Source organism: Nipponia nippon, unplaced genomic scaffold, assembly GCF_047370975.1.
Source record: "Nipponia nippon isolate SJK-2023a ecotype South Korea unplaced genomic scaffold, ASM4737097v1 scaffold_10, whole genome shotgun sequence".
Taxonomy (NCBI): domain Eukaryota; kingdom Metazoa; phylum Chordata; class Aves; order Pelecaniformes; family Threskiornithidae; genus Nipponia; species Nipponia nippon.
Genome location: NW_028262291.1, coordinates 1,914,306 through 2,163,330, shown reverse-complemented (window position 1 = coordinate 2,163,330; position 249,025 = coordinate 1,914,306). Strand labels below are relative to the sequence as shown.

Genomic DNA, 249,025 nt, shown 5'->3' with positions numbered 1-249,025 from the left:
GCATAGAGACACGGGGACACCCGTGGCAGGGGGACACGGGGACACGGGGGACACCGGGTACCCGCATCCCGGTCCTCGGGACACGGGGACAGCCTGGGGACACAGGAGCAGGGCGGGGGGGGCAGCCCAGGAGGTCAGCAGAGGGGGTCCCCAGGGCTGGGGTGTGATGGGGCATGGGGACACGGGGGGACACGGGGGGGACGCGGTGCCTGGCGGGGACCAGAGGCCCCGGTGTGTTCCCGCACCGCAGCGTGTGCCAGCTCGGGGACCCGTGGGGCCGCCGTCGCCAGCAGCACCGGGTGGTTGCTGGGAGGCTGTTGCCACCCCGGTGTCCCCGGTGTCCCCTTGGGCACGGCTCCGGGGGGCCTCTGGGCCCACGGCGGGGACCGAGTGCCGTTTGCCGTGCTGTGCCACACTTCACGTGCCGCGCCGCGCTGTGCCACACCGGGCATGCCGCACCGTGCTGTGCCACGCCATGCTGCATGTGCCACGCGTGCCATGTGCTGTGCCGAGCCACGCCATGCTCCGCCATGCCATTCCCTGTGTGCCGCGCCGTGCCGTGCCATTCCTTGTGTGCTCCGCCATGCCATTCCCTGTGTGCCGTGCTGTGCCGTGCCATTCCTTGTGTGCTGTGCCATGCCGTTCCCTGTGTGCCATGCCGTGCCATGCCATTCCCCGTGTGCAGTGCCATGCCATGCCATGCCATTCCTTGTGTGCTGTGCCATGCCGTGCCACGCCATTCCCCACGTGCCATGCCAAGCCATGCCATGCTGTGCCGTGCCATTCCCTGCGTGCTGTGCTATGCCATGCCATGCCATGCCATTCCCTGTGTGCCATGCTGTGCCGTGCCATACCGTGCGGTGCCATTCCCCATGTGCCGTGCCATGCCATGCCATGCTGTGCCATTCCTCGCATGCTGTGCCATGACATTTCATGCCATTCCCCGTGTGCCATGCTGTGCCATGCCATTCCCCACGTGCCGTGCCGTGCCGTGCCATTCCCCACATGCTATGCCATGCCATGCCATGCCATTCCATTCCCCACGTGCCATGCCGTGCCATGCCATGCTATGCCATGCCGTGCCATGCCATGCCGTGCCGTGTGGTGCCATTCCCCACATGCCGTGCCGTGCCGTGCCGTGCAGTCGGGAATAGCACCGGGGGGGGTGGCAGCCGCCTGGCCCCAGCCCTGACATTTCTGCTCCGCGGTGTCAGTTTTACAGCCGGCCCCGGGTGACCCCGCCGGGCTGTCCCTGTCCCCCCTCCCTGTCCCCCCTCCCTGTCCCCCCTCCCTGTCCCCTGTCCCCTGTCCCTGTCCCTCTGCCCTGTCCCCCCTCCCTGTCCCCGTCCCCTGTCCCTGTCCCCTGTCCCTGTCCCCCCTCCCTGTCCCCTCTCCCTGTCCCCCCTCCCTGTCCCCTATCCCCTCTCCCTGTCCCCCCTTCCTGTCCCCTGTCCCTCTCCCCGTCCCCTCTCCCCGTCCCCTCTCCCCGTCCCCCCTCCCTGTCCCCGTCCCCTGTCCCTGTCCCCTGTCCCTGTCCCCCCTCCCTGTCCCCCCTTCCTGTCCCCTGTCCCCTCTCCCTGTCCCCCCTTCCTGTCCCCTGTCCCTGTCCCCTCTCCCCGTCCCCTCTCCCCGTCCCCCCTCCCTGTCCTCCCTCCCTGTCCCCATCCCCTGTCCCCTGTCCCCGCGGTGGCACCCCGGCCCCGCCGCCCTGTCCCCGCTCCCCCCCCCGGGGGCTCCGCACCCTTCGCACCCCGGGGCCCCCCCGGGCCCCCCCGGCCCCGCCCCGCCGCTCCCCGGGGCCGCCCCGCCCGGGCAGGAGGCGCCGCCGGGACCGGAGCGGGCACAGCGCAGCGCGGGGCGCGACAGCACCGGACGGACCGACGGACACCGCCACCGCCACCGCCACCGCCACCGCCGGTGGGTGCTGGCGCGGGAGGGAGCGTGGGGCCCGGGGGTGCGTGGGTGTGGGTGCCTTTTTTTTTGGGGGGGGGTGCGGGTGCAGGCAGCGGGGGGTGCGGGTGCTGGGGGGGTGCGGGATTTGGGTCGGGGGGGGGTGTGCACGCGTGGGGGCGTGCAGCGTGCGTGCATGCACGCGTGTGTGCGCGTTTGTGTCTGTGCATGTGTGCAGGGCTGTGTGTGTGTGCATGCCTGTGTGTGCGCGTTTGTGTCTGTGTGCATGTGTGCGTGCATGTTTGCGTGTGCATATGCGTGTCTGCATGTCTGCATGCGTACATGCACGTCTGCATGTCTGTGTGTGCGCACGTGTGCACGTTTGTGTCTGTGTGCATGCGTGCATGCACGTGTGGGCATGTGCACATCTGCATGTGTACATGCATGTCTGTGTGCATGCATGTTTGTGTCTGTGCATGTGTGCGTGCATGTGTGTGTGCATGTTTGTGTGAGCATGTGCATGTCTGCCTGTGTGCATGCATGTGTGCATGCCTGCGTGCATGCATGTTGGTGTCTGTGTGCATGCACGCACGTGTGTACGTGTGCACGGAGCAGAGCGGGTGCGCAGGGCTGGGGACACCCCGGGCTCGTGGGGCGGTTGTGGCCGTGGGGTGGCTGTGGGTGGCAGGGTGTGCGCAGGGCTCTGCGGCGTGGTGGCCCCGTGCTGGTGGCTCTGTGCCTGCCGGTGACGGTGACAGTGACGCCGCGGGCAGCTGGAGCTAAGCCGGGGGACGTGCGGCCTGGCAGCTCCACCATGCTGGGGGGACGGGGGGCCGTCCCCAGCCCAGCCAGCTCGGGGACAGGGACAAGGGGACGGGGACACCCCGGCACACCGAGCCACCGCCCCAGGTCCCGCTGCGGCAGCGTGTCCCCATGGCCTCCCTCGCCATCTCTGGGGACGAGGCCAAGGACAGGGGCGCAAGCCCAGCTCAGGGCGAGGGTGCCAGCGCCTGGCACGAGGTGCCCGTGCCCCCCCGGCCGCGGAGGGGACAATGGGGCTCTGTGCCGCCCGCCGTGCCCGCCGCCTAATCCGGGCCACGGGGCCGGGGGGCCGGGCACCCCGGGGTGGCGCAGGGGGGGTTTAAAGGCCAGAGACGACTGCTGTCCCCTGTGCCAGGCGTCCCCGAGCCCGCGTTCCCTGCGTGCTCTCAGGCCGCAGCTCCCACCCCAAGGTACCTGGGGCAGGCGGTGGGACACAGCTGTCCCAGCTTGGGGACTGCAGGGCCATCTCCCAGCTGGGGACGGAGGGGGCACAGGATGGTCCCCAGGCTGGGTGGGGGGCACAGACCTGCAGGGACCCCTGCAGCTGCCCCATATCTGGGTTTTGGGGGGGTCCTCGTGCTGGTGGGCACTCACCGGTGGGCAGGGGACTGAGCTGTGTGTCCCCTAACCCTGTCACTGGGTCCTGGCCACCCCATGGGGACACCCTCCCCATAGCCCCTGGGCTCCCGGACCCCCACGGGGCTGTAGGAGCTGGGCTGGGGGAGCCGGGGTGGGTGGCTGCAAGCAGGCACAGCTCAGCTCCGTGCCTCAGTTTCCCTCTGTGCCCAGGTCTGCCAGGCGCCCTGCGGGGAGCTGGGGCACCCCAGTGGGGTGGACGGGGAGACCCTGGGTGCCCGGGTCCGTGCCTCCGGGCCACCTTGGCACCCCGGGGCAGGGGTTACCCCCGGTTTTGCTGAGCTGGCGTGGGATTATGCTAATCCCTGCTCGGGCTCAGCTGGAGCTGCCGGGGTCACCGGGGCTGGCACCGAGGGGACAACCTGGGGTCACCGGAGCTGGCACCGAGGGTGCCCCAGGAAGGGTACCTGGCTCTGGTGGGTGCTGCAGAAGGGGTGCCCTGGGCACTGCAGGGCTGGGGAGGGGGCTCACCGGCGCTGGGTGGGGATGGCCGGGGGGTGGCAGGTCCCCGAGGAGCCCCGCTGACTCTGCCCGTCCCTCTCTTGCAGCCCCTCAGTCACCAGGATGGTGAGTGGCCCCTGGGTGGGGGGGTCTGGGTGGATGTGGGTGCCCCATCCCAGCGGGGCATGGCCCCGGTGAGCCCCGGTGGTGCCGGGCACTGCCACGGGGAAGCGGGCGGCGTGGCGCGCTGTGCCCACCCGCCGCGTGACCCCGTGGGGACAAGGGGACGCTTTGTCCGGGAGCTGGCGGCCCTGGCAGCTGGCACTGCCCCGCTGGCCCCGAGGCGGTGGCTCTGTGCCCGGCACCCGCAGTCCCCCAGCACCCTGACACCCCCACCCACGCGTGGGCAGCAGCACCCTGTGCCCCTCTGCTCCGTGCCACCCCTTACCCCCGTGTCTGCCCCATGTCCCCCATGCCAGCACCCTACACCCATGCCAGCCCCGTGCCAGCCCCTTAGCCCCACACCAACCCATTAGCCCGATGCCAGCCCCATGCCAGCCCCATGCCAGCTCCTTAGCCCCATGCCAGCCCCGTGCCAGCCCCATGCCAACCCATTAGCCCGATGCCAGCCCCATGCCAGCCCCATGCCAGCTCCTTAGCCCCATGCCAGCCCCGTGCCAGCCCCATGCCAACCCATTAGCCCCATGCCAGCCCCATGCCAGCCCTTTAGCCTCCTACCAGCCCTGTGCCAGCCCCATGCCATCTCATAACCCCTATGCCAAACCATTAGCCCTATGCCAGTCCCATGCCAACCCCATGCCAGCCCCGTGCCAGCCCCTTAGCCCCACGCCAGCCCCGTGCCAGCCCCGTAGCCCTATGCCAGCCCTATCTCTGCCACCCGCAGCTCTCGGTGGACCAGATGAGCATGGAGCAGGCATCGAGCCCGAAGGAGCAGGAGTGGGCAGGGCCGGAGGCGCTGTGCCCGGGCTGGCTGGAGGACGAGGTCCCTGATGGCGAGGTGCCCGAGGACAGCGGGGACCCCGGCTGTGCCACCCACGCCTACGAGCTGCTCCAGAGTGCCCTGCGCCAGGAGGGGCTGCCCCACACGCTGGATCGCTCCGCAGAGCCCCGCATGGGTGGGGGGCATGGGGGGCACGGGGGACATGGGGTGGGGGGCACAGTGCCAGGCTGGGGACACGGGGGTGGCAGGGACTGGGATGGCGATGGGGGCACGGTGCCAGGCTGGGGACACGGGGGTGGCAGGGACTGGGATGGCGATGGGGGCACGGTGCCAGGCTGGGGACACGGGGGTGGCAGGGACTGGGATGGCGATGGGGACACGGTGGCAGGCTGGGGACATGGGGGTGGCAGGGACAAGGGTGGTGCTGGGGGCACAGTGCCAGGCTGGGGACATGGGGGTGGCAGGGACTGGGATGGCGATGGGGACACGGTGCCAGGCTGGGGACACGGGGGTGGCAGGGGGCTCGCAGCCGGGCTGGGGTGCCAGGGACAGGGTGACAAAGGGGTCCCCAGCCTGGGGCTGTTAACCCTTGCCTTGCTGGCAGGATTTGGCCCACTGGACATGACCGTCTGCATCCTGGGCTCCCCCACCACCTTCCTGCCTGTCCTGCTGGAGGGTGGCACCCGCTGCCCAGGTGGGTATGGCCGCCTCATCCCCATTAACCCCAGTACACACCAGTGCCAGCAGCAAATGCCACCTCAGGGTGCTGGGGCAGCCGCAGCATCACTCCCCCAGTGCTCCCACCCTGGGTGGGTGCCCCCTTTGCCCCCCTGGGGGGTCTTGGGGCAGGGGGCTGGGGACAGCCGCTGCCCATGCCCCTGCCCACCCACAGGTGCCATGGTGCTATGCCTGTCGCCCACCTGGGCCAGCCGGGTGCCCTCAGAGACGTCCCCGGGTGCCTGGTCACTGCTGCTGTCCCGGGGAGTCTCCTTTGAGGCGGGGGGCCGCAGCGCCCTGGAGACCTTCGTGCCCCCCCGCCGGGCCAACTACGTGATGGGCACCTTCGCAACAGGGGACCCTGAGGGCGGCTGGGTGGGCGAGCTGGCCCGTGACCTCGACTGCCCCACAGGGGGCTCGGTCCTGCTCGCCCGCCGGCTCGAGGACCCGCTGGTCACCCGTTGGGTGCTGGCGGCCCGCGCCGGCCTGCCTGTGCCCCCCACCCTGGCCTTCATCCTGGGGCCGAGGGGGGACTTGCCCGCAGACCCGGTGGCCCCTGGGGTGAGGCTGGTGCGGCTGGAGGACCCCCAGGGCCAGGAGAGCCTGGTGCAGGAGGAGGTGGGTGCCTTCCTGGAGGGCACCGCCATGGAGCCCTACAGCCAGGTGGGCACGGTGGGTCACGGGGGCCACCCATGGGGCAGGGACATAGGGGGCACAGCTGGGGTGTAGGGGTCGGGGGCACCCATGGGGCATGGCGGGCTGGGCAGGGGCACCCATGGGGCACGGTGGGGGCACAAGGGTGGGGGGCACCCATGGGGCATGGTGGGGCATTCAGCGGCACCTATGGGTCACAGGCAAGTGACACGGGGTGATAACTGTACCCAGGCGGTGGGGTGGCTGTTGGGGTGGTGGTGGCACGGGGTGGCACAGGGTGGCACGGTGGTGCATGCAGGTGGTGGGGTGGCACGGGGTGGCACAGGGTGGCACGTGGTGGTGGCAGCCATGGTGTGGGGTGACACGAGGGTGTACACAGGTGGTGGTGCGGCCGGCGGGGTGGCGGTGGCGCGGGACGGGCGCCCGCAGCACCCATGGGAAGGCAGAGGGGGCGGCGGTGGCGCAGGCGGTGGGTGCCCGGCTCCACGGGCTGCGGGAGGAGGAGAGCGTCCTGCTGGAGGCCCTGGTGCCCACCGCCCGCCTGCCCGTGCCCCCCCCACGTAAGACCCCCGCCCTCGGGTGCCCACCCCCCTGGGATGGGAGGGAAAGGCCCCCCGGGCTCCCTTGGGTCCCTGTGGCTGTGCCAGCCACATGGTGGGTGGCCATTGGGGCACCCAAACGCCTGGGCTCCTGGGGCAGGGCATGAAGGTGGCCATCTGGGACCCTCACAGTCCCCTTGGGTGGGGGAGAAGGTGGCCACCCTGGACCCCCACAGTCCCTTGGGTGGGGAAGAAGGTCACCCTGCACCCCTGTGGTCCCCTGGGGTGTGTGGGAGGGGAAGGTGGCCATCCTGGACCCCCATGGTCCTCTGGGATGGGGGTGATGGTGGCCACCCTGGACCCCCGTGGTCCCCTGGGGTGTGTCAGGGAGGAAGGTGGCCACCCTGGACCCCCATGGTCCCCTGGGGCAGGGCAGGGTGGTGGGGGTGACCACCTTTGACTCCCTACAGTCCCATGGGGCTGGGGGTGACAGTGGCCACTGCAGTGCCACACGGGGTCCCAGAAGCCCACGGGGGGGGGGGTCGGCAGGGACCCCTGTCCCCGGGCGGCGGCCGTGCCTGCCCTGTCCCTCGCCCCCCAGGCAGCCCAGCCCCGCGGCTGCCCATGGCCCTGCGCATCTGCACCCTCGTCTGCAGGTCCTGGGGGGACCGGCCCCAGCTCTGCCAGGTACGGCCCCGCCTCGGGTGGGTGGGGTGGGGTGGGCGTGGCCGTGGCCGTGGGCATCCCCACCCGTGGGTGGGGTGCGGCCATGGGCATCCCACCAGACTATGGGGTGGTGGCACATGTCCCCAGGCCCTGGTGGCCATCCATGTCCCCAAGCTGTGGTGGCCCTACATGTCCCCAGGCTATGGTGGTAGCCCATGCCCCCATGCCCTGGTGGCCATCCATATCCTCATGCCCTGATGGCCCTATGTGTCCCCAGGCTATGGTGGCCATCTATGTCCCTGTGCCCTGGTGGCCCTTTGTGTCCCCAGGCCCTGGTGGCCATCCATATCCTCATGCCCTGATGGCCCTACGTGTCCCCAGACTATGGTGGCCATCCATGTCCCCACGCCCTGGTGGCAGCCACTGTCTCCAGGCCAGGGGGTGGCAGCCGGTGTCCCCATGCCCTGAGTCACTGTGTCCCCAGTCTACAGGGTGGCAGCCCATGCCCCCAGGCTATGGTGGCCATCCATGTCCCCATGCCCTGGTGGCAGCCGGTGTCCCCATGCCTGTGTTGGCGTGTCCTTGCAGGTGGCGTGCAGCGTGGGGCGCGCGGAGGCGCCGCTGCGGCACGGGGCGGCGCTGCCCCAGGGCCTGGACTCCAGCCTGCAGCAGTGGGGGGTGGTGGCCCCGGGCCAGCGGCAGGCCCTGGCCACGCGGCTGCGGGGGGCCGCCGAGACCGCCATGGCCGCCCTCCTGGCCGCCGAGGCCGAGCTGAGCCCCCAGCAGCGCGGCGGTGCCCGCACCCACACTGACCTCCTGGGTGAGCATGCTGGGGGCCAGCACCAGTCCCCGGGGGCCACCCCATGGTGGTGGCACTGTCCCCACGGTGCTGAGCGCGGTGTCCCCGTCCCCAGGCGTGGACTTCTTGCTGGCGTGCGTGGATGACGCCCTGGAGCTGATGGCCCTGTCCACCAACAGCCAGCGGTGCCTGGAGACCTGCCTGCTGGCCGAGGCCATGGGGCACGCCGTGGGGGAGCCCCCCGGTGACCTGCCCCGGCTGCTGGCCGAGGCCCTGCTGCACCGGGCGCAGTGTCACCTGGTCGAGGGCAAGGACATCCTGCTCATCGGGGCCGGTGGCATCAGCAAGAGCTTCGTCTGGGAGGCAGCCCGCGACTACGGCCTGAGGGTGAGGAGGCTGGTGGGCACCGCCATCAGTAGGTTTCAGAGTAAACAGTGGGTGCCACCAGTCTGCAGGGGCCCCCACCTCTGTCAACCGTGGTGACACTTCTTTGGGGACACAGATTCACCTGGTGGAGTCAGACCCGGAGCACTTTGCGGCGGGGCTGGTGCAGACCTTCCTGCCCTACGACAGCCGGGAGCACCGGCGGGACGAGGAGCACGCAGAGCGGGTGACGGAGCTGGTACGTGCCCGGGGACTGCGACCCCACGCCTGCCTCTCCTACTGGGACGACTGCGTGGTACTGGCGGCACTGGTGTGCCAGCACCTGGGGCTACGCGGTTGCCCGCCCGCCGCCATCCGCGTGGCCAAGCAGAAGAGCCGGACCCACCAGCACCTGCAGCGGTGCCGCCAGGGCCGCCCGCCGCCCGCTGCCTTCGCCGTGCCCTGCCACCGGCTGCAGAGCCACGGGGACGTGGACCGGGCGGCCGGCGCCGTGCCCTTCCCCGCCGTCGCCAAACTGGAGTTTGGAGCGGGCAGCGTGGGCGTGAGGTTGGTGGAAAACGCCGGGCAGTGCCACGCTCATGCCGCCCGGCTCTGGCGTGACCTGCGGGATGACGCCGATCACCCGGGCATCGGGCTGGGCTGGGGCAACGCCATGCTGCTGATGGAATACGTGCCGGGTACCGAGCACGACGTCGATTTGGTGATCTTCGAGGGGCGGTTGTTGGGCGCTTGGGTGTCCGACAACGGCCCCACGCGTCTGCCCGCTTTCCTGGAGACGGCTGCCTGCCTGCCCTCCTGCCTGCCCGCCGACCGGCAGGCGCAGCTGGTGCGGGCAGCCCTGCAGTGCTGCCTGGCCTGCGGGCTGCGGGACGGCGTCTTCAACGTGGAGCTGAAACTGGGACCGGGTGGGCCCAGGTTACTGGAAATCAACCCCCGCATGGGGGGCTTCTACCTGCGGGACTGGATCCGGGAGGTCTACGGCCCTGACCTGCTGCTGGCGGCCGTGCTGGTGGCACTGGGGCTGCCGCCGGTGCTGCCCGCTCGCCCCGTGCCCCGCACCCACTTGGCCGGGGTTATGTGCCTGAGCTCGGAGCACGGGCCAGTCCTGGGGAGCAGCGGCGGCGGTGGAGGGCTGGCGGCTCTGCGGGCACTCCAGAATCGTGGCCTCATCCGCCTCAACCGTCTCTTCGAGGAGACGGCGGGGGCCGGCGAGTACGAGGAGCCCTGCCTGAGCGTGGCCTGCGGCGGGGCGACGCGGGCAGAAGCCTGCCTGCGCCTGCTGGGGCTCTGCCAGGCGCTGGGCATCGACTCGCCCCGCTACCCCGTCGAGCATTTTCTATCCCATTTTAAATAGCCCCGGGCAGGCAGCGGGGCCGGCGGGGGCGCAGGGGGCACGGGCACTGACCCGCTGACCCGGCACCCCCTCCTGCGGTCCCGCCGCCCTGGCATCCCCCTGGCACCCTGTCCCCTGTCCCACAGCTCTGCCATCTCCTCCCCTGGCATCCCCTGCCCCGGCACCCCAACCCCAGCATCCCCCCCATCACCCTGGCACCCCATCCCCTGGCATCCCCCTCATCCTGGCACCCCCCATCACCCTGGCACCCCATCCCCAGCACCACCCCCATCCTGGCACCCCCCCATCACCCTGACACCCCATCCCCTGGCACCCTCCCATTACCCTGGCACCCCATCCCCTGGCATCCCCCCCATCCTGACATCCCATCCCCTGGCACCCCATCCCCTGGCACCCCATCCTCTGGCATCCCCCCATCACCCTGGCACCCAATCCCCAGCATCCCCCCATCACCCTGGCACCCCCCCATCACCCTGACACCCCATCCCCTGGCATCTCCCCATCACCCTGACACCCCATACCTTGGCATTCCCCCCATTCTCCTGACACCCCATCCCCTGGCTCCCCCCGTCACCGTGGCACCCCATTCCCTGGCTCTCCCCATCACCCTGGCACCCCATCCCCTGGCTCCCCCCCATCCTGACATCCCATCCCCTGGCACCCCATCCCCTGGCACCCCATTCCCTGGCACCTCCCATCACCCTGGCACCCCATCCCCTGGCTCCCCCCCATCCTGACATCCCATCCCCTGGCACCCCAACCCCTGGCACCCCATCCCCTGGCTCCCCCCCATCCTGACATCCCATCCCCTGGCACCCCATCCCCTGGCATCCCCCCCATCACCCTGGCACCCAATCCCCAGCATCCCCCCCATCCTGGCACCCCCCCCCATTCCCCTGACACCCCATCCCCTGGCTCCCCCCATCACCCCCTCACCCCATCCCCTGGCTCCCCCCAGCCCTGCCCCAGCACCCCCAAGCCTTGTCCCCGGCGTCCCCTGTCCCCACAGCCAGCAGTGGGGCCCAGTGTCCCTGCTGTGCCAGGGGACACGCAGGGGGATGCCATGCCATCCCCGCGGCGGAGAGGTTCCCCCGTTAACGAACTTTTGCTAATGGGGGGTGAGCGCAGCCCCCCAGAGGCACCCAGGGCACCCCAGCAGAGCAGCGGGTGCAGCCTGGGGTGTGCTGGCACCCGCCGGCATGGGGAGACCCTACAATAACAGACCTGTGTGGGGAGACCCTACAATAACAAACCAGCATGGGGAGACCCTGCAAGAACCGTCCCGTAGCAGGGAGACCCTACAATAACAAACCAGCATAGGGAGACCCTACAATAACAAACCAGCGTAGGGAGACCCTGCAAGAACCGACCTGTGGCAGGGAGACCCTACAATAACAAACCAGTGTGGGGAGACCCTACAATAACAAACGAGCATGGGGAGACCCTACAATAACAAACGAGCGTGGGGAGACCCTGCAAGAACCGACCCGTGGCAGGGAGACCCTATAATAACAAACAAGTGTGAGGGAGACCCCACAGTAACACACTTAGGTGGGGAGGCCCTGCAATAACACACCTTGAAAGGGAGACCCTACAATAACAAACCAGCGTGGAGAGACGCTCTGCTAACAGACCTGTGCGGGAAAACCCTACAGGAACACATCAGCACAGGGAGACCCTACAATAACAAAGGAACACCTGGGGATTCCCAGTGGCAGCAGAGCAGCTGGGAAGACCCTCCGGGGAGAGACCTGTATGGGGAGACCCTACAATAACAAACCAGCCCCAGGGACCCTAAATAACACCTGGGACTTGGTCTAACCGGGCACGCAGTGCCGCCCCAGAGCAGGGTGGCCGGGTGTCCCACGGCAGTGCGGGGACACCCCCGGGTCAGCACCCTGCCCCTGCCACCCTGGGGACCCCCTGTGGCACCCAACCTCTGTGTCCCCGAGAGCGGAGGGTGGTGCTGCCACCCCAAATGTCCCGAGTCCGGGACAACACCCACCCTGTAGTGAGAGGCAGCCCTATAGTGCCTGAGACCCTACAATAACACACAGCCCCTATAGTGCCCGAGACCCTACAATAACACACAGCCCCTATAGTGCCCCAGGCCCTACAATAACACACAGCCCCTATAGTGCCCCAGGCCCTACAATAACACCAGTGACCCTACAATAACACACAGCCCCTATAGTGCCCCAGGCTCTACAATAACACACAGCCCCTATAGCGCCTGAGACCCTACAGCAACACACAGCCCCTACAGTGCCCACGACCCTACAATAACACACAGCCCCTATAGTGCCCCAGGCCCTACAATAACACTAGTGACCCTACAATAACACACAGCCCCTATAGTGCCCCAGGCCCTACAATAACACCAGTGACCCTACAATAACACACAGCCCCTATAGTGCCCCAGGCCCTACAATAACACACAGCCCCTATAGTGCCCCAGGCCCTACAATAACACCAGTGACCCTACAATAACACACAGCCCCTATAGCGCCCCAGGCCCTACAATAACACACAGCCCCTATAGCGCCTGAGACCCTACAGCAACACACAGCCCCTACAGTGCCCACGACCCTACAATAACACCACCGACCCTACAACAACACACAGCCCCTGTAGTCCCCGCGACCCTACAATAACACCAGCGCCCCACAGCCCCACGCACCACCGCTGCCCTATGAACCCGCGTGGACCCCGAGCGGGGCGGGCGGGGGCGCCGCTCCTCCCCCCTCCGCTGTCGTCACGGCGGCGCCGATGAGGTCACAGCGACGCAGAGGGGGTGAGGCAGCCCCGCAGCGGGGGGGGATCCCCAGTAAAGGCTGTGAGCGGCCGGGCTGGCTCTGTCCTTGTCCCTGCGCCGCCTCCCCGGGCCCCGCCATGTTCCCCCGGGACTACAACTCCCGGCGTGCCCCGCGGCGGGGATGCCGGGGGTCCCCGCGGTGACGCGCGGGAGGGGCGTGGCCAAAGAGGGCGTGGCTACCGGGGAGGGGGCGGGGCCATCGGGGCGGGTCCCGTCCGGGGTCCCGGTGCGACGCCGTCATGGCGGGGGTGTTCGACATCGACCTGGAGACCGAGGAGGGCAGCGACGGGGACGAGCCCGAGCTGGGCGCCGTGAGCCGCCACCGGGGCGGGGCGGGGCGGGGGACCGGCACCGGCACCGGCTCGGGGAGGGGATCGGGGACCGGCTGGGGACGGGGGGCAGCGGGACCGGCGGAGCACGGAGCGGGGATGGGGACGGAGCGACCGGGATATAGGGACGGGGACACCGGGACCGGCTGGGGACGGGGAGGCGGATGGAGGCGCGGGGCGGGGGGGGAGCGGCACCGGGAGCCGGTGGGGACGGGGGGGACCGGGGACAGCGCGGGGATGCAGCGGGGCCCGCTCGGTGCTGGGGACAGGCGGGAGGGCGGGCAGCGGAGGGACGGGGGACGGGGACGGGGACAGGGACAGGGACAGGGACAGGGACAGGCAGCCGGGGTCCTGCCGGTGGCGGGGTCGGGGCGGCCGTGGGGACCGGGCACGGGGGGCAGGCAGGGGTCCCGGCCCCGCCGCCCCGGCCCGGCCGGGCAGAGGGAGGCTCCCGCTGGGCCGGGCCCTGCCTCAGCCCAAAAACATCCGGCAGGGCCGGCGCAGGGCACCTCGCCCCGCGTTGCCTGCACCCTGCCTGCACCCTGCCTGCCTGCCTGCTGGGGGCCCCTGCCTGTCATCCTGCTGCCTGCACCCTGCCTGCCCTGGGGCCCCTGCCTGCCCTGGGGCCCCTGCCTGCGGTGGGCACCCTGCCTGCTGCCAGCACCCTGCCCACCACTGACCGTGGGGTTCCCTCCCGCAGGAGATGGAGCTGGAGCCCCGGGGAAACGGCCTGGAGTAAGTGGGGGGCAGGCAGGGAGGGGCAGGCAGGGAGCAGGCAGGGGACGGGCAGGGGGTCCGTCCCCGCTCACCCCTTCTCCCGCCAGGCCGGTGGGGCACTACGAGGAGATCGAGATCTCGGAGAGCAGCGTCAACAACGGCCCCGAGCACATCGGTCCCCACTGCTTCGAGCTGCTCCGCGTCCTGGGCAAGGGCGGCTACGGCAAGGTGGGGGGCACGGCACGCCGGGAGGGGCCTTTGGGGGTGCCGGGGGTAGGGGGGTGTCTGGCCATCCCCCAGCTGTTCCCCCCCGCCCCCAAATCCATCCAGGTGTTCCAAGTCCGTAAAGTGCAGGGCACCAACATGGGGAAGATCTTCGCCATGAAGGTTCTGAAGAAGGTAACGACGTCCCGGCCCCCCTGGGGGCACCCCCCTGGGGACCCCCCCACCCCGCTCACCACCTTCCCCCCCCCCCCAACGAAGGCCAAGATCGCCTGCAACGCCAAGGACACGGCTCACACCCGGGCCGAGAGGAACATCTTGGAGGCCGTCAAGCATCCCTTCATCGTCGACCTCATCTACGCCTTCCAGACGGGCGGCAAGCTCTACCTCATCCTGGAGTGCCTCAGCGGTAGGGGTGGGGGGCCGGGGGGGTCCCTGGGGGGGCTGGGGATGGCTGAGGGGGTCCCCCTTGGGTTGGTTTTTGGTTTTTTTTTTTTTTTTTTTTTTTTACAGGTGGAGAGCTCTTCATGCAGCTGGAGCGGGAGGGCATCTTCCTGGAGGATACCGCCTGGTAGGGATGGGGGGGTGGGATTTGGGGGGACGGACGGACGGATGGACCCCAGCGCCGCTTACAGCCCCCCCCCCCCCCCCCCCGCCATTCCGCAGTTTCTACCTGAGCGAGATCACGCTGGCCCTGGGCCACCTGCACTCCCACGGCATCATCTACCGCGACCTCAAGCCGGAGAACATCATGCTCAACAGCCAAGGTAGGCTGGGAGGGGGGGGGGATTTGGGGGGCGCAGGGGAGTCCCCAGGAATGGCGTTGACACCCCCCCTCCACCGCCATCTCCCGCAGGTCACATCAAGCTGACGGATTTCGGGCTGTGCAAGGAGTCGATCCACGATGGGGCCGTCACCCACACCTTCTGCGGCACCATTGAGTACATGTGAGCTGGGTGCAGCATTGGGGGGGGATATGGGGACCCCCACCCCACCCCAAACTCAGGGCACCCCGCACCCCCCCTCCCCAGGGCCCCCGAGATCCTGGTGCGCAGCGGGCACAACCGGGCGGTGGACTGGTGGAGCCTGGGCGCCCTGATGTACGACATGCTCACAGGATCGGCAAGTCCCACTCCTGCTCTTTCCTCCTCGGGGCGGGGGGAGAAACCTGGGGGGGGGGGAGGTCCCAGGGGTGGGGGGGTCCCCGGTGGGGTGGTGCCGAACCTTCCTTGCCCGCCTGGCTCTTCCTCGCCACCCGGTGCCTCTCGCAGCCCCCCTTCACCGCCGAGAACCGCAAGAAGACCATCGACAAGATCCTCAAGGGCAAGCTGGTTCTGCCGCCGTACCTGACGCCCGACGCGCGGGACCTGCTCAAGAAGGTACCCCCCCCCCGGCTTGTTTATGTAGGTCCTACCAAAACACCCCCCCCCATACCCCTCTCCATCCCTTTTTCTCTTCCAGTTCCTCAAGAGAAACCCCAACCAGCGAGTTGGGGGGGGCCCAGGCGATGCAGCCGATGTGCAGGTACAGGCAGAAGCGGGCAGCGGGGTGGGTGCCAGGCAGAACCCCCCTCCCCGCCTGACGCCCCCCCCTCCCGCCCCAAATCCCACCGCTGCCCGCAGAAGCAGCCTTTTTTCCGCCACATCAACTGGGAGGACCTGCTGGCCCGCAGGCTGGACCCCCCCTTCAAACCCTGCCTGGTAGGACTGGGGTGGGCAGGGTGGGCACTGGGGGGCACCCACGGGAGCACCCACCGCCTGTCCCCCCCGCCCCCCCCCCCGCAGCAGTCGGAGGAGGACGTCAGCCAGTTCGACACCCGTTTCACCCGCCAGACGCCCGTCGACAGCCCCGATGACGCTGCCATCAGCGAAAGTGCCAACCAGGCCTTCCTGGTATGGAGGGGGGGGGGGGGGGGGGGCGGGGCCCCCCCCCCCCGGCCGGGTACCCAGCACCCCCTGACACCCCCCCTGCCCGCAGGGCTTCACCTACGTGGCCCCCTCGGTGCTGGAGAGCATCAAGGAGGGGTTCTCCTTCCAACCCAAGGTGCGCTCCCCCCGCCGCCTCAACAGCAGCCCCCGTACCCCCGTCAGGTACCCGTCCCACCCCGGGGGGCACGGGGGGAAATTTGGGGGGGTGGGGGCTGCGGGGTGGGGGCTGCGGGGCACAGCAGCGGGAGGCGAGGGGGTGCTTTGGGATGGGGGCATCAGGGTGGGGGGGACAGGGGGCATTAGGGTGGGCACTGTGGGGTGGGGGGGACAGTTCTGGGGGGGAGCAGGGAGGACGGGGGGGCTTGGTGTCCCTAACCCCCCCCCCCCTGTGGGTGTGTGTCCCCCCAGCCCCGTGAAGTTCTCCCCCTTCGAGGCGTTCAAGCCGGGGGCGGCGGGGGAGCCGATGGAGCTGGGGGCCAACCCGCCCCCCCCGCCTGAGGGCACGGCCCCGCTGCCCATCAAGACCTCCGTGGGTGCCAAGAAGCAGAAGGGGGGCCGGGGGCGGGTGCCCAGGTAGGGGTGGGGGGCGGTGGGTGGGTGAGGGGGGGGCGCAACCCGGGGGGAGGACCCCGGTGGCAGATGGGGGCGGTGGGGGGCCTGGTGCCCCCCCATGGGGTGGGGGGGGGGTGCCCGGCGATGCTGCTTGTGCTCCGGGACGGCCCCCTGCCCGCCCGCGCTGCCGCCAGGCAGGGCTGGGTTTGGGGGAGCGAGGGTACCCTCCCAAGGGTGTGGCTCCCCCAAGGGTGTGGCCTCCTGGGGTGTGGCCCCCCCCCAAGGGGGTATGTGCCCCCCCCGGGGGTTGGCGTGGGGCCCGGCTGCTGGATGTGTGCCAATTAAAGGACTTGATGAGGCCGCAGTGGTCCTGTGCTGGGTGGTCCGGGGGGGCACTGGGGGGGGGGGAACGGTTGCCCCACAAGGGTGGGATTCAGGCCCCGCCCCTTTCCTCGGCCCCGCCCCTTTCCTCGGCCCCACCCCTTTCCCAGGCTCCACCTTTTCCATCAGGACCTTTGCCTTCCCCCTGCCACACCCTTTCCCTTGGCCACGCCCATTTTCCCCAAGCCACGCCCCCCTCCACCCCACCCCCCCCTAAAAACTGGCAGCCATGGACAGGCAGAGCTGCTTTTTTATTGGCCGGTGCCGAGGCCGGGGGCGGGCAGCGCCTGCAGGCAGGGCAGCAGGCAGGAGGGCAGCGCGGGCAGCGTGGGGGTCCCCGCCGCGGGCAGGGCGGGGGCGTCACAGGGCGGTGACGTGGGGTCGCGCGTCCCCCCAGGCCGCCGTCCCCGAAAAGGCGTGGAGGTCGCTGAGCAGGGCCTCGGCGCTGCCCCCCGCCGCCGGCCCCCCGCCCGGGGGGCTCCCCCCGGCTGCTTCGGCCTCCTCATCCTCCCCGTCTTCCTCCTGCTCATCCTCCTTCTGCTTCTCCTCTTCCTCCTCCTCCTCCTCTTCCTCCCGCTGCTCCTGGCTCTGTGGCATCAGCTCTTCCTCCTCATCCCGGGGGGCCGCCGCCACCGCCACCTCCCCGTCCCCGCGGCAGGGTTGAGCCACGGGGCCACCGAGTCCCCGCAGCCGGTGCCAGCGTCCCCGCAGCAGCGCCAGGGCCCGGCGGCCCATGGGCCGGGGATGGTAGCGACCGGCTGAGAGCCGGCAGAGGTGGTGCCAGGCTAATGCCAACCCCACCACCAGGCAGAGCAGGAGCCCCAGCAAGGCACCCACCGCCCGGTCGTTGCGGCTTCCCACCGGCTCCCCCGCTGCCACCAGCCCGGCCAACGCCAGCAGCACCGGTGCCGGCGGGAGCCACCGCGCTCCAGCCTGCGGGCGAGGGCAGCGGGGTCACCGCCATGTGCTTGGCACCCAGCCCAGCCCCTCCCAGACCTGGGGTGGCCGCCCCGTCCCGGAAAATGGGGTAGGGCCGGGGCGAAGGGCAACGGGCACTGGGGACAGGGGCTGTATGCCCCACTGGCGGTGGGTGCCGGGCAGGTGGCCCAGCCGGCGCAGAAGCCGGCCCCATGACGGGAAGCCGCGGTTGGCGGGTGCCGCAGCACCTGCAGGTGCTGGGCGAGAGGAGCCGGGTCCTGCCGCCCCCGCGCTGTGCTGCTACGGGGCCAGGCCGCCCTACACGGCTGCACAGCCCCACAGCAGCCCCACGGCACCCCTCACCCCTTCCCGCACCGCTGCGGCCCCACAGCACCCACCCCGTGGCTCCGTGCCCCCCCCCCCCCAGCCCTGCACCCCCAGCCTCCGCCCTGGGTCCCAAGGCCCCAACCCGCCCCCCCAGCCCCACTGTGCTGCCCTCACCCCCCAAAACCTAACCCCCCGGCCTCACCGTGCCGCCCTCACCCCCCAAAACCTGACCCCCCCACCCCCCCCATGTTGCCCTCACCCCCAAACCTGGCCCCCCGGCCTCACCATGCCGCCCTCGCCCCCCAAAACCTGCTCCCCTGCCCGCCAGCTCCAGCTGCCCCCCCCCCCCCCAGCCCTGCTGTGGGAGGGGGATCTGCCCCAGGGACCCCCCACTGCTGCCCCCCCCCCAGCCCCTGGTCGGGGGGGAGCCGAATTTGAATGAAGCACAGCCCCCCCCCCCCCGTTTAGCAAAGGAAACTGAGGCTGGAGAAGGGCCTGTCCCGTTCCCCCCCCAGCTCCCATTCTGGGGGTTGCCCCCCACCCATTCCCCCCATTCCCAGACACCCCATCTCCCCTCCTGCCCGGTTTTGGGGTGCTCACCATCAGCGGGGTGCTGCCGGAGCGGGTTCTGGCGCTGCGGGTGCAAGCCGTGCTTGGGGGGGGCCCCCCCGGCGCTTCCTGCCCCCACGTAACGGATGTATTGGTGCGGGGGGAGGCGAGGTGCTGCCTGCCCCCCCCCCGCCTACCCGAAATGCACCCAGGGCCCTGGAAACCCGGGGTGGCTGCCAGCCCTGGGGACCCCCCACCCGCTGTCCCCCACTCCCCGCCATGGCCCTGGGGTCACCGGTGCCCCCCCGCCCCCCCGTCCTGGGACCACTGATCCCCCCCCAGTGCTGTGCCTGGCTCTCTGGGGGCACTGAGGGGACCCCCCCGTGTACAGGGGTCCCCTGCCCCATGGCTGCTTTTGGCGGGGCGGGGGGGCAACATCTGCGCCCGCCACGTCCCCCCTTTTCCTGCTGAAGGCGGGCAAGCTCGTACCCGTGACCGCTGCGCCTTCCTGTGTCCCCCCCCCCCGTCCCCTCCAGCCTTCAGCGCTCCCTGGCCCCACAACGGGCCCCCCCATAGCCCCCCAGCCAACACACACCCCCCCCAGGGCACCTCTCCCCCAGCCCCCCAGCCTCACCCACCATTTTTCTTATAAAGTCCTTTATTTGGAGTGAAAATATAGATTTTGACCCTGCACTGTAGGGGGGGGGACGACAAGGAGAGGAGGGGGAAGAAGCCCCCAAAATATAGGGGGGACAATATTCCACAGCTGGGGGGGGTGTAGATCATGCCCTGCCCCACAGGAAGGGGGGGAAGACCCCACCCCACCCGGGGACAGGGGGTGCAGGGGGTAGTGTTTGATCCCAGGGGCAGCCCCCCAGCCCGAGGACATGGGGGGGGGCGTGGGAATGATCCATGATTTAGGGGGGCAGCACCCAGTAAGGCAATGGGGGTGAGGGGGGGGGCTGCCAGAGGGGCGGCCAGCCCTCCGATGGGAGAAGGACCCGGCAGCGGGTCGGGGGGGACCCCAGGGGGGTGGGAGGGCTTGGGGGACCCTGGGGTGCAGGCATGGTCCCTGGCAGGCGGAGGGGGGACACGGGTGTCCCCCGGCCGTGGTCCGCGGGGGCGGTGGTCCCTGAGGGGGTGGCGGCGGGTCGCTAGACGTGACCGTTCTCGAGGCGGCTGAGCTGCTCCTCCAGGCGGGCGATGCGCTGGCCCTGCTCCGCCACCAGCGCCCGCAGCGCCGCCACCTCCTGCAGCACCTCCTCCAGCCGCCCGCCCCCCTGGGCGCCCCCCCGTCAGCCACGCCCACCACGGCCACACCCTGACCACACCCATCCCCACAGCCCCCCCACCCCCCCACTCCCCACCCAGCTCATCGCCCCAGCCCCACCTATGCAGACAACCCTGCCCACTGCCCTGGCCCCGCCCACCCTGACCACACCCTGACCACACCCCACCCACCATCCCAGCCTGGCCCTGCCCACATCACAGACCCTGCCCCACCGCCCCACCCACAGAGATCCCACCCACCCAACCCTGGCCACACCCACTTCCACATGCCCCACCCACTTCCCCACCCTGGCCACACCCACTCCCCAGCCCCACCCACTCCCAGGAGCTCACCCATTGGCCTAGCCTGCTCCCACCCTCCAGACCCCGCCCTCCAGACCCCACCCACAGAGGCCCCGCCCCACACATACCGTGGGTGCAGAGGGGACAGTGCCCAGGGCCGGGGGTGCGCTGAGGCGGGCGGGGGCGGGCGCGGCGGGGGCCGTGGGGGGCGGCGTGGTGGGGCCGGCAGCGGTGGCGCCGGCGGCGGCAGGGGGGCAGCTCTCGTGGAGGAGGGTGCGGCGGCTCACCTTGAGGTCCCGCTGCTTGCTGGGGACGTAGGCCTGGCGCAGGGACACCAGCACCGGCCCCGCCGTCTGCCCCGCCACCCACTCCTCCGCCTCCATGGCCGCCTCGGGGCCCGCCGTGTCGGGGTACAGGTCGTCCTGGAACAGGTCCGACTGCGCCCCCCCCCCCCCAGTGTCAGAGGGGCTGATGGGACCCTCCCGGGGACCCACACACAGCTCCCGCGAGGACCCCCCACCCAGGCACCACGTCCTGCCCAGAGACCCCACACAGACCCCACAGGGACCCCCACCCAGCCTGACTGGGGACCCCCCACCCAGGCACCATGTCCTGCCCAGGGACCCCTATCAATGCACTTGGGGACCCCCCACCCAGGCACCATGTCCTGCCTAGGGACCCCACGCAGCCCCCACAGGGACCCCCACCCAGCCCCCCCAACCTGCCCCAGGCACCCTGCACCATCTGGATGGGACCCTCCCACCCCCAGCCAGCACGTCCTGCCCCAGGCACCCCACGCAGCCCCCACGGGGACCCCCACCCAGCCACCTCCCCCTGCCCAGGGACCCTCACCCTGCTTCCGTGCCCCGCGGTCCCCACTGACCTTCCTGGGCACCGTCATGATGATGGGCTCACACTTGCGCTCGTGCAGCTTGTAGAACCTGCCGGGGGACAGAGGGGGCCATGGCGGAGGGGGGGCGAAGGAAATGGGGGTCACCCTCCTTGTCCCCGCCGTGTCCCCGTGCCCACCTGGCGATCTCGCACTTGCTGACGTCCAGCCCGCGCTTGGGCATCCAGCCCATGCCCCGCTGGGGCTCCTTGCTGGTGAAAGTGTTGAGAAAATGGATGTAGGGCGGCTCTTCCGTGATCTCAAAGTACCGGATGCTCGAGTCACCCTGGGGACATGGCGTTAGCAGGGTCCACGGGCGGGGAGGGGACACCGCAGGCGAGACGGGGGGACACCGCGGGGCCATACCTTGCCGCAGACGTAGACCACGTTGGTGTCGGGGTCGTAGAAAGGCAGCAGAGCCCCGTTGCTGGAGTCCAGCTCCTGGAGCCCCATGGGTTCCTCCAGGTTCTCCTGTGGGGCAGGGTGTCAGCCCCGTGGGGACACCCCGACGCGGTCCCGTGGGACCCCCGGGGTGCTCCTCACCAGGTCCCACAGGGCCAGCTGCCGCTCGCTCATGCGACTGAAGCCAGTGGTGAAAATCTTGCCGTCGGCCAAGAAAATGGCCCGCATGGGCCGAGCCCCTTCGTGCGCCCGCTCCTTCTCCTGGGGAGGGGACGAGGGGGGGTCAGCAGCACCGTCCCAGCACCCAAGGGAGCAGGGGACAGGGACACCCGAGGGACAAGGGAGAGCGGGGAGCACCAGGGGACAAGGGCAGGGCTTGGGGGGGGTCTCCCCACCGAGGACCAGGGCAGGACGGCTCCCTGGGGACACGGGCAGGGTGACAGGTCCCCCGGGGACTCACGGCCACCACGGTGCTGCGGCGGGGGTCGATGACGCGGACGCTCTTGTCCTTGCAGGCGGTGCAGAAGCGGGCGCCGTCCCGGCTCCAGCTGACGCTGTAGATGAGGTCGGGGTGCAGCCCCTCCAGGCGGTACAGCTCCTCCGCCGTGCCCACGTTCCAGATCAGCACCACGTTGTCACAGCCTGGGCAAGAGCGCGGCGGGGGGGTTGTCACCTCGGCCACGCGTCCCCCTGCCACCGAACGCGTCCCTCGTGACGCCCCCCGGACCCCGTACCTGCGCTGAGCAGGACGTTGCGGGCGGTGGGGTGCCAGGTGACGATGCCCACGCGTTTCGAGTGCCCCTCCAGCACCACCACCGGCTCCGTCAGCGGCTGGCTCAGCCCGTTCTCGGGGATCTGCCAGACCTGCAGGGACAAGAGGGGACAGTGAGCAAAGCCGGGAGGGGGGGGGATCACCCCTCACCGCGCCCCCCCGCCCTCCGCCACCCCCTCACCATGACGGTGCAGTCCTCCGAGCCGCTGGCGATGACGTAGTCGTTGTGGGGACACCAGTCGATGTCAAGGACGGGACCCGTGTGCCCGCATACCGTGGGGTACGACTTATCGATGCGGCCGGTCTGGGGACAAACGGACACGGGGAGGGGGTCACCCACCAGCGCGGACCCCCCCCCCCGCCTCCATTCCCCGCGTTGGCCGCCCCGGTATCACCGTCGGCACCTTGTGTAGGGGTAGGACAAGGAAGGCGCCGCCGCCGCTGGCCTCCACGATGATGGCGACGAAGGAGGGGTTGACGGCGCAGAAGGTGCTGTCCCAAGTGACGCGGGAGACGCGGATGTCATCGTAGCACTGCTCCGTCTTCACCGGTTGCCCGAAAACGTGTCGGAACTTGCTTTGCCGCACCACCTTCCGAAACGACATGGCTGGGGCGTACCCCGTGCCGGGGTCAGCGTCGGGGGGGGACCCCAAAATGTGGGGCAGAGCCAAGGGCTCAGCCAGGGGACAAGGGAGGTGGCACAGGGCACCCAGGGATGTCGGGGGGGGGGGACACACTTGTCCCCGTCCCCCGCCCCGGGTAAAGGGCGGCTCGGCTCCTCCCGGGAGCGGGAAGCCGGGGCTGTCCTGTGCCCGCCGGGCAAACAAACCCCTCCCTGCCCTGCCCTGCCCTGCGCGGGGGGCTCGCAGGGGGACAGGGAGCGTCCCTCCCGGAGTGGGGACAGCGGCGGCCCCCCACAGAGCTGGGGATGGGGACAAGGGTGTCTGGCCCCCTGGGCAGAGGGATGGGGACAGAAAGGAGGGCAGGGATGGTGCTGGTGGGTCAGGGGATGAGGACAGGGATGGGGACAGGGATGGGGACAGGGATGGCCCCACTGGGTAAGGGGACAGGGATGGGGACAGGGATGGCCCTGATGGGTGAGGGAACAAGGATGGAGACAGGGATGGGGACAAGGATGGAGACAGGGGTGCCCCCACTGGGTAAGGGGACAGGGATGACGCTTCTGAGTGAGGGAACAAGGATGGGGACAGGGATGGGGACAGGGATGGGGATGACCTTATTGGGTAAGGGGACAGGGATGGGGACAAGGATGGGGACAGGGGTGCCCCCACTGGGTAAGGGGACAGGGATGATGCTGCTGAGTGAGGGAACAAGGATGGGGACAGGGATGGGGACAGGGATGGGGATGACCTTATTGGGTAAGGGGACAGGGATGGGGACAAGGATGGCCCCACTGGGTAAAGGGGACAGGGATGAGGACAGGGGTGGCCCCACTGGATAAGGGGACAGGGATTGCCCTGCTGGGTGAGGGAACAAGGATGGGGACAGGGATGGGGACAGGGACGGGGACAGGGACAGGGGTGACTCCCGGGAAGGAGGACGGGGGGACCTCGGGGGACGGGGACGGTCGCTCTGGGTGCGGGTGCGGGTCCCCGTCGGCCCCCCCCAGGCCGGGCCCCGGGGCTGCCCCATCCCCGCGTCCCCGGGAGCCGGGCCGGGGCCTGTCCCCGCACTCACCGGCGGGCCGGGGCCGGGGCCGGGGCCGGGGCCGGTGGGAGCGGGCGGCGGCGGCGCGCGGGGCCGGTGGCGGAGGCGGGAGGGGGCGGGGGCAGGAAGTGACCGGGGCGGCCCCGCTCCGCCCCGCGCATGCGCCCCGCGCCGGGGGGGGCGGTACCGGGGGGGCGGGGCCGGTACCGGGTCGGGGGACCGGTACCGGCGGGGGGACCGGTACCGGCGGGGGGGTGTCCGGTACCGGGGGGCACCGGGAGCCGCGGGGGCACGGAGGGCACCGCGCGGGGCAGGGTCCCCGTGGGACACGGTCACCCCGTCGGACACGGTCTCCGTGGGCAGGGACCCCGTGGGAAACGGTCACACCGCGGGGCATGGTCCCTGTGGGCACGGTCCCCCCGTGGGCATGGTCCCCCCGTGGGGCAGGACCATCACCCACGTGGTGGCCGGGCACGGGTCCCCCGTGGGCACCCACGGAGCCCGGCCAGCGCCACGCTGTGTCCCACGTCCCCACGGGTGGCCGTGCCCCACCGAGCCCCCATCTTCGCGGGTGGGCACAGGGCTCAGCCCGCGCGTGGGGCCCGAGGGGACGTGGTGGGGATCTCCCCATCCCGGGGCTCAGCGGGGACACGGGGGACACCCGGCCCCGTGCCACCCCACAGCCGGGCCGGACGGGGACGGGGGAGGCAGCTCACGGAGCTGCTGATGGGCACCCCACGGGTGCCTCGGCTGGTGGGTGGGTGACAGCGGTGGGTGGCACAGGGGTGACGGTGGCCGATGGCGTAGGGGTGACCGTGGCCGGTGGCACAGGGGTGATGGTGGCCAGTGGCACAGAGGTGACAGCAGTGGGTGGCACAGGGGTGATGGTGGCCGGTGGCACAGAGGTGACAGCAGTGGGTGGCACAGGAGTAATGGCAGTGGGTGGCACAGGGGTGATGGTGGCCAGTGGCACAGAGGTGACAGCAGTGGGTGGCACAGGGGTGACGGTGGCCAGTGGCACAGAGGTGACAGCAGTGGGTGGCACAGAGGTGACGGTGGCCGGTGGCACAGAGGTGACAGCAGTGGGTGGCACAGGGGTGACTGTGGCCGGTGGCACAGGAGTGACAGCAGTGGGTGGCACAGGAGTAATGGCAGTGGGTGGCACAGGGGTGATGGTGGCCAGTGGCACAGAGGTGATGGCAGTGGGTGGCACAGGGGGGACTGTGGCAGATGGCACAGAGATGACGGTGGCCGGTGGCGCAGAGGTGATGGCAGCCGGTGGCAGGGGGCTGAGGGCAGTGGGTGGCACGGGGGTGACGGCGGTGGGTGGCACAGGGCTGAGGGCAGCGGGTGACAGGCGGGCGAGGGCGGCCCGCGGCAGGCGGGCGAGGTGGTGGCAGGCGCGGGAGCCCAGCAGCAGGTACAGGCAGGGGTTCAGGCAGCTGCTGACGTTGAAGGCCAGCCCCAGCAGGTAGAGGAGGTGGCCCGGTGGCCTGGGGGCCACCAGCTGCAGCAGCTGGGTGACCTGGAAGGGCAGATGCAGCAGCACGTAGGCGCTCAGCGTGGCCACCACGATGTGCTGGAAACGGGCGGGCGGGCGGCCGCCTTGGCCACGCTGGCACCAAGCCAGCACCAGAGCGGTCCCGTGGCAAACCACAACCACGCTGAAGGGCAGCAGCCCCTCCACCACCACCTCCAGCCACCGCATCGGCACCTCCCAGCTCCCCCTCTCGCTACGGCACACCACCAAAGCGGGCAACAGCTCGGCTGTCGTCGACAGCACCGTGTCCGGCACGCTGCAACCGGTCGCTGTCAACCAGGCGCCCGTGCACAACGCCGCCGGTAAATGGGCTGGTTGCCGGCACCGGTACCAGACCGGGGCAGCCACCAGCAGGCAGCGGTCCAGGCTGATGGCCGCCAGCAAGAAAAGCCCGCTGTAGTAGCCCAAGGCATAGAGAAACTGGTGGAGGCGGCACAGGTGGGTGCCCAGCACCCACTGGTGACCGTGGGCCAGCGACCAGATCTGTAGGAGCGAGTTGGCGAGGAAGAGGAAGTCGGAGGTGGCCAGGCTGAGGATGAAGGTGGCCAGTCCCCGGCACCGCAGTCGCCAGCCCGTCAGCCAGAGGGTGAAGGCGTTGGCGGGCAGCCCCAGCACGGCACAGGCCACCAGCAGCCGCCCGTCCCACTGCAGGGTGCCGGGGGGCGGCAGGGACAGGGTGGGGGCCAGCGTGGCGTTCGACGGCTCCATCGCCTCCGGGGGTTCCCACCCTGCGGGCAGCGTGGGCAGCTCAGGGCTGCGGGAAGGGCTGTCACCCCCTCCGGTGCCACCCCACTCCCATGTCACCCCCTCCCATGTCACCCCATCCCGCGGCACTATGCCGGTGCTCACCCAGGGCCCCCCCAGAGCCCCTGGCACACCGCAACCAGGCTTTCTCCTGCTCTGCCCTCATTTCGGGGTACCCCCCCCGTCCCCCAGCGTCCCTGTCCCCCACCGCCTGTGCCGCCCTGTGCCCACCCAGCCCATCGCTCCCCAGCCAAGCCCAGGGGCACCCCACCACCCCCTGCCCCGGGGGTCCAGGGCAGTAAATAGTGTAGGACCTACCTTAATGCTGGGGAGAGCTTAGCTGGAGGCGGCGGGTGAGGGGTGTGGGGTGCCCTATATGTTGGAGCAGGTGGGAGGGGCTTCAGTTTTGAAGTTCCGCCCACTATCCCCCCGCCCCCCAGCAGTGAGCCCCTCCAAATCTCTCCCCCCAACCCAGCACTGCCCCTGTGCCTGTGGGGAGCTCTGGGAGGGGCCCTGGGGGATGACCCCAACCCTGCCTCAGTTTCCCCACCCGGCGGGGGGACCCGCTGCCTGCTGCCCACCATCAGGCAGGGCAGCTGCTGCAGGCAGGGCAGAAGCGGCCCCGCTGTCACCGCTTGGGGAAGGTGGCGTGGGGCAGGGGGGCAGCCATAGGGCAGGAACCCCCTCTCACCCACCCGGTGCTGGCACCCACGGGGCATCGGGTCGGTGGTCCCAGGGCAGTGGGGAGCCCCCCCCGGGTGGGGGCATGGGGGCACGTGCGCTGTGGCCGTGCCGGTGCGGTAGCGGTGGCCCCCGTGATGGCATCTCCCCATCATGCGCTGGCTTCCTGCTGCCGCCCGCCCTGCGGCTGTTGAGCTGGGCCGATGGTATCGCGGGGGCACGGGGGGGCCGGGGACCTGCGCCCGCCACGGTAGCGACGGTTGTCATGTCTCTGCTGGGGGGATGGGTCCCCAGCTGGGGACACAGGTGGCAGCCATGGGGTGTCACTACTGGGGACATGGGTTGGTGCTGGGGACACTGGTGGTGGCCATGGGGTGTCACCACTGGGGATGTGGGTTGGTGCTGGGGACACTGGTGGTGGCCATGGGGTGTCACCACTGGGGACGCGGGTTGGTGCTGGGGACACTGGTGGTAGCCATGGGTTGACAGCGTTGGGGACATGGGTTGGTGCTGGAGACACTGGTGGTGGCCATGGGGTGCCACCACTGGGGACATGGGTTGGTGCTGGGGACACTGGTGGTGGTCGTGGGGTGTCAGTTTTGGGGACATGGGTTGGTGCTGGGGACACAGATGGTGGCCGTGGGGTGTCAGTTTTGGGGACATGGGTTGTGCTGGGGACACAGATGGTGGCCACGGGGTACCAGTGTTGGGGACGTGGGTCGGTGCCAGTGCGGGGACCAGGAGAGTGGCCTCGGGACGTGCCCCGGGGACCCGGCTGGTGGCCGGGGGTGCCGTGGCCGCGTGGCTCTGCCCCGGCGCGAGGCCATGGAGGGTGGCGGTGGCCGGTGGCCGTTTCCTGCCGCTAATCACGGCTAATTGGCTTTGCCCTGCCCTGGGCCAGGGAGCCCACGGAGGCGGGGAGGCGCGGGGGCCACGTCGGGGCGTAAGAGGATTTCCCTGCCTCCTTCTTAAGGCTTGGCCGCCCTGGGGTCCCGCTCGCTGCCCGCCTGCCCGCCTGCCTGCCCACCCGGCCCCGGCCCCATGCCACGCACCCGGGGGGACAAGGGGGCCCCCAAGGACACGGAGACCCCGGGCAAGGGGAAAGGGGGGGAGGTGGGCGAGAAAACCCCCAAAGCCCCCGAGGAGGGTGGCTCTCCGGTCACCAAGAGCCCTGGCTCCGAGTCCCGGCACAGTGGCCACGGGCAGAAGAACAGCAAGAAGGTCACCGGGGACCCCCACGCCACGGCCACCAAGACCTACTACCCCTTCCTCAACACCGTCTTTGGCAAGGTGGGGGTAGCCAGGCAGGGGACGGTGGCACTGGGAATGGAGGGGACATGGGGACGAGGTTGAGGATGCTCTGGGACCCTGGGGATGGAGGGGACATGGAGCATTGGGGATGGGGACAGGGACAATCCAGGACTTTGGGGATGGAGGGGACATGGGGACAGTGAAGATGGGGTTGGGGATGCTCTGGGACCCTGGGGATGGAGGGGACATGGGGCATCGGGGACGGGGTCAGGGACACTCTAAGACTATGGAGATGGAGGGGACATGGGGGCAGTGGGGATGGCGCTGGGGACATTCTGGGATGCTGGGGATGGAGGGGACACTCTGGGCCCCTGGGAATGGAGGGGACACCCATGGGGCCAGCCTGGGAAGGGGGAGCCGAGCCGGCAGTCCTCCACGGGGGGACACGTCCTGCTCCCCCACCTCCAGGACTACAGATCACCCTTGGCAGCACCCATGGGTGCTGGGCAAATCCCATTCGGAGCCTGGGGGTCCCGGGCTGGGGCAGCCCAGGGTGGGTGGTGGGAGAGGGGACCTGGGGGCCAGGGCAGGGCAGGGCTTTGCCTCCAATCCCTCTAATCCCTCCCGTCGGAGTTAATTTTGGCCCACGCTTAACGAAGGTGACACCGTGGTTTGCTGGGGGCGGGGGGGAGTTGGGGCTGAGCCGGGTCTGATTCTGTCCCCACCCTGCGTGCGCCCGGCCCAGGAGCGGGAGCTGTCACCAGAGGAGCTGGACGGTGAGCGGGGGGGACCCAGGGGGCTGGGGTGGGCTGTGGGGACGGGGGACGTGTGCCATGGAGGGCTCTGCCGTGGGGCGCGGTGCCACAGGGACCTGTGCCATGGAGGGCTCTGCCGTGGGGCGCGGTGCTGTGGGGACCCGTGCCATGGAGGGCTCTGCCGTGGGGTGCAGTGCCATGGGGACCCATGCCATGGAGGGCTCTGCTGTGGGACACGGTGCTGTGGGGACGTGTGCCATGAAGGGCTCTGCCGTGGGACACGGTGCCACGGGACCACATGCCACGGCGCCGCATCCAGGGAGGGAGCTGCCCCGGGCTGGCACGGTGCCTGGGAGCCCCCCACGCCTGACGGGGTCCACGTGCCCGCGCGTGCCCGCGTGTGTGGGCAGAGCTGCTGGACGCCTTCAAGGAATTCGACACGGACCAGGACGGGTACATCAGCTACAAGGACCTGGGCGCCTGCATGCGCACGCTGGGGTACATGCCCACCGAGATGGAGCTCATCGAGATCTCCCAGCACATCAAGATGAGGAGTGAGCGTGGGACCGGCCACCGTGGGGCTGGGGTGGGGGCCTGGGGCGTGGGGGGCTGAGGTTGTCCCCTTCCCGCATGCAGTGGGCGGCCGCGTGGACTTCGAGGACTTTGTGCAGATGATGGGGCCGAAGCTGCGGGAGGAGACGGCCCACATGGTGGGCGTGAGGGAGCTCAAGATCGCCTTCCGTGAGGTATGGCCACCGCCACGGGGGGGGACCGCAGCGATGGGGGTGACCACAGGCATGGAGGGGACGGCGACCACGGGAGGACCACGGTGGGCACAATGACCACAAGGGTGATGACAGGCATGGAGGGGACAGCAATGATGGGAGAACCATGGGGAGACCATGACCACAGGGGAGCAATGACCATGGGGGTGACCACAGGCATGGAGGGGACGGCGACCATGGGAAGACCAGGGGGTGACCATGACCATGGGGGGATGGTGACCATGGGGGTGACCACAGGGGTGGCCACAAGCATGGAGGGGACAGTGACCATGGGAAGACCATGGGGTGACCATGACCACGACCACGGGGAAATGGTGACCATGGGGGTAACCACAGCCACAGAGGGGATGGTGACCACGGGAAGACCATGACCATGGGGTGACAGTGGCCATGGGGGTGACCACAGGCATGGAGGGAACAGTGACCATGGGAAGACCATGGGGGGATGGTGACCATGGGGGTGACCACAGGCAGGGAGGGGATGGTGACCACGGGAAGACCAAGAGGTGACCATGGCCCCCGGCGGCGGGGCCGGAGGGGAGGGTGACCCCCAACCTGTGGGCGCCGCAGTTCGACGTGAACGGGGACGGGGAGATCAGCAGCGCGGAGATGCGGGAGGCCATCGCGGCGCTGCTGGGGGAGCAGCTGAAGGCGCAGGAGGTGGACGAGATCCTGCAGGACGTCGACCTCAACGGCGACGGGCGCGTGGACTTCGACGGTGAGGGGGTACCCCCTTCCCCGCGGCCGCCCCACGGCACGCGGCCGAGGGCTGCGAAGGGTGGCTCGGCCCCGGGTCCCCTGACGCCCTCCTCCCTCGCCCTGCAGAGTTCGTTATGATGCTGTCATCCCGGTAATGAAGCCTGGGGTGGGGCAGGAGGGGCCGCCCCAACCCGATCCTTGCCCAGCCCCACCTCTCTGCCAGCATTAGGCTTCAGAGTGAACAGCTGGAGCTCAGCCCGCATCTGGGAAGGGGGCGGACACAAGACTGCCCCCCCCCGACCCCAACAGCCCCCGGGGGGGGGCCGGCGGGGCCGGGGGGGGGGGGACTGGGGCACCCAATAAACCCCCGTGCTCGGAGCTGGAGGCGTCTGGTGGTCGTTGGGGTGGGGGGACACGGGGTGGGACCGGCCCCTGCCCCCCCCCGAGCCCCCCCCGGGGCGGGGGCAGCCGTGGGGAGCGCGTGGGGTCGAGGGTGCAGGCAGGGCGCGGGCAGGGTGGGGCAGGGTGCAGGCAGGGTGCAGGCAGGGTGCCTGCTCTGCGCTCCTGCAGGCACAAAGCACGTGGGGAGCGCGCTGGGGACAGGCAGGGCCCGGGGGGGGCAGGCAGGGTTCAAAGGGAACAGGCAGGGCCCGGGGGTGGAGGCAGGACCCGGGGGGGCAGGCAGGGCTCAGGAGGGACAGGCAGGGTTCAAGGGGGACAGGCAGGGTTCAAGGGGGGACAGGCAGGGTTTAAGGGGGACAGGCAGAGGTTCGAGGCGTACAGGCAGGGTTCGGGGGTACAGGCAGGGTTCAGGGGGTACAGGCAGGGTTCAAGGGGGACAGGCAGAGGTTCAAGGGGGACAGGCAGGGCTCGGGGGGACAGGCAGGGTTCAGGGGACACAGGCAGGGCTCAGGAGTACAGGCAGGGTTCAGAGGGTACAGGCAGAGGTTTGAGGGGGACAGGCAGAGGTTCAGAGGGTACAGGCAGGGCTCAGGGGTACAGGCAGAGGTTCAGGGGATACAGGCAGGGCTCAGGGGGACAGGCAGGGCTCAGGGGGTACAGGCAGAGGTTCAGGGGATACAGGCAGGGCCCGGGGGTACAGGCAGGGCTCAGGGGTACAGGCAGAGGTTTGAGGGGGACAGGCAGAGGTTCAGGGGATACAGGCAGGGCTCGGGGGGACAGGCAGGGCTCAGGGGTACAGGCAGAGGTTCAGGGGGTACAGGCAGGGCTCAGGGGTACAGGCAGAGGTTCAGGGGATACAGGCAGGGCCTGGGGATACAGGCAGAGGTTTGAGGGGGACAGGCAGAGGTTCAGGGGGTACAGGCAGGGCCTGGGGATACAGGCAGGGCCCGGGGGTACAGGCAGAGGTTTGAGGGGGACAGGCAGAGGTTCAGGGGGTACAGGCAGGGCTCAGGGGTACAGGCAGAGGTTCAGGGGATACAGGCAGGGCCTGGGGATACAGGCAGGGCCCGGGGGTACAGGCAGAGGTTTGAGGGGGACAGGCAGAGGTTCAGGGGGTACAGGCAGGGCTCAGGGGTACAGGCAGAGGTTCAGGGGATACAGGCAGGGCCTGGGGATACAGGCAGGGCCCGGGGGTACAGGCAGAGGTTTGAGGGGGACAGGCAGAGGTTCAGGGGGTACAGGCAGGGTTCAAGGGGTACAGGCAGGGCTGAGGGGCAGCGGGTGCCAACCCGCTCTCTGCCATTGGCTGGATGACCCGACTCGCTGCAGCCAGCCGGCCAATCAGCCTCCCCAAAGCGGCTGGCCAATCAGCACGCACCAATTAACGGCGGGGGGGAGGGGGAATAGCAACCTTCCGCGGTGTTTGCCCAAACCAACTGGCCAATCAGCGCGAGGGAGGCCACGGGCTCAACCAATCCCGAGCGAGCACCCTGCTGGCCAATAAGCACAGTCCCTCAGTGCCAGCTGGCCAATCAGCACACGGGGGGGTGTCCACGTGCCGTGGGGGCAGGCAGGGGGCGATGGAGGGGGCACGGCCACAGCCCTGCCTGCTCCCCCCCACCCGTGTCACCCCCGCCGGACCCCCCGCCCCTGGGTGTGCCCCCAGGGTGTCCCCCCGGCTGGTGCCACCCCCTGGCAAAAGGGGAGGGGGGGGGGGGTCCGTGGGAAGAGGCCGGGGTCCCCCCAAAAAGCCGCGTGGGGTGGCTCCACTGGGGCTCGAACCCAGGACCTTCTGCGTGTAAAGCAGACGTGATCACCCCTACACCATGGAGCCGGCGGGGGGCGCCCCCCCGACCAGCAGCAGACCCTGGGGGGGGCTCTGTAGCGCAAGGGAGAGGGCGTCAGGCTTCGAACAGCGGCGGCCGCGCCAAGGTCGAGGGTTCGAGGCCCACCGCAGCCGCTCCTGTTGCTGGGGGGGAATACAGGACACATGGGGATCCCCCCCCCCAGGACAGAGCCCGGGGGTGGCAGGGCTGTGGGCCAGCACGGGTGGGTTGGGGGCAAGGAGACAGGGAGGGGGATAAGCCCCAAAACATGTGGGGGCACCCCGTGGATGCGTGGGTTTAACCCCCGCTTCTGCCTCCCCTTTCTTGCTGGGGAGACGCACACACAAGCCGCCCAGGGACGCCCGGGTGGCCCCAGCGACACTTCGGGGGGTCACGGGAGGTGTCTGGGGACACACTGAGGATCCCTGCAGCAGGACCCAGGTGAGGGGGGGACAAGGAGCCACGTCCCGCAGGCAGAGGGGTGTCAGGGTGGCACCTGGGGACCCCCAGAGACAAGGGGTGCCCACAGGGATCTTGGGGAACACGTACTGGGGACCCTGCAGTGCTGGCACATCCAGGAGGAGGAGAAGGAGGAGGAAGGCTGTGTGCCCCCCAAGTGTCCCCCCCCACACACCCCAGGAGCTGCCCAAGTAGCTCAGCCGGCAGGGCATCAGACTTTTAATCTGAGGGTCCAGGGTTCAAGTCCCTGTTTGGGTGCTACTGTCCCCTTTTTTTTTGGGGGTGCAGGGACCCGCGTGGGGATCGGGTGGTCCCTCAGCTCCCCAGGGTGGCCCAGCAGCAAAGGGGGCCCCAGGATGAGCACCCACACCCTCCTCAGAGAGCAGGCACGCCTGGGCTGGGCAATTCACAGATTTTAATTTAGTTGTCTTCCTGGAGGGGGGAGGAGAAAAAAAAAAAAAAAAAAAAAAAAAAAAGGCATCATACACCCCCCACTGTTCAGTTTTGGGGGTGCAGAGACCCCCCCCAGCCTCCCCCCCCAGCATTATCTCCCGCCCCCTGTAGTGTTTGGGGGTGCAGGGGCCCGCTGCTCCCCAGAGATGGATGGGAGAGCCCCCCCCCGAAAGCCAGGACCTCCCCCTGCCCTAAACCTACAGGGAAGGCACCTGGAGGGGGAACCCCGTGGGCGGGGGGATCCCCCGGGGAGGCTGGGGAGGGTCCTCTCTACATATATATAATATACAGCTATAGAACAGGCTGTGGGGCAGAGTCTGGCCCCCCCCCCCCTGCACCCCGAGAGCACCCTGGGGAGGGCGAAGGGGAAACGGAAAAAAGGGGAAGGGTGGGGGAGAGACCAAGGCCAGCCTCGGGCTCGCCCCGCTGCGCCCACCGCCCGGGGCAGAGCCGGCCCCCTGCCCTCCCCAGGGGACCCCCGCTGAGCCCCTGGCCCCGGGGGGCGCTGCCCAGGGCGCCGGGGAGGAGGCGGGGAACAAGTGCTCGTGTATGGGATGAAGGGGGAACCCCCCACTTTGCGAGCGGGTTTTGGAAGTGTGTGTGTGGGGCGGAAACCCGTGCCGGCTCCCGCTCCCCACCCCGGCATCAAGGTCAGTTTGGATCGGCTAAGGCAACCCCGGCGACGCGTGGGGACAGACGGGCGGTTAAGACAGACGGACAGACAGATGGAAGGGGGGGGGGACTGTGGCAAGCGCCAGGCGGTGCCGGCTGGCCTTCATCCCCCTCCCCGCTGCTCCTCCCCGCCGTCTCAGAAAATGTCCGGGCACAAGGTCCAGTCCTGCTTCTCTTTGCTCTCCCAGTAACCGCCCTTGTAGACGTGCGCCAGCTCCTGGGTGACGGGGTCCTTCTTGCGTTCGAACCACAGCGGCTTGTAGGGGTCATAGGGGGTCCCTGGGGGGGGGGGCACAGGGAGGCGTGAGGGCCGTGGGGACCCGTCAGGGAGCGGGGTGGTGGCCACTTGTTCCCTTTCTTACCGTCCTCGGTGGCCCTGGCGGCTTCGGCCTCGCGTCTCTTGCGGGAGATGCGTTGCTTCTCCTCCAGCCGCTGTTTCTCGGCGTTGGCTTCGTCCCAGCGGCCGTTCTCCATCAGGCGCTGGTCGGGGCGCCGGCGGCTGTCCGTGGGCGCCGTGCCGCTCTCTGGGGCATTGAGCGTCAACGCCAGCTCCGAAAAGTAGTACATGTTCTCTGCGTATTTCCTACGGCGGGGAAGGGAATGGATCTCAGCCCCTCCGCCGGCGGGCTTCACACCCGGCCCCGCTCCCCTGCCCTTTGCCGGGGGCCCGGAGCTGTCCCCCAGCTCTTGGGACACCCTGTCCCACGTCCCCTACTCACGGGAGCGGGTTCCTCTTCCACAGCAGCACCCGGCTGTCCTCGGCCTCGTGGGGTCTCTGCCGTCCCTCTGCTCCGTTGTCCCCAGCGCCCAGCGTCACCTTGTAGCAGTCCATCTTCTCATCCCAGGTGCCCAACAGGACATAATGCACCTTCCCCGCGGGGTCTGTCACCTCCCCGGTGACCTGGCGGGACAGGGGACAGCCTGAATTAGGACACCCAGGAGCCACAAGCTGCCCAGCGCATCCCACGCTGCCCGCCCAGCCTCCCCGTCATCCCTACCTTCCTCGCCACGTCCCGTGAGAAGTAGCTGTAAGGAACGAACTTGAGGTTGCACTTGTCACCCGTCTTGTGATTGACGATCTCGATCTCACCCGACTGCGGAGGGGAGGAGGAGGAGGAGACGGTCAGATCCAGCCCACGGCCCTTTCCCCGGCGGCAGAGGAAACTGAGGCCAGGGGGATCCACGTCTCTGTACAGGGGTCCTGGGATTTCATCCCACCTGGTCTATCCAGAGCTTGCCCACAATGATGTTGTGCACGGTGGTGGTGACCTTTTTCCACGTGTAGTGGTTGCCGGAAGAGTGGAAGACGCAGTGGATGGTACCTGAGGAGGGAAGGTTGTGCTGGGAATGGTCCCCGGGAGCCTGCCTGGCCCACGGAGACTCGGCTGGTCCCCAAACCTGCCCCGCTCCCATAGAATCACAGAATCATTTAGGTTGGAAAAGACCTTTAAGATGATCGAGTCCAACCGCTAACCCAGCTTTGCCAAGGCCACCACTAACCCATGGCCCTAAGCACCACATCTACCTGGCTTTTAAATCCCTCCAGGGATGGGGATTCCACCCCTGCCCTGGGCAGCCTGGGCCAGGGCCTGACAGCCCTTGCAGTGAAGGAATTTTTCCTAATATCCAACCCAAACCTGCCCTGGCGCAGCTTGAGGCCGTTCCCTCTCATCCCATCGCTTGTTCCTGGGGAGAAGAGACCGACCCCCCCGGCTCCAGCCTCCTTTCAGGCAGTTGCAGAGAGCGATGAGGGCTCCCCTCAGCCTCCTCTTCTCCAGGCTGAGCCCCCCCAGCTCCCCCAGCCGCTCCTCCCCAGCCTTGGGCTCCAGCCCCTGCCCCAGCCTCGCTGCCCTGCTCTGGCCACGCTCCAGCCCCTCCATGGCCTTCTCACAGCGAGGGGCCCAAAACGGAACACGGGATTCGAGGTGCGGCCTCCCCAGTCCCACGCGCAGCACAGACATCCGACCTCCCCAAGCGTCTCCCCCCGTGACGCGCGTGCCCGCGGAGCTCACCCAGAGGCATGATGGAGAGGTATTTGCCCCGAAATTTGCTGGTGATTTTGATTTCCTGGCGAAGCGTCCAACCGTGCTTGGAGTCAGCGTGGTGGGCAGCGGCCGGCGGGTGGTGGCTCACCTGGCCGGGAGAGGGGACAGGTCAGCGCCAGCCACCCTGAGCGGGCTGGTGGCCTGAAGGAGCGGGGCTAGCGGTACCTGCTCGCAGAGGGAGCGGTAGCCGTTCTCCTCCAGGCGATCCAGCTCAAAGGTCTCCCCTAGGAGGGGATTGAAGGGCTTGCTGGTGCGGAAGACGGTGGTGGAGTAGGACGAGACGGTGAAGGCGGCCACATAGCACAGCTGCTCCAGCGAGCTCTCACACTTGGCCGCCCGGTCGAGCAGCTCGTGGTACTCCAGGTCCTCCGTCAGGCGCTGCAGCATGGACAGGGGCTCGTTGAAGTTCACCTGGAGGGGAGCGAGAGGTAAGAGGGGGGTCCTGGGGTGCCCCGTGCCCACCCAGCAGCCCTGCCGGCTGCATCCCCGGCTCACCGGCATGGGGATCTTGGACAACTCCTTCCCGATGCAGTTTTTCATGATGCTCCAGAGGTTGAGGCTGTAGTTGGGTTTGTAGGGGATGCGGGTTCTCTTCTCCTTCTTGGTGTCCTCAACCTGGTGCTTGTACTGGGGGCGAGACGAGGGTTGCTGCAACGCTGCTGTGACCCCCCCCACCCCTCCCCGGGAACCGGGGCACCCCCAGCCCGGCCTCGCAGCCAGCCCCCCTGCCAGCCCTACTCCTCCAAGAGCCGGCTCAGCACAGGACGCCGGCAGAAAGCCCCCATCCTACCTGCTCATCCAGGCTGATGTCGCTGCTGGTGCCGCTGATGTTGCTGCCGGTGCGCCTGGAGGGGACGAGGAGAGGGGCAGAGTCAGGCTCGAGCGGGGTTTGGGGGGCGGGAGGGCAGCCCCGTGCCCCAGCACTCACTTGTGGCCCATGCTCTCCGGCATGGTGATGATCTCCGGGGCGTCGAAGAACTCGTTGTCATCGTCCTCGTCGCTCAGGTCTCCTTTTGCAGGGCAGCAGGGATCTGGGCGGGGTGCAGGAGAGGACACTTGAGGCAGCGAGTTCAAGGTTTCTCCCCATTTCCCCCAGCGGGTACTGGAGGGTCCCTTGTCACCACCAGCCAGGTGAGGGGCCATGACACGCCACCCCTGCGGCAGACAAGGCTTAGGAGGAGCAGGGGCAGAGCGAGGAGGGGCAGCAAGCTGCCTGCTGTGGGGGCCGCAGCCGCTCGGCTGCGCAGGAGAGACCGAAAAACCCATCCCTCGGGGTCAGCAACGCAAAGGAAGCTGAGCCCGGCTCAGGAAAAGGACTGGAAGCAACTGGGGGTTACCCCAGGCACAGAGCTGGTGGCTTCCCCTATCCCTGTCCTGCACCATCAGCTCCGTCTGCCCCAATCCGTCCCCCAGCATGCAGTGCAGGGGCTCCGGTCGAACCGGCGGTACCTTTGGCGGAGCCGCCGGTGCCGGACGCGCTGGCAGGCAGGACGGTGGCACCGCGGAAGGCCCTTTCCAGGTGGTTGTGCTGCTTGGCCAGTTGCTCCAGCGTCTCCTCCAGCCGAATGCGCTGGTCCCGCTCATGTTGCAAGGATTTTTGCCACTTCTTGCTGTGGGTCTGGGCCAGCATCAGAAAATCCCGGCAAGCCTGCAGGGAGAGGGTGTCCCATCAGCGAACGGTCGGCGTGCGGGGGTCAAATCCCTCCTGCGGGACCCCCCTGCCCTGCCCCACGGGGTGGGGTGCGGACTCACGTTGATCATGGCGTTGGAAGTGATGCGGAAGAGGGTGGCTCGCTCGTTCACCTGCTTGATCTTCTCGGTGCTCTCGACCGGCAGCCGGAGAGTCTCCAGCTCGCTGAGGGAACGCTGCAGGGCCGTGCCGTGCTTGGCAATCAGGTCGTTGCAGGTGCTCAGATCCTCCACCTTGCTGGAGAGGGTGCGCAGCGTGCTCTGCAGCTCTGTTTTGTCCGTTTGCGACACCGACTCGTCGCCGGAGTCATCTGCCAGCGGGAACAGACGTTAGCGTGGCCCCGCGGGACCTCTCTCCTCCCAGGAGATGGGGAAGAAGGTGAAGCTGCGCGCTGGGAGTAGCGGGAGCGCCTGCCCTCTGAGCCACACCAGGCTCTGACCGCGGGGCTGCCAGGGCGGGCACAGCAAGAAGCCCCCTCTCGCTCCCCAAGGGATGGGAGCCGCACACAGGGCGCTCCCGGCCACGGCATCCCGGATGGCGATGGCGCGGCAGGGAGCGGCAGCTCGGAGCAGATGGCCGATCTCCCAGCATACGAGCAGTCACGCTAGCGAGGAAGCGCGTGCCAGGCTGCTGGCGGCGCCTCAAGCCGAAGCCGGGCAGCGGCACTGTGCCGCCGAGCTCACACGTGGATGGACACGGCCGCCCCTTCCAAACCCTGCTCGGGGAGCAGCTGCCAGCAGCCGGGGCCCCGTGCTGCGACGCCGTCCCTGGGCAGCACCCCAGCCGGGCACGGGAGATGGCTGGGGAAAAGCAGGTTGCGTTTCTGGCCCAGCAATGAGCAAAGAAGCCTTGGGAACAGGGAGGGGATGAGGAATCGTGTTCTGCAGAGCTGCAAAACAGCCCCTGGGCCCAAGGAGCGGGACCCACACGGGTGTAGCAGGGGGCTGACGCGTGCTGCGTGGCTCCGCAGGGCTGGGGACACACACGCCGGCTCACGCGAGGGCTGTGAAGGCACCCTGGTGCGCGAGGGCCGTACCTGATTCCTCCAGCATTTTGACAGCTTTGGCCTTGGCCAGCTCCAGGGCAGTGACCCAGCGTTGCCGTTCCACCTCCGAGCTGGCCTTCAGGTGGTAAGTCTGGGCCCCGCCGTTGGAGATGATAAAATTGCAGGAATCCTCCACGGTGATGTTGGCCGTGGCCAGGTTGATGGTGCCGCGGCAAGTGTGCCGCATCTCCGCCTTGGACCTGCGTGGGGGAAGCAGGACGGGGGCACAGTGAGGGGGCTGGAGGAAGGAGGTGACTAGTAGCCCAGCCCGGCCGGGAGCCGAGCCCTTGGGGGCCATGGAGGGGGCCTGGCATTCCCCACCCCACAGGCAGGACTATTAATAGGGCACCGGCTCCAGCCCCCGGCGGTTTTGCCAAGCCGGCTGGGCAGGCACGCAGCCGGCGTGAGGTTTCACCGCCAGCGCCGGAACAGGGCCAAGGGCTGGCAACGCCGCTTCGGGGGAAGAGTGCGGGGAGGGGTCGGCGGCCCCCGGCACAAAGGCGGGGCTCAGCAGCCCCCGGGACCACCGCGCTCCCCCCCGGTGCCTCCCGCATCCCGGCACGGCTCGGGATAGAGGATGAAGTCCCCGGCGCGGTGCGAGGCCGTGCCAGCCCGGCACACCCCTTCCACGTCACCGGGCCCGGGCCTGCCGGCCGGGGGAAGGAGGGAGGGAGGGAGGGAGCCAGCCTGGGACTCCCCCAGCCCGGCCCGGCTGTAACTCGAGCTGGCAGCTGCCCGCAGGCTCCGGTTCCCCCATGAATAATGGAGGGCCCAAGAGGGACAGGGCCCCCGGGGCCGGGCTCAGGTGTCCCCTTGGGGACCAAGCGGTGGCACAGCGGGGAAGGGGGGGCTGTCACCCCCCTACCGAGCCGCCAGGCCGGCTCCCACCCGGTACAGCCCTCGGTGCTCCCGGGGAAGGGCTGCTCGGGGGGGACGGCCGGGGAGGCAGGCAGGCAGGCGGGATCCCCGGCAAACAGACCCGGGGGACCGCGGGGCGACACCGAGGCCTCACCGGCTTGGGGCGGGGGGACACGAACGCAGCGGGCACCGCGGCGGGGCCGGGCCCAAGGTCACGGGGGAGGGGGCGAGCGGCGGGGTCGGTCCCCGGTAACGCACCGGTAGTAGCTGAGGAGGCCGTTGCTGAGGACAAACCAGCGGCGCTGGTAGCCCTTGATGTAGTTGGTCCACTTGAAGAGCCAGCCTTCCCGCGCCGAACCGGACCCGGCGCCGCCCGCCCCGGAACCGCCACCCCCCGCCGCCGCCGCCGCCGCTGCCGCGCCCGCCCCCGGGCCTGGGCCCGCCCCGCCGCCCGCCGCCGGTGAGGGCAGGGCGGGGGCAGCACCGGGCGCCGCGGGCAGCGCCATGGGGCCGGGCAGCGCCGCCGCCGCCGTCGGGCCGGGGCCCGCGGGCGCTGCGCGCAGCTCCGCCATCGCCGCCGCCGCCACCGCCCCGCCGCGCTGCCGTCACCCGCCCCGCCCCCGGCCGCGCCCCATTGGCGGCGGCGGCCCCCGCGCGCAACGCCCCGACGGACTGATTGGTGCCACCGTCCGGAGGGGGCGGTGCCTGAGCGCTCATTGGCTGTTGGCGCGCTTACGCCACAGGCCGCCAGGCCGCGCGCTCCCCCCCGCCTTCTCACTGGTCCTCTCGCCTGTCTCTCCCCGCGGCGCGCCAATGAGAGGGGAGCCGCGCGTCACCGACGTCAGGACGCGCTCGGGTGGGCGGGGCATCGCAGCGGAGCGGTGACTCATCTCGCCGCCCATTGGCCGTGGGGGCGGGCCTTCCCCCTACTCGCGCCGCCATTGGCTGAACCATGACCCTGCGGCCGGGGCGCGCGGCCCGTCCTCCACCCGCCTCAGAGAAGGAGAGGCCACGCTCCCGGCAGTATACAATTCATCTTTATTTACAATACCCTATAAAAATGTAAATTTAGAAACTTTATTCTCATTAACCAGAACCAAAAACTGAGGGAGGGGAGGAGGGGAGAAAAAAAAAAAAGCACAAAGGAAAAAAAAAAAAAAAAAAAAAAAGAACTTTCCACTTGATCGGTGGGAGGAAAGTGAGGGGGGCGGGGGCGCAGCCGAAGGGAGCTGGTTAATGCCGGGGAGGAGTTACTGGTTGTAAAATACCTACATGTGCAAATCTCTTTTGTTTTCTTTTTTTGTTTTTTTTTTTTTTTTTTAAAAGCAAAAAGAGTAAAATTAAACACCACCACCCCCCCTCCACCCCTCCGCCACATTTCCCCGAGGGGCAGAACGGCAGAATCCCCCCGAATCGGGAGGAGAAGGGAGGCCGGGGCATGGCCGAGCCCCCTCCGGCCCCCACAGCTGCTGGGCCTGACCCTGGGGCGAGCGGAGGGCGAGGGAAGGAGGCGACTTTTTTTGGGAAGACGAAGGCAAGTGTGCAAAAAAAGGTGTGCGTACGCGCGCCGACACGTACGGGGACGGGCAGGGAGCAGACCTCAGTGCTCGAGGGGGGCTGGGGAAGGAGCGGGGAGGGAGGCAGAAGGAGCTGGGGGGCTTCTCCCAGCCTTACAGCCCCCCTTCCCAGGAGCGGCGGGGCGCTCGCCTTCCTCAGTAGTGTGCGTGTGTGTGTGTGTGTGTGTGTGTGTGTGTGTGTGTGTGGGGAGAAGCAGCAGCCGGTGTGGGGGGAGCAGAAGGGGCTCGGGAGACGCAGCGCTTTTGGGGGGGGAGGACGGGGAGCAGCCAAACCCCCTTCCCCAGCCAGGGTGACGGGCGGGGGCCGCGCCTCCTGCACTGATGATGCCAGGCCGGGTGTCGGGGGAACAGCCTGCCCTCCGTCCGTCCTCTGGAACACTCTGGTGCCAACAAGGAGCCGCGGACATCTCCTACCGGATCCCGTGCACTAAGCTGGTACCGGGGGGAACAATGGCAGAGGGGTCAGAGGAGCCACGGGCCACACCAGTCCCGACCACAGCTTCCCCAGCCTCCGGTTTCGCCCTTTTCCCCCACTGCAAGGGGACTGGAAAAGGGCCGACACTTACTGCAATTTCGTCTCCAGCAGGTTCAGCTTCTGCTGATCGACGTAGCGAGAGAAGAGGGAGATCAGGTTCGAGGGGATGGACACCGGCTTGGCCAAGGCCGCCTGAGGGATCCGCAGGAGCTCCCGGGTTGCCATGAGCATCAGCTCCGTCCTGCCGGAGAGGGGGCACAGCAGGAGGGAGGAGTGAGAACCGATGGCTGCTCGGGGAGCCGGGCGCTCTCCAGCTCCCTTCAGGAGAGCTACGTACGCCTTGAGGCGTTTTGGCACTGCAACCACGCAGGAGGCGGCGCTGCACCGCAGCCTCGCGCACCGGCCTCCCCGCAGGGCAGGGTCCTGCCTGCGCTCAACACCCTTGCTGCGTCCCCTGCACCGAGACGCCCTGGCTGCTCTGCGGGGCCTGGCCTTCTCCCCCACCGGCGACTCGTAACGCGGCGCCGTGCCGCGCAGGAGCTCGCGGGGACGCTCGAGACACGGGGGAAGAGCGGTAACGCCGCATTGCGCACCTCGTGCGAGACTCGGCAATTGCACGAGAGCTTCCCCGCACCCGAGGGACGGGTCTCGGCATGTCCCAAGCTCTATCTACCGCGTTCTCCCTCTGCCTCGGGTCTGCCTTTCTCCCTTTCCTTCAGCACCGCGGCTGTTTCCAGCACCGCTACCGAGAGACCGCAATTAAACCTCCTCCTTCATCAATTCTGCCTCCCGAATTCTTCAAACCCTGCGCGGCGCAGCGTCCGACCCCGACGGCGTCGCCGCCAGCCCGAGGCGCAGCCGAGGACGGGCGCTCACCACTGGTTGTCCTGCATTAGCTCCGTGTTGGCGTCCGAGCTCTGCAGTTCCTCCCCGCGGCTCAAGACCAAGTACAGCAGGGACAGGCCGAACTGCGGGGAAGAGAGGGAAGGCGTCAGGGAAGGCGCTGGGAGCCTGCAGCCCAGCGGGACAGGGAAAGGAGCCGGCTGTCAGCGTGCAGCAGACTCCCGGGCCAGCTGAGACGGCTAATTAATCTGCCAGACACCAGTTAATCAGCAAAACAAGGGGAGAGCGCCAGGGGCTGGCTCCCGTGCCGTTCCTGCAACCACGGCTGCATCCAGCTCTGCCATCCAGAGCCGGGAAGCTGCTGGGAAACTCAATTTCCCGACTACGGGGAGACATCGGGACCTGGCGGGGAGCGGAGGGAGGGAGAGGGACCGCACCTTGTTTTGGAGCACAGCAGTGAGGTGCAGGTTGGTGGGCGCTGGCGCGGTGGCGCTCTGAGGTAGGTTCGTTAGCTGCTGCACAAGGCTGGTGACCGTCCCCAAGGGAAGGTGGTAGAGAACGTGGGAGAAGGGCCTCAACAGGCAGGGCAGCACCTGCGAAGAGAGGAGCGGAGGGGTCGGGAGCCGCGAGACGGGCTTCCTCGGAGCCGGCTGGCCGCCCCAGGGCCTCGTGGACCCCGACAAGACGCTGCCTCGCTGCTACGCCCACATCAGCAGCACCTCCTCCCCCATCCCCACAACGGCACTGGCCCGCTTTAAGTCTTTTTCCTTCTTAAATCATCCCCTTTCTCAAAACAAGCTGGGCTTTATTTCGCAGACGCCTCTATTTTTGTTCCCTGTCTAAGAAAAGATTGCAAAGGACAGCGAGAGCACGTCCCTCGGAAGATGCTGGCTTCTGCTCTCTGTCTCTGGAAGATGGAGTCTCCTGTTGTCACCCGATGAGTCAGAGACGCGGCCCTTTAGACGAGCGCTCAGCCAAGAGCTGGGCTCGTTAAACAAAGGCGTCGTTTATCAGAAACCCTTCCCGGTGAAGCCGTGCTGTGCCGTGCCGTGCCGGCAGGCACGGGAGACGGGCCCTGCCAGGAGCTCGGGGCTCTGGCAGCCTCCCAGGAGAGGCAGAAACGATCGTCCTTAAGCCACACGATGCCGTTTGCCGTCTCCTTCCCCGCGGAGGAGAGGAGATCCCACGCCGATCCCTACCTCACAGCGAGCCAGGGGAACGCTCCCAGCCCCTGGAATCTCACCTCGTCCTGAGCATCCTTCTTGATGAGGAAGGGCAGGTTCCTGGCCGTCGCCATGAGTACGTCAGCCGCTTGCTCGGGTGATAAGAACGGGAGGATCCGGGCCACGAGGCGCTTCCCTTTCCGAATGCACATGATCTGCATGAAGTGGTCGTCGCTTGGCCTGCCGAGGAGAGGAGCAAGGTGTCAATCCTCAGCTGGGAGCGTCCCGGGGCGGCAGAGAAGGAGCCACCGCGACCCCGTGTCCTTCCTTGCCCATCCGTGCTGCTGAGGCTACAGCTCAGGCGAGAGGTGACGGACTTTAGGCACCCAGAGATGGGCCGTGGCGCGGAGCTTGGGGCGGACAGACACCCAGCGAGCGCGCAGACGGGCGCTATTCACAGCACCCCAGCGGCAGGGATGGAAGTTATAGGATCGTAACCACGGCAAACAAGTGCACGGAGAAAACGGCGTTATTTCAGCCCCCAGTTCCCAACGCACCCCTGGAAGAATCGGCCTCATTCTTTTTTGGGAAACAGGCCGCTGGAAAGCCAGTTTTAGCAGCTGCGAGCATCCACGGACTCTCCGAGCTCCAGACACCACCCCTGCTCACCTCTCCTGCCCGGGCGCCTTCCCCCGCAGATTGTCATACATATCGCAGATCTTCTGCTTCCTCTCGCCCATCAGGGCCGGCCGCTCGCCTTCCAGGCTCAGGAGGTAGCGTCTCTCGTAGTCCTCCACATCCAGGAGGAGGCTGTACGTCTGCAAGGAGAGACGGAAATCACACAGGGATCTGCGATGGGATCTGCTAGTCCGGAGATCCATGGAGATCCAGGACGCGCCCGGGGCCCTCCTGTCTCCTTTGCTGCTACGGGAACCACGTATCCTGGCCCAGACCATGTCGAAGCCTCGCGACCCAGCGCGAGAGCAGACCGATTCTGCGATCCGCAAGCGTCCGTCCTCTCGCGCGGTGGCTGCGGAGGACCAAGGCGTTGCTGCCTTGCGGCTGTGAGTCAATAACGGACCCTGCAAAGCCCCTCCGGGCTGTTCTGGGGCAGGGTGAAGGCACGGCTGGTACCTGGCTCCAGCCTTTCTGCTCCAGGGTCCCCCCGTCTCCTTCAAGCAGGAGCTCAGCCACTGTCGAGCGCTGGCTTGTCCCCAGCTGGACACCCAGAGGGGTCCATCGGTGCTGCACCGTGGTCTCCCTGGCCCTTCCTTCGCCCCAGCCCACCTTGTGCCCCACCGCGGATCTCCGAGGGTCGCGACAGTCCCCCTTGAACTCACCTTCTCTATCGTGACAAGGGTCTGGCGCCTCTTGTCTCGAACCTGCTTCTCCTTCGTCTCCTGCCCAGGGAGGGACAGCGAGTCAGGGCCGCGGGGCGGCTCCCGCGCTGGCCCGAGCGCCAGCCGCAGAGCTGCGTCGCAGGGGAGGCAGGGCCAGAACTCACGTCATCCTCGCTGCGGGAGGTCACCACCGCATCGATCATCTTCCGGGGGTTGTTCACGCTGGAAACCGTGAGCTTCCCGAGCGAGCCCTCAAACTGCACTGCAGGAAGGGGGGAGAAGGGAAGCAAACGGAGTGAGTCCGGGCCTGACCCCACCTCATCCCGCTTTATCTCTGGCCCGGCTCCGGGCTGCGTGGAGAAAGAAGCGCTTACCTGGCTTGTAGGTGTGCTCCAGCTTAGCCACCTGAGGTGTGATGAGTTTAGTACGTTCCTTTTTGGGACCATCACCGTGGACTTCCTCCGCTGCCGACAACTTCTCCAGCTTCTGGAAGTAATTCTGAGGCAGGGAGAGGAGAAGTTGAGACCCCCCGAAAAACAGTTGGCAAGGACCGACGCAAGATATCGCTCTTCCCAGCCTGCGCGCCATCGCTCGCCCATCGCTTACTGGTCTTCCCAACGTCAGCAGCAGCGTTTTAAACCACCATTCTTGCCCCAGCACAGGAGGGGACGATTGCATCCTCCTCTTTATCAGCCCTCGAGATTACAGAGGTCGAGGTTCCTCCTCAGCCCTCTCTTCCTCAATACAAACAATGACGAATCCGCTTCTTCCTGTGAGGTCCCCGGCTCCCAGTCCTTCCCAGCACGTTCCAGTTAGCCTGCCTTGCTCTGTTCGCACCGTGCCCAGCCTGGGCAGCGCGTGGCTGGGGCCTCCCACACCGGCACTCACGCGCTTTTCCCATCCACCCCGGGCCAACGTTCGCCTCTTTCGCAACGGCACAGCTTTGTTGACACACATCCCGGCTGCGGCCGCACCAGTTCCCCTCCTCTACTGGGGATCAGCTCACCCACAGCTCCTGGAAAACCTCTGTCAGCGCGATGCCTTCCGTCCACCCTGGAGCAGACGGACCCGCCGTCCGTAGTTTTCCTGCCAGCTCCCACCGGAGCCCAGATAATCCGCAACGAGCGCTCATCCCCGCTCCCACTGGGCCCCTGGCCGACCGCGGAGGGGACCGGACTGCTCCGACCCGTTTCACCGCGCTGGTGACCGCCCTCCCTCCTCTTCCCCGCGCTCACGGCCGCACCGGGACCTTTCTGGGTGCGCGGCTGGCTCCTCTACACCCCCTTCAAGAAGACAGGGGCCAAGCTTCCCGCACAGCTGACGACCGCCCCAGATACACTCCCCGCAAGCCCCGTTCAATCTCCCGAGCCAGGCGTCCATCCTACGCGGCTCGAAGCCCTCCGCACGTTTCCCTCGCGTGAAGTTGCCCTGTGTCCCCCTCAAACCCGGCCGAGCTTTGAGCATCTACCACCGGCAGCAAGAGGCCGGCCGTCACCTTGCTCCGTCTGCTCCCAATCTGGCTCCTCCGAGCCCTGTCTGGCGCTCCCTAATCTTGAACTGGAAAAGAGCAGGAGCGGTCTCTCCCCATCCACCTTCTCCGCCTCGCTCTGTGGACCCCATCGCCTCCACCACCCCCCCCTCTCAGACTCGAGTCCTCCTTACGCAGCCATTCCCTGCCCGGGGCGCTCTCTCCGGCATTTTCCATTTCGCAGCTTCCCCGTTCCCATTCCGGGTGTTTTATTCTACCGCTCTCACATGCAGCTTCCATGAATCCATGCTGCCAGCGTCCCCCAACCTCTCCTCATCCCTGGAGCTCTCGCCCAAGAAGGGGAAGGCGGTTCTCCCCTTGCCGGGGACGCTCGCCCCGCTCCGTCCCTCCGCCTTCCTCCTCCTGGATCTAAAAACTCTTCCTCTGCCGTATCGCTCTCGGCACTGGCATCCCCTTCCCACCCGGAGGCTGCGCCGGGAAGACACCGGTCCCGTTGGAGCATTAAGGCGCTGCCCAGCCGGCAACCACGGACACAGGACGCGCCGCGGGAGCGGGCTGGATGCTTCCCCTTCCCCAGTACCTGGTAGTAATAGTCATCCAGGTAGGGATCAGTGCTCTGCAGCTGCATCATCTGGATCTTGGACACCCAGTCCTTTTCCCGCTGCAGCATGAGGTTGGCGTAGGGATCTTTGCGCATTTGCTCCTGGTGGCTGCTCCGGTGGCCCCCTCGGTCCCCCACCGAGCCGTTGAGGCTCCGGTGCTGGCTGGCAGGAGGCAAGAAGGGCACCCGTGAGCACACAGGAGCTACAGGAAGGGACAGAGAGCGGTGCACAGGCTAGCCCCAGCAGCACAAACCCCCCGCGGCGGAGGGGCGATGCAATCCCGCCCCGCCACAGCGCCAGGCAGCCCCTCTCCCGGCTCCGGCGCGGGGCCGGCACTCACTTTCGGTTCTGCTGCTGCCGCTGGTGCAGGAGCCGGCGGTGCTGGGGGTGTAGGTGAGTCGTGTCCGGCCGGAACATCTGGGGCTGCGGCCTGGGGGAGAGCGGGAAGTCTTAGAAGCGGCTACAGAAAGCGGGTCGGCGGCCGGGAAAAGGATGGCACCTACCTCAGGCTCTGCAGGTGGGATCCGGGGCCCGGCGGGTGCTGCGGCTGCGAGGGAGGTGGAGCAGGGGGAGCCCCGAAGAAGGCACGAAACCCGCTGGCCGGAGACATCATCTGCCCGACTCTGCCCTGGAGCAGCTTGGGATTGACGGAGGGGAGGGGGCTTCCAACCAGGCCAGAGACCCGGGCAAACTGGCTGGGGGACATTCGGCCGGCCTGGAAGAACGGAGAGGGTGCCCGGAATCAGCCGGGGGGGAGATTTGGGGGCAAAGGGAAAGGCGCAGCCAGGGCAGCGGCGCCCGGGACGGCCAGAAGGAGCCGCGTGGAGCCAGCTCCCGCGGCGGCGTGAAGAGAAACGCGGGACCCTGCCGGCGGCGAGGCCGGGGAAGGGCAGGAAGGGAGCGCAGGGGGCTTTACCTGGGCTCCTCCCAGCAGCTGCGCTCTCTGCAGGTGGGTGAGGACGGGAGAGACGCTGTGGGGGAACGGGTGGCCCAGGAGGGAGGAATTCTAGGGAAAGAGAAGGGAAGAAAGAGCCCGGTCACAACCCTGGCGCAGCCGATGGCGGGCAGACGGGGAGCGGGCGATGGCGCAGGATGAAACCCCGGGAGCCGGGCCGGGCTGCAGGGAGCGGAGCCGACCCGGCGGGACGAGGCAAACGGGCCGAGCTACGGAAGCAGAGACGAGCAGCCGGCTGGCTGCGCGTGACAGTGACGGGTCCAGCGCCATCAGGGCCTGGAGTCGCAGGCGGGAAGAAGGGAACGGGGCGTTCTGGGGGGCAGCGCCAACAAAAGAGGGGTGCGGAGGGGGAGCTGGGTACCGGTACGTTGCAGAGCTGGTTGGGGGACATCCTCTCGCCGTAAGGAGCGGGGTAACGCTGCTGCATGGTAGCTCGGATGTGGACAGGCTTCGGGCACAGGATCTAGGAGGAGGGAAGCAGCACGTTTCCCCTTTCCGTCAGCTCGCCGGGGACCAGCCCGCGGCCTCGGTGCCACCGGCGGGGCCGAGGGGAGGTACCTGCTGGTTGAAGTTGGGCACTGCAGCCTGTTTGGGAGGGGTCCCGATGGGGACAGCCCGGACAGGGGGGCTCCCGATGACAGGGGACGACGAACGGCGGGGCAGTACCCGCTCGGAGGGATCCCGCTCTTCCTCTCGAGTTTGCGGGGGTCTCTGAGGCAGAGCGTAGTCCAGCACGGACACCGACGGCATCTCCTGCAAGCGCAAGGGGAGAGAAAGCTCCCCCCAGGACAGCAATCACTGACCGGGACGGGGAAAACTGGCACCGCGTGTCCCAGGGACGTTCCCGGGAATTGACGGCCGCGTCCTTCCTCCTACCGGGGCTCCTCCGCATCCCGCCGCGCTTCCTCGGCAGCCCCTGAGGCGCTGGCGGGGGCTTCCTGGGGACCCCCAGAACCCACGGCGCTGCCAAAACGCCCGTTTGTGGCGACGCCGCTGCCCGAGCGCGGGGTGGGAACTCTGTGGTGCCGCCGCCCGGGCTGCACGCAGGCGCTGGGTCCCCAGCCCTGCGGGGCCGGGAGAGGGCTGGCCGCGCAGCACGCTGCGCTCACACTTAAAAGCTTAACTCTTAATTAAAACCGCAACCGAAAAAAAAAATAAAAATCCTCTGCCTTGAGGCGTCGACATTCCCAAACCCTGACGGGAGCGCTGCCGTCTCTCAGACATCCCCAGGATCAGCGATAAACCCCCGGCCTCTGAGGCGGGGCAAGGGGTGATGTCTATAAACGAGCCAAGCAGTGGCCACCCGGACCTGGCCGGTGGCAAGCGGAACACCCCGCCATCCCGGGCTGATCCGAGGAGCCCGCGGCGGTACAGGGCGTCTCGCGTTAGGGAAGCCACGCCGCCTCCCGCCCGCGCCCCGGCACCCTACCTGAGTGAGAAGCGGCCCCCGGATGCGCCGCAGGACGGCTGAGCTGTCCCAAATGCTGGAATTCAACCCTCCGGGCTGCTGGAAAACAGACAGGGAGTCAAACCACGGCGCTGCCGGCTCCATCCCCGATCCTTCCCCGGCCCCGATCCCACCTGCGCGGGGATCCGGGTCTGCACGGCCTGCATGATGGCGGGATCCTCCAGCTCGCTGTCGATAACCAGCCTGGTTAACCGCTCCGCCAGCGTATCCTCGGGGTCGCCCAGCAGATCCGGCTCCTCGCCGCCCGTCCCGTCCTCCTGCTCCCTGCTCGTCACCGGTTTGTCCTCCAGCTCCGCCAGCCGCTCGTGGGCCTCCTGCCAGTCGTCGTCTGGGGAGGAAGGGAGGTGAGGGGATCGGGGAAGGGATCGGGGAGGGATCGGGGAGGGAGAGGGGAAGGAATCAGAGAGGGAATTGGGGAGGGATTGGGGAAGGGATTGGGGAGGGATTGGGGAGGGAGAGGGGAAGGGAGAGGGGAAGGAATCAGAGAGGGAATTGGGGAGGGGATCGGGGAAGGGATCGGGGAGGGAGAGGGGAAGGAATCAGAGAGGGAATTGGGGAAGGGATCGGGGAGGGGATCAGAGAAGGAATCGGGGAGGGAGAGGAGAGGGGATCGGGAGGGGATCGGGGAGGGGATCGGGAGGGGATCGGGGAGGGCGAGGGGGCTGCGGGGGTAGGCGAGTTCTCACCGACAGCCCCGGCTCCGAAGGTGTCGTCGTTGAACTGGTCGATATCTTCATCTTCCTCCCCCAGGGCTTGGAAAGCGTCCTCATCCTCATCCAGCGGGCAGTCCTCCAGGGACTGGGGAGGAAGAGGAGGAGGATGGGGAGGGGCAGCACCGGTCCCCCCCCCCGCCCCCCCCCCCCCCCGCTGACTCCCTTTTCCCTCTCACCGAACCGCAGCGGCCTACCGGTACCGGGGGTTTCCCCCAAACCTCCCCGCCCGGGGGGACGCGGTTCCCGGCCCGGCGCGCCTCCCCCCCGCCGCCCCGGCCCGCGGTCTCTGCCCTCCCCGCTCACCTGGTACCGGAACATGGCGGCGGCGGCGGCGCCCACCGCCCGCAGGCTCCGCGAGGCCCCGCTCCGGTCCCGGGCCTCCGCCGCGCAGGCGCGGGGCGCAGGCGCATGACGTCACCCCCCGCCGGCGGCAGAGGGGGCGTGGTCCGACGTAGCCACGCCTCCTTATGGTACTTAACGGCGCCGCACCGCCCCCGGGCTGCTCTTAAAGGGGCAGCGGCCTCCTTTTTCTCCCCGCGGGTGCAATCGCTGACGGACGCTGTTGCACACACACCGGTTCACGCCTCCATGTCCCCTGCACGCAGCTGTGTCCCCTTCCCAGCGGTGTCCCCTATCCATAACCGTGTCCCCAAAGTGTCACCCCATCCCCAGCCGTGACCCCCAGCTGTCACCCCATCCATAGCCATATCCCCCCAGCTGTGTCCCCCCCACCCATGTCCCCTGTCCATAGCCACGTCCGCCCAGCTGTGACCCCTGTCCCCAGCCATGCCCCCAGCTGTGACCCATCGCCGTGTCCCCCCAGCCGTGTCCCCTACACCCAGCTGTGTCCCCTGTCCCCAGCCATGTCCCCCAGCCGTGTCCCCTATCCATAGCCATGTCCTCCAGCTGTGTCCTCTATCCCCACCCGTGTCCCTGCAGCCGTGTCCCCTATCCCCAGCCGCGTCCCCTATCCCCAGCCATGCCTCCCAATTGTGTCCCCTATCCATAGCCATGTCCCTTATCCCCATTGTGTCCCCTATCCCCAGCTGTGTCCCCCAGCCGTGTCCCCCAGCCATGTCCCCTGTCCCCAGCTGTCCCCCAGCTGTGTCCCCTATCCATAGCCATGTCCCTTATCCCCACTGTGTCCCCTATCCCTAGCCATGTCCCCCAGCCGTGTCCCCTGTCCCCAGCTGTGTCCCCCAGCCGTGTCCCCTGTCCCCAGCTGTCCCCCAGCTGTGACCCCTATCCATAGCCATGTCCCTTGTCCCCATTGTGTCCCCTATCCCCAGCCAGGTCCCCCAGCCATGTCTCAGCCATGTCCCTCATCCCCAGCTGTGTCCCCCCAGCTGTGACCCCTATGCATAGCCATGTCCCCAGCCATGTCCCCTACACCCAGCCATGTCCCTTATCCCCAGCTGTGTCCCCTATCACCGGCCACATCCCCCAGCTGTGTCCCCTCTCCCCAGCCGTTCCCCCACTGCAGCCACCCGTGGCCCAGGAGGACACGTCGGCGGCGCGTGACCCCCCCGTGGGGACCAGCTTCCTCATCGCCTCCGAGCCGTGGCCACCCCACATCCGTCCCCGCCTCGCCACCCCCTCCCGGGGTGGCCGAGGGCACCCACAACCGTCGCCTTTAACGGAGCCGGTGTCCCCGGGTGTCCCAGGTGAAGGGTGGCTCCACCTCGTCCCTCCCCTCGGCGCCTTCCTTCCTTGTGCCTGTCACTGGGGATTAGCGAAGGGACAGCCCGGGGCTTGGGGACAGGGACGGGGGACAGGGCCAACCGTCACCTCGTCTGGATGTAGGAGGCCCAGCCGGCCGGGGAGGACCGAGGGCGGCATCCCCCATCCCTGCGGTGGGCGAGGACGGGGACCCTCCCCGCGCCCCGCCAGCCCTCGGGGGCACCATGAAGGATCGGCTGGAGCAGCTCAAGGCGGTGAGAGACCCCCGGGGTGGAGAGGGGATGGGGGACACCTCGCGGGGTGGGGGTCCCAGCTGGGGGTGTCACGGGGATGGGGGTCCCTGAGCCCCCACCCCATGGTGCATGGGGGCATCATGGGGACGGGGGACCCCAAAACCCAGGTCTGTGGTGGATAGGGACATGATGGGGACGGATGTCACCGAGACCTGTGCATGGGGCTGTCAGGGGGACGGGGGGGGGGGGGCCCTGAGACCCCACCCCACGGTGGATGGGGACACCACGGAGATGGGGGGCCCTGAGAGCCAGCCCCACGGCAATGGGGGTGTCAGGCAGAGGGGACCAGGGGGGTCAGCCCTCTGTGTTGTTTTGGGGTGGGGAGGGTATTTTGGGGGGAGATCACCCCCCAGGCGAGGGCTGTACCCCCCAAGCTGTGGGGTGCAATGGGGAGACACCCTGCATGGGGTGTCCGTCCTTTGGGGGGCTGGGAGCGGATGTGGGGTGCCCGCTGTGGCCAGCACCCCATCCTGCACCCCATGCCTCGCCGCGCTCCCCGCCACCGTCGTTGCTTCCTCCTCCCGCGCCCGCCCTGCCGTGGGGCCCCGCTGTCCCCCCACTCCCTGGGGACCTCCCTGCCCCGGTGTCAGCTCCCCCCGGGGCAGTGGGGGTCCCAGCAGCCCCCCACCCTGCACCCCGGGCCCCAGCGTGGGGTGGGCAGCCGTGGCAGGGAGGCTCGGCGGGGATTTAGCGGGGATTACGAAGCCATCAGATAAAACCCTTGGGAGGGAGAGAAGGGATTAATTTTATTTTTACTCTGGTGGAAGGAGGCAGGGGGGGCAGGGGTCCCCAACTGGGGCCTGTCCCCCTCTCTGGGGACACCACAGCCGGGCACCAGGCACCCCTGGGGTCTGAGGGGTCGAGGGGAGGCGGAGGGGCCGGGGCTGCCATCCCGGGAAGGGACGGAGCTGGGAGTCTGTGGATTGGGGGCCAGGCGTGACGCCAGGGTGATGGGCAACAGCCACCTTTGGGCCCCCTGCTGAGCCCCGAGATGCTCAGACCTGCCGCAGGACGAAGGCTGGGGCCATAAAACCCTGTCCCGTCCCTGTCAGCTCCCCGTCCCCTCCCTCCAGCCAAGCCCAGCAATCCCTTAATTCCCCGGCCGTGCGCGGCCAGATGTGAGACGAGCTCGGTGTCCCCCCCCCGCTGGGCCACCGCGTCCCCATACCTGCTCCCGCCATGTCCCCCTCTGATGCTGCCGAGCTGGGCTGGCTGGTGGCCACCGTGGCCCTGCGGGGTGGCTGTCACCCGGGGGGTGTCCCCAGGGTCCCTGGGTGTGGGCAGGGGGATGCCCCCCCTGAGCCGCTGCCCACTTTACCCCACAGAAGCAGGACACGGACGATGACACCGAGGAGCTGGAGATCGCCGTGGACAACACGGCGTTCATGGACGAGTTCTTCTCAGAGGTGAGGGAGGGCGGGCGTGGGGCCGGGGGGCGCGGGGCTGCCACTGAACCCCCCCCCCCCATCATCCCCGGCTTGTCTAGATCGAGGAGACCCGGCAAAACATCGACAAGATCTCGGAGAACGTGGAGGAGGCCAAGAAGATCTACAGCATCATCCTCTCGGCCCCCATCCCTGAGCAGAGTGAGTGCGGCGGCCACGTGTCCCCCTCCCCAGGTCACGGGTCCCCTTCCCGGGGACATTCCCACGGTGGCTTTCCCATCTCATGTGCCGTGACCCCACAGAGACCAAAGACGAGCTGGAGCAGCTGACGGCGGAGATCAAGAAAATGGCCAACAGCGTCCGCAACAAGCTAAAGAGTAAGTGGCCGCGTCCCCGCCGCCGTGACACCCAGCCCCGCGGGTCCCCCTGTCCCCATGGGAAGGGCAGGGTGTGCTGGGGACACTGGGGCGGGTGGGGAAGGTCCCTGACAGGCTGGGATCCGGCTCCCGCCAGGCATGGAGAGGAACATCGAGCAGGACGAGGCACGATCCTCCGCTGACCTCCGGATACGCAAGTCCCAGGTGAGCTCCGGTCCCCGGCACCCGCTGCCGGGGCTGTCCCCACGCAGCACCCCCAGGTCCTGAGCACCCCGTCCCACCCTGTCCCCCACGGGCTGGAGATGTGGCATGTCCCAGGTGTCCCCAGGTCTCCCATCTCTGTCCCCAGCACCCCGTCCCAGGCTTTGTGTCCCTCTGTCCTGTCCCCAACACACTGTCCCCCATGGGCTGGGACATGCCGTATCCTGGGTCCCTTGGGTCTCATGGCCCTGTCCCCTTGTCCTGTCCTATCTCCTGGGGCTGGGGACACGCCATGCCCGGAGTGTCACTGCTCTGACTCCCCATCCCCATCTTTTCCCCTGGGCTGGGGCCGTGCCATGCCGGGGGTGGCCCCAGCGTCACACCCCTGTCCTTGCTCCTGTCCCCCGGGTCTGGCACGTGTCTTGCCTGGGGTGTCCCTGTCCCCCGGGGCTGGGACATGCCATGCCCAGGGTGTCCCCAGCCTCAAGCCCCTGTCCTTGGTCCTGTCGCCTGGGAAAATGGCCCATGGGGACACGTCATGCCCAGGGTGTCCCACGTCCCCATCCCTGTCCACAGCAATGGGTCCTGTCCCCCGGGGTTGGACATGCCATGCCCAGGGTGTCCCCTGTCCCTGTCCCTGTTCCCAGCACTCGGTCCTGTCCCCTGGGGCTGGGACATGCCATGCCTGGGGTGTCCCGTGTCCCCATCCCTGTCCCCAGCAGTGGGTCCTCTCCCCTGGGGTTGGGACATGCCATGCCCAGGGTGTCCCATGTCCTTGTCCCTGTCCCCAGCAGTTGGTCCTGTCCCCCGGGGTCCCGTGAGGTGCCATGCCCGGGGTGTCCCCAGCCCCATGTCCTTGTCCCTGTCCCCAACGCTGGGTCCTCTCCCCTGGGGTTGGGACATGCCATGCCTGGGGTGTCCCTGTCCCCATCCCTGTCCCCAGCACTGGGTCCTGTCCCCTGGGGGCTGGGGAGGTGCCATGCCCAGGGTGTCCCCAGCCCCATGTCCCTGTCCCTGTCCCCAGCACTCGGTCCTGTCCCGCAAGTTCGTTGACGTCATGACCAAGTACAACGAGGCGCAGGTCGACTTCCGGGAGCGCAGCAAGGGCCGGATCCAGCGCCAGCTCGAGATCAGTGCGTGCCCCCGCCCCCTCAGGCCCCGCCCCTCGGGCGAAATGGGCGGGGTCTTCCCACTTGACCACACCCGTTTGGTGAAACGGGTGGTGCCAGACCCCAAAGACCCCGCCCGCTTTGGCAAAGTGGGTGGAGCCCTCCCCTACAGACCCCGCCCCTTTGGTGAAATGGGCGGGACCAGGCACTGCAGACCCCGCCCCTTTTGATTGAGTGGGCGGGGCCTGTGCCCACCGCTCACCCCCCTCCCCGTTCCCGCAGCCGGCAAGAACACGACGGACGAGGAGCTGGAGGAGATGCTGGAGAGCGGGAACCCCTCCATCTTCACCTCGGGGGTGAGCGCCCGCCACGCCGGGGGGCCGGGGGGGACACCGGGGACCAGGACACCCCTGCTGACGGCCACCGTCCCCTTCCCTGTCCTGTCCCGTTGCAGATCATGGACTCGCAGATCTCGAAGCAGGCGCTGAGTGAGATTGAGGGGCGGCACAAGGACATTGTGCGGCTGGAGAGCAGCATCAAGGAGCTCCACGACATGTTCGTCGACATCGCCATGCTGGTGGAGAACCAGGTACGGGCTGCACGGGGACGGACAGGGACCCACACATCAGGCTGCATGGGGACGAGCAGGGACCTGTGCGTGGGGACGAGCAGAGACCTGTGCATGGGCTGCATGGGGATGAGCAGCGACCTGTGCATGGGGACGAGCAGGGACCTGTCTGTAGGCTGCATGCGGACGGGCAGGGACCTGTGCATGGGGACGAACAGGGACCCACACATCAGGCTGCATGAGGACAAGCAGGGACCTGTGCGTGGGCTGCACAGGGACGAGAGGGACCTGCGCATGGGGACAAGCAGGGACCTGCGCATGGGCTGCACAGGGACAAGCAAGGACCTGTGCATGGGGACAAGCAGGGACCTGTGCGTGGGCCGCATGGGGACAAGCAGGGACCTGCGCATGGGCTGCGCAGGGACGAGCAGGGACCTGCGCATGGGGACGGGCAGGGACCTGTGCGTGGGCCGCATGGGGACAAGCAGGGACCTGTGCATGGGCTGCATGGGGACGAGCAGGGACCTGTGCATGGGGACAAGCAGGGACCTGTGCGTGGGGACAAGCAGGGACCTGTGCGTGGGCTGCATGGGGATGAGCAGGGACCTGCACATGAGGATGAGGAGGGACCTGTGCATGAAGCCGCCCAGGGAGTGGCACGCAAGGCTGCACGGGGCTCCACGGGGACACAGGGTGGCACGGAGCCACGTGGGCACCTGCATGGGGCCACACAGGGCAGCACAGGGACCCATGCAGTGGGACCCAGGCACGGGGCCATGCGGGGTCTACAGGTCCCCGTGGGGCCACCCAGCACCCGAGCCTGTGGGGACCTGGCGGGGGAGGCAGGGGTGCGCCCCACAGCGCGGTGGTCCCGGCCCCTCTCTCAGCCCCTCTCTGTCCCCCCCATGCAATGCGAGGAGCCACTGCGTGCACCGGGGAAGGGTGAGTACCTGCGCCGTGGGACTGTGCCACATGCCGTGGGGCCGCGTCATGGGGTCCCTGCTGAGCGCGTCCCCTCTCCTGTCCCCGCAGGGTGGGCTGCTGGATAACGTGGAGCAGTACGTGATGCACACGGCCGAGCACGTGGAGCAGGCGAACCAGCAGACGAAGAAGGCGCTCCAGTACCAGGGCCAGGCGCGCAAGGTGGGTGGGTGCCAGCACCCCTGGGTGCTCTCAGCGTGTCCCCCCTCTCTTTCTGTCTCTCTCTGCCTCCGCCCCGCCGCCCCCCGCGCCCCGTAGGGAGCCATGATCGACCGCATAGAGAACAACATGGACCAGTCCGTTGGCTTCGTGGAGCGGGCCGTGGCCGACACCAAAAAGGCCGTGAAGTACCAAAGTGAGGCCAGGAGGGTGAGACGGACCGACGGCCCCAGTGTTCCCCAGTGTCCCCTCCATAGCCCCCAGCATCCCAAAGGCACCCCCAGTGTCCCCCTCTGTCCCTCAGCATGCCTTCACATCTCCCAGTGCCCCCAGTATCTTCCAGTGGCCCTGAGACCCCCTTGTGAACCTAGCTGCCTCTTGTGTCCCCCAGCCACCCCTTCTGTCCCCTAGCCACCTCCCGGGTCCCCAGCTACCCCCAGCAGTCTCCCAGATGACCCCAGTGACTCCCACCTTCCCCCAGTGACCCCCAGCCACCCCAACTGGTCCCTGCTCCTCCCTTGTAACCTCCATGGGGGCTGGCAGCTTTGTCCCTCTCTGTCCCCCCCCTCCCCCCCCAGCCCTGAGCCCCCTCCTACCCCCAGGTGTGATGAGCTGGTGAGGGCTCAGCCCCTCCTGCCGTGTCCCCGGGTCTGCAGCATCTCTGGCTTTTCTGGGCTCCTCCGTGCCCACCTCCGCTCTCCGTTCCTCCCCGCACGGGGCAGGCGTAACCGTCTCCCATCTCCCCTTTTGCCCCCTCCAGAAGATGCTGATTTTGGCGGTGGTAGTGGTGCTCTTGCTGGGGATAGTTGCCCTCATCATCGGACTTTCCGTGGGGCTAAACAAGAAATAGATCCCAAGGCGGGGGCTGTGGTCTGTAAGTGTTGGGGGACAGGGGAGCCCCACCGCGGGGCCACAGGACCCTGGAGGGCTCGGGGACAGCGGGCAGGCACGGCCAGGCTGGCCCTGCCATCATGCCCTGCCCGGGCTGCTCTGCCCGCCCATGGGGCTCTGCGTCCCCGTGCCAGGGTCGGGCTCTCCGCTGCTTCAGTTTCTGCTGCTGCCTTTGGGGCTGGGGGTGCTGAGCTCTGCGTGCTGGGTGCTCACCGGCCGGCGGCCTCGGGTCTGCGGTGTACAGGGCTCCACGGTGCTTGGGGCTCTGTGGTGCTCCGGGGTCTGGATTTCGGCTCGGCGCCTGGCTGCGCGTTCCCCACCTCGGTCTCTGCTGTACCCGCTCCCTCCGGACCCGCAGGGCCCTGCTGCAGCCCCTGTCCCCTTCCCCGCCGGCCGCTCCGGCTGGGGGCTAACGTCTCCCCCTTTCCCTCCTCCAGACGCTTCCGACCGTCCCAGCAGTGACATCTCCCTGCGGGACCCTCCCCGGCACCGCAGCCTGGCCCCCTCCTCTCCCCACTTCTCCCGGACCTGCTGCCCTCAGCCCCCGTGTACCGGCTCCTGCCCGGGCCCCGGCTCGCCTTTCCTCCACGGAGGGCTCCCATCACCGGAGCGCTTTCCCCCACTGGATCGTCCCCTGCAGCACCCGCTGTCCTGCTGGTCCCCGGGGTCTGCCCCTCTTGTCCTCGCGTCCCCCGTGGGAAGGGGACAGGACTCAACTATTTATTTTCCCTTTGCTGATAAATCAACTTCTCTGGGTCCCCCATCTCTTGCCGGGGGGAGCGAGGGGACCGGGGGCCATGGCGACACCGTGACACCGCGGGGACGTGGCAGCCGGTGCCACGGCCCCGGCAAGAGGAGACGAGGTGCCTTGCTCAGGGCAGGCAAGGGCCAGACCCGCGCGGACGTCCCGGGAGGACGAGGGACAGGGATACGGTCAGGACAGGGGCTTTGGTGGCACCAGCAGCTGCCGGCAGGTCTGGCCGAGCTTCGCTGTCCCCTGTGCCGAGGCAGACGGAGCTGCCGGGGACCCCGTCCCCTCTTGGCCTTGATGCCTGCGGCTGGCACGTCCCCCGACCGCGGCGGTCGCAGTTATTTAATTCCCGTGACAATAAAGATCCCTGCTGACGCCCTCCCTGCGCCTCTCCTCTCCGCGCACAACGCAACGCCGGGGTGCTGCGGGGACAAGCGGGGTGTTGGCGTCCCAGACACCCAAAGCAAGGCCGAGGGGGGCAACCGTGGCATCGTGGCCGGGCCGGTGGCTTTGGCTGAGAACCCAGGGTCTGGGACCGGCCCCCATTTTCGGGTGCCGTAGTGAAGGAGCCCCTCGGGGTGGAGATGTGACGGGTTGGGGACACCCCCAAGCCCCACGGGCTCTGCCGGGCCGGGCCAGACTGTCTTCCCACACAGTTTTGGGTGAATCACGGCGATAGGGACGCATCCCCGCCGGTCTCAAGGTGACACCGGCGCAGCCACATCCCGGTGCTCTGCAGAACCAGCTCACACCTGCCCCGCCGCCCCCCCCAGCCCCTGTCCCTTGTCCCCCCCTCCCCAGCTCCGCGGCTCCGCCTCACGGCCCCTCTCTCCCCGCGCAGAAGAAGATCATGATCATGATATGCTGCATCATCCTCGCCGTCATCTTGGCTGCCAGCATTGGGAGCATCTTCGCCTGAGACCCCTCCGCCCGCTGCCCTCCAGGTGAGGGGGCGCACGGCGGGAGGGTGGCAGTCGGGGTCCCCAGTACCCCTCCGATGTCCAGAGAGGGGGTTCAGGCCTCGGTGGGGTTGAGCCGGGTGGGATTCACCCCGCTTTGACTCGTCAGTGCGTCCGTAAGGCGCCGGCAGAGACTGGGCGTCCCCAGGTAGCCGCATCGGGGAGGGACGGGGCCGGCCGCAGCAGTGGGAGCCACATCCCCTTCCTCAGCGACGCCTCATCTTCCTCCCCGCTGCAGGTGGCCTTTCCCCACTCCTGCCCCGCCGCCCGGATGATCCCGTCCGCATCCGCCTGCGGCTCCAGCCATCGGTGAAATCCCAACCACCGGCCCCGGGACCCGCCTGCCAAGCCCTCGTCCCCGGAGCCCCGAGGCCATCCCCCCGCCGCAGCCTGCGCGTCCCCGGAGGAACGGAGACCACCCGCCCTGCTCCCCCCTTCCCTCCCACTGCCAGGCGAACGCCCCAAGGTCCCCCCTCGCTCCCCATCCTCCATTTGGCCGCCGGTCAGTGGCCCCTGAGAAAAGCAGCCCCCTCCTCCGTGGCACAGAGCGGCCGGAGGAGCCGCGTTCCTCCCCGGGACAGCGTGCAGGCGATGTAGGGGGCTCTGCCTTGCTCGGGGTGGAAGGAGGAGCCTCTCCCCTGGCTCGGAGCTCGTTTACGGTGACTCCTCTGTCTCGCCGGTTCTTCGGATGTGCAGCCGCCTGCGCCGGAGCCCTCCTCCTGAATAAAAAGATCACCCACGCTCCGCTCCGGGGCGCTGCGTTGCTGCGAGGCGGGGGTCTCAGCAGCGGGAGACAAGCCCCGATGCATTCATCACCTCCGGGCTGCTCCCGTCCCCCGTGTTTGCGCCTCCAAAAACCACAGCAGATTCTCGTGGGAAGGTTTAATTAAGGCATCCCCCTCCCCAGCTGCTCGTTACACCCTGTGTTTCAGGAAGAATTTGCCCCAGTAGCGTCCCTTCAGCCGCAGGTCGTAGGGGCTGAGGTACTTGCGCATCCCCAGCATGTTGGCGGTGACGACGCGTTCGAAGGTCCAGGGGTTTTGGTTGTTGAGTTTCTTCTCCTCTTCCTCCTGCCGCATCTGCTGGAGGCTGTCGCGGCTGACGGCGACGGCGGGGAAGGGCAGTTTCCTGGCCACCTGCGTCAGGAAGGGTTCCACCTCCCCAAACTCGCAGCGCCCGCCTACCTCCACCACCAAACGCCCGCTCTTCACCGCCGTCACGTAGTGATCGATGGGGCCCTTGCCGCCCCCCATGCGGTGTCCCAAGCTCTTCCGCGTCACCGGTTTGGAGGGAGCCGGCACGCGCCAGATGGCGAACATGCTCTTGGGGTCCATGCCGCGGCCGATGGTCAGGCGGATCATCTCGAAGTGGCCCCAGTGGAGGTACCCGCCCCCCAAGGCCTGCGGGGGAAGCACGGGGCAGCTCAGGGACGCAGCGCCGGCGGGGCGAGGGGGACAGAGGTTCCCCTGCGCCGCCCTGCGCTCGCAGCCGGCCGCCCCCCACGCTTTCGGGGGGGGGGGGGGGGGGGGCAGCGTCACCCGGGACGTCTCAAAGCTGCCCTTTCAATTTAAGCTCGGTATTATCTTATCCCCTCGCTGGGGAAACTGAGGCGCTTCCTGACGGAGGCGGCTCACTCAATCCAGCTTTTCCGAGCCAGTTTGGGAGCGGTTCCCTCCTGTTGCTGGTTTGGTTGGAGTTTTTACCACCCACAGGAGGGCTCAGCACCAAACGGGGGGCTCCAGCTCCTGCCCCCTCCCCGGCTCCTGCCCAAACGCAGCCCCCGGCCCCTTCCCCCTCGCCACCCCGCCGCCTCCGGCCGGCCCCGTCCCGCTCACCATGATCCCGTACTGCCCCTGGGTGAAGTCGGTGGCCTCCCGGGACGGGCCGCGGATGTCACGCAGCCGCCGGGGCTCCCTCCTGACCTTGGGCACCGCCGGCACTTTATCCATGAACTTCAGCTTCGTTTTCTCCGGGAAGGTGATACCTGGCCGGGGGAGAGGCGTGTGAGGGTCACCGGCCCCGGGACGCCCCGGTGGGGGCGGCAGCAGATCGGGGGGAGCCCCCGCATCCCCGGGGGGGGCTCTCCCCTCGCGTGTTCCCCTTACCGCTGTAGTCCGGGGGCAGCACGAACTTCTTGAGGCCCGCCCGGGGGACGGTGAGGCCGCCGGGACCTGGGGGACAAAGCGGGGGGGGTCAGAGCGGGGCCCGATGCAGCGGGAGGGGGGCCCGGGGGCGGCCCCGCTTCCCGGGAGCGGCTCCGGCAGCGTCGGGCGGGACGCAACCCACCCCCTCCGGATCCCAACATCCCCCCACAGCCACCACAGCCGCCCCGGGACTCCCGGACCCCAGTGCCTCCCGATTCATCCGGGAGAGGGCCCGGGCGTCCGGATGTCAGAGCCCCCCCCCCCCCGTCTCCGGCTCGTCCTCTCGTCCTCCGCCGGGACCCGGGCACCCGGACACGCTTCCCCCCGGCCGCCCGGTGGCCCCGCGGAGCCCTGCCCAGGCTCCCCGACCTCCTCCAGCCGGGAGCGACCGCGGGAGCCGCCATCGCCACATCCCCGAGCCGCGCCACCGCACAGCCGGAAGTGCCTGTAGGGCGCCGCCATGGGGTCCTCCCACCGGAGCCGCCCGGCGGGGGACACTTCCGGTAAAACGGTCCGTCCCTCCGGCGCACCCAGGAAACGCGGGGGGGAACGTTAGTTCCGGGCGGAATCCCACCCCACCGTCTCCCTCCACTGCGTCGCCCCCGGACCCCCACCCCGGGCCGGCCATGGGTCCCCGCCGGGCAGGACCCCTCCGCTCCGCCTCGGTGTCCCGTCGAGGCCCCCGTGTCCCTCCCAGGGGCTGCCGCAACCCTCTCCCGGAGGCCTCGGGTGGTCCCCACGGAGGGTCCGGGTCCGGGCCCTGCGTCCCCCCCCTCAGACACACACAGACGGGGCTGCGCTGCAAATGGCTCTTTATTGCCTTCAGGGTGAGGCCGGCGGGCTTCAGTAGGTGCTGAAGACGGCCTGGATGTGCTCCCCGTCCCGCGGTTTGTAGCTACCGACCCCTGCGGCGAAGGGACAGAGGTGAGGCCGGGGCAGCGAGACCCCCGGCGCGGCCCCCCCAGCCTGGGCCGCCCACCTTCCGAGAGGGGGTCCCCGGCGCTGAGGAACTGCCAGTAGGTTCTGTCCTCCGAGTCGGCTGCCAGCCCGTGGATGGAGACCACCATGGGCCCCCAGGACGTCTGCTCTGTCTGGAAGCTGCCGGAGAAACGGGCGGGCTCGGGGCTTGGTGCGAGGCGGGGGGATGCCATGTTCCCCCCGCCCTGGCCCCTCTGGCTCTCACCTAAAGGTCTGGGGGTTTTCCTTCGCTGCCTCCTGCAGCACCGTGAGCAGCGTGGAGCCGCCCGGGACCTGCACGGTGGTGGTGTAGCTGAAGGGCGTTCCCTGCAGCTTGTTGATGATGGAGTAGTGCACTGTGATGGGGGCTGCGGGGAGGGGAGAAGGGCAAGGTGGGTGCCCGCCATAGGGCAGGGGGGGGTCCAGCAGTGTTGTCCCTGGGGGGTCTGGGGATGCTCCAGCCGTACCTCTAAGAACCTCTGTTGTACCCAACTCTGGGGACAGGGACAACAGGGGGTGCAGGGTTGTGCTGGCACAGTCCAGGTCAGCCGCTTCCATGTAGGATCTGCCCACGAGGGCAGGCAGGACCTGGGCGATGGCCATGGGCTGGCGATAGTCATGGCCGTACACCACGGAGAAGGCCTGGGCGCAGTTCCACTTCCGCGGGGCGTAAAACTTAACCGTGGCCTCCAGCGCCTGAGGAGGAGGAGGAGGAGGGAGGCGGCGTGAGCAGCCCCGGGAGCGGCACCGGGCCACCGCAGCGCCGCAGCCCCACCCTGTACCTGCAGGGCCAGCCCCATGCTGTAGATGTTCCCAATCATGCCATGCTGCTTCTCCTGCTCGTTGAGGAAGCCGTTGGTCACCGTCGACAGTGCCTTCTGGAGCAGGTCCCGCATGTCGTGGAGGTTTACGTGGTCGTACGTGCACGCCAGCGCCAGCGCCGCCACGGCACGGGTGTCTGCCAGATCCTGGCGTCACTACGACTCGCTTTGCGAGGGGAGGGGACACGATGGGGCCGGAGGGGACCCTTACCCACGGAGAGGTGGCTGTCAGGGCTCAGCACCTCCTTGGCCAGGGCCACGGATGGTGTTTCATAGCCGCTTGCCCCCGAGAGGCACAGGCCCAGGGCGTCCAGGCTCATGCTGTACAGGGTGGTCTTGGGATGCCCGGTCATCTCTGCAAAGCAAAGCGCGGCGAGCTGAGGGGGAGCCGGGGCGCGGGGAGGGAGATGCCTCCCCCAGCACCCTGGGTCCTCCCTCCCACCCCGGCGTACCCAGGGTGGCCATCTCCTCGTCCGTTTTCTGCTGCAGGATGCGGAGCAGGTCGACGGTTTGCCCCAGGGCGTGGACATGCTGGGGGTCCTGGCAGGAGGAGAGGAGGGCGAGCACGTACAGAGCCACCTCTCCCGAGGTCATGTCTGCGGGGACAAGAGAGCAGCCAGGGCATGAAAGGGGACAGGACCTGGCACCCTGGTCCTCGGCCGGGGTGGAGAGAGCCGGTGGTGCCAAACCTGCGGTACCGTGTCCGCCGGGACTGGGTGCCGCGGCAGGGGTGCACCCCCCGCCCCTCCCTACCTTTGTGAGCTCTTTTCACGGCCTCCTCCTGTATCGCATGGAGCAGCCACTTGTGGGTGTTGCTGCCCCTGGCCCCGGCCAGGTTCATGGCCAGCAGGACGCTGGGGTTTGGCGGCTCGTCCTTCTTGACGGACTTCTCCAGCCTGTGCAGCAGCTTGGAGACCAGGTGTTGCGGGGCAACTGGAAGGAGAGGGGCCGGGAACCCCGCTGGCACTCACGGCGGGAGGTCACTGGGGACCCCATGTCCCCTCCATGCACCCCCTGGCAGGGCCACCGGTCCCGCTCCGCTGCCTCTGCGGGAGGGCTGACACTCACCGCAGCCCTGCGTGGCTGTGCCGCCCACCAGGGCCAGCAGGACCCCGATGCCGAAAGCCACACGCAGCATCCTCTCCTCCTCGGGGCAAGCAGATCCACTCAGGCCGGCGCAGTCCCTTCGGCGCTTGTCTCTCCGGGCGTCCTCTCCGTTTTTATCTGCTCTGATCCGGTCACCTGCCCTTCCACAGCCCTCCTGGCACTGCCAAGCACCACCTGCTTATCTGTGTGCCCAAGGGTGTCAAACAGAGTTGGAGGGTCACCGCTGCAGGGGCAGGGATTTTCCATTTGAGGTCACTGAAATCGCAAGGGACCAGTTGGACCAGTTGAACGTCCTCTGTGGGACTGGCTGAGATTCATCCGGGGGCTGGTGGGTGTCACAGCAGGAACCCCCCCTCCCCAACCCCAATCTCCCCAAGGTCCTGGGCGCTTGGGGAGGTCCCTGCTGGCTGGAAGCTCGCCAGCTGTTTCCCAGTTTACAAAGAGGGCTTGTACCTTCCAGGGAACGACAGCCTTGTTAGTCTAACCTCAGTACCCGGAAAAATGATGGGGGAAGTTACCCTGGTTGCTATTTGCGGTATTGAAAAGTATTTAAAGGACAGTGCCATCAAAAGGGTGTAGGGAACGGGGCTGCAGCTGGCTGGAGGCCAGTCGCTGCAGTTGAACACACCCTTAGCAAATTTGCTGCCAGTAACAAACTGGGAGGTACTGGTGACTGCCTCGAGGGACAGATACCCTGCAGAGGGTTGGGAGCTTCGGGCAATCATCAATGGCAGGGAATTTAACAGGAAAAATGCCGGGTTCTGCACCTGGAACGGAGCGCACCGGCGGAGACTTTCCTTACCGGTGTGGGTGACCGCGTAGCGGCCGTGGTTACGCAGCAGCTCTGCCGCCAGCACCGTGGGCGAGCAGGACGCGGGGGCTCGGGGGCAGCTCTGGGTCCACCAGCCGGGTCGTTTTCTACCCCAGGCTGCTCCCCACGGAGCGCTGGGGGCTGCCCACCCCTGCCTGCTGCCCCATGCCAGAGGCCGGAGGCAGCCGGGATGGGGAGGGCAGGCTGGGGGTGCCTGGGTGAGCCGGGTGCCCCCCTTGTCCCAGCACAGCTCGAGGGACCCCTCTCAGCACCCTTCGCGTGCCTCAGTTTCCCCAGAGGCTCTGCAGTGGGAGGGTGCCCCAAGGACACGCTCGTCACCCTGCGTGCGAGGGCCAGCCTGCTTTTGGGGCGAGGAGGGCAGCACACGGCCAGAGATTGACCCCCACCCTCTCCATCGTCCCCCAGGCAGGGGCAGGGACCAGGACCGGGGCAGGGACCAGGACCAGGGGAAGGAGCAGGGCTGGGGCAAGGACAGGGCCAGGGACCGGGGCCCTTGGTTTGCCCTCCGGGAGGAGGAAAGCTCTGCGGAGACGGGCCCCAGCTGGGTGCGAGGGGCTGGGCGTGGGGCTGCAGGGCCCACCCGGCCTCCCATTGGGAGAGCTGCGGCCATCGACCTTGGCCCAGGGGTAAAAACCCATCAGTGGAGGCTGCCCCTCCTCTTCCTCCTCCATCACGATGAAGGCTCTCAGGAGAAGGTGGTTTGTGCTCTTTCTTGCGACCGCAGCCTGGGCGCAGGATGCCCTGGGTAAGGGGCTGTTTTGGGGGGAGCCCTGCTGGGTCTCCTGCCCTCCCTGGGGAGGGGGAGCGGGCAGTGCCCCCCCAGGCTGGGCTGCTGGGTGCCTCTGCCCTGGCCACGGCTGTTTGCTGTGGGGTGTTGGGCATGGGAGACGCCTGGCTGCCAGCAGAGGAAGACTACAGTCTCTTCTCCACCCCAGGCAGGGCAGGTCTGTAGGTCAGGCTGCCTCAAGCACCAGGTTTGGGGCATCTGGAATGAGGGAAGCCCTGGGGGGGGGGGGTCCTGCATCCCCATCTCCCCATGGGGACCCATCTGGAGCATCCTGGCCACATCGGTGCCCTAGGGTGACAGCACAAAGCAGCTCAGCCCCTGGGGCCACCTCCTTCCCTGTCCTCCCCAAGGCTGTCAGTGATAAAATGGGGGAACTCGAGGGGACATCGGTACTGGGGGCTTGCTGACTTGCTGCCCTGGGAGCAGGCAGCCTGGGGGTCCCCGGCGAGCTGGCTCAGCCCTTCCTCTCCTCTCCTCTCCTCTCCTCTCCTCTCCTCTCCTCTCCTCTCCTCTCCTCTCCTCTCCTCTCCATAGTCTCTGTTACGTGTGGCCGCGCGTGGCTCTCTGTGGCGGTGCCGGCTGGCCTCCTGGGGAGCCGTGTGGCCGGTGGGGAGCTGACCCTGGGAGCCGGCTGCGGGGTGACCGCCACTGACAGGGACAGGTACCGGCTGGAGCACCCGCTTGTGGGCTGCGGGACCACCCTGGAGGTGAGGAGCCAGGGGTGGCTACGTGTCCCTGTCGGAGGGGCTGCGGCAGCGTGGCCCTCCTTGAGGCGGCTGTAGGATGGAGGGGGGGGACACCACGTCCCAGAGGGGAGGGACAGTGTCAGGGCATCCTTGGCTGTGCCTGCCGAAGCCCCCGTGGCTGGGAAGGAAGCCACGTGGGACAGGCGTGGTGGGTCCTCCACAACCACCCCTCTCCCCAGGGTGCCTGTGCCGTCATTGTCACCGCACCCACGTGTTGGGTGAGCTCCAGGGCCAGACCCCTGGGTCCTGCCGTCCCCCTGGCACAGTCCCCGGCAGCAGCCACGGGCACAACCACCCTTTGTGCGAGGCTGGGAGCGCCGGTTCATGTGAGCGAGACCGTTACCGATGACCTGGAACCCGGCTCTCACCGTGTGCCGAGCAGCTTTCTGGCTCCCGGGCTGGCAGCACTCCTCCCGCGGTGCTGGGGACGGGGAGGGGACACCCGTTCTGAGGCTGGTGACACCTCCAGCCCCACGTCTGCTCATTCCCCCAGCTCCTCCCAGGCAGCATCCGCTACAGCAACGTCCTCCGTTACCGTCCCGCGGCCGGGGGGCCCGTGGCTCGCGCCAGACCCTTCTCCCTCCCCGTGGAGTGTTACTACCCCAGGTAAACGGGGAGCCCCACGGAGCCGGGCTCCGGCTGAGCCCCGTGTGCCCACCCTCCCTGGGTGTGATCCACGACGGGATCCCTCGGTGCCTCGGCCACCAGCCCGTTCTGGGCAGGGAGGGGGCGGTGGGGTGCCTGGGGTGCCCTGCCTGCCCCCGGGTGCCTGTCACCCCGCTCAAGGACGCTTTGTGGCGCAGGACGGGCAGTGTTTCGTCCGGGGCTGTCCAGCCCACCTGGGTCCCCTTCGGCTCCACCGTCGCTCACCAGAGACGCTTGCGCTTCGCCCTGGATGTGTATGACAGTGAGTGGGGGAGCCCCAGACCCCCTCATTCCCCTGGGTGGGGGGGACCCCCCTGCCTGGCCAGGGCCCCGGGGCGATGCTCGGGGCGGCCGCAGCCGTGTGCCTTCCAGGTACCTGGTCCTCCCGCCTGCGCCAGCCCACCTATTCCCTGGGGGAGCTGATCAACATCGAGGCGTCGGTGAGCACCGACCCCCGTCTGCCCCTGAGGGTCTTCGTGGACGAGTGCGTGGCCAGCCCGAGCGCGGCGGCGCGGCTGAAATACGAGGTCATCGCTGACAATGGGTGAGCACCAGGGCTGGGCATGGGGTGGTGGCTGCTGCCCCAAATTGCCGCTCTTCCTCCTCGCCGGGACCCTGCAGGCAATGGCAGAGCCTGGGCGGGGTGGCAGCACCCATCTCACCCCGTCTCCCATCCCGGCAGGTGCCTGCTGGATGGGCAGCTTGGTCGCTCCCGCTTCCTACCCCAGCGTGGAGACGGCTTCCTCCGCTTCCAGCTGGATACCTTCCTCTTCCCAAACGCCTCCGGCAGGCAGGTCTGTGGCAGCAGGGTCTGGGGGTGCGGGGTGACACCCACCCACCAGCGCGGGGAAGGGGTGGCCGGGGCTGATCGGTGGAGAACCGCTCGGGTGGTGCGGCAGGAGGATGCTTGTCCCTGCAGATCTACCTCCGCTGTCACCTGAAGGCTGTGACAGAGGGGGCTGGCAGCACCTCCGGCAAAGCCTGTTCCTACGACCGTGTGGCAGCCGCCTGGCGCTCCCCAGATGGGGCCGACTGCTCGTGCTGTGGGTCCCCGGCCGGCTGCGGGGGCCGGCGGCAGCGCCGGCTGGCTGGCAGCGGAGGTAAGAGGACCCCCTCGGTGGGATCCATGAGCCCTACAGGGGATGCCTGTGCCCAGCGGTGCCTGATGGACTTCTCCTTGCAGGGCTCCTGGGAGAAGCCAGCGTCCGCCTCGGTCCCCTGGGGCTGCTCTCGGCTCTGCCCAGCTCGTCCCCGGCCCCCACGGGGCTCCCCACGGCACCGGAGCCCGGCACGGCACCGCCTCACCACCCCTCTGTCCCCGTGGTGCGGGGGGAGAAGAGGGACTCGGGTGAGTGTGAGCTGCCCCACGGTGCTGGGGGGTGGCTGGGGTGACCCTGCCATCCCCCTCACCCCACTGCCTTTCCCTGCAGGGTCGGCTCTCCCCGTCCCCGCCACCATGCTGGCCATGGTGGCCATGTGCTCCATCCTCACCGCCGTGGGCATGGCCGGCTGCTACTGCTCGGTGCGGCGCTACCGGAGTGGGCAGCGGGTGGGGGGTCCCGAGGCAGCCCCAGGGGAGCCCTGTGCCGTGGCCATGGCCCCCACCGCAGCCGGCAGTGCCTGGGCCACCCCCAGGAACCCCCCTGCTCCTGCGAACCCTGCCATCGTGTGAGCCTCCTTGTTTTAGAAATAAACCTGCGGCAGAAAAGCTGTGCCAGATTGGTGCGGGAGGGGGCTGCGGAGACCGCTGGGTGCTCAGGGTGAGTGGGTGGGGGGGATGTGACATGTCCCCGGTGCCTCTGTGTACCCCAAAGGGTCCCACTGGCCTCTCTGGGGGGCTGCCGGCCAGCCCACGCCGCCCACCATGGCGTGGGAAGGAGGGCCGGGTCCCAGGCAAGCACGGCTCCTGTGCCGTGGTCACCGCTGAGCCGTGCGGACCCTCGCCTTATCGGCCGCTCACCGCGTGGGCAGTGCCAGGCACAGGATTGTGGTGCGTATGGCGGTATTGCACGGCTTTAATTATTTCCTGACTCTTGTTTTTTCTCCCTTACCTGGAATTCTTGGCTTCTGCTCTTGGCTGGACACCCTGAAACTGTGGGCCAGCACCCTGGGTGTGAAGCCATGGCGGTGAAGAGTAGCTGGCTGCGGTGGGGCCACGACGATGCCAGGATCTGCTTGCCATCCCCTCTACCAGGGAGCAGGGACCTTCCCGGGGCAGAGCCAGGCTGGAGAAGGGGTGCCGAGGAGGTCTGGTCCCCACAACCCCGGGGCAGTGCCCAGCCCCACACCCCGTGCGGGGCAGGGGCCAGCCCATCACCGCAGCTGCAGGGAGGAGGCTTTTCGTGCCTAATGGCCTCTGATGGATCTTTCTTCCAGGAACTCAGCTGCAGAGAGCTTTTTTTTTTTTTTTTTTTTTTCCTTGCTTCTTTCTGAGCTCCTGTAAACATGGCCTTGGGCTGGGGCGTGGGGGCTGCAAGCGGGGCTGGGCGCAGCTCTCGGCAGGGTTTGGGGGGGACAGACATATTTGGGGGGGCTTTTGGGGCAGTTTTCCTCCCCGGCACCCTGCTTTCCTCATCTGTAGCCCCGGGCGTGCTGTGGGTTGGGGTCTGAGCATCTCTTCCCCATAGGGCCACGGTGTCCTGGACCCCTTCCCCGCACTGAGCAGCTCCCCCCTGCCCCACGCAGCTGGGGTAACCCCACTTTCCCCTCCCCACGGGGGCTGCACCCACGGGTGGGGTGGTTTTGGGGGGGCTGCCTCTTCCTCCCCCCCCCCCCCGTCCCCCGTCCCTATTTCCCATCTGCTCCGTGTCCCTCGCCCACCAGCCATCCTGCGGCGGGGTTCCCCCCCCCCCGGGGGTCGTGGGACCCACGCGTGGGTTTTGGGCGGTGGCCCGGGGATGCTGCAGCTTCTGACATCATCCCGCGATGAACCAATGGGAACCCGCCGGGGCGGGGCGGGGTGGGGCGGGGGCGGCCCCGGGAGGGACCGGGCTGCTCCGGGGACCGGACGGGGCGGCCGGGCCGGGGGGGGGGGGGGGTCCCCGCTGTCCCCCCCCGCTGCCTCCATGCAGGGGATGGGGAGCCTGAGGCTGGGCAGCCGCACGGTGATGTACACGGCCGAGACCCTGCCCAAGGGCAAGAACCGAGTCATGGGGGTGAGTCTGGGGGGGCGGGTGGCTTGGGGGGGGGGGTGGCACCCCTAGAAAATCCCCCTGCCCCATCCCTGGGGGCTTCTGCCCCTCCTGGTGAGCCCCCGGGGGATGCCACGGGTCGGGGACCAGGACACCCCCATCCCCAGGGGGGTGCTGGTGGTGAGTTGGTCCCAGTCTCACCCTGCTTCATCCCACAGACCATCCAGATCATGACCGGTTTCATGCACATCGGTTTCGGGATCGTCCTGACGACGCTCACCAACGTTTACACCTCCGTCTTCGTCATCGGCGAGATCCCTTTCCTGGGCGGCGTGTCTGTGCGTAGCGTGGGGCCGGGGAAGAGGGATGCCCACCGGGGAAGAGGGATGCCCACCGGGGAGGGATGCCCACGGCGGTCCCGGAGCTCCCAGAGACCGGGGACAGGGGCTTCTGCTACAGCAGCTGTAAAACTCAAGGACCAACAACACGCAAGGGGGGGGGGGGTGTCACCGTACCCCTGAGAGCCGTGGGGCCGTGCCCGTGGGCAGCTTGTTAATGCTGGGTGGGTGTTTCACCCCCTGTGGGTTCGGGGGGCTGAGGGTGACCGCGGCGGCAGCTGACTGTCCCCCTCTCTCCTGGCACAGTTTATCATCTCAGGCTGCCTCTCCATCGGGGCGGAGAAGAGCCCCACAGAGTGCGCGGTGAGTGTCCCCGGGGATCCCCCTTTGCTGGAGGAGGGGGACGGGCGGGCGGGAGCAGCTCGACCCCCGGGGTGAAACCCATCGGGGCGAAGCCACGTTTGAAGCTTGCGCCAGGGTTATTTCTGGAAACGAGCAGTGGGAAAGAGGGAAGGAAAACAAACCCCAAAGGCAACCCGAGCTGTTACCCGCGGCCGGTCCCCGGGGGCTCGGCCGGGCAGTGCCGCAGAGCCGGGGCGGCGGGTGTCCCCATGGGCTTTGGGGTTTGATGCCTACCCCAAAGCCTCCCCGTGCCCGCAGGTGAAGGGCAGCCAGACCATGAATGTCATCAGTGCCATCTTTGCTCTGCTGGGTATTGTCGCCTTCATCGTAGACCTCAACCTGAACGGCCTCTACCGCTCCAGCTTTGACTACTACAGCTATCTCGTCTTGGTAAGCAGGGGTACAGCCGGGCCCCCCCCAGCCTCCGCTTTCGGAGCAGCGGTGCCCAGGGCTGGCTGAGCCTGCCCAGACAGGGCTAAGCCTTTTGGAAACCTCCCTTGTCCCCTTTTCCATCCCTCCCGGGGGCTTTTGTGCCTCCCTGGATGCTGCCTGAGCCCTTCCTTGGGGGGAGAGCTTTGCTAGGCTCCTCCGTGGGGCTCAGCCCCATCACTGCTGGGGAGCAGGGAGCCCACAGCCGGCAGCACCCCGACTGCAGGGCCGTCTGCCGGCGCGGTGCCGTGCGCCTGACCTATTTTAGGCCGATACCTCGGGAGATGACTCACGCCCTGGAAGTGCCCGTTTCTCTCCACAAGCCATAAAGGCGGTGAGGCGGAGGGCTCCGAGCGAGACCTTGGCACCTGCGGAGCCGGGGCTGCAGTGCTTAGGATCGGTGGGGGACAGAGGAGGGGAAGCCCCAAGATCCTCGCCCCAAAACGTGGGGTGGGGCCCATCCTGTGGGGCCGAGCCCGGGTTTCCTCCTCCTGGGCACTGCTGATGGGGCTTTCCCCGTCCTGGAGCTCGCAGGGAATGGGATTTCCATCGTCCTGCTCATCTTCACTATCCTGGAGTTCTGCATCGCCGTGGCCACCGCCAATTTTTGGTGCCGGGCCACCCGCCTCAGCTCCAACGAGGTAGGGCAGGGGGGCGAAGGGCGGCCGGGCGAAGGGCAGCCGGCCGGACCCCCAGCACCATCCCCCCCTGCTCTCCCCCAGGCCATGCTGATCGTGCCCAGCGCCACACGGGTGGACCTGGCCGTGCCGCTGGCTGACCTGCCCCAGCCACCCAGCTACGCCGAGGTGATCTACGACCCCAAAGAACAGCCCAGCTAGAAGCAGAGCCGGGGCCAGGCTGGCTCCCAGGACCAACGTCTGACCCCTGCCTGCATGACAGACCTCCTCCCGCCGCCGCCGGTGTCCCCCATCCCGGAAAGCATGCCACCCCCATCCCCGGGGAGCACCTCCACCTCGCTGCACCGGGCGCTGCTCCAGGCGTGGGTGGGCGCGAGGGGCGGTGGAGAGGCCGAAGGCCCCACAGACCCCGCGGGGCGGTGGGTGCCGGTGGGGGCACTCTAAGCCCTGTCCCCTTCCCAGAAGCAGCAACTCTTGGGTTTCTTTGCAGCTGGCCACCCCTGAAGTCTAGCGAGGCGCTGGCCCCAAGGACATCGGTGCGGGGTCCTGCCTCCACGCTCCTGAAATCGTCCCCAGCCGGCTCCCCGCGTCCAGGGCTACGGCATCCTCCTCCTGCTGCGCTGCAGGCTGGGACACGCTCGTACCCCCCTCCTGAAAGCCAGCAAGCACCCCAAATTTGTCCCTGCCCCTGTGCGAGGTCTCAAAGAAGGGCTCTTTGCCTGCTGGCTGTTTTGGAGAAGGGGCTTCTCGGGGGGGGGGGGGGGGGGCATCTTGGGGCTTCCCGGGGTGTTTCTGCCCATAAATACCCAGTTGGCTGCTGGGGTTCACTCACATCGGGGTTCAGGACCTCCCTGAGGTCTGGTGGCCATGTAGCAGGTAGCTTATAGCGACCCCGACGTATGCCAGGAGCCACGCGGGTAGCTGGACCATCTACCTCGGCTTGTACCCCGTTGGCTTTATTTTATCTTTGACATAAACGCTCCAGCCGGGCCTGTGTCTCCTTGTTTTGGGGATTTCTCAGCGCGGGAGCTGCAAATCTGATGTCTGTCAGGCAAGGGGCTCATTCTGCCTGGTTCGGGGCTCTCCTGTGCCCGTCACCCTCATCTGGTCCCGCTGGAGCTGGCGAGATGCAACGGTCACCCTGGTACCTGCTCCCCCACTAAGGAAATCTGCCACCCTAAATCCCCTCCACCCAAATAGCTTGCTATGTTTAGCGCTGCCGGAGCAGCTGGTGGCGATGACGGTGACGGCAGCGGCTCCGGGTTCTTCCACCAGCAGCGGAGCCCCCCATGGGCTGGGGCCGCTCCTCGGGGTGACGCGGGGACACCGGTGGCACGTGCTCCCTGTTTCCATGAGGCTGCGAACGTGCCTGGGCGATCCCGTGTGGTGGGAACGGAGTCGAGGGACCTGATGAGCGCTCCCAAACCTCACCCGTGCTCATTTTGGGGGCAGAAACTGAGATCAAAGGACTTCTTGGCCCATTTTTAACCAGCAGAGAGGTTTGTCGGCTCCTGTCGAGCTCGTTACTGACGTCCATCCTTAAGCGCCCTGCAGTGGTGGGGATGTTGAGAGCCTAATGAGGAGCCAGGGCAGTGATAAGCATCTGGCGCAGCACGCCGGCGGAGACAGGTTATTTAAGGAGCAGCCTGAGCTCACGGAGAGTTTGGGATGAAGGTGAGGAAGGAGACCCCCGCGCTGATTTTTCAGAGGGGTGGGAGCACCCTGGTGAGTTGTCAGTCCCCTGTTGGGGGACAACGTCTGCCCCCAGCCCCAGCGCAGGGTCAGGGAGTGCCTGTTTGAACCAACTCTTTAGTTTTGGGTTGAATTAAATATTTTCTTTCTTGTTTCGACGGCCCCCGCCCTGCCCTGGCAATGCTCACGCTGCTCAGCCAAAGCCTCATGGATTATTCACTCGCTGTCAGTTATTTCTGTTCCTAGCTCTGAAAAAATAATGAGCTGGTTCAGTAGGAAAAGCCCCAGAGACTGAGGGAGCGGGATGAACAGGCTGTCTCTGCTCACCCCTGCGTTCATGGCCCATTACGGCTCCGGCTCCTCACCTGTGGCTCCGGAGCCTCCCGTACCTCCTCTCCCATGGCAGCCCGGGAGGCTCTCCAGCTCTGGGGGGTCACCACCAAGCTCTGTCACCCCCCCAAGCAGGCTGGCAGGTCCCTCTGTCTTTTCCCAGCATGGTGGTCTTCTCTTTGCTCATCCTCCACCAGCATCGGGCTCTTTTCCTGCTCCCCGGAGCATCCCACTCCTCTTGCTGCCACGGCCAACTGCAAAAATGCCCCTTCCCGTGAAATCAGGCATTAGCACGGTGATAACCCAGAGCCCCCCAGTCTCTAAACCTTGATTATCTTTCCATGAACTCTCAAGGTTTTCTGCTGCTTCGCTGCGTTTAGGTGCAGCTTTCTCTAGAAATGCAGGAATAGGGGTTTTAAGGCTCTCTGGAAATGTGATTCTTTTCTATATGTGTAATTCTATGCATTTGCAGCCCTGAAAGCTCCCGGGGAGGAGTGGGTACCTCTCAGGGCTGGGAACAGTGGGTGGCAGGGACCAGAGAGGGTCTGGGGACCCAGCAGGGTCCCAGGGAGGGACCCGCTTGGGGACACACGGTGCTGGCGAGCCAGGAAGGTGGCGGTGACCTAAAGGGCCATAAAAAGGGTGGGAACACAGGCAGGAGAAACGCCGGGGCGAAGGCTGGCAGCCACCGTGCCAGTGAGGATGGGGTACCCCAAGGGACGGCACGGTGAGTGCCCCACGGCTGGGGGGAGACACCGTGTGCCCCGGTGCTGCTTCTCCGCCGTGATGGGGAGGGTTGGGGGGCTCGAAGGGTCCGGCAGCGCCTCTGGGCTGGGAGAGGCGGAGGGAGCCCCTGGCTCATGCTGGGCTCGGCATCACTGAGCAGCTCTTGTTTATGGCGTCTGCCGCAGCCACAACCGACCCCGAGGCAGAGGTGGGGAGTACGGGATGAGCACCTCTTACCCGGCGTCACCGGCACTGCTTGGAAAGCTCTGGTTCCCTTCAGCTGCATTTGGGAGCCGTGAATGTTCCCCGGGGAGACCCCCACGCCGGATCGCCCCACCGGGCACAGGGCCGACCTCCCGTGCGTACCTGCTCCCTGCCCCGTGGCGCCGGGTGATGCTCCCCTGCCTGCTCCTCGGGGTGGGCATGGGTCGAAGGACCGCAGGGCTTCTCTCCGCAGCCCCCCTTGGAGAGAAAGGGCCCCTGGGGAGATGCAGGGGACAAGGCGTGGGGTGGCAGAGGAAAGGGCATCTCCGTGTTGGGCAGCGATCTTGGGGGTCTGTGAAATGCCCGTGATTTGGGGGAGAGGAGCTGCTGGTGGAGCGGGGCTGCTTTACATCCCTGGGTAAAGCCGGGGAGTGCCCGCATCCCAAACACCAGGTCTGAGTCCCGCATCTCGGAAGGATGCTGGAGCCCCGGAGTGGGGCTGGGAAAGGGCGAGGAGGATGCCCGGGGCGCTGAGCGGGCCAGGGGTCTTCAGGATGGAGAGGGGGGCTGGGAGAGCGTGCGGTGGTTGTCGGTCTTCATGCGAGGTGTAGCATCAAGCTGGCGGTGGGCTGAGCCGGGCTGCAGGAGGGGTCTCTGCACCCCACCCCACCCCCCCCCCCCCGGCAAGGGAAATGGGGAGACGTGGAGCTGAAAAAGGGGGGACGCAATCTGCTGAGGGGCACCGATGCAGCGCCCCGGTGCTGCGCATGGGGAACGGTGCAGCTGGGCCAGCCATGTGTGCTCTCCCTTGCAGTGCCTGCGTCGGAGATAGGCGAGAAATAAGGCAAAGGACGTTAAGGCAGGTGTTAATCAACCTCTGTAAACAGTTAACGAGACCTGGCCTGAGAGAAGGAACAGGAGGACACCATAAAACAGTCAAGCAAGGAAATACCGAGATAAGCATGAGAATACAAGGCCTCTGATTACGTCGAAGTGAGAATCACTTGGACCATGAGTGAGCGATCCGAATTAATATAGTGACACCCACACCTCCAGCAATGAAGCCCCTGGCCCAAGCACAGACCCAAGCACTGAGCGTGTGCTGGAAATTTAAAACACGCTGTATCTTTAAGTGGAGACGAGGCTCGCGAGAAAAAATAGAAGCAAGGATGAATAAGCGGAATGGTAAAAACACTAATAACAGCTATTCAGAACGTATAAAATGTCGCTGTGTGTTAAGCAAGGGGTGCGAGATTTGTGGAACTGCCACCTAGCACCCATCTTTGCACAAATAAAGGGAATAAAATACCTCGGCTCTGTGCGTTAATTGGCGTCTGCACACCGGGCTAACGACCCCGCTGTTGGGACAACAGCTTTTGGTGGCCCAGGCAGGATGGCGCTGACAGCCTTGCCCGGGTCGGCTTGCCGTAGCCGACGGGGAGAAGGGAACCGAGTGTATTCCAGCGCGCACCGACCTGTTGATCGGGGACTCCATCACCTCCTCTCCTGCAGTCGGGCGGTAAGTGACGCCACGGTGCAACGCTATTGAAAAGAGATATTTTCTAATATTGCGAAAAGGGGGGACAGGTGAAATCTCTCGGGAAGCAGTAAGCCACTGGTAAGCCCTACGCAGCAGAGGTGTAACCGTTTCGTTTCTACACACTGTTCTGTTGGCGAAGGGAGACGTCATCCCTCATTCTGTTGGCAAACGGAGACGTCGTCCCTCTTTCTGTTCTGTTCTGTTGGCGAAGGGAGACGTGGTCCCTCGTTCTGTTGGTGAAGGGAGACGTCGTCCCTCGTTCTGTTCTGTTCTGTTGGTGAAGGGAGACGTGGTCCCTCGTTCTGTTGGCGAAGGGAGACGTCGTCCCTCGTTCTGTTCTGTTCTGTTGGCGAAGGGAGACGTGGTCCCTCGTTCTGTTGGCGAAGGGAGATGTCTCTCATTCTGTTGATGAAGAGAGATGTCCCTCATTCTGTTAGCGAAGGGAGATGTCGTCCCTCATTCTATTAAATTGTGTAGGAAACGCTGGGCTAGAAAATTCTTTTCGGTACCAAAATGGGCTCTGCTGCTTCTCAGGAGGCACCCCGTGGTCCTCCGCTAGGATGCACCCTAAAACATTGAAATAATTTTGGTGGGGACCCCGTAACAAAAGATAAATTGAAAAGATGTTGTAATCAATGGTGGCCACAATATCGGCCACTTTTCATGAAGGAACGTGTGAAGTAGCTTGAAAATGGGTACAAATTTGGATCCGGACGACGCTAGTAATACGAAAGAATTTCATACGTTGTTTATTGGCCAATTGGCGTCGGACATTAGGAAGAAATTGCAAAAAGCGGATGGTGCAGATGGAATGACAATTTCACCATTGATGTCAATTGCATATAAAGTTTATTATAATCATGATGTAGCAAAAAAACCCCCCAAAACCCAAAAAAGACAAAGCTACAGGCTTCCTTGTTAGCCGCTTTGGCAGAAGGACATGGGAGAGGTGAAGGAAGAGGCAGAGGAAATTCCCCGAGTGGATTTAAGGGCTGAGGAGGAGGCTGTGGAAATTTGAGGGGGAATGGGTGCGATACTCCTTTAGGATCTCATCAATGTACTTATTGTAAGCATCGGTCTTCAGAAAAACAATTGTCCGCATCGGTCGAAGTCAGGAAAAAGGGACGGAGACAGCCGCTGAGGGACGGGCAGAAATAGGATCAGATTGAAGGGGACCGGAGGAATCTATCAAAGTTTCCCCAGCCGATCCCCCCGTTCCAGTGAAGCCGGGGAATGAAATAATAGATTATTTTTAATAGGTAGTGGGGCAACACGTTCCGTACTTACAGACTGTAAGGGACCATTCAGTAAAATCAAAACTAGCGTAATTGGTGCCACCGGGAAAAGGACTCCAAAATCATTTTTGCAACCAATGGAGTGCACGATTGGAAATACTACGGTAACTCATTCCTTTCTCTATACGCCGGAGGGGGAGATTGATTGTGTAAATTGAATGCGCAAATAACTTCAAAAATTCTGTAGAATTACATATTCCCCCAGAAAATACTTGGAAGGCACAGATATGTTTGCTGACTCAGCCCGAGAACGATGAAGATGCAAATATTCCTGAAGGAATATTTTATGCAGTAATCCCGTTGGTACGGGCATCAGGAAAACCAGGACGAGCAAGGAATAAAACTCCAGTTAGAACTGAATTGAAACCTGGAGCACAACCGGTAAGAAAAAACAATATCCTATAAAATTGGAAGCGAGGCGGAAACTGGAACCGCTTATCAACTCCTTCTTCGAATATGGACTGTGAGGAAAACGCCAGTCGGAATTTAATACCCCCGTCTTACCGGTAAGAAAACCTAATTCTCAAGAATTTAGACAAGTGCAAGACTTGCGATAAATTAACGTTCGGACAGTCGATGTCCACCCTATGGTACCAAACCCTTATACACTACTCGCTTCTATTCCTGAAAATAACATGTATTTTACAGTTCGGGATTGGAAAGATGCTTTTTTTTGCATCCCGGTGGATGAAAAGAGTCAACTCATTTCTGCTTTCGAATGGGAAAACCCGACCACCGGACAGAAAACCCAGTTATGTTGGACCGAACTGCCCCAAGGATTCAAGAACAGCCCCAGGTTATCTGGTAACGTATCGGCAAAAGAATTGGAAGAATGCCGAGGTGATAACGAACACAGAACTTTGTTATAGCGTGTTGATGATTTATTGATTGGTTCAGACCATTACAGCGAGCGCCTTGAAGCCTCAATCAGTTTATTGAATTTCTTAGGACTTGCAGGATGCCGCGTCTCCAAGAAAAAGGCACAAACCGTAAAAGACGGAGTTTGATATTTGGGATTTGACGTCATGCAGGGACAGAGGGGGTTCAGTGCGGAACGAAAAGAAGCAATTTGCAGAATTGCGGTACCCACCTCAACGAAACAATTCAGAGGATTCTTGGCTATGGCTGGGTGGTGTCGGCCGTGGATCCCTAATTTTGGACTGATTGCTAAACCATTCTTCGCTGGTATTAAAGGGCCCAAAGGGCTGTCGGAGCGGCCGGCTGAATGCTGAGAAGGGTTTGATGAAATCAGGAAAAGACTAACGGAGGCTCCTGCATTGGGGCTTCCAACTTTGGAGAAGCCCTTTCAGCTATATGGACACGAGAGGCAGCAAGTAGCCCTAGGAGCCCCAACCCAAATGTTGGGAAGCTGGAAGAGACCCGTGGGGTATTTTTCAAAGCAGCTGGATGAGGTGAGTAAAGGATGGCCTGCTTGCCGGAGAGCTGTTGCTGCAGCAGTGATTTTGCTTGAAGAGGCCAGAAAACTGAATTTTGGATAACGTATAACTGTATTTGTACCCCATGCTGTTGTCTCTCTCCGAGGAAATAAAGGACGCCCTTGGGTTTCTCCTAGCAGGTTGGGTGAATCACCGGGCTGTCTGGCTGGAGCGGGACGATGTCACCCTTTCAGCATCTACTACCTTAAATCCTGCGACTTTACTGCCAATGTCGGAACAAAATTAATTACAGCATGATTGCTTGACAGCAATGGAACAAGTTTATCCTAGCAGACCAGGTTTGCAAGATGCTCCTCTTTTGGATTGTGATTTAGAGTTATATATGGATGGGAGTAGTTTTATGTCGGAAGGAAAGCGACGTGCTGGGTATGCAATAGTGACTAAAGACCGTATTCTGCAAGCTGAGTCTTTATCTTATAATACTTTGGTTTTGCGGGATTTGCTGGTGCCAGGTGAGACCCCGGGGAGCCCCGGTTTGGGCAAAGCCCTGGGACAGCTGGCAGGAGGTGGCCCGAGGGCTCACACGTGGCTACTGGGTGGTGTTAATCAGCCTCGGACGTTAAAGGGAAGGGCTGGAGGACACCGTAGCTGATGCCCACCGCGAGCAGAGGCGGCGATGGTCCCCGTTTCCATCCAGCTCAGCTGCTACGTGAGGCTCAGGTGGGAACGGAGCTCCCCTGCCCACGACATCGCTCCTGGGTCTCCTCTGTGCGTTCGTCCCACCGGGACAGGGCAAGAACCTTCTCAGGACAGAGCTTCCTCGCCCTGCCGAAACCCCGCGGTGCGGCAGTGAAGCCTTGGAGACGTGCTGGAGCTTTTCTGCAGCATCAGGAGTTTTACTGGGAGCGAACCCATCAAAGGCTGGAACGTAGCGGGAAGGGGACGACGGACGCATCTGGGATGGGCTTTAGGAGTGATGCCACTGCGCCCCAAATGACGGCGCAAGCCCCAAAAGCCTTTAGGGTGCTTCGGTGGGGGTTTCAGAGAGCTGGCACGGATGCTGGCTCTGCCTGCGCCACGTGTGGCAGCCCCTCATTCGAGGGGTTTTCCATGGCGTGCTCCCTGCTCCGAAAGATCGGCTCGGTTGTGGTTTGAGCTCCCTTCTGGCGATGCATTTCCCTCCCTGTTGCGTTTCGTTGGGGCAGGTGAATTCCCTAAGGTGCCAGAGAGCAGAAATGTCCCACCACGGCTATTCCCACCAGCGCTGGAGCAGCCTGGCACCACAAAAAGGGTAAGGACCACCCCAGCAGGCAGCGATGCTCCCCCAGCCTCCCTCCCTGCCGCCGGCTCCAGATTTCCTAAGCCGGGACGGACACCTCGGTGTTTAACGCCCTCGGAGAAGGTTCCCTCCATGGGTTTTTGGGACACAGAGCGGGGACAACACAGACCACAGTCCTGGGATTACAGACCAGGGTGTTTGTCTGCAGTGAAAATAGAAGGGTTGGCATCATCGCCGCCCAGGGACTGCGATGCCTCCCGGGGAACACGGCACAGATAAAAGCCAACTGCTTTTTTTAAAAAAAAAAAAAAACAACCTGAAACCTGTCCCAGAAAATGTGGCTTTCTCATTCTGGAACCAGTATCATAACAGCCCTGTGAGAACCAGAAACATTTGGAGGCAAAGCCAAATGTTGACTTTTGGTATTTTTATGGGGATATAAAGTTTTTCACAGGAAGCAGCAACTTTCTGTGAAAAGCATTTCTCCATCGCGATCTATTTTCTTTGGAAAAAAGCAGGGTTTTTTGGGTTGGAAAAAGACTTTCAGTTCCACCAGGCTCGTAAACTTGTCCCGCGCTGGTGGGAGGGGATGCTGGGGGGGGTTTTGCTGACCCCCCCCGCCCCCCCGAATCTGAGCGCCCAGACAGGCTTCCCCCATCCGTCCCGTGACATCCTAAGGGACACCGGACCGTGGTACCGAAGCCATCGACGTGGGAGTCCCCAGCCACCAGACCAGGTGCGTTTGCGCTCCTCCAGCCGTGCCGAAAGCCACGCTCGTGGGGCAGACGTCTCGCCCAGCCCGTGCGTGAGCGGCTCCTGGAGATTTAAAAGGAAGAATAAGCAGCGAAGAAAAGATTTCCAGCTGTCGGGAGAGCAAAACTCGGCCTAAAAAAAAAAAATAAAAATCCAAGGAACGTGTTGTATATATCAGCAAAGCCAGAAATTCCTGCAAATAAAGGGCTGGAAGGCTCCACCGGCCAGGCTTGCCACTTCCCCGCATCTGCTCAGCCAGACGCTTAAAAGCTTCACCTCCTCTGGCATCTGTTTCCAAAATAAATCGTAACATCCTACCTTGGGCTCCTGCCATCCCCAGCTGGACCTGGCTTTATTTAGAAAGGGAAGATCGCTTTCTCCACGGATACCTCCCTCGGAAAGGGGTTTTGCTCAGCCGCGTCAAGCCCGGCTGCTGGGCCGAGGACAGTCACGGCTGTTTCTGGCTGAAAAGCTGAAACTTCAGGAATGCTTTAGGAATCTGAAAAGGCGGATTTGGGAGGAAATCCACCGTAGCAGGCGGTTTCGGCTGGGAACACAAGCCATCGCTTATGCTGGAGGACACCCTGCCTGTATAAAGGCTAAAGAGGGGATCCCAGCATTTCCATGGGTGCTAAAGTGTTCCTTATCCCTCGGGTGCTGCCGAGGCTGGAATGAGATCCCAGCCAGCACGGGACTCGTTAGCATCGGGGTGTCGAGAGGAGATCTGCCTCCGGAGAGACACGCTGACGAGTCACCAGCAGAAATTAAAGACTAAGAGGCATCGGGAGTGCGATGAACAGGCGCGGTTGAATCTCATCCATCTCCGTGTTTTTCCTGGAAAGCCGTGCCGCCAGTTGCAGCCTTTTACAAGGCCAAGTGCTCGCTCCCCCGTCGGGGCTGCGGGATGGAGGAACGCCATCGGCACCTCCTCCCGAGCAGGCAGGGGCTGCGGGTACCCGGCACTGGCAGCTTTTCTCCGCCTGATGTTTTCCACCGTGGAATGGGGGATGTGGGTGGGCTGCGGTGCCCAGCGAGCCCCCCGCGGCTACGGGCAAATCCTCTGGGGCCGGTGCTCAGCCGTGCTCTGGGTTTACCAGCTAAACAACTCCTGCTGCTGTGCTGAAAATCCTGCCGTTTCCCGGTGCGGGCGAGCATGGGGAGGGCAGAAACCGACTGTGCTCCCTCTCATTAGCCAACGGACAAGGAGCTTGGGAAATGGGCTGTAAGGACCCGAAACGGGACAGGGGAGGGCTGAGACCCCGCAGCCCCAGCTCAGGGTGCTGAGGCTTGCCCGGCGTTCTGCTCCCTCCTCTGCGGCACCGTCCTGCTCCCAGGCCTGTGGCCATCGCCCCAGTCAGCCGCTGGTCGGTCCCCTGGCTTCCAGCCCACGCAGCAGGGATGCAGAGAAAGCCTTTGGAAAAGTCCCCGGAGAAACATAGGGTCTGCTTCACTCCAGTGTCTCTGCAAACTCGAGAGCCAAGGACATGGCCGTGGCTGCTGGTCCCTTTGCTCTCCCGGGAGACACCGAGACGTGGCCACTGCTCAGGTTTGGTACCCTGGATCCCCTGGTTTCCCCTGCTCACCCCTTACTGGGAATCACGCCCCACTGCTGGCCCCAGCCCTGGAAACCTCTGCCGAGCTCTGGAAGCTGTGTGCCTCCAAACCAGGCATCTCAGCTCCCTCTAGGGCCAAAGGAAAGGAAAAGACACTTCCAAAAGTTGTTCCACCTGCTCCTAAAATCCTCAGCTGGAAGCGGGCTGTGGAGGGTCCTGGCCCTCCCCGGGTCTGTGGTGAGAGACAGGGGCGGCGGGGCCCCTACCGCTGGCGATGCCGGTGGCTGCCAACACGGTGCGAAGCCGTGGCCAAGCTCAGAGATGCCAGAACCCTGTACCTAAATATTCCTGTTCCACCAAGAAACAGCTCGGGTAAAGCCTTGGGCAGTGGTCAGACATCCACAGCCTTCAAGGGAGGAAAAAGCCCAAGCCGGATCCCAGAGCCATGTCCCCCAGTCCCGCACCCTCCCGCGCCCTCCCGGAACGAGCCCAGACCGTGTCCGGTCTCACGGGTGGCGGTTGAGTCAAACCACGTCCTGTTTGTCCCTTGTCCCCTTCTCCCGCAGCGTAGCCCCCCGGGAATGAGGGGCTTTGCTCCCTCGTGTGCTCCCCGAGCTCTCTGCAGCGCCCAGTGCTGGGGACTTCACTGAGCACAGGGGAGGATGAGGGTGAGAGGGGCCGGGACCAGCACCCACCATCCCACCCCACAGCATCCCATCGGATGGCCAGGAAGCCTGGGGGGTCCTCGCAGGCCGGCGTGGAGGACCCCAGCCCTCCTGGCGAGCAGATGGGGATGGTGGCCACGAAGGAAATAGCTGTTTTCTGGCAGACCTGGAGACCGGTGGCCGGTGGAGGGAGGAAGGGGCCTCCGAGGTTGCCCCTTGGGAGCTCCTCGCCATGTGCGGTGGCTCCGTTCCCAGGCTGAGCTCTCATTTCCTATCGGAAACAACCGCATCTCCTTTCCCTTCGGCTCCCGCCGGGCCCGTGCCGGAGCCGTCCGGCACCGCACGCCGTGCTGCCGCCCACCCTGGCTCGCTCCTGCGGGTGGGCTGTCCTCACCGGGGACAGACCCACAGGGTCAAGGTGCTCGTGAAGGAAGGAGAACCCCAAAGAAAATAAAAACCGCAATAAAGGAGCTTCCTTGGGACCTTTATAGACTAACGGGGTTTATGTTTGTGCAGTGTCTTGTTTCACTCATTTTTTTTTCCCCCCCTGTAAGGGAAATTGCCAGGGCTGGCTGTCTCACAGTGGCCCTAACGAGGGCAGCCAAATGAGCACCTCGTTAGGACCCTGCCAGAGCTGGCACATTGCTAATTGCAGAGACGATGCCCGGGCAAAGCGTCCGCAACTGGGGATGGAGAAGACTCGGCCGGGACCGGGCAGCAGGGGGTCTCCTCCTCGAAGCAACCCAAAGGACAAGCGTCCAACCCTTTCCGCAGGCTGCAGCGAAGCCCTCGGAGCAGGTGCCCGCCTCGGGCTTGCAAAGCCCCTCTCCCTGCCTCCCTCTCCCTCCACTTCGTGCGTGCAAGCAGGTGCGTGCGGGGTTTTTTTTGCTCTCTCCCCTCCGTTGGCAAAGCCACCTCGTTGAGCAAGAGGGGCCTGACGGGATTTCCATGAACAAACTTCCTGCAGGGAGCAAAGGGCAGCGGGACCGCGTCTCTGCCCGACCACCAGCTCCTGGGGAGGTTCGGCCAGCGAAGGGACCGCTAACGGCAGCCGTGAGGAGAAGGGGGAGGGCAAGCCCAGGCTGAAGGAGGTACCGGGGTGGGGGGCGAGGTGTGGGGTGCAGGATGGGGTGTGGGACATCCTTGTAAGAGGATGGCAGCGCTTCTTGTGTCACCGCTCACATGGACGCGTCCCATGTGCTGGTCCCTGGGCAGGGTGGGAGCTGGCCTGGTCCTTCGGCTTCGCCGGCTCCCCAGCCCCGTTCTGCCCACAGGCGATGGCAGCCACCACGGTGACCGATTCCAGCGGCGTCAGGATCATCACGGAGGTTATCCCAGCCACAGATCCCCGAGCGGCCCAGCTGGTCTCCGGCTCCAAGCCGTCCGCGCCCGCTGTGTCATTTCAAGTCAGAGGCTTCAGAAAGGCTCAGCCCAAGGCGCTGGGGGTGAGACCGCGGCGTCCCGGGGGGGACAGGGCACCTTGGGGACAAAGCAGGGACTGAGTATCCCCTGCTTGACGTTCTTCTTGGCTGGGGCAGAGGAGACGTTCGGGACCAGCTCCCTTTGCTGGCTCGCGCCGCTGCGCCAAGTGCCAGCACGGCCAGCTGTGCCGAGTCCCTTCTCGGCACTGCGGGGTGCAGCCGGGACGCGGTGTGACAGTGGGATCAGGGTGGGACGCGGCTAACGGCAACGGTGACATCCATCCTTTGCCGGTGCTGGTGGACAGGCAGCGCTTTGGGCTAAGAGTGACCAGGGGGATTCCTCTCCTCCGTCCTTTCCCAGACCATCCACATCTTCACCGGGATCATCCACATTTGCTTTGGGATCATCCTGACGGTGTCAGAGTACGAGACCCCTTCCCTCCCTGTGGCCAGCGGGGTCCTCTTCTGGCTCGGGCTCCTGGTAAGCAGGGGCATGCAGGGCCTTCGCCTCTTCGCCGTCCGATGAGGACAGGGGGATCTCAGTGGATCCAGGGCCAGATCCCCTCGTCACCAGAGCTGCCTCTTACACCCAGATCTTCTGGCTGTCCCCTCTGGGGATGGAGGGTGTGTGCGTGCAGCCCTGAACACCGATTTGCAGCCAGAGGGGTGCCGGGATGGGTGACAGGGAAGGGTGCCTTGCTGCTGACACCCTCCTTCTTCTGTTTTCTGAGCAGCTCCTGGTCTCAGGCTCTCTGCTGGTAGAAAGTGAAAAAAGAGATAACATCTTGCTGGTAAGGGGGTCCCCTGCAGCCAGGCTGGGAGGGACAAAGCAACTCCCCGTTACTTCTGCGACTTCTGCCCCTCTCAGCGGCTGGCAGGACCCCTCTGCAGCCTGGATTCACCCCGCGGGGTCTAGAGAGAGGCACCTAAGGCCTGTCTCGCCCTTGGGAGGTGTCCAGCTCTCTCCCCATCGACCAGAGGGTGGGCGATCCTTCACGCTTCAGGGCCTCCACAAGATGCTTGGGGCCTGGTGGAACAAGTCTTGGATGACGGGGAGAAAACGTGTCACGGAGGGTGGCTTCCCTGGGTGGCTTTTCTAGGAGTTTATTTGACCTGAGTTGAACAATCCAGCTTGGAGGTGCCCCTGGTCAGGCAGCTCAAACAGAAAGCCCCAGGCAGCCGCTCCCTCGGCTCTGTGGCACCTCGCCGGGGTCTCTGGCCGGGTGGGCTGTCACCTGCACAGCTCCTGGCAGGAGCAGAAGGGACAAAGCTGCTGCTGGTTGACGTGAGGTGACCCACACAGGTGAAGACCTGCTGCATCGTCAACATGGGGGTCATCCTGGGCACGCTGGTGGCCACTCTCATCCACACCACGGCCATCACTCGCGACATCCCCAGCTGCGAGACCAGCATGCCGTACCAGCTGAAAGGCGAGTGGTGCTTCAGAGCTGAGAACAAGGTAGAGCCTCAGGCGGTGGAGCTGAGGACAACCAAACAGGGCGGCTGCCAGGCAGGGGAGGGGGACGAGGGGCGATGCCAGCGAGCAGGACCCTGCAGGACCCTTCCGCTCTCCTCCTCGCAGATGCTGAGCAACGGGCTGGATTCCATAGTCGTCATCTTCTGCTTCCTGGAGTTCTGCGTGGCGGTGGCGGCCCTGGCCTTCGGCTACAACGCCATCAAGCAGCACAACTACAGTCCCATGGTGAGGGAAGACTTGGGGCCAGCTCCCACATTTCGGCAGGAGCGGGGCGGCATCGCCCAGCCCCTTCTTTCCCCTGAGGGGCCTCCCCGGCCCGGTGGCCCATGGTGGGGTCTCTCTGAATAACCCCAAAAGTGGGATTTCCCCCCTTTTTTCCTCTTCCAGGTGCTGTAGCCGTGGCCAAGCCCACCGCCAGCCCCTGTTAAGAACCACTGCACGCCCCAGCCCCGCTGCAGCCGAGGTTTTGGAGCCACGGGGGGTCTCCCTGGTCCCTGACGGTGGAGCTGGCCGGAGCCCGAGACCCCTCTGCGCCCCAGCCCTGGGCCTGGCCCCGGTGGGGAGGCCGCTCCCCTCCATGGGTTCGGCCCCCAATAAAGGCCTCTCCCCCCTCCCGCCCAGGCCACGCGTGTCTCCGGGGCTCGCTCAGGGGTCAGGGAGGGCCTCCCCGGTCCCTCGCACCGGGTGGGAGCGAGGGGATGGAGAGCCGCCGCGACGACGGGATGATGGGCACCGGTACTCGTCTGCCCGGCACAAACATGGCGGCCTCCGCCGGGCGCCGTTGGGGAGGCGGGAAGCGCTGCCCGACACTAAAATGGCGTCCGAGGGATCGGCGTCGCCTCGCTTCCTCTCTGAGCGTGCGCGCGGTGGTGGCGCGGCGCCTCTCTGACGTCATCTCACGGCGACATCGGCGAAGGGGACGCGTGGAGAATGGAGGGGGAGAGCGGGGCGGGCCCGGGCCCCGAGGAGCCCAGCGGGGCGGCTCCGACCCCGGCCCCGGCTCCGGCCCCGGCCCGGCGGCGTCGGAAAGCCGCCAAGAAGCGAAAGGAGGCGGCGGCGGCGGCGGCCATCCCGCGGGGCAGGCCCAAGTCGGGGCGGGTGTGGAAGGACCCCGGCAAGAAGCGGTGGGCCCGGGGTGAGGGGGGGGGTTAGGCCTCGGCGGGGGTGGTGTCTCCAGGGGGGATCTGTGGTGGAGGCGGGGCGGTGTGGGGATTTTGGGGCTGGGGAGAGGCTTTGGGGGGAGGCTCTGGGGGGGACGGGGCTGGGTTGAGCCGGGAGGGACGCGGGGCGGGCAGGGATGCTTTGATGGGGCCATGGGGGTGGTTTGTAGGGGGATTCCGGAGCTACCCATAGAGTTGAGGGAGGACAAAGCTGTTTTGGGGGAGCCCGGAGCTGGGAGGAAGGTTTGGAGGGGATGTCCAGGGGCTGAGGCTGCTGCGGGAGGCTCTGAGCTGGGGGACTGTCACAGAGTTCTGGCCTGAGGAGTTTCTGGAGAGGGCCCAGCTCTGGGGGGTTTCTGTGAGCCCTGGGGAGCTCGGCTCTGTCTCCTCTGGCTGCTGACCCGGCCCGTCTGCCTGCTCAGGTTCTCACACATGATCCAGGACAAGGCCCTTCGCACCTCCTGGGCACGGAAGATGAAGGAACGGCAGGAGAGGAAGCTCGTCCGGGACCTGGCGCGGCAGCTACAGGAGGGGAAGCAGAGAGAGCGAGAGGTACCGGGGCTCGGGAGCTGGGCCTGGGGCTCAGGACCCTGCAGGCAGCATCGCCCAGCCCCTCCGTGCCTGCTGTCCCCGTGGGGCAGCGACCGTGCTTGTGACACCGGCACCGCGTGGGGCAGGTTTGCCGGGCAGCCCGGGGCTCTGCCCACTCCCTTTGCTGGGGCGAGCGTTGCAGAGTCAGGCTGTGATCAGCAGTTTTCCGCCTCTCTCCACACACAACCCCGCGTCTCTGCCCATATCCCGGGCTTCGGGACCGTGGCGTTACTGTGGCAGAGCCCTGCAGGGTGCCTGCTTCACCCTTCTCACGGGCAGCCGGGACAGTGAATTCCCTGTCGTCCTGCCAAATCCAGGCTGCGACGGTCACATGCTGCAAGTCACTGACTCAGAATAAACTCGCTCGTTCAGTTCAAGCCTCGTGCTGGGGGGAAAAAGCGCTGCTGGCTTGGCTTTGTGCAGCGGATTTCATGCTTGGGCAGGTGTCGCTTGTAGCCGTGCAGCTCCCTGAGCGGTGTCTGCGTCAGCCGCGGGTCGATGCTGGTTTGGGTTTGAGCCCGGAGGGAGGGAGGGACCTGCAAGGAACGTTTTGGTGCTGCTCCCGCAGGAGAAGAAGCGGCGGCGGGAGGAGAACCTGAAGCGGCGCCTGGAGAACGAGCGGAAAGCGGAGATCGTCCAAGTGGTGAGTGGCAGCCCCGCTCCTGGCTGGGGGCACCGCGGTGGCCTGGCAGACTCGGTGGCCTCCAGACCCCGGGCACTGGGCTCCAGTTTGCTCCAGTTCTTCTCCCTGGCTCCTTTGAAGGATTCTGTGGGCAGCACTGGGAAGATTGGGGAAATCCAGCCAAACCCAGCTGTACCAGGAGGGTGTCTCCTCTGCCGAGCAGGCAGCCGGTGTCCTGCAGGGTGGGGTGGGGGCACAGCTTCTCTTTCAAGCTTGAGAAAACCAGGGAGGGGGTCACCCTGGGGATCCCTGGCACACGGGGTGATAGAGCAAGGGAAACTCGGCATTGACGGGGATCCAAGCACACTGGGCTTTGTGGTGGGGAAGTCAGGGCTTTTCTGTCTGGAAGAGACCCCGGAACTCGGGGTGGGAGTGGTGAAGACCTCATGGTGATGGTGAGGATGGAGTTATTGCCTGTCCCCTCCGACACAGGAGCTGGGGCAACTTGGAGATGGTCCCAGGGAGGAGTTTTAGGGTAAATCTGATCAGGAGCCGGACGGCTTCCTGTACAGACTTTGATCATTGCTACGTCTGCTGCTTTGGCAGCGAGAGGAAGAAGATCCCATCCCGCAGCTCCCTGTGGAGGGGGCCTGGCTCCAGCTGGGGCTGTGCCCACCGTGCCGCAGGAGGCTGGGAGCCCTGCTGTGCCCGTCCCTCCCAGCTCCCCCCGGCGCTATCTCTGTGCCTGAAAGCCCCCTCTTCTTCCCCTCACCAGATCCGGAACCCGCTGAAGCTCAAGCGGGCGAAGAAGAAGCAGCTGCGGCGGGTGGAGAAGCGGGACACGCTGGCCCTGCTCCAGAAGACACCTGTGCGGCGCAAAACGGCCACGGATTGAGACGGGAGACGGGGAACCACGATGCCCGGCCCGGGCAGCTGGGATTTGTGCGGGTCCTGCTCCTCTCCAGGGTGCTTCCTCGGCTCGGGGGGCAGGAGTCGCTGGCCAAGCTCTTGGTGTTGGACAGACAGCGGGACAGAGCTGTGGCTGGTTACGCAGCGCCATGACCTGCAGGAACCAGCTGCTGGATCACCCCTGCCCTGTGAAGTCGGGGTGTTGCTGGGGGCTGGAAGGAGAACGGCTTCAGCTGCCCAAATCTGCTTTTTCTTTATAAAAATGAATAGGAACTGACCCAGCCTCACCTCTAACAGCTTGGGGGGGGGGGTGGCTCCAGCTCGGGGCCTTCCCTTGGCCGAGGCAGATCTCCCTCAGCCTTCCTGGGATTGCAGAGCGCCATGGCCCCTCGCCCCCTGAGACTCCCCTTCCTCGAAGAGGGGTCTTTTCCCCTGGGAATGAGCCCTGGAGCCTGTCACGAAGGAAGGATAAGCCCTTGCCTGCGGCGGGGAGCCCTGGCACGGGTGGGCATGGTGGAGCTTCATCCTGGGGTGGCAGCTGGAGGCGGGGGACGAGGTTGTGGCCCCAGGATGAGCAGTGGCCGTGGGGGGGAGCTGGCCCTGTGCCCCCCCGAGGCAGAGCAAAGCCTGGGGGTGGGTTAATCACAGGCTGGGGGCATCTCAGGCGACCCCAATAAGCTCCCTGTTGCCCCCATTGAGTACGAATTAGGGGGGGTTCCCACCGACACCCAGGGTAGTCCCTGTTGGGTGCCGCAGGCAAGGGGTGTGGGGCCTGGCAGGAGCTGTGGGGTGCAGTGGGGCGGCTGCCAGGCTGGCTGGGGTCATGGGATGGGAGGGCTTTGCCCTCATCGCTTCCTGGGTTAATAATTGCTGAGGCAATACGAGAGCCCTGCCTTTCCCATCCACTCCCTCTCCAGAGCCGCAGCACCAGCTTAGCCTTCGCCCCAGCTGGGTAAGAGTGGGGACTTGGAGCCCATCCCTGTGGCTTCAGGGCTTGCAGGTGCCCAGGGTTTTCGGGGGGCTGCTTTCCCGGCAAGGGCGTACGTGGGCGAACTCGGCGTCTCCTCCCAGGGCTGGACTGGGGCCAGCACCGTGCCTGCTGCCGCGGCCTGCCTGGCCGCCCTGCTGCACGGAGGGGAAAACGGGGGCTGCAGGGGACTGGGGGGGCCCCTAGCCCCTGCCCCCAGCTCGGCCCTGTCCCCCGACCCCCTACCCTGGGCCGGGCCCCGGGTGCAGAGGAGGAGGAGGATGGGGAGAGGGAATGGTGAGTGCTGGGGACGCCGGGAGGGGGGGACAGAAGTAAAAGGGGTGTCCCTGCTGCCAGGCAGGTTTGGGGGGGCTGCTGGAGGGGGGATTGGGGTCGGAGGGTGGGAGGTGCTGCGTGTCCTTGGGGAGGGGGGGACAGGGACGCGGGAAGGAGGGGGATGCCAGCGGGACTGGCTGGGCTGCAAACCCCATCGTGTGATCGCCAAATCCCATGGCCCCCTCCTTAGGGTCCCTGGGGACAGTCCCCTGCTGCCAGCCCGCGGTGGGCCACCAAGGAACCCCCTCCCTGGGCAGCACGACCGTGGGGGATGCTTGGGGATGATGCTTATCCCTGTCCCCAGGTGCACCATGGTGGAGGTGACGGTGACACCGCGGTCCTCGCTGGCCGACCGGCCGGTGCAGGTGCAGGTGCGGGGGCTGTCCCCCTCCCAGCTCATCACCCTGCGGGCATCGCTGACGGACGAGCACGGCGAGTGCTTCCAGGCGCGTGCCTTCTTCCGCGCCGACGAAGCGGGCGAGGTGGACCCCGGCCGCCACGCCGCCCTGGGTGGCAGCTACACCGGCGTCTGGCCCATGGGGCTCTTCTGGTTCCTGCAGCCCGACACCCTGTTCCGACGGCTGGTCAAGCGGGACGTGGCCGGCAGCCCCTACCGTGTCCACCTGGAGGTCTTCGATGGCATCCGCCTGGTCACCGGACCCCAGGACCAGCCGCTGGCCTCCTGCGAGGCTGAGCGGTGGTACGTGGGTCCCGGCATGCAGCGGGTGCCCATCCGGGAGGGCAGGGTCCGCGGGGCCCTCTTCTTGCCACCCGGTGAGTAGTGGGGCGCGGGGGACCCCAAGATGCCTGGCCTCAGCCCCCCTGGGGACACCCCAGGGCCAGGCGGGACCCCCCAGGGCGTGGGATGGCACCGGTGGCTCCTCTGCCCCCGGCAGTGACGGTCTCTCTGGCTGCTCGCAGGACCGGGACCCTTCCCGGGAGTGATCGACCTGTTTGGGGGCGCGGGCGGCCTCATTGAGTTTCGTGCGGGGCTGCTGGCCAGCCGGGGCTTTGCGGTGCTGGCGCTGGCCTTCTTCGCCTACGACGACCTGCCCCGCACCCTGACCCAGCTCGACCTGGAGTATTTCGAGGAGGCGGCCGAGCTGCTCCTCCGGCACCCCAAGGTGAGCCCTGCAGCGCGGTGGGTGGCCCCTGCGAGCGGGGGGGGACACAACTGGGGACATCCTGGTGAGTGGGAGGTCCTGTTGGCCAGGGACATCCTGATAAGCGAGATGTCCTGGTGACTGAGGACATCCCAGTGAGTAGGACGTCCTGGTGCCCAGGGATGTCCTGGTGATCTGGGGAATGTCCTGGCAAGCAGCAATGTACTGGTGACTGGGAACATCCCAGTGAGATGTCCTGGGGACATCCCAGTGAGCGAGATGTCCTGGTGACCAGGGATGTCCCAGTCAGTGGGATGTCCTGGTGATCTGGGGATGTCCTGGCAAGCAGGGATGTCCTGGCAAGCAGGGATGTCCTGGTGACATCCCAGGGAGCAGGATGTCCTGGTGACCAGGGATGTCCCAGCCAGTGGGTTGTCCTCATGACTGGGGACATCCCGGTGACGTCCTGGTGAGCGGTGCTGCCAGCTGGCTCCATTTCCCCCCGCTGCAGGTGCGAGGTCCCGGCCTGGGCGTCGTCGGCGTCTCCAAAGGAGCAGAGGTGGCCCTGGCCATGGCCAGCTTCCTCCCGCAGGTGGTGGCCACAGTGTGGATCAACGGCACGGCCTTCCTCCACGGCAACCCGCTGGTCTACAAGGACCTCCGCATCCCGCCCATCCCCTACTACACCGAGCGCGTGATCTTCACGGAGCTGGGGGCCTTGGACAACTCGGCCATCTTCGCCGACCCCCGGGACCCCGCGTACAGCACCTCAGCCATCCCAGCCGAGAAGATCCGGGGAAAAGTCCTCTTTGTGGTGGGGGAGGCCGACCGCAGCTTCAACAGCAAGCTCTTTGCCGAGCTGGCCATGGCACGGATGCCGCCGGAGAACTGCCGCCTCCTTTCCTACCCCGGGGCCGGGCATTTGATCGAGCCCCCCGGCTCCCCGCTCTGCAGCATCTCCAGCATTCGGGGGACCCCCCGGCCGGTGGTGTGGGGAGGTGAAGCCCAAGCCCACGCCAAGGCCCAGGAGCACTCATGGCAGGAGATCGTCCAGTTTTTGGAGCTCCACTTGGGCCCCGCTGCCACCATGAAGCTGTGATGGCTGTGGGGAGGTGAGGGGAAAGGGGCTGGAGCTGCCCCCGGGCTTGTTGCCCCGCTCAATAAAGTGCCCGCTGCCAGTTGGCGCTGCCTGGTCCTGCCTGCATTCATGGGATGGGGGCACCGGGTCCCGGCAACGGCACGCGGGAGGACCCCTATGTGTATATAGGTACATATACAGGCACAGCCACGCTCAGGGGGTGTTGCTGTAGCTGCTACCGCTCTTTAATGAGGCGGTTAAGGTTTTAGGGGGGGGCTACGGCCAAACCTCCAGCTCCGTGTGCCTTTTCATCATGAGCCTGGGTTCGGTGCTGCGAGCCAGTGGGAGCTGGGGGTGTGTTTTCCCCTGGGAATGCCGAGGACAGCGGCTCCCATGAGGTAGGAGGGTTTTAAACACCCAAAACGCTGAGGTTGGCACCTGGGCTCGGCTGGAGGATGGCAAACAGGCACCTGGGCACGTTCACGCCCAGCATGTGCCGGGGCAGGGTGCAGGAGCCGGCCGTGACTGGCGCCCCGGAGGGTGGGGGTGACTCAGTTTAATCTGCAATAAAGATAAGACCCAGAAGAGAAACTTCTGGTGAGGGAGGCAGAGGGAACCCACAAAACGCTGTGCTCAGCGGCCACCCGAGGGGACCAAGGTCCTTCTGCCCCGTCCCGGGGCGCCGGAGAAATCTGGCTCTGGCTTCTTGTTGCGTGCCTGCCCATCGCTTGACCACAGTGGTTGGTCTTCAAGCGGGGACCTCGGGGGACGAGCATCCCATGGCACAGCTGGTGGGACCGTGACCACCCTAGGGTGAAGGCAGCACCGAGCCAGGCATGAGAGCGGGGTGCCGGGGAGCACCCCAGAGCAGGGGAAGGTGCCGGCTGGGCTGAGGGGTGGCCTGGGGACCCCTGGCCCCGTGCCATGCTCAGGGCGGCAGTCTCGATTGCCTATTTGCAGGAACGGTTTCTCCTGACTCCTCGCCGCCGTGGGACAAAGTGCTCTTTGAAAGGACTTTGGGCTCCCCATGGCGCTGCCAGTGCGGCAGAGCCGGGGCGTGATTTGGGGACAATTGCAGCCAGACCTCACCGGGGATGTGCCACCGTCCCTCCGCAGGCTCCCGGTCCCACGGCTGCCCTGGCAGCGGGCTGTCCATCGGGTAGCCAGCCACCACCGCTGTCCCCGCCGGCTTGTGGCAAACCCTAAGGCTGTGTGGCAAGCGGGGAGGTGGCCACACTAGCCCCCTCCTCTCGCCCTGATGGCTTGGTCCAGCTGGGCACCCCAGCTGGTGCCATCTTTCCCGGTCGCAGGGACAGTCTCTCCCGCTGCAGGACAAACTGTTTCTTTGAACAGCTTTTGGTTCCTCCCCGGTCACCCTGGCGCGGCCACGGGAGGTGACCACAGGGCCGGGGGCAGCGAGGTCACTGGTGGCAGGGGAGCGAGGAGCCCTGGGCACAGCTCGTCCCTCCGCCACAGGGCAGGAGGCACCGTCCCGGCACGGCCCCACCGGTCATCTGATCCCCCCTCCCACCGTGTCCCAGCCAGCCGGGTATAAATCCGTGGCCTCAGTGCTGACCCACAGAGATCCCCGTGCTCCGGCCTTGCTCACCGCCGCTGCCGCCATGGGCCGGAGCTGCTCCTTCCTCCTGCTGCTGCTCCTCCTGCCCCCGGGGCCGGGAGCCGCCTTCTCGCTCCTGCGGTACCGCTACGATTGCGGGGACTACGGCATGCAGCTGCTGGCGTACCCCACCCGCGGCCGCACCGTCCGCTTCAAAGTCATGGGTGAGTGGGGGGCAGGCGGGCGCGAGCCCCCCGGCTCTCCTTGTGCCGGATCGCCCTGCGGTTACCCCAAAACCCGCGTGCCCCGGGGTGCTGGTGCCTTGATGGGATCAGCCTAATGGCTTGAATGAGCTTTCGGTGTGGGGCAGTGCAGCCGGGGAGGGTTTCTGTGTGCCTGCCTCCACGGGGAGCATCACGGCACCCGGTTGTGCCACCTCACTTACCCCGTCCCCACGGTGTCACCACAGACGAGTTCGGCACCCGCTTTGACGTGGCCAACTGCTCCATCTGCCTCCACTGGCTCAATGCTGGGGCGGACGGTGCCGTCATCTTCTCCTCCGGCTACGAGGGCTGCCACGTCCTGGTGAAGGTGAGGGTCCCGTCCCCACCGCCGTCCCCCCAGCGCCGGCGGCTGGGGGTGACTGTCCCTCCCGCCCCGCCGCAGGAGGACCGCTACGTCCTGAGGGTGCAGCTGGAGGAGATGCTGCTCAGCGGGATCCTGGCTGCCTCCTACGAAGTCAACATGACCTGCCCGCAGCCGGGGGACTACGAGATCCTCACCGATGGCAACGCACGCACCGAGCACCGGGGCAACAACGTCCACCAGACCCAGACTGACGTCCTTGTCCCCCTGTCCCAGCCTGGCCTCCTGCACCACGTGTCCCAGTCCGCTCTCTCTGTCCCGGGACCCCAGCTCTCTCCCCAAGCCCACTCGGAGCAGGTTCACCCCGTGGCTCGGACCCAGCCTGTCCTGGTGCACCCCGGGCTGCAGCCCCAAGCCCAGCCCAGCCTGGTTCGCCCAGGGCTTCAGCCCCAGCCTGGCATGGTTCACCCCATCGCCCAGCCCCAGCGGGGCTTAATACGCCCGGGCATGCAGCCCCCAGCCCAGCCTGGGCTGCTGCACCCCGGAGCTCAGCACCAACCAGGTCTTCTCCGCCCAGGGGTTCAGACCCAAAACCAGCCGGGGTTGGTGCACCCTGGAGCTCAGCACCAACCAGGTCTTCTCCACCCAGGGGTTCAGACCCAAAACCAGCCGGGGTTGGTGCACCCTGGAGCTCAGCACCAACCAGGTCTTCTCCACCCAGGGGTTCAGACCCAAAACCAGCCGGGGTTGGTGCACCCTGGAGCTCAGCACCAACCAGGTCTTCTCCACCCAGGGGTTCAGACCCAAAACCAGCCGGGGTTGGTGCACCCTGGAGCTCAGCACCAACCAGGTCTTCTCCGCCCAGGGGTTCAGACCCAAAACCAGCCCAGGCTAGTGCACCCTGGAGCTCAGCACCAACCAGGTCTTCTCCATCCAGGCCTTGTGCGCCAAAACCAGCCTGGGCTGGTGCACCCTGGCGTCCAGTCTGGCTTAATGCATGCTGGAGCTCAGACTCAGTCAGGCTTTGTACGCCCAGGAGCTCAGCCCCAAAGCCAGCCGGGCTTAGCTCGTCCCAACCTTCAGACCCATTCCCAAGCTGGTCTCCTGCGCCCTGGGCTCCAGAGCCAAGCTGGGCTGCCTCACCCCGGCTCCCAGTCCCAGTCTCAGTCCCAACCAGGCCTGGTGCGCCCGGCTCTCCAGAGCCAAGCCGGGCTGGTGCACCCCGGCCATCCCCGACCGGGTTTAGTGCGCCCAGGACTCCAATCCCGACCAGGTTTGGTACGCCCTGGCCTTCAGGCTCAGCTCCAGCCGGGTCTGGTGCGCCCAGGACTGCAACCCCAAGCCCAGCCTGGCTTGCTGCGTCCTGGGCTTCAATCCCAGCCCAGTCTGCTGCAATCCACGGCTCTCTTCTACCCCTCGGCAGGGGCAGGTAAGCCAACGTGGTGGGATGGAGGGGTGCAGCTGGGGCTGGGTGTTCCCTGGTCCCAGTCACAGCTGTGAGGGGGTGCTTGGGGCGGGCAGGGGGCTGCTCGGGAGGGCAGGGGAGGGGGATGCTCAGGGAGGTGCTGAGGGCGGCGGCCCCCCTCTGCCACCCCAGGCACCCAGCTGACGCGGGAGCAGTGCCAGGTGGCAGCGGGGAGGATGCCCTGCGTGGCCCCGCAGGGCCGGGAAGCGTGCCTGCAGGCGGGCTGCTGCTACGATGACATGGACCGCATGGCGCCCTGCTATTACGGCAACACAGGTAGGATGCCGGGCGGGGGTCCCTGGGGACCCCCCTATCACCGACCGCCATGGCGAGCACCTTGCCGGGGTGGCGAAGGGGTCCCGGTTGCTCAGGCTGATGGAGTCGCTCGCTCCCTCGTGCCGCAGCCACGGTGCAGTGCCTGCTGGACGGGCACTTCGTCCTGGTGGTGCCGCGGGGCATCGTCACCCAGCCCTACAACCTGGACAGCGTCCGCCTCGCCAGCACCCAGGCCGGCTGCGAACCCGTCAGGGTGACGGAGACCTTCGTGATGTTCCGCTTCCCCGTCACGCAGTGCGGCACCACCGTCCAAGTAGGGATGTGCCCCCCCGCCTCTCTGAGATCCCCCCCAGAGCGCAAGTGGGGACCCTGACCCTGTGTGCGTGTCCACCCCAGGTGATCGAGGACCGGCTGATCTACGAGAACCAACTGATCTCTACCATCGACGTCCAGGGGTCCCCCCGCGGCTCCATCACGCGGGACAGCACTTACATGTAAGGGGGGGGGGGGGGGGGGGGGGGGAGGCAGGCAGAGAGCCAGGACGCCCCCTCAGCAAAGCCCACCCAGCTCCCCCTCCGCCTGCTGGGAGCGGGGACCCCGGCGGCACCCACCCCTCCTTGGGCTGGGGGATCTGAGGGCGCGGGGGGCATCCAGCTCCGCTCTGCTCCCCGCAGCCTCCAGGCTCGCTGCATCTACAACGCCAGCGACCTCCTGCCGCTCCGCATGGAGGTGGCCGTGCCCCCCACGGCCGCCCCCATGGCCGTGCTGGGGCCGCTGGGGCTCCAACTGCGCATCGCCACCGGTGAGCAGCCCATCCGCCGCCCCCCACCCCGTGCCACCCCCACGCCCTCAGCCCGCTCAGCCTCTCGCCCTTCCCGCAGACGAGAACTACAGCTCCTACCACCCCGACGGCGATTACCCCTTGGTGAGGGTCCTCCGGGACCCCATCTACGTGGAGGTTCGCCTCCTGCAAAAGACGGACCCCAACCTGGTGCTGGTCCTGCACCACTGCTGGGCGTCCCCCAGCACCGATGCGGCGGCCGAGCCCCAGTGGCCCATCCTGGTGGACGGGTGAGCACGGGGTACACACCGGAGGATGGAGGGGCTGCGGGGGGGACTCACCCGCACCAACCGCGGGTCCCTCTCGCACGCCCAGGTGCCCCTTTGCAGGGGACAACTACAGGACGCAGCTCGTGCCCGTAGGGCCGGCCTCGCCGCAGCTGCCCTTCCCGAGTCACTACCAGCGCTTCGTCATCTCCACCTTCACCTTCGTGGAGCCTCCCTCCATGGCAGTGCTGGAGGGAGAGGTGAGGGGGGCAGCCCCAGGGGCTGGTCATGGACTTCAGAGGTCCCTTCTGGTCCCCCTGAACCCCCCCAGTGTTGTCCCAACACCCCCAAACCCACCCCAGCACTGCTGGCCACTGACGCTGGCCCACCGGTGGCTTCCAGGTGTATATCTCGTGCAGCGCTTCCGTGTGCCACCTCGCGCAGCCTGAGCCCTGCCGGCCCTCCTGCCAGCTGGGAGTGCCCTCACGTAAGTCTGGGTGCCACCAGCTCCTGTTCAGTAGCCGGCCGCGGGGGGACCTCCGCCTGCCCCGCCTTTCCACGCCGACCCCCTGCCTCTCCCAGGAGCACGTCGGTCTCCGGGGGACAGGAGGACAGCCGGAGCCGTGGGCACCGTCACCTCCCAGGGACGCATCATCTTCCCAAAGGTCCCCAAGCTGCCGAGAGGCTGAGGCCGAAGGTGCTGGGTGAGTCCCCTCCACTCCCTAAACTGCCCCTTCATCCCAGCTCCAGCTAACTCTCTTCCTCTTCCTCCTACGCAGCTCCTGCCTCCAGCCAGCCGCTGCCTGCCATCTCCGGGCAAGCTGGGAAAATAAACCAGTGCATAGCGTGGCTCAAGCTGGAGGCTGTGGTGGTGGTTTGTCCTTAGGGGACGGGAGGAAAGGAGGGTCCCCTGTCCCCATCCCAGAGCTGGCAGCACCCACAGCTCCCCCCTCAGCCCCCCGATCCTGCCTGCTTGGTCGGAGCCTCCTCTCCTCCGAGCTACACCCCGGCCCATCGCAGGAGCCTTCCTCACCCCCAGGACAACAGGGGCTGGCACACGCCGCTACGGTGAATAGTTCTTTATTTCCATAACGAAACTAGATAACTGCTTACAAAACCTGCACGATCTTCCCCTCCCTCCCTCCTTCCGCACATCCCCGCCACGATCCCGGCCACAAACATCCACCAGCGCCGGGCTTGAAGCCTTTTGTTGCATCGGTTACAAGCACAGAAAACAGAATCTAAAGCCAGAAAAAGACACACACGAAACTGAAAAAGAAGAAAAACTAAACCAAACAAATCCACAAAGCACGGGGAAGGCGACATCCAACTTCCCCTCTGCCAACAGCTACAGCAGGGGAGCCCGGAGAAGTAACGAACCGCTTGCCGCCCTCCCTCCCTCCCTCCCTCCCTCCCCGCCGCCCCGATATTCCCTCCCGCCCTCCCACCCCGAACCCCAGCACGGCAGCGAGACCTCGGCCCCACGTGCGGGGCTACAGGCTGTAGAACTTCAGGCTCCGGTCCATGCCCGTTGAGGCAATGAACTTGGCGTGGTGGCCAAAAGCCACTCCCGTGGTGAGGCCGCTGTGCTCTGGGGAGGAAAGACGCGGTTACGGCACCGAGCGCCGATGGGGTGGGCGGCGCTTTGCACCCCACGGCTCGCTCTGCAGACCCAGGAGAGCGTTTTCTCTCCCCAAAAAGGGACCTACGCGCCTCCCCTCTCGCCTCTGCCCTCCCACAGCCCCTCACCTGTGAAGTGGAGGATTTCCGTCCACTGCTTGCAGATGTAGATCTGGACGTCCGTCCCGCCCAGGGCCAGGTAGGTACCGCTCTGGTCGAAAATGAGAGACTTCACCTGCGGAGGAGAAGGGGAACGAGGCTTCAGACAAGGTTCAGAAAGCTCCAAATGGCTTTTCGGGGTGCTGGCAGGGCAGCACGTCTGCTTCAGGCTCCCCCAAAGCAGAGCGCAGGCAGGGACAGCGGACGCTGGGAGCGGAGCCTGCCCATGGGGGAAAAATGGGGCAGTCACGCACCTCAAAGTTATTGTCCAGCTGCAACGTCTTGAAATTCTTGAGCTTACGCAAGTCCCAGAGCTTGACAGAGGAGTCGTCCGCTGCCGTGGCCAGGTAGTAGCCGTTCTCGGAGAAGGCAATGCTGGTGATGGGGCCCGAGTGTCCCGGGAAGTTGGCCACGTTGGTGCGTTCCTGGGGATAAGGGCAGTTAGAGAGAGGCTGCCAGCAGGGAACCGCAGCGCCCTCGCGGCCGGGAGATCAGAGAGCAGATCCTTGCAACCTCAGCTGGGCGGGCAGGCGGCCTATGTCGGTCTGTATCATCAGTCTGCTTCAGAGTTAACAGGCAGATAGGGGAACAGAGACTGAGCCGCTTCCGTGCACTCTTTGTGGCCCTGAACTACAGCTCGACAGGCCGGTGGGGGACGATAGAGCCGACCTGCCGACAGCTGGAGCTGCTCCTGCGCTGCAAATTTACAGCCGTAGGACTGAGCCAAGGCCCACGCACACCCAGCACAGACTCATCCCGCAGCAGCGGGCGGCCTGCGAACCCTCCTGTTCCTCACCGATTCTCTTGGGGACGCAGCAAACGCCCCCTCGTCACAAGATAACGCCCCCCATCACCAGCTATGGCGCCAGAAGCGGCCGCTCTTGAGCTGAAGCTTTGTATTTTTGGGGAAAAACTGCGCCGCGCCTTGGACTGAAGGCTTGGCTGGGCACCAAACCGAGCACATCCCCGTCGCCCCCCCCACACCCGGGGCCAGCCCTACCTTCAGATCCCAAATCTTGATCTGAGAGTCCATCGTTCCTGTTCCAAAAATGAGCCCGTCCGGGTGGAACTGAGCGCAGGTGAGAGCTGCAGAGACACAGGGGGAGAGTTCTGGAGGGTTAGGGAGACTTTCTGACCCTGTTTGCAGGCTCCCCGCAGAGTTCTTCTGAGCTCCAGGAGCCCAGGGACCCACAGGCAGAAAAATCCCTCCTCTCCATGCTCGCAACAGCCCTGCAGGGTGGGGATACTCAGCCGTAAGCCTTACCACAGCCGGAGCTCTCATCCGTCACCTTGGTGAGGACACGGCCTGTCTGGATATCCGAGAAAGCCCAGTACTGGAAGAGAGGAACGGCGCGTTGAGCACAGAGAGAGGAGAAGCAGAGGAGGGGTCTGCGGCCCGGCGCTGGCTTTCACCTGGTCATCAGAAGAGCTGAGGAGGTAGTCACCCGTCGCGTGGAGGCTCAGCCCTGTGACAGAGCCCTCGTGGGCACGGACGACCTGGACACACGAGGCGTTGGGCACAGACCAGATCCGGATAGTTGCATCGGGAGAAGCTGAGAACACCAAGTCCTAGCCGAGGGACGGAGAAGGGAAATTAACATCAAAAGAGCTTCGCTTCTCCGTCGGAGACAGGTTTCTACAGGCAAGAACTGGCTCAGCACCAGTCTGCACGAGGCGGAGACCCCACCAGAACGGAACACCTGGAAAACCCAATCTGGGGCAGCCTGGCTATGAGGGAAGAGGCTGAACACGGGCCTGCGCGCACCTGAGAGGGGTGGAAGACGACACTGGTAACCTTCTTGGAGTGTCCCTTGAGTGTCGCCAGGATCTGCTCCGAGCTCTTGTCAAAGACGATGACGTTTTTATCAGCCCCACCTGGAAAACAAAGCAGGGAGAGGTGAGAGATGGGAATCTGTGGCCAACCAAATTCAAGTCCACCCACCTTTCCTGGGGACCGCTGTCCTGAGGAGCTCTGCCATCAGGTAAGAGAATCCCTTGTGCCCCTTGCTCCACCTCTATCCCGCAAAAGCACAGAAAAAGGGTCCTGCTCCCAGGCAGCCGCAGGCTCTGAGCCGACACCACGCAATCCCCAGCAAGCGGAGGAGGCTCCCTTACCGGTGAGGATCTTGTTGGTGTCGGAAGGACAGAGGTCCAAGGCAAGGATCCCTGGGATGCTGGCGCTGTGCAGCCCCTGCGCGAAGTAGGAGGACGCCAGATTAATGCCGCAAGCAAGAAAACGCCCCCAAAGGGAATTAAGAGGCCCTTGAGGGAGCCCAGGGTGTTCCATTCCAACAGCAGGAGCCTGTGCCGCATCTAATCCCTGCGGGCTGCGGCACGGAGAGTCACGGCCCTCTCCTCACTCTGCCCAGCAGTAAATCTGTTGCTCCTTGAGGCTGCGAAGCGGCACAGGAGAGGCCCGCGTGCCCAGCTACACCAGGGAGTTTTGGAGCCCCTGCCCGCATCCTGGCACTCACCACATGCGAGGCGACCTGCCGGTACTTGCTAAGTTCCTCCGGCTTCACCAGCTCCTCCGGAACCGTCTTGCCTCTCTGCAAAAGGAAAACAGTGCGGAGATAAACATCGGCCTCGCTCGGAGCATGGCACGTCCTGGCTGCCATGGTATCTTCAGAGGGAAACGGGGCGGCTCACCTTCTTACGCTCCGTGGTCAGCACCGTAGCCTTGTCTTGAAGCTGGAAAAGAAGAGAAGGGTGGTCACAGGCTGACTGGGGCTCCCACGAGGGGAGGCCGGAGAAAAGCTGCTGCCGAAGGCTGCGGCAGCGCAAGCGGGAGACCCTTTACCTTCTGGATGATCTCGGGGGTCATGCCCGCAAGCTCTCCCAGATCCATCGACTCCCCAGCTCCCTGCATGGGACAGAGAAAGGGGCTGGTTACAGCCAGAGGAGGAAGAGAGGGGAAAGGAGCGGAGATTGGCAGCGGGGAATCGAGGGGAAAAGCCCCAAAAGGGGCAGCGGGGACGCACCGCCACGTTTGGCTGGGAGGACGGCACCGTCTGGGGCACGATGAGGCCAGCCTGCGGCTTCAGAGTCGCCAAAGCTGCGGAGGCAGAGAACGGCTGTGAGTTTAACAAGCGCTCGAAGGGGAAAGGAGACTGCGTCCAGCGCAGCCATCGCTACCCAGACTACCCGCTGCTGGGCCACACGTTGCTCGCCCCACCCCCCGTCACCTTCTCTGGCGGCGGTGACCTCCTTGGTGAGCCGAGCGATGACGCGGCAGGCGGCGTCGTGCTGGTAGAGCGCGTGGGACAGCTCCTGGCGCGTAGTCTGCAGCTGCTGGCGGAGGGTGAAGCTGTGCAGCATGACGGCATCCTAACGGGACGAGGCAGGGTCAGGCAGGCAGGGAAAAGGCGTTAGCCTCAGCGCAGGCAGCTGCCGGCACTCAGCTCCGTTCCCAGCCGTGCCCCAGTGCTTACCCACTCATCCTGGAGGGCTTTCAGGATGGCTGGGATGCTTGTGGCAGACGGAGGCTTGGGCCGGATCGGGTGGGCGACTGCCAAAGAGACAGCGTGAACACATCAACCGCATCCTCAACGCTCCCGTCAACCCCTTCAGACAACCGCACCGCTGTCTCTGCACCCCCCAGCACCCCGAGCCCCTCGGCTCCGCTTTCTGGCCGCGTCAGGCTGATGGTTTGGCTATTGGGGAGAGCATTGCTGACCAACGGAATCGTAGAACCGTTTAGGTTGGAAAAGGCCTTTGAGATCGTCGAGTCCAACCGCTAACCCAGTGCTGCCAAGGCCACCACTGAACCATGGCCCTAAGCACCACATCTACCCATATTTTAAATACCCCCAGGGATGGGGATTCCACCCCTTCCCTGGGCAGCCTGGGCCAGGGCCTGACAGCCCTTGCAGTGAAGGAATTTTTCCCAATATCCAACCCAAACCTGCCCTGGCGCAGCTTGAGGCCGTTCCCTCTTGTCCCATCGCTTGTTCCTGGGGAGAAGAGACCGACCCCCCCGGCTCCAGCCTCCTTTCAGGCCGTTGCAGAGAGCGATGAGGGCTCCCCTCAGCCTCCTCCTCTCCAGGCTGAGCCCCCCCAGCTCCCCCAGCCGCTCCTCCCCAGCCTTGGGCTCCAGCCCCTGCCCCAGCCTCGCTGCCCTGCTCTGGCCACGCTCCAGCCCCTCCATGGCCTTCGTGGGGTGAGGGGCCCAGCGCCGAGCACAGCACTCGAGGGGCGGCCTCACCAGGGGGGCAACCCCTTCCCTAGCCCACTAGCCACGCTGTTCCTGATACAAGCCAGGAGGCTACTGGCCTTCTTGGCCACCTGGGCTCGTATTCAGCCGGCTGCCGACCAGCACCGGGGATCCCGGTGCCCCCCCCGGGATCACCGGCAGAATGCCGGTACCTTTGATGTCGATGAGCTGCTCCTCGGAGAGGGGCTGGTTGTTAACGGGGTCGGTGCCGTTCTCCGCGATGTACTTCTCGATCAACCGCCGCTCGTAGACGTGGTTGGAGACCGGGGAGACGCAGGGGTGCTCGGGGACCTCGTTGGAAACTGGGAGGACGGGAGGGGAGCGGGTTACGGTACCGAGGAGCCCGCCCCCCCACCGAGCACCGGGGACCCCACAGCCCGGGGACCCCCTTCCCCCCGGTAACCGCTCCCCCCGCCGCGGGGCCTCCTCCGCGGCCTCCGCACTCACTGGAGCAGATGAGGGCCATGGCGGACACCGGGTGACCGCGACGTTCCGGTTACGAATCTCTCCGGTTCCGGTTCGCGTTTTTCGGTTCTGGTTCCGGTTCCGGGCGGCGCGAGAAGGCCGCCGCGAGCCTCCTAACGGCTCACGCGGGCGCCGCCGTTACCGGAAACGGAAGCGCTCCCGGCATGCACCGCGCCACGCCCTCCCACCGGGAACGGCGCCTCCCGCCACGGTCCCCCCCGCCCCCCCGCGTTGAGGGGGCGTTGCCGTAGCGACCGGTTCCCGGCATGCAACGGGGCGCGGGGCGGGCTCCGGACTACAACTCCCGTCGTGCCCCGCGGCGGCGGGCGGATGTTAGGGCTCGTCCGCGCGCCGCGGCCCGCCCAGCTCCGCAGCGCCCCCGTGCGGTGGCGGTGAGCGCTGCTCCGCCGAGGGGGGACCCCGGGCGGGGGGGGGGGACACCCCGGGGGGAGACGGCGGGGGGGGGGGCGGGTTTGGGGGGACCCGGGGGAGAATAGGCGGGAGGAGGGGGCCCGGGGGGAGGGATCCTGGGAATGGGGATCCGGGGGATGGGGGGGTCCCGGGAATGGGGGGTCCTGGGGGTGGGGGGGTCCTGGGGATGGGGGGTCCCGCGGGTGGGGTGTCCCGGGGATGGGAGATCCCGGGAATGGGGGGTCCCGGGAATGGGGGGTCCCGGGAATGGGTGGATCCCGGGAATGGGGGTCCCAGGGTGGGGGGTCCCAGGGATGGGGGGATCCCTGGAATGGGGATCCAGGGGGTGGGGGGGGGGGTGCTGGGGGTGGGGGGTCCCTGGAGTGGGGGGTCCCCGGGGTGGGGGGTCCCGGGGAGATTGGGGTGGGGGCACTCAGAGAAGGAGGGAGGGAGGGGGGGTCCTGGGGACCGGGGGGGGCAAGGGGAGCCCCCCCCCCCGGGGTGTGAGGGGTCCCCAGCGTGAGGGGGAACGGGGCACTGGGGACCGGAGAGGGACAGGGCGTCCAGGGGGGGCTGGGGGGAGTGGGGGGCCCGGGGGGGGGGGTGGGGTCTCCTGGGGGGGGACAGCGATGGCTGAGCCCCATTCCCGAGCACCCCGCTCCCTCGGGGGGTGCCGGGGTCCCCCCACCCCGGCCTGTGCCCTTGGGCAGGGCAGGCGCCGTGGCCTCATCCTAAAGATAGCTGGGGTGGCCCCGGGCCAGCTCAGCCCCGGGGGGGGACGTCCCTCCCGCTCAGGGGACCCCAAAGGCCAGCGGAGGGGACCCTGCTGCCTCCGGCCCCCCCGGCCATCTCCCGGCGACGGTTCTGGGCCGGTGCCAGCGCTGCCGCTTACGATTGGCGGCATGGTGGCCCCGGCACGGAGGGGTCCCGCACAGCTCCCACCCCACTCTCCCTCTCCCCGCAGAGACCCCAGGTCGCAGGCAGGACCCAAAATGGAGGGCGACGCGGGGCGCCGGGCTCTGCTGGCCGTGCTGCTGTGGGTCCCCTTCCTCATGGCGGTGGCAGGGGACCGGGCGGAGGACGGCCAGGACGGCTTTCGTGGCCAGGACGGCTTTCGCGGCCAGGACGGCTTTCGTGGCCATGCCGCCGCCGCCGATGACCTGCTGTCGCGGCTGGGCCGAGCCGCCTGGGAGACCCTGGAGAGCTGGGTGGGCTCCCAGCCCCTGCGGCTGGTGGCCGAGGTGAGGTCTCAGCCATCCCCGGTGTCCCCCTCCTGTCCCACGGGGGCTGCGTCCCACCCACCCGCCGCCAACCCCCCCGGCCCCGTTTCTCCCTGCAGAGCCTCGCTGCCACCCTCTGGGTCCTGTCCTCGGGGATCTCGGTGGCCCTGACCACACTCTGCAGGATCCTTGGGGATCTCCTGGCCGCCTCCGGCATCAGCGGTGAGCTGGGGGGGTCGCGGAGCGGCGGGCCGGCTACGGGACGGGTTTGGCACCCAGCCCCAGCGCCACTGCCATGGCCGTGCCACCGGTGACACCCGCCTCCCTTCCCAGGGGACCGGCTGGTGCGTGCGGCGGCGCTGAGCCCCGGCGAGGTGCGGCGGGTGCTGCTGTGGGGGCTGGCCGCCCTGCTGGGCTCCTGGCTACTGTCATGGCTACGGGGGCTACTGCTGCCCGCGCTCCGCTGGGTGAAGCTCTGCTGTTTTCTGGGTGCCTTCTTCCACGTCGCGGCCTCCCAAGAGAGCCCCACGGTGCAGGCGGGGATGCTGCTGGGGCTGTGGGTGCTCTACGCCCTTCTGGGGCGTCTGGTGGGGTCCCCCGGCCCCAGCACCCAGCTGGATGCCGCCGTTCGCAGCCTGGAGTGGAAGGTGGAGGAGCTGCGGCGACGGCAGAAGTGGGGGGGCCCCCGTAACCGGGAGGAGTGAACCCCCCCCCAGGGGACAGCCCTCCCCGCTGCAGCGTCCCCAGCGCACCCCATCCCCCCAAGCATGCGTCCTCCCTGCTGAGCCCCCATGTCCCTTCCGCCGCCCCCCACCGCTGCCCCGCTTCTTCCTGGGGGCCCTGCTCCCGTTAGCCCCCTGCCCGGGGGTGGACGCCAGCCTGGGAGCCCCCCCATCCCGCTGGGGGCACAAAGGGCCCCCCTCCTCAGTGCAGCACCCCCAAAACTGGAGCCCCGCTCCCACACCACAGTGCCTTCGTGTGAGCCAAGAGTGCCTTCCCCCAGGGGGAGTCCCTCCATGGCCCCGGCAGCCCCCAGCCCCAAATCCAGGCCCGCCATGGAGCGGTGGGCAAGCATCCCGATCCCTCCTTGCCCAGCCTGGTGGCTGCTGTGCCCGTCCAGCTCCGACGGCGGCGACAGCTCGGCACAAAGAGGGGAACCCACTCCCCATTCCGGGCATCTCCCCGGCCCAAAACGGGGGCTCTGCTCAGGCAGGGGGGGATGCAGCCCCCCTGGGGCCCCACGCTGTCAGTCCTTGGGTTTTAAGCTGCTTTTTAAACTGTTTTGATATGTGGTTCTGAATAAATACGGTTTTATCCCGGCCTGGCTCGGCTGTTCTCCCCGCAGGGAAGGGGCACGGCGAGCAGGCTGTCCGCTCCGAGCCGGGAGCCTGGGGGCTCCCCTTGGCGGGCTGCCCGGACCCCCGCACCCCACTCGGGGTGGACAGGCGTGGGGGGCACGCGTGGCTCGTTTCTGGGGCACAGGGAGGGTGCCACACGCTCGCCCTGCGCCTGTCCCTCTCCCTCTGTTTGCCGAGGCCGGTGCCAAGCACGGAGGAGGAGGAGGAAGGGGGGTTTTATCCGTGCCAGGATCTGGCCCCTTCTCCATGTCCCCATCGCCCTCCAGCCGTCCCCGCTGCCCTGCGGCCGGCTGCTGTGCCTCCCTCCCGCTGGCTCCATGCCCCCGGCCACATCTGCCCTCCTCCAGTCCCTCCTGTGTTCCCAGTCCCTCCCAGTGCCCCCCAGTTGCCTTAATTGGGGTGGGACAAGGAAGGATGGACACCAGGCGGTATGAGAGCCCCCTCCCTGCTCCGGGGTCTCTCCCCATGGCCCATTGTGCCCGGTGCTGTGCCCTGGAGCAGGGAAGGGGACGGGAAGCGGGGATGGGGATGGGAATGGGGAGCAGGGATGGGTTTGGGGAGCAGGATGGGGAGCAGAGATGGGGATGAGGAGTGGGATGGGGAGCAGGGATGGGGAACAGGGCTGGGTTTGGGAAGCAGGGATGGGGCGTGGGGATGGGGAACGGGGAGCAGGGCTGGGGAGCAGGGATGGGTTTGGGGAGCAGGGATGGGTTTGGGGAGCAGGGATGGGGAGCAGGGATGGGTTTGGAGAACAGGCATGGGGAGCAAGGATCGGGAGCAGGAATGGGGAGTGGGGCTGGGTTTGGGGAGCAGGGATGGGTTTGGGGAGCAGGGATGGGGATAGGTAGCAGGAATGGGGAGCAGGGATGGGGATGGGGAGCTGGGATGGGTTTGGGAAGCAGGGCTGGGGAGTGGGGCTGGGTTTGGGGAGCAGGGATGGGTTTGGGGAGCAGGGACGGGGATAGGTAGCAGGAACGGGGAGCAGGGATGGGGCTGGGGAGCAGGGCTGGGGCTGGGGAGCGGGGCTGGGTTTGGGGAGCAGGGCTGGGGCTGGGGAGCGGGGCTGGGGCCGCAGCGGTGCTCGGCGCTGCGCAGGGCGGGCAGGGCCGGTGTTTAGGACCCGGCGGGACGAGGCGGCGCCGGTGCCGGTCCCGCCCCGGCCCCATTGTCTGGGCGCGGAGGCGGAGGGACGGGAGCGGCGGCGCCGCTCGCACGGACGCGCCGCGGAGCCCTCCTGGCCATGGCCCCCGCACCGGCCCCGGCCCCGGGGCCCCGGCTGGCGCTGCTGGCCGCCGCCCTGCTCTGCGCCTCAGGTGAGCGCACCGGCACCGGCACCGGCACCGGCACCGGCACCGCCGGCGGCCCCCAGCCCGGCTCCGCACCCGATCGCGGGGGATCCCCCGTGGAGCCGCTCCCGACGGGATCCCGCATTCGGGATCGCCGGGATCCACTCCCCCCTCCGCGATCCCGAGGGGAGCCGCCGCGACCCCCTCCGCCGCGCGGGATCCCCCGCGATCCGGAGGGGATCCCCCAGGGATCCGCTGTGATCTCGGGGCGGGGGGGAATCTCTCCCGCCTCCACCCGGGATTCCTGCAGTCCGAGGGGATCCGCTTCCCGGCCCACGTGGAACCCGGGATCTGCCTCGGTCCTCTCCCCGCTCACCGGATCCCCCGTGATCTGCCCCGGGGATCTGCCCCTACCCGTGCCCACGGGGAGCTGTGGATCGGGTGGGATCTGTCCCCGGGCTCGTGGGTGAGCCCTGCCCGGGCATCCCGGCGGGATCTGTTCCGTGAGCACGGGGATCCCCGTGATCCGGATGCCCTGATCCTGGATCCCACCCTGCGGGACCAACCGGGGGAGCGGATCCCCGCGCCGCTGGCAGAGCGGGGCAGCCTGACGAACGCCGCTTCGTTAGCGGGGAGCAGCCAGGCCTGGGGGGGAACCGTGCTGGCACCCGTGCCGGACCCCCAGCGCTGGCCCTGGCACTGGTGGGGTGCCCGGGGGGCACAGGGGGCCCTGAGGGGGCCACATCACCCAAGGGACAACCTCCGGGGATGCAGGGGCGACCCTGTCCCCGAGGGGGGCTGCGTGGTGTCGCAGCAGCGCCGAAGCCGGCTTTCTTCTGGAGGCACCAAGCCTCAGAGCCGGAGGTGGGCACCGAGACCCCCGCTCAGCCACCCCGGGGCAGCCCTTTCCCTCCGCGGCCACCGAGGCCGGTGACACAGCCCCTGTCCCCGCAGCGAGGGACCCCCCCGACCCCGTCTACCTGCCGGCGGACCTGGAGGCGCTCGGCGTGCCCGAGTACTACCGGCTGCAGCGGGCAGACCAGGACCTGCCCGCCAACGCCTCCCTGCACGCCCGCACCGAGACCTTCCTGCTGCTGCGGCACGGCTCTGCCGCGCAGCCCCTCTTCCAGGCCACCTACCCACCCTTCAGCACCCGGCAGGTAAAATGGCCCTCGCCACCCCTGCCACCCGGCTGTGGGTGCCCCCCACCGTCCCTTGGGCCCCCCCTGCCACCATCCCTGTCTCTTTGCAGGAGGTGCCCACCGAGTACCCGCCGGGGAGGGACGGTTCGGCAGCCTGGGCCATCCGCGCCGTCTCCCTCGAGAGCGCCGTGTCCCCAGCCGAGCCGTTCGCCCGCGTCCTCTTCCACCTGCAGGGTCCCGACTGGCTGCGCGGGCAGCGGGACCACCCTGGGGAGCGGGACCACCCTGGGGAGCTGCCCTGCGTCACCCTCCACGCACACCACCGGGGCCGGGTGGCCCGTGGGACGTGCCGCCTGCAGGTCAGTGCCACCCACCGGGGCTGGAGCCCTCCCCGCCGGGGGGTCACCCCACTTGGCCCCCCCTGAGCTGAGGGCCTGCTCTCCCCTCCAGGCACCCCTGGGCGTCTGTGTGGTGGAGCTGGAGATCCCCCTGCGCTGGTTCTCCCCGGCATCCCCAGCCTCACGCAGCCGCCGCCGGGCGGCCGACCCCCCCGACCCCCCCGAGCACCCCGAGCCCCCCGAGCCGGCCGAGCTGCACTACGGTGTGGTGGGACCAGGAGAGTGCAGCCGCGCCGGGGGCCGGGAGCGGAGCCGCGGTGGGGAGGCACCATGGTACTTGGGCACACTGGAGCTGCGGGCGGCCGAGCCGGCGCGGCGGCAGGAGGTACGGCTGGATGACAAGGTGCTGCTGCGGGTGCCCGATGCCACGCTACGCCCGGGACAGCGTTTCACCGCCACCCTCGCCGTACGGCACAACTTCACCGCCGACCAGCTGACGCTTCGGTGAGACCCCCCGGGTGGGCAGAGGACCCCTGCGGAGGGTGCCGGGTGCTGGGAGGGGGACGCTGTGTGACGGGAGTCCTGCTGGCAGGATCAAGGCGAAGAAGGGGCTGCAGGTGGTGGGCGCCCGCCCCGGGTCCCCCACCGCCTGGACCGCCCAGCTGGAGCGCACCCGGGGTCCCAAGCACTCAACGGCCGTGGTGACCTGCCGGCGGAGCGGGGACACCCGTGGCGGCTGGAGGTAGCTGCCCTCGTCCTTGGGGACCCCCGGTATGGGAGGGGGCTTCTGCATGGGGGCCCAGTGCAGCCCAGGGGGGCCCAGTACAGCCCAGTAGTGCCCAGTCAGAGCAAAGGGGACCTGTGCATGACACTGCCCCCATTCCAGTATGACCTGGTTGGAGCAGGGGGACCTGTACATTGCATCATCCCTGTCCCAGTATGGCCCAGTTGGAGCAGGGGGACCTGTGCGTTGCACCACTCCCATCCCAGTATGGCCCAGTCAGAGCAGGGGGTCTTCTGTGTTGCACCACTCCCATCCCAGTATGGCCCAGTCAGAGCAGGGGGACCTGTGCATTGCACCACTTCCATCCCAGTATGCCCCAGTGGGAGGGCTGGGGGGCACGGGGCAGCCCCGACCCCCGTGCGGTGGCACAGGGCGGCCGACTCCGCCGCGTTCCTGCACCTGGACCTGGCGGTGGAGAACGGGACGGGGGGGCTGGCGCCGGCGCGGCCCCTCACCTGGCAGGTGGAGTACCCCGGCCAGGACCCCGAGGCCCAGAAGGACAAACTGGTGTGGGAGATCCAGGTGTCGGAGCGGGACGTCCGTGCCCTCGTTCCCCTGGTGCAGGTGGGTGCCCCCCACCCCGGCTCCCCCTGGCCCCACGGGGCCACGTGCTGAGCCCCGCTCTGCCCCGCAGGAGCTGGAAATCTTGAACACGGCCCCACTGACGGGGGTCCCCCGTGCCATACCGGTGAAGCTCGTGGCGGTGGAGGCGGGAGGCGGCGTGGCCGAGCTCACCGAGCCGCCAGGCTGCGAGTCGGCCGACAAGCAGGTGCTACAGGTGAGTGGGGCCCCAGTGTCCCCCTGGTGTCCCCCCTACCCTGCCCAGGGGCTGCCCGCTCCCCCTCCTCCTCTGCGTGCCCCTCACCCAGGTCTCGGATGCCTGCGACGCTGTGTTCGTGGGGGGCAAGGAGAGCCGGGGGGCACGGGGGGCACGGGTGGACTTCTGGTCCCGGCGCCTGCACGCCTCGCTGCGCTTCACCGTCTGGGCACCGCTGCTGCCCCTGCGCGTCCAGCTGGGCGACACCGCGCTGGAGCAAGTGCGGGGCTGGCGCCTGCCCGGCGGCCCTGAGAGGTGAGCCCAGCACCCGGGGGTCCCTGCCACCGTGGCGGCGGGCGAGGAGGGAGCTGGGAGCGGGTGCTGAGCCCCACCGCACTCGTGACATGTGCCACCGCTCCGCTGAGCCCCCTGGTGTTTCAGTGCGCATCCCTGCCCCGCTAGCCCCGTGGCACCCATGAGATGCACCCCTGCCCTGCTGAGCCCCACGGCACTCGTGACACATGTCCCTGCCCCACTGATCCCCACAGTGCTTGGGGTGGGCACCGCTGCCCCACTGAGCCCCCACGCATTCATGACACATCCCCCCGTGGCACACACCCCAGAAGCCCCACTGAGCCCCGCAGGGCCGGTGACACCGGTGTCCCCGCCACCCCGCAGCGCCCTGGCGGAGGCGGAAGAGCCCGGGGAGGAGGCTGAGCGGCGGGCACGGGGCTGCCGGCCCCAGTACCAGCGGACGGCGGTGAGGGTCCTGGCACACTTCGTGGCCCACCCGCTCGACGGTGGCCGTCACCTTGCTTACCTGCCCGGCCCCGACTGGCTCCTGGATGTCACCCACCTGGTGGCCGACCGGACCTGGGTGCAGGACCCTCGCGTGGCTTCGCTGGAGGGGGGCACCGTGGTGGTCGGCCGGGAGCCTGGGGTCACCTCCGTGGAGGTAGGCTTGGGGGCTCGTCTTTTGGGGGGAGATGCAGGGGGTGGAGGGGTGTCCTAGGGGCAGAGGGTGGCTGGGGGGCCCTGGGGGGAGTTGGGGGGGGGGTGCGGGGGCAGAGGGAGGGAGATGGGGGGGCTGGAGAGAGTCCTGGGGGCAGAGGGAGGGAGATGGGGGGGCTGGAGGGGGTCCTGGGGGCAGAGAAGAGATGGGGGGGTGCAGGGGAAGGATGGAGGGAAGTGGGGGGCTGGAAGGGGTCCCAGGGGGAGCTGAGGGATGCAGGGGCTGGAGAGAGGGAAAAGCAGGGCTGGGGGGCAAGGACAGGGCAGGTAGAGGATGGAGGCATGGAGGCCATGAAGTCTGGGGGCTCACAAGGTCTCCCTGGTGCCCCCCGTGCCCGCAGGTCCGCTCCCCACTCTCGGACTCCATCCTGGGGGAGCAGATGCTGGTGGTGTCGGAGGAGAAGGTGACGGTGACAGAGCTGCACGCCCAGGTGGTGTCAGAGCTGTCCCTGACGCTGCGGGCAGAGCTGAGCCACCCCAGCGTGGTCACCGCCACTGCCCAGGGGACGGGCACCCTGCGTGCCCCCAAGCAGGTGAGGGGGGGGGGGGGGCTGATCCTGGGTGCTTGGGGGGGGTGCCCGGTCCCCCCCAGTGCCATCTTGCCCGGCATCCTTGGCAGGAGGCGACGCTGTCCGTCTGGCTGTCCTTCTCCGACCACACGCTGGCCCCGCTGGAGCTGTACGGTTGGCAGGACGCAGCGTTGACCGTGACCTCGCTGGACCCCACCGTGGCCACCGTAGGGAGCTCGCCCCGTGTCCCCGCCGCTCGCCCATGGGTGGTGGCGGAGGGGCCAGGGCGGGGGGCTCTGCTGCAGCTCAGCCTGCACCCCCCAGACGCCTGCCGCCGGGGCCGGCACCGGGCAGCCGCGCTGGCCACTGGCACCGCCTGGCTTGAGGTGGGGTCCGGCCGGCATGCCCCTACCCCTGGTAGCCCCCGGCCCCGCGGTGGCCGCCCCCGGCCCAGCTCGCCCTTCCCACGGGCCGAGGGGGCCATGTCAGGGGAGGCGGTGACGGCGGCCAGCGAGCCGCGGCGGAGAGACCCTGCCGGCGTAGGACCTGCCTCCACCAAGCTCCAGGGCCTGGGGTCTTCCTCGGAGGAGGAGGAGGAAGGCTACGGCCACAACCGCGCCGGCAGGGATGAAGAGGAGGAGGATGAGATGGTGAAGGCTCCCGAGCGGGTGACTGACCTGGAGATCGGCATGTACGTCCTGCTGGGCGTCTTCTGCCTGGCCATCTTCATCTTCCTCGTCAACTGCATCTTCTTCGTCCTGAGGTACCAGCAGAAGGAGCTGCCAGACGCCGGCGCGGCCCCCTCGGCTCCCCAGCCCCACAACTGGGTCTGGCTGGGCACCGACCAGGAGGAGCTGAGCCGGCAACTGGACCGCCAGCAGCCCGAGCCACCGGCCCCTGAGGTGGGCACCGAGGCCGAGCGCTGCTGCTGTGGGGTGCCACCGGGCACCGCGACAGGCTCCGACGCTGGGGGTCCCCCCAGCACCCCAACACCTGGGGCTCCCCTGCCCCGCAAGGAGAGGGGTACGCCGGGGGGCGGCCGGAGGAAGCGGGTGGAATTTGTCACCTTCGCGCCCCCCCGGGTCCCCGAGGAGCCCCCCCAGCCCGCCCCCAACGTCCAGTCCATCCTGGTGGCCAGCGAGGATGACATCCGCTGGGTGTGTGAGGACATGGGGCTGCGGGACCCCGAGGAGCTCAGGAGCTACATGGAGAGGATCCGGGGCAGCTCCTGACCCCGGGGGGCGGCCCCCGGCCCCCCAGCCCCGGGCAAACCAGTAAGGGACCGACCTTCTCCCCGTGCCACCTTGGGGGGACACGTCCCCCCTTCCCCTGCCTGTGGCGGGCTGTGCTGCTCCCGGGGACCACTGCCTGTCCCTCCTGGTGGCCTGAGCCCTGCCCCAGCGGGGCCACCCAAGGGACCAGCCCCAGATGCCCGCAGAGGGGGGGTCTCCACCCCGCTCAGAGCATCCCCCTCCTGGGGGTCCATGGCAACCCCCCCGCCTCAGTGGCACTGGGGAGGAAGCCGGGGTGCCCTTACTGCTTTGGGTCTCATTACGACATTGTGTTCATAGTGATGATGATGATGATGAGTCCTGTGGTCTGATCCCGGGGAGGGTCCCGTGCCCCCCACCCCACCCGTGCCGCGGGGAGGAGGGGGGCACGCGCCCTCCCCACCTTCACCCTGGCCACGCATCCGTTTTGTACAACTGGCATTTTCTACCTGTACCGCCCCGGGAAGGGGGCTGCCGCGAGGGGCTGTTATTTATGGACGATTTTTAATTCTGATGTTGTTACAAAAATAAAATATTTAAAAAAGCTGGGCAGCCCCCGCGCCGTGGTGTCTGCTCCCACCGCCGGGTACCGGCAGGTCGCATCGTGCCGCCGTTGGGCAGGGGCGGCAGGGATGGCGGAGGGATGGAGGATGGAGGCATCACGGCGGTGTTGCCAGCAGGGACCGGCTCTGCCAGGCACAGCCGAGCCCGCCGGGCTTCTGGGGACGGGCACATGCCCTTGACGTTGGTTCCACGTGGGGACGAACGTGGGAGCTGGTCACGGGAAGGGCTCGGGGTCCGGTCCTGGCCCTGGCCCAGCTGGGTGACCTTGGAGGAAGGAGATCCCTCACGCCCTGTCCTGCCATGGGGAAGGGGCTGCCGCCTTCCTCCTCCTCGGCCCATGCAGCACCCAGGACCAGGGAGCAGCCTGGCTCTGCCTGGTCCTGCGTGTCCCCCCCACAATGGCTTTGTCCCCCCAAAGTGTCCCTCCTGCAATTGCAGCCACAGGCAATGGGCCAGCAGGTCCCTTTATTCAGGGATGCCATGGGGATTTCCACCCCTCCACTCCTCCCCAGCCCCCCAATCTGTCCCAGTGATCCCGACACCCCTAAATCACCCTGAGTGACAGCAGGAGACACCCCTCCCTCTGTCACCCTGCTCCCGGCTGGGCTGGCACCCACCCAACCTTCCCCCTCCCTCTGCCCCACACCAGAGCTCGAGCCATCCCCGCAGCTCCCCAAAAACCTGTGGGGCCACAGAGATGGGGTGACCGCTCCTGGCTGCCTGGGGTCCTGCCTTGCCGGCACTGGGACCAGCATCCCTGTCCCCAGGGAAGAGGGGTGATGCCCTGTCACCCGCCCCCGTGGCACCATGTCAGTTCTCCTCCGTCTCCGTGCAGAGGTGGGGGGCACCTGGCCACGGCGGCCGGCTCTGGTAGCGCCTGGAGATCCAGGTGAAGAGCAGGCAGGTGACCGACTGGATCCCCGCCAGCAGGAAGAAGTAGTTATCCATGCGGCAACTGTTGATGCTCCCTGCCAGCAGGAGGGTGGTCAGAGGTCCATGTCCTGCACCCCATTCCCGCTGGCCACAAAGGCACCCCAAGCAGGAGGTGACACCTGTGTCCCCATGCCAGCGCTCACCATAGTCCTCTGGGCAGCGCATCCACCCGCGGGCGGGCAGCGAGAGCAGGGTCAGCAGCCCTGAGCCCAGCAGCGAGCCCACCCCGGAGATGAAGAAGAAAAGACCCATGATGGCTCCTTTCATGGATTTGGGGGCCTCAGTGTAGGCGAACTCCAGGCCTGCGGGAAAGCAGAGAGAACATGGGGAATGTCTTGAACCCTTCGGAGATCCTCCGACAAACCCACCCGCCGCGGCGGAGGGGCTGCGGTGGATGCCCCGGGGCCAGGGAGAGGTGGGCACCGCTCACCGGGGATGCTGGCAAAGAGCTCGCTGATGCCGATGAGCAGGTACTGGGGGACCTGCCACCAGATGGGCAGCGTGGCAGCCAGGTAGCGGTCCTTGCCGATGAGCTGTGACACCGTCTGGTTGCGGCGCACGTACTGCAGCCGCTCCCTCTCCAGGATGCCTGCGGGATGCGGGCAGGGGGCTGAGTACCCACCGAGTCCCTGCCCGCGGCAGCATCCCACCCCAGCCCGGGTCCTACCTGCTGTGAGGATGGAGGCGAGGCTGAAGAACATGCCCAGGGCCATCCGCTTGAGTGCCGAGGGCAGTAGCCTCCGTCTGGCTAGGAAGGGGTCGATGACGTGGTCCTTCAGGGGCACCAAGGCCAGCAAGACCACCACGTTGGCCAGGAGCAGCCAGGCATCCGGGAACTGCGGGGCAGAGGCAGGTCAAGCCCCAGCCCTCGCCCGCAGCGAGGTGCTCAGCATCTCATGGGATGCCTCGGCTCCCACCGCAGCCTTCACCCATCAGGTCCACGGAGGTGCCGGCCCCATCCCTCACCGTGTAGCCCTGGAGGGTGCTGGCGCGGTCCTGGCTGTGCTGGAAAATGCTGGGGATGTGGAGGTGCAGACCTTGAAGGTAATATGTCGACTGCATCTGAAAGGCAGCGGGATGGTAGCTCCCGGATAGACCTGCCACCACCGATGGTCCCTGCCTGATGCAGAGCCCACCCCGCACCTCACCTGGAAGTAGACCATCCAGTAAGGGATGAAGGTCAACATCATGGGCAGGATCCGGGCCAGCACCTGGAAGTTGGCAAGGTCCTCCTCGGGCGAAGGGGCTCCAGGCTGGGCTCTGCTCTTGGGGAGAGGGTCCCCGGACTCCCACCGGTGAGCGCTCAGCCTGGGGAGAGGGACAGCATGGGAAAAGCAAGGGCTGGGAGGGTTCAGCCCCCCGCAGACACCCCATCCTTCTCACCTGGCCCCGGTGCCCGCCAGCCAGGAGCAGCCGCAGCTCTGCAGGGCCAGCTTGATCATGGCAGAGACCTGGCTGCCCGTGGGGGGCTTGGTGATGAAGGTAGGGGTGGCCAGGAGGAAGATGACGAGTGCCAAGGCCAGACAGGCGACAGGGATGAGGTAACCAGCCAGAAAGCTGATATTCTGCTGGATGAAGGCCACCACCAGGAGGGAGAAGACGGCCCCAATGTTGATGCTCCAGTAGAACCAGTTGAAGAAGCGCCGCGTGGCGTCACCACCCCGGTCCCTCACCTGCCAGCGCAGAGGGACGGGCCCCGGGGCCAGCTCTCAGCCCCGGCAGCACTGAACCTCAGCCCTGAACGCAGGGCTTCTGCTTCATCCCCTGTGCCCCCACCCTCCCGCGTCCCCCCATGCCCCATCCCACCCCTCACCTCCCGGCTTCCCTCCCTCCTTCCCCCAGCAAAGATGTCCCAGGGGTCTCGGAGGATTTGGAGGTGATCTATGGGGTGCAACCACATCTCCTCCACCCCATGGGAGACCCTACCCCCTTTGGCTTGGCAGAAGGGGAAGGGAGACCCACAGGTCCTTGGCACCCGGCCGGGAGGAGCCGGTTGGGAAGGGGCAGAGGGAGAAGGATGCCACCGGCCGCCTCGCTCACCTGGTCGGCGCCGAAGGAGGTGAGGTTGGCTCTGACGGAGCTGACGCCCAGCGCCAAGAGCAGGAGGCCAGTGTAGATGGTGGGGGCACAGTACTGCTCGGGGGGCTGCCCCTGGCACGTCCCACCGTGGTGCCAAGAGCAGTTTCGGATGGTGGCGGCAGGCAGCTGCCCGCACACCGAAAGGCGTCCGTCCGGCGATGTGGTGATGGGCAGCAGGCACGCCGCCAGCAGGTACAGCAAGAAGCTGAGGACCACGGTGCCGTAGCGGCCCAGGTAGACGTCGGCCAGCCAGCCGCCGATGGGCGAGAGCAGGTAGGAAGCCCCCAGGAAGAACAGGCAGGCGCGGGATGCCTGGGTGCCCCCCCAGCTGAAGCTGCCGCTGGTGAGGTAGAGCACCAGGTTGGCCGTGATGCCGAAAAAAGCCGCCCGCTCCAGACCTTCCACCGCCAGCACGGCCGCGCACGCCGCCCCGCGCCCCTTGAGGGGTGTCCCCCCCAGCAAGGAGCTCCGCTCCCCGCCGTCCCCCGTCCTGGCCATGCCCTGCCCCGCAGCACCGCGGTGTCGGCTCTGCTGCCCTTCACCACCCCGAGCTGGCAGCGCAGCCAGGGGTCCCCGTCCTGCCCCGGCCCCTTCTCTGTCCCCCTTGGCCCCTCTCCGGGCTGCCCCCCTCGCCGGGTGGGCGTCCTCCGCTCCTGTCCCTCCCCAGCTCCCAGTTCCCCATTCCTGCTGAACAGACACATCATATGATGACGGTTTAGAAACGAAAATCCCCGTCAGCCAGTGCGGCTTCTCCTTCCTGGGGGCTTTCCTCGTGCCCCACCACCACCACAGCTCTGTTGGGTCCCGGGCACCAAAGCCCCTCACTGAAGCTGGGGTCCCCCCCACTATGGGGGTCTCTGAGCCCCACGTGTGCCGGGGGACGTCGTGCACCCACCAGCACCCACCGGAGCCTCCCAGAGCCAGCGCAAAGCCGAGCTCAGGGCTACCGCACCGGCTCCCCCCCAGCGTGCACACACACGCACCCAAAATCCCGGACCCAGGGGTTTATTTTTCAGCCTGATTTCCTAAGGAAATGGGGCTCGGGGGGGGCTGCGTGTGCCTGTTTGCCTCTTGCACTCTGATATTTTCCACCGGACTCAGCAGCGAGACAAACAGCGCAAAGCTTTTACGTTTCCGTGAGTTTAAAAAAAATAAAAAAATAAAAAATTAGTAGCTGAGAAAGGCAGGAAGCTCAGGGGCGAGAGCCAACGGGCACGCAGCCTCCCAGCCCTCCACACCCCCAAACTCCCACCCTGACCACAGGAGTTTCCAGCCCCTTGCAGCATCCTCCAGATCCTCTGTGCCCTTGAACCCCCTCCTGCCTGAACAAGCCCCTCTGGGCTCCCCAGGGCACGGGGAGAGCCCAAAGGCAGCGCTCCCCAGCCTGCAGCCATTGCTCCCGGTGTCCCCACGGCCCCCGGCCACCTAGCAGAGGGACGAGCTCTCCAGGACAGGGGTTTCATGAGCTCTGTGATGGCCAGCAGCTGGGCAAGGAGCCTTGAATCCGTGTTTTTGACTGGGGAGGGACCCAGTACAGCCCAGCTTGTTTGTATCATCCACCTACCTGCCGCCAACCTCCCTCCTGCCAGGGCTCGTCGGGCAGGGGAGCTGGGTGACACATCTTTCGGGTCACCATGAAGGTCTCTCGTGCCATGGGGTGGAGCAGGGTGTGAAGGACCCTCCAGAAGGCAGCACCGAAAGGCGCCGGCCATGTCACACCAGCCTGCGGCCTCGCAAGCATCCTCCTGCCCACCTCAGCCCTGGAAAATGGGGGAGAAAGAGGGAGACCCCCACACTCTGCTCCATCACCCCACGGAGGTCCCAGAGCGTGGGGCAGCCTGAGTCCCACCGTGTCACCGGTGATGCTGTCCCAAGCCCCTGACATGATGACACACCATGTGGCTCCTGCAAGATCCATGTCCCCCGGGGGCTGAGGGCGACCTGGGGTGGGACCGCCAGGTCCCCGTGGCTCCCGTCCCCCCGAGGGATGCCGCAGGCGCGTGGTGTGGTCCCCGAGCGGAGCCCACCTCCGCCCGAGCCCCCGCTTCCCCCCCGCCAGCGTGCAGGATAGAGCCACCCCATCGTGCTCCTCCGCCCCACGGCGCTGAGCTGGCTTCCTGCAGCCCTCGACCACAAGCCGGGAGCAGAGAACACGTGAACGGCAGGCAGCGAGCGGGGCCGCGTCCAAACCATGTCCCCGAGCCGCTGAGAGAGGCGGTGGGAGGACAGGACCACCCCGATCCCCGGTTCCACCACCGCCATGGGGCTGCCCCACAACCACTGAGGAGGAATGGAGGGGCTCTGCCTGCTCTTGGCGGCTCTCTCCGCCGCGGCGCCCGGACAAGGTACGTCAGCGTCCCCACCCTCTCCCTTCCCGTCCCTCTCCGTCTGCTGGGACCCCGGGGTGATGGCTTTGCTGGTTTCGGAGCCAGGTACCTGCCGTCTCCCCGGGCTGGGTCCTGCTGGGGCAGAGGGTGCTGGTGCGTGCATACGGCTGTTACGGGCGCTGAGCGAGGATGCTCTGCAGGCAGCTCTGCAAAGTCGAGCTGTTCTTCTTCCCGAGGTGCTCGGCATGGCTGGTCCAACCTCTGCCCCTCCTCGACGTGCCCGGTGGGAGCGAGGGAAGGGGGGTCCCTGCTTGGGGGCTGGTGACTCTGGGGACCCTAAAAGGTCTCTCCGGGCCATCCCACCCGCCAGCTCCCGCCTCCGCAGGGACAGGGTGATGCTCTCCTGGTTTTGGTAGGTACAGGCCAAAACTCATTCCACGGCTCATGTCACCAGCATCACCCCAGGACGGTTTTTGGGGACGATGCCACCTTCTCCCCCCAGCCCGGCAGGGTTTAGGGTGGTTTCACACCCTGAACGGCTGCCAGAAGCATCCTCGATGCCTCTGATCAATCGGGGAACGGTCGCCATCGCTCTCGTTTCCGCTAACAGCTCCTTCCCGCACCTTCGCCAACATGCTGCCGGCTGCCTGCACCCTGCCTGCAGGCTCAAAGCCTGGTGCTGCCCAACACCGGGACCCCGCGGCGCGGCTTTTACCCACCACGTCCCCCTCTCCTGCGCTCATCCCTTACCTTTTCCTCTCGTATTTTTAACGCTAAGCCAGAGCCCACCGGCTAAGGTGGTGGTTTCCCACGGAGCCCACCCAATGCACCCCACCAGCCCCCCCAAACACCTATAGATGCCTCTTGCAGCGATCGATGAGCGAAGGTGGGAGCGAGCTCTAGCAGCACGGCGGGCCGACGGAGCGGTTGCAAAAAGTGCCCTTTTTTGGTCAGAAATCATTATTGCAATAACTGCATTATCGCACCCCGTGCAGTCAGGCTACAGAGAAAGCCACAATTTCGGTGGTGATGACGGCAAACGCACCTCGCCTCGCCTGTGGGGGTGAACCCTTCGCCCCAGAGGAGCCGAACGGCGAATTTTTCCGGCAATAACCGCGGGAGCCTGGCGAGCGGCTCGGCTGCGGCGGGCTGCTGATGGGTGTTGAGGGAAAGGGACGGGAGAGAGGGGATGGGGAAGATGGGGTCAACCCCCGCGCCCGAAATGATGCCGTGCTCTTGGGGTGCCCAGGGAGACGGGAGAAAACTAAAATGAGACCACGCTGGCAGCAGCATCTGCTCCCCTGCGGCACCGACTCGCGGGGGGCTGCGCTGGGGGTGCGGGCAGGCAGGTACAGGCAGCAGGCAGACCCTCTCTGTCGGCAGGAGCGGCAAGCCGGGAGGCGGCAGCGGCCCGGGATCGTGATGGCACCCCACGCTTCGGCTTTCCCACCGGTGAGTTGTGTTCCAATATCGCCATATTTAGGGTCAGATTCTGCCTCCCCCAGCCTGCGAGCAGACCCCACGCCAGGATTTGGCGCCGGGGCACATTCCCCCCGCCCCAAGGGCTGATCTGAGGAGGTGGGGATTGACTTTTAGGGGTGCAAGAGAGCTGTGCCCGTGTGGCCAGGGCTCGAGGGGGCTCCAGATGGTGCCACCCATTTTGTGACAGCCTGGAGATGCCATTTTGGCCATCCTTCCCCAGAGCAGCATCGCTTTTCGGCGGGCCGGGGTGCACATTCCTGCACCCTCTCTGTCTGCCCCCCACCCTCCCCATCTGCCCCTCACCCTCCTCATGGCTGCGTGCCGGGATGGCAGCAGTGCCATGTCCCTCCAGTTTGCCATCTGCGAGCCGCTGAGCGCCCAGCAGCCGGCACGGGAGCGGCGAGGCGTCCGCTTCGCCTCCAGCGCTGGCGGAAGCCAGTCCGTCTGCTCCTCGCCGCGTCCCCGCTCCTTGCCAGGAGAGCCGGGGCTGAGCCAAAAGAGGGGGAATTGGCCCCCTGATACCCACTGACCTCAATCCTGCATTCACCTTGGTGGCTGCCAGCTCTCAGCGGGGCTCTGGTGTGCATCTGTCCAGCGGCACATCCGTCTGTCCTGCAGCCGTCAGCCCCATTCTCGCACCGTGCCACCTCCTGCCGTGCTCAGAGGGGCCATCCAGCCCCGGGCAGGGAGATGGGGGTCCCGACGGACTCAGTCCCTCATACCCTCTGCCCCTTCCTCCTTGCAGCCCCTGTGGAGCCGATGGGACCTCTCAGCACCCCCGTGGGCAGCACGGCTGGAAACGCCTCGGTGGCACCAGGTGGGCGCAGGAGGGCCAGGGACCTCCTTGCACCCGCATTTCGGTGGGGAGGGTGGTGGCATCCCATTCCGCTGCTGCTGCCGCCACAGGGAGCTGGCGGTGGCATGGGGGACGGTGCCAGGGCCACCCCTATCCCCTTCCCCTCCGTCTCACCCAGGTCCCGGCGCGCTACGGCTGGCCGGCGGCCGGAGCCGGTGCGAGGGCCGGGTGGAGATGGAGCGGGCGGGTGCCTGGGGCACGGTGTGCGATGATGCCTGGGACCTGGCCGACGCCAACGTCGTGTGCCGGCAACTGCGGTGCGGCTGGGCCATGCGTGTCCACGGCAATGCCACCTTCGGCAGGGGCAGTGGCCCCATCCTCCGGGACGAGGTGGGCTGCAAAGGGCATGAGGAGCATCTCTGGGACTGCCCGGCCGTGCTGGAGCATGACTGCAGCCACAAGGAAGACGCCGGCGTGGTATGCTCAGGTGGGTCTGGCATGTGCCGGGTTCAGCAGACATCGAGCAGGGTTTGGGCTCCGGTAGGCAGAGGTATCAGGCAGGGTGCAGGCAGCACATCCCAGGCTCCACTCTCTGCCCGCAGAGCACCAGGAGTGGCGGCTCTCCGGCGGCCAGGATGGCTGCGCCGGCCGGGTCGAGGTCTTCTTCCGTGGCACGTGGAGCACGGTGTGTGACAGCACGTGGTACAAGCTGGAGGCCAGCGTGCTGTGCCACACGCTGGGTTGCGGCGAGCCCATCCGGCAGCTCAACTTCAGCCACACGCTGCCGGGCAGGATGCTCTACCAGTGCGAGAGCCACCAGCCATCGCTGGCCCACTGCCAGTGGACCTTCAATAAATCGGCTCCTTGCCACCAGTCCCGGGCGGCCGGCGTGGTCTGCAACGGTACGGGACCCCCCCCACCTGGCCCCGTGGGCGTGGGGGGCTGACAGCCTGCTTGCGGCCATGGGGGTCCCCTGCAGATGAGCTGCAACCCGGCTTCTTCTGCCCTCCCCCCACCCCGCCCCATCCCTGTCCCCCTCCTGCCAGGCTCCCAGGGCTTGCAGTTGCCAACCCCGATGGCCACGGTGACACCCAGCAATGTCACGCTCCTGAGAGGTGAGTGTCCTGCAGAGTTTCAGCCGTGACCTGGGTCCGGGAAGGCTGCGGGGGAGCACCCAGCTCACCCCCCTTACCTGGGGAGAGGATGTGTCATGAGCTGTGTCCGTTCTCTGTGTCAGCTGAGGAGGGGTCCCTGGCTGCGGGGGCACAGTCCCCTCTGCACATGCCCCTCTTTGTCCTCTGCCTGGTCCTGGCAGCTCTGCTCCTGCTCACCGTGCTGGCCTTCACCACCGCCCTGCTGAGGATGAAGAAGATGAGCGGTAAGGAGCCCCCGTGGGGGCACGGCAGGCTCTGGCCATGGAGGGGCTGACACTGCCAGCCCAGCCAGGGTCACCCCACTTCCTAGGCTCAGCTCAGCCGCGGGAGCGGGGCTGGCTGTGCCATGGAGCAGCTGAGCGGGCACAACCCCCCCTTGTCCCCACAGCCCACACCGTGTCCTCCCTCGGGCTAGCCGGGCCGGTCCTGGTGACCCACAGCAACCAGAGCCCCGACGTGCCCTCTGGGACCTCCAACGACTACAGGGAGATGCCAGTTAGCCTTCCCAAAGGACCAGGTAGGTCTGGCAGGTCACCAACCCATCCCGGGGGGCTGTGGGGCAGGAGGTCCCAGCTGGCGATGGCTGCCCCATCCCCATCTCATCCCCCAGACGCACCGGTCACAGCCCTTCCCACTGCCAAGGACTCCGACTCTGACTACGAACACTACGACTTCAGCAGCAAGCCGCCCGTGGCCCTCTCCACCTTCTACAGTGAGCATCCCACCCAGCCCCGGGACCCCCACCGCCCTGCCCCGGGGTGCCCCCGCTGATGCCCCCTCCCTGCCCTCCCCACAGACTCCCTGCGCCGGCAGCCCGGGGACCAGCTGCTCCCGCTGATGGCCAGCCAGAACGGGATGGAGCCATTCCGCGCGGAGGGTAGGACACGAGGGGTGTCTGTCCCTCTGTCCTGCAGTGCTGGCTGTCTGCCCGTCCTGTGCATGGGTGGGCGAGGGGCCGCCCTGCAGCCTGGGGCTGACATGAGCCCTGTGTCCCGCAGTGCCGGCCAGGCTGGGCCCCCCATCCCGCAGCAGGGCGAGCAGCTCCTCCACCTCCTCTTCCTCCTCCACCGAGCCCTATTGCAATGACAGCGCTCCCCCCCCGCACGCCTGGGTCTGCCCGCCGCCCCCCGCCGATGGCACCCACCAGCACACAGCACCCACCACCCACGGCTACACCGACTACCCTGGCCCAGGTGGGCACTGCCAGTGGGCTGTGTGGTCCCAGGGACCAGAGTGGGGATGGGGACAGCCCTGGGGATGGGAGCAGGGATGGAGAGACCCCAAGGACAGGAGCAGGGATGGGGACAGCCCTGGGGACAGGAGCAGGGATGGAGAGACCCCAAGGATGGGAGCAGGAATGGGGACAACCCCAGGGAGGGAATGGAAGTGGGGGACCCTAGAGGATAGGAGCAGGGATGGAAGGTGCCAGTAAAAGCCCCTGTTTCTCCCAGCTCCTCCAGCAATGCCCTGTGTGCCCACCCCAGTGCTCTCCCACCCCTGGGTACCTGTGTCTCCAGCAGACCCTGATCCTGCCGACAGCTCCAGCACCTCCTCGGGGGAGTGGTACGAGAACGTGCAGGGCATGGAGCCACCCGGGGACCCGTCCCCGCACCCCGGTGAGGACCCCATGCTGGCAGGGCAGGAGCAGGGTGGCATGGAGGGGTGCAGGGCTCCTCTGCCCCCGCAGCATCCTCCTCCCGCTCCCTGCCCGGCTCTGCCTGACGGGGTGTCCCTTGCAGGCTGGCCGGCTCCGTCCTGCCCCACGGCGGGACACGCACAGGACTCTGACTCCTCTGAGGGCAGCGACTACGATGACATCCAGGGCTCTGCCTACTGAGGCTGCCCAACCGCCACGGACAGAGTGGCATGGCAGGGGGGGACCTGGCACTGCGTGCAGCCGAGGACTTGCCATCCCGCTGCCGACGTCTCCTCTGGACTTCTCCAGCCGTCTCCTCCGTGCCGAGGTGCGGGCATCGGTCCCAACGGCACCCAGGGGATGCTCAGTGCAGGCGAGCTGTGCTGGGCTGCGTGATGTGATTAAAAAGCTTTTCCCAGCAGGTCGCCTTGTCCCTTGGCCACGCAGGTGGCTGGGTCACCAACCTCTCCCAAGGGCTTCCAGTTGCCCATGGGGCAGTAAGGGACAAGTGACCCAAAGATGTCCCTTCCTGCAGTCCCCTGCCAGGCTGGTGACAGCCACGGTGAGCAGCATCGCCTGGGACGTGCCCGAGCTGAGCAGGGCAGGAGCAGCCAGACGTCCCGTCCCCAGCCCGTGGCAGGCAGGGCCTGATCCAGCCCCATAGCACTGGGGGTGGCGATCAGTCCCCAGGGCTGGCCCTGCAGGGAGGCAGGTGGTGGGGTCGTGGGGTGGCGGTGGCCCACAGCCGTCCCCGACACTCTGTGGCAACACAGCAATGGATACAGAGGCCCCCCCAAGCTTCCCCGCACCCCGCCGGGCCACGGTCCTCCCCATCCCAGGGACACACTGGCCACCATGCCCATAAACCCTGGCCAGGGGGCTCGAGGGATGCTGGCAGGGAAGGCACTGGGGTCCCAGCCCAAGCACACTGGACGGTGCTGGGGGGTCCCGGACCCTTCTCACCCCAGCCAGGGGCTGTGGGGCAGATACCAAGGTGAGAAGTAGGACATAGCCAGCTTCCAGCCCAGGGTGGATTTTTCCCCCTCGCCCAGAGCTGAGGGGGTGGGATACAGCCCCCGAGGGAGGGATAACCCGTGCCGCGGTGAAAGCTGGGGCATCCCACGGTCCACCCAAGCAAAACAGCATCACCCTGTGCCAGGCGCAGCTCGGGAACAGGGACACCGGTGGGCTCGGGGGGCTGCACCCAGCTGAGCCAAGCACAGCACCCAGCCATCACCCCTGGGGCTGGGACCCCTCTGTCTCCCCGCCCCGAGGGGCTTCCCTGCGCCCCGTGTAGCTCTTTCCATCGGCAAACCGAACCCCCCGGCACGTCTCCCGCCCTGGCACCCGCCGGCGGGTTTCCATCTCCGAGGTGGAGCCTCGGCAGAGGTTGGGGTTCAGACCCGCCCCCGTGGAAAATTTGCCCCCCACCACATCCTTCAGCTGTTTACCGAGGCGAGAGGCTCCGGCGGCCCCGAACAAAGGGGCCACACCGCAACAACGGAGGAAGCACCAAAATAGCAACAAAGCCCCAGACAAAGGGGAAAGGAGCAAGCGAGAGCAAGGAGATGGCTGCTGCGAGCAGAGCGGGGCCGGGAGCGGGCACGGGGGGTGACCCCAGCCGCACTCGTGGCTCCCCGTGCCAGGGGAGGAGATGGCGGCACCTTCGTAAGGGCGGTTGTTGGGACCGCTTGGACCGCGGCATGGCCGGGCAGCGACCTGGGGGATGCCGATGCCCTGGGGGGGCGATAACCCCGTTCCCGTCGGGGCATGGGGCAAAGGGCCCACGTGTCACCTCCAGCCACAGGACAGGTACATCAGTGCCAACCATTTATTGTCGCTGCTGCTCCTGCACACGGTGACAGGCGGTGGGAAATGCTACCTCCACCACCGTCAGGATAACAGCGGCGTGCTGACAGCCAACAAGCTCATTCCTGCTCGCACCAAAGGCAGCTCCTGCCTCTTAAAAGGCTTCTCACGGACAGGTAGCATGTCAGCATGTCCCAGCTCTCCCCCCCAACTCCTCTGGAAAGATATTATAATCATCCTTATCTGTCACAGCATGCAGACGATGCTGAGCTGACGTGCATCGCCGGCAGCAAGCGGGGATGCTCTAACCGAGCCGTGGTGCAAACCCTGCCCGTGATATCTCAGAGCCTCCAGACACAGCCGCGGCTCGGAGGGGAGGTCTGGACCCTGGGCACCCCACGTCCATGGGGGTCAGGCAGCCTTGGATAATGGGGAGAGGTGGACCTTCCCTAGAGGTGAAGCGCCCCGGGATGCTCGGGGTGAATCACCGACCTCAGGTCGATTTGGGGTGAGAGGGGCTCGGCTCCCCCCCGCAGACCCCCAGGGCTGGCCCCGGTGCAGCCCCAGCTGAGTCCCGTGGGAAGGGTTGGCCCAGGTCTGGGTCTTGCACCCCTTTCCCAGTGCATTGCCAAAGCCGTGCCAGCCCAGAGCCCGTGGGTGCGTGGGGGGCAGCACCAGGACCCCCAGCACCCTGTGGGACATCCTGGCAGGATCTGCTCCCATCACAGCTCCAGCCTGGTGTTGGGGGCCAGCAGGACCCCCAGGATGACCGGGAGGGGATGGGAACAAGTGGGGGCTGCGGGGAGCAGCCCACAGCCCTGCGCTGCGGGGGTTCTCCCCTGCCCAGTGCAGGCAGGGGCAGGCAGCAGCCCCGCTCTGCCTGGCCAAGGGGATGTGGAGGCTGCAAGAAGCCAAAGGAGCTGGGAGGGGATTGCTAAGCTGCGTTACCTCCAGGGATGGCAGGGCCTGGCTGGAGACGGCGTGCTCATGCTGCCAGCATCGCCTGGCATCGCTGCCTGACCTCCCTGAGCATCTCTGCCTGGCCTTGCCTGTGCCTGGCAGCCCACAGCCGCCTTGCCACCCACCGCACCGCAGCAAGCTTCCTGTGGAGTCATGGAAAATCTTCAACCCGGAGAGTTTTGGGCCATGAAACTCCCAGGGGAGCCGAGCCCCTGCTCCAGGGTTGGGGACCAGAGCATCCTACAGCTGCAGGCAGCAGCCCAGGGCCATGGCAGCAGGAGGGGACGGGAGCTCTCCCTAACCCCACCGAGCTGCCCGGGAAGCTCAGTCCCCCCAGCACTATTCCCCCGGCACCAGCTGGGCACTCTCCTTTCAGCAGAAACACCATTGGGTCAATGGAAAACAGCTGCCTTCGTTAGCATGCATGACCTGGATTTGGAGGAATTAATTAGGGTACAATCAATTAACGGCTCTCCCTTCCCCTGTCCATCACTGCCTGTGCCCCACGTGCCCTTGCAGGGATATACGGCGTCCCTGGGGTGCCAGCAACTGGGAGAAGCAGGGACATGCCTGGATGAAACCTCCCCAGTCCCCATCCCGTGGGGCCATCACGGTGCTTCGGGTGCTGCCGTGGCCTGCGGGGCACGTGGCGGCTCGGTATGGCACGGCACGGCATGGCAGGGCATGGCACGGTGTGGCATGGCATGGGACGGCGTGCATCAGCTCCTTTGCAGGAGCCGGTGGCATGGCCAGCGCCACGGCACATTTCCTGCGCCGGTGCAGCGGTGCTGCTTGCCTCGACCGGTGACCGCAGGCGGCGGTGAGGGTGGTGGTGCAGCTGGGGCAGAGCCGGAGCAAGGTTGCGAGGAGGAGGAGGGAAGCAGCCGCCGGCACGAGGAGGCTATTTTTGGCAGGGATTGGTGTTACGTGAGAGCGGCCATAGGTCTCCCCATAGCAGCGAGGGTGGGATCCGGCCCTCGGGGGAGCTTGGGCTGTTGGGTTTAGTGGCCGTCACTGGTTTTCCCCGCTGCAGTCCAGCTTGCTGGCTCCTGAAACAGCTTACCAGCACCAGGGAGCTGCTGCCGGGGCTGGGATTTTCCCCGGTGAATGCCGCTGGCTCCGACCACCCAGAAACCCCCTGCACCCCCTGGCTTGTGCCCCCCAGCTCTCCTTTGGGTGCCAGCTCTGGGTGCCCCGGGCTCTCGCCTTCCAGCAACCGGCAGCTTCATGGGGACCCAAGGGAGAGCTGGGGTCCCCCTGACCCCTCAGCACTGGGTATGTTCACCATCCCTCCAGGCTCACACCCTCTGCAGAGATGGGGGGCTGATGGGGGGACCCCGAGATGGGGACGGGGTGGGGGCCAAGCCACCCAGGTTTCTCTTCCCTTTGCTCTTGCTCTCATGCTCAGCGGGACCTGGGGAGGTAGCTGCCGGATTGAGACTTCAAACGAGCATAGACATGACGCAGAAAACCACAGGGGGAGGAAAAACAGCCTGTTCCTGCCCGTCCCCCCTCGCCTGCCTTCCCCAGGCCTGGTAGCAGAGGCGGCCGTGCCCCTGGCAGCCTCCGGCTCAGCCGCCAGTGCCGGAGTGGAGGAGGCGGCCGGCCGTGCTGATGGCAGCCCGGCTGCCCGCCCTGCGTCTGCTGCTCTTGCTGGGGATGTGGGGTGAGTACGGTGTAGGGCTCAGCCCGGCGGGCAGGCTGGGGGTGCTGGGTGCTTTACCAGGGAGCACCCACCACGCCGACACCTCTGGTGCAGGCGATGCCCAGGGGGACCCAGCCTGGCTGCAGCGTGGGATGCCTGAAATCCCATGGCAAAACCCCCCGGCTTTCCCGCTGCTGGGCAGCCGGGCATGTTTTGGGCTTGCCCATGGGCTCAGCGGGGTGCCCATCTCGGCTCACCCATGGCACCATGCTGGGTGTCCCATGTGCCCACCCTGGGCAAGCCCCAAGTACGGGGGCTCGGGCCAGGCAGAGGGAGAGGGGCTGGTGACCAGCGGCGGGGCTGCCGAGCCCACACCGAGCATGGGCACGCCTCGGCTGGGGCCACGCAGGTCCGGTCCCCCCAGCTCTGGGGGTCACCAGGATGCTCATCACACCCCAGGAGCGAGCCTACGGGTGCTGGGGGACAGCCAGCTGTCCCCCTGTCCTCATTCCCTGCCAGCTCCTGCCGTCCCCAGCCACCCCTTGATCCACATGGCATGGTGGGCAGCCGCAGGCATCGTGCTGCTCCGGCTCACCGCGGTGATGGTGGCACCATCCACGGCTGCTCGGCCGTACCTTCCTAGCTGTAGTGATGCTAGCTAGTTAGCGGTAATTAGCAGGTGCCCTTGTCTGTCTTTTTTCAGCCATAATTATCCACCGGCAGACGGACGGGCAGCCTGGCAGGCAGTGCAATGGCCAGTTGCATGAGGCCGTTCATATTTATTTATTTGAATTAACGGTGTGAGGAGGAGGAGTGAGAGCAAATTCACCGCGAAAGCCAGAAAATGCTCTTCTATTGCCAAAGAAAAAGCCAGTATGACCCAGCCTCCTCCTCTGGCCCCCGGTGCCGGAGGGGCACGTGGTCAGCCCGGGGCTCTGTCCCCACCATTGGGCTTTGGGGACAGAGGTGTCCCCCCAGCATTACAGCCAGGTCAGCGCAGAGTATGGTGTGGCCGGGGATCTCCTGGCCACCATCGGCTCCTTTCCACTGGCAGCATCTTTGCCCTGGTGAAAAGTCGACCCGAGCCCCCAAAATCGCCTTTCTCCCCCAAAATAACCGGCAACAGGCCAAGAGCCGGGAGCCGCTGCTGCAGCCTGGGGGTTCTCGCCTCCCCCAGGGTGAGGAGCAGGACTGACGCCCCGTCCCCCTCTCTCTTGCAGCCATCGCCGGCCATGGAGGAGCCGCCCCGAGCCCTGGAGGTGAGCGTGCGTGGGGGCAGCGCCTCGGGGACCGCGCCGCGGCTTCGTTAGCGGCTCCTCGGCCGCGGCTTCGTTAGCGTGGTAGCTACCTCAGCCGGGAAGTTGGCTCCGCTGCATCGTGGCCTTCTTGCAGCCGGATCCCCTGGCTCAGCCCCGCGGTGCCTGCGTCTCCCGAGCCCCCCGCCTGCCCGTGCACCCCCCAACGCTCCGTTTCCTTCCTGCCCCACTTTGCGAGAAGCCCCGGCTGCCATCGTGGGGCACGCCGGTGCCAAGCGGCACGCCTGGCTGCGGCGACGAGCTGGCAAGGGCTTTTCCAGCCCCATGTGGAAAACGCATTGCGAAGGGAAGGAAAGCCCCTAACGCCTGTGTTTTCCCCGCAGAGCCCAGCCTGCAGCTCATCGGCGGCGGCTGCCGCTGCGTCGGGATACTGGAGGTGAAGTGGGAGGGCAGTTGGAGCCGCGTGTGCTGGGACAGCGCGAGCAAGGCCAGCGTGGATGGCATCTGCCAGCGGCTGGGCTGCGGCCCCCCCATTGCCGAGCCCCTCCAGTTCATCTTCACCGGTGGGAAGGAGCCACGCACGAAGCCACTGCGGTGCCTGAGGCAGGCAGCCGCCATGGCAGGGTGTCACTGGGTGCCGAAAAACTGCACAGAGCATGCCATCCTCGCCTGCAGCGGTCAGCCTAGACCCTCACCCTGGCCACCCCCATCCCTGGGGACCAGCCACCCCGACCTGGCCCCTCTCTTCTCATTTCAGAGCCGGTGAAAACCACCCCTGAGCCCCCGCCGGCACCCCCTATCACCACCCCGCAGCCCACCGGTAAGAGCCTCATCCCATTTGGCAATGGCCAAACCGGGGGGCACGCACAGCAAAGCAAACTGGCCCCCGCTTTGCGAGAGCGCCTGATCTCATTAATAGCGTTTGCAGCATCGACGGGGCAATTAAGCTTCAGGCGTGGCAGACTCGGGGATTTTCTGCTCAAGAAATGTCGTGCCCGTCTGGAACAAGATGCTTTTTTTCCCCCGTCCCTCACCAGGACCCGCCAGGCTGCGGCTGGTGGATGGGGACTTCGGCTGCTCAGGCTTCGTGGAGCTGCACAGGCAGGGGCTGTGGGGCGCCGTGGCGAGCAGCCCGGGCACCCAGACGGAGCTGGCCACCCGCGTCTGCCAGGCTCTCAGCTGCGGCACCGCCATCGACGGCCATGGCCATGTCAAGCCGGAGCAGGGAAGCCACTTGCCGGTGCGGTGGGAGATGGTGGAGTCCTGCGAGAGCCGTCTGCTCCTCGACTGCTTCAACAGGACCAGCGCCCAGCGGGGGAAAGCGCCCGCCTTCATCATCTGCTCTGGTGAGAGCTCACCCCGGCACAGCGCCGCTCCTTCCCCCGGACCCCCCGCTTGCCCCGGCCGGCCGGCTGGCCTGCCCACGGCGTGTTCCGCGGCCGTGGGCTGCTTTCCCCGCTGCGGAGGTGGGAAGAGCCCCGGGGCGGAGGGGGATCAGGGCAGCTGAAGCCCCGAGCAGGGCAACAGCCCCATCCCTGTCTGCCCCACGCACCCCGTCCCCCCGCTCCTGCTCTTCCTCTCTGGCGTGCGAAGGCAAAACAGGAAACCTCCCCGGCGTGCTCGGTTCCTGGCAGCAGCACCCCCAGCTCCGAGCTTCGAACGCAGCAGTGCTGCAAGTAGGAAAAGCTCGGGAGCGAGCGCAGCGCACAGCAAGCGCCATGTTAGCACCCCGAAACGCAATACGGGCGTGCGGGGTATCCCAGCAGAGCCCAGCACCGTACTCATCCGCACCTCTCGGGTGCTTGCCGTGAGCATCTCCCTGCGGAGCGGCTTGGTGCTGGTGCCGCGGCACGGAGAGCCAAGCCGCCGGGTGAGGAGCGGGCTCGCTCCAGGTCCTGCCATCTGCCCGAGCTTAGAAGCCCGCCTGTGGGATTTGGGGGTTTAAGGGGCTGCACCGCAGCAGCTGGCAGAGCGGGCTTCCCCGCTGCGTTTCCCACGGGGACAGCTCAAAGCTCCTCAACGTATGGCCTTGGTCCGGCTCGTGCGCATCCCCCAGTCCCCGTGGCACAAGGGGAAGCCAAGACGCCGTGAGCATCCCTGTGCCGAGAGCCAGTCCCGGTGGAAGGAGGAGCGCATGCTGGCAGGATGCCGAGCCCCATCAGCCGGCCACGATGTCTCCCCGTGGGTTTGACCCCTCTCTGCCTCTCTCCCGCAGGCTCCCAGCCCCAGGCCCTGCGGAGGCTGGCGGCCGGCCCCACGCCTTGCGAAGGGGACATGGAGGTCTTTCACGAGGGGCAATGGCGGGTGCTGTGTGACAACAGGGCGCAGCGAGTCAAGTGGGGCAGGCAGCTGTGCCAGGAGCTGCGCTGTGGGAACCTCTCCTCCAGCACCGAGGTCCGGGACCCCCCCTCGATGGGTGTCACCTGTGAGGTCCCCAGCCTGCACCTCTGCCCCGTCAGCCTCAGGGCCCCCCGGACCTGCTCCCGGACCAGAGTCGTGTGTAAGCTGCCATGCCAGGCTTGATCCCGTGGGACCGTGGGGTACGGGCAGTGCTGCCTGCTGCACCCAGTGCCAGGCATCCCCAGCTGATGCTGGGAGCTGGGATTTCCGTGTATGAACACCCAGGGAACGGGCAGGGGGTGCGAGCTCGGGGCAGGGGATGGGGAAATCCTTGCCGGGGCTCCCTGCAGCCCTCCCGGCAGAGTGGTGGGTGCTCAAGCTCCCAGCATCAGCCTCCGCCTGGGCACAAGGGTCTGGTCCGGTGACACCCGTTCTCTCCCCAGGCCAGGACTCGAAGCCGCATCCCACCGGCATGGCGGCCGGCACCATCGTGAGCATCTGCCTGGCCCTGCTTCTCTTCGGCATCCTCTTGCTCATCTGCGGCCCTCCTGCCTACAGGAGGCTGATGAAGAGAAGTAGGTGACAAGCTCTGGATCTTCTCCTCCTCCTCATCTTCCTCCTCCCGCTCTGCCTCCCTCAGCCCCGCCATGGCCACGTGGCAGCTCAGGGCTGGCAGCTCCGTGCATCCATTCCTGCCTCTTCCCCGCCAGCTCCTTGGGGGGAAGGTTTGGGAAACGCACGTGCCGCTCGGCCCCGCAAATCCCCTCCCTGCCCCATTGTCCCCAAGCCTGCCCCATGCCGCGCAGACACAAAAGAGCAGGCGGAGGGTCTCACGGGGCGGCGGGGGGATTACCGGGAAGGGGAGATTATTCAGGATGGCATATGGGGCCGGCAGGGGGGAGGCAGCCGGAGGAAGCGAAGCTTGGGGTAGGGACATCAGCCAGGTTGCTCAGAGACCCCCTTCTCACCGCCCGCCTCTGCCTTCCAGTCTCTAAAAAGAAGCAGCGCCAGTGGATCGGCCCCACGGGACTCAACCAGACGGGTGAGGAGCAGCGCGACGGCGGCCCCCGCCGCGGGGCTGGGTTTGGGGCTGGTTCAAGGGGCCGCTCGCCCCCGGACCGCAGCAGGCGCCGGCGGGCGGAGGTGTGAGCGGGCTCACGCCCAGCCCCGGCTCTCGCTTCCTGCCGCCGTGTTGACTCATCGGCGCGATATTAACTCAACCGGGAGAGCCGAGCCCCGGTTCGCGGTGCGGGAGCGGGTCCCGCTTTTACTCAGCCCCCTTCCCCTCCCGGGGCGGTGGGGAACCTGCTGCTGCAGCCCCCAAAACGCCCGCGATCCTGACTCCTCTCCCACCATCTCTTCCAGTCTCCTTCCACCGCAACAGCACCGTCGCCCTGAGGCCACGGGCAGAGGGGCAGCGGGCGCAGGGTGGGGACAACGACTACGCTCAGCCCCCCCAAAAGAGCTCCTACCTCTCGGCTTACCCAGGTAAGCGCAGGAGGACGCCGGGAACAGCTCCTCCGTTCTCCCTTCCCGCACGCGCCGGTGGGGATGAACCCCCCGGGCGAGAGCGTGACGGCAAGACTTTTGCTGACACCGGGCGAGGGGCTGCGCCGGGGCCGGGGTGCACCCCCAGGCGCCGAAATGAGCCGCATCCATTCCCCTCCCGCAGCACTGGAAGGTGCGTGGAGAGCTTCCAACCCTCCGGACAACTCCTCCGACAGCGACTACGACCTGCACTCTGCCCGCAGAGTGTGACCCCCTGCCTCGCCAGAGCCGGGACCCCCTCGGGCCACCCTGGTCCCCAGCCGAGCCACCCCCCTCACCCGCTGCCCAGCGCTGGCCCAGGGTGGTCACGCCCGCGGCGGCAAAGCTGTGCAACTGCTGAATTAGCGGCTTTTCTTGCATTTTTTGGCAAGCCACCTCGTTTCCTTCGCTGGCCACCTTCCCGCCCTGCAGGCAGAGGTGGGATGCAGCACAAGAAAGGTAAATTTTGGGCAACCCCATCTAGCAAAAGACATCCCTGCCCGTGGCAGGGGTTGAACAAGATGATCTTTGAAGGTTCTTTCCAATCCAAACCCTTCTGCGATTCAACGATGAACTGAACGAAGCCGACGGAAGAGATGACGAATACCTGCGCTGCTCACCTCGAAAAAAAAAAAAACCTGCCCGCATCCCCCCAAAGGCGATGGGAGGTGCCTGGGGCCACGTCCCCCCAAGCCCCTGCCAGACTCGGAGCCAAAATCCACCCGTGCTCCTCCGTACCGGCTGACGCCGGGCACCAGGCGCGCATCGCTCAGCTCTAACCCAGCCTCGCTCGGCTTCGGCGGCGCCCCGGTACCCGAGCACCTTTCCGAGAAAGCTTCCTCTTGCTTTTGAGCCTCCCTTGCGGGAAAGCGCGAAGTGGGGTTTTTTGGGTTTTTTTTAAGCTATTTGTATGAGTCTAAGAGGCAGCTGGGTTGCAGCAGGCTTCATACCCGCACCGAGAGCGGAGCGGCCACGCTCGCGGCCGTTCGGAGGGGGTTTGCCAGCTTCTCCGTCTCTCAAAACCGGGATAACCACGCTCCTCCTCCCACCCAGGCTGGGCTGAAAGCGAAATCGGCTGCCGTCTGCCAGGCGCTCCGATACCGGGGTGCTGAGCTTCGCCAGAAAAACTGCGAGACCCGCGGCTGCCGGGTTCCCGGGGGAGCTGCGAAGCCACGCGCTTGGCTGCGTCGGCGTGGGATGGCGCGAGATTTGGGCAGATGCCTAAAGCAAAGCACGGATGCGAGGAGCACGGGGAGGGTAGAAATACCGAGAACAAGTCTGAGATATTTAAGAAGCGATAACCGTTGTAATAAAATTGTTTTTTCTAGTAATTACGTCTTATTCTCTTCCTTCCAACGCTACCAGTGCTGTTCCTTAGACCATCAACCTCCCAGTCACGGAAGGAAAATGCGGGACAGCACCAGCACAGGGGACGAGGGAGAAACGGTGCCAGAGGAGGGGAGAGACGGGCTGACGCAGAAGAGTCCCACGCAAACGGGCCCCTTCGGAAAGATGAAAAGAAGCAAGCAGGAAAGAGGAGTTTGAAGAAGCTGGTCCTGCGAGAGGGTGAAAGGTTTTATTGACAAAAACGCAGAGGAAGTTGGTGTAAGGACGCCAGGAGGGCATAAAAAGATCAATAGAAAGCGTCAGCTGGATGCATCGCCATTTCCGAAAGCAACCACTGCCGTGACCCCGCGTGCAATTCATCAAATTTTATTACTGTAATTAACCACAGATATGGAATTGTTTCCATCGAACCCCACAAGCGTTTGCCTTGTTCTAGTCCATTAGTAATCTCTCCTTATAAATAACTTACAGGGATACAGGCAGGATTTGTAGTATAAAGTGCTGAGCAAAGCAAATCCCATTTCCATTAACATTAACGCGTCGCTCCCTCCGTTACCTAGTGTTTCCTGAGAAGGGGGGCGTGAGGAAGGCTCGAGCCTGCAGCACCCCAAATAACCGCCCCGCTCCCCCGGGTGCCGCAGGAGAGGCCGGGGATGCAGGAGGCTGCCGAACCCCAGCGTTTCACAGAGCTGGGCAGGAGGCACCGACTCCCGCTCCTCCCCGTGACCCGAGGCACGTGTCCCCAAAGCAGCAGCAGCCCGAGATGTCGTGCCAGCCCAGTTTACTTCAAAAACACAGATAATATCCATGCCTTGAGCTCTGGGGAGCTACGAGAACCTTCACACCCACCGGTGAGACAGCGCAGGGCCGGCACGGGCTGGGAAAGGCTCCTGTGCTGGACAGAAGCAGCAGCAGTAGAGGTTTTTGCTCCCCGGTGAGCTGGAAGCACCTGAACGCAACAGAACAGCCTCTGCTTTGGAGCAAACGTACTCACCGCGCAGGCGGAGAGAGGGCTGGGGGAAGCTCGACCTCACAGCCGGCCGGGAAAGGCTCGAGCAGAGCCTAAACACGTAAAAACAGAGCGATATCTCCGGGTCTGGCCCACCCAAGGGGCGAGCTCGCTGCCTCTCCCTGCTGCAATCCATTCCGAATCGCCTGCGAGCCGGGCCGGCTCTGCCTCTCACTTCCAGGAAGGTCCTTGGAAAGCAGTGAGTATTTTGTGTCAGAAATACTGTCAGAGATTCCCAGCGTGTCTTTCGAACACCTGGGAAAAGGCTTAAAATGACAATACTACATCTGTTACCCCCGCAGCAAAGGACTGGCGCACACGGAGCAGTCTCTTGCGCTCACCCACGCACGCTCGCAGACAGACACACAGACGAGGGGGTCCGGCTCTCAGCGCCTGCGATCAGTGCACATCGTACCCCAACCCAGTACCTAGATGACGACCTGGCTTTCACGACAGAGCCTGGACGAGCCGATTTGGAAGCGAACGCTTCAGCCCACCAGCCGTCGTCACAAACCCAATCCAGAAATGCAGCCTGCGGGGCCGGCGGCAGCCCGGAGCCATTAGTCTCTTATCCTGCGTAATGCTTCCGCACCGACGGGTCAAAGAGCAACACTCTCGGCTTGCTCTTCTTCCTCAGTCCACAAAAAGAGGAGGGAGCAGCAGAGGATGCTCCCCGCGAGTCCTGATTTAGTAACCAGGCCAAGCAGGGTGCTGAGGGTTTGGAGGTGGGGGGTATCCAAAGGGTGGAGGGGGTCCAGGAGGACAGGGAGGCTGTGGGGGGATTGGGAAATTAGGGAGAGGCGGCTGGGTCGGGTAGGGGCACTGCGGTCTCGCTGCGCTGGGGGGGAAGTAGGGAGGGTACCCGGGTCTGGGTGGCGGAGGAGAGGGGTGAGAGCCAGGAAACGTTGGGGGCTGAGGGGGGCCCCTGGACGGAGACCAGGAATAGCCCGGAGCTGGGGACGAGCCTCCCGAAGGGGGTTTGGGATACCCCGGCGCGGCGTCGGCAGCCTGCACTGGCGGGTATCCGGGACCCGGAGGAGGTTTATAGGGAAACGTGGGCTGGGTGCTCGGCTGAGAGGAAGCGACGTGTCCCACGGTGACCGGGGAGCCCGAGAAAGGAGCGGGAGGGAGAGCTCCATGGGCTGTGGGGCCGACCGGCATGCTCGGGGCTGGGCTGTAGGGCAGAGGGAAGGAAGGAGCCCCCGAAGGGAAGGGCTGTGGCTTCGGTGGGTCCGCAGGCCCAGGTACGTGAGGAGGCGGCTGCTGCTGAGAGTCCCTGCCGGGCTCCTGCGACGCTTCTGACTTCCTCAGTATCTCCTGCAGCTTTTCAACTCTGACCCGGCGCAAGTGGGATAACTTCCTCATCACGGAAAACTGCTCGAGAAATGTCTCCAGGGGCACCTCACCCTCCAGGAACTTCTCGGCCATTTTCTGGAAGAGAAGACAAACTCGGGTTCAGCACTGCATCCCTCTACTCTTCTGTCCTGAGCCCAGCTTAGGATTTACATCTCTGTCGGAGACACAGAGGGGAACACTGCACCACACGCAAGCAAACAAAGGGCAATCCAATTTTTTTGAGCAACAATGCCGAACTACAAAGGCATAATCCTTGATTTAAGGGATTAGGCTTGGGAGCGTAACTGCAAGTCTTTGAGGACTAATCGCTTGAATTGTTAAGGGATTTAAACCTTGAGCTCACCTCAGACTCCTCTTCGATTTTCTGGCTTTCCACCTGCAGGAGATCCAGCAAGGTCTGAGGATGCATGGCTGCTGAAAATTTCTCTGGGGAAACAGAGAGCGCAGCAGAGCAAAACGTTAAACACAAAAGAAGGAAAAATCATTAGCACACAGCTCTGTTGCACCCTCACAGGAGCACCTTCCTGCCTTGGAAACTCTTGATGCAAGGAGAAAATCTGAAGAGGAAAGAACTTTAGCCACTGCTGCACTAGAAAAGTTTTTTGCTGGGACCCAGTTTGACCAGGAAACAGGAGAATATAGATCTTACACACAGCAGAGTCCTTTCTGGCACCACCCTGAAGAGTTTCTCTGCTCGGTATGGCCAAGGTAGAAGCAAAAGGGAAGGATGTTGCGCTAGCTACAGCCCACGTGACTCCATCGGAAAGGGTGCAAGGTTTGCAAACGCTCACCCAGTTTTGCCTTTTGCTCTTTACACCGCTCAGCCAGCTTCTGCAGCTCTTCGTATTTGTTAGAGAGGTCGGTGCGCCCCGTCTCCAGCGGCGCCTGGAACTTCAGGTTCTGCTCGGCCAAGCTCCGGTTGGAGGCGAGGGCCATCTCCCTCTCCAGCTGCAGCTCCTGAACCTGCAGAAGGAGACGCAAAAGTCACCGCGGGCGAGGTGGTAACGAAGCCCAGCCCGCGCCTTGCCGGCCTCACGCCGTCCGCACGTACCTCCTGGGACTCCAGGGCCAGGCGCTCGATCTCCTCTGCATTTTCCTGCAGCTCCTGGAGCTCCTCCACCGTCCGGTTCCTCAGGGTGTCCATCCTCCCAGAGGAGCTGCAGACTCCTAGGATGGGGAAGGGAAGTCAAATAAAGACAAGGTTTTCTAAAGCCAACTGCAAATAGGTACTAATCCTATTAGGGATTTAAAACCAGCTTTGCTAAACTGCTTGAAACAGCTATGCTGGAGAGGTTCCCCTGTGTTATAAAGAATCAGCAAGGCTGAGGGCAGAGTGAGAAGGAAAACAGAGCGTATCTACTCCTTCTTGCTTTGGCAACTGACTTTTTTTTCCTTTTCACAGCGTATTTGGAAGGATTACTTGTGTGTGCCAGACGGTTTTGTCAAGGGAACGCCTACTCACAGCCACTCGATAGCAGAGCGACGTCACCCTGACTCTCAAACTCCAGCTGGCTCTCACCGCACCGTCCCGTTCCAGATTCCCGTTCTGCCGAGCAAACCTCCCGGATCTGCTTGCACCCGATCGTGCCAATGGCCACCGGCGCCACCCGTGTCTTCCCGTACCTCACCACCTCCCCAGTTCCTCACCTCCCGTCTCATTCGATGCGTTTTCTTTCTACGTGTTTTCCTTTCTAGCTACGTGGTGCCATCATTTCCCTCACTTATTGCTGCTACCCTCAGAAAACATTAAGTGATGGCGTTATTTATACGTGGTGAACTGGATCCAACACTTGCGATTGTAAAAATTGGTGAAATATTACTAAAATCAGGGAAATAATGGATTTTCTGCATGACGTCCATGACTTATTCCAAATAATCCGGGCTGCCTGATAATATTTAGCAAATATCAGATATTCACGTCACAGGTTTTAAAATGTGCGATGTAATAATGCGGGAACGCACTAAAAAACAGGAGAGAAACACGGGAGCGGCGCACTCCCGCTGAGAGGGAAAGGGCCGTACCCAACAGCCGATGGGGATTTCAGCGTCGTTCCTAATTGCTCGTGGTCCTTCTACCTTTCAGCCGGGTGAAACATCCCGACGACATCGCTCTGGGAAGGTTGCGTCAGCCTCTGCATGTAACACGGAAAGAGGAGGTAAGGCTCAGGGTTACCAAATCTCCTCACCCATGATCCAGCCAAACCCGTTCGAGTAACAACCCCGTAAAAGCTGGGAAACGAGCTCCCTTACGAAACATATACGTACGTAACTTCATCGCCCTGCAAAGAGAAATAAACTTATGGTGGGGTTTTTGTTGTTATCGAGGTTCACAGAGTGTAAGAGGGAAAAATGAGGAATAGTGGGAATAGCGCTCGATCCCCGGCGCCGTGCAGGCGCAGAGGTCACGGGTGGTCTGTGGGAATCATCCGAACGGCCCCCGGGAGGGGGAACGGGAAGAACCGGGCACCAGCACCGGGCAGGGGTTCCCGCCTCACGGATCTCACCGGTTTTTAGCAGCGTTTCGGTAAGACACAACCAGCCAGGGGACATTTTGTCTCTCTGAGGGGCAACGACCGGGCCCCCGCGGCTCAGAAAGGCCGAGGGCACCGGCGAGGGGCTGCCGCCCCCCGGCCACCGCCTCGGTGCTTTGTCCCCAGTTAGGGAAAGCCGCCCCCCGCCGCCGCCGCCGCCGCCCCGGAGGTGCCCGTCCAAGGCCTCCGCCTCGCACCGCCCTGGGGGGGCGCAGAGGCAGGCCCGCCCAGGGCCAACCGGGACACGGCGGAGGCTGCTCCGCCACCGCCCGGCCTGGGCGGCGGGGGAAACGGCAAGTGGGAGGCTGCAGCCCGCGGCTTCCCCCGCGGCTCTCGGTGCAAGGCCTGGCCCGGCTGAGCCCCCCCCCCGTTACCGGCTCCGCCGCCCTAGGACTCACCGCCGCGCAACCGGGACCCCCCCTCCGCTGCGCGCTTCCGGCTTCCGGCGTGGGAGCGGAAGTGGACGGTGCCACCGGGAGGGCGGGCGGGGGGGGGCGGAGCGGCTCCCCCTCCAGGAGGGGAGGAGGAGGCCGGTGGTACATCCCGCCGCCGCCATCTTGTGGGGGCGAGGCGGGCGGGGGGCCGGGCCCTGGGCCTCTCCGTCAGGGCTGCCGTGCCCGTATTTTATAAATATTATGTCCTTTTTAAAATAAATACTATGTCTTTGTCTTCCAGCGTCGCTCTCCTCGGGCTATGGCCTGCTTGAGCCTTTACATCTTACACGTTTGTGTCACGCAGGGCCTGCCGTGACACTCTGGTACCTTTCCCCCAGCTGCCTCCCTGCAAACTGACTCTTAATTAAGTTTATCTTTTATGCCTTCCTGGAAGAATTGTCAGTCTGCTGAATTATTTTGTGTTATTATTGATGCATCCCGAGTCTAGTCTTCAACACCATAGCAATTAGCCCGGGTACGGCTGGCAGCGTTGCCCGACTCCAGCGTGAGCTCGAGCACCGCAAGCAACGGATTTTCAGCTTCACTCGTCAGCCCAGGGACGGTAAAGCCGGAGCTTTAGAGCAGGAGCTTTAAAACGGGACCGTTCCCCTGCTCACCCCGCCTGCCATCCAGGCCATCGAGGTTCGGAGCGGTGAGGGAAGCTCTACGGATCCTCCGCACGTTGACGTAAAGTCTCCACGTGAGCCCTGAGCAGCAGCTGCTGCGTGGCCACTTTTTGTTTTCGCCGGCTCGTTCAGAAAAGCAGAAAGCTATAGAGCCACAGCCAAAGATCGGGCAAGATTAATCGTTCTGACAAGAGTTAAAAGGAGAGCATTACAGCAAAGCTTAGCATCGCGTACAGATGGTTGAAGTTCAGGCGCAACGGGTTCGGGTTGGATTTACGGGGAGGTTTGAAGCAGTTTCTGCCTTGTCACGACCTCATCAGCGCCTTGCGGCGGGCAGCCTCCTCCACAGTTCGTGTTTTGGGGAGGTCTAAGAGCCGCTGCGAAGTCACGTTGTTTGCAGGTCACCGCGTGCTGAGTAGCAGCTGGTGTTACAAGCACTCAAAACGCCTGTTGGTTCGGGTGACTTGGAATTCTGTTGGCCCTAAGCCTGATACGTCCAGCCCTGTGAGAAACGAAAATCAAATTAAAACTTGCTTGACGGGTAAAGGGATGGAGGGAGAGTGAGCGTGGAGAGGTAAGTGGTAGTAAAGGTGTAGCAGAGCTGGAGATAAGGGATGAGAGTTGATGGAAGTGCAAGGGAAGAGAGGACAGAGAAACAGAGGAGGGGAGGTAACGGAGTGCTTCTCACTGCGCCGAGCCGGTACGTACAGACCTCAGCAATGTGCCAAAAATTCATATAATGGCATTTTTTTCCAGGTGGCGTAGCTGGAACCAAGAGATAAAAGCGAATCCCTCTCAAATACCTGCGTTAGCTCTTCCTTGCCTGAAACAGGAAGGTTCCTGAGCAGTGTGAGCCGGAGGAAGCTCTGATCCCATCACCCTCTACACGAAGCCAGCCTCTGCTTTTCCACCCGGACTTCCGCGTTCCCGCAGCCCTGAGCGGGGCTAAGGGTTGCGTTGGGACGGGGAAAAGCTCCGCGTTGCCGGATGAGCCGTGCTCGAGGCGCCGAGGGGAGAGGAACGGGAAGGAGACTGCGGACGGCCGGGCAAGGTCACCCAGCTGTTAGAGAAGCGCTGCAACCCAGGCACACATCTCAGGAAAGTCACCTCTCGTCCCTGCCGGAGACCTGTTGTATAATAAATATGAGTCATATGAATCCAAATAAGCAGCCTGCGGTTCAATCAAGGGCAATTCGTTTGTAGCGTGGCTGATATCGGGTTTTGACCTGGTTGTTATTGTGAGAAAGGGGACTTGACTTTCCAAAGGGAGCTCGATATTTTCAAGGTTTGTTTGAGAAGGAGTCTCCACGGACATGGAAGGGCTGGAGCAGAGTTAGTTAACAATTTATATTAAACTATAAGGACCGAGCGGAGGATAAACTAAGTTGTGTTCATATTTGTTCTTTGCAATGAAGGAAGAAACAGAAAAGTAGCCAGTTAAATGATGAAGTGTTACCCAGCAATCAAAAATGGGAGAAATGGGTATTTTCTGGTTAGCACTGCCCGTTATCTGTTCACTAGCATCCTTAATTTGTGTAAGGGATGGTGTCAGCTGGTCATTACGATACGTCACACGCTTACTTTATGAGGTGAAAGACTCAAAGGCCGATATCTAATCCGCACCGTGAGCGAAAAAATGACTGAAAATGGGTAAGTGTTCGAATTACACCAAGCACCAAATTGCAAGTGGGCGCACCCGCCGAGCTGTTCTGGCTCAGCAGAGCGCTCGCCGCCTAGGACGGAGCTGGCAGAAAGGAGTAAAGCGTTTTTGGTAAGGAGCGTTTGGCTACGGAGCCAGCTTCTGAAGCAGCTTAGGTCACTTTGGAGTCTTACTCCCCTGAGGAAATGAAGCTGTAATCCAGAAAGTGGTTTGGAGTGAAACGGAAACTTTCCGGAGTCCGTTATCGATGCAGGACCTCGTTAGCGCAGCTGATGTTTGCAGCTCCTTGGGCTCCGGAGTGGAGGGTGGCAGCGTAAGACAAGAGAGCAAGGTTAAAAACCAAAACCCTCCTGTGCAAAACTGATCTTGGCAATCCTGATCCTTTGTCAAATTTCACCTTTTGTTTATTATCTGGCCAAGTTCGTTTGTGGTTTTGGTTGAGTGTTCCTTCTGAGCCCAGGAGTCAAATGAAATTTGGAGTGTTGCTCAATAAAAGGAAAAAAAAAATTGGTAGTGCTGTTCTTTCTTTCTTTTAACGTGATGCTGTTTGTTTTCAAGACAATATTGCCTGTGTTCCTCAACCGGGAAGGATTCAGAAGAGCCTTTTTCAGAATCCCACCCGTCTTTTAACCGGGAGTTGATCAGAAAGCACCGTTTCTCTCGGCTCTTCTCAGCACCACGTCGCAGACGTGCCTCTGGCCGTCCGTCGGCTCGCCGCCTCTCGGCCGAGCGAGCTGCAATCAAACCAGTTCCCTTTCTGCGCTTGCCCTTCTACAACTAGGAAGCTTTGTGGTCCATGTGGTCAAGCCGCTGTCTAGGCAGCCCAGTCGGAGAATAACGTTCACTGATTTAGCAGCCGCAGACCGAGGCCGCCAAAAGTGTTAAGTCACTGGCCGGGGTGGCCTGCAGCAAGCAGAGAGCTGGCCGGACCAGCCCAAGCTCCTGCCCCAGCAAAAGTCCACCCGCCGCCAGCTCAGCCGAGGCTCAGCCTACAGCTCTGGGGGCTTCCTTGATAACTTAATCAAATATTTTTACATCAAATCAGAGGAGTTTGACACTTCAGGAGCCTCAGACCTCCCTCCTCTCTGCCTTCGTGGCTTTCATCTGAGGGTTCTGATCAAGCAACCGTGACATACGATAACGCCTTTATGGGAGGGGCGGGAAAGACCAGGAACAGGGACTGGAAAACAAGTTTGCTTCCTTAATCTGCAGTTGCTAAGATAAGGTATATCTCAATAAGGTGCTTTTTTTTCCAGCTGAGCTTTTCAAGCCCGCACAGATAAAGTTAAGGCAGTCCCTGAGCTTACTCAGCAAAGTCCTTTGCCATGCAGAAAGCCTGAAAACTCATATACAGTCCTGTTCGGCACAGGGGGGGGAGCCCTATAGCAGTTAAATGCATCCCAAATGTTGTTGCCTCATCCCGTACAGTTCCCGTTGAGACTTTTCAGGCACCTGGCCACCAGGATCGATCGTATAATTTGCAGCAATCACCCGGCCTCGCGGCCATTGCATTCCTGACAGGGATCCACACCCAGGGATTGATTTATTTGCCACTCACGCCCATCTTAGAGCCAAGGCAGCTTTTGGAGGTGCCCGTCTCCTGCTGTTCCTGGCCTAGATCGCTCAGGGAATGCTCTGAGTTACCTCCAGCGCATCTCGCGAAGCCTTCGGAGGGGCTGTCTCGTCACACACAACTTGCTGCCAATCACTAGAAGCAGCAAAGCGTAAAACGTTCCCGTCGCCGGTCCTGCGCCGCCACGGCCCATCTCTGCAGGGGGGAGGTCAAGGTCACCACTCAACTCTTCTGCCTTTGCCATCAACCGCAACCACTTCACCCACCAGCTCTCCTCCACCCACCAACCAGCCCATCTGGGGCTGCCGGGTGCTTTATTTTAGTGCTCCGTACGAGTCATTTAACGCTTCTGCAGAGCCCGAGCTCATCGTGAGCTCGGGTAGAGCCTCTGCACGCGGGGAGCCAAATCCAGCCTTACTCAGACATCAAAATCTGATATTTTTCTGGAAACAAGCATAACTCTTTGGGGATTTTATTGAGCGGGAATCCTAACCCAGCCACAGCTGCATCAGGAACAGGCAAACCAGAACTAAAAGCCTCCAGATCCCTCCCTCCAGCTGGTCTTCATCTGGTTTTGGAGAACACAGCAGAGATCTCCGCATCGTTTGGTGCCCTCTGCCGCCAAGCAGAGCTACAACAGAGCGGCCACCCTCAGCCACCCTCGGGCACCCAGCCCGGGCACCCAGCACCCAGCCTGTGCCCCACCGTGTGCCGCAGGCACTGCCCGCTCCCTGCCCTCCCCTCAACCACGGTGGGGATGCAGAAAAGTTGTATTTTGAGCTCTCCGCGGCTCAGTTTTGAGTTTCCTCAGGGTTCTCCGCTCCCTTTGGGTGCAAAGGGCAGATTTTTCCAGAATCCAGCTTGTCTTGTTCCTTCCGTTTCTCTCCCAAGGTTGAAAACATCCAGGTCAGCAACCATCGGCCTGAGCCTGGCTCCTTTTTGTGCTACACCCCCTTGGACGGCACCCGGAGCCTGGCCACCCCAGCATCGCTCCCTCCCCAGCCGTCCCCGTCTTTACCGACACGATGAACCCACCGGGCTGTTTGCGCTGCCGATTTTCCTCTCCCATCCCAGGGCGCGAGGCTGGAAGGATGCTAAGCGATAGATGGGTCGCACCACATCTACCTCCAAACCCCAAGGGTCTGACGTTCCCCAGAGGGCTCTGAAAACCGTAATAATAAAGACTGAAGGGAGCCTGGGTGGAAAGGGCTCGGGAAAGAGGCGTAGACATGGAGTCACGCTGTCACCAGCGCAGGGACTGTGCAATAGGAGAGGGCTGAAATCTGCTGTCTCACCATTGCAGTGGACCTGCCCCGGGGGATCAGGTCCTGGAGGGAGAGGAGCCTTATCTCTGGAGCCATCAGCATGACCTGCTTCCAGCCCAGGAAAGACCAAACCCATATATTTCTCCAGCAAAATCCTTCCCCTAGGAATTAACCATCAAGATGGAAGGGAACGACGATGCCGAGTCTGTGTGAGCGCTGCGCGGTGCCCAGGCAGGGCCCTGGCTGAGCTGCTTTCAACCTGCCCTCCACTCATCAGATGCGCTTCAGGGTTTCTCACCCGAGAAAGTGTCTCTGCAGCCCTATCGGAAAACCATTTCACACCCGAAAAGTGATTATTTTCCATCCTCCCCCATTTCTTTTGTCCTGGACTTTCATGGTGTTAAATATTTGTTCTGAGATTTTTCTCGTGCTGAATTCCCCAACTTCTTCATTCTGCATCTAATGATACATCCAAAAATCAATACCTGTCTGAAAACACAGTTTTTCCTTGGCTCCTGGTGATGGGATCTAGTGACAGAAGAATGAGCTTATCCTAAAACTTCCCATATTTTGACAAATTATTTCTTTCCATTGAAAAACAAAAAATGAACCCCTGATCCTCAGTGATGACAACTTTGCACGTAGAGCTCTGTTTTGGCCACAATTGCGTGCAGTAAGGGGCCTGCAGTAGAAGATTAGAAAATTGCTTTGAGTCTTCACTACATGATACAATCTCCGAATTTGGGATCGAGTTTGGGTGTTCGGAAGAGCCCAGCTCACCCAGAGCCCCGTATATCAGCACAGAAACCCAGCACGTACCTTGTTATCCCAACGGAGCAGGCGTCCAGCTGCGGCAGCTTCTCTAGTCCCTTTGCTGCTCTGGGCAATGGAGCTTTAGCTGCTGGCAAACCCATCCCTGCCAGGGTGAATTTACAGAATAAACCAAGTTATATTTCCCTAACATTACGAAACAAGTTACATTTCACTAAAACACTGGTCCTGAGCATGAGGCTTTTCCAGTTTGTTTTTTAAATACAAGGAGAGGATTGACCCCAAACATCCTCTTTGTCCAGATTGCCATGAGAGCACAGGTTACTCCCTGCCTTCTGTGCCCAGAGAGGTTTATGTTATGTCTGAATGTGCTGACTGTTTAGCAAAAAAAAAAAAAAAGGAACTAAATTGATAAACAGCTCTTGACAAACTTGTCATTTTCGTTTCCTCTAATGTTCTGGCAAAAAAAAAAAGAAAGGCAAAACTTAGCAGCCCCATCAGCGAGGGAGAGCAGGTTGAAGTGAGTTGTGACAGCGAGTCCAGACTTCAGTCCCCAAAGCCCAACTCACCAACTTGCTCCAAAGGAAGAGTTTAGCACTTGAAACGTTACTGCCCTTCAGCTTTTCGTTTCTCAGAGAGGTTTCTCTGCTCGGTACCAAAATCGGTGCAGGAGGAGCGCCGGCGCAGAAGGGCAGCTTGGAGGCAGCTCACCCCTGCATCGCCCCACCCTGAGCAGATCTCTTTGGCTGAACGACTGTCCCAGCTAACACCTTTCCCACAAACAGAGGAAAATCCACCCTGGCATCACGGGACCTCCATCCCTGCCCGAGGAGAGGGGGTATCCACCTCCCTACTCCCCTACCGCATGGCTCCTTGCCCACACCCACCAGTTACCTCCCATTCCTGCTGTGGGGCTGGACTGAGGACCATTTCCACCTTCCAGCAGGATCTTCCTCTTCATCACAGGCTCTCTGATGCAGGAGCCATGCTGACACATGCCCATGGCTACTGGCTTTGCAGAGCTCCAGCCACCACCTCCTGTAGCCCACACCGGCTCCTGTGGACCTCCTACGGCATTACCTGCTCCAGCACAGGGCACACACCAAGCCCAGCACCTCCTGAGCAGCTTTCCCGGAGGAAGCCCCAGGTCTCAGTCCTTGGAGGACAAACGGGTCCAAACTGCCCCCCAAAAAGCACTGCCATGGAGGGGACGGGCTCTGCAGGCACAGCCTCTGCCTTCCACCAGCACCGAGGTGCAAGGAAGCTTGCAAAGGGCTCCCAGCACAGTGCAATCAAGCAAGAACCAGGCAAACCAGTAAGTCCTAGCTCTGAATCTCCCTTATATACCAACGGGATTTGCAGCAGCTGTTCCTAATACCTGCAGCAGCCCAGGCAAATCACCCTGAGCGGTGAAACCCCCTGTGTGCTGTAGAAGAAGAGGCTTTACCCAGCAGGAGCAACCTCTTCCCTGTCTGCAGATCCCCAGTGTGTTGGGGGAAAGAAATGCAATCTAAAAGCCTGTCGGAGCAGTCCCAGGGCAGCTGGCTACAGCAGCTTCCCCGCCGAGGTATGCGTCCTCCAGCGCTCTGCTCCGATAACCTCCTACAAATTAATGTTTTCCACGCGTAGCACAGCAAGGACGCGTTTGCGGCAAAGCGTCCCCTTTGCTAGGGCTGCTCCTTAGCTGAGCTCGTATTCATCAAAACGCGCTGCTGCCTTGCGCGGGGCCGGGGGAGCGAAGGGTGATGTAGATGCTGTTGTCTAATCTCTGATTTTCTTTGTAGTTTATGGCTGCCTGCAGGCACAGACTGGCTCACGAGGCCAGTGGGGAACACGATGCCAAGGCTCCGTGCAGGGTTTTCAAGCTGTGGCCTCCTGCCAGGTCCAGACTTTCCATTTTGGGGGTCAGCCAAGACCTTCTCCTTTCCAGGCCCCCACCCCCAAACTGAACACATCACATCTTCCCTTTTGCTCAAGGAGAATTAGATGTTTCATCCTTTTTCTCCCAACATCACCCATCAAATCCTACCAGGTTCTTATTCATTACATTCCTCCAGTACAATTTAGCGTCTATCCTCAATTCTTTTATTATTCAGAGCTGGATTGAAACTGGTACGGCGGGAGGAAAGCCAGCTTCAGCCCATCTGGTGCCTCTGGGTGGGCTGGCCCCCAGCGCGTTGGCGCAGGGTCTGGCTTTGTTTTTCCCCAAGCGCAGGACAAGGTGACCGTGCCAGCAGCTATGTGTCATGCATGTGGTGATGGAGGCTGGGATGCCTGGTCCAGCGCCAGGCGCCTCTGACCTTGGCATCGTTCAACCAGCGGCATCCTGGGCTGGTCTATCCCCCAAGCTGGTCCCAGTTTTACCCCCCAGCTGGTCCCAGTTCTGCAGGAAGCCCTAGGACAGATGGACGCGGATGAAGCCTTAGCGTAAGAAAGACATGGACCTGCTCAACTGGGTCCGGAGAAGGGCCACGAAGATGATCAGGGAGCTGGAGCACCTCCCCATGAGGAAAGGCTGAGAGAGTTGGAGTTGTTGAGCCTGGAGAAGGCTCTGGGGAGACCTTCCAGTTCTTAATGGGGGGCTACTGGAAAGATGGGGAGGGAGTCTTTATCAGGGAGCGTAGTGATAGGATGACGGGTAACGGTTTTAAACTGAAAGAGGGTAGATTTAGATTAGATATTAGGAAGAAATTCTTGACTTTGATGGTGGTGAGGCACTGGACCGGGTTGCCCAGAGAAGCTGTGGCTGCCCCATCCCTGGAAACGTTCAAGGCCGGGTTGGATGGGGCTTGGAGCAACCTGGTCTGGTGGAAGGTGTCCCTGCCCAGGGCAGGGGGTTGGACTGGACGATGTTTAGGGTCCCTTCCCACCCAAACCGTATCATCTACGATTCTAAGACGGACCCCAGCAGCGCAGCTCCTCCGCCGCGCTCTGCCCAGGCTGACCCCAGCCCGGGGTGGAGGACGGGGGCTCCCACCTCCCTGCCCAGAGCCCCGGGGCAGGCGGACAGAGACGCACTGCGTTGAGCTAACAGGAGCCAGCATCTGTAACAGATAAACCCGGTGAGGAACGACCGTCTTTGCCTGCTGGATGTAAGTGTAAGTTTAAGCAAATTTACCCTGGTGTTGCTACCAAGCTGCTGGTGCTGGCGTTTGGTGGAGCCCATGTGCAAACCCCTGTGTCTGCCGCAGGGTTACGACCAGCGGTGGGGCAAGGATGGTCCTGAGGAGCCCCAGGACCCTTTGTACCGCAGGTCCCCTGGGGCTGGGGAAAATGTCAGCCCCTGCGGTGGCAGTGGCTACCCCGGCCAGCTAGAGCCAACTGGAAAATAAGTGCTTTTATCTAACGGCTTGCATAATGCCCAGGTAGTCAGACGGGGGGGGGAAATGCCCAGAAATGGCCGCAGCCAACCCCGTGTCCCCCTCACAAGCCCCCCAGCGCCTCTCCTTTGGGATGCAGAGTAACCGGAGGGTGTTTCTCTCCTAGCCCCAGCCTGCTGCAAGCACCCCTGCGCCCGACCGTGGCATTTGACCCCAGTGAAGATGGAGAGCCCTCACCTTGGCATTCCCCTCTTCTCCCTTAAGGTCATTGTGATAACTCCCCCCCAGAGCCGTTTGCCTTTCTTATCGGGGACGCTGGCCAAACAAGCGTGGTCGGGATATAAGGAGCCGGGCTGGAGCCGGTGGCACACTCGGTGTGTCTCTTCGCCTTGATCACTGCCTGTTGGTAGCCACCATGAAGCTGCTCCTGCTCCTCGGCTTGGTGGCCCTGGCCCAGTGCCTCGTCCACAGGTGAGCAGCGGGGTGTCAGGGTGCCGTGGGACGAGGCGCAGGGCGAGCGCATGGCGGGGGTACCCGCCGCCCCCCGAGGCACTTCCCTGCCCAGCTCCCGCTGACAGATCGGCTCCCCTCTCCCCTGCGCCCCAGGGTCCCTCTGAGGAAGACGAAGTCCCTGCGGCAGGCCCTGCAGGAGCACGGCTTGCTGGAGCGCTACCTGAAGGACCACCCCTACAACCTGGCCGCCAAGTACTTCCCCACCATCTTCGCCGTCGAGCCCCTGCAGAACTACCTGAACGTGAGCATGGCAGGGCAGAGGGGCTGGCACCAGCGGGGCAGCCCACGGGGCCACTGGTCTTTTACCTATCCCCCTAGCCCCATACCTGACCCGCTAGCCCCTTACCCATCCCTCTAACCCCTTACCTGACCCCCTAGCCCCTTACCCGTCTCCCTAACCCCTTACCTGGCCCACTAGCCCCTTACCCATCCTGCTAGCTCCTTACCTGACCCACTAGCCCCTTACCCATCCTGTTAGCCCCTTACCTGACCCACTAGCCCCTTACCCATCCTGTTAGCCCCTTACCTGACCCGCTAGCCCCTTACCCATCTCTCTAACCCCTTGCCTGACCCGCTAGCCCCTTACCCATCTCTCTAACCCCTTGCCTGACCCACTAGCCCCTTACCCATCCTGCTAGCCCCTTACCTGACCCACTAGCCCCTTACCCATCTCTCTAACCCCTTACCCGACCCGCTAGCCCCATACCCATCCTGCTAGCCCCTTACCCATCCCACTATCCCATTATCCATCCTGCTAGCCCCTTATCCATCTCACTAGCCCCTCATCCATCCCACTAGCCCCTCATCCATCCCATTAGCCCCTTACCTGACCCACTAGCCCCTTACCCATCCCCCTAACCCCTTGCCTGACCCACAAGCCCCTTACCCATCCCGCTTTGACAGAATGAGTACTTCGGCACCATCTCCATTGGTACACCAGGCCAGGAGTTCACCGTTATCTTTGACACCGGCTCCTCCAACCTGTGGGTGCCCTCGGTGTACTGCTCCAGCCCGGCCTGTGGTAGGTGTCTGGCAGCCCCATGGCCAGCTGGGCAAGGGGTGAAGGCTATGGAAGCCCCAGGCTTGGCCAGTCCCCTGCCCTGCCTGGCTCCGAGAGCCTCTGGGCGGGCTGCGAGCCGAGGACGGCTCTGCCCTGTCTCTCCCAAGGGACGTCGGGCAATGGGGGAGGCACTGGAGGGTCATCCTTGGTCCCTAGGGACAGGACAGACCGTGATCGTCTCCCTCCTGTCTCCGCAGGCAACCACAAACTCTTCAACCCAGCAGACTCCTCCACCTTCATCAGCACCAACGACAGCCTCTCCATCGCCTACGGCACTGGCAGCATGACCGGCTTCCTGGGCTACGATACCGTCAGAGTAAGGCGAAGCACACCGGCCCCCCAGTCCCACGGGAGTGGGAACACCGGGGCACTGCATGCCCAAACCAAGCCCCTCTCCCCATCTCCCCAACCAGGTTGCAGGCATCGATGTCGTGAACCAGATCTTCGGGCTGTCTGAGACTGAGCCCGGCTATTTCTTCTACTACGCCCCCTTCGATGGCATCCTGGGGCTGGCTTACCCCAGCATCGCCTCCTCTGGAGCCACCCCTGTCTTTGACAACATGATGTTGGAAGACCTCGTGTCCAGCGACCTCTTCTCCGTCTACCTGAGCAAGTAAGCCCTGACCAGAGCCACCCAGCCCTTGCCGAGGATTTTCTCCCATTTCTCTCCCACCGGGGCTGGCTTGGGCACCATTCCCCGGTGGCGTGATGCCCCGTGGCTCCTGGGGGACATGGCTCACTGCTCCTGGCATCGGCACCGGAGGATGGCACTGCTGGTGGGCTGGTGGTGGTGGTGGGGTGGGACCCGCACCTGATGCCTCCCCCATTGCAGCAACGAGCAGAAAGGCAGCTTTGTCCTCTTCGGCGGCATCGACCCCTTGTACACCATCAACGGCATCACCTGGATCCCCCTCTCTGCCGAAACCTACTGGCAGATCACCATGGAGAGGTAGTCCTGGCACAGCCCGCAGGCTTGATGGCTCCCCTTGCTCCCCAGCCAGTGTTTTGGGTGGCGCAGCCCCTCATCCCGCACCCAGGAGGCTCACCCCGTACCCCTCTCCCCAGCGTCTCCGTTGGTGGGAAGACCGTCGCCTGCTCCGCCGGCTGCCAGGCCATCGTGGACACGGGCACCTCACTGCTGGCCATGCCCAACCAAGCCCTCAGCAACATCCTGAGCGCCCTTGGTGCCAGCTCCAATGGCCAGGTGAGGCCCCAGAGGACCTTTGGGGCTCTGCGGGGTGCCCAGCTGGACCCCGGGGCTGCTCCATGGTGCACTGGTCCCCATCGCTCCGTGGGGCACGTGGTCCCTCTTGGGGTGGCCACTGACCCTCACCTGCCACCGTGTCCCCCCCCCAGATCAACTGCAAATCCATCAGCAGCCTGCCCAATGTCGTCTTCAACATCAACGGCAACACCTTCCCCGTGCCACCCAGCGCCTACGTGATTCAGGTAAGCACCCCGCCGGGGAGAGGACTGGGGGGCTTGGGGGGGGTCCGGCAGGTGGTAACGACCATCCACCGTGTCCTTGGCTGCAGAGCGACGGGTACTGCAGCCTCGGCTTCGAAGGCATGAACGTCCCCACCGAGTCGGGCGAGCTCTGGATCCTGGGGGATGTCTTCATCCGCAAGTACTACGTCATCTTCGACAGGGCCAACAACATGGTGGGGCTGTCCCCGCTGCTCTGAGCGCACCTCTGCGCTGGGGACGGGGACAGGCAGCGCACCCCGCTTGGGTGTCCCCCCCTTGCCCAGCGCTCCTGTCTCCTCCTGCTGTGGCCACTGGGCAGAATAAAGCCACGAAAAAGCACCCCTGTGCCGTGTCTCTCTGGGAAGGGCTGTCTCGGCCGCTGCGGCGCTGCCACCATGTCCCCAGGCATCGACACCGGTGGGTGGGCAGGTGGGGTGCCACCCAGGGGCTTGGGTATGCTTCCACGCAGCCCCACGTAAAAGTGGGTGCCCAAGGGCCACTGCTTTCCGTCCCCGTGCCGCCACGGGGCACGCCGTGAGGTGGCTGTGGCTGCTGGGGCTGGCGGTGGCCAGGCGGGATGAGGAGAGTGGGGGGGACCCCAAGGGACCAGGATGGGAGCACGGCTGCGGCTCTGCCCCCGCCAGCATCCGATGCCATCGTTCAGGGCTAGGGGGACCGTGCCTGCTGCGGCGCTGGGTCCCATCCTGGTGCTGGCGGTGCTTTGTGCTGCTAATCACCATCCCTCTTTGCTGGACACTGCCTGGATAACCCCCGTGAAGCTCCCAGGAGCCACGGACCTGGCTTTTCACCATCTCCCTGGGTAGAGCCGTGCTCTGGGAGCCCTTTCGCAGGGACAGCACCAGCCTCAGCACCTTGCAAGCATTTCCCAGGTCAAGCCCCTGGAAAGTCATGACCAGGAGCAGCCAAAATCTGGTGCCAGCCCCCCGAAACCCCTCTCCCCCGGCTCTGCTCCCTCAGGGTCAGCCAGCAGAGGCCCCGGCTGGCCGCGATGAAGTCCCCAGCCATGCTCCTGCCACAGGGGCAGGGCCCGTCCCTCCTGTCCCCAAAGCCCGCTCAGGGTGGGATGAAGACCTCCAGCACTGCCCTCTTCATCCCAGCAGGGGCCACTCACCCCAAAACCCCCCCGAAGGAAAGCCCCATGGCTGGGTTCAGCGTGCGAGTGGGCGCAACCAGGAGCAGGGGGACGGGGCATAAATAGCAGGGTGACTTTATTGGTGGCAGGGAGGGCAGCTCGCCCCCTCCCCACGCCAGGAGCCGGAGGGCAGTGCCCACCCCAGGGGTGCGTGGCACAGTTGGGGGCTGGCGCAGGGCACCCCAGCCCGGCCAGGAGCCGCTCCCAGCCCCTCATCCTGCACCCAGAGGGCTGGGGGGGCTGGTCCTGCCCCACGGTCCTGCCTCAGTGGGGCGGTGAGGGGCTGGGGGACCCCGGCACCCCTGGGCAGATGCCTCTGCCTGAGAGAGAGGCAGTGCCCGTGCACCCATGGGAGTGGGGATGCACCCATGGGAGCGGGGATACTATTGCTTGGCACCCCCTCCCCAGCCACCCACCACCCCGGGGGGCCTGGTGGGCCAGGCCTGCTGGTCCTGCAGACCCCCTCCTCCTCCTCTCCTTCATCTTCCTCCTCTTCATCCTCCTCCTGCTCACGCCGCGCCAGGCACGCGTGGCACCTGGGCCCTAGGGAGCCACGTGCCCGCCGGGGCTCTCCCCGCTGGCCGGTGGCACGGCAGAGGGGTCCGTGTCCCCAGGGGGTCCCTGAGCCTCGGCGCTCAAGCTGGGGCTGCCTGTGGGAGCTGGGGGGGCTGCGGCCTCAGAGGGGGTGTCGGGGGGCAGAGTGGTTGTTGATGGGTGCCCGGGGGGGCTCAGCGTGGTTGGAGGGGGGTCCCCGGCTCCCGCACCCCCCGGAGCGGGGCCGAGGGGAGCTGTGTTGGGGAGCAGGAGCTGGGCCAGGCGGTGACGGGGGGAGCGGGTTGATGCGGGGGGATGTGGAGTGCCAGCGGGCGAGTCCTCGTGGGCTGGGGACAGGGACGGGGACGGGTCGCTGCTCTGCAGCGGGAGCCGGACGTCCGTGGCTAACAGAGAGATGCTTTTGGTTAGCACCCACTTCTCCCCCAGGACCCCCCAGCCCACACGGGGGGCACCCAACCACCCCGGGGTGCCGCAGCACGGCTGCGTCCTACAGGGCAGGGGGGTCCCAAACCAGACCCTGCCGCCGGCACCCCGGAGCCCGGGCATCCCCGTTACCTTGGCAGGGCGGGCAGCAGGCAGCGGGCAGCGTGGCGGGCTCTGCGCAGGAGCGGGGACACAGCCTGTTCTCGCAGCTCACCTCCCCGAGCTGGCAGAGAGGGGCGCAGGTGGGGGTGAGCCATCCCGGTCCCCTCTGCCACCGGCATGGGCACCCCGCGGGCACCCCAGGGGCATGGGCACGGGCACCCTGCTCACCTGGCAGGTACAGCGGGTGCAGGGCTGTCCCTCGGGGGTGAAGGTCTGGCCGTTCACCACCTTCCTACCCTGGTAGTTGCAGTCTGCAGGGAGCGAGGCCGCGCTCAGCGCGTGGCGGGGGGTTCACCGGGTGGGAAGGTGGGGGTCCCCTGCTTCCCCCCGCCACCTCCCCAGCTCCTACCGTTACAGACGGGGCAGCACTCGCCCTCGGGGTGGAAGGGGTAGGTGCAGAAGATGGCACAGTCCACGGGCGAACAGGCCACCGAGCCCAGCTGCGAGAGACGGGAGAGACGCGCGAGGGCCGGGCGTTAGCACGAGCCGGGGTGGGCTGGGGAAAAGGGGGCAGCCCCGAAACGCCCGGGAGCTTTTTCCTGCAATGGAGGAAAAAACTGGGGCTCAGCCCATGGGGCAGGAGCCAAAAACATCTTGTGGTCCCCGGCGCAGCCCTCACCAGGCAGATGCAGCTGAGACAGGGGTCCAGGACGGAGGGGAAGGTCTCGTTGTTGTAGAAGATCCTTCCCATGTAGGTGCAGCCTGCGGGGAGGAGAGGGACACTTGGGGTCCCCAGGTGGCTCAGGGACACCCGGGAGACCTCTCTGCTTAAACCCAGGCTTGCTGGGTTCTGGTCCTGCCCGGGATTGCAGGCAGGGGATGCAGAAGGGGATGCAGAAGGGGACGGAGCGGAGCCAGCGCCCCTCCAACAAGCACCCACCGCCCCCATCACCTGCCGAGCAGTCGGGGCAGCACTGCCCGGGGATGCGGATGGGGTAGGGACAGGTCTCCACGCAGTCCGTCCGCTTGCAGCTCACCGAGCCGTCTGCCTGCAAGGGAGAAGCACTTGACAGAGACCTTGGGCTGCCCAAAACCGTGGGGTTTAAGGTCTGTGAAGGTGGGGAGCTGCTGGGGACCACGGCCATGAGCAGCCCAGCATCCCGAGGGAAGGAGGGGGACAGGAGCCGTGCGCCGGGGCAGGGGCAGGTAGGAGGAGTGAAGCAGAGCAGGTTCTCATTCACCTGGCAGATGCATAACTCACAGGGATCGCCCGGAGACCAGATCTGTCCGATGGGAAACTCCACCCCGTTGTCATCCACGAAACAACCTTGGGGGGGACACAGGGGGACAGGGGCACCCCCAGCCCGTCACCCTCCCGGTGCACGCTCGGGCCTGCACGTGCACTGCTGGACACGGGTGCAATTCCCATCCTGTGCCCACTCCCCACCTCCAACCCCCATGGCTGTGCAGCCCCCCAAATACCCTGCCGGTCCCCGTGCACCCCCACATCCAGCTCCCCCACTTTCCCCTGCCCTCCCCATCCCCAGCTGTCCCCTACATCCCGTCCTCCTTGTCCCCAGCTGTCCCCTACATCCCACCCTCCCCGTCCCCAGCTGTCCCCTACATCCCACCCTCCCTGGGCCCAGCTATTCCCCACATCCCACCCTCCCCATCCCCAAGCATCCCCCACATCCCGCCCTGCTCATCCCCAGACGTCCCCTGCATCCCATCCTCACTGTCCCCCACCCGTCCCCCCCATCCCACCCTGCCTGTCCCCAGGTGCCCCCAGCATGGGCTCACCGGCGGGGGCCGGGGGGTCCCGGCAGGTGAAGCAGCACTGCCCGGGGCTCAGGTGCCGCTGGTGCTGCGGGCAGTCCAGCACGGGGCAGGGAGCAAAGGAGCACTCCACCTCGCCGCCCTGGGGACACGGGGACGCGTCACCCACTGGCCCCGCAGCCGGACCCAGCCCCGTGCCCACCCATCCTGCCTCAGCCCCGAGCAAAGGCTGGATCCCCCCAGCAGGACGGTGCGGGGAAGCCCTGGAGCATCCCTGGGGAACCTCCCAGCCCCCCGGGACCTACCTGGCAGACGCAGGTGGTGCAGTCGTCCCCATCCAGGCTGAAGCGGGTGCCGTGTGCGTACATGCGACCCCGAAAACTGCACTTTGCTGGGGATGAGAGCAGCAGTGGGGCCGGGGTTGGGGTCAGGGAGTGAACCCCCATCCCCAGCAGAGCCCTGGGCTCCCCCTGCCCTGCGCGCCCCAGGGGCTGGGGGTCGTGGGGGACCCACCTGGCTGGCAGGAGCAGCAGTCAGCCGGCGAGGCGCTGGGGCAGGAGCCCGGGGGGCACTCGGGGGAGATGCAGGAGACGTTACCAGCCTGCGGAGGAGAACGCGGGGCTGTCACGAGGCGGCCAAGGGGCGATGAGCCCCATCCCCACCATGGGGGGCATCATCCGCCCCAGTGCACCCCACTCCATCACCCCAGAGGTGCATCCCCAGGGATGCAGGAGGATGCTCCCATCCCCATCCCACCCCGGGATGATGCGGGCTCACCAAGCAGACGCAGACAGTGCAATTCCAGTCAGATGGGGAGAAGACGTCGCCCTCGGCCCGGGCCACCCCCTCGTGCAGGCAGCCTGCAAGGCAGGCGGGTCAGGGGGGGCCGCCCCGGGCAGCGGGGCCGGGGGGACCAGGGCTCACCTGCGCAGCTGGGGCAGCAGCCCCCGGCCGGGGCGGGCAGCGGGTGGGAGCAAGCCACGGGGCAGCTCACGGCCTCGCAGACCACTCGTCCCCCCTGCAAGGGCACAATCCGGCTCAGCCCAGCATCGGGCTGGTACGGCAGGGAGCGGCGTGGGGAAGATGGGGTGCTTACCTGGCAGGCGCAGCTCCGGCACCCCGGCTCTGTCCAGCGGGCACCGGGCTCCCGGGGGGCCCCCCGGTACCAACAGCGAGGGGCCGATGGAGCGGAGGTACCGGGGGCTCCCACGGCACGTGGGGATGGCTTGGTGGCCAGGGATGCCGGGGCGGGAGAGGAGGAAGGGAGTTGGGTACCAGGAGCTGCGGCAGGGAGGTGGGATGAGGGGGAGCCCCTGGGGACCAGGAGGGGTTCCCCAGAGCCGGGAGGGAGCAGGACGAGGGTGGGTGGATGCTGCAGGGACTGCAGGATGGGTGACGGGGCAAGGATGGATTTGGGGTAGCCTAGGAAGGAAGGAAGAGACGTGACTTGAGGCAGGCAGGGAGCCGGGGACATCCCGCTCCGCTCCCCTGCCCTGGTCCGGAGAAGGAGATGGATACCTTCGCAGGAGACCCTGTCGCCGCTGAGCCGGTACCCGGGGCGGCAGGAGCAGAGGTAGCTGCCCGGTGTGTTGTGGCAGGCGTGCTGGCAGGCTCGGCGCTCTCCCGGCCGCCGGCATTCGTTGACATCTGGGGGACAAGGGGACTTGTGAGTGCCGGGGCAGGAGGTGCTTCCGCCCCGGGAAACAGCTCAGGAACGAGCCCGGTGCACCGAGCTGTTCCCTCCAGCATGGCCCACGCAAGGACGAGGACAAGGCGGCGGCACTTGGCTCAACAGCCACCTCTGTCCCCTGGGCTTGGTGGCACGGAGAGGGAAGAGGGGGCCGGCGCGCAGCGCTCACCCACGCAGGAGTGCCGGTTCCCGTGGAGGTGGTAGCCGGGCCGGCAGGAGCAGCGGTAGCTGCCGATGCTGTTCTTGCAGCGGTGCTGGCACGGCGTGGCCAGGCACTCGTCCGTATCTGGGGGGCAGAGGCTGGGGGTCAGCAGCCCCGGCTGGCCCCCGCTTGCCCCCCACCCGGTCCCCCGGCCCCCCAGCACCCTGGCAGCTGTGGCGGTCGGCGGAGAGCTGCATGCCGGGGCCGCACTCGCAGACGAAGCCGCCCTCGGTGTTGACGCAGAGACCCTCGCAGGCAGCGCTCAGGCACTCATCGATGTCTGGGGGTGAGAGGGGAGAGCTGGAGATGGGGGACCACCGCTGCCAGGACCCCCCAGTCCCACCGGGACCTCCCCATCTCAGCTCACCGGTGCAGCGGACGCCGTTGGCCGTCTCCACCATGGAGAAGCCGAGGGGGCAGACGCGGGCCACCTCCTGGCACCCACCGTGGTTACAGGAGAGGTCGCAGCCATACTCCCCGCACGTCCCCAGCGGCTCTGAAACACAGACGGGGGGGCTCCGCAGGGCACCGATGCCACCCCAGCGCCCACCCCCACTCCCACCCCAGCCCTGTGCTGTGGCACCCGCTCCCTGCATCTCCCAGGGTCTGCACCCTGTCCTGGGAGCACCCCTACCCCTGCCAGGGACGGGGACCACGCTGGGGGATGCTGCAGGGAGAGGTGACAAGGAGCAACGTGCTCTGCCAGGAAAGCCCAGCGGTCCCGGCTTTCGGCATGAGCGGGAGCGGGTGAGTACCTGGGCAGGTGATGCCCTGCTCGCCATCCGGGCACGAGCAGAGGTTGGGGGCGATGCACAAGCCGCTGCCGCAGCCGAAGGAGCAGAGCGCTGCGGGGAGCGGGGACAAGGTGGCCGTCAGGAGGGCAGGGACCCCCACCCGCCTCCGCGTCCCCAGGGCCTGTACTCACGCAGGGTGCACTGCCCGCTGCCCGGAGACAGCATCCACCCGGGGCAACATCCGCTGCCGAAGCCCGAGAAGCAGACGTGGGGCCCCACGCGGCGCCTGCGCGACGGACGAGAGGCTGAGGCCACCCTGCCCTGAGCCCCCAGGGCAGAGAGCAAAGGTCCTGGGGGAGCTCCTCCAGCCGGCGGGGAGCCCTCCGCCCCCAGGGACGCGGGGACGGGGGGACACACGGGAGCCGTCACGACGTGCCCACAGCCACCCCATCCTGGGCGGCAGAAAATGGCATGGATCCAGGGGAAGGCAGGCACTGGGGTGCAGTGTGACCCCAAAACAAGGTGGGACAGAGGGAGAGGACCATGCCCCAGCTAGCCCAAACACCCCAGCACACGGTACCGGGGGGAAACGTCCCCCAAAAGGACACAGGGAGCAGGACACGGACACGGGGAGCAGGACATGGATGCGGGGAGCGGGACTCCCGTTCCCCTGGTCCCGGCCACCCCCGGGCAGAGGGAGGGAGGCATGGGGTGCCAGCCCCTCCGGCTGGGATGGGAAGCACAGCCAGAGCCCCGAAGGCAGCCGAGGGGGCGGATGGCCGGAGCTCGGCACGGCACGCCGCCGTCCCCAGGTGTAGCTGGGAGAGAGAGAAGGGAAAAAAAAAGGGGAAACCCGGCTACCTCTCTACGGCAAAGCTGGCCGGCTTCTTCCTCCCGGGGTACACCCTGCCCTGGCCGCCCGGGAGGAACAGGGACACACAGGCAGCCTGGAAGAGCAGCTCGACCAACATGACAGGCGGCTCCAGCCAGCGGCACGCTCCCAAGCGCCTGCCTTCCTGCCTGCCTTCCTGCCTGCCTCGGCGGCACGGGCGCCTACCGCATGCTGGCCCTTGGCCCTGCTCCTCCTCCCGCCCGCCGGGCCGGGAACAATGCGGGGGGTGGAGGGAGGCGAGAGCGGGGAGCGCTGCGGGGGGAAACCATCGACACCCGGCTCTCCACCCACCCACCCACCCCGGCACGGGGGAAGGCGCTGGCCCGGGGATGCTCGCCCCAAGGCTTGTTCGCTTGGCCGAAGCGAGCGGCTCCATCCCGGCCACGAGCGTGGCGGCTGTAGGACAGGGAAGGGGGGGGTCCCCGACGCGGCGGGAAGCAGCAGCGAAAGCGTCCCCCCTTCTCTCCTTTCCCACATCTGGCAAAGCTCCGGCATGGCCTCTCCCCACCCCTCCTCCTCCTCCTCCTGGCGGCACTGGGCCGCCTTCCCAGCCCTGCACAGGGACCCACCAAAGAGGAGCACGCAGCAGATAAAGGGGCCAAAGTGGAGCCGGGATGGTGGGGTGCGCCCGGCGGGGAGAGGGGCGCGGGATGCTGCCGGACAGCGGCGTCACCCCGCTCCGAGGCACCGGGGTCACCCCCCAGCCAAATCCCCCCGGCCCCTCAACCCTTCCCGAGGCTGAAGCGAAGGTCGTGGGCAGGTAAATGATTTATACCAGGGAGCAAAGGGCTGGCGCTGCTGGCCTCTGCTTAGCGCGGAGATGGGGTCAATACCTGCAGCCTTGCCGGAGAGGGACGGACCCGCAGCCTCCGGCTCCCCACCCGGTGCAGATTTCCCCCAAAACTACGTCCCTGCCCAAGGGTTGGGGTCACCCGGCCCAGCCCCAGGCAGGACCACAGCATCGCCCCCAGCACGCTTCGAAATCACCCCTGCACGCTTCGAAATTAAAGTTACAGGGAGCTGGGGGGAGGAAAAAAGCTGGGTTTAGGGGTGCAGGACCCCCAGTGCAGCCACGGCGCTCGGGGGGACGTGACCCCAGCCCGGGGAGGCGGCCGCACGAACACGGCTGGAGCGTGGCCAGCAGCACAGGATGAACACCGGGCCCTGCCTCGGCCAGCAGCGTTTCGAACCCGGCCGCAGGAGGCTGTTTGCACAAAAAAAAACCCCAGAGAGGAGGCTGCCAGCATCGCGTCGCCACCAGCATCCCCAGTTTTGCTGGGGAAGGATAGCGCATACGGGAGCCATGCGGAGCCAAGCGTGCCGGTCTCCGCAGGCTGGCGTGCTCCCTGGGACTCCCCAGTTTTGGTGAGGGGCCAAGGAAAGAAGTGGCTCCGGGCAGAGGAACGCAGAGCCCGAAGACCTGAGCTAATAAAAACCCCGTCTGCTCGCAACCAGCGCAAACACGGAGTCCAGGCTCGTTGCAAAGGGTCACAGTCCGCTTCCCCCAGTCCTAAAGAGCCTCTCCGGGCAGCGAGATGTCCAAATATAGCCTTCTCCCTGCGACCTCCTCGAAGGAACCGGGGCTTGCCCAACAGTTAAGAGATGTTAGCGGGAGCCCGAGGCTGCTTTTGGGACGCTGTCCGCCTCTCGCTGCTGCAGGGAGGGATTTGGGGGGAAACCTGTGCTGACGCAAACGGGCCCAGGATGGGACTAGGGGGGCTGACGGGATCTTAACGCGGTGGGTTACGGAGGGGGATGGCACGGCGGGCGAGATCCAGCCTGGCTCGGGCGGGGAGAGCGGACGCAGAGGCACGGAGAGGCCCAGGAGGAGGAGGGCAACTGGGGACAACTCTGCCACCCTCACGTGCGTTTTGGCAGTAACCCATAGGCGAGGGCAGCAGCGAGGCAGGGCAGCCCCTGGCTTGGACAATTTCCAGCATAAATAGACAAACGGAGAGCGGGAGGATAATTATTAACCCGTAGGTTACGCACAGAGAACTGCTGCCCACGGGGGAGCGAATCGCTCCCTCGTGCACCCACGCTGGCGCTGGTGGAGGGTGCGTCGGGAGCCAGGGGTCCCCTCAGCGCGATCCCCCTGGCAGGGAGCCCAGGCCCTGCGGGGCACCAGCAGAACTGAGCATCGTTAGTGCTAATTGATGCTTGAGGAGGACCAGCCGGAGAAGCACCCGTCTCAAAAATTCAGCCAAGGCTGTGCCTCCCCATCAGAGGCAGTCGGCATCGCCGCTCCCAACCTGCCTGCGCTGGGCGGCATCAAGAGGGGAAACGAAAATTTCTTGGAAGTCCAAGAAAAAAGCCATAAAAACGCATCTGGAAAACAGACAGCCGCAGATTGATCCGCTGAGCCTGCTGCCCCCCGCGCTGCTCTCGCCGACACCGAGCACGGGACGGCGTTTCAGCGTGGGGAATACCTCCAGAAACCGCCTTTGGCGTGGGAAGGGGGGGGGGGGGTCACTCTGGCCGGCCGAGGCCGCGGCTCCGCACGGCGGGTACCACCCCCGCAGGCGCGACGAGGAGCTCACAGACCTTTCCTCTCGGACTACTTTATTTGGTAAAACTCAGAAACCAACAACTGATTGAGCTTCCCAGAACTTCCCTCCCCGAGCGAGGCACAGATGCTGCAGAGAGAGAGGAGCGCGCCGTCCCGCTCAGCTTCGTCACCCAGATGTAAAGAAATCCTCCCCCTCCGCGCCCGCACGGCTCGCCAGCCCCCGATGACCCCTCCAGCCCTCGCCCTCGAGGCAGCTTTGCTTCCTCTTCCGAAAAAAACAAACCACAAGGAATCAAAAAGAATCAAAAACGAAACCGAAAGCAAAAAAATAAAAATAAAAATACTAAAGACAACAGTGAAGAGTGAATCCAGGCAAGGGCGTCGCGTCAGCCAAGCGCTACCGGTCGCTCACCCCAGCGAGAGCGAGCGGCGAAGCCCAGCTCTGGGGCAGCAGCCGAGTCCGCAGGATTCGTGAATCCAAGCAGGCGATGCCGTGGTGCCTGACCAACACCCCCCCAAAATCCCTAGCAAGCCGGCTCCCCTTCAGAGACTCCTTCCCCCACGTCCCCTCGGGCAAGGGCCACCACCGCTGGTGTTCAGCGCAGCCGGCCAGGGGTCCCCAAGGTGGGGAAAAGACTCCCTTGCTCTACGTGGAGGAGGAAGGTGCTAGGGAACGACCCCGAATCCTGCTAATGGATCCGGGTCAGCTCCTCCACGATCTTGATCAGGTCGTCTACGGTGGCTTCCCTCTTCATGCCGCTGCCATCATCAATCTGCAAGGACAGAAAAGGCATCAGAGCGTGGAGACAGCAGCAGATGCTGAAGAACACTCCCAAATCGTCGCCTCATAGGAAAGCATGCATTCAGGAGTTACTGGTTTACCGCAGGCCGGGTTCCTGAGCTAATTTTGAAGGGCCTAAGCTCTTATCACCCGTCTCACCTGCAAGTTTGCCACCACCTCCTGCATCTTGGGCCTGCTGATGTCCAGGAAGCTTTCAATCAGGTCACCATCAATGAATCCCGTAGCCGGTTCCGTCTTGCGTTCGGTGTGAAATGATCTCCAGGTGCCACCGTCAAGGAGCCAAATCCACACGGAGTAACACCAGCCCCGGACTATGGGTGCACACAGCGGCAGGAGGATCACCGAATTTATGCCACGTTTTTAGGGCTATCACAAAGCCAGATTCATCCTCAAACCCTGCAAGATAGACTCCTCTCTACCGCAGGCACCTTCTCTTCGAGCACAAAGCCCTGGGCACCTGGCAAACCACGCTCCCAACAGCGTCCCGACAGAAATAAACCTCCGACCCCCCACCCCGCACCTGGCTCAGCCCAGATTCACGTGCCAGCCCCCAGCGCTGACTGGCCCAGGCTCCCGACCAAACGGTGAAAGGATATAAGGAGTGCTCAATCTTGCCCACGCTCTTGATGACCTTATTCAGCCTGTTCTGCATGTCCAGGAGGAGGTTGTACCAGCTCTCCGACAGCGAGGTCACCAGTCCTGCAAAGGGTAAGATGGAGACGAAGGTTCAGGGCTCAGCCCAGGGCATCCCAGCAGCTCCCAGTAGGCAGGGATTGGCAGGCTGCTGGGACTGGAGTTGTGCTGGAAGCTGGTGCCTGGGAGGGCTGGGACAAGGAAGGAGTTTCAAAGAAAGCCAGAGCGCTTTCCTCTCCTGGAAGGAATCCAGAGGGAAAAGCCGGTTTCCGAGGGGGGTACGGCACAGAGCCTTGACTGGGGAACAGAGAAGAACGGAGAGACGAGGAAACCCCAGCCCAGGTTCAGCAGCAGGGAAGGGGACCTGTTACCCTCCCGCTCGGGCTGGGGAACCCCAACCCTTACCAATCATGCCGTTGACTGTGCCGAAGAGAACCGAGCCCTGCGTTGGCGTGGACGTCTCCCCCAGGTTCTGCATGACCAGAGACCCGTGACAGAAGACATTGACGAACTCTCCTAGGTGGGACAGCCCCACCTCCTGCAAGTGCTGGCGCTCCTCATCCGTCGTGGCCGCGCTGAAATACAAAGCGCCCTGCTAAGTCCATGCCGGGGCGACACAAAAGCTTCCCCTGCTCCCACCCTGCTGCTCCCAGCTTTCCAGCCTGACACGCGTGCCTCTGCAGCTGTAACGTGGAGGAGACCAGAAGGTCCTATCACCCCATCCCTCCCGCCACGCATTGCCACAGCCAGCTCACCTGTCCTTCTGGCACACAAACAAATTGAAAGCGTTCTCTGCTCCCAAGAAATTGTCGTCGTCCAGGATCTCCACGGCACTCATCCAGTTTGGATTAAAGTCCCGGGCAATCTGGAAGGGAACAAGAGGAGAGGCAGCGTGCACAGATGGCAGCTTCATTCCTCTTCACCCAATGCCAACATTCAGGAGCAAGGTGGGATCCCGTCTGTCCCTCTCTGTCGCAGCTGAGCGTGAAAGGCACCAAGCGCCTTCTGGAGACGGCCCCGGCCCCAGTGGCACTCGGACAATGCCAGGGTGCTCCCCGGGCAAACGCAGAGCGGCCCGTGCCAAAGCCATGCCCAGAGCCGTTCTAACAACTGACGCGCACACGCCGTCTCAGCGCTTGGTCCAGCCCCCAGCTACGCTGCCTTTGCCGACGGAGACGCAGCTACGGTCGCACTGAGCCATTCCAACTGTACAACAGGCAGTCCAGATGGCAGCTCCCCTCCCCTGGCAAGCAGCAATCAGGCACCCAAAGCCTGCTCTTCTCAAGGCTGCTGATTCACTGCCCAGTCTCCTGGAAGCGCAGGGATCCGTCCCTCCAGAAACCACAGGGATCTGTCTAAAAGCACACCCAGGTGACGCTGCTCTCATTGCACAGCCCTACAGCCTTGTCTTCAAAGGGCTAGCGAGGCGGGGTGAGCCAGGCGCCTCCTTTTATCACCTTAAACACCATTCTCCCTGCCCAGAGCAGGGCACCGCGGGCTCCCAGCATGCCTTCGACCAAGGCTATTTAACAGCATTGATACCTCCTCAAAGTTTCCTTCCATGGGCTTGTACGCAAGGAGGAGGACGGACCGCATCAGATCTCCCACAAGGATGAAGTCTCCCTTGGTCTTCAAGTAGAGCGCCATGATGTTGTTGTAATGGTTGCACTCTGTGCGCAGCTCTTTCTCTGCTGTCCACTCGTACAGGCGCACCTGAAGGAAGGGAGACAGCTCTCAGCCGGCACGGACACCCGCGCCAGCCAAAACACGTTCCCCAACAGAAACTGGGGACCTGGCTGACTTTTGCACAGCTGGAGAAGCTTCCAGCACCGAAACACGCTCCCCAAACAAGTCAGGGTCTTGCGAGAGCCCTACCGTGCTGTTGATGCTGGCTAACAGCTTCCCATTGAACTCCACCATGGAATACACAGCTCCCTTGACCTCCTTCTCAGCCAGGCTCTGCAGCTTCCCTGGAATAAATCCAGGCACCGCCCGGTTATTTGTCCTGCACTCCCAAGGGTGCCAAGCCCAGACAAGCTGCTCTAAACATTGCTCTCCCTAGAAACTGTCTCAGAGGATCCGTGGGCAAGTAACACAGGAGTGATGTGACAGCAGGGGTGGATGTGCCGCAAACAAATCCCAGAATCCAGTTCTGGCGAGGGATTCTTGGGCTTCTCTGGGAGATGGGGGGAAAGGGAACACGCTGTGATGGCCTGCAGCAGAGTAACAGCACCTATAGATCCCGTCTGTGGGCAGCTGACAGAAAAACCTCTCTGCCTGCTACTGGGATGTGAGCTCTCTCAGGCCTGAGGAGCTCATCTCTGATCTCCCTCAAGCAGCTGGACTCGGCCAGGTGAGAAGAACTCGCTCTTACCGTCAGAGTAGTGGAAGACAACGATGCGGCCCTGTTTGGGCTCTGCCTCCTCGGGATATACCATGGCGGTGCCCACGATGAAGTAGGTGTTTGGATCCTTGCCAAGCTTGCAGGAGACCAAGCTGAGGGCGTACTCGTTTTGCAGAAACTGGTGAGCATGAAGCACTGTGCAAAGAGGGAAAGGCAGAAACAACTGGGTCCCCCGGGCCGCGGCAGGCAGTACCTCCACGTGTGGGTAGAGCAGCTGAAAACTTAAGACATGTCCAAGATGGCTGCCTGGAAATCCCCTCTCCTATTCCCCACCACCACCTTGTGCCATCAAAAAATGACTATGCCTTAATCCTATGCCCTGTGGCTGATGCTGCTTTAGAAAAAAACGCTTTGGCTGATGGAAACGTGCAAGATCACAGATCTTCACAAGTCTGTGAAGATCACAAGTCTCAGCCACACGCTGATGGGCTTGTCCTGGAGGAGAAAACTGGACTAGGGTACGGCCAGCATTTGGGACTGGTACCTTCGAAGGTGTGCTGGTCTATGATGAGCAGGTTGTGCACCTCCACCTCCTCTCCGAAGGACGTCTCGTGCGGTGCCGTGCTGCTGGAGAACAGCTTGCTGGTGCTGACGCTGCTGGACAGGGCCTAGGACACAGGAATACCAGTCACATCCTTGTGCTACTCGGCACGTCCTCACGCTGCTCCACGCGGGCTGAGGCAACTGGGAACCAGAAGGAGTGGGAGAGAAGGCGAAGCAAGGAGTTCCCTGGACCCGAGTAAAGGGACACGCTCCCTGCGCCAGCAGAGATGTGTGACGTGGGTGGCAGAGGCAGCACTGCTGAGCAGCAGCATTAATAGAAGAGTTTATGCGGTGCTGTGGCTTCCACCAGAGCTACTGCCTAACGGGGACTTGTGCCTGCATCCCTGGGAGAAGGAAACCACTTGAGACTGAACAAAAGCCTGTACGGGAGACTGACGGAGCAGCACGCAAACCCAAAGGTGATCTGACAGAACGCTGAGCATGCCAAGGCTGCCAGAGAGCAGCACAGAGAGCCCTTCTCACCACCACGGAGAGATCTTACCACCCCATCTCCTCCCAGGCTGCCAAGGGAGAGCTCGCACTCCGAGCTTTGGAAGAGAAGATTGTCAAGGAAAATCTGCATCACGGTTTGGCCCGAGGAACTACGATACCCAGAGCCCAGAGCTCAGGGACGATCTAGCAGCTACCCCTCACCTGGGTGCTGGCGCTGGGTCTGAGCGCAGTGGTGCCCCCGCTGGCATCCTGCACCTCGATACGACTCGAGAGCACGCCGAAACACTGCGATACCTCTTGGTAGCAGATCTTCCTGCAGGACAAAGAGCTGTGTGGGCAGGAGAGCCAGGACGGGCCACTCCAAGGAGAGCACAAAGGCTCTGGAAGGAAGAGGCAGAGCTGCTCACTTGCTCAGACCGCTCTCGGCACAAGCTACCAATTCAGTCTGCGTGCTAACTGAGCCCACAACGGGAACGCTGACTGCGAAGTCTCCCCCCGACCTTGTCCCACGTAGCAAGGCACAGGCCCTCGAGCCAGGCTCCCTCAAAAGGCAGGATCTCTCCCACTGCTCAGCTCACCTGGGCGATTCGTAGAGGGGAACCGTGCGGATGTGCAGCTTCTGGATCTCGTCAATGGTGCCGATTGTCAGGGTGCTGTTATTGGCCAACGCCAAGCTGTATTGGAAAAAAAAAAAAACCAAAACCAAACCATGAGCAATGGTGCTTATAAGGTGGGTGGCACAGCAAAAAACTTCCTCTCCTCCACACCCCTCAAAACTGCTGGTCCCAGGATCCCCTTTGCTGGCCCCAGGGTCCCCTTTGCTGAGTCCAAACCTCGCCCACCCCGTGTCACACAGGGCAAGGTGCAGGCTGACCTGTCGGGATACCCATCCGAGTTGAGGGGACACATGTAGTTCACCTCCTTCAGGTTGACGTTGGAGAAGACCAGCTTGTGGTTACTGCTGTAGATGACGGTGGGGCGGTCAGAGCAGGCAAAGACGTTGGTGGTGGACAGAGAGCGGAAAGTCCTCAGGACGGTGGGCTGGGTGCCAAGGGTGACTTTCTTTCGGTCACTCAGCAAGCCTGCAGAAAAGGAGCACCGGTGTTGGGAGCTGCTGCAACGGAGCTCGCAAGAGCAGGACGGCAGAGTGCAACGCGGCTGCAACACCTTGGGAAGAAACGAGCGCGGGTAAATGCATCCTGCTGTCGGCACAGGGCAGCAAAGGAATGGATGTGAGCATCCATCTCCTTTCTCCAGACTCCGCTGGAGAAATCCACCAGCTCCCAGTGCCCCCAGCCGGTCCCACCTGAGCACGACCCCGTCATGGGGAGAAAGCAAGAAAAAGAGAGATCTCTCCAGAAGGATAAAAGGAAGCATGTCAAGCAAGTAAGAGGGCATGAGTCCAGCCACCCTCTCCAGCAGCCCGCTCGGTGCTAGGCCCTGTAGTCACCTGTCTCGAGGCTGAGCCCGAAGTAGAAGAGAGCTCCGTCCCCCAGGGCACACAGAAGGTAATGGCTGCTCTCGAAGGTCGTCATCAGGATGGAGCGAGGGATAATTTCTGCAGGGAGCAGGAGAAGAGAAGGCTGATGTCACTCCCAACTCGGGCAGGTCAGTGACTGCTGCCACCACCCAGCAGCCCCAGGAGAGCCCTACCTCCTCCCAGCATCTCTTTGTGCAGCAGTTCAAACGAAGGCAGCTTTAGGATGCGGGCAGAGATGTCAGTCCAGAGCCCGATGGCACACAGTGGGGACATGCCGTTAGTGTCCCCCAAAGGGGTGATGTCCAGGCAGGCAACTTCATGCTCCATTTCTGTGCAGCTGGCAAGAAGGAGGAAGCAGACAGCGGTGTCAGTCTTGAGAAGACAGACAGCAGAGGCTGCGAGCCTTTGGGCCAGGATGAGAGACGTGCACCCACCTGATCTGCCTGAGCTCCTGGGGCCGGATCTCCAGGTAGTACAGGGCTCGTCCCACAGCCACCACTACCTGGTTACTGTTACAGGAAGCCACGCTGATGTTCTTTCCGTTGGGCTCTTTCCACTCGCTCACCAGGGCTTTGGGCTCCTGACTAACCAGTCTCACAGAGGCAGAGGTGATCTGGGGAGAGAGAGAGAACGCCTCTGCTCAGAGCCAGAACACCACCTCCCTTCTGACGTCGGCCCAGGGAAGGACTGCAAACCCTGCCCCTGATAAGCAGGGCAGATCTAGGTTAGCCCCACAATCAGTAAGGGCTGTAGGGTCACCATATCTGCATTTTCCTAGAGCTGACATTACCTGGATCAATTGCTGATGTGCCACATTGCCGCAGAAGAAAGTCTGCTGATCATCCACAAACCCTGTGAGCTCCGTCTCTTCTACTTCTTCTCCATTTAACATAAGAACCCTGAACAGGAAAGGGAATGCCTGTTATATCACGCTCCAACATGTGGCTGAGAGCCTGGCTCAGCATTAACCCCACCCTACCTGGTCTGGCCAACAAAGGACAGCACCAACGTATTGTCCGTTTCACGATGAGAGTCCGACCTCAGGGGCCACAAGCCTGCGACAAAGAGAGGCCACATTTGCTCAGAGTGAATATTCCAAAAGCTGGTGGGTGGCAAGCCCCCTGCCCCACACCCCAACCTCCGTCTGCGCACACGATGTCCCCCCACCGGGCCCTCTCAGGCCGCGGGTTGTATTTGACAGCACTGAACAGCTCACGCACCTTTAATCCCCGGCAAGTCAATGCTGGCGTGCTCATGAATCCCAATGCCGTTCCGGATGATCCGCAGTGAACCCTCTTTAAATGCGCCCGAGCACGTGACCAGCTGGAGATAAAACAGATGATCTTTACCAACCACAGCTGGGAAGCTTCCCCACTCCTCCTTGTAGCGATGGGTTCAGGGGAAGATGGGATACCCATCTTCTCCACTTCTCAGGAAGTTTTTCAGCACCTGATCCTTCCCCATTGCACAAAGGCAACCCCTTCCTCATGCAAGAATTAGCGTCCCCACTCACACCACTCTTCAGTGTAAGACCTCAATACCATCCCTGCAGCTAGATAAGACTTTGAGATCCTCCAATAAATGGTTTGTAGTCTTTTCCTTCCATGGACAACCCACACATACATTTGGCCGGCCCAGACATCCCCAGCACTGAGAAAAGAAAAGCAGAATCAATGTTACCTGCCCTTGGCCTTGTCTTTCCAGGTCTACCACACACATGTCGACGATGGGACCGAGGTTGGTGAAGGTCTCCATAGCCACTACATAGGAGCCCTGCTCGTTGCTGTCCACGTTGAGCTGTGAATAAACACAATCATCGGCTTTCAACAAGTGAGACCGAGCAAGTGGAAAGGGTGTAGGGCAGGCAAGAAGAAAGGAAAATTTATCCAAGCACAGCTCTCGAGGCCATGATGAAATAAATACGTACAAAATCCTGTCTGAACACACAACTAAGCCAGAAGAGAGCTGCCACGTACCTTCACAAGCTGGGAATCCCCAAGCCGAGAACCGACAAACACAACTCCATTGTCCAGGTAGGTCAAGCACTCTGCGATGGATGTCTGGGAATTGAGAAGACGCAGATGAACCAGCACTAGCCTGAAAAGGACCCTGTCGCACCCCGCACGCACCACATCTGAGCTGCAGCCCAACAGGAAGACCCTGGGCACAGGAGGGGAATTTAGTCCCTTTACAAAATGCACAGAAAGTCCAAACTTCTCTCAGGAACAGCACACAAGCACTAGGCAAGAACCCGGGAAGATGATGTAAACTTTCAAGTGCCGAGATAGGGAATTGCCCAGCAGCCGACAGTTCAGACCTGTGACAACTGCGAAACTTCACCCCACCCCGGGCTCCAAAAGAGAGGCCGTTCCTGCCACTCAGTCCTCAGCGGAGCATTTCCAGCCTGCAGAGCCTCCCAGCCCCGCAGTGAGAAGCGACAGGGAGAGCAGACGCGACGTGGCCGAGTCCTACCTCGCCGAGCAGTTCCACGCGCAGGTCCTTCAAGGTGACAGTGCCATCCATCTGTTCTTCCTTCTCCAGGAGCAGCATGAAGAGGCGTCCTTCCATGTCCCCCAGCAAGTAACGGGACCCATTGGGATCCACACGGTTGTGGCACACAATCGTACTTTGCTGCACGCAAAGGAGGAGGGAATTTTTAGGAACCCGTTGAAACGGCCCCAAACAGGCATCTAGCAAGGACCACCTCTGGACACGCCAGAAGGGAACAATCACATCCACAGCGCACCAGCTGCTGGCTGTAACCACGGCAGAGTCCCACACCTCCTGCGTGGAGGGAGAGGGCTGGATTCGCCCTCCAATAAACCATATCAGCGAGCACAACCAGAATCTGTGGTCAAACGGTCACTAGGAACCACCTCACGTTCCTAAACGTCGCTAGCTTGTTCACAGCCCAGGAAAGATGCCATCAGAAAGGCCGTTTTCCTAACGCTGAGCCTTCCACAGATGCAGGGATGCTATCTGGGACCTGCAGAGCTCCAAGCTGCATCTCTGGACCCAAGCTCCGCAGACGTTTTGCTCTGTTGGTGGATGCTGCCTGGCCTCCTGTCAACATATTTGGTTTTGGGCTGAAAATCCTGATCTTGCAGATCTTTATTGTATGCAAACATCCCACTGGCCCTGAGTATAGACGCGCCTGCACTCTGCTTGCAGGTCAAGGCCCAGATCTGTTCATCAGCAGAGCACAGGCAACTTGCTCTGCCTGCTCCAATATAACAGAGCCTCAGCAGCAGTCTGAGAGCCTGTAGGCATTTGGGCAACAATATTAGTATCTCTTTACCCAAGATTTATAGCTCTTTTATAGCCTGTCGTTATTTTCAGCTTAAAAGGACCTTTTGATCATAGCTCAAGCCCTCTTTCAGCCCCGAGCGGCACCTCAGCCGTGCCATTTGTGCTTCCTGCACCATTTAAATGTGGGAACTGTCCCGTCTGTCCGACAAAAAACACAAACTCAACTTCTGTCACAAACTCTAGAAGTCTTTTTTTTTTTTCCTTTGAACAAGTACCCCAATCATACACCGGTGGACTCAAGTCTCCAAGGGGCTCATTCATATCTTTTGCTGCCTGAAATGAAACCAGGCTCTGGCCTGGACCCGTGCCCAAACCATGCACTACCTCCTAATTAATCCCTTTCTCTGGGGCCTGAACAAGATTTCAGCTTTACTGCACCATTTCCAAGCACTCCGCAGAGAGCAGAGCCACACGCTGCACTGCAAGCACACACTGCCACCTGTACAAGGTTCACGTACGTCCCTCAGTCCCCGAAAACACAGACCGGGGATCGCGTGAAACACTCACACTCGCCAAACCGCTGGGAGTAAGTAGCCCTGTTAGACTACACCCGGAGACAAGAGTTTAAATTCTTGACTACAAGTAGCCCAATAGCCCACCAGCACTCTGAGAGTCGCCTGGGAATGGAAGAATTGCATGGCAACGCGTTTCTAGATCTCAGTAGTCAACTCACCTTGATGATAGGTGGAGCTATAGCTAGATATTTGTCACCGTTGTGATAGGTGATAGACTCCTGCCCAATGATGATCGCGCCTCCAAAAGGCTCTGGCACTGTGCAGGGAAAAAGGCAAATGTCTTATTAGAAAACCTGTGCAGCAGGACTGAGGCATTCAGCCCTGAGAAAGAAACGGGAGGGAAGATCTTTTACAAAGAAGGACCAACCTGCGATGACCATGGAGGCTTCAGCCTCTACGTTCTCCTGTTTCCAAGGACCTTTGTTAAACTCCTTCTCGCGCAGGGACACCTCGTACGTCTTGACGTGGCGCCCCTGAGGGTCCTGCAAGAGAAGCCACAAACGATGACGTACACCGATGATGGCCTCACGTACACAGCAACGGAGGCTCCAGAAGCAGAGCCGGCTAGGAACCTGCGAAGCAAGGAGACTCCACCTCATCTCCTGCAAGAGCACCGTCACCAACGATCTGCTGAGGCTTCCCACCCTGCCCACCTCCTCGTCAGTCTCCCTCAAACCGCACACGTGTCTGAACATACACACGCTAACGTTCTCCCCAGCTTTAGCCATATGTTGAACAACCTTTGAATAAATCCCTGTGCCAAAAAAGACTGAAAACTATTTTTGCATTTTTAGACAAGCGATTTTCTGGGACTCATATTCATCTGACGCAAAGCTCTACAAATCTGGGCATGAGTGGCACTACGCAATATCGCCACCGCCTCCAGCTCCAGCAAGGCGTTCAGGAATTCAGCTCTGCTGTGGCGGCGCAGGTGCCAGAGCAGCTGAGCTCCCATCTCGATGCTCCTCAAGCCTTTCAGCCTGGTTTCCTGAGGAAACATAATCTGCTTGCCGAATAATCCCCCGGCGGCTCTGCCATTCCAGTAATTCCTAGCCCAGTGGGTAAGTTTAACCAAACCTGACGCACACAGACGTCTCCGAGGCAGTGAGTCCACGCAGGCTTCACCAAAATACAGGGTGGGTGGAGGAGAGGCCCCCAAATCAGCACCCCGCAACAGGAAAGGTGGTCTGTGCTAACAAGCGCTTGGGAACCCACATGGGGAAAAGACGTCTGAGCACCCAAAGCACAGAGAGGGCTTTGAACATAACCCACTGATCAACTTCACGTCGCAAAAGCTGAGACAAGGCTCTAAATCACAGGGAGCCAGGCTTCCTTAGTCACATTGTTCACAGAACTACTTAAGAAGAGCTGTTCATCTTTTTTGTTATGCCTTGCCACTTTCCAGATGTGAGTAAAAGCGTTTTTTCCCTCCCTGTAGCCGTCAGCTCTGTAAACAAACACTCGCAGGGAAGGTGGGCACCTCCTGGCTCACCCCACGCAGCCTCTGCCGCTTGGCAAACACCCTCACCGACGGTGCTCCCGAGCCCGAGGTCCTGGCGAGAGCCAGCGGTGCAGCACCGAGGGAAGCAAAGAGCAGTACTGGCTGACAGAGAAGGGGAAGCCAGGAGGAGCAATAGCTCTGTGGGGAGGAAAAAGTTGAAGTGGGGCTGTTAAAATGGCAGAGGAGTCATTAATGAAACTTTTTGACATTTCTAGACCTTTTCACTCCACGCCACAGCAGCTCTCATGCCTTTTTTTACTTTTATGAACTTCCCCTTTTGTGGTATCTTCCTCCGGTTTCAGAACTACACAAAAACTCTCTCAGACACTGCTCTTCTATTCAGTCCAAATCCTGTGATAATGATTAATAAATTGAGAAGGAATCAAAGCAGCAGCTTGGAAACGTTCCCCTCTCCACACACAAGCAAGTCAGACACCCAGGGAGCGAAACAAAGCCAGAGTTTTACGTAAGGCCTAATGAGTCAGACAAAACTTACATCTCGCTTCTGCTGCAAGGATAAAATTCATATTAAGCGTGTTAGACATGGAGCAAGCTACTAATTTGCTCTTTATTCACATAATACCTGTTTATAACGAACGAACCGTTAACAGATTTGCTCTGATTTAATCTGTAAGCATGTCAGAGCTCCAGATGGGAGCTTTTTTATTTGCTGACTACACGGGGTGACCAAGCTCCTCCTTTACGATGCTTTTAAGCACCGAGTGGAAACTGGCACACTCCTGCCCAAATCCTGACACCGAGTTTAAGAATTTGTCCAAATCAGCACCCCGTGACGGTGCTGCCTGAGTTTCCCCACCCCTCTCTGCCTCAGTTTCCCCATCACGCAACAGCAACGGCACTGATCAAACCACGGGTACGCTCAGCACTCTTCAGAGCAGCACACGGCCGCTGCTAGGCTTCCTGCCTTTGGGGAAGTCACCCAGGCAGCGAGTGAAAACCAGAAATCCACAATAAGCCAGCCACCCTTAGTGTGTATTTCTAGAGAAAAGACTGGCTACGAGCTTCCCTTCTGACACCGGGTTTTAAAGGCAGTGCGGCTGCGCGGGATAAAAATACGGTCCCCACATACACTCCCCAGTCACACAGAAACAAGGTGGCCACGTGTTGTGAAAGCGTGCACGACGCAGCCCTGCGGGTCACGCTCCACTCTGTTGTACAAGGGATCACGACTCTCTTCTCCCCTAAGCAGGAGAAGAACGGCAGTGCTTTTTGTAAGAAAACAGTGCTTGTTCCTACGCATTAGCGGAAAATCCTTTGCTTTTTCAGGTAGAGCCTCTTAACCAACCCCCTCCCTGTTTTCTTCCTTTTTTGCGCCCACCGTTAAATCATCACGCAAGCGTCTGCGAGGTGGGAAGGATACACGACGGCTGGGGACACCTCCCAGCAAGGCTAAAGGGAGCACACTGACATTTAGGTGACGAGGGAGAGCACCAGTTACCCACAGGGCAGGGGAAGAGCACTGTCCTGACACGGGGGAATCCGGGCTGCCCTCCCAACCCCTAGTTACGTGACGACAAAGTGATTTCTGACCCGTGCCTTTACTCAGTAACTCGTAGGAGGGTTCAACAGCACCCAGATAGGGAAAAATCAAGTCACTGCTGCCACGTGGTTAGTGGCTCTTATAAGTTTGCCGCCAAGAACTATGCCGAAGCTGAATTCATTTCACAGCAGATCCTATGCGCTGCCATCCCAGGAACCTTCAGCTAGGCCCAGGCTAGCCCAGAATTTGACAAAGCAAAGATAATCCCTCACCCAGGCAGCACAGCAAAGGCTCTTTGGTTCAAAATAAGCGTTTAGAGAAGGGCCTATAAACACTGCCTCTGTGAGGACCCAGGCGATAGGAGAGGTTACGGCCCCTCTTTACACTCCTGGAGCGGCCTCCCAAATACCAAACGACATATTGCCTTTTTTTTTTAAGGGGAAGGCCCAAGTCTCACAGCAGTGCCTATAGGAAACAACTGACTCGGGCTCTAATCCACCTGCTCAGCACCTGCTGGAAAGACCCATGCTCTCCTCCCGAGTGTTTAACACGGAAACGGGCCCATCCGAAGCATCAGCTGCCCAGCTCTCCTGTGGGAGAGCATGGCTTCCTCTCTCCAAGAAATGGAAAAAAGCAGCACAGAGGAACACGGACTTCCCTCGGCTATGCAATGAGCCTGCAGGAGCCAGAACGGTCTCTCGCTCTGTCCAAAGCACTGCTTTCCATTGGCTCCAGAACACCGCTGCTGCTTCGAGCGCTTTGGAGACCTTGGCTGGTGCCCCAGCAATCTCCAGCACCCTCTGCCTGAGTCACCAATCGAGAACAAGGTACCTGGTAGACGAAGCAGATGGTGGGAGCCTGACAGCCATAGAGAAACTTCACATCGATGACTTGGAGCTCTTCCAGGCGGATGTTAAAAGCCTTTAACTCCTTGTTCTCCCGGTCCAGGGGAATGACCTTGAAGAGGCCATCGTAGAGCCGCAGGCCGATCATTCGGCACTCCGGGTCAATGATGCCAATTATGCCGGTCTCCGAGGGACGACCGATGCGATCCTGAGCGAAAGAACCATGGACAGGGGAAGAGAAAGGGCGATTAGCATTAGAAAAAGATCCCCCCCGTGGGACTTGCGAATAGCAGGGGCAAGAGTTACCACCCTTCGACTGAAAAAGGACTCCCTGCACACCTCCCAGCAGGCTTTAAAATACCATCTGGGAAGCCAAAGGCAATTCAGGCTTCTCCTGCCTGAAGCAGCAGGTCCTTTCCACCCAAGAGCCTGGCAGAACTCCCACAGCACACATTTTCTCTCTCCCGGGAACCGGGTGCTCCAGGAGCAGACCCTGCAACCGGTTTTCTAATCCCAGCTCTCTATAGAATGACCTCAGAGAAGCCATATCACTGTCCTGCGCCTCTGCTTTCTATCGCTGACGGAGAGCGATGCTCTCCGCTGCTGTGAAGTGCTTTGATATCCACGACCGAAAAATTACCCTCCAGAAATCCAGCCCTGTTATCAGCCTCCACAGACCCCTCAGCATTACTCGGCGGGGGCTGATATCAGCATCTCCATATGTCACAAGGCAGAACCGTGGCACGGGAAGATTAAGCGCTTTTCCCCCAAACACGCTAACATGTTACTGACAGGACATGCCCACCTACAGCTCCTGCCTGTAACCCCCTGCTCAGCTCCGCCAACAGTAAGTCAGTGGAAGCTCAGCGCCTGGAAACAGATGGAAGATATTTTGGCTTGACAGCTGATGAAAATCATTTGGCTAATGACTAACCAAAAGCCAAAGAGACATGTGGATTTCTGACCTGCTCAAAAAGCGTGATTTTAATCCACATAAAACAGAACAACAGAGAACATCTGCAATTATTAACAATGTTGTATGGCCACGATGGCAAGAGTAACTTCAGCAGCCATGCTTCTGGTATGCAGCGTGTAGAGACCGGCCATGAAATACCAGAGGAGTCATTTCCCAGGGAAAATTCTGCCTTACATTGAGTTTTGAGCGGTAATTCTCTTTATGGTAGGAGGTATTGGTATTGGTATCTCAAATTAACCTTGTTATTCTGCAAACTACCCCGAGAACACAGCTGTAGCCGTGTCCTCAGTCGCTGAGCCCGAGACTGACTCACTGCAGAATAAAAACCTCTGGAAATACCGGTGGCAGCAGGTGAACCATACCAGAGTCAGTGGTAGGCAAAGAATCATCAATAAAAGGCAGAAACCCATCACCTCGGTGCACTCTCATCACCGGCAAAGTAAAACCATCCCTAAGGAAGGGAATTCGCCTCGCTGGAGGTGCTGCAGCTTCACTCACCTGCACGTTGCCATGGGCACGGGTTATAATATCAATGCTGTCCCCGTTCTGCTTGTACTCGAGGATGCAGGCGTTATACTTGGCCGTCAGGATGAACAACAAATCCTTGCTCTCCCCCTGCGAAAGCAGAGCGGCGGTGTGCCTTCAGGAGGGTGCCAGAGCCGGCGGCCCCGGTGTGCCCGCGCCTGCCCTCCCCAGCTGGCGGGCAGCCCGCTCCCCTCCCCGCAGTGCACCCACCTTGGGGCGGAAGAGCTCCATGACGGCGATCTTGCCGTACATCCCCACCTCCTTGACGGGCCGCAGCCCCTCCGCCGTCACCACATAGATCTCCAGTCGCGTATTCTTGGCGATCAGCAGATTCAAATCCTCCGCCGAGGTGAAGTGTCCTGGAAAACGGCGAGAAGAAATCACTGTTGAGCCGCAAAGAAGCGACGAGGTGGCACCTTGGGGTGCTCTCACTGAACTGCATGCAGGAGGCTGCTGATCCTGGGGAGTCTGGCCTGCAGCCCCACAGCCTCAGACCAAGCACCAGCCTCCCTGCAGCACCCCGCGAGCCATGGCACCCCGAAACCCCAGCCCCTTCCTTCCTCCCACAACACCTGGCCCCCTCAGCGACTGCCTTCCCTGAGCTCTGACTTCTCACCTTTCCTCAGGGAACCTCATTCCCGGGGGCCCTTTCCACCACACCCCCTCTCCAGAGTACACCGCAACACCCCAAAACACCTTGCAATAAGGCAAGACACAGAAACAGGCATCACCACCGCCTCTCCCCACAGCACCCCAATCCTCTGCTGCTCTCTAACCGCCCCTCAAGAGCCCCACTTCACCCCAGACACCAAAACCCCACTGAGCTCTCAGAAACCTCAAGCCCGGCCCAGATCCCCCAGAAACCCCCCCCAGCATCCCCAGTGCAACCCCTGTACCCCCCACCACCTCCATGAACCTCAACGTGCCCCCACAGCACCCCCCACAACCCTCAAGACACCCCCAGCTTCCTCAGTGCTCCACAGCACCCCACCAAACCTTAAGGCCCCCCCGGCTTCCCCCGGTACCCCCCAACACGCCTATAAACCTCAGGGCACCCCCAGGGCCCCTCAGTGCCCCCCCAGCCCCCCCACACCTCAGGACACCCCAAGGCACCACAGTGCACTCACCGCCACCCCACAGACCTCAGGGAACCCCCTGGCTCCCCCGCAGTGCCCCACACACACCCCCAGTGTCCAACAGCCCCCCCAGGGGCCTCAGGACCCCCCCAAGGGCCTCAGGACCCCCCAGCTCCGCGGTGCCCCGCTGACCCCCAAGAACCTCAATGTCCCTCCAGCCCCCCAGGCACCTCCGTGCCCACCAAGCCCCTCAGTGTCCCGCAGTGCCCCCCCGCCCCGTCACCCCCAAGGCCGCACAGGCCCCGCCGCCGCGACCGTTAGGCCGAGGGTCCTGGCATCGCCTCCCCCCTCCACCGGTACCTGTGACGCAGCCGTTCACGGCTGTCGGCTTCTGCGCCGTTACGACGTAGTTGTAGGACATGGCGGCGGCGGGCGGGGGTCGGTAGGCCGGAGCGGGACCGGGGCTGGACGCAACGCGCACCGGGAGCGGGGCCTGGCGCGGCCTCTCCGCCGCCGCCACCGCCCCTTCCGCCCGCCGCCGCCGGGACGTCAGCGGAAGGGGCCGTGCGGGGCCGCTCTAGGCCGCTGGGAGGACCCGGAGGAGCAGACGAGAGGGCAGGTGGGGATGCTCGGGGGTCCCTGCTGCGGGGGGGGGGGATCTCCATTTGGGGGTGCACCGCTGGACCCCCCCACCCCGAGAAGGGTCTCCGCTGAGGAAGGGGTGCATCCACCCAGGTCCCACGGTGGGAGGTGGTCCCTGATGGTGGGGTGCACCCACCCTGGTTCCCCCCCACCCCAGGAGGGGGTCCCTGCTGGGGGGGTGCACCCACCCCAAGAACAGTGTCCCCTCTTGCCCCCCACCCCAGGATGGGGTCCCTGCTCGGGGGGTGCTCCCACCTTGGTCCCCCCCACCCCAGGAGGGGGGTCCCTGTTTGCAGGGAATGCCCCCATCTTAGTCCCCCCCCACCCCAGGATGGGGTCCCTGCTTACAGGGTGCACCCACCCTCCTCCCCCACCCCATGAGGGGGTCCCTGCAGTGGGGGCTGTCCCACCCCAGTCCCCCCCCCGACACCCCAGGAGGGGGTCCGCATTTGGGGATGACACTGAACCCAGCTCCTCGCTCTGAACAGGCAACCCCATATCCCAGCCCGTCCCCCTCCTGCCGTCCCCGCGGGACCCCTGGCTGGGACGGGGGCCTGTCCCTGCCGGCGGCGGACCTTGCCCTCCTTCAGCCCTCGCTGCCTCCCGACAGAATTTGGACTCGGAGCTGACGGCTGCGCGGGATCCTCCGCTGTGTCCCCACCGTGCCGCCGGCATGGAGGTGAGCCCGGGGCGGCGGGGAGCCCCCTGCTCCCCCCCACCCCCGTGGGGTTGGGGTGCCATCCCCGTGCCCTGCCACCGTCACCCCTTTGTGCCACCAGGTCCCCAAGAAGCTGGTGAACTCTGTGGCGAGCTGCGCCGATGACGCGCTGGCGGGGCTGGTGGCCTGCAATCCCGGCCTCCGGCTCCTGCAGGGACACCGGGTGGTCCTGCGTGCCGACTTGGTGGCCATCCAGGGCCGGGTGGCCCTGCTCTCCGGGGGGGGCTCTGGCCATGAGCCCGCCCACGCAGGTGAGCCCCCCACCACCGCGGGCTGGCTGCCCCCGGCACGGCCCCGAGCACCCTGTCCCACTCCACAGGGTACATCGGGAAGGGCATGCTGACCGGCGTGGTGGCCGGCGCCGTCTTCACCTCTCCGGCCGTGGGCAGCATCCTGGCGGCCATCCGGGCGGTGACGCAGGCTGGCGCAGGTAGGGTGGCACGGCGGGGCGCGGGTCGGGGCTTCACCCCCTGCCGTGGCTTCACCCCTCACCTTGCCGTCCCCCCACAGCTGGGACCCTCCTGATCGTGAAGAATTACACCGGGGACCGGCTCAACTTCGGGCTGGCGCTGGAGCGGGCGCGGGCGGAGGGGGCTGACGTGCACATGGTGGTGGTAGGGGACGACAGCGCCTTTGCTGCCCCGAAGAAAGCTGGCCGCCGCGGGCTGTGCGGCACGGTCCTCATACACAAGGTGCGTAGGGTGCTGCTGATGCCCAGGGCCCCACCGCATCCCTGTGGGGATGTGGGATTTTGGGGAATGGGGCCCAGCGGTCCCTCACCCACTGCTGCCCTTTGCAGGTGGCAGGGGCCCTGGCCGAGGCAGGGGCGAGCTTGAACGAGATCGTCGAGAAGGTGTCGGTGGCTGCCAAAGCCATGGGTACGCACACGGGGCTCCTTGCTGCCCTGTGGGGACCCCCAGGGGTGCTGTGCCTTGGCCCCCAGCCCTGTACCCCCATCCCTCTTGGCAGTTTGCCCTCAGGGGCAAATCCCTTAGGCTTAACCCCATCTTCCCTCCCCACGCAGGTACCCTGGGTCTCAGCCTGTCCCCCTGCAGCGTCCCGGGCTCCAAGCCCACCTTCCAGCTGGCTGACGATGAGATGGAGCTGGGCCTGGGTGAGGAGCTGCCTTCCTGTGTCCCCGCCATTGCCCCAGCAGGGGCTGTGTCCCCCCCGTCCCCCCCGTGGGGCAGGCATCGCCCGGTGCGGGAGGTGCCCGCAGCACGGGGTGATGCCACCCCATCTCCGCAGGGATCCACGGCGAGGCGGGCGTGCGCAGGATGAAGGTGAGTGGGGCCCTGCCGTCCCGCCCCCACCTCCCACTCCCCCCAGCTCTGCCCTCACAGCCCCCCTGTGCCCCCCAGGTGCTGCTGGCGGACGAGGCGGTGGAGACGATGCTGGCACACATGACGGACCCCTCCAATGCCTCCCGCCTGCTCCTGAGCCCCGGTGAGCCCCCCTGGCCCTCCGTGGACCCCCCAGACCCCCTGGGTGGGGGTCTCATTCTGCTCCGTACCCTGCAGGAGCCTCTGTGGTGCTGGTGGTGAACAACCTGGGTGGGCTGTCCTGCCTGGAGCTGGGCATCGTGGCTGGTGCGGCCGTGCGCCGTCTGGGTGAGTGCAGAGGGGGTCTTGGGGCACTATTCCCTGCCTCTGGCCCTTCTCCTCCTTCCTGCAACCCCCTCCTCACTCACGGCGCCCCCGCTGTGCCCGCAGAGAGCCGAGGCGTCCACGTTGCCCGGGCTTTGGTGGGTTCCTTCATGACGGCACTGGAGATGGCCGGGGTCTCCCTCACCCTCATGCTGGTGGATGAGGAGCTCGTGGGGCTGATCGGTGAGTGCCCACCAGTGGGGATGCGGCACGGGGACAGCCAGGACACCAGGGCAGCGAGGTGTCCCGAGGTGCTGGCTGCCTGGCTGCCTGTGCAGGCAGCGCTGCCGGACATTTTGGCAAGGATCCGGCAGGGTTCTGCTGAGCTGGCACTCACTTCTTTCTCACCTCTTGCTGCTCCAGATGCCAAGACCACAGCCATGGCTTGGCCCAACCTGGCCGCGGCACCTGCCACGAGCAAGAGACAGGAGGTGCCGGCACCGAAGGAGGGACCAGGGACCGCGCAGCATGAGACCAGCACGGGTACGGGCAGCCGCAGGGAGCTCGAGTCCCCCAGGCGCTGTCACCTCCCCGTGCCTCGGTTTCCCTGTCTCCCCCGGGGACGGGCAGGGGTGACGTCTCCTCCGCCCAGGGCCTGACGCAGTGCGGGTGCAGCGGATCCTGGAGCGAGTGTGCAGCACCCTGCTTGACATGCAGGACAAGCTCAACGAGCTGGACCGCTCAGCGGGTGACGGGGACTGCGGCCACACGCACGCCCGGGCTGCCCGAGGTGGGTGCTGGCACCCTGGGGAGTGCCATCGGCAGGGGACTTGTGGGGAGAGGGCACCCCAGCCATCCCCTCCCAGGAGCAGGGGCTTCCCGGGGCTGTTCCTTCTCAGGGAGCAGGGAAGCCCAAGCTGCCCTGGGTCCTCGGCTGCCCCCAGGGGAGGTGGGGGTCCCCAGGACCCCGTGGGTCAGCCGAGGGAAGCATCCCAGCCCGTTCTCACCTCCATCCCTGCAGCCATCCGGGAGTGGGTGCGTGCCCGGCCGCCACCGGCAGCCCCGGCCCAGCTCCTCTCCGCCTTGGCCGACCTGCTGCTGGAGAAGATGGGTGGCTCCTCTGGTGCGGTGAGCGCGGGGTGAGAGGAAGGGGCGTGGGTCTGGTTTGTCACCCCGTGGGACCCTGGCTGTGCCACCACCGCGGGCGGTGACGGGGATGGTGTCCCGGCAGCTCTACGGGCTGTTCCTGACGGCAGCTGCCCGGCCCCTGCTCAACCGCAACGACCTCCCGACGTGGGCTGACGCCATGGATGCCGGCATCGAAGCCATGCAGCGGTGAGTGCCGCAGGCTGCGGGACCCCCAGAACCCCCAGTCCCTCTGCAGGACCCTGACCACCCCCTGCACCCCACGCAGGTACGGAGGAGCTGCGCCGGGGGACAGGACCATGGTGAGTGCTGGCATCCCAAGGGACGGGGAGCAGAGCCACCCCACTGCCCGCGAGCCGCAGGGGCTACCGGCCTGGCCGCAGCCCTGGCTCTTAGCCCCGTCTTTCCCAGCTGGACTCGCTGTGCGCTGCGGCGCAGGCTCTGCACGCCCTGCGCAGCCCCGGTGCCGACCTGCTGCCGGTGTTGGCTGCCGCCGTGGAGGTATGAGGCAGGCAGACCCAGAGCTGGGCTGGCAGGGGACGGGGTGGGAATCACCGGCTGTCCCGTCCGCGTCCCGAGCGCATCCCATTTTTCCCCGGCAGAGCGCGGAGGCCGCGGCGGAGGCCACCAGGCAGATGGAGGCCGGGGCGGGCAGAGCCAGCTACATCAGCTCGGCTCAGCTGCTGCAGCCCGACCCCGGGGCAGTGGCGGTGGCGGCCGTGCTGCGGGCAGTGCTGGAGGGGCTGCGGAGCTGAGGCATGGCCAGCCCACCCCCCAGAGCTCCGGCGGTGACGGGGGATTTGGCAGCACGCCCCACATACCCCCAATAAACCTTTGTGGTCCCCCTAATCTGGCCCAGAGCATCCATCCCCGTAAAAGGGACGGGATGGTGGGGATGCACCCGGTTCATCCAGGACATGTCCCCAAGCGAAGGGGGACAGGAGCAGAGATCCAGCTGGGTCCTGTGCTCCAGCATGAGCACGACTGCTAGGGAGGAAGGAAGCTTCTGGGCCAGCCATGAGCCCTCCCCAGCGGGTGCTGAGAGGGGAAACCACAGGGCTCACATGGCTCCAGGCACGGGGCCTGGAGGAAGCCCTGGAAAAAGCACAGGGGATGGGACACAGCCTTCCCTGGAGCACGGGGTGGCTCCGAGCTGGGGCCAGGGCGTGGGGTGAGCAGGGGGACCGGCCAGTGTGCGCCCAGGCTGCCAGGGGAGGTGGTGGAGGGGAAGGTAGGAGCCAGCGCTGACAAGCCAGGCCCTCAGAGGGGACCCCGCCCCCAGGCAGCATGGCTGGGCTCAGCCAGCACCGGGATCTGCTCCCTGGGCACCCACCTCTCCCACCCCAGCTGCTGGGGTCCCCCTTGTCCCCAAGGACGCGGCTGCAGGAGCGCTGCAGAAGCCAGCGGTTTATTACGTGTCCACGAGAGCCCCAGGAGGCTGCTCGGCTGGTCCCGCCATCCAGGGCGGAGGGAGAGGTACAGGCGGCCCGATGAAGGGCAAGGCACAGTGCGAGGATCCCCCCTGTCCCCCACACAGGAGAGGGTCCTGGGGCAGGGGCAGCAGCGCTGCCAGGCACAGCGGGGCTCCTCCGGTGGCTTCTGACCCAACGAGGCTCTGACAGCTCCGGCTGCTGCGTTGAGGGATGGCGCTGCGGGGTCCGGGGAGGGCTCGAGGGCAGCCAGTTTGGCACGGACCGAGGTCCAGGCGCAAGGGGCCAGCTGGACCCAGTGGGAACTGGCAAGCAGAGGCCCGAGGATGCAGGCAGGAGCATCACGGCAACGCCAGGCCACAAAAGAGGCAAAGAGATGTCCTCACCGCAGCAACATCTTTGCCTTAAGGGAGCTGAGCCCGTTCCTCCTGCGGGCAGATGAGCGTCAGGCGCAGGCAGCGGGAGCCCCGGTGAGGGCAATGCGACGGGCTGAGAGCAGGGCAGGCAGGGAAGCGACGGGGCTGCTGTGCAGGCGTCAGCGCTCGGCGGTGAGCAGGGGCTGCGGGGAAAGCGTGGGTGAGCCGGGTGCCTGCAGCCCCCTGCCCAGCCCCCCGGGGCTGTGGTGGGAGGCAGGTCCCCCAGCTCAGCTCCCCAAAGCCACCCTGCGACCCGGCGGGTCCCCGCAGCAGAGCTGGTACCTGGCGAGAGTCCGGGGAGTCAGCGTCGGGGCGCTTCCAGCTCGGCCTGGCCAGGGCACCCAGCACCAGCACCCCAAAAAGGAGGATCAGGAGCCCCAGCGTGTTGGCAAAGACAGCCTCAGCGGGCAGGCGCTTGTACTCTGTTGTCCCATTCTTCCTTGGGAGAAGAGGGGCCAAGAGCTTTTCTGGATGTGCCCAGCCTTCCCCTAAGCCCACGCAAGCCTGTACCCACCCTGCAGCAGGGCGTTGTGCAGGTTAACTGCGCACCTGAGGAGGGAATGGCTTACTTCCCTTCGCCACCCTGTGCTCGGTTTCACTCGATGCCACTTCTGGCACCAAACCCCCCCTAGGCCTCCCTCCCTGCAAGGGCTCTCCCCACGCCTGCCGCGATGCTCACAGGCTGAAGAAGAGCTTCTCGTTGATGCCTGACACGCACGAGGCCACGGACAGCATGAGGATGGTGGAGCCGAAGAAGACGTGGACGGGTTTGTAGAGGGCACGGAGCCAGACAGGAGCCCAGGGCAGCAGGAAGGCGCAGAAGCCCGCGAGCCACTGCAGGGAGGGGAGGTGAGGGCGAGGAGAACAGGGGAACGGGGTGCAGGGGGCCGGGGCAGCACCCACCTGGCAGGAGAAGAGCAGCACGGTGGCCAACCCCAGCCAGCTGTGCAAGGAGTACATGTTGGGCGTCCCGTGGTCGTTGTGGAAGCGAAAAACGGCCGCCAGCCCCAGCACGGCCAGGATGAAGGCTGCCAAGGCCAGGGCGCCGTGCAGCACCTTCCAGGGGAGCTTGGGGCCGCTCCAGGTGGCGGGCAGGCGGTACACCAGGGCCACTGTTGGGTGAGAGGGTCAGGCAGGAGCCGTGCCGGGGTCACGCCGCGCCTCACGCCCCGCTCACCTGCGCCGTACAGCACCACCATGCCCGTCACCATCAGCACCGGGTGCCAGTTGAACATCTGGGTGCTGCCGTCCAAGGCGAAGCCGCCACGCCAACGCTGGCACCAGGCGGTCACGAAGGCCACGCACATGAAGCCCAGGCCACCCAGGAGGACGCAGAAGGGCATGAAAGGCAAATCCAGCATCTCCGCGACGTGATGATGGTGCCTGGGGGAGAATGAGACGTCCGCTCAGCCTCTGCCGGGGCTCTCTGCCTGCGCCGGCTCTCGCCTGCGTGCAGACAGCCCCAGGGAGGAGCCAGACTGAAAGGGGAACCAGGCACCCTGAGGAGGAGCAGCCCTGGACCAGCTGCTGCCTGGCCGGGGAAGGATGCCAGGGCTGGAGCCAGCCAGCTGGGGACGTGCAGGGTGAAACTGGCCCCTGCAGAGCCAGGTCTTTGGGCAGCACCCCAACGTGCCACCCCGGCTCGCTGCACCCCAGCGCCATGCCCAGGGAACAGCAGCAAGGGCATCCTGGTGCCTCCTGTAACCCTGCACCCCCCCCACAGGCCCCCCAGCACGCACAGCCCCCTCTACATCGTTCCCAAGAACCCACCCTCATCCCTTCCCTCCCTCTCACGCATATTTACACTATCTCCATCCCCCCAGCACCTTCAAACCTGCACCCCAGCCCCCCTTCCACCTCCCCACTGGCACCTGCACTCCCTCAACACCCCCCTGGCACCTTGTGCTCCTCCAGCTGCACCCACAGCACCACGTTCACCCCAGCTGGGTGCGAGGAGGAACCCCTATACCCTCCTCACCTGCACCCTGGCAGCCCCAGTATGGCTGCTCCCTCCTGCCTGCTCTGGGCCAGCCCTCGGGGGTTGCCACCGGGGTTGGGGGGGAAACTGCAGGCAACAGCCCCACAACCCTGCCGGGGCTGGGCAGCGGAACAGGCAGGGCCCTGCCCTCGCTGATGCCCTCAGCCCACAAGGCTCGAGCAGGTGACTGGCAGCACCGGGGCTGCGCTCATTTCCCTAATAATTTGCATCTGCCTCCAGAAATAGATATTCATGTGTCCCCCTGGGGCGGGGGATGGCCCTGTCCCCACCCAGGTCAGCCACCCCACGGGACTGTGAGGCAGGAGGTGGGTGGGATGTGGCCCTGGTGCAGCACGGGGATCACGAGCTTGGCCACCCACTCGCTTTGAGACCTTGCAATGCCCGCCACGACGCTCAGCGGCCCCATGGCTCCCCCAAAGTCTGGGCCCCATGGCTTCCCCGGGCCTGGGGACACAGGGCCTGGCCCCACGGCTCCCCCAGACCTGGTGACACAGAGTCTGGCACTATAGATGCCGCAACACCGAGAACACAGGGCCCAGCCCGTCGGCTTCCCCGCGTCTGGGGACACAGGGCCCGGCCCCGGGGCTCCCCCGAACCCGGAACACAGGGCCCCGCGGCTCCTCCCGGTCCCGGGAACACGGAGCCAGCCCCACAGCTCCCCCGGTCCCGGGGGAAGCGGGGCCCAGCCTGGTCCCGGGGCCGTACCTCAGCCCCGCCCGCCGCCCGCCGGGCCCCGCCGCCCCCTCGGCCTCGCCGGGTGCCTCCATGTTGGACGGCGCCGCTCTGGCCGCTCGCCTCGATGGTGGCTCCTGTCCAACCCACCCGGGCCAGAGACCAACGAGAGCGGAGGCCAGAGCGGCCCCCCCGCGCTTCCGCCCCCGCCTTGGTGGTTGCGCCGTTGCCGTGGAGACGGAAGATGGCGGCCGCAGGTCAGCGCTCGCCCGCTCCCGGGGTGCGGAGGGTGGGACACGGCGGGGACCACCGGCACCGACAGCCCCGGGGGGGGTGTCGGGATGGGGGCGAGAGCCGGGGCTGGGGGGCACGGCGGCCTACGGGAGCGACTGCTCGAGGCGGGGGGGCCCGGTGGTGCTGCGGCCTCCTTAGGGCCTGGGGTCAGGGGCTCGCTGGGGACCCAAGAGGGGACGCAGAGGACATCGGCGTGGTGGCTGTGTGCAGGGGGGTGGTGTGGACCTGGGGATGGGGGGAGCTGCCCCCTTTCCCTCCCCCCGCCCGCCCTGTCCAGCCCTGCGGCTCCCTTTCAGAGAAGGGAGACCTCAGCACAGCACCCTCCTGCCAGGACACGGGGGAGCCCCGCTTCTCCTGGACCCCCCAGTCCCTCCCAGCACCACCTTACCTCTCTCCGTGTCACGTCCCCAGGCAGCGCAGGCCCCGGGCTGGCTGTCAGCGGTGGGAGAAGCGGGCAGGAGGGCTCTGCCTCCTCCCTTGGCCCCAAAGTGTGCCCTCGTCCCCTCTCCGACCCGTGCCCGGGGTGGGGCGAAGGAGAGCGATGCTGGGCCACGGCGTGCCCAAACCTGCCCCCGTGGCGTGGCCTGACGGAGCCATCGGCAGCTTTAGGGTTTGTCCGGCGTAAGAGGTGTAATAACCTGCCTGGACGCTGCTCCCCGGGGACTCGCACGTCTCCCTCATCCCTGAATTTCTTCCCCTCTGTTTCCCAAGATTGGGGCAGCTGTGAGGGTGGGAGGGAGAGACCGAACCTGAGCCCGCTGCGTGGTGAGAAGAGAGGGGAGACGGCTTATTTGTGAGAGCCCAGCCCACAGACCGGGGCAGAGCACGGCTCTGAATCGATGTGCTAGAAGCTGGCAGGAGCTGCCGTTGATTTGACCTTCCGTTGGGTTTCCTGGCAGAGGAGGTTTGCGAGGTGCAGGGGGGTGCATCCCACTCTGCCGAATGAAACCTCCGCTCCCCCTCCAGGTCCCGGCTGTAGGGAGCGGCGACGCTGAGCCCCTCGGCTCCGAACCATGAGCTGGCTTTGCCGCTGCTGGGGCTGAGGGCTCCAACCCCTGGAGAAGAAAAATGCTCCAGACCAGCAACTACAGCCTGGTGCTGTTCCTGCAGTTCCTCCTGCTTTTCTACGACCTCTTCGTCAACTCCTTCTCGGAGCTGCTCCGCACGGCGCCCGCCGTCCAGCTCGTCCTCTTCATGTGAGTGCCAGGCGGGCGTAGCGGGTGGTGCGGTGGGGCAGGAGGGCTGGGGGTTTCACCACCTCTCTCTCCTCCTGCAGCATCCAGGACATCGCTATTCTCTTCAACGTCATCATCGTCTTCCTCATGTTCTTCAACACCTTCGTTTTCCAGGCCGGATTGGTCAACCTCCTCTTCCACAAGTTCAAGGGGACCATCCTGCTCTCGGGGGCCTACCTGGCGCTCAGCATCTCCTTCCACGTCTGGGTTATGGTAGGCTGGGGCGGGCTCGGGGCTGCTGGCTTCTCCCGAGGGTGGGCAGCGCAGGCAGCGCAGGCAGCATGGGCAGCGGTCTGCTTGCTTTGCTGGCCACAACCCGCTGCTCCCCTGAGAGGAAGGCCACGATCTACCATCCCAGGGACAGTTCAGTGTCCCCCTGCGATTCCTTTTCCCGTAGGGATCAGGCTGGAAGGGAGCTGCCTCATCCTGATCCCTTCCCTAAAGGCCGTGACCTGCCGGAAAATCCTCTTTCCCCGGGGGAAGCCCCGCAGCTCCAGCTCCATGCTGGCACAGAAGCCCGCGCTGGGATAATCCCCGCCGAAGTCCGTGACAGCGGCTCCTGATTTACCTGGGATTAATCCCAGCAAACGCCAGCGCTCAGAGCCTGGGGGCAGCGCCCTCCCCACTGGCACCGAGGGCTCAGGGGGCCCGGCTCTGTCCTGGCAGCGTCTTCCCCTTCCTTCCCCCCGACTAAACTCCCTCCTGTCCCCTCTCCCAGCCCCAGACCCCCAGGAGCAGCCCACCCGCCCGGCCCACCCTCCTCCATCAGGATCTCGTCCCCCTTCCCGGCGCTCAGAGCTGGGCCGGGGGCTGCCCCACACCAGGGTGCCCGAGCGGGCAGCCGCGCCGGTGCTGCCCGCGCCGTCCGGGCAAGGGATTGACGGGGATTTGCAAGGATCTGAAGTCTGAAGCTAGAATAGGTCCCGGCTCGCTGGCTAAATCCCCTGAGCCGCTTAATCTTTGGGGTGGGGGGCTGCTCCCCCAGCCGGCAGCGTCGCCCCAGGCCTGCGTGCAGCCTTGGAGTCGGCAACACATCCGTGCTGCCTCCAAACTAACTCACGGGTTATTCCCGGCTCCCGTCTGTCTGTCCATCTGCCTCAGAACCTGCGGTGGCGGGATTCCAGCCGTTTCATCTGGACCGAAGGCCTGCAGACCCTTTTTGTTTTCCAGCGGCTGGGTAAGGCCTGGTGGTCGCAGGGTCCCTGGCGGGGTCCTGCCCCTTTCGGGGAGCCTGCGGGGGCGAAAGCGGGGGCCCACCCTCACCCCCTTCCCTCCCGCAGCGGCCGTGCTCTACTGTTACTTCTACAAGAGGACGGCGGTGCACCTGGGCGATCCCCTCTTCTACCAGGACTCCCTCTGGCTCCGCAAGGAATTCGCGCAGTTCCGCGGCTGACGGCTCCCCTCGGGCTCTGGATCCCCCCCGTCGGCTCGCCGGCAGCTCCTGCCGTCTCTCTGCACTCCACAAGACCCCGCTGGGGACAGCTCCGGCTCGGCCACCTTCCTCCTCTTCCTCCCAGGGACCAGCCTGTCCGCCAGTGCCGGCACAGCTCCTGCGGATGCCGGGAGGCTCGCCGTGCGTCCCGGCTGCGCGGCGGGAATGTCCCTCCCGGCGCCACAGCCCCTGTTGGGACTTGAGTGGTTTTGTAAACAGTAAAGAAATAAATTGACTGCGTTTTCCAGCGGCTGCCCGGTGTCTGCGCGCCCTGGCCGCCCCCGGCTCTTCCCTTCCTCCCGGTGACGGCGGCCGCCATCCCGGCAGCCTTACCTATGCCTTGCCTCAGTTCAGCGCTGCGCTTGCTGCCGCAGAACAGGGCTGTTTCCACCTTGCAGCGTGGGACTCTCGGTCCAACGTAGGAACGGAGTTAGAACCGGAGGGCAAGCGTGGCTCCCAGCCCGCTCGCCCCCGCAGCCACTCGGGCGGGCGCCGGGACTCGAACCGGGGGCTCGGCGGCTCAGTCCTCCAGAACCATAGAGAGGGAGGAGAGAGCGGCCGGCCGCCTTCCCGCCTAGCGCTCCCGCGAGCGAGGGCGGCGGCGGTTCCCATGGAGATGGAAGATGGCGCCCAGGAGTGAGTGCGGGGCCGCGACCGGTAGCAGGGCGAGGACCGGGGAGGGGGAAGGAGCAGCGGGGCGTAAGGTGGGACCGGGAGCCGGCCAAGGCACGGCGGGGCCAGGAGCGGGGTTCAGCGGGCCCGGTCCGGGCCGCCCCCCGCCCACAACCGCCTCACACCCGTAGGCCGCCAGCGCTCCTCGGTTCCGCTGCAGGTCCTGCTTTTCCTCAACGGCTGGTACAGCGCTACTTACTTCCTCCTGGAGGCCTTCATCTTCGTGTACAAGGGTGAGACCCCCCGCCCCGGCCCTCCCCCGGCTCCCCCAGGGCAGCAGCCCCCCGGGCCGAGGCCCTGGGCGGGCTGTGGGTGCAGGCCCTGAGGGCGATGGCGGCTGTGCCCGCAGTGCTGCTGCTGCCGTACCCCTTCACCAACCTGGTGCTGGACGTGGTGCTGCTCTTCCTCTACCTCGGCACTGAGGCCACCCGCATCTTTTTCGGTAAGTCCTGGGGACGGCGGTGGCATCCTCCTGAGGTGACACCGGGCTCCAGAGCCCCCCCGGGGACCGTGGCGGTGCCGTTTACCGCGTCCCCACCACTGCAGAGCCCTGGGGGGGCCACGAGGGGGACACCCCGTAACCGCGTACCCCGCAGGGTCCAAGGGCAACCTGTGCCAGCGGAAGGTGCCGCTCTCCATCAGCCTGGCCCTGACCGTCCCGGCGGCCGTGATGGCGACCTATTACCTGCTGCTGCAGACCTACGCCCTGCGCCTGGAAGCCATCCTCAACGCCATCCTCTTGCTTTTCTATGCTCTGGAGCTGCTGCTGGGCATCCTCGCGCTGGTCTCCTTCTCCAGGTACCGCTGCCCGGCCACGCCGTGCGGCGAGCCGGGTAACAGCCGGGGCGCCGCAGGAACCGGCACGGTGAGCTGCCAGGCTGATTCGGCGCCGATACATCCCCCTCTTCCCTCCTTCGCAGCGTGGATTCGTACTGAGACCCCGCGCCACGCCAAAGGACCGGGCACAGGTACGTGAGGCGGCAGAGAACCGGCGGCTCTGGTGCCGGTTCCACCTCTCAGCCCGCAGCACGGGGCCAGGCGCGCGCCGGTGCCCGCAGGCAGCCCCGGGCAGGAGAGGTCTCCGCCCTGCCTGCAACCTGCCGGGCAGCACCAACCCGCTGCCACCCGGGATGCCGAGATCACTTCGAGGTACGGAGAATTTTTTTTTTTTTCTACAGCCTTCTCAGAAAAATTCACTATTTTCCAATAAATATTTATTTTTACCTGGTGCCTGGGCACGTGGCTTCCCCCGGGGCAGCGGGAAGCGCTCGGGAGCTTCCAGCACTGCACCGCTGCCCCGAGCCAGTCTGGGGGTGCAGAGGAGCCCCCCCAAAAGTGTCAGAGGATGGTGAGGGTCAGGGACAGCAACCACAGAGGCAGTCCCCAAGCGCCGCTTTTCCACACAGCAACCCTAAAACACTCCCACCCGTTACCTAAAAGACCGTTGTAGGGAAGAACCGCGACAGAAAAGCCCTACAGCGCCGTATAAAAGATTGACAACGTCATCAAGTTTATTACACAATTTCCAACCTATCAGAAAGACAAACAAATCTAGTCACTGCGAGCAGGAGGGGCAGCGCCTCGCTGGGTGGTTAATAGGGGTTTGCTCTGCACTTTTTTTTCCCCACTATTTGGAAAGAAACTAAAAATTTGTGTCGTTAAGTAAAAAAACAGAACTCTCCCACCGAGCGCTCCCCCCGGCACTCACCCGCTGAGCCGGCGCCTTGTGGTACTTTACAAGATGGGTGTTTGTTTGTTTGTTTGTTTGTGTCATTTCAACCTAAAAAAACCCCTCTGGGGCCGGATTTCTCCTGTCCAGCAACAGTTCAGAGGGCGATGCCGCCCCGCTGGCACCCGCCCTGGAAGTCACCTCGTGTCTCCTCAGCTCACCCCAAGCCTCCTGGGCTCTCCCTCTTCCGCCGGAGGGACCCCGAGGGGTGCGGGGTTGGGGGGGCTCCTGCCTGGCTGCCCCCCGCCGTGTTCCCACCACCCCGCGATACAGCCGAGCCGCTACCGCGCACGGAACCGCCGCACCGCTTGTTAGGGCGGCCGGGGGACGCGGGTGGGAGAGGGGGAGCACCCACGGGGGACAGGCGGCCCCCCGAAGGCAGCCGGACTGGGGGGGTCGCAGCCTGCCCTGCTGCGCTCTGCCTCCTCCGCTTCCTCTAAAACAAGGAAGGCGCCGCGGGAGAAGCCGGCTCCGCGCAGGGCTCCGCCGGCGCTCGGCAGCTGGGGAGACGAGCGCGGAGGTGGCGACGCCGTTGCGGCGAGCCGGTGGGGAACGTCGGGGTGGAGGGAGGGGGTGACCCCCCCCGGCCCAGCTCCGGCCCCCCCTCTCCCCAGAACGGAGAAGGCGAGGGGAGAGCGGGTGCGTGGAGGGGATCGGAGACGTTTCCCCCGTCGGAACCGGGAAAGGAGCGTGGCGCAGCATCCTGCGCTGGGGACAGGAGTGTCCCCAGACGAGGCGAGAGGATGGTACGTGGCAGAAGGCCCCGTACCGCTTCTGGCAAACCCAGGCGCGGGGTCGGGAGCCGTGCGCCTCCAAGTCCCTGCGCTGCACGGCACGGGGAGGGATCCGTCCCTTCCAGCCACCCTGGGAGAGGAAAGGGCTCACAAACCTCCCTCCATGGAACAACAACAAAAAAAAGCACCATTTCTCTTTGGGTCCGAGTGTCCACGGAGCGGAGCAGGGTGGCCCGGGCACAGGCGTTTCCCGCCTCTCCCTGGGAGGCAGCAGTAGCGGTGAGCGCAGGCAAGGGCGCAGGCCCCAAGGCCACGAGGTGTGGGTGGGAGTCCCGCCGGGGCGCGGCACGGCTTTCCTCGGGCGCCCGGAGAGAGCTGGGGGTGGCGGGGAAGGGGCGGTGGGGGTGGAGCGGCCTCGGTCACGTAGTCCTGGTCGAGGTGAGGAGATACGAGTCCATTAAAAACCACTTACTGCCAAAACTCCTGCGGGGGAGAGACAAGAGGAGCGGTCAGAGCAGCGCCAAGCACCCTTCCCACCACCTCGGCCCTCGCTCCTCGAGGGAGATCCCCCCCGAGACCCCGCACCGCGGCACGGCAGCGCCCCGGCACTGGCTCACCTGCCTCAGTGGTGCCGGTCCCTCTCTCTGTCCCTGTCCCGATGTCGCTCGTGCTCCCGGTTTCGCTCTTGGAAATAGTCCTCGTGCCGATCCTCGCTGTGAAGGAGATCCCGGTGTCGCCGGCTGCTTTCGCGGGACCGGCTGGGAGAGCGCTCCCGAGATCGGTGTCTTTTCCTGGAAAGGGGGGGAAAAAAAAACCAAAAAGCTTTCGGTCACCTCCGGGGATGATCTTGCCGGGCTGGGGACAGAGTCAGTGAGCAAAGCCCCGAAACGGGGTGCAACGGAGCCACCCCCAGCGCCGTCGGTACCTGGAGGAGCTGCTGCTGGCGCCGGTGCTGTAGGACTTGGCTTCGATGCCGTGCAGACAGTCTTTGAGGGAGGAGAGGAGGACGCGGCACCGCTCGTCGTTGGCGACGCGGGACTGCTTGATGACGGCGATGGCCGTGAGGAGGGTCTCGATGGCGTCGCTGTAATCGCCTGGGGGGAGCGGAGCAGGGCTGAGGGATGCGGACCCGCCGCGGGATGGGGTTGGGGGAGGACGCGGGGACGCCGTCGCCGTTACCTGCGCTGGCGCCGGACACTGCCTTGGAAATGGCGCTGCTGGAGATCGCCCGGTTCCTGTTCATGATCTCCTCAAACTCCACTTCGCTCACGGGGGGAGGTGGCGGCCCGAGCTCCCGGCTGCACAGCAGACACAGGCGGGGGGGTGAGCGTAGCCCCCTCCCCAAATTTGGCAGCACGCGGCCCCCCCGCCTCCGCCCCGCCTCACCTGCTGTGGTTGTAGGGGGCCATGGCCTTGCCGTAGGTGTCCGGTGGAGGACCCAGGGCCGCGTTGGGTGGGGGGAAGAAGGCGGGATTGAGGTGCAGGGCAGGGGGGACAGCCCCCGGGGGCGGCACGGCCAGGTGAGGGGGCAGTCGAGGCGGCGGGGGCATGAGATGCTGGTAGTGGATGCCGGGCGGAGGCGGGGGGACGCCAAAGCCGGAGGAGAGGGGCGGCGGGGGCGGCATGGGCGGCGGAGGCAGCCCCATGAGGGGCAGGGCAGCGGGGGGGCGGTTGAAAAAAGGCAGGACAGAAGGGGGTTTCTCCACGCGGGCAGGCGGCAAGGCGTTCTCTGTCGGCGTGGCACGGCCGTCCACCGAATCCACGGAGTCTCGGGAGTGGGCCCTCGGTGGCACACCTGCAAGCGGTATAGGAAAGAGCCATGAGTCGCCGCCGGAGGGCCTTCAGGTCTCGGAGACCTCCTCCTCCTCCTCCTCCTCTTCCTCCCCACCCGCAATGACCAGCATAAGGACCATCCTCTCCCGCAGCCCCGTGAGGTCCGGCCTCGGGAGAGCTCGAGGTGCCCAGAGAAAGATCCAGCCAGCCAAACGTAGCCTCCGTTTCCATGTGCCTCGAAGAGGGTACCAGCTCTCCAGCAAGACCCTGGCTGCCCGCACGGCGCCCCAGGGGACGCTCGCTCTCGGCCAGCGTGGCTCTGCGGAAGCTGCCGAGCAAGCAGGTTACAGGGACAGAAGCGAAAAGCCACGAGAAATGGCGAGAGGTCCCCAGCAGGGAGGTCGCTGGGTCCCGAGACCCCAAAGACGTTCAAACAACCCAGAGAGCCTACGATCCGCACACGCGCTCAGCAAGTCCCGAGCATGGAGGAACACGAGGGGACAGAACCCAAGTGCCGACAGCGACGGAGGTGCTGGAGGAAGGAAAACTCAGTGCCTGTCTGCCCTCAAAGAGATGGACAGGAACCCCTGCTGCGTCCAAAGAGGCTTCGAGGATGAAACAGGAGAGGTACGACGGACGACGCTACCTCTGCCCAAGCCCCTCGGGGGAGCCACGGCTCCCCGCCAGGCCTCGCCGCTCTGACGGCCGTCAAGCAGAGCGCTGTTTGGGCGCCGGCAGCGAGGGTTCACGCGAGCTTAGCCGTGCCGGTGGCAAGGCCCCTGGGAAGAGGCCGAAACTCAGGCTCCCTGTGCCCGGCGAAGCAAGGGGTGAGAGAAGGGAACACGCCCTGCTCCACCGAAATGCGAGGGCAGGTCGGGACGCGGTCTGACAGCGCGTGGCGCTGCCAAGCAGCCGACGACGGCGGGCACTGGAGCTGAAGGGAGGGTGCAAAGGTCACAGCTACCCCACTGCAACTCGGCCAGGGCGCTTCGAAAGAAGGGCTTTCCTTGTGTGAAACGAGCCACGGGATCTACAATGGCCACAGCTGGCCAAGACCTCCTCGGACACGCTCCTGCCAAGACCGTCCCTGCGGCTCCGCAGAGCCCCCCGGCACGGGGCTGGGGCGTCACATCGCTGCGGAGTGAGGCGAGGACCACCTATTGCCATTGTAGAAAGCCCACGGCCAGGCCCCAGCTGGAATACTGCGTCCAGTGTTGGGCACCTTACCTCCGCAGGGATGGACAAATTCTGGAGGAGATCCAGAGAAGAGCTACTAATAGATATGGAGGGTCTTAGCTATGTTGATAGGCTGAAGAGCTTAAGCCCATTCAGTTTGGAGAGGAGGAGGAGGAGGCTACGAGGGATCTTCGCAGTGTGTGAGCACCTAAAAGGGGATCATAAAGACTCGGGTCAGGATCTACTCAGACTCAGCAGCAACAGGAAACAACCCCCAGAGTCTCCTGGCAGTGTCCCCCCACCCCGAGGTCTCGGTGGGTTTGGCCTGACAGCTCTGCTGGGGATCTGCGGGGCCCAGCGCGCAGCACGGAGGCCCCCCCACCCTCGCCGTGCCTTTGCCTCACTCACGTTTGCGAGCCTGCGCCTCGAACTGTGACAGGTTCTGCCGGGTTGCCAGCCTCACCTCCACCTTGTCCCCATTGAGGATTTTGCCGGGCAGGAGCTCCAGGAGTTTGTGGACCGAGTTCTCAGAGGCGACCACCACCTCTGCGTACCTGCGGGAAAGCCCGGCGGTCAGCCAGCCCCGAGCAATTCACCCCCTGGTAGGGGACAGGGACCCCCTGCCAAACCCCCCGGGGCTCCATCCGTCCTCGCTGGCAGAGACCACCCAGCACCACCTCCCGCGGCCTCCCCTGGCAGCTGAACCCGGCCTGGTGTTATACGACTGCCCCCATCCCTTTCCCACACTGTTTGGGAGTCTCCACTTTACCGTCCCGGCTCCAGGCGGGCTGTGCATCACCTGTGCCAGCAGGAATAGCACCGGCTGCCCCCTCGCTCCCCCCAACACAGAGGACGTGGCCGCCAGGGCCTGGCTCCCCCATTTCCCCTCGGCTCTCACCCTTTCGACTGGCCATTGGCTCGGTTCTCTGCGAATTTCAGCTCTACTACGTCGTAGACGCCAACCGAGCGGATGGTCTGGATCAGCTGCTGGTCAGTCGTCCACTGGGGGGAAGAGGGGAGAGGCCGGTGTCAGCTCCCGCAGCCCTTCGCAGGCCCCGGTGCCCCCCAGCTAACCCAGGCTCAGGGGGCTGGGGCATGGCACTTGAGTGCAGACACCCTCAGAGCCCCTACAGGGAGTTTAAAATCAACCTCCAGTCTGAAACAAGCCCTGGGCATGGCTACCAGGGGTCTCTCTGTTCTCTGGAGAAGACAGAGCCTTCCCAGAACCGTCCCCGTATCTGTCAACAGGAGAAGGGGACTCGCCTGTGCAGCCCCCAGGAAGGCAGAGCCAGGCGGGGGCAGCGGCCGGTGTGAGGGAGGCACTACAGCCACCGGTCACTCGCCCCAGACTGGATCTGAAGCCCCTCAAGGCTACGAAACCCTTTTCCCTGAGGATCACAAGGTCAAGCCCAGCTGACGACCCGGCTTGGGACACTGGGTCAGCGTGGCTTGAGGAGGAACAGCACCCCCAAAGAGCCCCGCAGCCCCTCTGGAGGACCCCCACCTGCATACACACCACAGGAGACCCGAACTACCCACGCAGGCGCTCTGGAGACCCCCTGGGCAGGCAAGCGCAGCAATTCCACTCACCCAGGAGAAGCTGCCCACGTAGACGGCGGCTCTCTTGTTGCGCAGCCCGCTGTACGTGTACAGGATGGCGGGAGATTTGCTGTTGGGCTTGGGGGACGGCTCCTGGCGGATCTCCGGGGGTGGCTCCGAACTGCTGGTGCGGCTTTCGGGGGGCTGCGAGCTGGCTGCTAACACGTCGTCGTACAGATCCATCTGATCAGCATTACTGAACTCAGAGTCCTGCGAGGGGAGACACTGTGAGTACCACCGCAGAGGGGAGACCCCCGGGGTGAAACTGCAGCTCAGAAAGGGATCTGTTAAGAGCCTAAACGGGGTTCTGGAGGACTACCCCGTTCTGCTGGAGTCCTCCAACACCCCCCAGCACTGACCATCCAGCGGAAGCCAAACACCAGCCACCACAGGAGATGCTTAAAAGTCATCTCACAGTGCCCTGCCGTGCCGGGGGCTGCGGATGAACGACGCTGGAGGTTAGGAAACCTCCTTCACAGGTCGCAAACCAGTCATCCCAGTTCACCGGCAGCCGGTGCACGCAATCTCTTTTGATGCAGCACAAGCCGAGTCCAAAGGTTTAGCACCCAAACCGCTCGCCTTGGGTCTGTTCGCAGCTAGAAGGTGGTGAATCGCTGCCACGAATGAAGCTACGGCAAACAGATCCGGTGTCTGTTACCTCTCATGAGCCAGCTCCTCTTGCCCGGAGCCCTGTCCCTTCCCCTCAGTGGCACGCCACCGTGGCGTGACCTCTTTCAGCACTTCATTTTTGCAAGGACAACTCCCCGCGCTTCCCCCCCAGCCCAGCAGACCCCTCTCAGCACCGTCCTGCTCTTCCCCACTACTCCACCGCCTTGTAAAAACACGCTGTGCCCCGCGCTTACGACAACCCCTCGCTCGTGCAATCCACCGCAGCGTCTGCTCTTCCTCCTGCATAACGTGGAAATAAATCCCTCTTGCACGTCTCCAGTCCAGCTGCCCAGCTCTCCGACCGGCCAAGCATTAACACAAGCTTCACAGCAACGGGATCAACACCTCCTTTCCCCAGCAATGAGGATCATCGGTGCCCCGAAGATGGGGCGACGGGCTCTGCTTTGCCATGCTTGACATAACCCTGGAGCATTTTTTACACGTGAGGAGGTGGAGAAGGGAGGAATGCTCCAGGAAGCAGAACCACGAGGCTTTACTCCACCGGCGACCTGCGCTGGCTTGATTTTCCTCCCCCCAACTTCAGCTACAAGCCTTTCGCTTTGCCGTTCGCTCCTCCGCCGAGCTCCAGCACACGCCCCGTGCAAGTGGACTGCCTCACTAGGGTGTCAGCCGTCCCGAGCAACGGGGCAAGACCCAACTTGCTGCTCTGGGAGGCTACCAGGAAGAAGCTTACCTTTCGTAAGCGCGCAAGGGCAAGGGTTCAGCGGTGGAAAACCAAACGCCCTCGACGGATGAGCCTCTCGCTCCTTGGCAGGCACGCGCTTCCCGACAAGCCCAGCCTGCGGACACAACCCTGCTCGCCTCGGATATGCCACCGCAAGCTCGCTCGTCCTCGGGCCAGCAGAACCCTCCTCAGGGTAGGAGCTACGCACGCCGTCTGCACACACAGATGCACGCACGGTCTCCCCTCCCCTCGGCAGCGCAGCCTTTCACGGCGCGAACCAGCCGCCGAGGAAGCTTCTGAGCTGCGAACTCAAGTGTCCTAGATCTGCCTTCCAATTCCCACTCTGTTCCAGGCTATATTTAATTTGGAGTGTACAGCGAGTGCTGTGTTTACTACGGATCTTCAGACTAATTGCTCACCCGGATTCAGCGTGCGCCGAGCATCGTTTATCCTACAAATTACTACGTTGGTATCTGTCCCACGGGAGCAACGCATAGGTCCCGTGCAGCACAAAAAAGAGGCTCTGCTTCCAAATTTTTAATTCCAGGACTTCAAAGGCAGTTGGGACAACATCTTTTGCCAGAGACAGCATGAGGTGGTTAAATCCCCTACGCCGCGACGGTCAGGGAACCGCACGCATACAACACAGCCTTTTGTGAGCTCAGGGGAGAGACGGGGAAGGGTGCTCAGCACACGGCTTTCAAAGGGTCACGGAAACATAAAAATCAAACCATTTTCCCTCTTCTTGACAGCAATGTCCATTTCTAAAGCAAGTTGTAACTTTTGCATCCGGCTATTTCAGCTGCAGAGCTGATAAAAAGGTTACAAGAATTTCAACAGGGAGCAGTATTTTTGTACTCATTCTCAAAACAGCTCAACTGTTTGTTTAATCCGCCTCCCACACTCCTACCCCCACCACGCGCCTTTGGACACGGCCCAAGGCTGGAAGATTTCTGCCCGAAAGTTTCAGAAAGTCGAGAACAAAAATAGGGGGCTAGAGGAGAAATCACTCCGACGCCCTCAGTTATGCTACTTAGGGGATGCTTCAGCTTGGGAATTTTTAGAGATCCTCTGGGTCTGTTCCATTTTTGACGCTCTCCTTTAAAACCTAACAGCCTGATGGGGAGATGGTGCTGAAGTACTCACAGCCCAAGCGCTCACAGTCCCCTCCGCTGCTCTCCGCCCTTGCCGTCGCACTGGATTTGCAGACTGTCGCTCAAAACGCGCGGTAGCGCGACGCTTCTTGCGTCACCCGCCAGCTAACACCTTCACCGCCATTCAAACCCTGACACGGCAAACGCGCTCTGAACCCGCGCACGATGCCTTGCGAGGTGCGCGGGGATGAAGCCGGGCACCGTCGGCGGTAATGACAGTAATTACCACGTGTGCGGCGGGATTTGGAACCCTGCTGGCGTCCCTGGTGTGCCACAAGGACCACGGGGCAGCCGGGGCACCTGCCCACCGCACGTTGATCCCACGCGCGGCATCGTGCACAGATTAACTCCGGGTTTCCTCCTGCTGCCGCACAGCCCGAGGCGAGTGAGATGCTGGAGTTGGCAGCCTTGATAATCACTTGCAGCTTTAAGAAGCCTCCATCTACTTGGCCGTGTCAAAGATCTTTTGTGTCCTGTCCCCCAAACCCTCCAGTTAAATCATTCCACGCTGTTTCCCGCTGTGCAGCCAGGCTTGCTCCATCCTCCTCTCAACGCTGCTCAACTTCTTCACTCCCCCAAATCCCCGAAACTCGCCCGAGAACAGACCTGACCCAGCAGAGACCCTCTCGGCTCCCCAGCAGACTTTCCCACGTCAACTCAAGCCACCGCTTTTGTCACCCTTCCTGCTCCAGGCCTCCCGGGGACCGAGCCTTCACGGGAAAGCCCACCTGCAGGCACAGGCAGGACAGGCAGCGCCGGACCGTCTCCGCAGAGTGCCCGTGAAGCGGTGGCAGAGTTTTCCTGTTAAGTCCTCCCACCTGTTTGTTGTTCATCGGTTGTCCTCCGAGACGTTACAGGCTTCCCAACGCGCACCCGCCAACGTCGCAGTTCTTCTCCGAGCAGTAGCTACCACGTCCGCTTTCGCTGCTTCCCTTCGGCGTTCAGCGTAATTGCCATAAATGAAGTTTCCTGGTTATTCTGTGCACTTCTAAACTCCAGCCCAGAGACCTCCATGCATTTTCTTAATCCGCGCCTTCCATCCTTATTCCCGCAGCTATCCAGCTCTCCCTTCCGCTCCTCAGTCCAGGTACGCCTATTTCCCAGATTCTGTTAAAAGTGAATTGCTTAAAAACGTACAAATTGAGGCCATTCCTAAGCCAGAGCAGTTCCGTTCGGTCCCAGCGTTGTTTAATACACGGGGAATCAGGTTTATTCCGGGATTTTTTCAGGAAGGATGCAGGAAGCGGTATTTCAAAGTCGGAGGGTGTCCCGGCAGCGCTGCCCGGCTCTAACAAGCAGCACAGATGTGTGCTTTGCGACTCACCTTTCCAACAAAGCTCCCGTTATTTTGGCAATATCAGACCCAGCTTGGACCCTGCCCTTCTCCAAGGCTCTCAGCGGAGAACTCCTGCTTCTTCCCAGGCGGCCGGAAAGCCCCTCGCAGCCCCCTCGGCTCCGAGGCGGTTCACACCGGTTCCGCTCTTCCCTGACGGTCTAACCCACGGCGTATTCTCACCTGATAACCTCCCGCCTCCTCCGAACAAAGGGTTTATCGCCCCCAGCTCCTCTCCAGCCCTCTGGGAGCTCACAGCCATTTTTTCCTCCGCGTGTTTTGTTTCCACTTCGCGCAGCTTGCCCTCTAACGCAGACCAACTTTCCTCCGCGGGCTTTCCACGGCCGTTTTGAATCTTCAAACATCTGCGTTCACACCCGCTCTCCCGGATCCCCGAACGCTCTAAAATCTGCGCACCCCCCTTTCTCTGTCATTTCTTCCTGCGAGTCCCAAACAGCCCCGGGGTGGGAGAGGTGGCACACGGGCACCTCTGCGACCGTAGCGAGTCCCTGTCACAACTTCCCGGCCTCGGTGGTCCGGCGGATTGGCGCTCTAAGTCCCCTCACCGTGCATTTCCCTGCCAGTGCCTCTTCCAGTTTGGATTTCTCATTTCTCCAACCAGGCTGCAACTATCCCCTTCGATCCCCGCTCATCACTGCCCTGGCAAAACGTTCTGGTGCAAACCCTGCCTCCCCCTCCTCAACATTTTGTACCCATCCACGTGTTGAACCTCCGCTAAAACCCACGGAAAGACCCTTTATTCGCTGCTTGAGATGGCAGCCGCAGGGATTTAGGAACGGTCCCAGCCCTCTGTTCCCTGCAGGGACTCTCCGGCGCTGTACCCGGCCACGCTGGTCGCATCCTCCACCTCCGCTCAATCTACACGCAGCGGCCGGCAGCACGTCCACGCCGACCGCTCCGTCGCCTCGCTAACGACAGCCGACACCGCTTATGGTGCTCTCCCCCAGAAAAGGGGGTTCTGCTCCCCCAACCCCGTGGCCGGACGTGCCGCTCACCTGATTGAACTCCTCGTCGGCGTAGATATCGATCAGATCCACCCCCTCGGACATATTTCCAGAGACGGGAGCAGGAGCCCAGGCTGGGACCGGGGCGAAGCAGGCAGACGATAGGTGCTCTGTAGTGGGGTGAGGGGGGAAAAAGGGGGTCAGCGAGGCGCTGGGGAGCCACTGTGCCTGTCCCCCGTGCCCCCCCCACCTCCCCCTACAGGACTGTGGCCACTAGCCACCCCCCCAGAGTGGCCCACAGCCCCAGCCCAGGCACCCCCTCACTGGCTGGGACCCCCGCCGGGGGGCAATCCCACTGGGACCCCCCCCCCTCACCGAGGGCCACCCCTGGGGGCAACGTGGCCCCGTTTCCCCCAGCCCTGACCGACCCCTGAGGGCAACAACCCTCCCTCAAGGGGCAACAAAGCCCCCCTCAGGGGAGCAACAACCCCCCCCCTCAGGGGGGGCAACCAACCCCCCCTCAGGGGGCATCCACAACCTGACCCCCCCGCCCCGTCCCTCCCGGAGCCCACAACCCCCCCGGACCCCCCTTAACCCAAACCCAGGGGCACCGACCCCCCCCCCCGCCGGGGCAGCGCCGCGGCCGCCGCCCACCGCCCCAGACCGACACCCTCCCCCCCGCCCGTCGCACCGGGGGCGAGACCGCCATATCGGCCCGGCGCGGCCCGCCCCGCCCCTCCCGAGCGGCGGGGCCCGGGGGTGGACGAGGGGAGGGGGCGGCGGGTCCGGGTCCCGGTCCCCGTCCCCCCCCCAGTCCGGTCGGGCCCCGGCCCGTTACTGCCAGCAGGCCCCGAGCGCGCGCGCCAACCGCGCTCACCGCCACCGCCACCGCCGTCGCGCCACGCCCCTTCCGGTTTGGGCCACGCCCCTTCCGGCCCGCCCCGCTTGGCGATCTCTCCCTAAATCTTCTCCCCAGCGCCATAGAGTTGGGCCGCCCGCTGTCACAGAGCGGCCCGGACGGAGGCTAGAGGGGCAGCGTCGCGTTATGGCGGCCGCCAGGGTGAGGTGACTGGGGGCGGTGGGTTCGGGAGTAAAGGGAGCCTGTGGGGAACCGAGGGGCTGGGAGAGGCGGGGGACCGAGGGAGAGACCCTGGGGCAGCAGGGTCGGGGGCGGGGGGGGTCATGAGATGGGGGGTCAGGGCAGCAGGGTCTGGGGGTGGGATGGGGGGACTGGGGGCTGCAAGGTCTGGGGGCAGTTATGGGATGGGGGATCTGAGGGGGCAGCAGGGTCTGGGGGCGGTGTGGGATGGGGCCTTCGTGGCCAGCAGGGTCTGGGGGGGATTATGGGGGGGTTAGGGGCAACAGGGCACGGGGGGGGGGGCTATGGGATTGGGGGCAGCACGGTCTGGGGGGGGATTATGGGGAGGGGGTTAGGGGAAACGGGGTCTGGGGGGGTAGCAGGGTCTGGGAGTGGTGTGGGAGAGGGGGTTCATGGCCAGGAGGGTCGGGGGGGGCTGTGTGCATGGTGGGGATCTCCCCATCCCCGCTGGAGCAGCCAGGCCTGACGTCCCCCACACTGTCCGCATCCCTTTCCCAGCTCTGCTCCCTGCCCCGGCGGGCTCTGTGCCGGCGCGTTTTGAGGCCGGTGAGCCTGCAGCGGGGCTACCGTGGGGACTCCCCGACGGACTCGGGGAAGGACGTGCTGGAGATCCCCTTGCCCCCCTGGCAGGAGCGTCCCGACGAGCCACTGGAAACCAAGAGAGCCCGGCTGCTCTACGAGAGCCGGAAAAGGGGGATGCTGGAGAACTGCATCCTGCTCAGGTGAGGCGCGGGGTGCCCGTCCTCCCTCCCGGCTTCTCAGCCACCCTCTGCCGCTCGCCCACCTCCCTGCTGTCAGGGCAGCCAGGCGGCTCTGTCCTTCCCCACAGCGCCCTGACAGTTTGTCCCCTGCAGCTCAGCTCCCTAAAGAGGTTTTTAATGAACAGGGAAGAGCCTCGAGCATTGCAAGAAAGAGTTTGGTGAGGTAGCGCACAGCCATTATCCAAAACCTAAGGAGATGGGTTGTTGCTTAGAGGATAGAAGGCTGAGCTGTTGAATAAATCACCACAAGAGCTTTGCTCGCGTAGGATGCGGTGAGCAGCACTGCTGCCGGGCAGGATGGAGCAGAGCCAGAGACGTGAGAGCTCTGGAGGAAGCTCGTAGCTGGTGGCTGAGCCGAAATCCTTTGGGAAGGATGTGTGTAATTTCTGGGATGCACAGGAGGCAAGGCCAGTTGGGTTTCGGGAGTGAAGTAGCGGTTAACGGAGAGCAGGCTGGGGCTTGAGGCAGGTCACTTCGGACCCAGCTCCTCCGTGTCTTCTGGCGTCATGTAGAGAACTGGGCGCCAGCCGTGGTCGGGAGCAGCGTGCCAGCCCGGCTCTTCCTCCAACCACTCACGCTCATCCTCGTACATCCTCTCTCCAGCCTCTTTGCGAAGGAGAACCTGAACCGCATGAGCGAGCAGCAGCTGAACCTCTATGACCGGCTCATCAACGAGCCCAGCAACGACTGGGACATTTACTACTGGGCCACAGGTACGCTGCAGCTGCCTGTTGCCCTGCCCGCTCTGACGCCAGGGCACCGTCACCGCTCCGGGCCGTGGGAGCTGGGTTTGGTGGGGTGAGCATGGTACTGGGTGCTTCGGGACAGGACGGAGCCGTTCTCTTGCTGCCCCTTTCTGTTTTTACCGCAGAAGCGAAGCCCGCGCCGTCCGAGTTTGAGAACGACGTGATGGCCATGCTGAGGGAGTTTGCCAAGAACAAGAAGAGGGAGCAGAGGCTGCGGCAGCCGGACCTGGAGTACCTCTTTGAGCCGCCCCGCTGACGGCGGGGCTGCCTTCTCCCTCCCCATCCCCTGGAGCTGATGGGGCCCTGTGGAAACACTGATGCTGCTGCCCTCCCTGTGACTCCCCTCCTCCTCCGCCAGCGGCTCCCTTGGACTCTCGGGGCATGACGAGTAAAGCCGTGGCTGCTAGCCCTGCCTCTCCTATTGCCTCCATCTTGCTGCGTTGCGAGCGCAGGGCCCTGCTCTTCGGCGGCGTTGGGAGCGGGCGCTGGGGGAAGGCGGTGGCGGCAATCCGAGCTCGCTCTGGCACCTGCTGGCTCGCCGCTGTCTCCAACTCCTACCTGTCCCTTTGAAACCCTTCTTCTGGGGACCCAGGGGAGTTTGCCCCCCTCCGCCGGAGGTTGGAGTGAGGCACCCTGCTCCCCGGTGCCCTCTGCGGGGTGTCCCAGCTGGGCCAGCGGTCCCCGGGCAGCGGTGACAGTCCCTCCGAGATCCCCGTGCCTCACCTCGCTGGTTACCGGTTACCAGGAGACAGCGTCCCCATCCCAACGTCCCCTTCCGCGGGGACATTCCACACCCACCCCTGCCTCCGGTCCCTCAGGGCAGGCAAGGAGCTGTTCTGGGACAGCCCTACCACGGCGGCTGCCTGTCCGTTTGTCTGTCCCCGTGCTAAGCTGCGGTCCCTGCCGCAGGGCTCGCCTGCTGCGGGGCTGGCCACCGTCCCTCCCTCAGCAAAGGCACTCACCGGGGGACGCGCCGACCTCATGAACTTCTACGCCACGACCTATGCGGTGGCCTACGGTAGGGGGTCCCAAAGGCCTCCCCGAAGGGTGGGGGGGGGGCTCGTTCCCGGGGCTGAGCCCCCTCTTCCCGCTCTCACCCAGGCCGGCCGCGGTTCCGCCCCCGCCTCGGCCACCACACCGGCACCGGCTACGTGTCCAACAACCGCTCGGCCATCTCCCGCCTGCTCTGCCCACGCGGCGCAGCAGCAGGGTAGGTAGCCCTGCTGCGGTGGGGATGGGGGGCAAGTTTTGAGGCCACTCCGTCACAGCCACGCTGGCCTCCCGCCGCAGCCACTGCCAGCACAGCGCCACGTCCACCACTGCTGAGCACTTCAAGCCCTTCTGGCTCCCCGATGGCCGGAGCCTCCTGCCCTGGCACGTCCGCCGGTCGGGGAGCGGGTACCTCCAAGAGTCCTCCTCCCTTTCCTGCCTCCGCACCGGGGCGGTGAGTCCCTGGCACAGGCGGCATCGCCAGGGCCTCCCCAGAGCATCCAGGGAGCTTGGCCCTGAAAGCTGCTGCGCCGGTCCTGCCCAGCCAGGTATGGTTTTGGGGGTGCTGGTGGTCCTGGGGCCAGCTCTGTCCCCAGGAGGTTTTGGGGTATCGGTGGCCCTAGGGCCAGCTCCATCCCCAGGAGGTTTTAGGGTATCGGTGGCCCCAGAGCCAGCTCTGGCCCCAGGAGGTTTTGGGGTATCGGTGGCCACAGGGCCAACTCCAACTCTAGGGGGTTTTGTGGTATTGGTGGCCCCAAGGCCAGCTCTGACCCCAGGAGGTTTTGGGGGTGGTGGAGGCCCCCTGCCCTGCGTCACCCATCCCTGCCCACCCCCAAACGCAGGGGGACAGGCAGGGTCCACAGGCTGTATCCAACACCGTGACACCAGGTAGCGCCATGGCTGGCTGCAGGGCCGAGCGCAGGGGCTGGGGACAGGGGGGGCTCCCTCCCTGCCCCGTCTGCTCCCCACAGATGTCCTGCAGAAGACGACCATCGGCACCAGGGAGCACTCGGGCTTCACCAGGGCCACCCCGAGGCGCGACGGCATCCTGCCAGCCCTGCCGGGCCAGCCCGTGAGCCCCAGCCCCCCCGGGTCCCCTGTCCCTCCCCAGTCCCCCACCCGCTCTGCACCCCAAGGGACACTATTTCTCTCCCGCAGCTCGGCGTTAGCCTCACCACGGTGGATTACCTGCCCTCTGTGCACAGCCACGTAAGCGGGGCGAGGCGAGATCCCTGGCAGGCAGGACCGGGGTGCAGGCAGGACGGGGGTGCAGGCAGGGGACACGCGTGTCCCAGCCACCCCATCTCCATCCTCCAGCAGGGCAGCGAGATGCTCCCGACGCTGCCGGCAGGCTCCGCGAGAGGCAGTGGGTTCAGCCGGGATGTGCCGGGCTGCCTGGGCATGGCGGTGAGCAGGACCCCATCCCGCTGCCCGTCCCCACCCGCTGTCCCCACGCAGGGTTTGCCCGCGGTGGGCCACCCCATCCCACTCGTCTCCTGAGGGCTGCAGGCACCCCGAGGGAGCCAGGCCAGCCGGCTGGGACAGCAGGGTGCTGGCAGGAAGGTGGGTGCAGGCATGGCCCCGTCCCCATCGGACCATGCACCCAACCCACCTCCATCCCCCAGGAGTCATCGGGGTTCACCACTAGCCACGGCCAGTACATGACCCCCCACCTGGCCCTGTCCCCTACAGCGCCAGGTGAGTTTGGGGTGGCCCTGGATGGGGGGCTCGTTGCCCCGGGGGGGCTCCAGCTTCACCACCCTGTCTCTCCTGGGTTTTCCAGCCTGGTGTTGGCAGGGCCCAACCTGGACGGCGAGACCTGTGGGGGGCATCCAGCCCCAGCGGCTTCAGCACCAACAACCACCTCACCGGGTGGGGGACATCATCGGCCACCCCCCAGCGTAGACCCCCGGGGTAGCCCGAGGTAGTGCCGCTGCACCCCGGGGGTCCCAGCCCCGGCTTCTTTGGGGACCCCCATAGTCCTTGAGAAATAAAGACCCAAACCAGTCTTCCTGGGCACGATGCCATTGTCACCCCCGGCCCCCCGAGTCCCCACGGAGGGGCTGTGGCTGCCCACAACCCTCATTTTCGGGGCTGCCTGCACCCCAAAGGCTGGCAGGAGGATTCGGGGGCGGGGGGGAGGAGTGCCGCCTGGCCAGCAGCCACTGGAGGGCTGTACGAGCCCGGCTTTCCAGCCCTGGCTTTGGGATGACACAGCTGATTTGCAGCAGGGAAGAAAAAAAAAAAACCCAAAACCCCAGGCAGGGCTGGCTGGGGTGGGCAGGAGGAGGAGGAGGAGGAGGGAGGAGACCCCCAGCCTGTCCTGCGGGGTGGGCAGCCGTGGCATGGGGGGGGGGGGTCATTCGGGGTCTCCATCCAAGCCTTCGCCGGCCCTGGGGTGTGGGAGGGCGCCGGGCAGGGGTGGCTGTGCCGGGGGGGGGGGGGTGGTCCCTGCAGCATCTCCCTGGGGGTCCCAGGGGACGCGGGCGATGGCAGAGGGGACACCCCCCCCCCCCCCATCTCAGCGCCCCGGGGCGATGCTGACCCCGGGCTGCCGGAGGGCCTGGCCGGGCAGGGAGCTGGGGGGGGGGCAAGGCGGTGCTGCCCGGGCTGGGGGCAAGGGCAGGGCGAGGGCAGGGGCAAGGGCAGCGCGCAGGCAGGGCGCGCGTGGGCGTGGCCAGCGTGGGCGTGGCACCCCCCAGTGGGCGGGGCCGCCGCCCAGGTGCTGCGAGAGGAGTGGGGCCCGCCCCCGCCCCCAGGCCCCGCCCCCGCGCTCCCATTGGCTGCGGCGCGTTGCCGCGGCGACGGCGGCGCGGCGGCGGGGATGGGGAGCGGCGGCTCGGCGGGGCGCGGAGCGCGGCTGGCGGCGGCCGAGGGCCCGGAGGGCGGCGAGCAGCGGCTGGAGGTGCGGAACGGGAGGGTGCCGGCGGCCCTGTGGGCACAGCGGGGGCTGCGGAAGCTCTACCTGAGCGGTGCGGGGCTGAGGGAGCTGCCGGCGGAGCTGGGGAGCCTGCGGCACCTCCGCACCCTGGCCCTGGACGGTAACGAGCTGCTGGAGGTGCCCGAGGCCCTGTGCCGCCTGCCCCGCCTGGCCCACCTCTACCTGGGCCGCAACGGGCTGCAGGGGCTGCCGCCCGCCTTCGCCCGCCTGCAGAGCCTGCGTTGCCTCTGGCTGGAGGGAAACTTCCTCGCCCGCTTCCCCCGAGCCCTCCTGCGCCTGCCCGACCTCCGCAGCCTCCAGCTGGGCGACAACCGCCTGGCCCGCCTGCCCGCCGGGCTGCCCCGCATGGCCGGCCTGCGGGGGCTTTGGCTTTACGGGAATCGCTTCGAGGAATTCCCTCCGGCCCTGCTGCGCATGGCTCACCTCCGCGTCCTCGACCTGGATCGCAACCGCATCGCCCGCTTCCCCGACCTGGCCTGCCTCTCTGCCCTCCGCCTCCTCTCCTACGACCACAATCCCGTCCGGCAGCCACCCCAGGTCGGGGATGCCGTCCGGCTGGTGGGCGACGGGGCGCAGGAGTTCATGGAGGCGCGGCAGGAACGCCTGCAGATCCTCCAGAAGCAGGAGGAGGAGGAGGAGGAAGGCACCGAGGCCCCACCAGCAGCCCCCGGGGATGGCTCCCCGCTGCTGGAAAATGGGGAGAGCAGCTTTGCAGCCCTGCCGGGCACCCCAGGGGAAACATGAGCCACCACGCTGCAGCCAGACACCCACAGGGATGCACCGCGGAGGGACAGGGAGCCTCCACCGGGCTCCCGAGAACCACCATCTCCCAGCTAGGGCTGGGGAAGAAGGAAGTTCACGGCCTCCACGTGAAGGAAAACGGTCCGAGGACCAGCATCTCCCAGCCGGGACTGCAAAGAGCTGCCTGGATCTGCAGGGCTCGTGGGTCACCACTGGGATCCGCAAGCCCACCTTAGAGCATCCCACATAACCGCAGGGTGCCTTGGATGGGGGAACAGCCCTCTGCCGTGACGGGACCCCACAGACCCCACTCGCCTGCTGGACAGGCCCCGGCGGGCAGCACGGTGCTGCCGAGAGCCGGGCATCCCCACGGTGCCTGCCCACGGGCACGAGGACCTTCCCACCACGCACATCCTTTGCTCCTGGCTCCGTGGGGCAGGACAGGACAAAGCAACACCATTTGCATCCATTCCACACGGATCCCATCACCCCAAAGAGCAGCAGGGTTCGAGAGCAAACGCACAGACCCCTTCTCACCCCTGAGATCCCCCGTCCTGCCGCTGGAATTGGGCTGGGGGAAGTTCTCCGCCAGGCTCCTCCCGACTGTCAGGTTTGGGAAGGAGCCGATGGAAACCCCGCTTGGGCACAAGCGCTGCCCGTCGCAAGCCTGGAAAGGGTTTTGCCTCTGTACGGGAAGAGGAGCCCCAGTGCCGGCTCTGTCTGCCCCAAAACGGGCATCGAAGCCAGGGCTGCTGCCTTGTCCTTCCCCTCCCCGAGCTCCGTTTGTACCAAACTCAAGCAATAAAAAGCACAAACCCAAGAAAACCTGGCGTGAGAGAAAGGTGATGGGGTCTCTTCTGCAGGGGGCTGCAGCAGGGAAGGGGGCTGTTCGGGAACCCCGGCAACACATCCCGGTGCAAGACCACTGCTCCTCTTATTTTTAACGTTCAAGGGAGTCCCATTTTCCTCCGCCTGTCTCCAAGCCATGCTTCCACTCTGCACTGAGCCATCCCGATGCGGCAGAGCAGCTCGGCCGCACCGGCGCCGAACGCTCCCTCCGAGGGCTGGGGCTTGCTGGAGGTTTCAGACCGCGCATCCGCTTTTAATTGCGAGGGGTTTGGGTTTGGTGGCTGGGAAGCAGCCAGCGCTCCTGCCACATCCTCTCCCATGCTCACGGGGCAGATGCTGCCCAGTTTTTTTTCCCCTTCCCTTCCCGCTCTGCGGCGGGAACCGTGGCTATTTTAGACACAGCGGAGCATCCTCATCTGCGGGATGCGCAGGGCCTGTCGGTGCCAGGCTGATGAAGCCCCCGCGTTCCCAGCAGTAACGAGGCCCCGTTTCCATTCCCACTTGCGGATGGTGGATTTGGGGCTTGGCAGGAGCTCGGCTCGCTCTTCCCCCTCCGGTTCGGCTCTGCCGGCGGGGGGGACAGGTACCGGCTGTTGGTCCCTCTTCCCACCCAGGCAGCCTTCACCGTCGTGGCTTGTAGCAGGCAGAGCATCCTGGCGTGGGGCACCCTGGGGTGCCAAGTATGGCAGCGGGTGGCTCCCGGCCCCCAGGGATCATGCCAGTGACGCGGGGTGCTGCTGCTTTGCCTGGGGAGACAGTGCTGCTAATTAGCAGGTAATTATCCGTCGCCCCGCGGGGTGCTGACCCGGGCAGAGACCTGCAGGACTCCAAGCCCCAGCTATAAGTCAGATGTCCTCTTCTACCTGGCACAACCCCTCTGCTGCCACCGGCCCCGTGCAGACCCCTGCCAGCCCTCTGCGCTCGGCAGGGCAAGGGGTGCGGGTGGCTCTGGGTGCCACCAGCCTGTCCCTGCAGCAAGGACCGGATCCAGAAGCTCTGACACCTGGGGAGGGGGGGGTCCCCTGCCTCCCTGCACCCGTTTCCCACCGCCCCAGCCTTCCGCAGCCCTGGGTTTCACTCTCTGGCTGGGGAAGGAGCTGGGTCGGGGTCCAGGCACTGCGTTGGGATGGCACCAGCGGCAATCGGCGCGGTGCCACGAGGGCCAGGAGCCGCCGCAGTCAGCGGGAACCTCACACGTTTCTGCTACGCACAAGTATTTTGGGGATGCTGGCATCGTCGAGCCCCAGCACCCGGCGAGGCGTGTGCGCAGTGCATCATCCATACGTCTGTCTCTATATATATCCCTGCCTACTCTCCCATCCCTGCGTACAACGGTTTGTGGCCTCGCCGCAGCTGGGATCATGCTGCTATTTCCATCTGCTCCCGCTGGCTGTGGGCACAAAGGAAGGGGCTTGGGGATCGCTGCGGCTCGGACCCGCTCCGTGCCGCAGGAGCGCCAGGATCGCTGCACGGGGCCAAGCATTTTTTCTTTTTGCTGCGTTCAAAGATGTAGCATGATGAAAGAAACCCAGCTCTGGTATAACACAGCCCAGACAGCAGCCAGGCTCAGCGGCACCGATGCCGTTGGTGGCTTGTTGCTGCCAAAATCTCCAGGTTTGGCTCAGCTGGACAGAAACCAGAGCCTGAAGGGGTGCAAGCAGCGGTGACCTGACCTCCAGCCTTGTCCCCGTCTGTTCTCTGCTGCCACTGGCCACCTCCGACACCGTGTCTCAGCCCGTGAAAGGCAGATCCAGAGGGATGCTATCCTGGGCACAGAGGACACAGCCCTCCTGCCGTCCCCGCGTTTGGAATTTCTTTTATTTATTCAAGACTGGTGTTCAGTGAATTATTTAACACAGCCACTCGAGCCTTTGCAGTGCCAGCCAGCACCCCAGGCTCCCAGGTAGCCACATGCCCCCTGCTTCGCCAACAGGCACCTGCCCGGGACGTGGTCCCCTGCCTCTGCCCCCCTCCCCGGAGCCATATTCCAGTCCCTACCCAGCACATCACCCCCCAGGGCCCAATCCTGCCCTGCACTCACCCGCCTGGTGTGGGTGCTGCCCACGGGGACCTGACTGGCTGCGTCACCGGGCTCAGCGCAGGCTGGGGCTGTCAGCATTGTCCCCTGGGGGATCCCAACCCCTGGCAGGCTCCCGCACCGCTCCTAGGAGCCACCTCCCAGCACTTGGAGCCACCTCACATAGGAAAGAGCTTCTTGCTAGGGCTGCTCTTAATGAAACCTCATTAATTGCCCTCGTTAACTGCCCTCGTTAGCAGGCCCAACCCTGCAGCCCTTACAGGCTGGCCAGGTGGCTTTCCTTGTCCCCCTCCCTTTGCAGGGACCCTTCAGAGTGTTTGTCCCCCCACCATGTGTCCCCTTCACCAGGGGTCCTCGAGCATCACCTGTCCCGTCCTCCTCCCTCCCTGTGCATGGACCGGGGGGATGCTCGGTGCTGGGGGGATGCTTGGTGCTGGGGGGGGATGCTCAGCTCTAGGGGGGATGCTCGGTGCTGGGGGGATGCCCAGCTCTGGGGGGGAAGCTCAGTTCTGGGGGGATGCTCAGTGCTGGGGGGGATGCTCGGTGCTTGAGGGGGGATGCTCAGCCAGGTGCAGGTGCCACTGTGACTCCCGTCCCCACTCCGACCAGCGCTCGCTGCGGGCACAGCTGCTGGGGGACCACAGAAGCCATCCCCCACGTCCCCCCGCGCCCAGAGACGAGGCACGCTGGCAGTTACTGACTGTCCTTTATTACCGAGAACAGGGGCGGCCTCCAGAAAACGAGGGGCCCCGCTCCCCAAAAATAGGATTCTGCAAAGAAGGCGCCCCGACCCGCGCGCCCCGGCCCTCGCCCCCAGCCTCCCCGCGGTGCCGGCCCCGGCCCCTGCTGCCGTTATTAGAAAAGCAAAGCCACCGGCAGCGGGGTGGCATCGCCAGCCGGGCATCCCCTTGCTCCAGCCGCTCGTCAGCCGGTCTGGGCTTTTGTCTTGATTTTTTTTTTTCTTTTTTTTTTTTCTTTTTTTGTCTTTTTTTTTTTTTTTCCTGTATTTTACACACCAGTTGGATGTTACCATCACATGAAGAAGAGAGATACCTGAACAAGATAACGGCTAAGAGCTCTAGAGTTAAAAATGAACACACAAGCCCCGGGGAGCCGATCGCAGACAAGAAATCCTTCCCGGAGGAGCGGGGTGCCCGAGGGGCGATGGGTGGGCACCCAGCTTGGCACAGCCCCGCCAGCACCCGGGCTGCCCCTGCCTGGCTTTGGGGTGCCCTGGCCCTGCCGCCCCTCGGCTCCAGCCCCTTCCCCAGGCATGTAAATCTCTTCTTTTATGTTAAAAAAAGAGAGAATATGATAAAAATACAAATGTCCCTAAAAGCATTATTATTACTGTAGTAGCAGTATTATGACTTCTCTCCAGATTGTCCAAAATTGTCTAAAGTGGGACTGCGGGGGCTGCCGAACCCTTCCCGGCTGCAGCCACAGGATGGTCCCGGTCCCGCTGCCGCCGGGTCCCCAGGTGGCTTGTCCCCGCATGGCCCCGGGGCGGCGGGGATGTCCCCCTTGGCAGGAGAAGGAACAAGCAGCTGGGCACCCCGGGGACTTTTGGGGGTGCCCAGTGCAGTGGAGGAACCCCATGGAGCACCTCGGGGGCCCCCCCAGCACCCCGTGTCCCCGCCTAGCCCGGCGGGGTGGCATTAACGTTGGTGGAGACGTGCCCGCCGCAGCGCGCAGCAGGTGCCTGTACGTGGGCTGCGACGCAGGGACGATGGTGACGGGGTGAAATGCTCTCACTCGCTGAAACCGGGCTCCCGGCTGCATGCAGCCCCCCCAGGGCACAGCCTGTGGCGTCGGTGGTACCCGAGTGGTGGGGTGTCAGTGTCCTCCCCATGGGTGCAGGAGGGGAGAAGGGTGGTGGGTGCCATAGGGGCAGCGGAGGGAGCAGGAAGACTGAGGATGGGGGACCCCTGGCCAGGCGGGGTGGCTCTGTGCTGGTGGGCACCCGGCTGCCTTTGGGCTTGCTCTGGGTGCCCCCCACGCCCGCGGGTGGCCGTGCCCTACCTGAGATGGCTGCGGAGGCGGCAGCACCCACCTCTCCCCTCCTCCGGGAGGGCTCGGCCGATGCCCCTCCGGTCAGAAGAAGCCGTGAGACTGGGGGCTGACGGGACCCCCACCCCGGCCAGCCTGGAGGGGCTCCGCTTACCCGGCACAGGGGCCGGCGGGGCACCCCGGGAGCCCCCCCCACGGGGACACACACCCTGGCCACTGCGTCCTCGCCTCGTGCCAGTCCTGGCGGAGCAGCGGGACACCAAGAAGCACCGGTGTCACCTGCTGGGGATGGGGGACGGGCAGGGATGTGTCACATCACACCCCACGCTGCTGTGGTCCTGCTGGACCCGCTCCACCGCCCGGCAATCCCGGCAAGAGGAAGGTCCTGCCAGGACCCATGGCCACTGCGGTGAGCCACCGCCGACCCCGCCAGCGCAGGGCGGTGAGGAAGACCCGCAGGGCGTGATCCCGCTGGGTGACCCCATCCGTCACCCTCCCCGGGAGCTGCCCCAAGCCCCTGCACCCTGTGGGGCTCCCAGGTGGGTCTGTCCCCGCTTTGGGGAGCCCCTGTCCCAGCAGCCTTGGCCCCGGGGAGCGGGCAGGGGTCCGGCACGTGCATCCCGGGGGGAGCCGACAGGGAGATGCAGGCACCGCGGGGATGCTGCTGGCACTGGTCCTGCCAGGCTGGCCGGCCCAGGGAATGCCACCTGCCTGGGATGGGGACAATGGCGCTTGCTCCATCCCATTTTCCCCAGGGACCCTAGCGCTGGGCACAGGGCTCACGGGGGTCCTGGACCAGCCCTGGTGCCTGGGTCAGCCCGGCTGGAAGGGGATGCTCTGGGGCTCAGCATCTCCCCACGGGGCCACCGCTTGGCTCGAGGCCGGTCCCCTGCCCAGCCCCGCAGGGACATGCCTGGCGTGGGGGTAACGGGGGGAAGAGCCGAGGTGGGGGCAGGATGGGGGGTCCCCATGCAGGGGAGCGAGCCCCAGGACGGGGTTATTGACCTCCCGCTGAACCCAAAAATGGAGGTAAAGCATCAAACCCGGCTGAAGGCAGTGCACAAACGAGCCCGCTTTGGCTAACGAACTGTGTCATGGCTTCCGATCCCAGGAGCCTGCGCCTGGCCCAGGGAAGGGGGCTGCCCTCACCCCCGGGTGCCCCCCACCCCGTGCCAGCCCAGCGTGGCCGGGGGGCTCGGGGAAGGCGGTGGGGACGAGGCAGGGGATGGGGGGCTCCGTGGCCCCGCTTGGGCGACGCTGACGGCTCGGAGAGGTTTTATTGAGCTGAAAGGGGAGGGGAGAGGAGGGGGGGGCACCCTCTTGCACCCACAGCCTGGCCCCCTGAAATGGGGGGGTGAGGCTGGGGAAGGGCAGAGGGGCTCCCAGGGACCGGGGCTGGAAGCACTTGCAGAAGTCCTGCCTGGTGGCGGGGATGGGGACGGGGGGTTCATCGCTTGTGGCACCCTTCTCGGCTGGGGGTCCTGGGTGGCTGCGTGCCCCCCACGCCCCAGCGCCGGGGAGAGGCGAAAGCGAGGGGCCGGGGGGCTCTGTCCCCCTCCTACCGCAGAGTCCCCGTGCGCTGGGCCACCGTCCCGCTGGTCCCTCGGCTCCTCGCCGGGAGCCCCTCGGAGAGGTGATGGGGGCTGGGAAGGGGGACCCCCGGCCTCGCCGTCCCGGGGTGCTCAGGCCTTCAGCTGGTGCCACTGTGCCACCGCCTGCCGGGGACGGGCGATCATGTCCTTCCAGTGCTTCACCTCCCCGGGGCCGCTCTTCCAGGACAGGTAGATCTGCAGGGACAGGCAGCCCTTGGACCCACGGCTCCGTTCCTGGCCCTTCCAGCCCCATCCCACTCCCCGGTGCTGCCGCCTTCACCCCCAACCTCCTCCCTCCCCGCTCCTCCGGTGCATGCCGCCGGCCGCGGGCACCAGCCCCGGCCTCTGCGCAAGGCCGGGCTATTTTTATCCATCAATTTTCCATACGACGACGCAGAAAACCGTGCGTGCCAGCCCTGCCCACAGCTGACAGCTCGGGGAGCCCGTGCCGCCGCTCCGGCTAAGCGGATTGCCACGCCAGAGCAGGGCTCGCTGCTAATCACGCAATCAAAAGTGATTAGCACGCTGCCGGCCACGGCGGGGCGGCCGGGGCGTGAAGGGCACGGTCCTCTCCTCCGGCTCTGCCGCCGGCAGCACCGCTTTGCTCTCGCGCTGCGATGCTCCTGGCAGCTTCAATGCAAAGCGGAGACATCATGGGCACCGTCTGTCTGTCCGTCCATGCAGCCTGTTGGCTGGTGTTGGGCTCTGGGTGCAGCTGTGCCCGTGCCACCGGCGACGTCCCCTCTGGGCTGTGTCAACGCCAGGGCCGCCGGCACCTCTGCCCGTCTCCGGCAGCCCGCGGTGCTGAGCCACTGTGGCCACCCCCTCCCGGGTTTATCCCAATCTCCGTGTTCGCTTGATTACCGCGCTGCGTTTGGGGATCAACGATTCTCTGCGGTGAGCAGTAATAACTGAGATTACTGCGCTCGTTTGTCATCGTTACCCTAATGAGCAGCGAGCTGGATGGATTTAACGTAAATCAAATCGAGAGTGGATGAATTCCTCTGTTCCTGTCATTGGGAGGCGGTGGGTAACCCCGGCGTGGGGATGGGAGCCCGTCCGGTGGTGGATGCGAACCCCGGAGACCCGCGACCAAGCCCCATGCCCCGTCCCTGCTCTCCCGCAGCCAGGGACGGTGCCGCCGCAGGGAGGGCTCCGGCTCTACCTGGCACCGTGGCACACAGGAGCCATCGGGGACTTTGATTTTTGCCTCGCTATAAATAGACTTTTGGCAGGTTGACGCTCACCCTGGCGCAGGCTGTGCTGCAGCACGGTGTGGCAGGAGGTGCGGGACATGGCCACGCTGGATGGGGGCCACCGCATCGTCTCCCCACTTGTGCTGGGTGAGTCCTTGCCGCCACACACCGCGGCCGAGACCGGAGATGGCCAAGGAAAGCCAGCACGAGGGGCCCCTGCTGCACTCCACCTTCCTCTCCAGCTTGAGATGGCACCGGTCGCCATCAGCCAGGGACCCGGCTGTCCCCCAGGTGCCATCCCTCGGTGGGACACATTTCTGGGGTCCCTCCACCGCACGCCAATGCCGCGGGACCCACCTTGCCGATGACGTCGTTGCGGCTCAGCCTGTCCTTGTCCATGACGGTGATGACGATGGTCGTCTCGCGCAGCCGCTCTGTGGGGATGTCGAAGGCGAAGGACTCATTGAAGACGGGGTTCAGGCACCGCTTCATGACCACTGTCTTCTTCTTCTCCACCCGCTTGTCCTTGTACATCAGCCACACCTTCACGTAGGGGTCTGGGGGGAGAGGAGCTGCTCTCAGACCCGGCCAGGTGTTGGGCAGCGATGCCCGGCATGGCGGGAGCCAGAGCTCGTACCTGACGTGCCCCCAATGTCCATGGCTTTAAGGTTACGCGCTTTGATGATGTTCACCACGATGGAGTTGGCGGAGGGATTGTAGCACAGCGACAGCAGCAGCTCCCCACGGCTTCCCTGTGGGACCCACGGAGGCTTTTAGGTGGACGCCCCGAGAACACCCACCCCTTGCCGCGGCACCCAGCCCAAGCCCTGACGGGGCACCCAAAGCCCCTGTGTCCCACCATGGGAGTGAGGTGCTGGGCTGGGACCCCCCAGAGCCGTCCCAAAGGTGGACTTTGGGGCTGCACGGAAAATCAGGGCAGGAGGAGACAGGGCCATCCCCAGTGGGATGTTTTCTGGTCTTGCTGGAGGCAGGAGAAAAAGAAAATGTTCATTTTAGATCTACCTGCAACAGCTCTTTTTGACCCAAAATGAGACACTCGCTTTAGGCTACTCAGTGTCTTAATATAAAGATAAAGATTTGAGAAGAGGAACCTCTCTGTTGGATGTCGAACCTTCTTGCAAAGCGGAAAATGTCCCTGTTGGGGCAGCAAGAGGGTGGCCTTGTTGGGACACCACAGGGACAGGGGGTAGCCTCCCCTCAAGGACCATCCCCAGGGGGTGCAAGGGGGACCAGGGCCTTACGCTGCCGTCGCTGCATGGCTTCAGGTCCTTCCAGAAGGTCTGCATCTGGGTGAGGTCCACCTTGTTGAGGGGGATGGACACCTCCCCGATGGGGTCGTTGCGGCTGAAACGGTCGTAGTCCAGGACCTGGAGGTACAGCACCCGCTGCACCACCTTCTCATAGGGGAACCCTGTGCCAGAGACAGAGGGGATGAGGAGCTGCCGCGGCCATGCCAAGCAGCACCCGGTGCTGGGGCCACCCTGCCTTGCCCGTGCTGATGGGGAGATGTTGGCACCAGGCAGTGGATGGGGAGCAGATGACAGCACGGGGCACCTCTTGTGGCTTCAGGCCACGGCGATGGCTGGTAGCAGATTAATTCCCCTCCGCGCACCCACCCATGGGTGCCTGCTGCAGGGAGAAGGAGCCTGCCCCCGTGTCCCCTTCATGGGACACAGAGCAAACACCTCCAACCTGGCGTTGATGGCTTGGCCAACCCATCTCATCACCAATGGCCACCACGTTGGCAGCTCGAGCTGAGCTGGTCCAGCTCAGGAGGGAGGACAGAGGGTCCCGCAACCGCTCCGCTCCCACCCCAGTCCATCCCAGCCCCTACCTTCAAAGAGGAAGGTCTCGTTCCAGTGCGGGTTGAGGTTCTTCCGCTTCACCTTGGTCTCCAGCTTGTGCTTCTTGTCGGGGAGCAGGTAGATCTTGACAAAGGGGTCGCTGGTGCCGCTGAAGTCCTTGGCTGGCAGCTCCTGCGCCTTCATGATCTTGACAGTCAGGGTGGACTCCTGGAAGTTGTAGCCGACGCTGAACTGGATGCGGCCCAGGTTCTCCCGGCTGATGCCCTCGTGACCCTCGTCGTCCTCGGAGCCTGGGGAGAGCTGCGGCGGGGGGAGAAGGGTGGTGAGCACAGTGCTGGGGGGCCATCATGGGACCACCAGCGGGGTCTGCACACCCCCGTCCCCGCCATTTCGGCACCTGAACTTGGTTCACACCAGCACCCGACCCCCAGCCCCGCAAGCTGTCAGGGGGCACCAGCCTCTCCCTGGCTCCCTGCCATCACCATCGCCTCGGATGACTCCTGGCTCAGTGCCACGCATCCCGGAGACAGCGAGTGCCAATTAACCAAATTCTTCCTGACAGCCTGTCCCTCACAGCTCCGGCACCGCTTCCTCGTGCCGGCCCGGGGGGGGACGGCTGCGTCACCTCGGCTGAGCCGGGGCCACGGCGCCCGCCTGTGACGGGGACTTGGCAGAGTGGGCTGGGACGTGCCAGGGTGCTTGTGGCACAGGGCGGGCGCGGGAAAGACCGGGAAAGCCCGTCCCCACCACACCCCATCCACCCACCATGAGCATCTCACTGGTCAGGGAGTTGACCAGGTCAGAGACGGAGGAGCGCGGCTCCGTCTTGCGGTCGGACTCATCGTGCGATGGCTGCCCGGGTACCGGAGCCGTGTTCACCGCCTTGCTGCCAGCCGGCAACCTGGGGAAAGAGAGGCAGCGCCTTAGAGGAGAGGGGCCAAGGGCCAAGGGCGAGACAGCGAGGGGGCTCCCCAGACCCCCTCTCCCAGGGGATGCTGCGACTGGTCTGTGCCAGCCCTCAATGGAGGCTGCCAGCTGGGATGCGGGCAGAGCTGGGCTGCAGGGACACCCGGGGCTGTGCCGCCGGTGGCTGTGTGCCACCCGCTGCAGCCCACCAGCCTCCCCGCACAGAGGGGCCCTGGCCAGTGCAGGCAGCTGGTTTTGTCTGCGCTGCCGCCAGGCAGGGCTGGGTGCCAGCCGGTGCCCTGGGACCTGTGGCACGTCGCCTGGGAGCCCGGCAGCTGGCCCCATGCTGCTCATGTCCCCCTGGCCACATCCCACCCCTGGTGCCCGCAGAGCCCACGGTGATGCCAGGGGCAGCCTGGCCCCGTGGCTACCGGATCCCCACCAGCACCCGCGGCTCTGGCTGCGCCTCACCCACGCACAGCCCCTTCACACCCTGGCGTGGGGCTGGGTGCGTAGCTGACCCACGGGTGCTTCGTGCTGCGGCGAGGGCTCGGTGCCCGGTGCTAACTGTCCCCCTTTCCTTCTGCCATCGAGCCCTCCCCGGTGCCCCGCAGCCGGGACCGCTGCCCCGGCTGTCCCCACACATCCCGACTGCGGCAGCCGGGTCTCGGGGAGGGGACCATGCCACTGGCTCCCGGCTGGCTGCGGGACGGCGGGCATGGTGCCGGGGAGGGAACGGCCCGGCGGGAGGGTGGGCAGCTGGGAGCTGCGGCGGGTGCACGGACAGAGCAGCGATGGAGGCGGGTGGGCACACGCCGGGGCCACGCTGCCACGATGCACAGGGACAACAGGGGACACAGGCGCATGGCAGCAGGGACGGGGCAGCCCTGGGTGGCTCCCGTGGTGCAGACAGGTCCAAGAGGGAGGGGATGCGCACACAAACAGGCACCCCACAGTGCACCCCACGCTCCCACCCGCCGCAGCTCCTGCCCGAGCCGAGACACGGTGAGAAACCAACAGATGGACCAACAGGACACACACCACGGCGGGCAGCATGCCGCCGGCACAGCCCCAGCGCCGCGGCGGGCTCAGCGGGCAAAGCCACAACGCATGCCACGAGACACCCACCGACACGCCAAGCACACGCAGACACACGCTGATGGAGACGCAGGGAGGGGACCTGGGGGCGACGGGGACGGAGGCACACGCAGCGGCACGGGGCGGCAGCCCTCTCACACACCCACACACACACGGCTCGCCCGCCCCGGCGGGACGACACGCCGGGAGGACCAGAGAGCCCAAGGTAGCTGGAGAGGCAAAGTCAGGTTAAGAACAGAGTGAAAATGAAGGCTGAGGAGCCGGCGGCGGGGCCCGCTGGGCGAGAAGGCGCCAGTGGAGCCATGGGTGCCGGGGCAGTGGCGCGCGTCGGCGGAGGTCACAGACAGCGAGAGAGAGAGAGCGGGAAAGAGCAAGAGAGAGGAGGAGCAGCGTCGTCCACCACTGGCCTGCCGGGAGGGAAGGGGGAAGAGAGGAGCGGGGCGGATGGACGGACGGAGAGCGGTTAGTCGCCGGGACAGGAGACACGCCGAGGCGCCGGGCTGGAGCTGCCAGGGACGGGCTGGAAGGAAGAAGCTGAGAAACAGGGATGGAGGAGAAGTTTTGAGGCAGAAGAGCGGGTGGCTGGCAGTGCTGGGTGGGCAGGCAAGAGTGGAGGGTGCCAGAGCCCGTCCCCTCCACCGGCTGAGCCCCCCGTGTCCCGCAGGGCCCAAGGGGATAGGAAGCAGGGGGGAAATGGAGGCGGGGAGGCCATGCGTGCACTGGGATGGGTCTTTCGGACCAGCGAGCTGGGGGGAAGCGGGGAGCAGGGTCTTGCTGCGGCACAGCCACCCACACCCTGTGCCCGGCACCCAGTGTCCCCCGTCCCCTCGCCTGGCATGGGGCAGCCAGCACGATACGGCATGGTGGCCGGTGCTCCCCGCAGGGGCCGGCTGCGCAGCGCGACGCCGGGGAGGGAAGTGCTAAAAGATGGAGCAAAACCAAGCCGAGCAGGGTAAAAATAGCCGGTGGGCGAGAACGGTGCCAGTTCATTAACACGCCGAGCATGCGGGGAGGCAGTGCCCGCCGGCTTCACACCTCCTCCCCGCTCTGGAGGGGATTAACACCCGCTCCCAGTGGCGCACGGTCCCTCTGCTCCTGCCAGCCCTTGCCGGTGGCCGCGGCTGGGCGCTGGCTGGGCTCCGGTGTCAGTGCCGGATGCAGTGCCGAGCCTTCGGCACCCCAGGAAGGCACGGAGCAGCCGGAGGTGAGGGTCTGTGCCACGCTGCTGTGCAGCTTGCTTGGAGGAGAAAGGGGGGTAACACGTCCCCCCCAGCCTGTGCCGCTTGCTCTGTCCCCGGTCAGCCTTGGGGTTTGAGCAAGGGCTGAGCACATGCCACCGCAGCGATGTCCCTGTGTCCCCGGGGGAGCTGCCCAGCTGCAAACGGCCCCGCCGGGCTGGAGGTCGCGGCAGTGCGGTGCACGAGACATGCGTTGGGATGGGACGCGGCTCAGCTGCCGACGCGGCATTGTCAGGGGGTCCCGTGAGCCTGGTCCCCCCCTGCACCCCGTTCTCCTCCCGGCACAGGGACTCTCCCCTGCCCTGCGCCCCACTCCCGAGCGTGTGCCCCCCAGCATGCAGCCAGGGCGGGGGGCTGGCGGCTGGGGCTGGCAGGAGGGGGAGGGCAGGGAGGGAGGAGGAAGGGATGGGGGGTCCTCTCGGTGCTGCCGCTCCGGAGACAGGACCGCGGGTGCCGGCTGGGGAGAGCTGCAGACGTCACCGTGCCCGCTGCCCGCTGGGCCACCCTGTGCCGCTCCAACCTTCGCGCTCCACGAGGCCAGCCTCCTCCTCCTCCTCCTCCACCCTGGGTGAGGCCCTCGTCTCCTCCTCCTGCGGGACTGCCCTCGTCCTTGCTCATACCTCTTGTCCCCCTGAGCGTTCGGCTGGTTCGGCTGCGTCCCAGCGGGTTGCAGGTCGGGGATATTGGCAAAGTCATCTTGCTCTGAGAGTCCCAAAACCAGGGATAACACCACCATCCGGCCTTCCCTGCCCAGGCGGCCCCGCAGGCAGCGGGAGAGAGAGAGAGAGAGAGAGGAGAACACAGCATCAGGCAGGGAACCGGCAGGAGCGGTGGCACCCTGCGGTCCCCCGACGGAGAGGGGACCCCGGCTCTGCCCGCCGGCCCCTGTGCAGGAGACGATGTCCGGGATGGGTGCAGAGGGCTGCAGGGAGAAAGGTGCCAGCTCCGGTGAGCCCGGCACGTGTGGGTACCGCCGCCAGTCCAAGCAGGGAGGATGCCGAGGTCCTGCTGAAGGGGGAGAAGGTGCCCAGAGGGGCTGGGGACGAGGGACACCGTGAAGGGAGCAAGGTCCCAGCATCCTTCCCTGGAGGAGGAGATGGCTGTGCCACGGCCGAGGCTCTTTGCCCCCCTCCAGCGCTGCCGGTGCAGCTTACCCGGGCCCATAACCGCATTGACACGGCGGCGCCAGGGAGGCAGGTGGGAGGGTAAACAGAATAAAGAGCAAAAGCAAAGTTAATGGCTTTGGAAAGCGGCGGTGGTAAATGGCAGCGGCTCCTCTGCGGGGAAACGGTGTGCTGGCTTGGCACGTCCCGGCTCTGCGGCTGCTCCCCCTCTGCCAATTAAGGCTGGAACCAGCGCCGACGCTGGGTAAACAGGGAGGAACGTGACCCTCGGGATGGCTAATGAGCCGCATCTCGACATTGGGAAGCCGGCAAATGGAGCCGGTGAGGAACCTCTTGGTTGGAGAGAGCAGAGCCGGCACGGTGCTGGGCAGGCAGAGCCAAGCGGGGCACTGACGGGCTGGCGGTGAGGAGGGGAGTCACGGCCGGTGCCGGAGCTGGGAGGGGGACCCCCTGGCAGGGCTGCGGGCAGCGACCCCGGGATGCCTCTACCTGCCCGGAGGAAGGTTCAACCCTCTCTCCAGGGCTGCCTGCTCAGGCAGGAGTGGGACGGGCAGCTGAATTCCTGTCTCCCAGGGCCTTTCCCACCTAACCCTGATGCTGTGCTGACCGATGCAAGGGCAGGATCAGGCCTGTCCGTCATCCCCGAGCACTACCAGCCTGCAGGTGCACAGCCGGCACCTGAGCATCCCCTCTCCTGGGGTGCTGGGGGGCAAATGGGGACCGGGGGGAGCAGGAGGACCCTGGGAGGATGGAGGCGAGGGGGGGGGCAGGCTCTGTGGAGGAGTGACAATGTCATGTGCTGAGATACAGCAGCAGCATGGGACTCAGATTAGTCCTCAGCGTTTGAGGTTTGAAAGCCAGCGCTGATACAGGAGATAGGGTTAAGCCAGATTAAAGATCACACGGCTCCGGCAGCTCGGAGCAGGCTGCCTCTGCGGCTCCCAGCCCGGGCGGAAGGCAGCCTGGCAGGCAGCGATATCGGGGCCAAACAGACGGTCACCCCTGCACGGGAGCCACCGCCGGCACGGCTGCCTCCCCGTCCTCCTCCTTGGGGCAGTGTCACTCCCCGCCGGTGGCTGTCCCGCAGGCTGGAGCATCCCTGCACTCCTCGGGGACTAAAGGGGACCCTGAGCACCCACACCGGCCGGCAATGCAGTGGGTGATCTGCCGCAAAACCATGGGGCAAAGTGAGCTGGGGGAGCACATGAGACCCTTCCCTGAGCCCCTGGGCTGGGGGAGCAGCCCCTGACCCCCATGATGGGGCCGTAGGGGACCTGGCTCTTCCCGCTGGCAGCAAATCCCCGAGGTGGTGCCAGCCGAGCGGCTGTGCCGGGGTAAGCAATGGAGAGAGCAGAGGAGCGAGCAATGGGGAGAGCGATGGGGAGAGCAGAGAGCAGAGGAGAGAGCAATGGAGAGAGCAGAGGAGAGAGCGATGAAGAGAGTGATGGAGCGAGCGATGGAGAGAGCAGAGGAGCAAGTGATGGAGAGAGCGATGGAGAGAGCAGAGGAGAGCGCACACTTACAGGAAGGACTTCATGTCCAAGCCGCGGTTGCGGATTTGCCCCACCACATGGTCCCAGCTGCCGGGATTGGAGCGGCTCCGGCCGCCAGCCGTGCGATGCTTGGAGCCGGCGGCGATGCCCTGGCGTGCCTGGCCGCCGCGGGAGCCCCGGGGATTGCCGGTGCCGGCGGAGGAGCCGCTGTGGGCCTGGAGGTGGCCCAGGCTCTGGCTGGTGGTGGGCTGGCTGTGGTTGGCACGCTGGTGCTGGCTGAGGGGCTGCTGCAGACTTTGCTGGCGCATGAGCGTGCGGGGCCTCTGGCATTTGGGGTCGCCTGCTGAGGTGGGGATATACTCAAGGGTAGTGGCTGTGGACAAGGTGGAGTCCTCGAAACTTAGGGAGAGGAAGGGCAGAGGAGAGGAGAGAAAGGAGAAGAAGGTGAAGGGGCAAAATTGGAGGAAGGAAAAGAAGAGAGTTAGAGAGAAGATGCCCCAGCGCAGGGAGCGCTCCGGCAGGGGCCAGCGGATGCAGCGACCGGTTCCTCTGCCTCTTGGCCCTGGCTCGGCCTCGCCGGTGGCACGGGGCTCTCGCACCGCCGCCATCTCGCCCAGGCGCCGTCCCGGGCTGCTGGGGGGCTCGGCCGTGGCACCGCAGCACCCGGCCGGCTGGGTGCCCTCCCGCTCCCGCAGCTGCCGCACAGCCGGTGCCTTCCCAGCACGCCGGCCAACCTCGTCTGTGAGCTAATTAGGCTGCTGCGTGAAGGCAAATCCCACGGCGCCCGCTCACGTGCTGCCAGCCAGCCCGCCCCGTCCCCATCCCTCCCAGCCCAGCACCCAGCCGCCAGCACCCTCATCGCCGGGTCTCAGCATCCCCTGTCTTGAGGGACCGTGCTGGCCAGGGGCTCCTGCAGCGATGGGAGGGCCGAGCCCGCCGTGGCCGTGGCATGCCAGCAAGCCGGGTGTCCCCAGGGCCAAGCCAGGCTGCCAGCGGAGAGGGACCCCACTGGGGTGGGAGTCTGGCCACGCTCCCAGTCCCCTGATCACGGGATGGGAGGTCATGGGGACATGGCCCCGGCAGGACGCGGAGCGCGGAGAAGCCCAGCCGTGGGCGGACGGGCTTCATCTGGCCGGCGGACAGGGAAGAGCGGGCGAGAGGCCAGCGGGAGAAGCGGCAGTGCCCATTGCTGGCCATGCAGTCGGCCGCACACCGGGGCGGCAGCACATGCGTGGCACGGCCCATGCAGCTGGGCAGGAGCCCCGGGGACGGCGCTGATGCAGCCTGCAAAGCTCGTGGCCATGAGATCAGGGCGTCCAACCAGCCTGGCAAAAGCCCTTGGGGGTCCTCGATGCACAAGGGCAGGGGACCACCGCCCCGCCTGGCACTGAGGAGTCGCCTTCAGCAGCAGCCCCTGACCTTACCCCAGTCCCTGTGCCGCCCGGGGCTGGCCGGGGTGCCAGCTGAAACCGCGTGGCGAAGCTGTGCCGTCGTGCATTGCCAGCAGCGGGGGACAGAGAGGGAGGGGGGAAGGATAAATAGCTTAAAAAAAAAAAAAAAAGAGGTGAAGAAAGAGTGAAAGGTGAGAGAAAGAGAGAGAGGACAGAGGGAAGGTGAGAGGAGCGGAGAGCTGGGACGGATCCGGCCCCACGACCGGGGCCGAAGGCACGCGGGGCACTGCCCGGGCGCGGCACCACCCCCATCGCGCCTGCCGCCGACCTCCTTTCGCTTTCCTATCGAATCCTAAATTAGTTCAATTTACAACCTCTCAGTCACAGGAAACTAAATCTGGCTCCTCTCGGCCCGGCGCCAGCTGGAGGCGCGAGCTCCTGCCAGCACCGTGCCAGGCAGCAGCGCACCCTGCCCGCACACCCTGCCTGTGCCTGCCCGGGTGCCCCCGCTACCAGGGGAGGGGTACAGCTGCCAGACCCCCAGCTCCCCCCCCATGAACACCCCCAAACCCAAAGGCTCTATGCAGAAGAGATGCTGAAAGGCAAGATGCTTCGCCGGCAGCTTCCTCATCCCCTTAACTCTGCCCTCGCCGCCTGCGCCAGCCCAGCGCACCATGGCAGACGGACGGACGGACAGCTCCCAGCCCCTCTGAGCAATGGAGCTACCAGCCAGGACAGCAGAGCCCATCCCCACGCCGGTGCTGGCCCAGCTGGTGCGGCATGGCCGCCGGCACAGCCCGGCTGTGAGTCAGCGGGAGCGGAGATGCCGAGCGGCATGCGGGCGCGTGTCCGCGGCTCTTGGCACGGCAGCTGCACAATGCCTTTTCTTAGCCGGCCTTCGCACATCCCGCCGGAGGAGCGCGGGCTCCCAGCGGGTTTCGCTTCTCCGCCGAGACTGGGTATGGCTGAAGGCTGCGCAGCTCCCCCTCTTCCTCGCCTCTCCCTCCCGCCTCCCAGCAGCTGAGCCGGAGCACACCAGCATCATGCCAAACGGGAAGCCACGGCTCCAAACGAGATGGACACCAATCTTTGGGGCTCCAGGTGGCATTTGGGATTTGTCCAAGGTGGCAGGACTGGCCTTTCTCTTTTGAAAAGGTTTTCTCCCTGCCGACAAGGCTGGAAGAAGCAGCGGGGACAAGGCACGCCAGCCCTGGGAAGTGCCTTTGCCGTCACCACTGACCTCTCCCAGGGCGCCGGGGCCGCTGCCGGGACCCGCTGGCTGCTCAGCTGGCAGCATGGCGCTCGGGCTGCCGCGCAATCGGAGGCTGCTGAACCCCAGCACGGGGAACTGGAGCTGAGATCAGAAACATAGGACGGAGCCCACAGCCAGATAAATCACCGCCACCTCCCCTGGCAGAGCTACGGTTGCTGCCAGCAGCAGAGGGTCTCACCGAGACCCCTGCCCAGCCTGCCTGGGCCACGAGCCCTGCAGAGCGTGCCAAAGCTCCGCTTTTCCCCTAAATCTGAGAAACTGCCGACTTTCCCCAACTCTCCCCCAGCATCAGGTGGTGGAGCCACAAGCAAGGTGCCGGCGCCGGGTCTCGTGGCTGTGCCGTGGGTCAGGGGAGCGCCACGGAGGGAAGAGGCTGGCGATGCCAGGCACCATCCCTGATGGCCGCATCCCAGGGATGGGGGCACGGGAAAGCAGCTCCTGCCTTGGGGCTGTCACCAAGATGGTGCCCCCTGCCCCGGGGAGCCTCACCGGGGCCGCCGAGCTGCTTCCCACCGGCATCGGGCAAAGCCACTCTTGGCACTGGAAATGTGCCAGGGACAGCACCCAAACGCGCTCCTCCTGCCCGGGTGGGGCTTGAGCCCCGCAGCCCCCTCCTCCGCTCTCCCCGAGCCGAAACACTGCCGAAACGCTGCCGAAATGCCGCCGGGGGCCTGGGCAGCCCCTCGCCTCCCTTAGCGCGGTGGGCCAAGGGATCTCTCAGCGGCCCCCGTCCAAGCGCAGCTCACGGAGGGGAGCGGGCACCTGGGCACGCTGGCGGTGGCAGGGGTCCGTGCCGGGGTGCCGTGCCGGACCGTGCGTGCTCACTCACTTGGACAGGCTGAGCTTTCCTGCGGCCAAGTGGCTCTGCACCGTGTGCCAGCGGCCTCGTGCCGCCTTCCCCGCGCCGGGCTCGCTGTGGGCAGAGACGCTGCTCCTCATGCTGTCCTCGCCGAGCCGCTGCTTCTCCCCGGGGCGGCCGTCGCGTTCCCCCGCCAACCCCGCGGCGGCCGACGCCGTCAGCTTGGCCCCTGATAACAGAGAGCCACTGGGCCGGGCCGGCGGCCAGACCCCCCCAGACAGACAAGAAGGGAGCCGGACGGACAGATGGACGGACGTGGAGGGGGGAGCCATTTGATAGGGGTGGGGGGCACGAGGGGAGGGGGAGAGAGCCGGAGGGGGACAGACGGACAAGAGACGGACAGACAGACAGAGAGAGAAAGAGAAACATCAGCACTGCAAAAGAAAAAGGGGTCCTGGCCGGGGGGTGCGCGGGGGCCTTGGCAAAACCATCCAAAATAAAGGGGGGAGGAGGGCGAGGGTGAGGGCGGGGGTCCCGCTCGCCGGCAGCCCAGCCCCGGGGGGGACCCGTCCCCACGCCGAGGGGGTGCCCCCAACGCGCAACCCCATCCTGTGCCGCCGCGAAGAGAGGGGGGGACCCGCCGCGGCCCCGGCCGCCCCCGGGGGAGCGGGAAGGAGGGGTTGCTCGTCTCCATGGGGCTGCCCATGGGGTGGCGTGCGGGGAGCCCGGGAGGAGGAGGAGGAGGTGGAAGACGAGTGGGTGCTGCCCATATACTCACTAAACGGAGCAAACCCGGTAAGGAGAGACTCACTTGAGGGAAAGCCGCGGATCACCGTACGGGGCGTAAGGTGAAATGTTTAGTATAAACTCCTTGGGAGGGTAGGAGCTCCATTTCTGCTGCACTGTGTTGTCATTGTTATTCCAAAAGTCTCTGTCTAGATCGCTACAGCGGCCGGAGACCGGGGAGAAAGAAAAGGGAAATACAAGAGAGAGAAGCTGAATTCCTGCGAGAGGGGAGGAAAAGCAGCCCTCCGCCCCCGGAGCGCTGGGATCCTGCGGAGAGAGACGGGGCGCGCGGCTGCCCACCCCTCGGACACCGACACACACACACACACACACGGACACGGACAGACGGATGGATGGACGGAGCAGGGCAGAGCTGCGGAGAGACAGGAGCGGGCGGCTCCACCGGCTGGGAAGGAGAGAAGGATGGAGCGGGGTTAGAGAGGTGCCGGAGAGTGTGGTGCTGGCGCAGCGTCCCCGGCACGCGTGTCTGTACGTCCCCGGCATGCTTGTCTGTGTGTCCTTGCCTCCTCAGCAGCCAGGTCCTGGAAGCGCACGCTGCTTTGTCAACCGTGATGCTGCTGTGCGTCGCAGACCCCTCCAGGTCCCCTCCAGCTGAACCAGCCCACTGCTGGCATGGAGCCTGAACCTCCCGGCTCCGGCAAGCCACCCGCAGCACCCGCCACCCGGCCCGAGCTGCGTGCCGGAGGCTATGGAGCTGAGCAGTTCCCCGCTGGTACTGGGGGACTTCAAAAGCCACCGGTGCCCAGCCCTCACGCCCCTCATCGATGCCCACCTGCAGCTCTGGGTTGAGCCTGGCCACGTGGACCCTGCCAGAGCCGGGGAGGGCGAGCTGTGTGTGCCACGCCGTCAGGAGGGGACGTGCCTCCTGCTCCGGTCCCAGCTGGGCATGGCCAGCCCTGGGAGCAGCTGGCCAGGCTGTGCCCAAGCAGAGGGGTGCCTGAGGTAACCCCAGATGCCTGCACCCCAATATCACCCTGGGCAGGAGGCCAGGCCAGCCAAGGGAGGAGGTTTGGAATAGCCTTACTCCAGGCAGGGGCTATTTCCCTCCTGGTGCTCCAGCCCCGGCTCCTCCCAAGAGCCCTGCAGGGTGCCAAGGGGTGCGGGGGGCAGAGCTGGGGCGGGGGTGCCCCGGAGAGCCCCTCCGGCTGCCAACCCCCCGCCTCACTCCCTACCCATCGCCGTGAGATGCCCCAGCTCCCTCCTTTTCCCACTGCCCGTGGGCTGCAGAGCCGTGGCAGCCACGCACACAGCGGGGCCGGGGAGGGCTCCATCAGCGGGGCAGGGCTCAGGCTCTGCGTGCCCAGAGCCAGGGCATCCCCGGGGACACCAGTGCTGAGGTCCCCATGGCTCCATCTGGTCATGCCTGCAGCTCAGTGGGTGAGCCAGGAGGGGTACCCGAAGGTGCTGGAAAGACCCACCAGTTCTCCCAGTCTCCCGGAGCCCCTCTCCCACTGGGGCTGGGGGACCAGGGGACGCCTCCGCCCTGACTGGGGGGACCATCCCATCCTGCAGGCAGCTGCAGGAGGAGCAGGGATGGGCAATGCTTTGGCATCACCCATCGCTCCGTCTCCCCACCAGCCCTCGCTGCTGCCGGGACAGAGCCGGGCCAGCAGCCGCTGCCAAACTCGCTCTGCCAGGGCTGGGCTGGGCACGGACCCTCCTCACTGGGAGCAGAGGGACGGCCACCTCTGTCCCCAAGGAGGGACCTCCCTGCTGCTGGCGGGGATGGCACCGATCCAGCACGTGTCCCCATGCTGGCAGGGCACCCACGACCGGGGGATGGCGTGTGGCAGAGGGCAGGGTGCTGAGCAGGCTGCGGCTGGGCCAGACCCGTGGGCAGAGGGGCTCCCGGTGCTGCAGCCCCCTGCCCCTCTCCCCCCCTACCCTGGCACCTACTTGATGGTTTTCTTTTCACTGCGGCCTCGGCTGGAGTCCGGAGTTCCCACGGTCTCCAGGGAAGTCTTGTAACGCTTACCCTGCGGAGAGGAGAGGAGAGGGGGGGTCAGGGGGAGGCAGGGAGACCCCCACCGCCCCGCAGAGCATTGCAGCAGAGGATGGGGATGGGAGCTTGGGTTTGACCTGGATTTTGCCCTTTTCCCTTACAGCCTCCCGGTTGCCAGGCTCCGTCCCACTGAGCCGGGCAGCAAAACTCCCAATAGCTTCATCCCTTGGCCCTTACGAGCCAGCAAAGGCATGGGGGAGACGCTGGCCTGGCCACCTTGGCTCCCGGGCACCGTCCCCAAGGGACTGGAGGGGGCTCATGCCTGGCATCGCCCCAAGGATAGAGCAGCAGCCGCCGCCTGTGTACCCTTCCACAGCCTCACCAGGGGAGGAGCGGGTAATTTTAGGATTAATTGAAGCTGAATTAATTGAGTTCACCTTCCCCACCGAAAGGGAAGAGCTGCCATATGATAATGAAGCAAGCGCTCGCTCCTAACTGGGGCTTGTAATCAGGGCACTTGACTGTGATTTCCGACAGCAGGTTCAGCGTGCTGCTCCAATGCAGGGCGGACAAGAGCGCAATTAATGCCAATTAGCGAACAATTAGGAGTGGAGGCTGCTCTGCGCAGGTGCGGGGAGGCCAAGGTGGGATGGGAGCAGCTGCCGGAGCAGGCTGGGGTTGCAGACCAGCCCTCCCACCATGGTGGCCTGGGACCTGCGAGCATCCCTCCTGCAGGAGCCAGCCCTGTGTGCAGTCTGCCCGTGAAACGGAGAGTATTTCTCCCTTCTCCTTCTCCCCAACCTCATCACCTCTGCACAGAGCCATCTCCTTGGCGGTGCTGCGGCAAAGGACTCCCTGCATTCACAGCACGGGTGTCCTTGGACAGCCACCGGCTCATCCTGCCAGGAGCTGCGAGGATGCTGGATCTCCTTGGCTGCCCACGGGCTAACCCTGCCGGAGGCACAGGGATGCCAAACTTTCTTGGATGCCCATGGGCTGTCCTGGAGGGAATCAGCCCTGAGCTCAGTGTTGTCCCCAGCTGACCATGGCACAGGGATCGTGGGGACACGGCGGCAGCGGCTGCTGGCCCACGCTCCCCCGGCACTAGCCGACCTGGGGCTGCCGCGCGGGCGCAGAGCGGGGCCAGCCCGGCAGCCGCTCAGCAGGTTTGGCCGTGGTTCCCACGCAGCCGTTCCAGCTCTGCGCGCTGTCGAGGGCCGGCCAGGACGCGTCTTTCCATTCCCAGCCTGAATGCCTTCCCGGCCAATTTATACTTAATTGTTCCTCTGCCAGCTTCGTCCTTCAGCACAACGGGCCCTTCTCCTCCCCGGTGCTGAACCCTCCGCCACCTCTCTCTCCAGCCTGCCCTTCCCTGGGGGGCACCAGCCGGCCTTGGACACCCCTTCCCACCCACCTCCCCTCCCCGCATGCCACGGCGGCTCCCTCTGTCCCCACGCTGCCTCATCCCCGGCTGGACCCCTTCTCGCCTTCCCGGGGGAGCGTTGCCTTCCCGCAGTTCGAGGGGAGCCGCCGGCATCGCCGGGGTGGGCATCTCCCCCGTGGGAAGAGCCGCCGCCATCGTAGCACTTGACCCAGATTTGAATCTGATGGCGAAGGAAACGCGGTCGAGCGCACGGCTGGATCCTGGTGCCGGGCTGCTCCGGGAAGAGGAGGAGGAGGAAGGACGCAGGGCAGGAGGGAGCGCTGTCCCAAGCCAAAGGCTCTCCCACTGCAGTGGGGGTCGGGGAGGGAAGCCAGGTGCCCGGGGGTGCTGGGGAGCTGGGGTGGGGGGCACAGCGGGCGGCGGTGCCAGCTCACGGCGCCCGGCGCTGCCGGGGACAGCCTGGCCGCCTTCCCACGGGGCTCTTCCAGGCAGGAGCGTGCCCAGCAGGACAGGGGCCAGATCGTTACCGCTTGTCGCAAATATATATATATGTATTTGGAAACTTCCCTTTATGCTGCACAAACAGTTTCGCCCAAACATTTAATTATCACATCTCCTAAAGAGCAAAATAAAAGCTGCAGCCGGCACCCGCCGCAAACCACTCCCGGCAACTGCCTGTGCCTGCCAGCAGCCTCGCTGCCCAGCCGTGCACCCCGCTGCCCCGGTGGCAGGCATTGCCCCCCACCCAGCGGGACCCCCACCCCAGCCATCACCCGGGGGCAGCGGGTGACCAGGACCCACGTCCCAGTGCACCCCAGGACCCTGGGAAGAGAGGAGGGGGGACACTTACCAGTTTGCGCTGGCACCACTGGCAGATCCCGCAGAGGACGATGGTGACGCTAAGGCTGACGGTGATGATGGCTGAGACGAGGAGGACGTCGCGGGAGGGAGCCCCTGCGGGGGAGCAGAGCAAAGCCGCCGCTCAGCGAGGGGATGGGGAGGGGGGTCAGCCCCGCACCCGGGGGTGTCCCCGGCGTGAGTGTGAGTACAGCACCCTGCACGCAGCACCCGGGGAGAGCAAACGCAGGGAACAGGGTCCAGCTAACAGGCTCCAACCCCATGAAACACCCCGGCATAGTGGCCTCCCCGCTGGCCCCTTCCACTGGCTCCGGGCTCCCGGTGGGATGCCCCGGCCCCCAGCGCTCCCCGGGAGCTCAGGTTGGAGCAGAGCAAAGGCTTTAATCTCGGCCGGCACCCTGGGAGCGCTGGCATGTCCAGCAATGGTCGCAGCATCACCGCATGCCTCCTGCGGCTCCCACCACGCCATCTCGGCACAGCGGCTGTTGTTTCGTGTTGCTTCACTTTCCTTCACTTTTCCCTTTGCTTTCCTAATCCCCGTCCCTTCCCCTTGCCCATCCCTTCCCCTTTGCTCTTTCCCTTCCTAATGCCCATGCCTTCCCCATCCCCATCCTTTCACCTTCTCCATCCTCTTCCCCTTTCCCTTCCCCATCCCATCCTTTTCCCATCCCCTCCAGACAAGCCATCCCCAGTTTCCTTGCTGGATCCATGCCCTTTCCATCGGTGCCCCGCAGCCACCCCACAGTAGGGGTTCCCTCTTTGGGTCAGCCAGACCCACACAGACTCACCCCAAATGGCTGCTCCTCCCCAGCCTGGCCATGGGGACAACCTTGGGGACCCCAAAAATGGGGGTGGACCCCTCTGCTGCTCCAGCATCACCCCCCGCGGGCGCTGGGGATGGTTACAGGGCCAGGCAGGCATCTCCCACCCACCCTGCTCCTGTCCTGCACCCAAGCAGCCCCGTGGGCAGGAACACCCCTCGCCAGCCCCTGAGGGACCTGCCCTGCCTCCCCCCACGGCCCCCGCCCCGGCACAGGGTGTCCCCGGCATCCGGCAGCCCCGGCACAGCCGCCGAGCTCATGGCCATGCCGCCAGCCAGCGTGATGGCCCTGGCACCGTGGGAGGATTAATAGGGACCCATGGTGGCTTGGGGGGGGGCAGTGGGACCCCCAGCCCAGCTCAGCCCCGTCCCCTCCAGGAACCCCCCGTTGTGGCATCCCTGCGGGGACCCCGCAGCCAGCTCTGCACCCCGGGATCCGGACAGGCCATCGTTCGAGCCACAGCCGGCAGTGGGAAGCGGCGTGGCCGAAGCAGCCTGCCTGTAGCTGTACTGCAGTATAAATATTAAACAATAATCGTTAATAATTAATTCGCCCGCAGACCTTGTTATTGTAATGAAATTTGCCAGTGGCTCAGAGCCTGGGATGAGTCAGAGCGGCCTGGGCGGCCGGATCAGGGGCTCAAGCATCCCCCCAGCACACGATGGGGTCCCCGGTGCCGCCACCAGCCCGCTCCCGCCCCGGTGTGCAGACGGGTGCCAAAGCGGCCGCAGCACCGGCAGCCCCGCAGCCTCTGGCGGAATAAAAAAAGAGAAGCCAAGGGGATGGTGGCAATAAAGGGGAGTTTTATCAAAGCCGCACGACGGGTGCTGAGCCCCTGCCAGGGTGGGATGGAGCGGGCAGGAGGGTGGGGAAGTCGGCCCCGGAGGTTTTGGGGGACAGGGCTGGGGGGTCCCGGCTCCTGGGCCACAGCCCGCCCCCCGCCAGCGGCACAGCCAGCCGGCACACACGCTCCCTCCATCCAAACCCAGCAAGGGGGGCCACTCCATCGCTCCTCGGTCACGAGGAGCCTGTGTATAAAACTCACTTAGCAACTGTTGCCTAGGAGGGAATTTGGGACCAGCCCTTAATTTCAAACATTTATAAACCTGAGCTAGATAAGCTGCCGGGGGGATGTAAAGCAGCTGAGCTGGCGGGGAGGGCTGGGGCAGCCCCCCCGTGGGATGCCCAGCTCTCAGCGGTGCAGGACCCTGACCAGTTCAAGTTTGGCACATGGGCTAGCCGGGCAGGCTGGCGTGGCTAGGAATTGGGGTGAGCCCTCCTCTGCCCCCCCAAATGCCGGCTCACCCCCCCGGTGCTCCCCACAGCCCTGATGCCTGCCCGGGAACACCGTGACATGCCGAAAGCAGGGTGCCCTGCCTGGCTGCCGCACAAGAGGCACGCTAATGACTGCGGTGAGCGTGACCCTCGCCATAACCCCTCCGGGCTTAGCCCGGAGCTTCAAGAGATGCTTCAATCCTTGCAGGGTCAAGTTCATCCTCAATGTAATCTGGCGAGAGGGAAATCAAAGGGGAGAAGGCGAGGGGAAGGGATGCGCGCTGCCTGCAGAGGTGCTGGCATGGCACAAATGAGGGATTACCCTGCTTAGGAAGGAGAAATCCAGTGCGGTGTCTGGACACTGCCACCGAAGGGGTTGGAGAGGGACATCGGTGCGTGCCAGTTCCCATGTGCAGTACCTGCCCCTGGCCAAATTCCCCGTGCCAAGCTGCCACCGCAGCCCCACACCTGGCATCACCCGGTGAGCCTGATGGTTACGCCGGCAGGGACCTGCCTGCCCAGGGAGCTCCATGCCGCGATGCTGGGCGCTTATTGACGGCGTGGCTCTTAGCCCCCAGCGACCTCCAGGCTCAGCCACGCGGGTCCCTGTGCACAGGCGGGTGCCAGCCCTCCCTGGCACAGACACATGTCCCTCAGCCCATGCTGGCCGTGTCCCCAGGGCTGGGGGAGAGATGCTGGCCCCCAGGCTGCTACCGCCCTCAGCATGATTTAAATGACTCGTTTTCCGGGCAATTAGCACTGGTTAATTAGAGAAGCTGAGCAGAGCAGAGCTTCTGGCTTGTCCCCAGCCCTGGGTCCCTGCCCCGGGGCGCTGCGTGGGGTCCCCATGCCAGCAGCATCAGCTCCCCGGTGGGGATGCTTGGCATGGGGATGCCGCGGGGATGGCCACGGAGGCTGGGGAAGGGAGCGGCACGGCGGCGCGGCCCTGCGGCCCTTTCATCAGTATTCCATGCCGCTTGATGGAATATAATTCCACTTTTACAGCCAGTTATTGATGAGGGGATTACCTGCCTCGTTAGTGCCGCAGATCTTCAGTGTGGGATTTGCGGGGTGCTGCATGAGCAGCAGCCAGTTGAGCCAGGGGAGAGGGTCCCTGTGCTGGGGGAAGAGGGTCCCCGTGCCAGACCACCCTCCTGCGAGCCTGCACCTTGGCATGGAGGACCCATGCGTTTGGCCAAGCACCCTCCCACACCCTTCGGAGCCCCCCGTGCCCACAGTCCCCCGGGTGCTTGGGAGAGGGAGCTGTTGGCGGCGATGGCAGCGTGCTGCTGCATGCCCATCTCCTCTAAGCCGCTGCTCCTGCAGGCGTGGGATTAGCAAGCTCCGGAGCACGAGCGAGCTCTGGCCTTTGTGGCTGCAGAGGAAACACTTCAAAACCCGACCCGAGCACAAGTGAGAGGCGCAGAAATCCGAGAGGGATTATTCTCTTCTAAGCAGCGTGTAAGCCGGAGATCCTGTAAAATCGGCCCGGCGGAGGCGAGGCGCTCGCGGCAAGAACTGCTGATACCAACGGATTCAACACGCGGCTGAGCACCGGCTCCGGCGATGCACGGGGAGGCAGCCCCACGCCAGGGTGGCAATGGGTGCTGGTGCCATGGCAGAGCTGGGCACCCCTGTGCAGGCAGCCCAGCCCAGGGACGCCCTGCGGTGCCCCAGCCTGCTCCCATCTCCTCCCTGGCCTCGGTCCTCGTCTTGGTGGCTTTGTGCCCTTCAGTGGCCCTGAGCATCCTGGTGGCTTCGTGCATCTCGGTGGCTTTGCACATCTCGGTGGCTTTGCACATCTCGGTGGCCCTGTGCATCATGGTGGCTTTGCACATCTCGGTGGCTTTGCACATCTCAGTGGTTTTGCACATCTCGGTCGCTTTATGCATCTTGGTGGCCCTGTGCATCTCGGTGGCTTTGCACATCTCGGTGGCTTTGCATATCTCAATGGTTTTGCGCATCTCAGTTGCTTTGTGCATCTTGGCCCTGTGCACGCTCAGCTCTCCAGGACAGACATCGCTCGAGTCCGGCACAGTGAGACCCTCCCGCTCAAGGGCAGCCATGCCCCTTTCCCCACCGATCCCCTTCCCCGCACGGCAGGGACACCCTGTCTCCCTGTGCCCGTCCTGGCACTCGGACTTGACCGACAGCTCCCCCATCACCCCCAGCTCCCCACCATGGACCTGCACCAAAGCCCACGGCCCTGGAACAACACTTTCCACCCTGGCACGTGGCAGCGCTGGGAGGGCAAAGCACCTGTGAGGGGCACCCAGCTCCTCGCTATTCTCCCAAGCGAAAGGCTCCTGCACAGGATAGAGATGCTGGAAATCTCTTCCATGGAGTGGCAAGTGGCCAAGGGCTTTGGACGAGTGGTGGGCACAAGCTGACAGCATCTGCCAGCACCAGGGCTGGGGCCGATCTCTCCACACGTACCCCAGCGAGGATGGCCCCAGCCAGGCTCTCAGGGCCATATTTTTGAGTGCAGAGCCCAAAATGCCCAGCTTGGGGTGGGCACGGCGTCTCCCCTGAGGCTGCTTGGTATTCCAGCCCCATCTCCCCAAGCATCCTCCCACCGGCGAAACCCATTGATGCCAAGTACCCAGGGGGAGAAATCAAAGCTGCACGGAGCCCCCCCAGCCCCAGCCGCCCGCTGCGCTCTCTGGAAGAGGCGATCAAAGCCTCTCCCCGCAGCCGACACGCCACAGCTCCACGCAGAGAAACTTCTCCCCGTGCCAAGCCGCCTGCCACCGCCGCCGCCGCCGAGCAGGCGCCCAGCGTGCCAGCCCGCGCCGCTCGCCGCCTCGCCAAACCGGCAGCGGAAACGCGTGTGCGCCCGGGGAGGGGGGAGCGGGAGAAGGTGCCAAGCGAGCGGCACTTCCCCACCACCACATTTTGCTGCGAGCCGTCGCCGCGAGCCGTGGAGGGACGTGACGCTGAGCCCAAATAGGGATGATGGTGCTGGGGAGGGAAGGGATGGGGCAATGCTGTGGAGCAGGGGGATGGGAGGGGGCCTGATCCTGCCCCGCATGGCATCGGAGCATCCCCTTGTGCCGCGGGAGGGCCGTGCCGTGGCGGACGGCCACGGGGTGGGGAGCGAGGCGGCCGCTTTGCCATGCCGGGGCTTCCCAGATGCTGTTTGCCTGGTGCCAGGCCGTTAATTCCTCCTCTTCTCATCCTCCCACTCATTTGCTAGATATTTCCCAAACCTCTTATTTTTAGGTTGCAGCTGAAAAGCTGTGAATTTGCAGCTTTCGCTCCTGTGCAGGATCCCGGGCACAAGGCGGGTGGGAGCAGGGCAGGACCACGGCGGGGCTGCCCGGCAGGCAGAGCAGGCAGGCAAAACCCATGCCCCCAGTGCAGGCAGAGGGAGAGGAGCCAGGGATGGGGGCGCTGCCAGGATGCAAACCTCCAAGGTGGGACGAGGCCTCGCTGCCATCCTTGGAAACAACCCGCCGGGCGTTTTGGGGCTGCTTTGAGCCAGGCTTGGTGTGCCACGAGGCAGAGCCGGGCAGCCGCAGAGCCGGCAAACTGGAGGGCTGAGACGGCTGGGTCCGGCGGTGCCACCCCCCCGGGGGCTGTCGGGGGCTGCGTGGGCACAAGCTGCTCGGAGGGCGACATCGGCAGCCCCACGGCCATCCGGTTGCCCCGGCGGGTTGCTGGCCAGTGTCCCACCATCGGACAAGCCTCAGGAAAGAGGACCAGCGCGGCACCACAGCTCAGCACTCCAGGCGTGCCCGGGGTGAGAGGGAAGGGAATGGGCGTCTGTTCTCCATCTGTGCATCTGTCTGTCTATCCATGCGTCCCCCTCTCCAACACATCCATCAATCTCTCCATCCATCCATCCCTCGTACACATCTGCTTCTCCATCCAGCCATCTGTCCATCCCCCGGAGCTGTCAATCTGTCCGTCTCTGCCTCCCCACGCGGAGCTGCCTGCCCCGGGGGCTTTGCCTCCGGACTTTCACAGAACCCCCCGGCGTGGTGCTGCCTCCTCTGCCGGAGACCCCGCGGGATGGGTCGGCCGGTGCCAGGCACCCAGCGAGCAGCACCCCGTGCAGGCACCTCTCCCCCAGCACCCATGCGCCCGGTGCTGCAATAACACCAAGACACCCAGGCCCGGGTGCAGCCAGACATCCCCTGTCCCAACCTGCTGCCATGCACGGACGTGTCCCTCGGGTCCTGGCGCCACAGTGAGGGGCAGAGTGAGAAACCTGTGTGATGGAGGATGGGATGGGTGTTTTGCCATTGAAGCCGTCAGGTCCCTGGTGCACCCAGGTTTCATTTCACGCCACCTTTGCGAAGCAAGCCCCCGCTCCCGGTTTGGGTATGGCACTGGGGGTGCACACCAGTCACACAGCCCCCCCCGAGGCTGGTGGGCACTGCAGCCGTCAGTGCACCACCATGGCAGGGTTCATCCTTCTGCCACGGGCCGTAGCCACCGGGACGGGCTCAGCCCACGACTCCCCAGGGAGAGGTGAGCCAGAGCTCCCAGCACCCTGCGGCTGCCCTCAGCACCTGCCCCCGAATCAGCCCGGGCACGGGGAGAGGATGCTCAGGGCACCCAGCGCCTCGCCAAACCCCCAGCCGGGCAGCGCTGCCCGCCGGTATCCCCCCTGCCTGCGCTCTCCCAGCACGCTGGCAGCTGCCGGCGCGCCGCAGCCGTGCCTCTGCCCTGCTCCGGTATGCAGCCGGCGTGCAGGATGCATGCACGACACGTTCACGTGCCGCTCAGTGAAGCCGCAAGGCCCCGGGCGACGCACGCACGCAGCCGCCACCGGCCCCGTGGCAGAGCGGACCCCCCGGCACCCTCGGGCGAGCCCCCTGCGCCGGCTGGGGCTGCCACCCATACCCACTCCGGGGCGGCCGCAAGCAGGAACTAGCGGCGGAGGGAGAATTTGGCAAGTGAAGGCGCTCCTTCCCCCGGTGCTGGGCTATTTTTGGCCGAGGATTTCCGGAGAGGCATGTGGTTTCTCTGCCTAGTGGTCCCCACCGCATCTCTCCTCCGGAGGAGCACCCGGACCAAGTCCCATGGGGTTTCCATCCATCGCCCTCCCCATTTCAAACCCGGCTCCTGACAGCGATGCCCCTCGACCCAGGCGGGGCTGGCTTCTGCTCAGCCCCTGCTCCAGGTCATCTCTGCCCCAAAACACGAGCCCTGCAGCCCTGGCCGTGCCTGTCCCCCGCAGCCCCCAGGCATCGCCCCCCACCCCGGCGGCAGCCCCAGCCCTACCTCACCCGGGCACAGAAACCTCTCCCAGCAGCGGTGGCAGGCACGGAGGAGCAGGCTGGGCTCTCACGCCGAGCGGCACTGCCAGCTCTCTCGCCGCCACGTCGCCGCCACCACTTAGCCTCTCGCCCCAGGGCCCTCCATCATTCCCGGGCACTTCGGGTGACAGCGGGAGAGAGGGAGGCAGAAAGCCAGAGGCTCCCGGGGACAGGAATGAGCAAGCTCCGTGTGCCGTGCACAGCCTTATGAACCCCCCCTTGCTTCCCCAGCTCCCTGACCCCCCCGGGCAGTGCCCCCCAGCCTGGGACCCACGCCGACGCTGAGCTTTGCAGCCAGGAAGGCCACCATGGGGACAGGAACCCTGCAGAGAGCTCAGTGCCAGAGGGATGCTCAGCATCGGCCGCAGCCTCCAAACCAGGGGCCTGGCGGTGCTGGGGGAGGAAGAGGAAGGCTGGCGGAGAGCAGACGGGAAGACGGAGAAACACAGCTCAGAGGGGAGGAGAGAGGAGGCAGAGGAGGGGAACAAAGGGCTGAGGAAGGCCCCAGATGGAGGACTGGGGACACGGAGGTGTGGGCAGGTGCCTGGGGGACGTGGGGCTGGTGGAAATCCTCCTGCAGACCTTGGCCCCTGGGGTGCATCCTCCTCCAGTGACACAGGCTGAGACCCTGGGGGAGTGGGGACAGCCACCCGTGGGGGAGCGGGGACGGTCACCCATCGCCCCCCCACAGCCACCAGCATCCCACAGACCCAGCCGGAGGGGAAGGGCTGCCCGGACCTCGTTTCATGGGTGCCTGGAGCCCCCCAAACTGCAGCTTCAGGGCTGTCCCCACAATGTCCCCCACTTGGGTGGGCAGGGAGAAGGGCTGCTGCGCTGAGCCGTCCCTCCGCCGCCGCCCCGGCTCCATCTCCGTCAGCGCGATCGGCCGCTTCCCTTTCAAACCTCATTAACTCCCCCCAAGGTGACCCTCTCCCTCCTGCAGCAGGGCTGCGAGCCGAGCTGCCCGGAGCCAACAGGAGGGGATGGGGTGCTCGCAGGGCACCCCGAGCTCGCAGGAAGGCGCAGAGCACCCCCGTACCATGACCAAGCTGGCACCCGCAGGGCTGCAGGACCTGCTGCTTGGCACAGCCCGACCCGCCGCCCCCCAAGCCCACCCCGGCCCCACACATCCACCCCGGCCCCCCAGTCGCAGCCCGGGGAGCCCGGCCCCCGCTCGACGCTTTCGCTGCCGCTCTGCCTTTGCACACAATCCCTGCGCGTCGGCCCTGCCGGCGGCTCTTCGAAAGCCCTTCCCCTGCTGAATCCATCTATAATAGATATTGTAGCTGAGCCCCCAGGGGCCGGGGGGTGGCAGCGATATTATCTGCATCTGTCTTCATTCCCCGCTCCCCCGCCCTTCCCCGGCAGGCTGAAAAGCCGCGAGATCAGGCGGTGGAAAGCCGCCTCCAGCTCCTCTCCTGCTCCTTGGCGTGGCGGGGGGGGGATCAGGCAGACCTCCCAGCCGGACCCCCTGCCTGGCTGCAGCCCCCGGGCCTGTTCTTGCTGTCCCCTGGCTGTGCACGGGGCCCTGGGACACGCATGTCACACGTCTGCGCAGGTCACCCCCTGGGTAGAGGGAGGCTGAATGGCTCGGAGGTGGTGGGGGAGAGAGTGAGAGCCCGCAGGACCCCTGGGAGGGAGCGGGCGAGAGAGGCCCCGGGGGTGCTCAGCACCCCACGAGGATGGGACGGAGCTGCTGCGGGGGGACGTGAGCCCCAGGGGACGAAGGGACAGGGTGAGGCTGCAGGGGATGCTCCGAGATGCAGGCAGGAGCATCCCCTTCGCTTGAGCCCGCTCGCAGCGCAGCAGAGGGGCTGGGGGCCAGCAGAGAGGTGAACCCCAACCCCGAGCAGGATGGGGGTGCCAGAGGGGGGTGCTGGAGCCGCCAGCGCTGTGCCTGCGCCGTGCGGGACGCGTGGCTGCAGCAGGTGCCTGGCTCCCAGCGAGGCCGGCCAGCCCGCGCGCTGCCAGCCGCCTGCCAGCCCTCCGCTCTTTGTCTGCCTTCCCCGGCTGTCGCGCTTCCCCTTCATCCTCCCAGCCGCTCCCCGCACGCCCCGGCCCCCGCCTCGCTCCTCAGGGGGTTTTAGCTCATTTTGAACCCAGCTCTCGGCTTTTGTCCCAGCCCCAGGGACCCGCTCCCACGGCCCCCAGCACCCGCCGTGCCAGCGCGCAGACCTCTCCATCGCCCGCCCTGAGACAGCGCTGGGGGAAAACAGGCAGCTGCCTGCTTATTGATTCACCACCTCCATCGGGGCTGCCGCGGCACGGCTCTGCTCGGCACACTCCCTCCGGAGCCCCGGAGGATGGGGATGTGGGGGCCTGGGGCCCCCCAGTACCTCCTTGATGCCCTGAGAAGATGAAGCAGTTGGGGTGCAATCGCCTCCCCGGAGAGGGGACAGCTGGCGTCGGCAGCGGGGACGGGGATGGAGGGGGGTCTCGCATCGCAGCAGGGAGGAGGGAGCTGCCCGGTGGCCCCGGAGCCAGCGTGGGTGGCGTGGGGGACATCCGTCCCTGTGGCACAGAGGGCACCTTTGTCTTCAGACCCAATCTTTGCTTCGCACTCAGCCATGGCTCTCCCGACACATCACGGGACACGGGTAGCTCAGGCGATGGCCCGCCGGCAGCACAGCCCCCCACGGCCCCCCAACAAAGCCGCCCAGCTGGAGGGAGCCGCTTTGGGAAGCGCCTCGGCTCAGTCCCAATTTCAAACACCTCTTGCCAGCCAACGCCAGGCTCCCTCAGGTGTCTCCCACCCCAGAACCAGACCTCCCACCCCCAGCATCACCTCTGAGCTCCACCTTGCCCCCCAAAGCCCCCTTTCCCTGGGCTGCAAAGCACGGCGCAGATGGCAGCAAAGTTTCCCGAATTTCCCCACACGGCATCTGCGAAACGCAGTCGGTGCCGGGGGCCGCAGCTGCTGTCCCCCGCACGGTGACACAGAGCAGGGGACGAGGCCGGTGCCACCTCCGGCTGAAGGAGCCGGGCAAGGGTTCGCGGTGGCACGGGCATTGCTTCACCCAGGGACACGGCGTGGCAAACTCCTGGCTCTTGCCAAACCCAGCGGGGGTGTGAGCCGCCAGCACCCTCCCAGCCTCCACCGGTGGGGGACAGACCCAGCGCCTGCACGGCACCGCGGCTGAGCAGCGGCACGGGAGGAAAACCAGGGGCAGGGGGAAACGGTGAATTAAGCAGACGGTGTCCCAGCACCCGCCGAGAGCTGCCAGCACGGCTGTCCGCACCCCCGGCCCCACCACGGCACCCCACAGCCCCAGGCACCACGGCACAGCCGCGGCCAGTGACGTGGGAAAACTCCCACGTGATGGGAGACCCAGCAGCCGGGGAGCGCGGGGTTTGGGGAAGGGAGAGGGGCTCTGCCCCCCACAAACCCCAGCAGCTCAGCCTCTGCCTTTTCACCTTGCAGCCTGCCGAGCAGCGCTGGCAGCGGCACAGGCAGCCGCCGGTGGCCCACCGAACACCAAGGGGGACATCTTGGTGGCAAGGGGGTAAACTGGGGGCAGGTGCAAAGTTTGGAGGGGAAATAACTTGGTGAGGACCTCGGGCACTAGGAGGGAAGGGCGGCCCTGCCAGCGGGGACAGACTGGTGTCCCCGCTCTGCCACTGACCCACCGGGTGACCTTGGGCCAAGCAGTCGGCAGTGCCATGCCGCGCTCCCCTGGCCGCAGGGCATCCCCGTGGGGTGGCAGGGACGGGGTGGCAGGGGACCGAGCTGCTCCCGGACTGCAGCGGGAGGGAGAGCTCAGCCTCCGGGCAGGTGGAAACTTCACCTCGAAGGTGGCTTGTCTGGAGCTGCCAACTCCTGGGCAGCACTGACGCCGTCACCTGCTGCGGGTGACAGCGTGTCGCGGTCCCCAGCGCTGCCCCAACCTGCCGGCTCCCGCAGGCCTGGCTCTGCCGAACGCCTGCTGCTCGCCCCAGCGACACCGGCAGCGCCTGCTCTCCCCGCGTCGGTGCTCCCCCGCGTCCCCGCCGGCACGTCCCCATGCCACCGCAGGACATGCTGTCCTTCTGCCCATCGGTGGCCGCTCCCCGGGACCCCACGGGTGAGGGCTGCCAGGCCCCGGTGAGCCGCGTCGCACCGGCAGCATCCCTTCCCCTCCGCACCGGTTGCCGGCAGCTCGGGCAACCCTCACCGGGCGGCTGCACGCCCAAAGCCTCCCCGGCAGCGTCCCAGATTCCTCGGTACGGGGCCGACCGATGCCTTCGGAGCATGAGCTCAGCAAAATGGCACTGGCGAAAGCCCCTTCCCCAGTTGCCCACCCCAGCAGGCGAAGGCGCAGCGGGACGCTGCTGGGGACGGGGGCTGGGGGACCCCCGGGAGGATGGAGGGGGCGAGCGATGAGGAGTGGGGTGATGCGCTGCCCGCTGGATGCTTGGCCAGGTGCTGGCACCCAGCGGGGCTGGGGGCTCACCCCGGGGGCTCGCCGGGAGGCTGGGGCTCGCCCCGCTCCGGGTGCTCCCCCGGGAGGGGGGGTGCTGGCCCCGCGGGTTGGGGTGTCCCCGGTGGGGGGACCGGGGCTCCAGCAGCTCTGCAGGGCGGTGACTCATTTGCAAGCGGCGGCGGTGACTTTCTCCCCAAACTACCGTAACTCCCCACCGGCCGCTCCGGCAGAGCCGCAGCCGGGGAGGCGAGGGGGGACCCGGCCAGCGGCCCCCGGGGCGGGGGCGGGGGGGGAGCGGGGCGGCCCGGTCCCACCGGTGGGGCCGGGCAGGGGAGAGCGGGCGGCGATCCCCGGTGCGGGTCCCTGTCCCCGGTGCGGGTCCGTGTCCCCGGTGCTCGGCGCTGCGCTCACCTGCGCTGGCAGCCTCCGGGTGCAGGTACATGGTGGCGGGCGGCGGGGAGCGGCGGGGCGGCGGGGCGGCGGCTGCCCGGTTCGGCGGGGCCGCGGCTCATCAGACGGCGGCGGCGGGAGGCGGCGGCGGCGGGGCGGGGGCCGCGGGAGGCGGCGGCGGGGCGGCGGGGGCCCGCATACGGCGGCGGGGGCCGGCAGCCCCGCGGAGCCCGTGATGCCCGCCCGCTGCCTGCCTGCCTGCCTGCCTGCCTGCCTGCCTGCCTGCCTGCCTGCCGGCGGGGTGCGCGCCTGTGTGCGTGTGCCTGGGTGTGCG

The 249,025-nt window shown here is 65.3% G+C and overlaps 36 protein-coding genes and 2 non-coding genes across 78 annotated transcripts; 21 read left to right on the top strand and 17 right to left on the bottom strand.

The window, feature by feature from the left end:
• Nucleotides 1–4,699: 4,699 nt before the first annotated feature.
• CARNS1 (carnosine synthase 1) lies at nt 4,700–10,247 on the top strand. Its single transcript, XM_087746709.1, has 8 exons — nt 4,700–4,925; nt 5,355–5,444; nt 5,643–6,130; nt 6,501–6,681; nt 7,262–7,347; nt 7,915–8,146; nt 8,241–8,512; nt 8,628–10,247. Exons 1-8 carry the CDS (start codon nt 4,709–4,711, stop codon nt 9,861–9,863), a joined length of 2,802 nt encoding a protein of 933 aa, XP_087602835.1. The 5' UTR covers nt 4,700–4,708; the 3' UTR covers nt 9,864–10,247.
• Nucleotides 10,248–12,841: 2,594 nt separating this feature from the next.
• Nucleotides 12,842–16,786, top strand: RPS6KB2 (ribosomal protein S6 kinase B2). Of its 3 annotated transcripts, none has more exons than XM_087741748.1 (15): nt 12,842–12,989; nt 13,708–13,742; nt 13,832–13,952; nt 14,055–14,123; nt 14,208–14,355; nt 14,460–14,517; nt 14,613–14,713; nt 14,803–14,893; nt 14,978–15,068; nt 15,218–15,325; nt 15,408–15,470; nt 15,569–15,646; nt 15,731–15,838; nt 15,924–15,989; nt 16,283–16,786. In XM_087741748.1, exons 1-15 carry the CDS (start codon nt 12,918–12,920, stop codon nt 16,370–16,372), a joined length of 1,299 nt encoding a protein of 432 aa, XP_087597874.1. In that variant the 5' UTR covers nt 12,842–12,917; the 3' UTR covers nt 16,373–16,786. The 3 variants fall into 3 exon arrangements, with proteins under 3 accessions (XP_087597874.1, XP_087597864.1, XP_087597856.1); XM_087741730.1 differs by having other exon boundaries at nt 12,846–12,989; nt 15,924–16,036; XM_087741738.1 differs by lacking the exon at nt 15,569–15,646 and having other exon boundaries at nt 12,843–12,989; nt 15,924–16,036.
• A 253-nt stretch (nt 16,787–17,039) lies between these two features.
• PTPRCAP (protein tyrosine phosphatase receptor type C associated protein) lies at nt 17,040–18,720 on the bottom strand. The gene is made up of 2 exons (XM_087741760.1): nt 18,653–18,720; nt 17,040–17,740 (listed from the first exon to the last, which is right to left on the bottom strand). The coding sequence occupies exons 1-2, from the start codon at nt 18,653–18,655 to the stop codon at nt 17,168–17,170; spliced, it is 576 nt and encodes a 191-aa protein (XP_087597886.1). The 5' UTR covers nt 18,656–18,720; the 3' UTR covers nt 17,040–17,167.
• A 544-nt stretch (nt 18,721–19,264) lies between these two features.
• On the bottom strand, nt 19,265–26,529 carry GPR152 (G protein-coupled receptor 152). Its single transcript, XM_087746708.1, has 3 exons — nt 26,507–26,529; nt 25,024–26,172; nt 19,265–19,643 (listed from the first exon to the last, which is right to left on the bottom strand). The coding sequence occupies exons 2-3, from the start codon at nt 26,150–26,152 to the stop codon at nt 19,519–19,521; spliced, it is 1,254 nt and encodes a 417-aa protein (XP_087602834.1). The 5' UTR covers nt 26,153–26,172; nt 26,507–26,529; the 3' UTR covers nt 19,265–19,518.
• Nucleotides 19,616–24,031, bottom strand: CORO1B (coronin 1B). Its single transcript, XM_087746707.1, has 11 exons — nt 23,935–24,031; nt 22,641–22,843; nt 22,418–22,540; nt 22,199–22,328; nt 21,925–22,106; nt 21,606–21,725; nt 21,429–21,533; nt 21,203–21,348; nt 21,057–21,114; nt 20,302–20,610; nt 19,616–19,881 (listed from the first exon to the last, which is right to left on the bottom strand). The coding sequence occupies exons 2-11, from the start codon at nt 22,839–22,841 to the stop codon at nt 19,756–19,758; spliced, it is 1,500 nt and encodes a 499-aa protein (XP_087602833.1). The 5' UTR covers nt 22,842–22,843; nt 23,935–24,031; the 3' UTR covers nt 19,616–19,755.
• Nucleotides 26,530–27,910: 1,381 nt separating the features above from the next.
• Nucleotides 27,911–30,514, top strand: CABP4 (calcium binding protein 4). Its single transcript, XM_009460957.1, has 6 exons — nt 27,911–28,159; nt 28,866–28,896; nt 29,286–29,429; nt 29,512–29,621; nt 30,231–30,378; nt 30,486–30,514. Exons 1-6 carry the CDS (start codon nt 27,911–27,913, stop codon nt 30,512–30,514), a joined length of 711 nt encoding a protein of 236 aa, XP_009459232.1.
• A 2,008-nt stretch (nt 30,515–32,522) lies between these two features.
• TRNAV-UAC (transfer RNA valine (anticodon UAC)) lies at nt 32,523–32,595 on the bottom strand. The gene has a single exon. It is a non-coding gene; the product is annotated as a tRNA-Val (tRNA).
• A 636-nt stretch (nt 32,596–33,231) lies between these two features.
• TRNAK-UUU (transfer RNA lysine (anticodon UUU)) lies at nt 33,232–33,304 on the top strand. Its single transcript has one exon. It is a non-coding gene; the product is annotated as a tRNA-Lys (tRNA).
• A 271-nt stretch (nt 33,305–33,575) lies between these two features.
• Nucleotides 33,576–40,397, bottom strand: OSBP (oxysterol binding protein). The gene is made up of 14 exons (XM_087741717.1): nt 40,068–40,397; nt 38,943–39,151; nt 37,969–38,216; nt 37,666–37,864; nt 37,145–37,247; nt 37,007–37,061; nt 36,712–36,843; nt 36,382–36,627; nt 36,184–36,304; nt 35,390–35,493; nt 35,170–35,265; nt 34,891–35,072; nt 34,534–34,754; nt 33,576–34,450 (listed from the first exon to the last, which is right to left on the bottom strand). The coding sequence occupies exons 1-14, from the start codon at nt 40,379–40,381 to the stop codon at nt 34,308–34,310; spliced, it is 2,373 nt and encodes a 790-aa protein (XP_087597843.1). The 5' UTR covers nt 40,382–40,397; the 3' UTR covers nt 33,576–34,307.
• Nucleotides 40,398–40,829: 432 nt separating this feature from the next.
• PATL1 (PAT1 homolog 1, processing body mRNA decay factor) lies at nt 40,830–50,878 on the bottom strand. 2 transcript variants are annotated; one of them, XM_087741697.1, is made up of 19 exons: nt 50,738–50,878; nt 50,408–50,519; nt 49,835–50,049; nt 49,683–49,760; nt 48,812–49,006; nt 48,615–48,716; nt 48,215–48,304; nt 47,802–48,013; nt 47,639–47,728; nt 47,277–47,460; nt 45,582–45,705; nt 45,372–45,469; nt 45,208–45,267; nt 44,537–44,685; nt 43,948–44,107; nt 43,142–43,297; nt 42,738–42,829; nt 41,953–42,102; nt 40,830–41,818 (listed from the first exon to the last, which is right to left on the bottom strand). In XM_087741697.1, the coding sequence occupies exons 1-19, from the start codon at nt 50,750–50,752 to the stop codon at nt 41,797–41,799; spliced, it is 2,304 nt and encodes a 767-aa protein (XP_087597823.1). In that variant the 5' UTR covers nt 50,753–50,878; the 3' UTR covers nt 40,830–41,796. The 2 variants fall into 2 exon arrangements, with proteins under 2 accessions (XP_087597823.1, XP_087597829.1); XM_087741703.1 differs by having other exon boundaries at nt 49,683–49,757.
• A 1,003-nt stretch (nt 50,879–51,881) lies between these two features.
• Nucleotides 51,882–60,532, top strand: STX3 (syntaxin 3). 4 transcript variants are annotated; one of them, XM_087741670.1, is made up of 11 exons: nt 51,882–52,368; nt 53,733–53,813; nt 53,894–53,993; nt 54,095–54,169; nt 54,306–54,373; nt 55,395–55,503; nt 55,762–55,835; nt 55,934–56,068; nt 57,080–57,190; nt 59,671–59,773; nt 60,027–60,532. In XM_087741670.1, the coding sequence occupies exons 1-10, from the start codon at nt 52,339–52,341 to the stop codon at nt 59,746–59,748; spliced, it is 861 nt and encodes a 286-aa protein (XP_087597796.1). In that variant the 5' UTR covers nt 51,882–52,338; the 3' UTR covers nt 59,749–59,773; nt 60,027–60,532. The 4 variants fall into 4 exon arrangements, with proteins under 4 accessions (XP_087597796.1, XP_087597768.1, XP_087597787.1 ...); XM_087741642.1 differs by lacking the exons at nt 59,671–59,773; nt 60,027–60,532 and adding an exon at nt 58,516–59,653 and having other exon boundaries at nt 51,882–52,098; nt 52,238–52,368; XM_087741661.1 differs by lacking the exons at nt 57,080–57,190; nt 59,671–59,773; nt 60,027–60,532 and adding exons at nt 57,287–57,397; nt 57,948–58,061; nt 58,516–58,651.
• Nucleotides 60,533–60,655: 123 nt separating this feature from the next.
• On the bottom strand, nt 60,656–62,411 carry MRPL16 (mitochondrial ribosomal protein L16). Its single transcript, XM_087741683.1, has 4 exons — nt 62,302–62,411; nt 61,894–61,959; nt 61,624–61,772; nt 60,656–61,188 (listed from the first exon to the last, which is right to left on the bottom strand). The coding sequence occupies exons 1-4, from the start codon at nt 62,342–62,344 to the stop codon at nt 60,703–60,705; spliced, it is 744 nt and encodes a 247-aa protein (XP_087597809.1). The 5' UTR covers nt 62,345–62,411; the 3' UTR covers nt 60,656–60,702.
• Nucleotides 62,412–62,727: 316 nt separating this feature from the next.
• CBLIF (cobalamin binding intrinsic factor) lies at nt 62,728–64,938 on the bottom strand. The gene is made up of 9 exons (XM_009461271.2): nt 64,779–64,938; nt 64,464–64,643; nt 64,163–64,306; nt 63,922–64,065; nt 63,672–63,847; nt 63,357–63,585; nt 63,116–63,257; nt 62,912–63,030; nt 62,728–62,837 (listed from the first exon to the last, which is right to left on the bottom strand). Exons 1-9 carry the CDS (start codon nt 64,846–64,848, stop codon nt 62,776–62,778), a joined length of 1,266 nt encoding a protein of 421 aa, XP_009459546.2. The 5' UTR covers nt 64,849–64,938; the 3' UTR covers nt 62,728–62,775.
• A 1,386-nt stretch (nt 64,939–66,324) lies between these two features.
• On the top strand, nt 66,325–69,522 carry LOC148057020 (zona pellucida sperm-binding protein 3-like). The gene is made up of 9 exons (XM_087746764.1): nt 66,325–66,394; nt 66,971–67,143; nt 67,676–67,788; nt 67,986–68,089; nt 68,200–68,371; nt 68,510–68,621; nt 68,747–68,927; nt 69,011–69,175; nt 69,258–69,522. Exons 1-9 carry the CDS (start codon nt 66,325–66,327, stop codon nt 69,497–69,499), a joined length of 1,332 nt encoding a protein of 443 aa, XP_087602890.1. The 3' UTR covers nt 69,500–69,522.
• Nucleotides 69,523–70,817: 1,295 nt separating this feature from the next.
• LOC104009284 (membrane-spanning 4-domains subfamily A member 15) lies at nt 70,818–73,709 on the top strand. Of its 4 annotated transcripts, none has more exons than XR_015702042.1 (7): nt 70,818–70,982; nt 71,177–71,296; nt 71,603–71,659; nt 71,957–72,088; nt 72,662–72,768; nt 72,850–72,933; nt 73,256–73,709. XR_015702042.1 is itself a non-coding variant. In XM_087746704.1 (7 exons), exons 1-7 carry the CDS (start codon nt 70,893–70,895, stop codon nt 73,274–73,276), a joined length of 618 nt encoding a protein of 205 aa, XP_087602830.1. In that variant the 5' UTR covers nt 70,818–70,892; the 3' UTR covers nt 73,277–73,695. The 4 variants fall into 4 exon arrangements, 3 of the variants coding, with proteins under 3 accessions (XP_087602830.1, XP_087602831.1, XP_087602829.1); XM_087746704.1 differs by having other exon boundaries at nt 72,655–72,768; nt 73,256–73,695; XM_087746705.1 differs by having other exon boundaries at nt 72,850–73,697.
• An 11,502-nt stretch (nt 73,710–85,211) lies between these two features.
• LOC104009273 (membrane-spanning 4-domains subfamily A member 15-like) lies at nt 85,212–87,623 on the top strand. 3 transcript variants are annotated; one of them, XM_087746700.1, is made up of 5 exons: nt 85,212–85,290; nt 85,474–85,644; nt 85,982–86,101; nt 86,355–86,411; nt 86,924–87,602. In XM_087746700.1, the coding sequence occupies exons 2-5, from the start codon at nt 85,477–85,479 to the stop codon at nt 87,443–87,445; spliced, it is 867 nt and encodes a 288-aa protein (XP_087602826.1). In that variant the 5' UTR covers nt 85,212–85,290; nt 85,474–85,476; the 3' UTR covers nt 87,446–87,602. The 3 variants fall into 3 exon arrangements, with proteins under 3 accessions (XP_087602826.1, XP_087602827.1, XP_087602828.1); XM_087746701.1 differs by having other exon boundaries at nt 85,245–85,644; nt 86,924–87,322; nt 87,485–87,623; XM_087746702.1 differs by having other exon boundaries at nt 85,245–85,644; nt 86,924–87,079; nt 87,203–87,602.
• A 363-nt stretch (nt 87,624–87,986) lies between these two features.
• On the top strand, nt 87,987–90,656 carry CCDC86 (coiled-coil domain containing 86). The gene is made up of 4 exons (XM_087741628.1): nt 87,987–88,221; nt 88,680–88,809; nt 89,417–89,491; nt 90,246–90,656. The coding sequence occupies exons 1-4, from the start codon at nt 88,028–88,030 to the stop codon at nt 90,363–90,365; spliced, it is 519 nt and encodes a 172-aa protein (XP_087597754.1). The 5' UTR covers nt 87,987–88,027; the 3' UTR covers nt 90,366–90,656.
• A 91-nt stretch (nt 90,657–90,747) lies between these two features.
• LOC104008979 (bile acid-CoA:amino acid N-acyltransferase) lies at nt 90,748–93,969 on the top strand. 3 transcript variants are annotated; one of them, XM_087741614.1, is made up of 4 exons: nt 90,748–90,883; nt 91,987–92,456; nt 92,604–92,806; nt 93,297–93,969. In XM_087741614.1, exons 2-4 carry the CDS (start codon nt 91,994–91,996, stop codon nt 93,882–93,884), a joined length of 1,254 nt encoding a protein of 417 aa, XP_087597740.1. In that variant the 5' UTR covers nt 90,748–90,883; nt 91,987–91,993; the 3' UTR covers nt 93,885–93,969. The 3 variants fall into 3 exon arrangements, with proteins under 3 accessions (XP_087597740.1, XP_009459209.2, XP_087597730.1); XM_009460934.2 differs by lacking the exon at nt 90,748–90,883 and adding an exon at nt 90,891–91,331; XM_087741604.1 differs by lacking the exon at nt 90,748–90,883 and adding an exon at nt 91,338–91,643.
• Nucleotides 93,970–95,438: 1,469 nt separating this feature from the next.
• On the top strand, nt 95,439–99,649 carry ZP1 (zona pellucida glycoprotein 1). Of its 2 annotated transcripts, none has more exons than XM_087741545.1 (12): nt 95,439–95,645; nt 95,891–96,012; nt 96,088–97,435; nt 97,604–97,747; nt 97,876–98,060; nt 98,144–98,241; nt 98,422–98,549; nt 98,629–98,818; nt 98,904–99,054; nt 99,197–99,281; nt 99,377–99,498; nt 99,574–99,649. In XM_087741545.1, the coding sequence occupies exons 1-11, from the start codon at nt 95,486–95,488 to the stop codon at nt 99,481–99,483; spliced, it is 2,718 nt and encodes a 905-aa protein (XP_087597671.1). In that variant the 5' UTR covers nt 95,439–95,485; the 3' UTR covers nt 99,484–99,498; nt 99,574–99,649. The 2 variants fall into 2 exon arrangements, with proteins under 2 accessions (XP_087597671.1, XP_087597659.1); XM_087741533.1 differs by having other exon boundaries at nt 95,440–95,645; nt 99,377–99,491.
• Nucleotides 99,650–100,229: 580 nt separating this feature from the next.
• Nucleotides 100,230–105,376, bottom strand: PRPF19 (pre-mRNA processing factor 19). The gene is made up of 16 exons (XM_087741560.1): nt 105,234–105,376; nt 104,939–105,088; nt 104,005–104,081; nt 103,759–103,900; nt 103,555–103,628; nt 103,374–103,436; nt 103,223–103,264; nt 103,048–103,122; nt 102,689–102,764; nt 102,339–102,448; nt 101,987–102,142; nt 101,838–101,907; nt 101,574–101,659; nt 100,828–100,998; nt 100,544–100,649; nt 100,230–100,385 (listed from the first exon to the last, which is right to left on the bottom strand). The coding sequence occupies exons 1-16, from the start codon at nt 105,250–105,252 to the stop codon at nt 100,288–100,290; spliced, it is 1,515 nt and encodes a 504-aa protein (XP_087597686.1). The 5' UTR covers nt 105,253–105,376; the 3' UTR covers nt 100,230–100,287.
• Nucleotides 105,377–105,513: 137 nt separating this feature from the next.
• TMEM109 (transmembrane protein 109) lies at nt 105,514–108,203 on the top strand. Of its 2 annotated transcripts, XM_087741582.1 has the most exons (4): nt 105,514–105,643; nt 106,627–106,903; nt 107,002–107,104; nt 107,216–108,203. In XM_087741582.1, the coding sequence occupies exons 1-4, from the start codon at nt 105,582–105,584 to the stop codon at nt 107,584–107,586; spliced, it is 813 nt and encodes a 270-aa protein (XP_087597708.1). In that variant the 5' UTR covers nt 105,514–105,581; the 3' UTR covers nt 107,587–108,203. The 2 variants fall into 2 exon arrangements, with proteins under 2 accessions (XP_087597708.1, XP_087597698.1); XM_087741572.1 differs by lacking the exon at nt 105,514–105,643 and having other exon boundaries at nt 106,243–106,903.
• A 1,219-nt stretch (nt 108,204–109,422) lies between these two features.
• TMEM132A (transmembrane protein 132A) lies at nt 109,423–116,350 on the top strand. The gene is made up of 11 exons (XM_087741508.1): nt 109,423–109,553; nt 110,481–110,686; nt 110,779–111,027; nt 111,119–111,510; nt 111,599–111,748; nt 112,162–112,354; nt 112,425–112,568; nt 112,660–112,862; nt 113,226–113,502; nt 113,900–114,091; nt 114,178–116,350. Exons 1-11 carry the CDS (start codon nt 109,481–109,483, stop codon nt 115,297–115,299), a joined length of 3,201 nt encoding a protein of 1,066 aa, XP_087597634.1. The 5' UTR covers nt 109,423–109,480; the 3' UTR covers nt 115,300–116,350.
• On the bottom strand, nt 116,137–119,466 carry SLC15A3 (solute carrier family 15 member 3). The gene is made up of 9 exons (XM_009461176.2): nt 118,876–119,466; nt 118,219–118,508; nt 117,984–118,143; nt 117,802–117,897; nt 117,503–117,671; nt 117,266–117,424; nt 116,979–117,137; nt 116,584–116,870; nt 116,137–116,166 (listed from the first exon to the last, which is right to left on the bottom strand). Exons 1-8 carry the CDS (start codon nt 119,410–119,412, stop codon nt 116,713–116,715), a joined length of 1,728 nt encoding a protein of 575 aa, XP_009459451.2. The 5' UTR covers nt 119,413–119,466; the 3' UTR covers nt 116,137–116,166; nt 116,584–116,712.
• A 1,599-nt stretch (nt 119,467–121,065) lies between these two features.
• Nucleotides 121,066–126,656, top strand: CD6 (CD6 molecule). 6 transcript variants are annotated; one of them, XM_087741000.1, is made up of 13 exons: nt 121,066–121,259; nt 122,625–122,693; nt 123,469–123,540; nt 123,698–124,006; nt 124,122–124,421; nt 124,566–124,634; nt 124,757–124,897; nt 125,062–125,190; nt 125,284–125,385; nt 125,470–125,550; nt 125,672–125,866; nt 126,194–126,289; nt 126,413–126,656. In XM_087741000.1, the coding sequence occupies exons 1-13, from the start codon at nt 121,205–121,207 to the stop codon at nt 126,508–126,510; spliced, it is 1,716 nt and encodes a 571-aa protein (XP_087597126.1). In that variant the 5' UTR covers nt 121,066–121,204; the 3' UTR covers nt 126,511–126,656. The 6 variants fall into 6 exon arrangements, with proteins under 6 accessions (XP_087597126.1, XP_087597120.1, XP_087597113.1 ...); XM_087740994.1 differs by having other exon boundaries at nt 126,191–126,289; XM_087740987.1 differs by having other exon boundaries at nt 126,158–126,289.
• A 3,916-nt stretch (nt 126,657–130,572) lies between these two features.
• Nucleotides 130,573–137,400, top strand: CD5 (CD5 molecule). The gene is made up of 10 exons (XM_087741028.1): nt 130,573–130,744; nt 131,944–131,982; nt 132,363–132,656; nt 132,737–132,799; nt 133,017–133,325; nt 134,195–134,479; nt 134,763–134,894; nt 135,308–135,361; nt 135,685–135,807; nt 135,992–137,400. Exons 1-10 carry the CDS (start codon nt 130,693–130,695, stop codon nt 136,075–136,077), a joined length of 1,437 nt encoding a protein of 478 aa, XP_087597154.1. The 5' UTR covers nt 130,573–130,692; the 3' UTR covers nt 136,078–137,400.
• A 143-nt stretch (nt 137,401–137,543) lies between these two features.
• On the bottom strand, nt 137,544–142,554 carry VPS37C (VPS37C subunit of ESCRT-I). 4 transcript variants are annotated; one of them, XR_015700874.1, is made up of 7 exons: nt 142,488–142,554; nt 141,581–141,690; nt 140,610–140,725; nt 140,350–140,521; nt 139,902–139,984; nt 138,497–139,633; nt 137,544–138,390 (listed from the first exon to the last, which is right to left on the bottom strand). XR_015700874.1 is itself a non-coding variant. In XM_087741093.1 (6 exons), exons 3-6 carry the CDS (start codon nt 140,700–140,702, stop codon nt 138,890–138,892), a joined length of 1,092 nt encoding a protein of 363 aa, XP_087597219.1. In that variant the 5' UTR covers nt 140,703–140,725; nt 141,581–141,690; nt 142,488–142,554; the 3' UTR covers nt 137,544–138,889. The 4 variants fall into 4 exon arrangements, 3 of the variants coding, with proteins under 3 accessions (XP_087597219.1, XP_087597220.1, XP_087597224.1); XM_087741093.1 differs by having other exon boundaries at nt 137,544–139,633; XM_087741094.1 differs by lacking the exon at nt 142,488–142,554 and adding an exon at nt 142,063–142,468 and having other exon boundaries at nt 137,544–139,633.
• A 3,894-nt stretch (nt 142,555–146,448) lies between these two features.
• Nucleotides 146,449–149,719, bottom strand: LOC148057018 (uncharacterized). The gene is made up of 4 exons (XM_087741432.1): nt 149,313–149,719; nt 148,467–148,563; nt 147,418–147,544; nt 146,449–146,577 (listed from the first exon to the last, which is right to left on the bottom strand). The coding sequence occupies exons 1-4, from the start codon at nt 149,419–149,421 to the stop codon at nt 146,518–146,520; spliced, it is 393 nt and encodes a 130-aa protein (XP_087597558.1). The 5' UTR covers nt 149,422–149,719; the 3' UTR covers nt 146,449–146,517.
• A 2,373-nt stretch (nt 149,720–152,092) lies between these two features.
• Nucleotides 152,093–155,117, top strand: PGA5 (pepsinogen A5). The gene is made up of 9 exons (XM_009461152.2): nt 152,093–152,209; nt 152,345–152,492; nt 153,155–153,272; nt 153,509–153,627; nt 153,725–153,924; nt 154,144–154,260; nt 154,377–154,515; nt 154,668–154,760; nt 154,847–155,117. The coding sequence occupies exons 1-9, from the start codon at nt 152,154–152,156 to the stop codon at nt 154,994–154,996; spliced, it is 1,140 nt and encodes a 379-aa protein (XP_009459427.2). The 5' UTR covers nt 152,093–152,153; the 3' UTR covers nt 154,997–155,117.
• A 1,209-nt stretch (nt 155,118–156,326) lies between these two features.
• VWCE (von Willebrand factor C and EGF domains) lies at nt 156,327–162,556 on the bottom strand. Of its 2 annotated transcripts, none has more exons than XM_087740861.1 (20): nt 162,275–162,556; nt 161,605–161,699; nt 161,435–161,524; nt 161,047–161,175; nt 160,843–160,959; nt 160,647–160,763; nt 160,306–160,434; nt 159,884–160,209; nt 159,712–159,805; nt 159,565–159,647; nt 159,301–159,388; nt 159,093–159,178; nt 158,812–158,929; nt 158,253–158,338; nt 157,952–158,060; nt 157,691–157,773; nt 157,421–157,511; nt 157,240–157,322; nt 157,042–157,132; nt 156,327–156,869 (listed from the first exon to the last, which is right to left on the bottom strand). In XM_087740861.1, the coding sequence occupies exons 1-20, from the start codon at nt 162,382–162,384 to the stop codon at nt 156,475–156,477; spliced, it is 2,520 nt and encodes an 839-aa protein (XP_087596987.1). In that variant the 5' UTR covers nt 162,385–162,556; the 3' UTR covers nt 156,327–156,474. The 2 variants fall into 2 exon arrangements, with proteins under 2 accessions (XP_087596987.1, XP_087596976.1); XM_087740850.1 differs by having other exon boundaries at nt 157,964–158,060; nt 162,275–162,515.
• A 2,283-nt stretch (nt 162,557–164,839) lies between these two features.
• On the bottom strand, nt 164,840–181,871 carry DDB1 (damage specific DNA binding protein 1). The gene is made up of 27 exons (XM_087740593.1): nt 181,738–181,871; nt 180,512–180,660; nt 180,275–180,391; nt 178,787–179,008; nt 175,321–175,435; nt 175,112–175,209; nt 173,602–173,760; nt 173,106–173,189; nt 172,810–172,926; nt 172,350–172,452; nt 172,109–172,184; nt 171,920–172,028; nt 171,564–171,742; nt 171,303–171,466; nt 171,100–171,207; nt 170,524–170,731; nt 170,228–170,323; nt 169,851–169,962; nt 169,138–169,261; nt 168,624–168,788; nt 168,125–168,219; nt 167,792–167,962; nt 167,005–167,114; nt 166,655–166,824; nt 166,213–166,315; nt 165,755–165,878; nt 164,840–165,587 (listed from the first exon to the last, which is right to left on the bottom strand). The coding sequence occupies exons 1-27, from the start codon at nt 181,796–181,798 to the stop codon at nt 165,504–165,506; spliced, it is 3,423 nt and encodes a 1,140-aa protein (XP_087596719.1). The 5' UTR covers nt 181,799–181,871; the 3' UTR covers nt 164,840–165,503.
• Nucleotides 181,852–186,730, top strand: TKFC (triokinase and FMN cyclase). 4 transcript variants are annotated; one of them, XM_087740900.1, is made up of 18 exons: nt 181,855–181,996; nt 182,508–182,698; nt 182,799–182,988; nt 183,057–183,167; nt 183,248–183,429; nt 183,537–183,615; nt 183,762–183,851; nt 183,986–184,020; nt 184,099–184,183; nt 184,258–184,347; nt 184,450–184,566; nt 184,747–184,866; nt 184,976–185,113; nt 185,345–185,451; nt 185,555–185,658; nt 185,738–185,771; nt 185,881–185,970; nt 186,072–186,318. In XM_087740900.1, the coding sequence occupies exons 2-18, from the start codon at nt 182,693–182,695 to the stop codon at nt 186,222–186,224; spliced, it is 1,731 nt and encodes a 576-aa protein (XP_087597026.1). In that variant the 5' UTR covers nt 181,855–181,996; nt 182,508–182,692; the 3' UTR covers nt 186,225–186,318. The 4 variants fall into 4 exon arrangements, with proteins under 4 accessions (XP_087597000.1, XP_087597007.1, XP_087597026.1 ...); XM_087740874.1 differs by having other exon boundaries at nt 181,852–181,996; nt 185,738–185,970; nt 186,072–186,730; XM_087740890.1 differs by having other exon boundaries at nt 181,950–181,996; nt 182,630–182,698; nt 185,738–185,970; nt 186,072–186,730.
• A 131-nt stretch (nt 186,731–186,861) lies between these two features.
• Nucleotides 186,862–190,151, bottom strand: CYB561A3 (cytochrome b561 family member A3). Of its 6 annotated transcripts, none has more exons than XR_015700891.1 (6): nt 190,020–190,151; nt 188,493–188,698; nt 188,219–188,427; nt 187,995–188,149; nt 187,598–187,750; nt 186,862–187,458 (listed from the first exon to the last, which is right to left on the bottom strand). XR_015700891.1 is itself a non-coding variant. In XM_087741187.1 (6 exons), the coding sequence occupies exons 1-6, from the start codon at nt 190,079–190,081 to the stop codon at nt 187,435–187,437; spliced, it is 813 nt and encodes a 270-aa protein (XP_087597313.1). In that variant the 5' UTR covers nt 190,082–190,151; the 3' UTR covers nt 186,862–187,434. The 6 variants fall into 6 exon arrangements, 4 of the variants coding, with proteins under 4 accessions (XP_087597313.1, XP_087597322.1, XP_087597332.1 ...); XR_015700892.1 differs by having other exon boundaries at nt 186,862–187,327; XM_087741187.1 differs by having other exon boundaries at nt 187,598–187,754.
• TMEM138 (transmembrane protein 138) lies at nt 190,110–193,041 on the top strand. Of its 2 annotated transcripts, none has more exons than XM_087741377.1 (5): nt 190,110–190,243; nt 191,247–191,476; nt 191,557–191,728; nt 192,617–192,692; nt 192,796–193,041. In XM_087741377.1, the coding sequence occupies exons 2-5, from the start codon at nt 191,349–191,351 to the stop codon at nt 192,906–192,908; spliced, it is 489 nt and encodes a 162-aa protein (XP_087597503.1). In that variant the 5' UTR covers nt 190,110–190,243; nt 191,247–191,348; the 3' UTR covers nt 192,909–193,041. The 2 variants fall into 2 exon arrangements, with proteins under 2 accessions (XP_087597503.1, XP_087597512.1); XM_087741386.1 differs by having other exon boundaries at nt 190,116–190,243; nt 191,180–191,476.
• Nucleotides 193,042–193,218: 177 nt separating this feature from the next.
• Nucleotides 193,219–194,969, top strand: TMEM216 (transmembrane protein 216). Its single transcript, XM_087741408.1, has 5 exons — nt 193,219–193,583; nt 193,751–193,852; nt 193,969–194,061; nt 194,216–194,417; nt 194,540–194,969. Exons 1-5 carry the CDS (start codon nt 193,571–193,573, stop codon nt 194,553–194,555), a joined length of 426 nt encoding a protein of 141 aa, XP_087597534.1. The 5' UTR covers nt 193,219–193,570; the 3' UTR covers nt 194,556–194,969.
• Nucleotides 194,970–195,105: 136 nt separating this feature from the next.
• Nucleotides 195,106–206,351, bottom strand: CPSF7 (cleavage and polyadenylation specific factor 7). 5 transcript variants are annotated; one of them, XM_087741030.1, is made up of 10 exons: nt 206,314–206,351; nt 205,488–205,606; nt 200,622–200,840; nt 199,930–200,033; nt 199,440–199,585; nt 197,469–197,877; nt 197,262–197,380; nt 197,008–197,176; nt 196,700–196,873; nt 195,106–196,565 (listed from the first exon to the last, which is right to left on the bottom strand). In XM_087741030.1, the coding sequence occupies exons 2-9, from the start codon at nt 205,539–205,541 to the stop codon at nt 196,705–196,707; spliced, it is 1,389 nt and encodes a 462-aa protein (XP_087597156.1). In that variant the 5' UTR covers nt 205,542–205,606; nt 206,314–206,351; the 3' UTR covers nt 195,106–196,565; nt 196,700–196,704. The 5 variants fall into 5 exon arrangements, with proteins under 5 accessions (XP_087597156.1, XP_087597157.1, XP_087597160.1 ...); XM_087741031.1 differs by having other exon boundaries at nt 206,275–206,348; XM_087741034.1 differs by lacking the exon at nt 206,314–206,351 and adding an exon at nt 206,128–206,268.
• Nucleotides 206,352–206,355: 4 nt separating this feature from the next.
• Nucleotides 206,356–208,448, top strand: SDHAF2 (succinate dehydrogenase complex assembly factor 2). The gene is made up of 4 exons (XM_087741397.1): nt 206,356–206,496; nt 207,034–207,257; nt 207,900–208,009; nt 208,168–208,448. The coding sequence occupies exons 1-4, from the start codon at nt 206,482–206,484 to the stop codon at nt 208,296–208,298; spliced, it is 480 nt and encodes a 159-aa protein (XP_087597523.1). The 5' UTR covers nt 206,356–206,481; the 3' UTR covers nt 208,299–208,448.
• Nucleotides 208,449–211,691: 3,243 nt separating this feature from the next.
• On the top strand, nt 211,692–213,560 carry LRRC10B (leucine rich repeat containing 10B). The gene has a single exon (XM_087741179.1). The coding sequence runs from the start codon at nt 211,857–211,859 to the stop codon at nt 212,715–212,717; it is 861 nt and encodes a 286-aa protein (XP_087597305.1). The 5' UTR covers nt 211,692–211,856; the 3' UTR covers nt 212,718–213,560.
• A 2,728-nt stretch (nt 213,561–216,288) lies between these two features.
• Nucleotides 216,289–248,800, bottom strand: SYT7 (synaptotagmin 7). Of its 4 annotated transcripts, none has more exons than XM_087740911.1 (13): nt 248,713–248,800; nt 236,531–236,634; nt 234,251–234,330; nt 232,359–232,490; nt 231,578–231,793; nt 228,115–228,483; nt 226,088–226,213; nt 222,991–223,126; nt 222,255–222,525; nt 221,662–221,831; nt 221,037–221,151; nt 220,757–220,956; nt 216,289–219,398 (listed from the first exon to the last, which is right to left on the bottom strand). In XM_087740911.1, exons 1-13 carry the CDS (start codon nt 248,741–248,743, stop codon nt 219,294–219,296), a joined length of 2,055 nt encoding a protein of 684 aa, XP_087597037.1. In that variant the 5' UTR covers nt 248,744–248,800; the 3' UTR covers nt 216,289–219,293. The 4 variants fall into 4 exon arrangements, with proteins under 4 accessions (XP_087597037.1, XP_087597047.1, XP_087597057.1 ...); XM_087740921.1 differs by having other exon boundaries at nt 221,037–221,130; nt 221,686–221,831; XM_087740931.1 differs by lacking the exons at nt 226,088–226,213; nt 228,115–228,483.
• Nucleotides 248,801–249,025: the final 225 nt, after the last annotated feature.

Excerpts from the sequence above, each read along its gene's own strand:
- CCDC86 (XM_087741628.1), top strand. The coding sequence starts at position 88,028 with ATGGAGGGGGAGAGCGGGGCGGGCCCGGGCCCCGAGGAGCCCAGCGGG. Across the intron at positions 88,810-89,416 it reads GGAAGCAGAGAGAGCGAGAG|GAGAAGAAGCGGCGGCGGGA; the intron begins GTACCGGGGCTC and ends CTGCTCCCGCAG. Across the intron at positions 89,492-90,245 it reads AAGCGGAGATCGTCCAAGTG|ATCCGGAACCCGCTGAAGCT; the intron begins GTGAGTGGCAGC and ends TCCCCTCACCAG.
- VWCE (XM_087740861.1), bottom strand. The coding sequence starts at position 162,384 with ATGTTGGTCGAGCTGCTCTTCCAGGCTGCCTGTGTGTCCCTGTTCCTC. Across the intron at positions 158,930-159,092 it reads GCACCACCTGCGTCTGCCAG|GGCGGCGAGGTGGAGTGCTC; the intron begins GTAGGTCCCGGG and ends CCGTGTCCCCAG. Across the intron at positions 156,870-157,041 it reads CTGCTGCCCGCCCTGCCAAG|CCACGGACGTCCGGCTCCCG; the intron begins GTAACGGGGATG and ends TCTCTCTGTTAG.
- SLC15A3 (XM_009461176.2), bottom strand. The coding sequence starts at position 119,412 with ATGGCCAGGACGGGGGACGGCGGGGAGCGGAGCTCCTTGCTGGGGGGG. Across the intron at positions 117,425-117,502 it reads CGCCTCCATCCTCACAGCAG|GCATCCTGGAGAGGGAGCGG; the intron begins GTAGGACCCGGG and ends CGCATCCCGCAG. Across the intron at positions 117,138-117,265 it reads GCTCTTTGCCAGCATCCCCG|GCCTGGAGTTCGCCTACACT; the intron begins GTGAGCGGTGCC and ends GCTTTCCCGCAG.
- LOC104009273 (XM_087746700.1), top strand. The coding sequence starts at position 85,477 with ATGGCAGCCACCACGGTGACCGATTCCAGCGGCGTCAGGATCATCACG. Across the intron at positions 85,645-85,981 it reads CTCAGCCCAAGGCGCTGGGG|ACCATCCACATCTTCACCGG; the intron begins GTGAGACCGCGG and ends GTCCTTTCCCAG. Across the intron at positions 86,412-86,923 it reads AAAGAGATAACATCTTGCTG|GTGAAGACCTGCTGCATCGT; the intron begins GTAAGGGGGTCC and ends TGACCCACACAG.
- PATL1 (XM_087741697.1), bottom strand. Across the intron at positions 45,268-45,371 it reads CCTCCCGCAGCGAGGATGAC|GAGACGAAGGAGAAGCAGGT; the intron begins GTGAGTTCTGGC and ends CTCCCTGGGCAG. Across the intron at positions 41,819-41,952 it reads CTGCTGGAGACGAAATTGCA|CTTAGTGCACGGGATCCGGT; the intron begins GTAAGTGTCGGC and ends CCCCGGTACCAG.
- PGA5 (XM_009461152.2), top strand. The coding sequence starts at position 152,154 with ATGAAGCTGCTCCTGCTCCTCGGCTTGGTGGCCCTGGCCCAGTGCCTC. Across the intron at positions 152,210-152,344 it reads GCCCAGTGCCTCGTCCACAG|GGTCCCTCTGAGGAAGACGA; the intron begins GTGAGCAGCGGG and ends CCTGCGCCCCAG. Across the intron at positions 153,925-154,143 it reads TTCTCCGTCTACCTGAGCAA|CAACGAGCAGAAAGGCAGCT; the intron begins GTAAGCCCTGAC and ends CCCCCATTGCAG.
- LOC148057018 (XM_087741432.1), bottom strand. The coding sequence starts at position 149,421 with ATGGGCATGTGTCAGCATGGCTCCTGCATCAGAGAGCCTGTGATGAAG. Across the intron at positions 148,564-149,312 it reads CCCCACAGCAGGAATGGGAG|GGATGGGTTTGCCAGCAGCT; the intron begins GTAACTGGTGGG and ends TCACCCTGGCAG. Across the intron at positions 147,545-148,466 it reads TGCTCCGTTGGGATAACAAG|AGCCCTCTGGGGAACGTCAG; the intron begins GTACGTGCTGGG and ends TACGGTTTTCAG.
- ZP1 (XM_087741545.1), top strand. The coding sequence starts at position 95,486 with ATGGGCCGGAGCTGCTCCTTCCTCCTGCTGCTGCTCCTCCTGCCCCCG. Across the intron at positions 98,061-98,143 it reads AGTGCGGCACCACCGTCCAA|GTGATCGAGGACCGGCTGAT; the intron begins GTAGGGATGTGC and ends TGTCCACCCCAG. Across the intron at positions 98,819-98,903 it reads TGGCCCATCCTGGTGGACGG|GTGCCCCTTTGCAGGGGACA; the intron begins GTGAGCACGGGG and ends TCGCACGCCCAG.
- CARNS1 (XM_087746709.1), top strand. The coding sequence starts at position 4,709 with ATGAGCATGGAGCAGGCATCGAGCCCGAAGGAGCAGGAGTGGGCAGGG. Across the intron at positions 5,445-5,642 it reads GGGTGGCACCCGCTGCCCAG|GTGCCATGGTGCTATGCCTG; the intron begins GTGGGTATGGCC and ends GCCCACCCACAG. Across the intron at positions 8,147-8,240 it reads CACCCACACTGACCTCCTGG|GCGTGGACTTCTTGCTGGCG; the intron begins GTGAGCATGCTG and ends CCCCGTCCCCAG.
- TMEM216 (XM_087741408.1), top strand. Across the intron at positions 193,853-193,968 it reads CTTCATCTTCGTGTACAAGG|TGCTGCTGCTGCCGTACCCC; the intron begins GTGAGACCCCCC and ends CTGTGCCCGCAG. Across the intron at positions 194,062-194,215 it reads GGCCACCCGCATCTTTTTCG|GGTCCAAGGGCAACCTGTGC; the intron begins GTAAGTCCTGGG and ends CGTACCCCGCAG.
- SYT7 (XM_087740911.1), bottom strand. The coding sequence starts at position 248,743 with ATGTACCTGCACCCGGAGGCTGCCAGCGCAG. Across the intron at positions 226,214-228,114 it reads TTGGACATGAAGTCCTTCCT|GGAAGGCCGGATGGTGGTGT; the intron begins GTAAGTGTGCGC and ends CCGCCTGGGCAG. Across the intron at positions 221,832-222,254 it reads CGAGACCTTCCTCTTTGAAG|GGTTCCCCTATGAGAAGGTG; the intron begins GTAGGGGCTGGG and ends TCTCTGGCACAG.
- SDHAF2 (XM_087741397.1), top strand. Across the intron at positions 207,258-207,899 it reads GAGAACTGCATCCTGCTCAG|CCTCTTTGCGAAGGAGAACC; the intron begins GTGAGGCGCGGG and ends TCCTCTCTCCAG. Across the intron at positions 208,010-208,167 it reads CATTTACTACTGGGCCACAG|AAGCGAAGCCCGCGCCGTCC; the intron begins GTACGCTGCAGC and ends TTTTTACCGCAG.
- LOC148057020 (XM_087746764.1), top strand. The coding sequence starts at position 66,325 with ATGAAGGCTCTCAGGAGAAGGTGGTTTGTGCTCTTTCTTGCGACCGCA. Across the intron at positions 67,789-67,985 it reads GTGGAGTGTTACTACCCCAG|GACGGGCAGTGTTTCGTCCG; the intron begins GTAAACGGGGAG and ends TTTGTGGCGCAG. Across the intron at positions 68,090-68,199 it reads CGCCCTGGATGTGTATGACA|GTACCTGGTCCTCCCGCCTG; the intron begins GTGAGTGGGGGA and ends TGTGCCTTCCAG.
- GPR152 (XM_087746708.1), bottom strand. The coding sequence starts at position 26,152 with ATGGAGCCGTCGAACGCCACGCTGGCCCCCACCCTGTCCCTGCCGCCC. Across the intron at positions 19,644-25,023 it reads GCCACCCACTGCTGTCACTC|GCCCTCCCACCCCCCTGGGG; the intron begins CTGTGCCACCGG and ends AGGGTCCCCCAA.
- TMEM109 (XM_087741572.1), top strand. The coding sequence starts at position 106,292 with ATGGCTGAGCCCCATTCCCGAGCACCCCGCTCCCTCGGGGGGTGCCGG. Across the intron at positions 106,904-107,001 it reads CCCTGCGGCTGGTGGCCGAG|AGCCTCGCTGCCACCCTCTG; the intron begins GTGAGGTCTCAG and ends TTCTCCCTGCAG. Across the intron at positions 107,105-107,215 it reads GGCCGCCTCCGGCATCAGCG|GGGACCGGCTGGTGCGTGCG; the intron begins GTGAGCTGGGGG and ends CTCCCTTCCCAG.
- VPS37C (XM_087741093.1), bottom strand. The coding sequence starts at position 140,702 with ATGGACACCCTGAGGAACCGGACGGTGGAGGAGCTCCAGGAGCTGCAG. Across the intron at positions 140,522-140,609 it reads TGGCCCTGGAGTCCCAGGAG|GTTCAGGAGCTGCAGCTGGA; the intron begins GTACGTGCGGAC and ends CTCCTTCTGCAG. Across the intron at positions 139,634-139,901 it reads AAATCGAAGAGGAGTCTGAG|AAAATGGCCGAGAAGTTCCT; the intron begins GTGAGCTCAAGG and ends CTTCTCTTCCAG.
- CPSF7 (XM_087741030.1), bottom strand. The coding sequence starts at position 205,541 with ATGTCCGAGGGGGTGGATCTGATCGATATCTACGCCGACGAGGAGTTC. Across the intron at positions 197,878-199,439 it reads CGAGGCGCAGGCTCGCAAAC|GTGTGCCACCGAGGGCCCAC; the intron begins GTGAGTGAGGCA and ends TACCGCTTGCAG. Across the intron at positions 196,874-197,007 it reads GCCAGCAGCAGCTCCTCCAG|GAAAAGACACCGATCTCGGG; the intron begins GTACCGACGGCG and ends CCCCCTTTCCAG.
- CD5 (XM_087741028.1), top strand. The coding sequence starts at position 130,693 with ATGGCAGCCCGGCTGCCCGCCCTGCGTCTGCTGCTCTTGCTGGGGATG. Across the intron at positions 131,983-132,362 it reads AGCCGCCCCGAGCCCTGGAG|AGCCCAGCCTGCAGCTCATC; the intron begins GTGAGCGTGCGT and ends TTTTCCCCGCAG. Across the intron at positions 135,362-135,684 it reads CACGGGACTCAACCAGACGG|TCTCCTTCCACCGCAACAGC; the intron begins GTGAGGAGCAGC and ends CATCTCTTCCAG.
- LOC104008979 (XM_087741614.1), top strand. The coding sequence starts at position 91,994 with ATGGTGGAGGTGACGGTGACACCGCGGTCCTCGCTGGCCGACCGGCCG. Across the intron at positions 92,457-92,603 it reads GGCCCTCTTCTTGCCACCCG|GACCGGGACCCTTCCCGGGA; the intron begins GTGAGTAGTGGG and ends GGCTGCTCGCAG. Across the intron at positions 92,807-93,296 it reads TGCTCCTCCGGCACCCCAAG|GTGCGAGGTCCCGGCCTGGG; the intron begins GTGAGCCCTGCA and ends CCCCCGCTGCAG.
- RPS6KB2 (XM_087741730.1), top strand. The coding sequence starts at position 12,918 with ATGGCGGGGGTGTTCGACATCGACCTGGAGACCGAGGAGGGCAGCGAC. Across the intron at positions 13,743-13,831 it reads CCCCGGGGAAACGGCCTGGA|GCCGGTGGGGCACTACGAGG; the intron begins GTAAGTGGGGGG and ends TTCTCCCGCCAG. Across the intron at positions 14,356-14,459 it reads CATCCTGGAGTGCCTCAGCG|GTGGAGAGCTCTTCATGCAG; the intron begins GTAGGGGTGGGG and ends TTTTTTTTACAG.
- OSBP (XM_087741717.1), bottom strand. The coding sequence starts at position 40,381 with ATGGCGGAGCTGCGCGCAGCGCCCGCGGGCCCCGGCCCGACGGCGGCG. Across the intron at positions 37,865-37,968 it reads CTTCCAACGCCATGATCAAC|GCTTGCCGGGATTTTCTGAT; the intron begins GTGAGTCCGCAC and ends CTCTCCCTGCAG. Across the intron at positions 37,062-37,144 it reads CCGGAGAGCATGGGCCACAA|GCGCACCGGCAGCAACATCA; the intron begins GTGAGTGCTGGG and ends CGTCCCCTCCAG.
- TMEM132A (XM_087741508.1), top strand. The coding sequence starts at position 109,481 with ATGGCCCCCGCACCGGCCCCGGCCCCGGGGCCCCGGCTGGCGCTGCTG. Across the intron at positions 111,511-111,598 it reads GCCGACCAGCTGACGCTTCG|GATCAAGGCGAAGAAGGGGC; the intron begins GTGAGACCCCCC and ends TCCTGCTGGCAG. Across the intron at positions 113,503-113,899 it reads CTGGGGTCACCTCCGTGGAG|GTCCGCTCCCCACTCTCGGA; the intron begins GTAGGCTTGGGG and ends CCGTGCCCGCAG.
- TKFC (XM_087740874.1), top strand. Across the intron at positions 184,567-184,746 it reads GGAGCTCGTGGGGCTGATCG|ATGCCAAGACCACAGCCATG; the intron begins GTGAGTGCCCAC and ends TTGCTGCTCCAG. Across the intron at positions 184,867-184,975 it reads GCAGCATGAGACCAGCACGG|GGCCTGACGCAGTGCGGGTG; the intron begins GTACGGGCAGCC and ends TCCTCCGCCCAG.
- TMEM138 (XM_087741377.1), top strand. The coding sequence starts at position 191,349 with ATGCTCCAGACCAGCAACTACAGCCTGGTGCTGTTCCTGCAGTTCCTC. Across the intron at positions 191,729-192,616 it reads CCTTCCACGTCTGGGTTATG|AACCTGCGGTGGCGGGATTC; the intron begins GTAGGCTGGGGC and ends CATCTGCCTCAG. Across the intron at positions 192,693-192,795 it reads TTTTGTTTTCCAGCGGCTGG|CGGCCGTGCTCTACTGTTAC; the intron begins GTAAGGCCTGGT and ends TCCCTCCCGCAG.
- PRPF19 (XM_087741560.1), bottom strand. Across the intron at positions 103,629-103,758 it reads GGTCACCGCCGCCAGAGAAG|CTTTGGCGACTCTGAAGCCG; the intron begins GTGACGGGGGGT and ends CTGCCTCCGCAG. Across the intron at positions 103,123-103,222 it reads TGACCACGGAGCGTAAGAAG|AGAGGCAAGACGGTTCCGGA; the intron begins GTGAGCCGCCCC and ends TTCCTTTTGCAG.
- CD6 (XM_087740976.1), top strand. The coding sequence starts at position 121,205 with ATGGAGGGGCTCTGCCTGCTCTTGGCGGCTCTCTCCGCCGCGGCGCCC. Across the intron at positions 124,422-124,565 it reads GGCCGGCGTGGTCTGCAACG|GCTCCCAGGGCTTGCAGTTG; the intron begins GTACGGGACCCC and ends CCCTCCTGCCAG. Across the intron at positions 126,290-126,412 it reads GGACCCGTCCCCGCACCCCG|GCTGGCCGGCTCCGTCCTGC; the intron begins GTGAGGACCCCA and ends TGTCCCTTGCAG.
- CBLIF (XM_009461271.2), bottom strand. The coding sequence starts at position 64,848 with ATGCTGCGTGTGGCTTTCGGCATCGGGGTCCTGCTGGCCCTGGTGGGC. Across the intron at positions 63,848-63,921 it reads TGACAGCCACCTCTCCGTGG|ACACCCGTGCCGTGGCGGCG; the intron begins GTAAGGGTCCCC and ends AGGATCTGGCAG. Across the intron at positions 63,586-63,671 it reads GCATGGGGCTGGCCCTGCAG|GCGCTGGAGGCCACGGTTAA; the intron begins GTACAGGGTGGG and ends CCTCCTCCTCAG.
- CABP4 (XM_009460957.1), top strand. The coding sequence starts at position 27,911 with ATGCCACGCACCCGGGGGGACAAGGGGGCCCCCAAGGACACGGAGACC. Across the intron at positions 29,622-30,230 it reads TCAAGATCGCCTTCCGTGAG|TTCGACGTGAACGGGGACGG; the intron begins GTATGGCCACCG and ends TGGGCGCCGCAG. Across the intron at positions 30,379-30,485 it reads CGGGCGCGTGGACTTCGACG|AGTTCGTTATGATGCTGTCA; the intron begins GTGAGGGGGTAC and ends CTCGCCCTGCAG.
- CORO1B (XM_087746707.1), bottom strand. The coding sequence starts at position 22,841 with ATGTCGTTTCGGAAGGTGGTGCGGCAAAGCAAGTTCCGACACGTTTTC. Across the intron at positions 22,541-22,640 it reads TTGTCCTACCCCTACACAAG|ACCGGCCGCATCGATAAGTC; the intron begins GTGCCGACGGTG and ends GTTTGTCCCCAG. Across the intron at positions 19,882-20,301 it reads CTGTCCCCTCTGCACCCACG|GGGGGCGGGCGGCTGGAGGA; the intron begins GTATGTGTGGGG and ends GGGGGCGCCCAG.
- STX3 (XM_087741642.1), top strand. The coding sequence starts at position 52,339 with ATGAAGGATCGGCTGGAGCAGCTCAAGGCG. Across the intron at positions 53,994-54,094 it reads GGCCCCCATCCCTGAGCAGA|AGACCAAAGACGAGCTGGAG; the intron begins GTGAGTGCGGCG and ends GTGACCCCACAG. Across the intron at positions 54,170-54,305 it reads CGTCCGCAACAAGCTAAAGA|GCATGGAGAGGAACATCGAG; the intron begins GTAAGTGGCCGC and ends GGCTCCCGCCAG.
- LOC104009284 (XM_087746703.1), top strand. The coding sequence starts at position 70,893 with ATGCAGGGGATGGGGAGCCTGAGGCTGGGCAGCCGCACGGTGATGTAC. Across the intron at positions 70,983-71,176 it reads GCAAGAACCGAGTCATGGGG|ACCATCCAGATCATGACCGG; the intron begins GTGAGTCTGGGG and ends TTCATCCCACAG. Across the intron at positions 71,660-71,956 it reads AGAGCCCCACAGAGTGCGCG|GTGAAGGGCAGCCAGACCAT; the intron begins GTGAGTGTCCCC and ends CCGTGCCCGCAG.
- MRPL16 (XM_087741683.1), bottom strand. The coding sequence starts at position 62,344 with ATGTGGCGATGGCGGCTCCCGCGGTCGCTCCCGGCTGGAGGAG. Across the intron at positions 61,773-61,893 it reads GCTGCCCCCGGACTACAGCG|GTATCACCTTCCCGGAGAAA; the intron begins GTAAGGGGAACA and ends TCCCCCGGCCAG. Across the intron at positions 61,189-61,623 it reads AGGGGCAGTACGGGATCATG|GCCTTGGGGGGCGGGTACCT; the intron begins GTGAGCGGGACG and ends CTTCCCCCGCAG.
- CYB561A3 (XM_087741187.1), bottom strand. The coding sequence starts at position 190,081 with ATGGAGGCACCCGGCGAGGCCGAGGGGGCGGCGGGGCCCGGCGGGCGG. Across the intron at positions 188,428-188,492 it reads GGTGGTGCTGTACGGCGCAG|TGGCCCTGGTGTACCGCCTG; the intron begins GTGAGCGGGGCG and ends CTCACCCAACAG. Across the intron at positions 187,755-187,994 it reads GAGAAGCTCTTCTTCAGCCT|GAAGAATGGGACAACAGAGT; the intron begins GTGAGCATCGCG and ends TCTTCTCCCAAG.
- LRRC10B (XM_087741179.1), top strand. The coding sequence starts at position 211,857 with ATGGGGAGCGGCGGCTCGGCGGGGCGCGGAGCGCGGCTGGCGGCGGCC.
- DDB1 (XM_087740593.1), bottom strand. The coding sequence starts at position 181,798 with ATGTCCTACAACTACGTCGTAACGGCGCAGAAGCCGACAGCCGTGAAC. Across the intron at positions 172,453-172,809 it reads AAAGACAAGGCCAAGGGCAG|CTGGTCACGTGCTCGGGCGC; the intron begins GTAACATTGATT and ends TTTTATCTCCAG. Across the intron at positions 168,789-169,137 it reads AGACCAGCACACCTTCGAAG|TGCTTCATGCTCACCAGTTT; the intron begins GTACCAGTCCCA and ends CTCTTTGCACAG.